This window comes from Schistocerca nitens, chromosome 11 (genome assembly GCF_023898315.1).
Source record: "Schistocerca nitens isolate TAMUIC-IGC-003100 chromosome 11, iqSchNite1.1, whole genome shotgun sequence".
NCBI lineage: Eukaryota > Metazoa > Arthropoda > Insecta > Orthoptera > Acrididae > Schistocerca > Schistocerca nitens.
The window spans coordinates 27,049,703-27,338,060 of NC_064624.1; the positions used below are offsets into that span (position 1 = coordinate 27,049,703).

At 40.0% G+C, this 288,358-nt stretch overlaps 1 protein-coding gene across 11 annotated transcripts; it reads right to left on the bottom strand.

Moving 5' to 3' along the window:
• Positions 1-29,901: 29,901 nt before the first annotated feature.
• Positions 29,902-156,815, bottom strand: LOC126212926 (zinc finger protein 708-like). Of its 11 annotated transcripts, none has more exons than XM_049940438.1 (8): positions 156,753-156,815; positions 155,029-155,117; positions 138,807-138,869; positions 128,871-128,963; positions 106,943-107,035; positions 105,937-106,017; positions 67,087-67,124; positions 29,902-30,256 (listed from the first exon to the last, which is right to left on the bottom strand). In XM_049940438.1, exons 2-8 carry the CDS (start codon positions 155,098-155,100, stop codon positions 30,232-30,234), a joined length of 465 nt encoding a protein of 154 aa, XP_049796395.1. In that variant the 5' UTR covers positions 155,101-155,117; positions 156,753-156,815; the 3' UTR covers positions 29,902-30,231. The 11 variants fall into 11 exon arrangements, with proteins under 11 accessions (XP_049796395.1, XP_049796399.1, XP_049796398.1 ...); XM_049940432.1 differs by lacking the exon at positions 29,902-30,256 and adding an exon at positions 33,421-35,945; XM_049940442.1 differs by lacking the exons at positions 105,937-106,017; positions 106,943-107,035 and adding an exon at positions 127,865-127,945.
• Positions 156,816-288,358: the final 131,543 nt, after the last annotated feature.

Here is a 288,358-nt window from a genome sequence, read left to right on the forward strand (position 1 = left end):
ATAACCAAGATAAAATAAGGGAAACCAGAGCTCGTATGGAAAGAAATAGATGTTCATTCTTTCCACGCGCTATGCGAGATTGGAATAATAGAAAATTGTGAAGGTGGTTCGATGAACCCTCGCCTAGGCACTTAAATGTGATTCGCACAGTATCCACGTAGATATGGATGTAGATGTAGAAGCCTTTCCTCACTTGCAACTAAGGAAGAGTCTAGAGCACGTGCCTTAAGCGTCGAATTTCTCAGCCATTCCCATTCACGTACTAAATGATTCTCGTCTCAGTATCACAGCCTAAACCACGACCCTGTGACCCATAGCGACATCCCAGAGTGCAGTATGGGGCCCGCTGTTCTACCACGAGCCAGGGCAGCCTGCCATGAGTCACAAGGGAGGCGCTCGGGTCGCTGTCAGAGATGTGACTGACAGCAGCATTCGAGTGACGCCATGCTAGGCCTCGCTCTCTGCGTATTCAGAAGTAATGGACGTCAATTTTTTACACGAGAGGCAACTGGAGGCCTCCACCAAGCTGCTCCTGATGTACTACGGCCGAGGGCCAGAAGAAAGAAATTAATTGAAAAAATCTACTGTCGTACTGATGTCTCATTTCAACTTGCACGGGAGACAATGTAAGGGTCTTTAAACACTGGTGTCAGAACACTGATGTCAGAGTATGAACCTGCAATCTTTGATACAGTGATTCAAAAAAAAATTATTTTATTTTGGTCATGGAGAAGAAGTTTGATGGTCATGCATTTTGTAAAGTAGATATTATTGCAAGTAGGGTTTAATTGCTGTTTTTTTCCCGCAAGGCACCAAGGATGTGCAGGCCTTTGTGGGAGACTTTCGAAATCTGGCTCAGATGGAAGTTTGGTCTGATAAGGAATTATTGAGTGTTGCAAAACTGAGACTAACAGGGGAAGCATAAACTTATGTAGGGTATACAGAAGCACTTAAGAGAGCCTCAACATTCGAAGGATTTAAAGAAGGGTCAATTCAAAGACATACGGAACGAAATAGTGCCAGATACTATAGGGAATAATTAGGGCTGATAACTGAGAAGAATATGGAAACCGTGGAACAATTTGCATATGGGCTAAGGAAAATTAATGGATGTACCTATGAATAGGGATAGAAAGTGAAATTATTTTCCAAGAAACTAAGCACAGAGTGCTCGATGCTTTTTCTAAGAAAGTTGCATGCAGAAATATCAAGACATGTGTGAGCTGGGGTCAGACGGATTTGCACACAGCAGTTCAGCTAGCTATAGAATGTGAAGAGAGCGACTTGTTGATTGGAATGTTCAGGAAACAGACAGTGTTTGCTGCTAATATAAAATGTTTCAGGTGTGGGCAAATGGGGCATGTAAGGAGGCAGTGTCACCAGCGTCCAGATGATGTGAATAAAGTAAGAGAAAGTAATAGTTTTAGAAGTAGAGGACCAGGCAGGAATAGCCCCAGGCCCACCTACGATCCATCCCAGTAAGATTGGATGCTACGAAATCGTATGCAGAGGGGTAATAGTAGGAAATACAGGTCGCAGGAAATTGATGGACACAGGGACGCATGTGTTGGTCGCAAGTAGTGATGTGGTGAAATGTAAGCAACACAGTACAGACTGAATGGAAAGGGGGGACAAGAAGTGACAGTATTAGAATCGGTGGACACAGACTTCTGCCTGGATACAGTACAGTTAAACAATGTGTAGAGATTGTGCTACACATGAGTAAGGGCTATGACAGGATCCTGGAATTTGATTTCTTATATCAGTATTGTGCCAGCTACATAGAGTGGAACTTGATCGAAACATTTTTAGTTAGGAGAAGCCATAGTCAGCGTAGCGATATCGCGACGGAATTCTGTCATCAAAGACAAACCGACTAAACCACAAACGACCAAACTAAAGCTTGATTCAGACGATTGTTTACCTAAGGGTATTGCGAAACCGCTTTGGGTGAGTACTGAATCTAGCTTGCCAGTAGGACGTTTGTGAGTGGTGGAACCCTTAGAAAAATGAAGTATTAGGTCAGGTGTGCTGCTTAGTTAAAAGAGGTATTGTATACATTCAAAAAATAAGGCATGAAGAGAAGTATCTGTTTCTACAGATAATTTTAGCGCAGAGGACATAGGATTAACAAAGAGGTTGCTAATCGCTAGTATGGAGCAAGAAGAATGGGATATGAGGGGTGTCATTGAAACTGCATAATGGAAAAAGTGAAGCATATTACACACCACTGCATACCAATTGGAAATAAATCACCTTTCTAGCGCAAATCATTCAGAATACCAAGGTACTTGCAGCCAGTTTTGGAGGAATTTATCCATCAACAGCTGAAAGATGGAATAATTGAAGAAAGTAATAGTCCATGGGGGTCAGGAACAGTCGTCATGTCAAAAAAATCATTCAATGGGTCGCAGAAACACAGGTTCTCCTTTGATTACAGACACCTAAATGCGAAAACTATAATAGACGTCTATGCGTTACCAATTATTACAGAACCTTGGATCACTTAGCGTAATGCAAATTTTTTCAACAATGTATTTGAAGAGCGATTTTCACCAGATAGAAGCTTCACGCCTGGATCGACATAAATGAGCTTATTCAGCATAGTGTGGACAGTACCAATTCAGAAGAGTACCATACGGATTAAAAAATGCACCTGCAACATTTAAGAGGTTGTTGGACTGAGTACTCAGAGGTTTGAAAACATGGCAGTTGTTAGTGTATCTTGATGACACAATCGTCTATGGGAGTCATATGGGACAGCATATGCAGCAATTAAAGGAAGTTTTCCTAAGGTTAAATTTAGCATACTTAACACTTAGTATAGCAAAGCGCAATTTTGTGATGGAACAGATAGCATACTTATGTCACATCATAAGTAAAAACGATTTTACGGCATACCCAACATTAGAGCTGTATGTGAATTTCCTGTACCAAAATATGTAAAGGAGCTGTAATCGTTCTTGGCACTAGCAAACTATTATCGGTGGTTCAGAAAAGGGTTTGTGGATACTACCATACCATTGACACAGTTCAGTTGTTAAAAACGGGTACTAAATTTTTGTGGTCAGAAGAGTGCCAGCGTGCTTTGGATGAGTTAAAAGAAGCTTTAACATCGAGTCCGATATTGGTATTTCCGGATTTTAATAGAGAATTTCTTTTATCATGTGATGCATGAAACCATACACTAGACTGTGTATTGTAAAAGAGGTAGAAGTCGTTTAGACATTTGATTAGATTAGTACTTGTTCCATAGATCATGAATACGACACTTCGTAATGATGTGAAACGTATTAGGTTAATAAAATGTGTCTATCCAAGATATTAAATTACACAAAATATTACATGACACTTAATTTTTTTTGGGTATGGGGTGGGAAAATTACTGACTTAGTATATCCAAAAATTCATCTAATGAGTAGAAGGAGTTACCATTAAGAAATTCTTCTAATTTCCTTTTAAATGCTATATAGCTATCTGTCAGACTTCGATGCTATTAGGTAAGTGACCAAAGACTTTTGTGGCAGCATAATTTATCACCTTCTGAGCCAAAGTTAGATTTAACCTTGAGTAGTGAAGATGATCCTTTCTCCTAGTTTTGTAGCCATGTACACTGCTATTACTTTTGAATTCGTTCAGATTGTTAATAACAAATTTCGTAAGTAATGTATATATTGTGAGGCTACAGTGAAGATCCATAGCTCTTTAAATAAGTGTCTGCAGGATGATCTTGGATGAGCTCCAGAACGTATTCTGATTACACGCTTTTGTGCAATGAACACTCTTTTACTCACTGATGAGTTACCCCAGAATATGATGCCATACGAAAGCAGAGAATGAAAATAGGCATGGTAAGCTAATTTACTGAGATGCATATTGCCAAAATTTGCAGTGACCCTAATAGCATAAGTGGCTGAGCTCAAACGTCTCACTAGATATTCAGTGTGTTTTTTCCAGTTCAACCGCTCATCAATGCATACACCTAGAAATTTTGAATATTCTACCTTAGCTACCGATTTCTGATCGAAGTCTATATTTATGAATGGTGTCTTTCCATTTACTGTGTGGAACTATATATACAATGTTTTGTCAAATTTTAATGAGAGCCCATTTGCAGAGAACCACTTAATGATTTTCTGAAAATCATCATTTACAATTTGATCAGTTAATTCTTGTCTGTTGGGGGTGATAGCTATACTTGTATCATCAGCAAAAAGTACCAGCTTTGCATCTTCGTGAATATAGAATGGCAAGTCATTAATATATATTAAGAACAGCAGAGGACCCAAGACCGAACATTGTGCCACTCCATTCTTGATTGTTCCCCAGTTTGGGATATCGCCAGTTTTTTGCATATTATGTGAACTGCTTATTTCAACTTTATGCACTCTTCCAGTTAGGTATGATTTAAACCATTTGAGCGCTGTCCCATTCATACCACAGTACTTGAGCTCATCTAGGAGTATCCCATGATATACACAATCAAAAGCCTTTGAGAGATCACAAAAAAATCCCAATGGGTGACTTCAGCATTTAATATTTCATTAGTGAAAGTATATATAGCATTTTCCGTCGAAAAACCTTTCTGGAAACCAAACTGACATTTTGTTAAAACTTTATTTTTACAAAGGTGAGAAGCTACTGTACAATACATTACTTTTCCAAGAATTTTGGATAAGGCAGTCACAAGGGAGAATGGGCGGTAGTTGTTGACATCAGACGTATCCCCTTTTTTATGCAGTGATTTAACAATGGCATACTTCAGCCTATCTGGGAAAATACTCTGCTTGAGAGAGCTATTACATATGTGGCTAAGAATCCCACTTATCTCTTGGGAACAAGCTTTTATTATCCTGCTGGAAATGCCATCAATTCCATGTGAGCTTTTATTCTTGAGAGAGTTTATTATCTTATTAATTTCAGAAGGAGAGGTGGGTGGAATTTCTGTTGTATCAAATTGTGTGGGTAAGGCCTCTTTCTTTAACTGTCTTGCTTCTTCTAATAAACATTTAGATCCTATTTTCTCTACAACATTTAAAAAACGATTATTCAAAAGGTTTTCGACTTCCGGTTTGTTGTTTGTCAAGTTTCCATTCGCTTTGATGGTAATGTCGTAATCTTGCCCTGTCTCTCTTGCAATAATATTCCAAATTGGTTTGATTTTGCTATCAGAGGTATTAATCTCAGATATGATGCACATGCTTCTGGACTTTGTAATAGTCTTTCTTAATGTAGCACAGTAGTTTTTATAATTTTGGCTGTTTCTGTTTCATTACTCTTTCTTGTTGTTAGATACAGTTCTCTTTTGTGGTTACGAGATATTTTTATTCCTTTAGTAAGCCAAGGTTTTTTGCATGGTTTCTTATAATTAGATTTAACTATTTTCTTGGGGAAACAGTTTTCAAATTATCTTACAAGTGTACCATGAAAGTTATATTTTAAATTAGCATCGGGTTCCTTGTACACCTCATCCCTGTCTAACTGCTGAAGATCGTCCCTGAAATTTCTAATTGTTGAGTCATTAATCGTATGCACAACTTTGGAGGGTAGTTTTGAATTAATGAATGAAGCTACGTCATATACTGTAACTAGCTAGTAGCCTATGTATTAGTGCAACTAAATTCTCTGGAAAGAAATTATTCCACAACGTAGAAAGAGATGTTAAGATGTATTTAAGGAACAACATATTTCAAATGTTATCTGTACCGTAAAAAGGTTAGAGTTGTAACAGATTATGCGGCATTAAAATGGTTGTTGGGATTAAAGAATACTTCCAATAGGTTGTCACGTTGTGCAGTAAGACTAAGTGAAATTGATTTTGAAGTTATGCATAAATGTGGGAAGAATCACAGAAATATGGGCAGGTTAAGTAGAAAAGTAGCAGTATTACATGTTGGGGGTAATAAGCATAAGAATGGCAAGCTGCACAAAAAATAAATGAAGCATTAAGCAGTATTTTAAGCAGTCATAGTTTTGTATGGAGGATGGGTTGGTATATAAAGAAACCAAGTTGGGGCCGCAGGTGAAGCTAAGGAATAGCATGCTACAACAAGCTCAAAATCACATATTAGTGGGTCATGGAGGTTGCAGATCTACCAACAGAAGAGTAGTGAAAAGGTATTGATAGAGGAACAGGCAGACAGACGTAAACCAGTATGCGTGGAACTGCATACAGTGCACACAGAGAGCGGATTTGTGTCCAATGAGAGTACCATTGCAGGGTTACCTGAAGCAGAAGGTTTTTCTGGGGATTGATGTTTAGGTCCATTCAAAAAAACACCTGCAGGGAATAAGTACATACTCACAATCATAAATCATTTTTCATGATACTTAGAAATTGTCACAATGTCAAACTAACAGGCAGAAACAATGGCAAAAGCTCTTTTGAATAATTGGATACTGATTTTTTATTGCCTGAAACAATAACGATAGACCAGGGAACGAATTCCATGTCAGATATATTCAAGAACTTGTGTACCTTACTGAATGTGAAGAAGTTAAGAATGAACTCTCTCCATCGACAAGCCAATGGAAGAAGTGAAAGAGTGCACAGGACGGTCAGGTACATGCTTGGATACTGCAATGGCTCACATCAAACCAACCAGGATGTCTATTTGAACTATATCATCTCCACCTTCGACTTAAAGCAGCATACAAATCCAGGATTATGGCTATATGAAATAGCAAATTCCTTATCAGACTCTCTAGTCTTCCCTTTCGTCACTTTCAATATGTCAAATGGTGATGTCGTTTTACGACCATATTGAAAGTGAAGAACGGGAAGACTAGAGAGTCTATTAAGGAATTTGCCAGAGCGATTAGGGAAATTTGGAATACAGTACAGAATGCAAATACACGAGCACTGGAGAAACAGGAAGAAGCAGTGTACCATACAGTAAGAATGGCACAGTATAAGGTTGATCAGTGGCGATGCTGCCAACTTTGTGTACGCCTAAGGGAAAGATAAAAAAAGTTTTTTGAGAAGTATCAGGGGCCATACCAAGTGGTAGACACTACGTCACCAGTAAATGTCAAGATTAAATTGTCGAGGAGACCGATAATTGTGCGTGTAGTGCGGTTGAAAGCTTTTCAAGGGAGTACGGAAGTAATTCCAGGGATAGGAATGTGAACCAGAAAGGGAGAGTGAGGCGAAAGGTATTAGAAGAGGAAAAAAGAAGTTGTGAAAGAAACAGTAATGAGGAACCCATATGGATTAAGGCCTAGGAAACGGACATTAATATTTTTTTTAGTTATGTTTACATTTAGTGCATTTAGTGTAAGCAGCCGTGGGGCAGCAAAGAATTAAAGGGGGAGGGTAGTAATAGGTACTCCTGCTGATAGGTGAGGTTTAGAGAAGGATGTATTGAATAACATACGACTACTACAACTCACCTGAGGAGTAAAGCGGCGAGTTGCAGAAGAGGCACTTGATCAGAATACCAGGGAACTACAAACTGAAGTGGAAGTCTTAGACAGGGAAGTAGTAATGACAAAGTGGTTGCAGTTCGTGTGTGTTAGTGTTTGTGAAGCACAAGGGAAAGTGAGAGAACTATAGGAGGCTATGTAGCAGGCTGTAAGGGATCAGTTAGGTGCAAATTCGCTGTCGGCAGAGCAGTATTTAAAGGGTCTAATTAAAGTACAGAAGGAATTACCACCGGAGTTTCTACTGCTTTCCTGACGACCGCAGACTGTGTGGTACTGATGTGCAAGACTTGCACGTCTCTCGCGGTTGACTTACGTATTGTGCGCAGCCGATCTTCTTCTCAAGGGAGACGGATGCGTCGATTTCCACAGTACTTCTTCTCCGAAGATTTCGTACTGGTTGGGGGAATTATACTGAACTACTTCTCTACTTTGGAAATGATCTCTTACTCTCAGAATACTTTCATATTATCTTGTCTCTATTTTCCTCTTCGCAATATAACAAATACATAAGTTTCACATTCTTTTCCATTTCTCGCAAATTAACCCTGTCCGGAAAACATTAGTACTTAATATATAACACTACAGACTCTTTTGGTTTTAATAACCTCTTTTAAAACAGTTCTAGCTCCTAGTAAGTCAAACAACAGAGTATCTAGAGTCTCTAGATAAAAATATATTTCATTTGTTCCGAACAGTCACTACTGTTTCACTGTCAAAGATTGTCCCTTGATCACTCCTTGGACCAGACATACGGCTTCCAAGGCGTACGCGGCCCCCACTTGTTAGGGCCGCTCGTCTGACGCCGCTCCAGGCTTCTCGTGACAGCTGTCCTACCTGCGCACACAAATACGTGTGGCGCAGTAAAAAGGCTCTCTCAACTTCGTCGTTAAAATACCGGGTGTTCGAAATGGTGGACAGCCAAGTGTTTCTAGAATTTACCCCGAAATTCTCGAAGCACTATATATCCCTCCCTTTAGATCGAACGCACAACATTTTACACATATGCATTCTATATATAAATATTACACAAGATGATACCAAAATTACAAACTGTGAACCTTTCAATCCAGGTTGGAGTTATCTCTGTTTTTTGTTCCTCTTCCAATTCCAGGTGCACATGATTCATGAACATTCTTTTGCTTTGTTCTTACTTCCCGTACTACTCTTTTTTTCTAAGTACGTACTTAATTATAACTTATTTAATCTGGAGAAACTCTGGGTAGAATAAAAGTGTTCCCTTCTTGGATATTTGTAAACCTGACAAGGCTAGTGGAATAGAGAATTCAAACTTACCACAATAATCTCTGTAAACGTGTGACTTCTGTCACGATACTGCCCCTTTTTCCCTTTTGGAACAGTACCGATATCTCACATGAGTTGATCCTAGGAGTACCCTTTCTACTTCCGTTTGGGTAGGTACACCCCTTTTTAATTCCTAATCTATGGTACACAGGTCATCCCCATCTTGGTGCCCCTGCTGCACAGTATAGGTCAGCCTCTCTTGGGTCTGCCTATCTGCGCCTTACGATCCAATAAATGCTGGGTGCGCCCTCCTTCTCCTTCCTGATTAGGCCTCCTGGTTCATTGCCCTAGCATACATCTTTATGTATACTATTCTTAAATATTCTGTGGTCAGATTACCAATCTACTTTACACCCATATTCCATTTTCTAATGCATCATCTTACACCCTAGAGTCCTCTTTCACTCCTCACTCTTACAATATAAATAGAGATCATGCACACACCTAGTAGATGCTATGTCTATGTGTATTTACTAACTTTCCTCCAATGGCACATGTAAATATATGTTAGAGTTACAAAATTAACGATGCAGTACCATCACATATCAACAATGTAATATGAGCATCGATTCAGATGGACATATATCTATATTCCTCTACATATCTTGGCGGGTCTGCCATCGCTTTCAGCTTTCTAATTCGTAATTTTCATGTTTGTGTCTAAGTTTAATTTTGTGTGTATGTCGATATGTTTTCATGCAGCCTGGTTCTTCAGCCTACTTATTTTAAATAAGTTGAAGGTTATAGGAAACCACAGAAAGTAAGAAGGACTTCAGCAATAGAAGTGTATGCATATGGAAAGAGGGAAAGATGGACCGGTACTCAGAAGATAAGTAAGAAAGGGAGAAGAGGAAACGGTTGCTACGACCGAAGAAGGGAAAGAAGATAGCCCTAAAGACAGGAAACCCTTCCCACCGCCCTTCCCCAGGATCCCCACTTCACCGATACTTAAGTGAGGAGCCGGAGAATTTATGATGTTAAACGTCACCTAAAGAATGGACATTCTCACCTTCACCTTTGAAGTCCCCGAAGAAAGATCTTAGCAACTCCTATGGAATAGCAAATGGTGAAGAATCAGTCACACTTGTCTGCGAGGGTTGTGTGAAAGGTGTGGTGTGTGTGTGTGTAGCGTTAACGTTGTGTACCTACACTGACAACCCCCTTTCAAAATTGGTACAATCCCTCCCCATTCATATGCTATCTCACCAAAAGGTATAAAATACTCTATAAAAATAGAAAATTATACACTAAAGTCAAATAGTTATTTTATCAGTTAGTCACTTCACATTATATCTTATACACACATAAGATACCTGTTTGCTTTATTCATCTAGGTATTATACAGTACCATCATATTATATCTTCTTCTAGAATGTTATTCTGTTAGTTTTACCTCATGCTTAGATGTTACTGTTTACTGTGACTCCTTAAAGTAGTCATAACGGTGCAGTCACAATCAATCACTTAAATACTAATATGATAGGATAGTTTATGAGGTTATAAATAGATTACAGAATTGTCGAAGATTTGAAGGGAATTCAGTGTAGGAAAACTAATTGTGGAAGTAACACTGCACCCAACTCAGGAATCGATGGTCGTCACTCCCCCGTTAACACAGAGTGTTAACGTTCCTGGGGAATACACCACTTTATATCTTTAACATTATATTTTCCTTTTCCTTCTCCAGTTGTATGATTCACTAAGAATATGGTTTTTGGGTGGATTACCCACTGTACTCGGTAAGGCTCCACACACTTTTGAAAAAATTTATGTGTTTCTCCCTTCAAGGCAGAGCTCTGAAGATGCAGTTTTACTAAGACTAGATCATCTAACTTATATTGAGGTTCTATAGCATTCTCGTACCTCCCCCCCATGAACCATGGACCTTGCCGTTGGTGGGGAGGCTTGCATGCCTCAGCGATACAGATAGCCATACCGTAGGTGCAACCACAACGGAGGGGTATCTGTTGAGTGGCCAGACAAACGTGTGGTTCCTGAAGAGGGGCAGCAGCCTTTTCAGTAGTTGCAAGGACAACAGTCTGTATGATTGACTGATCTGGCCTTGGAACACTAACCAAAACGGCCTTGCTGTGCTGGTACTGCGAATGGCTGAAAGCAAGGGGAAACTGTTGTGAATTGGCGGGAGCCAATTCATGGGGTTTGGAGGAAGCCGAAAGGCACGTGTTTAAGCTCGCGCAGGCTGGCGTGAGGTCTGTAACAGGTAGAGTAATTATACTATCAAGAAAAGTACGTAGCTGCTGGAATACTTAACTTTAATCCATAATTGGTGAACATCGATCTGACTGTACATGCATCCCAAGATAAATAACAAATGATAATGGCGCCTTGCTAGGTCGTAGCAAATGACGTAGCTGAAGGCTATGCTAACTATCGTCTCGGCAAATGAGAGCGTAATTTGTCAGTGAACCATTGCTAGCAAAGTCGGCTGTACAACTGGGGCGAGTGCTAGGAACTCTCTCTAGACCTGCCGTGTGGCGGCGCTCGGTCTGCAATCACTGACAGTGGCGACACGCGGGCCCGATGTATACTAACGGACCGCGGCCGATTTAAAGGCTACCACCTAGCAAGTTTGGTGTCTGGTGGTGACACCACAGAAACTACAGCCGTAATTTTTCCCGAGGGCATACAGCTTTACTGTATGGTTAAATGATGATGGCGTCCTCTTGGCTAAAATATTACGGAGGTAAAATAGTCCCCCATTCGGATCTCCGGGCGGGGACTACTCAAGAGGATGTTATCAGGAGAAAGAAAAGTGGCGTTCTACGGATCGGAGCGTGGAATGTCAGATCCCTTAATCGGGTAGGTAGGTTAGAAAATTTAAAAAGGGAAATGGATAGGTTAAAGTTACATGTAATGGGAATTAGTGAAGTTTGGTGGCAGGAGGAACAAGACTTCTGGTCAGATGACTACAGGGTTATAAACACAAAATCAAATAGGGGTAATGCAGGAGTAGGTTTAATAATGAATAGGAAAATAGGAAAGCGGGTAAGCTACTACAAACAGCATAGTGAACGCATTATTGTGGCCAAGATAAACACAAAGCCCATGCCTACTACAGTAGTACAAGTTTATATGTCAACTAGCTCCGCAGATGACGAAGAAATTGAAATAATGTATGATGAAAGAAAAGAAATTATTCAGATAGTGAAGGGTGACGAAAATTTAATAGTCATGGGTGACTGGAATTCGGTAGTAGGAAAAGGGAGAGAAGGGACCGTAATAGGTGAATATGGATTTGGGCTCAGGAACGAAAGAGGAAGCCACCTAGAAGAATTTTGCACAGAGCACAACTTAATCATAGCTAACACTTAGTTCAAGAATCATAAAAGAAGGCTGTATACATGGAAGAAGCCTGGAGATACTGAAAGGTTTCAGATAGATTATATAATGGTAAGACAGAGATTTAGGAACCAGGTTTTAAATTGTAAGACATTTCCAGGGGCAGATGTGGACTCTGACCACAATCTATTGGTTATGACGTGTAGATTAAAACTGAAGAAACTGCAAAAAGATGGGAATTTAAGGAGATGGGACCTGGATAAACTGACTAAACCAGAGGTTGTACAGAGTTTCAGGGAAAGCATAAGAGAACAATTGACAGGAATGGGGGAAAGAAATACAGTAGAAGAAGAATGGGTAGCTTTGAGGGATGAAGTAGTGAAGGCAGCAGAGGATCAAGTAGGTAAAAAGACGAGGGCTAATAGAAATCCTTGGGCAACAGAAGAAATATTGAATTTAATTGATGAAAGGAGAAAATATAAGAATGCAGTAAATGAAGCAGGCAAAAAGGAATACATACGTCTCAAAAATGAGATCGACAGGAAGTGCAAAATGGCTAAGCAGGGATGGCTAGAGGACAAATGTAAGGATGTAGAGGCTTATCTCACTAGGGGTAAGATAGATACTGCCTACAGGAAAATTAAAGAGACCTTTGGAGGTAAGAGAACCACTTGCATGAATATCAGGAGCTCAGATGGAAACCCAGTTCTAAGCAAAGAAGGGAAAGCAGAAAGGTGGAAGGAGTATATAGAGGGTCTATACAAGGGCGATGTACTTGAGGACAATATCATGGAAATGGAGGAGGATGTAGATGAAGATGAAATGGGAGATACGATACTGCATGAAGTTTGACAGAGCACTGAAATACCTGAGTCGAAACAAGGCCCCCGGAGTAGACAACATTCCATTAGAACTACTGACGGCCTTGGAAGAGCCAGTCCTGACAAAACTCTACCATCTGATGAGCAAGATGTATGAAACAGGCGAAATACCCTCAGACTTCAAGAAGAATATAATAATTCCAATCCCAAAGAAAGCAGGTGTTGACAGATGTGAAAATTACCGAACTATCAGTTTAATAAGTCACAGCTGCAAAATACTAACGCGAATTCTTTACAGACAAATGGAAAAACTAGTAGAAGCCAACCTCGGGGAAGATCAGTTTGGATTCCGTAGAAATGTTGGAACATGTGAGGCAATACTGACCCTGCGACTTATCTTAGAAGCTAGATTAAGGAAGGGCAAACCTACGTTTCTAGCATTTGTAGACTTAGAGAAAACTTTTGACAATGTTGACTGGAATACTCTCATTCAAATTCTGAAGGTGGCAGGGGTAAAATACAGGGAGCGAAAGGCTATTTACAATTGTTCAGAAACTTGATGGCAGTTGTAAGAGCCGAGGGACATGAAAGGGAAGCAGTGGTTGGGATGGGAGTGAGACAGGGTTGTAGTCTCTTCCTGATGCTATTCAATCTGTATATTGAGCAAGCAGTAAAGGAAACAAAAGAAAAATTCGGAGTAGGTATTAAAATCCATGGAGAAGCAATAAAAACGTTGAGGTTCGCCGATGACATTGTAATTCTGTCAGAGACAGCAAAGGACTTGGAAGAGCAGTTGAACGGAATGGATAGTGTCTTGAAAGGAGGGTGCAAGATGAACATCAACAAAAGCAAAACGAGGATAATGGAATGTAGTCGAATTAAGTAGGGTGATTCTGAGGGAATTAGATTAGGAAATGAGACACTTAAAGTAGTAAAGGAGTTTTGCTATTTTGGGAGCAAAATAACTGATGATGGCCGAATTAGAGAGGATATAAAATGTAGACTGGAAATGGCAAGGAAAGCGTTTCTGAAGAAGAGAAATTTGTTAACATTGAGTATACATTTAAGTGTCAGGAAGTCATTTCTGAAAGTGTATGGAGTGTAGCCATGTATGGAAGTGAAACATGGACGATAAATAATTTGGACAAGAAGAGAATTGAAATGTGGTGCTACAGAAGAATGCTGAAGATTAGATGGGTAGATCACATAACTAATGAGGAAGTATTGAATAGGATTGGGGAGAAGAGAAGTTTGTGGCACAACTTGACTAGAAGAAGGGATCGGTTAGTAGGACATGTTCTGAGGCATCAAGGGCTCACCAATTTAGTATTGGAGGGCAGCGTGGAGGGTAAAAATCGTAGAAGGAGACCAAGAGATGAATACGCTAAGCAGATTCAGAAAGATGTAGGTTGCAGTAGGTACTGGGAGACGAAGAAGCTTGCACAGGATAGAGTATCATGGAGAGCTCCATCAAACCAGTCTCAGGACTGAAGACCACGGCAACAGTCTTCTCGTTATGTTTGCTTACTAGTTGTTGGGCTCTCTTAATTAAGTTCTTAGCAACTGTCGTTTGATTCAGTTGGTCATCAGTAGTATGTTGTTCAGACCACATACAAATTTAATAAGTGATTCATCTATAAAGGATTTACCTATTACTTCTAATGGTGTTAGTCCAGTTGATAGATACGTCAGCTGAACAAATTAATATACTTACCTGTCAGATGTTAGTGTTACAGGAATAGTGTGAAGAATTGGTGCAAAGGGATGAAACTGAGCACAAAGCTTGTCAGATAGCTGCAAGTTTTTCAGGAACCCCTCCAGCTAGTTCTGCAGCATGTGTAGCAATCATTCCAAACAGCTCCTCTGCCGTCTCTTTTATACCTACATTTTTGGGAAAGCCAAATGGAGGTGTTACCACTTTCTTACAGAATGTTCGCGATCTGGGGCATTTTTGGACTTGGCCGAATGGAATATTACTAAACATAGTGAGGTCAAAGTTGCCAGATGACAGACGTAAGTACGCTTAATATGTTGATGCATTATAAAACGCAATAAAATCTGAAGCAGTTCAGTTCAATTCAATTTAGTTTATTACTACGAATCTTAGATCTGTTTTCTGGAAACTCCAAACAGGTCGTACATATTGGTTAATAATGGTTACACTTCCAGGCTCATAAATGTATTTTATCACTAATATGCATTCTTGTGATCTCATACACATGATCATATGGCTCACACCCTAACCAAAACAGCCCTGCCCTGTAACATACCACGATATTCATCAGACATAGCCCGACCATTACCAATTAACCCTCTACAGGTGTAGTGCGAAAGTCACAGTGACCTGCAGAAGTATGCTCCACAGAGTTCGTCGCAGTATTGATTTGTTGCTGACCACTCTAAGATGATGTGTCAAGATGCTGGCAGTGAAGGCCATAATGGTGTCGAAGTTAACTTCGTGATATGACCACACCACATGAAATGGTAATTTATAGTCAGCACAGGCAATATTATGCATAATTTTGGCCGATTTATGAGTAACAGATTTTTAGTGTTCTAGACAGTTTCCTTTCTCGCCTAGAATTAAGCCTAAATATATACTAGCAGGTATTCTGTCAAGCCTCAGGGAAGGATTCCGACTAAGAGAAAATCTTCCCTTCAAAAGTATGTATGTGGTTTTATGAACAGATGTAGTCAGTTTGTTGCTCTTGCACCAACGTTGCAACTGAGCAAGCCCATCGCTCGCCTTTGCCTTAAGTCCTGCCCTGGAGTCTGCAGACACACCTACTAGGATGTCACCTGTGTATGCGACAACACTTTCAATAGCATCTGCCCCAGATGTAACAGGGTCAATACTAAGATCCCAAACCAGTGGACCACTTACGTAACTTTGAGGACAGTCCTTGGTAATCTTTTTAATTACTTTTCTCTGAAGCCCTTGCATACGATTTAGCAGAGCACTATTCCGACAAATAAGAAGTCAGCTACTACAGAGACCATTTATCCACGTTAAGGCACAAGCTGAATGAAGATTTTGTTGATCAAATACGAGCTGTGTCAGGCGGTACATATGTGTTAGGGTGGGATGCCACATGTAATGACATGTTAATTGAGCTAGCTAGAGCCAGAAGAATTGACGTCTTCATACGTGGAATAGATCTGCAGATATGTAGTGAAGTAAAGGTGGCCTCCCATACTTCACTGCATGAGGCAGTAAGACTGACACATTTTTGCAAGAAGGGTGCAAGGTTCATCTGTACTCTGTCACAAAGCAATAAGCTGCGCCACGTTTTTGTAAACGACACGAATTCCAAACGCTGATATACACGTAGGGGGATCAGGCCCCACCACCCATCCTCAACGTAACGTGGGTAATGTATACAGACCAAGACAGAAGTGTAAATGAGGTGACTTACATAATTTTAAAGGACAATATGAGAGGAAGAGTTGCCAAAGTGTCAGTAGATACAGGGTCTCAAATTAGAGCATTATTTGTTTCTCTTAATGATAACAGTGCACTTAAATCGTTTCGCTGTAACATTAGTGGATTATGAGAAGAAATAATACTGCAGATGGATGGTAAGAATTATGGTTTTGATAGGTAAGTTGGGAGAAGACGCAGAAGGGATTTCAGTGTCATTCTACAGAAGGATATCCTACATCAGTACTGGGTGGTGGTAGATTATGGGGCGCATATTGTTAGATTCGGTGAGGCAACTATTTCGGCGAAATTCGCGACTCTCAATCACTAGGAATTTGTGGAATGAGGCCTCTTCCACAACCTCCAACAGAATCACATGCATGGGCATTTGAAACCTACACAACTGGTAACAATCAGCGGTGGCACAGGACCGACTTCACAATCCAAATGTTACCTAGATTAGACTTTCTCGTTGATACACTCGGTCTAAACAACGTTCTCTACAGGTTGTTGATTCGTGTGAGAAGAAGTACAAATAAAATAGAGACACTGGTACAGAAGTTTTGTGCTCCAGTACTTATTGATGATTTTCGGTAAGAAGATATAGAGATTACACCTGGAACAATATTTGATAGTGCTCAGGAAGTTGAAGAATTTCAGTGTGAAAATAAGTTAAAGTGTAAGAGCAAGAAGCAGCTGATAGAAGGAGAATTGGCACAGTAGCGACCTTACTTAAAAATCAGGCCTATGGGAAGTTAGCACAATTGCCAGTGTAAGTGAAATCTTTTGTACTCGGTAGTAAATGAATATGCTTGGTTGTTCGAGGAACAGCAGTATATATCAGTCACTGACGTTGTACAACACGAAATTCAAACTTAAGACATTAGGCCAATTGCTTAGAAACTGGACAGGGTCGGAACTGGGCAGATTCCTATTTTATCTACAATCTGTTGTTCAGGATGTTACACAACAACAGCTGGCTGCAGGGATAGATCATTCCTCTGCGAACCCCTGCTTGGTTCCTATTGTTGTGGGACCAGAAAAAGGCAATCAGCAGAGAGAAAGCCTATCGCCTATGCATTAACGTACAAGCAGTAAACAAGATAATTCCCACTGATACCTACCCTCTACCCCATATCGACGAAACATTGGAGAGATTGGGAAACTGTAGGTATTTTACTACATTTTACATGTATTCTAATTACCACCAAATTCTGATTGCACCAGAATACCTAAAATACCGCATTTGTGGTTACATGAGGGTTGTATGAGTTTTTACACATGCCTTTCAGCCTTAGAAATGCGCCTATCACTTTCCAAAGACTCGATGACTTGTTAATAAGATGACTGAAGCCTACAACATCTTTTGTGTATTTGGATGACATGATATTTTCAACGAGTTCTGAGGAACATTTGGTGGGATTGAGGTACGTTTTATCAAGGTTAAGGCATACACATTTGAATTTAAAAGTTTTTTTTCTGCACAATCAAAGGTTAAGTACCTGGGACATATTATCAGTTAAGATGAAGTTAAGACAGATCCACAGCTAACCAAAGCAGTTGAGACTCTTCCAGGCCCACTAACGATAAGGAAATGCAATTTTTCTTGCCTCCATTAATTATTATCATCTTTGGTAAAGGATTTTGCTACGACAGCCAAACGATTAACTAAGTTGTTAAAGTAAGGTGCAGTGCTTGAGCGGCTAGAAGGATATGAATAGGCTATGAGGAAACTTAAATATGATTTGACAGGTTCACATTATTAATATACTGATTCTGAAAAGCTTTTTATCCTTTGAACAGTCACCTCGAATATGCTATAAGTGCCGTTCTTTGTCAGGGATAATTGCTAGCACTTAAATTCGGAGTCAACTATTGCAGATGTTATTTCTACAGAAGAAAATTCGCTGTGGTCTCTGATTATACTGCTCTTTTGTAGAGGCGCAGTTTAAAGGACCCCAGTAGTCATTTGACTCGTTGGGCATTAAAACTATAAAAATAGGATTATGACACATGCCACAAACCAGGCTGTTCGTACCTGAATGTTGATGCACTGGGCCATAAGGTCAAAATGATTCATACTGACAATGTTTTAATAGAAGAATTGAGAGATGTACAATGTAACTGGTACAATTCTCTTCAACATTTTGTCGCAGTTGATTATATTGTATGCCACATAAATTCCCCTGAGCAACAGAGTCATAATTGCAGAAAGAGTTGCAAGCATGTATAATAGCTCAGTATCATGACAGTTTGCAGGCATGTCATAATGGACAAAAAGCCACGAATGCCAGAATAGACACACAGTATTGATGAGAAGGTAGACAGACTGATGTTCATAAGTGTATACAAAACTACTTGCCTTGTGGTCAGAGTTCAGTCCCACAATGGACTTAAATTGCCTTGCAAACACTTATAGACGCTACAAACCCATTTCAGAATGTTGCCTTAGACAGTGTCAGACCATTCCCACAGACCACACAGAATTATTAATATATCCTATCTACCACTGATCTAGATATCTAAGTCTAGTACAAGTTCCAGGTATGACTATAGGAATAGTAATGAGTGCCTTTGTAAATACTTAATTTTTATCATTCGGAGGCCACGATGATATTTTGACTGAACAGAGGACTAATTTAATGTACACCCTGTTTCTACAAGTGTACAAATTACTATGAACCCAAAAATAGAGAAACACTCCTTATCATCCAAAACCTAATAGCCACCTTCAATGTGTTCATCAAACAGCAGTTCGGATTTTGTCTTACTACATAAACCACTCAATGACTGGGACAGGTAGGTTTCCTATGTAACTTCTGCATAAAATAGTCATATACATGAATCAACTAGGTATACATCCTATGAGGAAGTATATGGATGGCCTATGAGCTCCCCATTTGAAGATGATAAACACCCATCTGCCGTGGATCTGGCAGAAGTTGTCACCTAAAGGCTATCTGGAAGCAGATAAAGCAAAATAAATATAAGCTAACCAGAAACAAGATGAACGAAGTAACAAAGGGACTGTGCTTTCTCAGTGTAAACTTGGGGACCTACTTTTGATTTGTAACCCCATGATTAAGAAAGGGAAGACTAAGAAATTCATGTCTCAATACGAAATGCCTTATGCCATCACACGAGTAACTTCTGTTTATGCAGATATTCATTTTCTGACCATACAGTGGTAGTATATTCTGACTGGTTACAGCTGTACCATGCTCAAGCTCTGCCACCCTCTGCAGTGTCACTTACTTCAGTTCAAAATTATTTATGACAAGGCACAGGTACTATCATGCAGAAATGCAGGAAAAAAAGGACAAGTTGATGTCAGCTCATCCTCTGTAAGCCTTGAGAAATAAGCACCCTTATGCCTTGAGGTCATGGGATTGAGGTATCGTTTGTTCGAACGAGTTTTATGTGGTATTTTATTCTGTGTAGGAGTGATTTCACTATAGGAAGAAATTTATTTTATTGATGCTGTTTTGAGTAATAATTCTGTCATTCAGTCAGTCATTTTGACTGGCTAGTGCAAATGAATTGTGCTAGACTATAGAACCAGTCTCCAGTTGGGGCTAGTTGGCCATCTTTCTTTTGCAGTTTTTTTTATGCAAGATGCTGCCAAAATTGCTTTCTAAAGTAAGAGTGTGCCTTGCTGTATTATAAGTTACTGTATATTAACAGCAAAGTAACGAGAGAAATGATAATGTAAATGATTAAAGTGTGACCGGAAGTAATTGCTTATACAGTGGACACGAGTTTAGAGAGATCAGTTGTTTTATAACAATCAAGTACCAGTAAAAGAGAATGTGAGGGGCTACAATTCAACATCATCAGGAGATTACTATGTTACTCAGTAAAGCTGTAAACCTTCCTATATGTGAGAACCGTAGTGTGGTGATACATGAAATAACTGTTAGTTTTACATTATGTGCACGAGAGACTTTACATCATGTGAAATGGACTTTTTACGAACGCATTTACACTATTGAAAACGAGGTTTACTCAGTACTACATTGTTATAAGATGAGAATTACAGTTTTGAGGTAGAAAGATGTTTTACTTAACCAACTCATAAGCAGCATTGAAGTGAAATAGATAATTGGAGACGTTAAGTATCGAAGTCTCTTTCCAGTAGCTGATATTGATCGAATGGTTTCTTTACAGCAATACATATTTTTCTTTTGCCGAGTTTCGTACGAAAAACACATACAACAAATTTTCACTTATTATCAGATGTCATGCTATTTCCACTTTACTATCAAAATTTACTTTAGAATTCACAGTTATATTCTCCACAATAGGCAAGTAAACTCCCTAATTTAATACATGAAGAGACAAGAGATAAGTGCATTCATTTATATAACAGTTAAGAACCAAATCTGCAACAACCAGGCGACCTCTATATCAAGTGCTTTGAGTTAATACTAAAGACTAATTCATGCAATGAGTACCCTACAGAGATCATGTACTTACACTTGCCTAAAATCTGCAAACCACAGCTATGAAATTACCCAAGACTCTCATAGTATACACTAGTGGGAAGTTATAATGTATAAGACGGTATTATCTCGAAGTTGTGTTAGCGTTTTGTAAACAAAGAATAACTCACACTGCAAGATATTACTAGTAGTCAGGCCAACACATGCATATAGAGCAGCATAAGTTACTGTTTGGCAGAACTTTTGCACATCAGATGATCTATATTCTTTGTATGTGAAGGATAACACAACAAAAATAAGCCCTGGCCATCGTAATTTGTGGTAGAATGTATAGTACCTCATGTGGATTGATCTGGTGGAACAAGCGATTTATGGTTACGAATTTTGCCATATGCCATTATAGGAAATGTATTACGCCTTTAAAAACTATACTTTCCTCCATTCTCCACCTAATTTACAATAGACTTCAGACGTGAAATCCTGAACATCACAGTTATGTGCATTGTCAGAAGACACTGCTAAATGTCGAGACCATAGATCCAGCATGATAAAAATATAGGATATCAAGGGTAGGTCAGGAGAACGAAAGCATAGATAAGTTGATTTATATACTACTTCTGTATCACAAATGACTTAACTTCATTACCAAATAATGATACCTGAAAGGCACTAAAGACACAGAAGGTGTCAAATGTAGTTTCACAGCAATGGTTTGTGAAAGGTAATGTGTAATTATGCCTCATTCTATATGAAGTTAAGAGACAAACAATTTTCAAACAACAGTAGCATCTTCACTGTCATATGGACGAATAAGAATTACATACAGTTCTGCAAACAAGGGTAAATGCATTGATTATTGTAATTACACAGTGATGGACTAACTGCTCTTGTCACTGTGACAGTTACTCTAAAAACAGGCATGCCATTCAAAATGTTTCAAACGGCTCTGAGCACTATGGGAGCATCTGAGGTCATCAATCCCCTAGAACTTAGAACTACTTAAACCTAACTAACCTAAGGACATCACACACAGCCATGCCCGAGGCAAGATTCGAACCTGCGACCATAGCAGTCACGCGGTTCCATATTGAAGCGCCTAGAACCGCTCGGTCACTACGGCCAGCTGTTCTACATTACTCGTCGCCATTGTGCAAAAGCGGACCTCAGATATTATCTACATCCTCCATTGAATAAAATGTGGCATTCATCAGTACAAAATCACATTTATCAAGCAGTTCCTGGCTGATGCACCTGGCACCACACCAATTTCGGCCTTGCTCACTCCTTCAAGAAGAAATATGAATAATGAAGTCTTTTTCCAACGTGGCCGCCACCAATGTTATCAGTTACAATCATTAATTAAATACTCACTAAGCCACAATTTTGTGCATCTGTCCCTCTAGTGATGTGTTTTACCTGCCAGTTAGGCTCTGCTATTTTGATGACGTGAATGCAAACGCATCTGATGCCCACCATTCCGTTTATGGGAAGATTTAGAATGCTTCATGCAATCTGTTCAAATTTTCTGTGCTTCCCTATCTCTCACTAACCAAGAGAGCAGTGGATATGCATACATTACTGATACAGGTTTCTTTTGCGACACTTTCATATCCACTGATACGTACCACATTATACATTCACATGTAGTACACTATAAGTAACTATACAATTGGATACACCCCAGCGCCTTAAACACTTACAAAGTTAATGTACTACTTGTCAGCACTGCATCACTGAGAAAAACTTTAAATACTTCGACTCTTTTAACTCATTTACTTAACTCACGTATCTACAGGCGTTTCTGCTCATTTCACATTCCTTTACCATATTTAGCTTTGACATACTTTTATAGCAGCAGAATAAAATTCTATGGCTTCATGACACAAATCTTGTATGGAAGCAGCACACTCTTTTCGATTCCTACCACTTGTAAGTTCATTACACCTTGATAGCCTGATGAGCTGACAAAAAACGTCTGATTCATCTAGAAACGAGCTCCTGCCATTCCTTTAGCTTCCCTTTATGATTAAGTTGCAGTAACTGTAGTGCATGATGCCACCTCTTTTCCTGTTAATGTAGTTGTGTTTTCCAGTTCATATTGTCATGTTCTGCGATCTGTTTTTATCACCTAATTTAATTAGGACTGGCATGAACCAGTTAGGTCCCTCAACAGTCACAAGACTACAGTCCTAGCCATCATGAGTTTGGACAGTTAATCATGATTCCCTTCCTAGTTCACCTCCCACTCTCATTGCACCACCCACTATATTTTAATGCATTACAATTATAAATGTAACCAATACTCTCAATTTTAATTTCGTTGCAGATAACTGAAGCTGGTTTGGCCATTTTCCTAACAGCTAAGCCCTCTATTCTTTCTCATAGCTCACCAAGGAAGTTATCACTATTGGGTATGTCTACTAGCTCCCTTTTTGACATCCTTGTCCTAAATTTAACATTTCCATATTCATGCCAGTTTACATAATGGACGCTTCGAAAATGTGGTTTCATTCTCATTAATTTTCAGAAAACTGGTGATAGAAACATTTATTTTTTCAACAAAGTATAGAATTAGCACACTACAGTAAATCATACACATTAGCCAACTGTTGACCAAATTCTGCAATATGCCAGGCTATAAAGTCTTCTGTTCTTTCTAAAAGCATGCCAAAAACAACTGGCTGTGAATTCAGTCCCCTCAAAATTCAGCCCTGCTCAACATACTTCATCAGTATTTTTTCAAAAGAATAATGATCTTTTAAACTTTTGCAAAGTTTCAAAACAACTAGCACCTGTGAACACTCTATAAATACTACCGATCAATCATCTTGATTGCGATGCCGTCGAACCTTGGTACCCTGTTGCTATTGCCTCTACACGAGTGCTATCTCTTGCAGCATGCAAGCAGAAACGACCAGACAACGTGTACTACCATCTCTGTCTTTTCACAGATTTAATTCTCCTTCACTGCATTACAAACATTGTTCATCCTGTGAACAAACAGTCACAGTACCACTCCGCATTGCTATGCAAGTTTGGTTTAATAGAAGTGCAGCTGTGCTGAAAACAAATTTGGTACCCCTGATCAGACTGATGATGACCGCTGTGATAAAGCTCCCCAGCGAGCTTCGTTCTTTGTTACGCAGTATCATGAAATCCTAGTATCCTAGCATGTGAAGCTCAATCACATTGAAGACAACTTTTGGTTACCAACTGACAAATCCATAATATAGCCGCTGTGCTAATACTGAAATACGAAAAACTTAAAAACGCGATCCAGCATGACTTAATAACTGCACACAGGGAACTGTGCAAACTGACTACTACTTTGGAAGGGACCAAAGCCTTACAGATCTTGTTGTATAACACCCACGCAACACTTGCATGTTAACACTGTGCACACTACCATTCAGTCAAGACTGCAACAGAGCCTCAGCCCTAACTTAGTGCCAGCTGAAACCTTCCAGCAAACCATAACTAATAATTCATTTCATACATCAGTACACCTGCAAATGATCTACTCCATCTAGGAATCAACCTTGCTGTATTATTGCACTGCTGCTATTGTACAACTGTTATGATCTACATATGTTTTAAATGTGCAGATATTCCTGCCCATAACTTGCACCAGTCGCAAATTTGAGTGTTATCACCTTCTCTTTCTCCGTCGCCTGTGTGGCTGCCTATGAACGCAATGTTTGGCAAATGGGCATCCTGATTGTTACCAAGGGTTGTCCATCACACTGCCATGTAGTTCGAGTTTCAACTGTGCATTCACACTAATTATTACAAGCCTCATACCTTATTACTCTACATTAGTGCATTGTGAAATTGCATTGCTTTTAGGGAAAACTACAGAATTCTCTTGCTCTCACATTGTTGTTGCAATGCACAAATCTTTATTTATGCCCACTGGGAACAGATTACTGTATTTGGTAGCACAGTCAACTATAATATCAGTTCTCTGCTGTGACCATGCGTTTACACTCCAGACTTCTCGAGTTTCTCTAACGGTAGAATTTCATTCAATGTTCTTATTATGATGTATCACACCCACCATTAGGTTATTTGCTCATTTAACTTACACACAGAATAGCATTTAAATTTTTCTTCTAATTTTCCTGAAACACCTTTTGTGCTTGCACCCAATCGACAGCCTGCCTACACTATCAAAAAAAATCAAAGACTCATCTTCTGCAAACCATTGATGAATACTAGCTTGGGAAAATTGCAAGTTACCATTGACCACGGCATTGCACACATCACTGAGTGGAGTAAGCTGGAATTCCTACATAGAGTGGTTGCCCCAGTGTCATCTCTCTTCCAGTCACTGTAGTTGTCCTCAGAATGGTTATATGGATCATATGTAATCCAGGATACTGTGAACTATTCAGATCACCAAACCAGTGGTGCACAAGCAGCAGCTGTTGGGTAATTTTATACTTAAGTGGATTTCGGATCCTGGCGCAATTCAGTCACGACTCTCGTTTATGACTAAGCATTAGGAGATGGGATGCTAACATGTATTAGATTGTTTCCATTGTATAATTTTGTTATTTAGCGTATTTTGCAATATGGGCGAGCATTAAATTCCACTTAGTTAAGGACCAAACCAATGATATAGGATTTAATAACCAATATCAATTAAGTTAGTTGGTTATTGAGTTAGTTATGTGTTCCATTGATCAATAGCACGGAAAAACCATTATGATGTGGAACATGTCAAATGCACAAGAAATGCGCACAGGAAACAAGTTGCTTTTTTTGTTTACATTATAGTGTTTACATTACCTAAATATTTCTATTATCTACCCCATTCCCTCAAATGGCACAAAATGCATATATTATATCTCCAGATTTATTTACTCATATTCAAGAATTCATCTATGGTATAGAAGGAGTTGTCAAGGAGTTATGATTTCAATTTGTTTTTGAAACTATTACTGCTGACTGTCAGACATTTTATTTCATCTGGTAATTTATCGAAAAGTTTTATAGCAGCATTTTTTACCCCTTTCTGTGCCAAAAACAGGTTAAGTAAAGGATAGTGTAGGTCTTTCTTTTTTCTGGTATTGTAATCATGAATGTCGTTGATTTTAAACTGGTCCATGTTGTTGAGAAAAAATTTCATTACTGAGTAAATGTACTGTGAAGCAGTTGTAAGAATTCTTAACCTTTTAAACAGATGCCTACAAGATGTGCGACTATGAACCCCACACATTATTTTAAATACTTTCTTTTGACCAATGAATACCTTTTGCCTAAGTGTTGAGTTGCCCCAGAATATTATTCTGTATGACATCAGAGAGTGGAAGTATGCAAAGTATGTTAGCTTACTAATTTATACATCCTCAAAATTGGCAATTATTCTGATTGCTAAAGTTGCTGAACCTAGTCGCTTTAGGAGATCCAAAACACGAATTTTCCAATTAAGATTATCATCTATATGTACACCCAAAAACGTAGTATGCTCTACCCTGGCTACAGACTTCTTTTGATGTGTTATGTTTATTGAAGGAATTAAACTTTTCGCAGCAGAAAATTGGAGGTACTGTGTATTTTCGAAGTTCAGAGGAAACCCATTCACAGAATACCAATTAATAACTTTTCAAAAGACCTTATTTGTATCATTTTCTATTGGACTTTCCTTTACTGGATTAATAATTATGCTTGTATCACCAGCAAACAGTGTCAGTTCAACATTTTGTTTCACATAAGAAGGGAGGTCATTCACATATATCAAGAACAGGAGGAGACCCATGATCAAACCTTGTGGAACACCTAATGTAATTTCATTCCAGTTAGATGAAGTGGCAAACTCCTTCCAATCACTAGAAGCATACGAGACTTTTTGCTTCCTGTTCTGTAGACATGACTTAAACCACTCATATGCTTTTCCATTTATACCATAGAATTGTAATTTCTCTAACATAATGTCATGGTTCACACAATCAAATGCTTTGGATAAGTCACAGAATATTCCTACTGGTGACATTTTACTATTTAAACACTCTATTATGTAGACAGTGAAATTGCATATTGCTGTCTCAGTGGAACAGCATTTCTGAAATCCAAACTGTGATTTACTAAGTATCCCATTACTGTTGAGATAGCTAACCACTCTTGAGTACATTACTTTCTCAAACATTTTTGAAAATGCTGTAAACTAGGATACTGGCCGGTAATTATTGGCATCTGTGGTTTCCCCCTTTTGTAGAGAGGCCTGACAATGGATATATTTTAACCTGCCTGGAAAAATTCCCTGAGTCTGATGCATTACATATGTGACTCAAAATATCAGCTGTAATTGCTCCAAATTGATTTGATGTCGTCTACTCTTAAAGAACATTTATTTTTCAATGATTTAATAATTTTCCTTATTTCACAAGAGTTTGTTAGATGAAACCTAATCTGACTAAAATTTTTCAAAACTGACTTTTCCATGTGCTGCCTGGCTTTTTCTTTTGAACTATTCTCACCAATTTTTTCTCCTATGCTTAAGAAGTGATTGTTAAATACATTGGCTACCTGTGTAATGTTGGTTAATATGGTCTCATTCTCTTTATCAGTAATACTACCTACCCCACTGGTTAGTTTTCCTGTCTCCCTTCTAACAACATTCCATATTGATTTGATTTTATTGCTGGAGTTGTTAACTTGTTCTCTAACTTATATATTTCTTGATGTCCTTACAACTATTCTCAGTGTGTTACAATAATTTTTATAGTGTAAAACTACTTCTTGCTGTCTCATACAGTTTTCTTTTTCTTTCTGAAGACACATTAATACCTACAATAATCCAAGGTTTCTTTAAAAATATTGTGGTGTTACATTTAGTAATTTTCTTTGGAAAACGATGTTCAAAAAGGGATATAAATTTATTAGGAAATATGCTGCATTTATCATTAGCATTTGGATCATTATATATATCTCCCCAGTTTACATTTCCTAAACTTTCTCTGAAGTGATCTATTGATACCGGGTTGAGCACCCTCACACTTTTACTTAATGGTTTCTGAAGTGTACACCCTGTTATGTTTTGTAAGTTAATCAGTTGTGCATCATGGTCAGATAATCCATTTACCACAGGGAAGGCATGTGTTTGTTCTACATCCTCTTTCTGTACAAATACATTATCTATTAGAGTACTACTGTCTTGAGCTATACATGTAGGGATACTGATTACTGATTCTAAGTTATATGTTGTTAACAACACTTCTAGTTCACTTTTCCTATCAGAATTGCTTAGAAAAATTAACACTGAAATCACCCCAGATTGATAACTTCTTCTTTTTGTCTGACAGACAGCATAATAGGGAGTCAAACTTTTTTATGAATAGCTCCCAATCTCCTAGTGGAAACCTGTACACTGTTGCTAATATCAACATTATCTAGCTAAAGTTAACATGTACAAACCTCAAAGTGGTGATCAACAACAAATTTGCTCACTTCAACAGTTCTGTATTTATACCCTTGTTTTATGAAAATGGCAACTCCTTCTTTATCCATACTAGAAGTACAAGTGTAAGATGCTAAATGATACCCATTTATACTGACACTTTCCATCCCCACAGTTACATGGTGCTCAGACAGACAAAGTATATCAATCTCATTCTTATTTTCGAGATCATCTAAATACATTATCAGCTCACCTACTTTTTTTTATTCCTCTGATATTTTGGTGAAGTTGATATCATCCTTAGGTTTATCCTTGTTTGCTGTGCATGAAGTTTCTTTTCTTCTATTTTCCTTCGTTGTTGTCTGTCTGGAAATTGACTTTAATCTAAAAAAACCTGTCTGCCTTGGTCGCAATAACCACAGGGATCACCCCTTGTGTGACTGTGGCCCCCGTTACAGTATCTGCTAATAGAGAAGCTAATTTATCTTCCCCCTTCCTAATAAGGTGCAGGCCATGTGTAGTGTAGCCCCACCTACCAATAGCATCAACTGGACCAACACTCATGTGCGACTTTGCCGGTGTCTGGAGCATCCTGTTCAGTTCAGTGTTAACACGCGATACTCAGGGCTGATCATAGTGCTGAAATACCTACAAAAACCCAACATTCGTGTGCCCAGTTTCTGCTCCTATTTTATCCAGGTCACTCCCAATACTATACCCTGGATTCATAGCCAGGTTGCTTACTGCTCCCCCAACTATAATTACCTGATTTTCCTTCTCAAAGTCCTTGCATAGCTGACATACGTTTTCTGTCACCTGGCTAAGGCTAGCACTTGGTTTCACAAAACTTGTGACCTGGTACTCTGTCCCTAATTTCTCCTGTAGCTGTTGGCCCACACCCCTCCCATGACTGCTACCTATAAGCAGAATTTTTCTTCTCCTATTCTGGTTTGATCCCGACCTGTCTTTTTTCTTTAAGTTAATATTCTGCTTCAACCTACATTCAACTAAATCTGGATGAGGCCCTTCCTCCACTACTTCAGATAGCAAGCCAAACTGATTTCCTAACTGAATTTTATAAGTTTTATCAACTGTTTCCCTTTTCTGCCCTTTGCTGGCTACCTTTTACCAACGCCCAGAGTCCTTCTCCTCCCTTAGCTTACATAATTCCAAATTCGCGATTTCTAATTCAGCCTTAGGGGCACAAATCTTTGCCGCCAGTTCCGCGATTTTTCTATCCTTTCTATGTAACCTACACTGCTATGGAAGAGCCTCATTATCTATCCTTGTTTCCTCTCCGCTACACTCTCCCCAATGAAACCACAACCTACAGTCTATACAGAACACTCCCTCTTTCAAATTTCTACGGCAACCACCACACTTGTCACACATGGTTGATAGTAAAACATGACACAAAAGCAGAAAATAACTTCATCAGCACAATAGGTTTTAACTTGTCCTGCTATGTAACTAAACACTAATATAATCAAACTTATAAACTTGGCTCAGAAACTTTTAATCAACCACACAAATTCTGGATGAGAGACACGAATTAATTTAACTTTGAAGAGCTAAGTCTAGACAAAAAAAAATATCTACACTCATACGAAATTTACGCCAAAATATGTAAACAACAACGCAACTGCCGGGCTTTACAAAATATTTCCTTTTCGATGTAATTACGTTTAGAAAAGCAAAACCTTCAATACATAGATTAGATAAGAAGTAAATGCACTAGTCTAAAATGTAATATTAACTAAATTAGCTCTTATTTCAATATTAATCGCTTAACTTAGTGAGAGCTTCATACATGCACATATGCCTGTCTACAGGGCTGTCAACCTAAGTACATGAAATAAGATTTAATAAAACAATGAAAGTGTTACAGTTGTCTTAATGAGATTAGTTTATTATGGATATATACTGGTAACAACATTTGCTGGCCCCAATGCTGTCATTCTGAACCACAATACTCCATCACTGTCCACTGGCATCACCATTGCACCAGCTTAGCCACTGCCCAGCTGATGTATCTTGGCAACCCTCATGCTGTCCCTGCTGGCTCAGTACATGGTCAGCACACCTGTTGCCTCGGCACCACCACACCACTGTATCAGTGCATCATTTCAGTTGGCTGCGTATATTTCTACAATAGCCAAAATTATTTCTACAGTAGCCAAAATTGGCCAATTCGAACACTAAATTATTGTACTATTATTTGTCACTTCTTAAATACTTTTGGTTTTCTATTCATGTCCACTTCTTTTACTGCATTTTGGAAATTATTTGTTTCCCCTATTAGAACGTTGCATCCTTTAGCAAGAGCCACCGGTCCAAAGGAGCATTTTCAAACATCAAACTACTACTTTTGTAATTTTGAAATAATTAGCCTGCTGCTATGGAGGGGGAGTGAAGTGTGTGTGGTAGATTGATAGACCGAGTGGGGAACACTTTATGAAATATGTTTCACTTCAGAGCTGTGGCTTGTCAGGGGCTAGTTCTGTATCAGTTACCGCTGTATATGCCTTGTTCACATTCATACAATTCTGATAGTGAGGATACTGATGGAGAAACACTTCCGAGAAGCATCCTTAGGGAGGAAAACCTAGAAAACCATCCAGCAACCAATGATACCGCTGTTAATGGCCACATGGGGCCATAGCCGGGACAAATTTGGCTCACTATTGGCAACCAGCTTTCAGTCTGATCGGAGGTGTGCTTCTATCCCATTCTCCAGCACTATGCCCCTCAGTCTGTTAGTGGCCTTAGAAGTAAAGTTCTGATGTAAATACCAGTTAGTTGTTTTAAAGTACTCCTCATTGTTGTTTTTTTTTAAACAATATGCTTGATTACCCTTACTCCTGGATCCACAACCTACAACTTTACACTCTTTAATTTATCGGTATGTACAGTGTTTACGTAGACTCAGTTCTTTGGGTGGTTTTCCACACAACCACTGAATATGTTTATTTTCTGCTTACATCTCGTGTACCAGAGAAACACCATATGACCCATCCTTAGCTGACGCCTATAGATATTCAGTCCATATTGTGTACCTTCTTTTAACATGTTACTACAAATTTTACTGTTTCTTAGAGATTCATAATATGTATAGTCGCCACACTTTGTAGTACATTCTCAGATTCATTGGAATATAAGGTTATTGTCCAGAAACCCTGTTTTTCTTTCCTTTTATTGGAAAATAATATTTAATACAAATGTATGTGGATGTTGTCTATTATGAATAACCCATACAGCAGTTGTGGGTGTAATATCATGGGAAAGATGAAATACAATGTAATCATATCACTACAAAGTGTCACAGCTGAAGTGTAGCAACAGTGCCAATCACTTATTTATAACTATCTCCCATTGTTACACATATGATGAAACATACTAAACCACTTTCAACAATAACAAATAGGTAGGAAATCAAAATTAAAAACAATCGTTCTGAAATTGAAACTGAAGCATAAGTACAATTTTCCAAAAACCTCATGTACATTTACCACAAATTAAGGAAAATACCCACAATGGAAACATCTTTGAATATAATACAAGAAGTATTTAGTGCTCACGTTCTGAGCTCTCCCAAGTGTTGTTCTTGTGTATAAAAAAAAGCTGGAATCAAATCATAACACCTAATGTTTGTTTACCTGTTTCTTTTTTCTTTTTTTTTTTTTTTGGTAGAACTTACGCAATATTAGATGCTGAACAAGTAATTAAGAGGTTTGGTGGATAACACTTACCTATATTATCTCTGAATTATGTACAGAGCTTTGTGAAACAAAAATATTTCACAAAAAATTTAGCTATTGTGCACTAGTGTAAATGGCAACCAAGCATGATGAATTTCTTAGATTACACATTTCCGCATCTGACCGATTTACATGAAGGTGTACTGATGGGTAAAAATGTCATGAACACTGTTCATGAGAAGAATGAACACCACGTTGTATGCACATGATGCGGTAAACAGATTACAAATATATAAGCAGACCAGAGATTTACACTTTTTGTTCTATCAGTAAGATGAGCTGAAAACATGTAAATTTAATTATGTAAATGACTTTAGCAAAGGGCAAGTTAAAGTGGCATTGCAGTTGGGAACTAGCACCTCAAAAGTGGTGAAGTTGGTACAATGGATCTATGCTACTGTTGTGAACATCTGAGGAAAGTGGCTGAAAGGTAGTAAGTCCATAACATTATCAAAAGATGCAATACATCTATACTTCTTCACAAAGTATGGAGGTCAGAAGCTTGCCTGCTCTGTAAAGCTGGATATGTGGCAATATGTGGCATATCTAATGACAGAAAACAACGCTGGGGCAGCCATAAACGTTTTGGAACCCACAGTTCAATGTACGTTGTTGAATGTGTGGCTCTGGAACATATGGTCACTGTATGTTTCCATACCGATCCACCAAAATGTACGCTTGCAACTGCAGTGGGCAAGGGATCATTGAGGCTGGAGTGAAGGTCAATTCAAATGTTAACTGTCAGGATGGCTAACATTTCCTGTTACACCAGGTCAGTTGCACATCCAGATATGCTATCATCTAAATGAATGGCACCAAATAGAGGGCCCATTATGCTATGGGGGCAGTCACTTTGGCTCCTGTGGGACACCTGTTAGCAACAGAAGGCATCATGACAGTTGCAGACTACATGACATTTATTGCAACTGCATGGATTCCTTCATTTCTGGTGTGGTCTCCCATAGTGAAGGCATCTTTCAGCAGGATAATTGTCCATGTCACATGTGCATGGTCTGAGTAGCATGGGAACTAACACTGATGTCTTGACCATACCATTTAGCTAATCTAAATGTGTGGAATACAACTGGTGCAACATACACCCAGAAACATGTAAATGATGTGTCAAGTCCATATCATGTAGAATTGTCAAAGTACTGTATTCCAAAGATGGCCAAATATGCTATTAAGCAGGTTCTTATATTTGTTGTTATGTTTACTAATGCAGGATTAGTACCAACAGAACACAAATGTACACACTATTAATGACACACCAAGTCTCTTGAGAAAACATAACTGAGTAAAATAATTGTTATAATCATTTTTCTCCAGTATTGAGTTTACTAGCCTCAATGAAGCAAGTGCCATGAATATATTTTTACTGTAACTGTTTCTAAAATACAGAGTAACAATTACTACATGATGACTTTGTTTGGAATATTAAGCAGCAAGTCATCACATTTCCTTGGCCTTATACTGAATATTGCAAGATACTTATGATTACTGACAAATGTAAGGATTTATCACAATTCACAATCTTCTTGTCGCAAGATCAATAGGAAAAAGCAGCAGTGCTAATGACAAAAACACATTTGATTCATGTTTCTTGAGTATTTGGTAATACCATTTCTTGACATCTGAAGCTACAGATATGAATTTTTTGTCACATTATCTGTTAGCACTCTATAGTACACATCATTACAAGTTTTTTCACAATTATACCAGATTTTAAAGTTATTTCACCGAAAGTACAATTTATTGTCCCCTGGTACATACATTATTTTATAGGTCTTGAGGGCACCAACCATGAAAACCTATTTGCGTAAACTAACACATACTTACATTTTCTTTCTGACGTGAAGTAATGCATGTGTCTTGAGAGTATCCAAGTAAGTGAAACTTTTGTCACAGATACTACATTTGTGAGGTCCACTTCCAGTGTGTTCAAATGCATGTGTCTTGAGATCACCTGATGTAGCAAAAGATTCCGCACAGAGCTCACATTTGTGAGGTTTCTTTCTAGTGTGAATTAATACATGTTTCTTCAGATTACCTAACATAGTAAAAGATTTCTCACAAATCTCACATTTGTGAGGTTTCTTTCCCGTGTGAATTAATACGTGTTTCTTGAGATCACCGAACATAGTAAAAGATTTCCCACAAATCTCACATTTGTGAGGTTTCTTTCCAGTATGAATTAATACGTGTTTGTTAAGATTGCCTAATATAGTAAAAGATTTCCCACAAATCTCACATTTATGAGGTTTATTTCCAGTGTGAAATAATGTATGGGTCTTGCGATGATCTGCCCTAGCAAAAGATTTCCCACAAATCTCACATTTGTGAGGTTTATTTCCAGCATGAATTAATGTATGTTTCTTGAGATCACCTAACATAGTAAAAGATTTCCCACAAATCTCACATTTGTGAGGTTTCTCTCCATTGTGAATTAATAAATGTTTGTTAAGATTGCCTAATACAGTAAAAGATTTCCCACAAATCTCACATTTGTGAGGTTTGTTTCCAGTGTGAATTAATACATGTTTGTTGAGACCACCTAACATAGTAAAAGATTTCCCACAAATCTCGCACATGTAGGGTTTCTTTCCAGTGTGAATCAATACGTGTTTCTTGAGATGGCTTGACATAGTAAAAGATTTCCCACAAATCTCACAATTGTGCGGTTCCATTCCAGTGTGAATTAAAATGTGGTTCTTTAGATAGCCTGACGCGGCAAAAGATTTCCCACAAATCTCACATTTGTGAGGTTTCTTTCCAGTGTGAATTAAGAAGTGTTTGTTAAGATTGGCTAATATAGTAAAAGATTTCCCACAAATCTCACATTTGTGACATTTATTTCCAGTGTGAAATAATGTGTGTGTCTTGCGATGATCTGCCCTAGCAAAAGATTTCCCACAAATCTCACATTTGTGAGGTTTATTTCCAGTGTGAATTAATACGTGTTTCTTGAGATTACCTAACATAGTAAAAGATTTCCCACAAATCTCACATTTGTGAAGTTTCTTTCCAGTGTGAATTAATGAGTGTGCCTTCAGATAGCTTGAAAACAAAAAAGCTTTCCCACACATCTCACATTTGTGAGGTTTCTCGCCAGTGTGAATTGATATGTGTTTGTTAAGATTGCCTAATATAGTAAATGATTTCCGACAAATCTCACATTTGTGAGGTTTATTTCCAGTGTGAACTAATGAATGTTTCTTAAGATGACCTAACATAGTAAAAGATTTCCCACAAATCTCGCACATGTAAGGTTTCTTTCCAGTGTGAATTAATGTGTGCACCTTTAGATAACGTGACTGGGCAAACAATTTCTCACAAATATCACATTTGTGAAGTCTTTTCCCAGTATGAATGGAAACATGTCTCTCGAGATCACCTGACCTAGCAAACAATTTGCCACAAATACCACATCTGTCGGTTCTGTTAGCAGTAAGTAGATCAGCCTGGGCACTGACATTAACAGCTATAGACAAAGTTCCATAATTACTTGTTTTCTCTCTATCATTTGTCATATGTGTGTTACATATGTCATTGGAGGGCTTCTTTGAATCTTTCCAAGTTTCCTTACATGAAGACTGGTCATTGTGTTCTGTGACAGAAACTGCTGCCTCACTATCCAACGAGGTAGTGGTTTGACGCTCATCACTATGTCCATATTTTTCATGACTGTCAGCCGTTAAAACTTGACAATTCTCACTCATTCTCATATGCTTTTTCAAGCCAACATTACTGTGAAATACCTCACCACACCACTTACAAACATACGAAGGTGGTTGCGTTCCATCAATGTGCATAAACACATGCATTATGAGTCTGTATTTTGAAGAAAAGCTCTGTTGGCAGAAATTACAGCTATATACATGTAATTCCTTTTCCCTCGTACTACAGACATATTGGGTGGCAACTGAGCATTCCTTATCAATAGTCACATCTTCTGCATTGGTACTGAACCCATGTGTTGACTTCTCCATGTCTATCACCAACTCATCCTGGACCAGTCTACGGTGACAAGTTTCTTCATATGATATGCTGCAACTCCCACCAGTAGTCTGAGTAAATCTGAAGAGTGAGGAGGGTAATGTTAAATATTGAGATATACAACAAAGAAACAATATTTGAGTGACCATAAATCCAGTACTATAGGCCACCAAGTCATAAAAGTGCATAAGAATTGACATATTCAGTAACTGTTACTGATTTAAAATTATAATATTCCACCAGAAGTAAGGAACTGATGAGGTAAAAGTGGTTTAAAACGAAAATAACCAGAGGAAATTCAATAATGATTATTCTGAGTCACTGCCGATTTGATCTGAAATTTTTTGATTAGAACTAAAATACTTCACTTTCACGTGTTACAATCTTTTTAAAATACAGTGCTACAAGTCAATAGTCTACAATAATTTATGAAATGTATCAAAAAATGAATCAGTTACATGTTTTAATTCAAAATTTTTAAGTTCAAAGTATTTCAGATTTATTTAAGAGAAATAATTTCTAAATGTTCCTCTTCGATTATGTTAGCTCTGTAAGTGCATTCTCCTTGTTTCGCCAACACTTTCACCTCTAGAAATAGTAAATTTATTTCACCTGGTAAACAATTTTTTTTGTTTGATTCCAAATAAATCAATTACTAGTGCAAGCATCAATATTTTCGTTCATTATCTACAATGGATGTTGATCAGCTGGACAATGACTGTTCATGAACAACAATCAAGGTGACATCAATCAATGGAATAAATTTGCATACTGATGAATGAATGTGAATGACACACTAGCAGATTGTTTTAATCTAAAACTGTTTTTGGCACTGCAACTTATGTGAAGCCTTCCACAAATGGAAATATTGTCTAAACAGATGGAAATGGTTGCAAATTTTCCAGTACACTTGGAGTGAGCCTTGTTGAAAATTTTTACATCTTCCCAACATCTGGTCTCCTGGCATTGCAGAACACCGTTGACTCAAGGACACACACATAAATGGTCACATCATCACCCATTAAATACTGAAGGGTAATACTACATACTGAGTGGCACTGATAACAGCTGATGCATGAGCTACACCTGTAGTATCTGGGTTTCATTATTATACCTGCAGTTAAACCCTTTCCCACAGAAAAGAACTGTAATGCTTTTCAGGTCTTCAGTATGTACATAGGTGAATATGAAAGATTACTAACTACTGAAGGTCTGCAGGCTCCAGAGTTTTCATTTGTTCTGACTGTACCTTTTCACTTTTTTGCATTGTGTTGAGTACATAGTTATGTTTGGCATGGTATCTGGAAAATTTCGAGTGTTTTTGAACAATTAATTGGATCACACGATTTTTTTAAATGTAACTGGTATCATGGTGTGTCAGATTCTAGAAGTTGACAACTGAATCACTAAATATTGTAACTTTTATAACTCAATAATTTACAACTTGTATTTTCATACACATGTAAGTGAAGTAACTGAACACTAATAATGATAAAACACATCAGAAAAATATGCAAATAAGATTTCAAACAATACCTTTCTGTTTGTCAAAGTACTAGAAATAAAACTTACAATTAAAATTTTACAATATGCCAGTCAACCATAAACCAACCAGAATAAGAAACAGAATTTCTGGAAAGCTTTAGCAATAAATAAATTTTGAGGTTTTTATTTATCAATTGTTTTGGAGGCCACCATGTAAGCATTGTGTAGTTACTGGGTGCTTCTGTCATATCCCTAATCTTCACTGCACAGCATTTCGTGTGGCAGGTACATTGATAAACTATTCGTCTACATCTACACAATTACTCTGCTATTCACAATAAAGTGCCCCGCAGATGGTTCAATGAAGCACTTTCAAACTCACTGTCTACCATTCCACTGTCGAACGGCGCACAGGAAAAACGAGCACTTAAATTTTTCTGTGCGAGTCCTGATTTCTCGTATTTTATCGTGATGATCATTTCTCCAAATGTAAGTGGGTGCCAACAGAATGTTTTCCCAATCGGAGGAGAAAACTGGTGATTGCAATTTCATGGGAATATCCTGTCACAACGAAAAACGCCTTTGTTTTCGTGATTGCCACTCCAATTCACATACCATGTCTCTGACACTATGTCCCCTATTTCGCGATAATACAGAACGAGCTGCCATTTGTTTTACTTTTTCAGTGTCATCCGCCAGCCCCACCTGACGCAGATCCCACACCACACAGCAATACTCCAGAAAAGGGTGGACAACCGTGGTGTAAGCAGTCTCTTTAGTAGACCTGTTGCACCTTCTAAGTGTTTTGGCAATGAATTGCAGTCTTTGGTTTGCTCTGTTGTTGTTGTTATCTTCAGTCCTGAAACTGGTTTGATGCAGCTCTCCATGATACTCTATCCTGTGCAAGCTTCTTCATCTCCCAGTACCTACTGCAACCTACATCCTTCTGAATCAGCTAGTGTATTCATCTCTTGGTCTCCCTCTACGATTTTTACCCTCCACGCAGCCCTTCAATGCTAAATTTGTGATCCTTTGATGCCTCAGAACATGTCCTACCAACCAGTCCTTCTCCTTGTCAAGTTGTGCCACAACTCTTCTTCTCCCCAATTCTAGTCTATACCTCCTCATTAGTTATGTGATCTACCCATCTAATCTTCAGCATTCTTCTGTAGCACCACATTTCGAAAGCTTCTATTCTCTTTTTGTCCAAACTATTTATCCTCCATATTTCACTTCCATACATGGCTACATTCCATACAAATACTTCCAGAAACGACTTCCTGACAGTTAAATCTATACTCGATGTTCATACATTTCTCTTCTTCAGAAACACTTTCCTTGCCATTGCCAGTCTACATTTTATATCCTATCTACTTCGTCCATCGTCAGTTATTTTTCCCCTCAAATAGCAAAAACTCACCTACTACTTTAAATGGCTCATTAGCTAATCTAATTCCCACAGCATCACCTGACTACATTCCATTATCCTAGTTTTGCTTTTGTTGATGTTCATCTTATATCCTCCTTTCAAGACACTGTCCACTCTGTTCAGCTGCTCTTCCCAGTACTTTACTGTCTCCGACAGAATTACAATGTCATCGGCGAACCTCAAAGTTTTTATTTCTTCTCCATGGATTTTAATACTTACTCCGAATTTTTCTTTTGTTTCCTTTACTGCTCGCTCAATATACAGATTAAATAACATCGGGGAGAGGCTACAACCCTGTCTCAGTCCCTTCCCAACCACTGCTTACCTTTCATGCCCCTCTACTCTTAATTGCCATCTGATTTCTGTACAAAATGTAAATAGCCTTCAACTCCCCGTATTTTACCCCTGCCACCTTTAGAATTTGAAAGAGAGTATTCGAGTCAACATTGTCAAAAGCTTTCTCTAAGTCTACAAATGCTAGTAACGTAGGTTTGCCTTTTCTTAATCTTTCTTCTAAGATAAGTCGTAGAGTCAGTATTCCTCACGTTCCAATATTTCTACGGAATCCAAACTGATCTCCTCAGAGGCCGACCTGTACCAGTTTTTCCATTCATCTATAAAGAATTCGCGTTAGTATTTTGCAGCTGTGACTTATTAAACTGAAAGTTCGGTAATTTTCGCATCTGTCAACACCCGCTTTCTTTGGGATTGGAATTATTATATTCTTTCTGAAGTCTGAAGGTATTTCGCCTGTTTCATACATCTTGCTCACCAGATGGTAGAGTTTTGTCAGGACTGGCTCTTCCAAGGCCATCAGTAGTTCTAATGGAATGTTGTCCACTCCCGGGGCCTTGTTTCAACTCAGGTCTTTCAGTGCTCTGTCAAACTTTTTATGCAGTATCGTATCTCCCATTTCATCTTCACCTAAATCCTCTTCGATTTCCATAATATTGTCCTCAAGCACATCACCCTTGTATAGACCCTCTATATACTCCTTCCACCTTTCTGCTTTCCCTTCAGTGACGTGGTCAACGTTACCTTGTACAGCAGCAACGTCTCTGACGCTGACATTAGAGTTATCGTCAACCGCACAAAGAACTGCCTCATCCATTCTCCTCGTCATTCTAGTTCTTCCCCAGTCGCGAGTCATAGGCTGGAATGTTCAGTGCTCCCTAAGACGCCGATCCATTGCTTTGAACGTCTTCCTGTCGGGACACCTTCGTTCTGGAAATCTGTATCTATACAAATGTACCACGCCACGGCTATTGCCCCATGCTAATCCATACATCAAGTGGGCATCTGCGAACTTCACATTTGTAAACATTGCACTGACTGCAAAACCACGTTCGTGATGAACTCTAACCTGTTGATACTACGTACTGATGTGCTCGATGCTAGTACTGTAGAGCAATGAGTCGCATGTCAACACAAGCACCAAATTCAACATTACCTTCCTTCAATTGGGCCAACTGGTGGTGAATCGAGGACGTACAGTACATATTGACGAAACTAAAATGAGCTCTAACATGGAAATTAAGCGTTTTCGGACACATGTCCACATAACACCTTTCCTTTATTTGTGTGTGAGAAATGTTTCCTGAAAGTTTGGACGTACCTTTTCGTAACACCCTGTATACTCCTTCCACCTTTCTGCTTTCCCTTCTTTGCTTACGACTGGGTTTCCATCTGAGCTCTTTATATTCATGCAAGTGGCTCTCTTTTCTCCGAAGGTCTCTCTAATTTTCCTGTAGGCAGTATCTATCTTACCCCTCATGAGATGATCCTTTACAGCCTTACATTTGTCCCTGATTAGCTATTTTGCACTTCCTGTCAATCTCATTTTTGAGACGTTTGTATTCCTTTTTGCCTGCTTCATTTACTGCATTTTAATATTTTCTCCTTTCATCAATTACACTCAATATTTCTTCTGTTACCCAAGGATTTCTACTAGCCCTCGTCTTTTTACCTACTTGATCCTCAGCTGCCTTCACTATTTCATTCCTCAAAGCTACCTATTCTTATTCTACTGCATTTCTTTCCCCCATTCGTGACAATTGTTCCCTTATCCTCTCCCTGAAACTCTGTACGACCTCCGATTTAGTCTGTTTATCCAGGTCCCATCTCCTTAAATTCCCACCTTTTTGCAGTTTCTTCAGTTTTAATATACAGTTCATAACCAATAGATTGTGGTCAGAGTCCACATCTGCCCCTGGAAATGTCTTACAATTTAAAACCTGGTTCATAAGTCTCTGTCTTACCATTATATAATCTATCTGATCCCTTTGAGTATCTCCAGGATTCTTCCATGTGTACAACCTTCTTTTATGATTCTTTAACTAAGTGTTAGCTATGATTAAGTTATGCTCTGTGCAAAATTCTACCAGACGGCTTCCTCTTTCATTTCTTACCCCCTATCCATATTCACCTACTATGTTTCCTTCTCTCCCTTTTTCTCTACCCACAATATTATCTATGTGATCGTTCGAATTTAGGTTATTTGTAATCCGTAAGTATTTAGTTGCATTTACAGCCTTCAGTTTTGTGTGACTTTATCGTGTAATCGTAATTTAGCACACTTATTTTAGGACTCATGTGAATAACTTCATACTTTCCCTTATTCAGGGTCAGTTGCCACTTTTTGCACCATACAGATATCTTATCTAAATCATTTTGTAAGTCGTTTTTATCATGTGATGACTTTACAAGACAGTAAATGACAGAATCATCTGCAAACAATTTAAGACGGCTACCCAGATTGTCTCCTATGTTGTTAATATAGATCAGGAACAATAGAGGGGAACGCCGGATATTACTTGTTTTACTCGATGACTTTCCGTCAATTAGTACGAACTGTGACCTTTATGACATGAAATCACGAATCCAGTCGCACATCTGAGGCGATACTCCGTAGGCACATAGTTTGGTTGGAAGACGCCTGTGAGGAAGTGTCGAAAGCCTTCTGTAAATCTAAAAATATGGAATCAATTTGACATTCCTTGTCGATAACACTTATTACTTCAGAGTATAAAGAGTCAGTTGTGTCTCACAAGAACGATATTTTCTGAAACCATGCTGACTGTGTCAATAAATCGTTTTCTTCGAGGTACTTCATAATGTTTGAATACAGTATATGTTCCAAAACCCTACTGCAAATCGACGTTAAATTTAGCGAATTACTCCTACTTCCCTTTTTGGGTATTTGTGTGACTTGAGCAATTTTCCAGTCTTTAGGTAAGGATCTTTCGGTGAGCGAGTTGTCGTATATTATTGCTAAATATGGAGCTATTTTATCAGCATACTCTGAGAGGAACCTGACTGGTATACAATCCGGACCAGAGGCTTTGCCATTATTAAGTGATTTTAGCTGCTTTGTTACTCCGAGGATATCTACTTCTATGTTTCTCATCTTGGCAGTTGTTCTTGATTGGAATTCAGGAATATTTACTTCGTCTTCTTTGGTGAAGGAGTTTCGGAAAACCGTGTTTAATAAATCTGCTTTAGTGGCACTATCTTCAGTGACTTCACCGTTGTTATCGCACAGTGAAGGTATTGCGTGTTGCCACTGGTGTGCCTTATGTATGACCAGAATCTCTTTTGGTTTTCTGCCGGATTTCGAGACAGAATTTCGTTGTGGAAATTATCGAAAGCATCTCACATTGAAGTACATATGTGGTATTTATCTCTCAATTGCTGTCGATACTATCTCTTTGAAAACATACAACTTTTCTACACTTACATGATCAGATCGGAAGGAGTGAAGACTCTCTCTTAAGAGGGCGTTAAGAGCATTCTTATCAGCTTTTTAAAATAGATATACTTTGCGTTTCTTTTTGATGGTTGCAGTGATGATGGAAGTGCACATGTATTTTATCAACACATATACTACAGCCTGGACAGTAACACTGCTGATGGTTTACGCCGCATTTGTTAAAAAGTTTGGGATGATAGCTGTTACCTCTATTTCATTCCTTCCTGTGTTCTCTCAGTTTTCCAACCAAAGGGCTGTCATTATGAACAAAAACAGTTTCTTACATTCGATTTATCAACGCCAGTACTCCTCTATCCAACAACTAGTTGGGTTGGCAGATCAATGGGACTTCGCAACCTTTACTCAGTCTTTTGGCCGACGCTGGTTGCAAAGTGCCATTATGTATTATAGAGGCTAGTATTACGATGGGGTCGCCATTCCCAAAGTCCCTCCCCCCGTTCCGGAGCATAATTAGTGAATTAGTGTACCCCAACTGTTTCCATCCAGTGTAATCCATGGGAAAATGCGAATGTCTGCAAGCTGTGTAACTGAAGTGGAATGTGGGGACCATCCTGCTATTCACCTAGCAGGGTGTAGAAAACCACCTAAAAACCACATCCAGGATGGCTGGCACACTGGCCCTTCGTCGTTAATCTGCCATGTGGATTCGATCCGGGGTCAGCAGGCCTACTGGAATCCAGGAAGCAGTGTGTTAGTGTGGTGTCACCGCTAGACACCACACTTGCTAGGTGGTAACTTAAATCGGCCGCGGTCCTGTAGTACATGTCGGACCCGCGTGTCGCCACTGTGTATTCGCAAACGTAGCGCCACCACAGGGCAGGTCACAAGACACGGACTTGACCTCGCCCCAGTTGTACGGACGACATAGCTTGCGACAAGACGTATCACGTCTTCCTCTCATTTGCCGAGAGACAGATTAAATAGCCTTCAGCTAGTCCATCGCTACTACCTAGCAAGGCGCCATGTGTATCATTGCTAATTGCTTACTACTATGCAAGAGATGTATTTCAACAAGAACAAGACTACATTAAAGTTAAGTATATTAAAATCTCTCTTCTTTTCTTTATAGTTTTCATCCAGTCTCCTGTTTCAGAATTTACGCCCGTCTGCGTTAGTTTCGCGTGCACCTAGCCACTCATTGTGTCGAGACCTTAGGGAATCGACACAACAATATTTTGGCGCCGAGGAGTGGTGCCGCGCCCACGTTGCAGTCTTTGTGTTATACTTGCTCTAATTTGCTTGTGTCATGGCTTCGCCGCATTCTCCAGATGTACTGTCCGAATTTTTTCGCTTGCAGAATCAGCAGACGCAGGCGTTATTGGAAGCCCTTGGACAGCTCGTCCAGGGTCAACGTGCGCTGCAAACCGATGCGGCAGCAGCCGCTTCATCGCTACCGCAGCCACACACCGCTGTCGCACCGCCATTTAGGCCCTTTGAGGCCACAACCGAAAGCTGGACGGAGTGGGCCGATCAGTTCAACTTCCACCTCACTGCTTATGGAATTCAAGGTAAAGAGCGGCAGCCGTTTTTGCTTTCTTGTGTCGGTGTGTCTACCTACCGTGTGATAGTGAAATTGTTTCCCCGACGAGACGTAGCAACTCTGTCCTACGAAGAAATTTTGTCTGCTTTGGATGCCTATTTCAAAGAAACAGTAAATGTAGTTGCCAAACGGTATACGTTTTTTCGTACAAAACGTACGGCCGGTCAGACTAACAGGGAGTGGGTAGCAACTTTGCAAGGACTTACTAGAGACTGCGCGTTTGCCTGTGAATGTGGCCTCCCATATTCAGATACTATGGTGCGTGATGCAATTGCACAGAACGTTTCTGATGTTCGCATAAAGGAACAGATTTTGAAGCTAGTTAATCCCTCCCTGCAACAAGTGATAGACATATTGGACAGGCAAGACACACTTGACTTTGCTCAGGCATCATTTGAACCTTCGCCTGCAGTGTGTCACATTAATCGGCCCGCCCGGCCCGCTGCACGGGACGCTAAGCGGCCCTCGCGCCCGACTTCGCAGCGGCCGTCTCGCTTGCAACCACGTGCGCCGCGTCAGCAAGAAAATGCAGTGAAATCTTGCCCGCGGTGTGCCACTAGACATTCGCGTGAAAATTGCCCGTCACGCCAAGCTATTTGCTTTTACTGTCAAAAGAAAGGACATGTACAAAGTGTTTGCCAGAAAAAGCTTAGATCAGACACTCGCAATAATTCCAGGCCCTTTGCTTCGCGCCGGAATCGAACCCAGGACAATCAGGCTCGTGGACCTTCGCCCATGGACATTCATGTAGTTCATGCCCACCCGTCCAGTGACACTTTAGCTAACAGTGACTGTGTTCGTCCCACCCAAAGTGTGCGTCGACGTCGCCGGAAATCCCGTAAAGTTGCAAGTGCTTCTGGACCTGTATCAGTTCAAATTGCACGAGACAGTCGCTCTTGTCGTCAACAAGACAATAAACTTTTTGTGGACTTAGACTTTGCAGGCAAAGTGATACCTTTCCAGCTCGATACCGGAGCTGCAGTTTCATTGCTTAATCACGACACGTACAAACAACTGGGCGCCCCGCCATTGCGTGCCGCAAATGTTACGTTAACTAGTTACTCAGGACAGCATATACCTGTGTTAGGACAGTGCGGCCTTCTTGCCACATACAAGGGACAGACAAAACTTGTGTCATTTTATGTTCTTCGTTCCTCTAGTGCAGTGAACTTGTTTGGTTTAGATTTGTTTCAATTGTTTAATATGTCTATTGTAAATCAGGTCCTATCAGTGAATCAGACTGTGCCTTCCGCCAGTGTTTCTAGTCTTTGTGAAGAATTTGCAGACATTTTTGCACCGGGCCTTGGTTGCGCTAAGAACTATGAAGCGCATTTGGAACTGAAAGATAACGCGCAACCAAAATTTTTCAGAGCGCGCAATGTTCCCCACGCATTGCGTGATGAGGTCGCAAGAACGTTAGCCGAATTAGAATCTCAAGGTGTCATTGAACGTGTGCAGGCTTCTCTCTGGGCCTCACCCTTAGTAATTTTGCCAAAACCTTCCGGACAATTGAGACTTTGTGTGGACTTCAAGGCAACTGTGAATCCCCAACTAGTGACTGCTACTTTTCCTTTGCCCCGCCCGGAAGATCTTTTTGACAAACTGTGCCCGGGAAAATATTTTTCAAAATTGGACCTAGCAGATGCGTACTTGCAAATACCTGTGGACGAAGAATCCCAGCGCGTCTTGGTGGTAAACACGCATCTTGGCTTGTATCGCTTCAAAAGACTGCCATTCGGGTGTGCATCCGCCCCTGCTTTGTTTCAGCAATATTTACAAACTATTTGTGCGTCGGTCCCTACAGCTGCGAACTATCTGGACGATATTGTAATCTCAGGAAAGACAGAAGCAGAACATTTGCAAAATCTCCGAACATTATTTCAGGTATTGCGTCAGAATGGTCTTCGCTTGAGGAAGGACAAATGTGTGTTTTTTGCTCGTGACTTACCGTACCTGGGGCATGTCATAAATGCCCAAGGTATACATCCGAGTCCAGAGCACCTTCGTGCCATTCAGGACTTGCCGTCACCGCAGAACTTCAAACAGCTACAGAGTGTGCTGGGTAAGGTAAATTATTATCACCGATTTGTGCGCAATGCTTCTTCCATTTCAGCTCCGCTTCATCGCTTACGCCGTAAAGGTGTTCCGTTCGTCTGGACGACGGAATGCGAACGCGCCTTTCGCCAGTTGAAATCGGCGTTACTTTCAAATACTTGCCTTACGCCATTCGATCCCCGAAAACCCCTTTTGTTGATGGTAGATGCATCGGATTTCGGGATCGGTGCTGTGCTTGCGCACAAAGATGGCTCGCATGATCGCCCTATTGCCTTTGCGTCCAAATTGCTCTCATCTGCGCAAAGAAATTATTCACAAATAGAGAAAGAAGCTTTGGCTCTTGTGTTTGGTGTAACAAAGTTTCACGATTTCTTGTATGGTCGTCACTTTACCATCATCACGGACCACAAACCGTTGACATCACTTTTTCATCCGACCAAGCCTGTACCTCCACGTACAGCGCAGAAATTCATTCGCTGGTCACTTTTTCTCTCGCAGTACCGCTACGATATCTTGTATCGGTCCACTGCTAAGCACGGCAACGCTGATGCGTTGTCCCGTTTGCCTGTTGCTGAGGATAAAGCATTCGATTCTTCCGAACTTGCTTGCATGTTCATTGATTCGGAAGCCGATGACGTGGTCGCATCGTTTCCGATTGATTTTCGTCGTGTAGCTACAGCCACAGCTGCTGACCCTGTCCTTGCTCCCGTTTTGCGTTTTGTTGCTACGCACTGGCCCTTGTCAAAGTCACGGATCGAGGATCCTTTGGTTCGCCGTTTTTTTGCTCACAAGGAGAGACTTTTTGTACGACGTGGTGTTTTGTTGTTGCGTTCCGATAATGATCAGTCCCGAGTCGTGGTCCCACGTTCGTTACAGTCCTCTGTCTTACGGCTTCTTCACCAAGGACATTGGGGTATAGTGCGCACGAAACAACTTGCTCGTCAGCACTGTACTTGGTTCGGAATCGATGCTGCGATTACGAATATGTGCTCCTCTTGTGTGGCGTGTGCCGAACAACAATCCGCACCGCCGCGGAAATTCTTTGCATGGCCGAAAGCCACTTCCCCTTGGCAACGCTTGCACATCGATTTTGCTGGTCCATTCTGGAATGCTCGATGGTTGGTTGTGGTTGATGCTTTCAGTAATTTTCCTTTTGTTGTCCGGATGTCTTCCACGACGTCTTCTGCCACCATCCAAGCCTTGTCTGCTATCTTTTGCATTGAGGGTCTTCCGCAGACTATTGTTTCCGACAATGGCCCGCAATTCCTGTCCGCAGAATTTCAGTCGTTCTGCAAGGCCAATGGTATTCAACATCTGACATCCGCGCCGTTTTCGCCTCAGTCAAACGGTGCCGCTGAACGATTGGTCCGGACTTTCAAGTCACAGATGTTGAAGTTGAAAGAGTCGCATTCTCGGGAGGACGCTTTGTTGCTCTTTTTGTCTTCCTATCGCTCTCAGCCCCGCGATGGTCGCTCGCCGGCTGAATTGCTCCATGGTCGATCTCATCGAACTCTGATGTCTTTGCTGCATCCGCCACATCAGGTTCCTGTGCAGCGGCAGACTCCTGCTTTTGCTCCTGGCGACGTTGTCTATTATCGCAACTATCGCGGTTCACAGCGTTGGCTCGCAGGGCGCATTCTTCGCTGCCTCGGCCGCGCGATGTATTTGGTTTTGGGGGCCTCTGGTGAGGTGCGTCGGCATCTCAATCAGCTGCGCCTCTGTCGTCGCCTGGGTTCTGCCGCTCCCCGTCTGCTTTCAGCGACGGAGCCGTCCGGTCAGCGCCTTGGGGACCCATCTACTGGCTCGCCTCATCCCCAGGTGTTACCGACGATGCCTTCCATTTTGCCTCATGGCGTCGCGCCGCCGCAGCCGCCGCCGGCGCCGCCAGCAGCGGACGCTTCGCTGCAGCTGCCTCGCGCCTCCCTGGGTCACGCGCCGCCGCTCGCTTCCCGTGACCAGCCGTCCTCCGCCATGGACCTCTTGCCCACTCCGGACCAGATGTCGTCTTCGCCCGTCGGGTGCTCCGACCACATGGAGGTCGACCCTTCTGTCTCATTACGTGCGCATACACCTCATGTTGACGTGCACCCTGGACTAGGTTTGCAGGCGTTTCCTAGCTCCCCTCGGACCGAATGGCCGGGTGCGGGTGGCACAGCCTCGCCTGTTGTTAGGCTCCCCACCTCATCGCATACGTTAACATGGGGTCCTCCCCACGGCGGGCGGAAGCCTTATCTCACGACCGTTCGCCGATTTGCGGGGGAGGAATGTGGTGTCACCGCTAGACACCACACTTGCTAGGTGGTAACTTAAATCGGCCGCGGTCCTGTAGTACATGTCGGACCCGCGTGTCGCCACTGTGTATTCGCAAACGTAGCGCCACCACAGGGCAGGTCACAAGACACGGACTTGACCTCGCCCCAGTTGTACGGACGACATAGCTTGCGACAAGACGTATCACGTCTTCCTCTCATTTGCCGAGAGACAGATTAAATAGCCTTCAGCTAGTCCATCGCTACTACCTAGCAAGGCGCCATGTGTATCATTGCTAATTGCTTACTACTATGCAAGAGATGTATTTCAACAAGAACAAGACTACATTAAAGTTAAGTATATTAAAATCTCTCTTCTTTTCTTTATAGTTTTCATCCAGTCTCCTGTTTCAGAATTTACGCCCGTCTGCGTTAGTTTCGCGTGCACCTAGCCACTCATTGTGTCGAGACCTTAGGGAATCGACACAACAGTTAGTGCTCTCGGCTACCCTGGTGGGTCGTTTCTTACATCACCGTAAAACTATTACATCTGGTTCCACCTACTAAGGAGGGAAGGAGGGAGGTAGGGAAGGAGGGAGGTAGGGAAGGAGGGAGGTAGGGAAGGAGGGAGGTAGGGAAGGAGGGAGGGAGGGAGGGAGGGAGGGAGGGAGGGAGGGAGGGAGAGAGAGATCCTGTGAAAACGCTAGCGTTTACTGCAGAATTTGAGGCATCTGCTGCATGATTAGCTGTAGCTAAAAGCAACTTCAACAACCACTATGGCAATCTGCTGCACCACCCAATTCACTTATTTCTTCAAATTCCTTGATTGTATTCTTCAACACATTTATTGACATGGGGCCTCTTCACAGCCATTTATTTCAATGGTATTCCTGCAATGCAGTAAAACAGCTGTACCACCTGTGCACGGCATTTCTTCTCAATAGGCACTTTATTTCATATGAAAGTGATACCTTCTTAACTGGGTGTGTATACAAACAAGAAAAAATTTCCAGATTTCCCAGCTAGAAACGCGCTTCCTAGGGTGAAAAACTTTTTATTGAGTGGAAGTACATTTTTCCATGTTAAAAGATGGTATCGTTTCCATAGGAGCTGTAAACCTTATCAATACATTGAATGGTTATGGATTTATAAGCCTGTATAGAACTTTCTGGCAGTTTAGGAATCTCAACCTACCTGGAGATACGGGCTGGGGAGATACATGGGAGACAGAGAGAGGAAGGGAGGGTGGGAGAGTTAGAGAGAAAACAGGAAAGGAACTAGTGCCTGAGGTGCACAGGATGGAAAGGGGATATGGGAGGGGAGGGGAGGGGAGAAGGAGAGGGATGAGAGGACCCTTGTGTCTCCTCCCTGTGCTTCTGCTACTTGTAGATGTAGCAGCTGCTGTTCGAAGTGCCCTCCGCTCTGCATGCACAGGACCAAGATTTCAGTACAGTTCAAATGCATATTCGCTGTTATGAGCATAAGCGTCCGCCATGAACACCTCCACTCCCATGGCCAGTGCTCCATCAACTATCATGCAGCACATTTTGCCCCGTGCACCTCACACCTCTGAGCCCATTATGTCGTATGACATTACTGCAATTAACATGTATGAAGTGTTGCATATGTTCGAATTGTTTAAAATGCCTGTCCATACAAGAAACGTTTAAAAACGGGTCTACCTGTAACTGTCATTATGTTTTGTTACTATTGTATCAGTAGGAGGTTCTACTTTCTTTTTGAAACATCTATGCATGACTGATTAAGACATCGACTGTACATATTAAAAACAAAAAAGAAATCTCATTGCTAAGCATTCGATTTTCTATATTCAGTTAATTAACTTTTTGTCCACGGTACACTGTAACGGGAGTGCTGATGATGAAGATATTGACGCAATTTGCTGTTGTTGCTAAGGTATTCCAGAAAATGTAATGAGAACAGTGTCAGTAAATATGTGAAGAGCAAGTGGCTCTGAGACAATTATCAGTCACACCACCTAAACGTCCTAAGCCCACAAGCACACATATATATATATATAAGATGACGATGATGCCTGATGATCTATATCTACATGATAACTCTGCAATTCACGATTACGGGCCTGGCAGATGGGCATCGAACCATAATTTTTAATTTACTTCTCTACCATTCCACTCCCATTGCGTGCAGGGTTACATATTTCCATGTGAGCTCTGATTTCTCGTACTTTACTATCATGATAGTTTCTCCCTACATAGATGGGCGCCAACAAAATATTATCAAACTCTGACGACAAAATTCGTGTTTGAAATTTCACGAAAATCTCTGGCTCTAGCGAAAAACGCCTTTGTTCTAATTACCGCCATCCCAGTTCATGTATCGTATCCATAGCACTCTCTCCCTGATTTCGTGATAATACAAAAACAGCTGCTATCCTTTAAATTTCTTTGATGTCCCACACCACACTGCAATACTCCACAAGAGGACAGACAAGCACAGTGTAAGCAGTTTCTTTAGTAGACTTGTTACATTTTCCAAGTTGTCTGTCAAAAAACCAATCTTTGGTTTGCTTCCTCCAGAGCATTATCTATATGAATGTCATGATTTAATTTACTCATAAGTGTAATCCCTATGTATTTAGTTGAGTTCACAGCTTTTAGGTTTGTATGATTTATCGTGGTAACGAAATTTAGCGCATTCATTTCAATACTCATGTGGTTTACTTCATACTTTCCATTATTTACAGTCAAATGTCATTTTTCACATCTTAAAGACATCTTTATCACTTCAGAATTCGTTTTGATCATCTGATGACTTTACAATAAGGTAAATGACAGCATAATCTGCAAACAATCAAAGAGAGCTTCTCAGATTGTCTCTTAAATCGTGTACATAGATCAGGTATAAGAGAGGGCCTATAACACTTACTTGGGAAACGTCAGATATTATTTCGATGACTTTCTGTCAGATATTACGAACTGTTACCTTCCTGGTACAAAATCACGAATAAGTGCGAACAACTAGGATGATACTCCAGGGGCACACAACGTAATCGGAAATCACTTGTGAGGAACAGAGTCAAAAGCTTTCTATAAAACAAAATATATGGAATCAATGTAATGTCATCTGCCCAAATCAGTCATTACTTTGCAAGAATAAAGAGCTTGTTGTGTGTCACAAGAATTATGTTCTCCGAATATGTGTTGGATATTTGTCCATAAATGATATCTTGAAGGTCATTCACAATGTTCAAACAGATTTTCCAAAATCCTACTGCAAAGTGACGTTAGTGGTATGGGTGTGCATTTCATCGGATTACTCCCATTTCCTTTCTTGGGTTCCGGTCTAATTTGTGCTACTTTCCTGTCTTTGGGTACTGATCTTTCTGCAGTTGAAGAGTTGCATATGACTGCTAAGTATGGAGCTATTGTATCAGCATATTCTGAAAGGAACCTGGGTGGTGTACAGTCTGCCCCAGGGGCATTGCCTTTCTTAACGTGGGTGGTGTACAGTATGCCCCAGAGGCATTGCCTTTCTTAACGTGGGTGGTGTACAGTCTGCCCAAGAGGCATTGCCTTTCTTAAGTGTTAAGCTACTCCAACACATTTAGAATACCCACTTCTAAGTTACTCATATAGGCAGTTATTCTTAATTAGAATTCTGGAATACTTTGCTTTTCCTGTGAAGGAATTGATAAAATCCGTCTTCAGTAACTCGCTTTAGTAGCACTGCCGTCAACCACTTTACCACTGTTATAGCGCAGTGAAGGTATTAATGCACCTTGTCAATTGTATATTTTACATACAACCAGAATTTCTTTGGGTTTTCTGCAAGGTTTCGATACAGAGAGTCGTTCTGGAAACTATTAAAAGCCTCTCTCATTGAAGTTTGCACTAAATTTCGAGCTTATGTAAAACTTCGCCAATCTTGTGGATTTTGCATTCTTTTAAATTTGGCATGTGTATTTCATTGCTTCTGAAACACTGGTCTGACCTGTTGTGCGTCAGTACCACTTATTAATTTATTTGATATGTATCTCTCAGTTATTACTTATTTTACTTTAAACCACATCTGCACTATGCTTAGAAAGACTTATCTGAAGGAGGCGAAACTCTCTCTTTGGGATGTGTCAAGTGAATTTTTATCTGCTTTTTCAAGGGCATGTATTATGCGTTTATTTTGGTGAGTTTTGATGTTATAGTATTCACTCTTGTGAACTTTTCATGGCTCAACAACATTGTGGTCACTAATCCCTGTACCTGTTACACTACCTGTTTGGCCATGGTTATTAAGATGTCAAAGATGTTTTCTCAACCATTTACACTTTCAGTGCGTTTCTGAATTCACTGTGCAAAATAATTTTCAGACACACCATTCAGTTCGGTTTTCGGCGACGTTTTATGCCAACCACTGACATTGTATTTTCGCCAATATATCGAGGGTAGACGAAAGTCCCCACCAACCCTAATTCTACGAGTGGCATACCTATTTCAAATGACAAGTTTTCTTTGAACTGTTCAGCATGTTTCATCCAAGTCAGAGCATTGGTGAAGGGAACTTATTAATTTATTCCAGTTCGTAGGTGTAAGCTCCACCCGTACTTATCATACTGTATAGGCTTTCACAGTCAGCATCCCCATTAGTTAAAACTTATGGCCTGAGAGGCCATGGTCAATCTGTAAAACTACTGCTTCCTGACGTTACGTTACCAACTGCGGGCAGCAGTGAGTCAATGACTGGCTGCCAGGCTATGGGGGTCCCAACATTGCCTGTCCATGATTTATTTGGCTCTGAGCACTATGGGACTTAACATCTCAGGTCATCAGTCCGCTAGAACTTAGAACTACGTAAACCTAACTAACCTAAGGACATCACACACATCCATGCCCAAGGCAGGATTCGAACCTGCGACCGTAGCGGTCGCGCGGTTCCAGACTGAAGCGCCTAGAACCACTCGGCCACAGCCGGCCGTCCATGACTTATTTCCAGTATGATAATGAGTTTCACGGACAAACAGAAGGCGTGGCCATGGGCAGCCCTCTGAGTCCAGCTGTTGCTAATCTTTTCATGGAATTTTTTGAAGAGTAAGCACTGCAGTCGGGCACAAAAAGACCTTGAAAGTGGTGTCGGTACGTGGATGGGACTTTTGTGATATGGAATCATAGTAGAGAGGAACTGTACGGTTTCTTGGTGTATCTGAATAGTATTAATCCAAAGATACAATTTACTATGGAGAAACACAGAAATGGCAACTAGATTTTTTGGACGTATCAGCAATTAAACAGGCAATGGGATTCTAGGGCATAAGGTGTATACAAAAGAAACACACATCGACTATTACCTCCATAAGCATTCGAACCATCATCCCAGGAAGAAGAGAGGTGTCATTAAAACATTGGTGGACAGAGCTAGTAAGTTTATTTTCAAGTTGATCTAAATCATTTACGAATGGCTGGTAAGAAAAATGGATACGCCGACAACGACATCAAGCGAGCACTTCATCCCAGAAGAAAAGTATGTGACAACATGCAGCAACAACTGTCAGCTGGAAAAGTTTTTCTTCCATTTATTCACAATATTACGGACTGTATTGGGAAAGTTTTGGCCAACCGAACACAAAAGGAACTGTAGACTGGGATATACCGACAAATCAGCTGTACCGAAACATGTTTTTAAGGAAGGTGGTCATGAAATAAAATTTAGTGAGACAAGCGTGTTAGCCAGAACATCGATTATTATGCACGTATGTATAGGAAAGCTATAGAAATTCTGGAACACCACAATGATTTCATCACAAAAGAGGACGGCTTAAAGTTAGACAGGATATTGTGGTCGACTTTGTTCCAATGATGTGACGATCGATTACATGATGTTAGTCAGAGATAGACTTATAGTCTGCCCCACGTGATATATGTTGGTGCCCTCTATGCACACTATATAAACGGGAAATCCATGGCCTGGCAGCCATTGTTTACTCACCTTCGAAGATGTTGGCTGCAGTAGGCAACGAAACGTCAGGAAGAGGCAGTTTTACAGATAGACCATGACATCTGAGATCAGAACTTTTAATTGATCGCTACCCTTACTACCTCACAGGAGCTATCTACTTAAATTTTACTACAAGGTAAACTACACCACCAAATGTATTTCATCTATTCTTTGTGAACATGCTTAGGTCTCTTAAAAAAATTTCAGCTGAACTTATTTAAATACCTATAACGATTTGAGATTCAGTGCTTTCTGTTAGCACTTTGAGCCCTCGTTCTTTTCTAATGCAACTACAACAATTTACAGCTACGATACTTACTGTGTTGTATCTACCCTCTTTCGGTGTTCTACTTGCAGCCTTTGAAACTGAAGCATTTCCTGCACTTACCTGAGACCCTCTAATTTAAAAAAAAGCCCAGTCCCCTCTACACATCCGCATACTCGTGGAACTGCTTCCTTTGTGTAGTTGACACCTGAGCCATTTAGCTGAATCCGTAAATCCACCACCTTCTGACGCTAGTTGGGGAATCTGCAACCTACAAAGCTGCAGAACTGTCTGGGACTCTGATTCAGCCTTCACTCCACTCTGTATAAAACAACCACCTTCAGTTCTGCCCATGATGCTTCAGATGGTGAGCTCTGCCTTCATCTCGCACACAAACTGGCAGTCTTTACTAGCCAGTCACCTGAAACCTGAGAGAACCTCTTCCAATCCAATGTGGCACATATTGTTAGCACCAACGTGAGCCACCACCTACTGCTGGCTATTCCATGTCTCTCATGGCATCCAGAAGCACCCATTTCTTATCTGTAAAGACTCCTCCCAGTATGCACATTGGATTCCTTCCCCTCCTATACAGTCGTTTCTCTAAATGGTGCCATTACACACCTAACACCGGAGCTTCCAATCACCAGTATTACTACCCTCTGTCCTGTCTTGCACACTGAGAGGCTTTCTCTGGAACATGGCATGCGACTTCATCAGGCTCATGGATTTCATGAGCCATAGACAGAAATCAAATTGTTCATCAGACGAACTTAGCAGGCTCTCCGATCAGCAACATGGAAATTCTTTCACTGCCACCCACACGCTGGAATGACTTCCCACTCTACCAGAAGTGAGAGGTTCAAATGGCTCTGGTGTATGGTCATCAGTCCCCTAGAACTTAGAACTACTTAAACCTAACTAACCTAAGGAGAGCACACAACACCCAGTCATCACGAGGCAGAGAAAATCCCTGACCCCGCCGGGAATCAAACCCGGGAATCCCGGCGCGGGAAGCGAGAACGCTACCGCACGACCACGAGCTGCGGACCAAGTTAGAGGTCAATCTCAGTATGGGCAGTACCCAAGGTGACCGCAGCAGTGGACCAATTGGTGGACAACACTACCTGGAGCTGTGAGCGAACAATCACCAACTTCATTCACATCTGAACACAGCAATTACTATATCTGTCCATACCAGAGTTGGCATGGTAAATAAACAGACATATACGAAGTATAGGAGTTGAAGGTAAGGAACACAGACAATACTGCTGCTACTATGAGAGCTTCCACTGGATTGGGCGATCTAAGTGCTGCAAGTAACACAAAACAAAGGAGTGATGCTATTCAGCCAGTGGTTCTATGGACCACACAGTTTATAAAGCTTATAAATGTGCCTGATAAATACACACACGTGCACAAAATACGGGATTTGAAGCAAAATAATAATACCATTACAACTATAATAGTAGTAGATGTCGCGAAAATATACTTACTGCAATTGATAAATAATTCGCTCACTTGTGACAAACATCAAAGGATAAGGACGTCAAGTCATGCATCAAAAGTCCCCATTGTGAGCCAATTAAAGTATTAATGCTGACGAACAGAGAAAATGAGCAATTAAGCTTCTAACAAACACTATATGCTTTCCTTGAAGCAAAGGTGAAGTCGTTGCAGCAGCAGGCATCTGGTGTCAACATAATGCTGTTCAATCAAAAAATGGTTCAAATGACTCTGAGCACTATGGGACTCAACTGCTGTGGTCATTAGTCCCCTAGAACTTAGAACTACTTAAACCTAACTAACCTAAGGACATCACACACATCCATGCCCGAGGCAGGATTCGAACCTGCGACCGTAGCAGTCGCACGGTTCCGGACTGCGCGCCTAGAACCGCGAGACCACCGCGGCCGGCGCTGTTCAATCAAACCTACTTTTTGAATACCAGTGGGTGCAAGCATGTTACTGTCAGTGTAATATCGAATAGGAAGTTCTAGTAAAAGGAATTTCTTGAAAACCATCGATTTCGTGATGACAAAGTAATATTCGCTTTGCATCAATGACACTGACAATGCAATGTCTCAAAGCAGATGTCAGCCTTGTTCCACAGAAAAGTTTGTTCTCCCCTGATGTTACCAGGTGATCATACCATCTCTGTAGGGGATAGAGTTGGTGCAGTTAAAATATTTAACAGAGGGAGCACAGATCTACAGGAGCTGATTTTTAACATTTTAATGAAATGTGGTAGAAGGATGAGCTAGAGTGTTGGCAAAGATGGCAGTCACATATTCTACAAGTAATTTACTGTCGATAGCTTGCCAAAATCTTCACTCATTGGAAACTACCATGGCTCGACTCCATGATGCATTCTGTGCATTGATGGAAGTGGAAATATATGAATCATCATTACCAGATGTGGGCACTGAATTACGATCTAATTTAAGTTTGTTTATATACCCAGCTGTAAGCAAGAGTTTATAAAAACCCTCCATTTCATTTCAATGTAAATAAACAGTTACCACTATAACCAAGTGGACGAAACAGTCTCACCACAAGGGTTTTTAAATGATTGGTCCTGCAGTGATGAAGGTAGAAACCTGAAGAACGAGACGAATGGACCATTACTTCCTGATATTAGAGGTGCTTTGGTTATTGGGGTTTCATGCTGCGGAAAATAATTACTTTTTACACTGTTGACATATCCTGTGGGAGTCCACTTAGAACATGTATATATTTTTCAAAAATTCTGTTTCAATCAAAATATCAGCTACTGCAGGGGATTTTGCATGGAGTTAAGGTCCTAACATACTAAACTGCCAGCAAAAGCTGTGATATTCCACCACCTGAAAACGTAAAACCAAACAGCATATTCATTTTTGGCAACATCTCTCTGGAAAATTAGGATATCCACCGACATTTCTGCTTAGCTCGCCACACGGAAGTGAATATAATTTATTTGAGTGAGACATACTTAAGCATACCAAAGCTGTTGGTCTGGGATGCACCAACCTTATAACAATCGAACAGGACAATCTGAATTTAAAGCATATTTTCCAAGTACATGTAGGAACTGACATGGCACTCAATGAATTCGTTATATGTGAGGATTGCTGGAGTAACTCTCAGTATAGCTTGCTGGTTACAGATGAAACTACTAAATTGAATGAGAGTCAAAACTTCAAAATGATTCTTCAAAAAGGCAGTGCACCAAAACGCACCTGTCAGTATATTGTACACTATGTACAAAAATGGTTCAAATGGCTCTGAGCACTATGGGACTCAACTGCTGAGGTCATAAGTCCCCTAGAACTTAGAACTACTTAAACCTAACTAACCTAAGGACAACACACACATCCATGCCCGAGGCAGGATTCGAACCTGCGACCGTAGCGGTCGCGCGGTTCCAGACTGTAGCGCCAGAACCGCTCGGCCACCAGCGGCCGGCCACTATGTACAAATTTACACATGTGTTGCACATTCATTCGGAGGATGCAAAGCACGTGCGTTTGACAAAAAAAATGGAGGTAATCAACACTAAAGTAATGGAACTGAATGTCTTGTCAAGGAAGGTGCTATGAATGGTGAGGTGTTGATTGCTCAAATTCAGCAATATGACCTGTGTGTCAACGAGAAAATTGAAGGAGTCAATGTAAAACTAACGCATATGTGGAACAAGAATGTGATAGCTAAGGCACTTCACGCCCATCACCACCGACTGTCTCAGAATATACGTAAGTTGTAAATTGTCTCAAAAATGGATTAGTATGCAGCAGCATGTTGTCAAAGAAGTGTAATGCTAAAAACTGGGGTGTGGAAGACAATTTGACAGAAGTTACTTTCGTGAAAGTTGACAGGCTGAAAGAGCTGTCATGGACTATGGATGAAACCAGAAACAGGAGGAGGAGGAGTGCTGAGTTAAGAAAGAACATATGGGGTCATCAGGGCAAAACCGTATTTGTTAGGTAAGCACTCAATATGTTTAACCAAGAAGGCAATAAGAATTGGGAACAAGGAATTTGAAAGATTGCCTAGGCTGTTACAGTTAATAATTTCGAAAATGTCGACTGTTAAAAATATACCCTGAAACTATAAAAACATGTGGTCCAATATCACATAAGACCAACGCATGTAAAACCCCAAAAGGATGAATGGAAGTCTCATAGAGCGACAAATACAGGATTTTAACTGAACCAGCATTAGCAGCTCCACCTAGTGCAGGTAAAATAGTCGAAGTTCGGCCTGAAACACTAAACAGTCTACATCTAGAATATATAAATTATGGTAACTAAATGGAATCATAGATCGATTACGACTGTTTACAGCTTTAGCTGGTGAAGAGTTTGCAGATCACATGAACAAAATATTATCGATCTTACCTGGGCTATGAAAATTATGCATCGTCGAGTAAGTGTGGAGAGAGTTGTTCATGAGCTTTACAGACCTGCATGCAGAATATATCTGATAATACGAGGAATGGATTATGCATGGCAGACTGATCTCTTGGATATGCAAAACTACTTACAATCAAATAATGGCGTCAAGTACGTTCTCGCAGCCACAGACACGTTCCAATTCCGCTTGGGCCTTACCTTTGAATGTAAAGACAGAGAAGGAGGTTTGAGAGGTTTCTGAACAGTTGTTGCAGACAGGACTAAATCGACTGTCTATCAACCTTGAAGACATATGATGGAAGTGAATTTTATGATAGACATTTCAAAGCAGAATTCGAATTAAGTGGGATAAACCACTACTCAACATTCTCATATTTGGAAACTAGTATTGCCAAATGGTTGAACTGGACCATCAAAAATGGAATGTGGAAGCAATTTAATCTTCAATGTATGTGCAAATGGCTGAACATACAGCCAAAAATCATTGACGAGTATAATCGCATTATTCACCACAGAATTAAGAGCAAACCTATTGAAGTCACAAAGAAATTACAGGAAAGCTTTGAACCCATTATGTTCCTCATAGAGCGGGTCATATGATGTCAAAGGAACAGGGCATTGATGAAATGGCTTAGTTTCTCATCAAAGCTCAACAGCTGAGTGAACACCCACAATTTGCTATGTAATTCGAAAAGCAAAGCTGAAACCATGCAGTAGTGTGACATGAGTGCTACGAAACGTATCAACAAAGTTGGAGGTGGTATTCTCGAGAATCTGCCATCAGAAGTGTATATCTCTGGATACAATTTCTGTGGAGCTGGAACAAAACTAAAATAGCACCTAGCTTATGGTGATAAGGGCTTTAATGCATTGGACAATGTATACAAAGTGCACATCATTGCCTACACTACAGACAAAGATCACCATATTGCAGAGCAAATATTCATTGATAAGGCTACACAGGTATGTCAAGGAACAGATATTCATGCAGCACAAGCTATTTCTGAATATGTGGTTGATAAGGCAATGTTTGCTCGAACTTAAATTGGGTACTGGACTAACCTTCAAGCATTACTGAATTCAGTTCACTGTATACTAAAGAAGAGGAAAAGCCTATGGGATATTTAAAAAATTGGTGACAGCTGCAAACGGTGCCTTTAGGCAGAAAGAAGGAAGGAAATAATGTGGTAAAACGCCCACATTCCTACAAATGTCAAAGACAGCTGGTGGAATAATTCTGTTTCTGATACCTGCATTTGATGGGCTGTCAGCTACTGGATTCATTAGCTAGGAGAGCTGATATAATTCAAGCAGTACAGAACGCCCGAAAAAGCGAAAAGTAATTACAAGCAGCTGAAAGGCATAATATGACCTTAATAACACAGATCTGGTTAAACTCGTCAGCAAACTTAAAATCACGAGATTTTACAGCGTGTTTATAAAGGATACATTGCCTACGACAATGTTGAAATCCAAGAAACATGGAACTGTCAATTTAGATGTTGTTTGGGGTATGGAGTTCTTGGTGATTTAAGGCCACCTGAAGAACTGTGTTGTCACTTCACCAATAGGAACCAGCTGATGTACAATGTTCGACGCTACCATGACTTCAGTTCATACCTCTGAGGATATTTCTGCATGATATTTTTCCCGAAAACAAGCATAAAAACAAGCAGTATGCAAGTCTCCACGTCATTTGAATCTGCGATGTACTTATGTTCACACTAATCCTAATTGGTTTCAATTGAAAGCAAACTACTTTCCTCCAATATATGTGCAGGGGGTAGCGATGTACAGCATTGACTGACTGGAAACATACGACAGCATAGCTAACGTCACTGAATTAATAATAAATTGCATCTAGAGAATTGGGAAGTTGTGTCAATACCTCTTGGCACTTGCAACACTGACAATTCATATGTATACTTGAAACGTTTTGTTAAGGGATTTGAGGTATGAGGTGAAGGCAAACGTTAATATGTTTAAATCAAAGATAGAAACAAAACACATTGCGGACCTCAGTCACAAATATTTAATAGGATGGCTACTAGGTTTCTCAGAGCGACAAGTGATGGTGCATAATACTGATAAAATTTTTGAGTTATCAACTGGTGAACCAACTGCCGGTCAGTACAATTCGTGTAGTGTAATATTGTAATGAATTTTGTACCTCGACGACAGATTACTCCATATTATTTATGCATTTTTTCCTATAGTGAGTCTTGCTTATAAAAGTGAAGAAAATGACGTCCACAATGAATATGAGCTGCTACATGAAGCCAAGGTGGCGAAGGGTTCACAACCATGAGGATAAGAGGGAATAAGATGAGTGGTCAGGCGTGAAAGAGAAACGGCATGCCTATCCACTGAGGAGGACATCATGCCAGTATGACTAGTTGTTCAGCATCTTCTGCATAGACTCTCAACCGGGCTCGCATAAAAGCCACCAGTGGTGAAACATATTCTATGATGGTGGAGTGTGTTAAGACAGCAAATGATGAACAGAAGTGAAGAGGAATGAACTAAACACCCACAGTCTAGTTATGAATGGACATGGGATTTAAAAAAAATGGAGGAGGGTGGTCTGATCCACTCCCCTGGAAGCACCACTTAGGAGATGTAGGACACTGAGGAACTGGGTACCATGTACAGCCAGGTAAGAATACATGGGAGGACCAAGTAAGTTTCCTATCAGATATTAGCAACAGGAATTTTCAAGTTTCAATGAATGGAAGAACGAAAGGTGCAAGATGTAAAGATGGTGTAAGAAACTCATTACGCAGCCAAATATTCATACAAAAGGTTTTGGCAGTGGAAAACACTCGTAGCAGTTACTTCCGTACAATTTCTGGGAGTATGTGTATGGAACGATTTGAAGTGGAATGATCATATAAAATTAATTGTTGGTAAGGCGGGTGCCACGTTGAGATTCATTGGGAGAGTCCTTAGAAAATGTAGTCCATCAACAAAGGAGCTGGCTTACTAAACACTCGTTCGACCTATACTCGAGTACTGCTCATCAGTGTAGGATCCACACCAGGTCAGGTTGACAGAGGAGATAGAGAACATCCAAACAAGAGTGGCGCGTTTAATCACAGGGTTATTTGGTAAGCATGATAGTGTTACGGAGATGTTTAGCAAAATCAAGTGGCAGACCCTGCAAGAGAGGCGCTCTGCATCACGGTGTAGCTTGCTGTCCAGGTTTCGAAAGGGTGCGTTTCTGGATGAGGTATCGAAAATATTATTGCTTCCCCCTACTTATACATCCCGAGGAGATCACGAATGTAAAATTAGAGAGGTTTGAGCATGCACGGAGGCTTTCCGGCAGTCCTTCCTGCGAACCATATGCGACTGGAACAGGAAAGGGAGGTAATGACATTGGCACGTAAAGTGCCCACCGCCACACACCGTTGGGTGGCTTGCGGAGTATAATGTAGATGTAGAAATTTGCCAATTGGATTTGCACTCAGGTGGGGTAGGAGTCGGCGCATGGATAGCACACAGGAAGTGATCACTTGAATATGTGTCAGAGAGAGTGGGTCATTCCAGGTTGATACGGCGCGCGCCGCTATCATGTGATCTTGTTTAGAGCGCGCACTATAATCGATATAGTTCGCTGTTCTAGTGCGGGTGGCGCTCCGGTGGTGATTTGCTATTATGGCGCCGGCGTGTGTTCGTGGTGGCTGGCGGAAAGTGAGAGGGTAGTCGGTTTCTGGATATTGCACAGAACGTGAAGTTCACTCTGCCTGACCTGCTGGTGACTAGCGCTAAGGTGGTTGTACCTTGCAATATGAGCAGAGTGGTCTGGGGTGGATCAACTCGCCGCTGTGCTGGCCATGCGGTGGTGATTAATTGGCGTCGGTGCACTTGTTCTGCCTGCCTGTCCGATGTGGAGGGCCGGTGGGGTCCTGTGATACTCTGGCCCGGAGGCAACTAGTTGCTAAATTTTGGAGTCGTCTGCCAGGTTAGGGTGTAAGCTCGGTTGGCTCGTCAGAATTTCCGCTGGAAGCTCCAGCTGCGGTTTCTGAACTTCATTCTGATGTGGGACGGTGTTATTGGAAGTTTATGCTGTGTGTGTGTGTGGCACATTACGATATTCATTGGTACTAATTTATTTGCTCAACTGGAGTATCTTTTGTTTATACCGTGGAGTGGGTCATTACCCACCCGGTCTGCTGAGCGTAACCTTTGGTGGTGCCTGTATGTTCCTTTTTGAAGGAGTTGCGTTCATGTATGGTATATTTGGCATTTGACATGTTAGGTTAAGTCTGCCTAAGGAAGGCGGTTTTGGACAGTATACGCATAGTGAATTACTTCTGATTAGTATATATGGTCTTCTGAGACCTGAACAACACGATCTCGTCAATTTGGTTTGTGTCACAGCATTTAGTGGTATGTTCCGCATTTTTATCTCACTGTGTTATTATTAACTTGGTGGAATAGTCGCATTTGGTGTTGTTAAGGCACTTCTAAGACTGTGGTTTGACTATTCATGTGCGCTTGGCATTTATTGTTTTATTTATTAAGATTTGTGTGTGTTGGCTTCTGGCACCTGTTAAGAGCGCCTGAGTTAACGGCGCTGTGGTTATCATGTGCTGTCGGGATGTTATATTGTTATTTTATTTTTGAATTTTATCTTGTGTTGATATTATCTGTCGTGTGATACAGAACATAACCAAGGTGCGTAAGTGATGGGCAGTTGTGGGAGGCATGTCGGGGAGCTCTCAGCATTTATTTCTGGGACCGTTTCTAGTGGGAAGGCTCTGAAGTGTGCGAGCTCGATCGTCTGTGATTGCGTTTGGAGTTTCCCTTGCCCTTTGGTTGTATCAAATTATTATTTTGTTATTATATTTATCGGTTGTGTGTTGCGCTTCTTTTATTTTATGGTGCCAAGTGCCATTATCTTTCTCAAACGTCTTTTATATAAATGATTTTAAATTGTAAATGCCAAGTTAACTTACTATTGGATCTTGGTCTGTGGCGTAAAATCTTTTAAAGCACCATTGTAATTTGTTCTTGCAGAATAAATTTCTCTTATTTTATGGTGCCAAGTTGCCATTATTATTAATGTTTTTTAGTTTATTGCTGCTCTTAATGTTTTCCGATTTTATGGTGCCAACTGTCATCATTCTTAAAGGTTTTTGTAAATGATCTTAAGTTGTATTGCCAAGTTAACTTATTATTGGATTTTGTCTCTTGGCTAAACTCTAAAAGCTGTTTGGGGATTACTGGGTGGAAATCCTTCGATAGTTGTCCTATAAGAACAAACATTCCAAAGATGACAGGTGAGCTGGACAGTGCAGAACGAGAAGTCCAAATGGTAAGAAATGTGCATGGAATCTGAAAGGAACGTGGGTGCTCTAGTGGTAAGAGATGATTCAGAAGGTCAGCTAAGAGGGAACCTCTTGGACAGGTTCTCTAAGAGCCCCAAAGCAGATGGTGGGCAGTGAAGTTGCCAAGCAGCAAAAAGGAGTGAGGGAGCTGACCAATGAGCTAGGGTAAGTCCGACTTGGTAACAGCAAATGATGGAGAGGTGTAGATGTTGCAAAGAGAAAAGGTGAAATGAGGAAGGGCAAAGCTGACTGCAACAGCTAGCGGTCGCATGTTAAATGAGATGGATGGCCAGCATGGCTCCCACATGAGGTGGAATGCTGTCCTTGGAGGTAAAGGTCACAGAGGACCAGAAAGAAACATGAAAGGTCAAATGGGTTGAGAGGATAATTTTTTTTCCTTGGAAGCAGAAAACAAGTGGACACTGCAATTCCAAGAGCAGCTTTAAGCCCTCCTGGGATCTAATGCCATGAATTTTCCATTGGAGAAGTCATAATGGGGATTGGGGAAGAGGGAACAAATGAAGATTAGTCACCTTGGTGGCTGCTGAGTGCCAGCCTTCAAAAATCCACTGTTACAGGGGGAAGAGGCTGGAGAATCCTGTTCCATGAGATCAACAAACATATTGGCACTCTCCCTGGGTCAGTCTGAATTCCACGGCAGAAAATCGGTAAGCAGTGGGCACCAGCAAAATGGAGGTCAGCCAGGTAAGGTTATGTATGCCAACACCACTGACGTGGATCTCCAAGTCAGGGAAGGAGAAGACCATTTGTTTTTGTTATAGTTCTTAGAACTTTCTAGTTGACAGATGAAGAGTATGTTTTTAGCTGTAGAAAGTCTTTGCAGGAGTATTGCTTTTGTCCTTTCAGCCTGACAGTTGTGTAGCACGTGATTTCGCCACCAAATGTAAAGATCTGATTCCTTGTTGCGTAGCTGTAGTACGAGACAGGGATGCTATTGTGACCTGTGTGATTTCACTACTGAAACACTGACTTGAAGTTGGAAGTCTTGGTGGGCATATCCTCCGTTACGGACGGCATAGCAAAAATGGTACTGTAAATGCCAGATGGTAAAATGCACGGATTTTGACTAACTAACAATTGCAAGTGACAGGGTGGGGTTTGGTGGCCTTCAATCAGATCTCCTGGATGCTTGCTCATTAAGACACTTGGGATATTCACGGGATTACAATTGATACAGCAGAGAGGAGGCGAACAGCTGCCCTCGTGAGCATCTCTACCAAAAGTAACACAGTTGGCCATGTTTTGACTGGATACACGTTTTATTATAATGTTGACACTTGTACGAACGCATCTGGTTTGGAATGTATGGTTGGACTGTGAATACTTCACAGCCTCCCTTAATCTTTGAGGCAAAAACTACTCGAGCAAATGATAGAAAATGAGTGCATGTGGGATTTGCAGTTCATGGTCGTGCAGTAGCGTTCTCGCTTCCCGCGCCCGGGTTCCCGGTTTAGATTCCCGGCGGGGTCAGGGATTTTCTCTGCCTCGTGATGACTGGGTGTTGTGTGCTGCCCTTAGGTTAGTTAGGTTTAAGTAGTTCTAAGTTCTAGGGGACTGATGACCATAGATGTTAAGTCCCATAGTGCTCAGAGACATTTGAACCATTTTTGAGTGCATGTGGGCATTAAGTTTGCATCCATCTTTTTCCTAAATGAGAAAAATTTCACAGTCTCCAACTGCAACACCTTCCAGAATAAGGCATGCATTAACTGTAGCAAAGAAATGACCCTCTTCAGTATGTGATACCATGAGGAACCAAGGTGCATTTGGGAGGGCCTTCAAATCTATAGCCTCATTCTGTTTATGTTTATGTTTATGTTTAGTAGACACACGCTAATATGGTGATTGATACATTGCAAAAGAATCCCCCATGATCGCCAACATCTCCAATGGCATGCTTTTTCCAACTGGGAACCCCCTCAGAGGGGGATTCACCCACCGTAAATGATTGTTCGCACCTCAGGTCACACCCCCCCAAACTCCTGACAGAGGGACCAATTGGCATTTGGGAAGGTAACAGCTCAGGCACTCACCCTTCTGGGTCTGACCTGTATCAAAGGGTACATGAGAACCCTACCTGTTGACCTGGAGCTGCCAATTATGCATTACCTTGTCACCTGTAATGTGTCTAATGAATGGGACAGCCTTCAGGAACACACCAGGATGAAGGAGAAACAAAGAGAATGAGGATTCACCAGTTAAGTCTTCACAGCCTTACTGAAAGTGGCACCAGCTACTTATATTTCTTCTTGATGGTGGCCTGTAAACCACTACAAGCTTGTGCGTTACCTGAGCACCACTGTGGCACTGCATTGAGAGAGGTGTTCAACACTATATTCGTTAATCTGAAAGGCTGGGAATTAGCTCCAATTTTTGGATATATAGCCATTCACCCTTTCTTCTAACTTGTTCTACTGCAGTATGATATTAGCTTGTGCCCATCAAGATAAATGTGTTGAATTTAAGTGATTTAATGTGACATTTTGCATTAAACAAAATACAGCTGCTGATATGCCACCTGAACTTTTATTTTCCTGTATGGATATCAGACATTTGCTCTATTTATGTAGGAATAGTCACATAATGGTTGTTGCAAAGAATAGTATTAATGAATCATTACAGTAGTGCATTTTATAACTGAAGTACTCTCACAATTAATAAACAAAAATTTATATTTCTGAAAAAGTTCTGCAGTGAATTATGAAAACTTACCTTGCACTATCAGATGCACATCTTGTTGAGGTTTCCACCTGAAATATTTGAAGAAATGGCCAGTGATTTACAACTGATGAGACAGTAAATACATAGAACTCTTTTTTTTTTTTTTTTTTTTTTTTTGTGGTTTTAGGGCGCACAACTTCAACGGTCATTAGCGCCCCGACTACGTGAGGAATGCACCGCGAGTCACAAGTTTAAAACAGCAACGAAACGGAAAACACGATAAAAGACAGACTGACAGGCATAGGATTAAAAAAAGAAAACAGCAGAATCAAATGTCCTTGGAGAGGGTTGTCAAATTGATAAAATGAAGAACGCGAGCAGCTGCTCGTGGGTCATCTGCTAAAATGGCTTCTACAGTAGATGGCAGGCCAAGATCAAGACGAAGGGTGTTAAAATCCGGACAGACCGTTATAATGTGGCGGACCGTCAGCAATTGCCCACATGGGCAGAACGGCGCCGGCGCAGCCGTCAGCAGATGGCGATGGCTGAACCGGCAGTGGCCAATTCGTAACCGGGCCAAAACGACCTCCTCCCGCCGAGAAGGGCGTGAGGAGGACGTCCAAGCCACGGGAAGAGGTTTCAGGGCCCTAAGTTTGTTGTCTGTAAGTGCAGCCCAATCGGCATGCCACTGCGATAAAATGCGCCGACAAATTACCCTGCTACAATCTGACGAAGGGACACAACAAGAAGCTGTCCGAGGCTGGAGAACCGCAGCCTTGGCCGCGGCATCTGCAGCTTCGTTCCCAGGGATACCAACATGGCCAGGAACCCACATAAACCTAACCGTTGAACCGACGTCCACCAGCTGCTGAAGAGAGCGTTGGATCCGGTGCACGAAAGGGTGAACCGGGGACGGATCACTGAGGCTCTGGATAGCGCTCAGGGAATCGGAGCAGATAACATATGCAGAATGTCGGTGGCGGCAGATGTAAAGGACAGCCTGGTAGAGGGCAAAGAGCTCAGCTGTGAAGACCGAACAATGGCCATGGAGCCGGTATTTGAAACTTTGTGCCCCGACAATAAAAGAACACCCGACCCCGTCAGTTGTCTTAGAGCCATCTGTATAAATGAAGGTCATATTAATGAACTTCGAACGAAGTTCGATAAAACGGGAGTGGTAGACTGAACCGGGGGTAACCTCATTCGGGAGCGAGCAGAGGTCAAGGTGGACGCGAACCTGAGCCTGGAGCCAAGGTGGCGTGTGGCTCTCGCCCACTCGAAAGGTTGCAGGGAGTGAAAAATTAAGGTGTTGAAGGAGGCGACAAAAGCGAACTCCAGGGGGTAGCAGGGCAGAGACATACAACCCGTATTGACTGTCGAGAGAGTCATCAAAAAAGGAACGATAAGACGGGTGGTCGGGCATTGCCAGTAGCCGACAGGCATACCGACAGAGCAGTATATCGCGCCGGTAGGTGAGTGGCAACTCACCAGCGTCAGCATGAAGACTCTCGACGGGACTAGTAGAAAACGCTCCGATCGCAAGTCGTAAACCCCGATGTTGTATGGAGTTGAGGCGGCGTAAGATGGATGGCCGTGCAGAGGAGTATACGAAGCTCCCATAATCCAGCTTGGGGCGGACGATCGACCGATATAGGCGAAGTAGGACGGTTCGATCCGCTCCCCACGACATACCACTGAGAACACGGAGGACATTTAGAGAATGGGTACAACGGGCAGCCAATAGAATTCTATTAACGCCCACCAACATGTGATTGGTCCACAAAATGCTGTATGTTAGGCTTGAAAATATCATTAAAGAGGACATGATAAACTGTTGCAGTTAATGGAACAGAATGTTAGTAAGAATTCATTCTCCATTTTCTCACTGTCTTCAGTACTGTAAATAACTACGCAAGCCAGTAATTTGGTTGTAGCCATACTTCCTATTAGACACTTCACAAAGGAAAGTGACCAATAACATTTTTAATCTGTTATGCACTTACACTTTGTGTAAAATTTTCTTTCACTTTTTTTCCATTATGAAAACTGCCATGCAATGACAGATGAATCCATCATCGTAAGTGACACATTTGGACCTTTGTGCTCTGGGCAGCCCAGACCAACTTGCAGAGGTGAGGAGTGACTCCTAAACCCAACCTTAAGTTCACACCCAGAACTATATACAGGGTTGGACCATTAAATATACAAACATTAATAAATATTGGCAACCTCCAAATAGTTTCACACATTGTAAATGGACAAGTTAAAATTGGCATTACAAAATATCACATTCACAGATGAAGAAATACCACAATCAGAGAACTGTAGATTCTTCACAGAGAACACTTGGAAGAAATTCGCGAAACTACTACAGAACTAGGCTCTGCATTCATAAATGGCAATTATGTTGCAAACGGTACCAAATTTTTTGGGAGGACAACGGTTCAATCCCACACCCGACCATCCGGATTTAGGTTTTCCATTATTTCCCTAAATCACTCCAGGCAAATGCCGGGATGGTTCCTTTGAAAGGGCATGGCTGACTTCCTTCCCCATCCTTTCCTAATCCGATTAGACCAATGACCTCACTGTTTTGCCTCTTCCCCCAAACAATCCACAATCCAAATTTTTCATTACCTCCAGAAGTCTCTCTCCCTGCAATAATTCAATATTTGGGTGAGAGGTACACAATAATTAATGCACATGCACCAATAGATCAGGATAACAATGCAGAAGGTAAAACAGTCCTCAGAACAACGTTGAGAAGCATCTGATGAAGTTCCAGAGGAAAACATACAGATTTTATTAAACTTTTATCCTCAGACTGGCACAGAATGGAGATGAGAACATTATCTGCCCAAACTGCTATTAAATGAATTTATTCACAACTGGAATTTTGACTGTTATGCCATTCTCAAGTGACAGCTTACTATGAACTAAGTCAGTGTTATTAAATGTCATGCCTAGTGCTTGGGGAGTTGATATTAAGATGTGCAGTATGACATGACTTTGATAGAAATTAGTACATGAAGTACTACCAATTTCTAGGCATACAGATTACAAAGACTCCCATCTTGTAAAGAAAATGGAATTTGTAAACATGGTTAACACAAAAGTATTACCTCAAAAGTATTACCTCAAAAGGAATTATAAAGGATTCAGACATCACACTGAGCTACCACATGAGAATTGTACAACTGCCAAATTAATTTTGAATAAGTACATTCCATATCAGTCCTGGTAGAAAATGTTTTCATTTATGAATGTCTGCCTGACTAGATGTAAGAAAAAAGGAAAACTGCAAAGAAAAAGACATTTAGCATACACCACTAAAAAGATACGAGGACATCAATAATATGATTTGAGAATATCAGACAGCTTGTGTGCCAGAAACAAAGCACAATTCCAAAAAGATGATGAATTCCGGAGTCAGACATAGATATCTGTTGAAATTGACCATTACCACTGAATAATAAAAGTAAGATTCCTGGCCTAGAATAACTGATAACCATGTTCACATAAGATTCAATGAAATTCCATGAAAAGTTCAAGGAGACAACAGCAGAATTCTAAAATACAAGATATATCAGAGATGGCTTAGGACAGGATCGTCCTGTGAAGGCCAAATTGATAGAGGACTAAAGGAGCAAAATACTATTGGAATACATCTGTAACATTTTAGAAGGCTTATGACTATCAAGCAAGACTGCTTTATTTCAAAATTCTTAAAGAATCTGAAATACAGAAGACAACACGGGTCTTCTTCAAAGAACTACAGCCTCGTTTGAGATAAGAACAGACTTTAGCCAAGGCAATGTACTAACTCCATTCTTCTTTCAGACTATACTAGAAAAGTAAATATTGAACAGATGGAGCAGTTGTCAGAATCTACTACCAGAAGTTGAATACTACTTGGTTAGAAAATTGATAATGTCAAAATTGTTTGTTCAACTTGTAGATAATTTAGCAATGCTGACAATGTAGAGAAACCACAGAACAGAGAGAAAGAAAAACAGTAGGAAAAGCATGACTACTCGTCTCCTCTGATAAGCTGCAGTGAAGCAGTAATGGGTAACTAAATACGAAGTGTGGGAGGGTCAGGGGAAGACAAATTTAAGGATCTATGAGAAGTCATGTAGCCAAATGGTGGGGAAAATGGGACCACAAGAGGAAGACTATAAAAGATGGACTCTGCATTTGAATTAACAGAAGATGTTTATAGTAAAAATTCATTCTCCAAAATTGCAGAACCTCCAACTTGCAAGGTAGTCATTTGGCCAAAATACACATCTGTATCACACAGAATACACATCTGTATCACAATTACTAATTTTAGAATCAACAAAAGATAGTGAAAATTACCAAAAAGAAAAGATATTAGGAAACAGAAAACCACCACAAACATTTAAATTCAGAAACAATACAGAAGTATAGATAAATATGTAGGAAAATAACTGGAGACAAAATTTGGCACACAAGGTTAATGAGTCTTAGCATACTGAGAAGAAAAACTGTGTAGCAGTACTAAAACCATTAAAAAATCTCAATGCCTTACAAGAGTGCACAAAGACCTACAAGAAGCTTGTATAAATTAGCAAGATATTTAAAACCAAACCAAATACAGAAACAGGATTGAGTTGGTAAATTCTCCACAGCATAACAGTTCCAAAAAGACAAGATAGAAACCGAACGTCAGGTGCGTGGAAAGAAAAATGTGTACAGAAGAAGGAGTAGCATAAATAAATGTGAAACCTTAGCTGGTCTGTAATTTATCAGGAAAAAAAATTGTTCCATATTTGTAGTACCTTCTCAGTAAAGCATAGCGATCATATATGTACTGCAAACAAGTTGCAGCAAGCAGCTCAAAGAGTCTCTGCAAATATGCAAATAACAGTATTTGGAGTGTTTTGCTAGGCTACAGCAGTGATCAGAAATATTTTGCAGTGGTGTTGTTATGGTGTCAGTACTGCTTGCATGCAGTCACAAAAGAGCAATGCATTCAAGTGTCACTCCATCAAGAGCTGCACACTGCTGTGGTTACATATCTAGTGAACAAATAAGATCATACAACAACAATATACGTATGTATTCCTTTAGCTCGAAAGTTTGTAGCTTGCCTGGATGGTATGGTATCCAGTAACTACTATGACTGAGGTATTCACTCAGTGATTGCTTACTTGCAGGGAACTAGAAGTATAGCAAAACAGAACACTCGCTTGATGTGAGACAAGCTGTTTTGCATGTCTTCAAGATTGGGAGTACTTCTAGGGACTATGGCATATCACAACCACAAACAAGTGTGCACAGTCAATAGCAAAAACATGAAACAACAGTAACCAATAAGCCAAGGTCAGGTCATCCCTGAAGAGAGAGGAGGAAGGACAGAATGATTTGTACGCAATCAGCTCGTGTTCCAAGAGAAATATCTCAACAAAGCTTGTGAATCTCTGTAACATGTTCGTTGCAATGGTGCATTTCTTCTGCCAATTGAATCCAATGTTACTAGATAGAAATAGATTTCCTGCAGCATTGAATATATGGCCAATTTAAGGCAACCGGGAATTTTGACTAGAACACTGGACTTGTTATATTAAATTTGAGTGTAACACACCTCAATTTTGGAGGCAATTTTTTGAAGAAACAAATGAATTTTATAAACTACAATATATGGTATCAAATCTTTGTAAGCACCACTGGAAATTAATTTGAACAAATAATGAAGGTAACTGAAAATCTGTCATGCATTCAAACTTTCAAATATTATACATGAGATAGTAATGTGAATCTACCATCAAAGGCACAGGATTGATTGTCACTGAACATTTCCCATTTAACATTGAAACATGAAAATCTATACATTTAATATTTTGCTCTGGTGAACTATGTTCCTTCTAAGTCAAGAGAAATGTCCATAACCTACTATCCATTGGGGTTAGTTTCCTGTGAGAAAAGGTCGACAACTGTGAGGCAGTATTTAAATTCACATTCATGTAACTTTTGCACTTGAATCTTTAAGCAATTTTAGGACTTTCCCACGGTCAGTGCTATGATGGCAAGTAGAATTTTTGTCACACATTTAAACATAATCATAAACTCATTGACAAACAAAAGATGAATGCGGTCAAAATTAGTGAGGGACAGCAATAAACAAAGGATGCAACAAATCAAATATTCTAACTTTGCTGACTGATCTCTCAAAAAATCAGTTGCATAGCCAACTGCTAATTTGTCACTTTCCAGCTATAAAAAATTATTCACAAATATTATATAGAAAAACACTAAAATTGAATTCAACAGTAATATTTCAAACTGTACAGCCCAACTTCAGGCGTTAAATAGAGCCCTGTATAGTTTTTCATTAATTAATTTTATAAACACTGATTACAATAATGCTAAATAGTACTACATGTAAGCCAAAACTGCTACAAGCATAAACAATACATCAAACTGTACAGTGAATACATAGTTTGACCGGAACTCAACTGGATCCAGGATATCTACAATTTGATTAGAACTACTCAATTAATTTGACCAGAGCTAAATGTACTCCACAATTCCATACACCAAAAGACAGCATATTTTACATTACACCCTTATCCTTATCAAATGTGTATTAGATATTTTTTTGACAAATTAACTATTATACAGTGTGATCAAGATGTGTCAAGTTCAATTGGTTGTAATTCAAACTTGGTAAGTGTTACGTAGTAACCTAAAGCACCATGTAAATGAGCAGGAAATTACAATCTCACCTGATATGACACGTTTGTTTGTATAGAAATATTTCCTTGTATTTAATTACTGTAACAGTTGCATATGATGGCAATTTATCATATTTTCACTGATAATTAATGTAATATTTATCTCAGAATGTTTCTTAAGGTTCTAAAGTGACCAGCATGGGAAGGTGCTTATCTCAAGCCAGGCTTCACAAAATCCTCACCAGAGTACCAACTAATCCAGGAGGTTAATTGAGGAAGGACGATGGGGAAAATACAGAGACAGCACATGAGACACTGGAACTGCTCCTCAAAACTCATTTTCCTCAATATGCTCTGGCGGATAACATAGAGCGAATGCGACCCCTGAAAGACAATGGTTCTCAGGCACTCAAAGAGAGGACAGGGAATCAGCCAAGGAGTGTGTCAATTTCAGTAAAATCCAATGGGCGGTGGCAACATTCTAATCGGTCAAGTCACCTGGTCCAGATGGAATGTTTCCAGCTCTCTTAAAACAAATAGGAGACAATCTTATAAGAGTCCTCTGCATGTTATTCAGGGTTAGCCTAGCAGTGGGAGTCATTCCCAGTGCCTGGAGGGCAGTGAAGGTTGTCTTTATTCCAAAGCCAGGGAGAATTGATCATACGAAGGCCAAGGATATGAGACCAATCAGTCGAGTTAATGTACATGCCGGGGAGAGGAGGCTAAGTAGGGCTCCTCTACATTCAAACTAACACACATAACCAGGTAAATCAAGTGAGACAGCTCTCCAACTATTTGTTGGGAGGGTGGAGAAAGCACTTTCTATTCAAGAAACAGCCCTCTGCATTTTCCTGGGCGTCAAGGGGGCTTTTAGTAACACAACCTTTGATTCCATGGTTAGGTCAACAGAGGTGCATGACCTAGTGACCACTATATGTAGGTGGACTAGGGCCATGCATAGTGGAAGGTGGGTAGAGGTCACATGATGAATGAAAAAATAGTAATTAACACCACTAGAGGATGTCCACAAGGAGTGTTGTCCACTTTATTGTGGAATCTACTGGAGAACGAACTCATTGGGGAACTAAATTACAGACAATGCTTTTGCCACAGATACGCAGATGACCTTGTCATAGTAATACCCGGCAAATTTGCTGACACAGTTAGGAATATGGCACAAGGTGCACTGGACATTGTGCTAGACTGGTACATTACATAGGACCTAAACGATAATCCTAACAAGACTGTTGTGGTACTAATCACAAAGAAGCACATCTAAAGCTTTTCAATGAAACTCTATCTGTGAAGGGGATAGTGAAATATCTAGAAATAATCTTAGATGAGAAACTAACATGAACCCTTCACATTAAGAGCATCTGCTCCAAGGCAAATTGTACTCTAGTGAGTACCAGAAGGCCTTGTGGCAAAAACTGGGGCCTAAGATCCTGATGTATGCACTGGACACACACAACAGTGGTTAGACTTAGGATCTCCTATGGGGCCGTAGTGTCGTGGAAGAATGTACAACAGCAGGCTGCAGCTAAGGAGCTTGCTAAGGTGCACAAACTGGCCTGCTTTGCCACAACAGGCAGAATTAGTAGCACACCAACCGCTGGGATGTAAGTCATGCTGGACATGCCTCCACTACATCTTTGGGTTAAGATGAAGGCAGCAGCTGGTGCATACACACTCAAAACTGGTAAAAACTGGATCACATTGGGATATCCAGACCCACACACTAAAATAGTGAGGCAAATATAGGAATGGCTTGAGAAATACCGCCTGACTACATAACAACTCCCAACTGCTTCAACAAGCCTTACAATACAATAATTGGAAGCAGGGAGCAGTGGGAAAACAGTTTGACACCATGCAGAGGACACTGTCTGGTTCACTGATGGGTCAAAATCAGACCAAGGTGCTGGGGGCGGGGTGTACAGGGTTCAGCCAAAACTGGAGGGCATCATCTCTCTAGGAAAACTGGCCTTGGTATTCCAAGCTGAAATTACTGCAATCAAGGCGTGTGTGGAGGAGAATATATATAGGTGCTACAAGGACCATAGCATCTACATCTATTCAGACACCAAGGTAGCCCTGAAATTATTGGGAGCTCCTGCAGCACAATACATTATTATTGCAGAATGTCACAGGGCTTTGGTGGAGTTACGGGATTCAATAGCGGAAACTTAATATGGGTCCTTGGTCACTCAGGGATCAGTGGCAATAAAGAAGCTGACAGATTGGCCAAGATGGGGGCAAAGACTCCATTCAGTGGACCAGTACCTGTTCTGATAATCACCAATGCTATGATCAAACGAACTATGGAACTGGCTTAGAAGAAGCACATAGAATACTAGACCAAGGTCTATAAGCAAAAACATGGTAAGGTAACGATGCCAAAGTTGCGCTTTAAAAGATGCTCTGTAACCCTGGGCTCGAAGAGGAAAGAGATTAAACTCATGTTTGGACTGATGACCAGTCATGTGAATTTTTAAAAAAAACACCTACATACAATGGGTATAATGGAAGAAGACCATAAATGTAGCATCTGTGATGAGAGTGAAGAAACTGCATCACACCTAATCTTCCAATGCATGACATTGGAGAGCAAAGAGACAGAATTTTCAGTGCAACTAGAAGTGAAGAAATTGTGTCTAACAAATAATGGGTAGAGAGACTCCTTGCACTATCTAAGGGCACTGGTTGGCTTTACTAGATATACAGTGAGCAATACTGCACAATAAACTGTTTCGGTGCCAGGTTAGACCAAAGCTGTCTTAGCTTCTCTGCCAAAATCAAATTAAATCCATCATCCTTAGTGAATTTGTGTTCAGGTATTTTTGACAAATTAACTATTATGCAGTGTGATCAAGATGGGTCCAGTTCAATTGGTTGTACTTCGAATTTGGTATGTGCTAGGAGGAGGAGGAGGAGATTAGTGTTTAACGTCCCGTCGACAACGAGGTCATTAGAGACGGAGCGCAAGCTCGGGTGAGGGAAGGATGGGGAAGGAAGTCGGCCGTGCCCTTTCAAAGGAACCATCCCGGCATTTGCCTGAAGCGATTTAGGGAAATCACGGAAAACCTAAATCAGGATGGCCGGAGACGGGATTGAACCGTCGTCCTCCCGAATGCGAGTCCAGTGTGCTAACCACTGCGCCACCTCGCTCGGTTGTATGTGCTACATAGTACCTTAAAGCACTATGTAAATGAGCGGGAAATTATGATCTCATCTGATATGACAAACTCGTTTCTATAGTAATATTTCCTTGTATTGACTTATTTTAACAGTTGCATATGATGGCTGGTTATCATGTTTTCACTGATACTTAATGTTAATATTTATCTTAGAATTTTTGGTAAGCTTCCAAAGTGACCAGTATGGGAAGGTGTTTATTTCAAGTTTATTAGTTTCAATAAGAACAATGTACTTTCAATCACTTATTTTAATTAAGTTTTGTAAGATGTTTTGAAAATGACTAGTATGGTATGGTTTCTTGATGTTTTAAATAAACAGTTCTGCTGTGCCTCATAGTCTTTGGTAATGTATGTGTGTTTCTCACATAGTCTGGGCCAGTGAACTGTTACTGTTAAGTCTGCATAGGTTTTGACAGTAATTGAACCGAAGTCTCTGGGCAGCCAACCAGTTGTGTCATTTCAGCTCTCTAAAATTGTATGGATGATAAGATTTTGAGCAATACATGAGGATTTTGGCATTTTCTCATTACATTAAATTGTTGTATGTTATTGTGACTGACAAACTTTCACTTTGCGCAACTGATAGTTCTGTTTTGTACTTAACTTTGATTGACAGTGACACAGCATCACTGATGATTAACACCCAGCTGGACTTAGATTCCCCAGTTACATAAGCTACTGTGAAATCGGAACTGTCAAATATTCATAATTATTCACATAATTGAACTGCATTATCTTCAATCTGAAGTGTTCAACCTTGCTATGTGATCCTATATAATTCAATTTAATGATTTTAAGGATGGCCATTTCTATTTTTGTGTCTTACATTGACAGTACACCATCCAACTTAACTTTGTCACTGTGTTTACATTTCCTTATTTAGTTGTCACTGCATTTAAATTCGTTTAAACAACTTCTTTAAGAATACATTAACTATTAAAATATATGCCTAACTTCATACTTTTAGATGTTGCTTGACTGACAGGCAGCCGGTGGTTTTAACAGGGTAGATACTCAGTGGTAGATGGCCTTGACCCATGCATGGGACTGTAGAGAGACATTCTGAAATCAGCTCTGTTCACTACCCTGAAACTCAGTACATCATAGGACCAATTTCAAAGCATTAACATTACACATCTTGATTGAATTTTCACAGTAAGCAATCAGCACACAGTGTCAGTAGCTGGACTGAAATCACTATCAGTTGCCCTATTGGCACACAAACTGAAGATAACAGACGCAAGGCTAAATATTCAATTACCTCTTTCAAATCTATTTCATTGTGGAATATCATAATGGAGTTCCTCCTTTCAGTACCGGCATAAACATCATAATGACAGATTCTGAGATGATCAATTTATGTTGATTTAATACTGTGTACTCACTTAATAGAGAAAAGGCACCCGGGCAATATGAGATGGCTGTACAATACCACTCATATTACACTAAACTTGTTCCTTCTCTAACAGCAGCATATCAAACATCTCTGAGCCCATGGAAGTTTCCTAGTGGCTGGAAGAAGGTACCAATCAATCATATTCTCAATTAGTGTCACCTGATAGATGCACATAATCATAGCAAAATGAAGCATGTGCATGAATAACGCTGTATGGTATATTTCCAAGTTTTTAGGAAATCGACAAAAACCGTTAATAAAAATGTAATAGCAGATATTTATTGTTTGCAGATGCAGACTGTTGAAAATCGTTGGTTGTGCTTTTTAAAATTGCACTAAGGATAGGTTTTAGAAAATACATAACTATTAAAATGGAAAAACAGTGTATAGCAACTGATATACAGCATTGCTGTATATCACACTCCACTAGAACTGTAAGGTTGCCTAGAGTCTCAAAGTTTTAAATAAAAAAATTATATCAAGATACAAACTAATATTTATAGTAAACTGATTGCTTTGGTCTTAAATAAGTAATAGAACATGAGTTTGTTATGAAGTTGAGCCGAAAGCTGGCACATTACACTCAGTTGGCACACTGAATGTTTTCATAAAATGCCTGGATTTTGATTCCCTGTATTTCGTCACATCCAATAGATTGCCTTTCTTCTCCTTACAAGTTTCAGTACCCCATTGTAGAGCAACCAAAAACCAAAATGCAACAGAATTTCTTCTACTTCATGTTCAAAAACATGTTTCACAATACAATATCTTTCACATGGATGAAACCGCTTATGCCTTGAGGATCATCACTGCATAGCTTCAACCAAAGCACAGCAGTAATTTTCAAAGTAGGTGGCATTTTGAGAACCAGCTCAACAGATCCGATGCCCTTGTCTTCCATCATCTCCTGTATGGTCAACTTCGAAGGTACTACAGTGGCCTAAGCAATGACATGCTTCCATTCTAAAGGAGCCATAACTTTTGACACTTTCTTTCCTCAATCACTGCAAAGTTCCTGTCACAAGGCAGGAAACTATCACTCTAACATAAAAACGTTTTATGTATTTCCACACAGTACTTGCAGTTGACCAGATAGGAATAAAATGCTAAAATTCTCCAGTTATCGTTCTGCCCAACATGGTGGTCAGACCATATAATTAGTTTGTGTCCCATACCTTTTTCAAGCATCACAAATTCAATCAGACAGGAAACTATTTTGGCTGAACGACACCTTGCACCAGATCCATCCCCTAAATTTACCGTGTTAGTTAAGTACCAAAGTCATGAACCATGATATTATATGACGGCAACTGTCTCTAGCAGAATACCATGGAATGTGCCAATTTATGACAAAGTAGAACGTGTTGTACGTCCACGCATGTAACATATATATTGTTCCTTTGTAGCCATTTCTGTGTTATTTTTTAGCAGTTTGTATGCTCAGTCTGCTTTTGCATAACAACTGACTAAGTTCTATGTTGTGCATTTGTATCTCATCTGAAGCTGATATCATAAAGAATCATTAATTTCTGCACAGATTGAGATTGTGGTACAGACATTCTTTCGAAGATTTATTCTTACTTCGAGAAACTCAAACTGAGTTCTTGAATCAGGGACCTGTCATCATTTGATATGACATGTGGCCTACACAAATATTTTCCTCAACCATCTTCAGGAGTGGTCACTCCACTTTCCAGTTTACGTTGAAGAGAGAGTTTTCATTGCTGGGTGATGCAAAATATGTGAAGCAATGTTTTTTGACACACTTTCTTTGACTGGACTTCATATTTGAAAGCAGCTTGTTTCAATGAAGTACTGTCTGCCTTACCTTCCTTTCGTCTGACTGGCACACCTATTTACGTAGAGTTTATCGAGTAAATTGCCTTTTCATTGTGCATCAAGGCATGGTATTCTCTGTACGGCCTTAACTTAATTTACATATTTATGTCCTAGAATCCTTCTTTTGAACACACTTCTGTGTTGCACACATGGTCCTGAATCATGCTGTCAATACTACTACCCAATATTCAACTGAATTATCATACTCCACATTCTCTTTCAATAATATAGCAGTGTGTTTTCTACTTTTTCATCACTGATAAAGACAGAACTGCAGTTAGTTTTATTCATGGTCTTTGAAATTTGTCCCATAATTCTATGTTGGATCAACAACAAGTAATGGAAAATCCAGGAAGGAATGTAACAATATTATAAAGAGCAAACTTGATCAGGTGGTTGGTTTTGAGTATAAAGGGACCAAACTACAGGGTCATCAGACCATTTTTTCCTGACGGAAGCAAGGCTCAAGGTACGAAAACACTCACCAGCACACCTAAAAAGAAAATGAATGGAATGAACAAAAAATGGGGAAAAAATACGCCACAAAGAAAAGCAAAAGAAGGTTTTAAAACCATAGAGCATATAGTCTGGGCTGGCTGATCACAATAATAAATGAGGATGAGCCAGCCACTCTGCAACATATTAAAACGTCCACCACAAAAAGACAAGGCGAGAAGAGCACATGTAGGGAAAAGATGACAACGAAGACAAACAAATGCAAAGAAAGTGCGACAGAGTTACAATGCAGGGAGGGTGGCGACCACAGAGAGAAGGCTAAATGCCCACCCTTGGATTGTATGACGAAACCCCCTCACAAATAAAACCTAAAATTAAATCTGCGGTTTGAAACATTGTTACCCAACACCGAAGGTGGGGTTCTAGGAAGGTTAAAAGTCTGCCGTAGAGTGGTTAAAAGTCAGCAGTCCAGCAAGATGTGGATGACAGTCATATGTGAGCAACAGTGACACCAACGTGGGTCCTCACGACAGAGGAAGTAGCCATGTGTTAGCCATGTATGGCCGGCATTTGTTTGGTTTTGTTTGTTTTGGAGGAGGAGACCAGACAGCAAGGTTATCAGTCTCAAGGGATTAGGGAAGGAAGTCGGCCGTGCCCTTTCAAAGGAACCATCCCAGCATTTGCCTGGAGCGATTTAGGGCATGTATGGCCAATGTGGAGCCAGCAGAGAACCACAGAGTCCCTGCGACAGGCTTGCATGGAGTCTTTTACACATTTGTAGTCTCCTTAAGGGCGCAGAGTTTGTTGTGCATACTGAGATTATGCCATTCAGTCTCCCAAACCTGAAAAACCTTGTGGTGTAATAATGATCACAGGTCAGTTACAGGGATGCCGACCTCCATAAGTGGTTTCCGTTTAGCCCGTTTGACCAGCCTATCAGAAAGTTCACTTCCTGGGGTTCCAATGTGGCCTGGGGTCCACACAAACAACAGTGGCCTGGGGTCCACACAAACAACACGGAATGACTGGACCGTTCCAGGGCATAGATGGATTCTTGGATGGTCGCTACCAATCGATGGTGCAGGTAGCTTGTAGGCTGCTCAAGGAGTCAGCACAGAGAAGAAACGACTTGCTATGGCACATTGGATGTGCTCAAGAGCACGAGAAATGGCTGCCAGCCTTGCAGTCCAAACACTGCAGCCGTCTGACAAGGAGTGCTGTTCTGTATGTTCTCCATGAACATATGCAAAGACAATGTGACCATCACCCATGGAGCAGTCCGAGTAAACCACTTCACGGTCCCGGTACTTGTCAAGAATCGAGAGGAAGCGACAGCCGAGAGCTGCAGAGTTAACTCATCCATTAGCACCCTGTGAATGGTCCAGGCAAAGCTTCAGCTTCAGTGTACACCATGGAGGTGCACATGAATGGATCTTGAGCATACGTGGCAAAAGCAAGGACTCCACCTCAGACAGACAAGATCAGTTGCGAACTGCAGTCATAAGCCCTGACCTGGGCCTCCGATGCAGGAGATGAAATACCGTGTATGGGATAAGGAGATGGTAATGTGGATGCTCTGGAGAACTATGAATGTGTGCAACATACCTGGCGAGCAGTTGTGCATGTCTAACCTTCAATGGAGGGACTCCGACCTGGTCACTGGACTCGTCCTGAAACCTCCTGTTGCGTCATCTGGGTAGAGTAAACATATCGCTGAGGGTGCCACCAAACAATAAACCAGTTTCCCATAGTCAAAACGAGATTGAACAAGGGCTCTATAGAGCTGCAGCAGCTTAGTGCGATCTGCACCCCAGTTGGTGTTGCTCAGGCACCAGAGGACATTGAAGTGCTGCCAGCAGTTCCACTTCAGCTGACCAAGATGAGAAAGCCACGTCAATCACGTGCTGAAATCCAGTCGTAAGAATTGATATGTCTCCATTACAGTGAGTGGATCATCCTTAAGGTAAAGTTCTGGCTCCGGATGAATGGTACGACACCGACAGAAGGGCGTTACACACAACTTCGCAGCTGAAAACCAGAACCTGTGGGCTAGACCCCATGACTGCACCTTGTGAATGGTTCCCTGTAGGCACTGCTCAGCAACACCAGTACTGGAGGAGCTGCATGAAATACATAAGTCTTCTGCGTACAGAGAAGGTGAGACCGATGGCCTGACAGTTGCTGCAAGGCAGTTAATGGCCACTAAAAATAGAGATACACTCAATACAGAGCCCTGCAGGACCCCATTCTCCTGAATTTGGGGCAAACTATGGGAGGCCCCAACTTGGACACGGACAGTACAGAGCGATAGGAGATTTTGCATAAAAATCTGGCATGGGCTCTGGAGACCCCACTCAGATAATGTGGCAATGATATGATTTCGCCAGGTCGTGTCTTAAGCTTTTCATAAATCAAAAAAGACGGCAACCAGGTGTTGTTGTTGTTGTGGTCTTCAGTCCTGAGACTGGTTTGATGCAGCTCTCCATGCTACTCTATCCTGTGCAAGCTTCTTCATCTCCCAGTACCTACTGCAACCTACATCCTTCTGAATCTGCTTAGTGTATTGATCTCTTGGTCTCCCTCTACAATTTTTACCCTCCACGCTGCCCTCCAATGCTAAATTTGTGATCCCTTGATGCCTCAAAACATGTCCTACCAACCGATCCCTTCTTCTAGTAAAGTTATGCCACAAACTTCTCTTCTCCCCAATCCTATTCTATACCTCCTCATTAGTTACGTGATCTACCCACCTTATCTTCAGCATTCTTCTGTAGCACCACATTTCGAAAGCTTCTATTCTCTTCTTGTCCAAACTCGTTATCGTCCATGTTTCACTTCCATACATGGCTACACTCCATACAAATACTTTCAGAAACGACTTCCTGACACTTAAATCTATACTCGATGTTAACAAATTTCTCTTCTTCAGAAACGATTTCCTTGCCATTGCCAGTCTACATTTTATATCCTCTCTACTTCGACCATCATCAGTTATTTCACTCCCCAGATAGCAAAAGTCCTTTACTATTTTAAGTGTCTCATTTCCTAATCTAATCCCCTCAGCATCACCCGATTTAATTTGACTACATTCCATTATCCTCGTTTTGCTCTTGTTGATGTTCATCTTATATCCTCCTTTCAAGACACTGTCCATTCCGTTCAACTGCTCTTCCAAGTCCTTTGCTGTCTCTGACAGAATTACGTCATCGGCGAACCTCAAAGTTTTTACTTCTTCTCCATGGATTTTAATACCTACTCCGAATTTTTCTTTTGTTTCCTTTACTGCTTGCTCAATATACAGATTGAATAACAACGGGGAGAGGTTACAACCCTGTCTCACTCCTTTCCCAACCACTGCTTCCCTTTCATGCCCCTCGACTCTTATAACTGCCATCTGGTTTCTGTACAAATTGTAAATAGCCTTTCGCTCCCTGTATTTTACCCCTGCCACCTTCAGAATTTGAAAGAGAGTATTCCAGTTAACATTGTCAAAAGCTTTCTCTAAGTCTACAAATGCTAGAAATGTAGGTTTGTCTTTTCTTAATCTTTCTTCTAAGATAAGTCGTAAGGTCAGTATTGCCTCACGTGTTCCAACATATCTACGGAATCCAAACTGATCTTCCCCGAGGTCGGCTTCTACCAGTTTTTCCATTCGTCTGTAAAGAATTCGCGTTAGTATTTTGCAGCTGTGACTTATTAAACTGATAGTTCGGTAATTTTCACATCTGTCAACACCTTCTTTCTTTGGTATTGGAATTATTATATTCTTCTTGAAGTCTGTGGGTATTTCGCCTGTCTCATACATCTTGCTCACCAGGTGGTAGAGTTTTCTCATGACTGGCTCTCCCAAGGCCATCAGTAGTTCTAATGGAATGTTGTCTACTCCCGGGGCCTTGTTTCGACTCAGGTCTTTCAGTGCTCTGTCAAACTCTTCACGCAGTATCTTATCTCCCATTTCATCTTCATCTACATCCTCTTCCATTTCCATAATACTGTCCTCAAGTACATCGCCCTTGTATAAACCAGGTGTTAGCATCTGGAAAAGGCTGTTCAGACGGCAGACTCAAGGGAAACTAGATTATCAATGGTAGAGTGACCCTGGCGGAAACTGCCCTGGCATGGAGCCAGTAGGCCACATGACTCCAGGACCCAACACAACTGTCGACTTACCATACATTCTAACAGCTTAAAAAGAACGTTGGTGATGCTGATGGGCCAATAGCTACCCACATCAAGTGGGTTTTTACCGGGTTTGAGCACTGGAATAATGGTGCTCTCCCACCATTGCTATGGAAAGACGCCATCGCACCAGATCCAGTTGAAGATGATAATGAGATGGTGCTTTTAGTCAAACAATAGATGTTTGATCATCTGACTGTGGATCTGATCTGGCCTAGGAGCTGTGTCAGGGCAATGTGCAAGGGCGCTGAGGAACTCCCACTCTGTAAATGGAGCATTATAGGGTTCAATGTGACATTCAGTGAACTAGAGTGCTTTCCTTTCCATCTGCCATTTGAGGGTGCAGAGGCTCAACAGTAGTGCTCAGCAATTGCCTTTGTGTCGGTAGATAACACACAATTGATGTTAGTGCCAGTAGCACTTGTCGTGGTCTGGTACGCACATACATGACCGATCTTCTTCCAGACTTAGGAAGGTGACGTATGGCACCAATGGTCGAGACGTACCTCTCCCAACATGCCTGTTTCCGTGTTTTTATAAGCTGGAGAATGCGAGCATGAGCCCTTCCAAAGCTATTAACTATGCTAGGGAAGAGTGTCACTTACGTCACTGTAGAGCTTGTCGATGCTCTTTAATGGCCTCAACGATTTCTGGCGACCACCAAGGTTTTCGCTGGAGCACTATAAAGAACAAGGGATCGTTAATTCTGTCACAGAAACGATCGTTCTAGTGACCTGCTCAACTACCACATTGATGGTACCATGTGATGGAGTTTCAATGGTGACAGCAGAGGTGAAAGCTTCCAGTCTGCATTGTTTAAAGACCATCTTGGTAGACATCTGGGGGGAATGGTGCTGGGGGAGTGACAGGAAGATGGGGAAGTGGCCACTACCACACAAGGCATCATGGGCTCTCCAGTGGACAGATGGGAGAAGTCCTGGGATGCAGAGGGATAAAGCAATGGCCGAGTAAGTGCCATGAGCCACACTGAAACGTGTGGGGGCCCCTAGTATTTAAGAGGCAGAGGTCGAGTTTCGACATCTCTAACTTGACCAGTAAGCATAGTGCCACCCCACAAGGGGTTATGGACGATAAAATCTCCCATAAGTAGAAAAGATTTAGGGAGTTGATGAATCAGTGTAGCCAATGCTTTCAGGGGTACTGCACCATCCGGATGATGATATATGTTGCAGGCAGTTATTTCCTGCTTTGTCCTTATCCTGGCAGCCACAATTTCAAGAGTGGTTTGAAGGGGGCACAGGTTAACTGCATACTGAGTCCAGGCCATAGACAAGAACTCCACCTGACGCACTATTATAGTTGCTACAGTTCTTGTAATATCCCCTATAGCTATGAAGGTCAGGGGTCCGCATTGCCAGGAACCAGATTTCCTGGAGGGCAATGCAGAAAGCAGGTGTAAACCTAAACAGTTGCTGTAGCTCAGCCAGGTGGTGGAAAAAGCCGCTGCTGTTCCACTGGAGGATGAGGTTATTGTGAGGCTGGGAAGGCATGAAGCATGCAAGGAGGCAGGTTACACTTCAGCATCACCTGCTGCCACCGATTGAGTATTTGTATCCGTTCCTATTGTGGATGAGGCATCAAGTGAGATCCAGGTGCTCAGTAGATGCTGAGATTTCCACCTCATCCACAGGTATAGATCTGGTAGCTAGTAGTGGTGTTGAGGCCACCTGAGGTTTCTTTTTCTTAGCAGACTTCTTTTTTTTTTGTTTGCCCTCTCACTTCTCTTTAGGGGTTTGCTGGGAGGACTTCTCTGAAGTAGCTTCAGGCATGGAGGAAGACTGTGCAGCTCTTTGACCAGCAGCTTTTGGCTCCTTTAGCCACTGGCGAGTGTCCGCTGTAGCATTAGTGGAGACCTTGGGAGAGAGAATCCCAAGCGACTGCTTCCACACGAGATGAGCCAGAGGAGGCTGTTGCTTCTCTGGCTGGTGGGTGGGGACTGATGTCCCCTGCATTTGGGGAGGAGGGGGGGGGGGGCTTGCTCCTAAACTAGGTACTTGTGATGGCGATGGTATGTAGCTGCAACATATGTTGACGTCAACCATATGGGTTGTAATCGTTCAAATTTACATTCAGCCTCTTGGTAAGTCAATCTGTCCAGGGTCTTGTACTTCATGATTTTCCGCTCCTTTTGGAGTACTGTGCAGTCTGGCAAGCCAGGGGAGTGCTGCTTCCCATAGCTGATACAAGTGAGAAGGGGCACACAGGGAGTATCTGGATGCAGTGGACATCCACAGTACACATGTGGCATTGGAAGTGCAGCGAGAAGACATGTGCCCTAATTTCCAGCACATAGAGCACCGCATATGGGGAGGAACATTTGGTTTAACATCACAGTGGTAAATCATCACGTTGACCTTCTCAGGCAATGAATCATCCTCAAAGGCCAAGATGAAAGCACCAGTAGTGACCCTGTTGTCTTTGGGTCCCCTGTAAATGCGCCAGATGAAAAAAACACCCTACCATTCTACATTGGCACAGAGCTTGTCAGACTGAAAGAGGAGGTCACAATGCAAAATAATCCCCTGGACATGTTGAGGATTTTATGGGGAGTGACAGAAACAGGATTATCGCCCAGACGGTCACAAATGAGTAATGCCTGGGATTGGGCTGGAGATGCTGTCTGAATCGAGACTGCACTGCTTCTCATCTTGGACAGTGCTGCCACTTCCTCAAACTTATCCTCAAGATATTAAAAAACTGAGGCTTCATGGGTAGAAAGAGTCCCTGTCCATTCTGCTACAGACTAAATACCGAGGTGAATATGGCTATCTTCTTTCTGTAGCCTTATGTTTCTCCCATGGTGTAGCAAGGGAGGGAAAAGATTTAGGATCATATCTGTCAGCTTTGTACTCGATCTTGCCTTCTTGGAGACAGCTGGTGTCTTACAGTCACCAGTAAGGGATGACTTAGTCCACTTCATTGTGGGTCATCTGCCCTGATGCCACCCATTCCGATCATGGGCTCTCCCCACGGGTGCCACCCAGCGACAGCAAAGGCCACATGGCATGCTGGCCATTGCCAGGAGTCCTGATGCCCCAGGAAGACAGGCATCTACTCCTTGGCATACATGGGGAGTCTACAGCTCAGGCATCAGCAGTGCGATCCCTGTGTTGTCAGGGGACTACCACCAAATGGGTACATGATTGCCCCACCACAATGTACTGGCTACCGTGCTGGATATTGGGTGCAGAGAAATCCAAACTGCCATGAGGGTGAAAGAGTAAAGGAGAAAATGGAAGAAGATGACATACCCCGCAAAGTGTGCTCATCCAAATAGTTGAATTGCAGGTGGAGATGCAAAACCAAGACAATAGGCTCAGGACATCCCATCTAGGGGAACTATGGATAACTCATGCACCACGTAAGGCATCCTTCCCCATATGGCCTGCACTTCTGTAGAATTTGGAAAGTGGCAGGTCAAACCATAAAATGGGACCTGAAGTTATAGGGTCAAAGAGTGAGAGACTCCTTTTAGTCACGTCTTATGACAGGCAGGGATACCTTAAGCCTATTCTAACCCCCAGACCTGCAGGGGGAAGCAAAGTTGACATTTGTCATATTGCAGAGATGCTAAGTTGCAGATAGGAACAACAAAAAGAGTGTGACAAATAAAACTTTTGGCCCATAAGCCTTTCGTCAAAATTAGATGACATACACACACACACATGACTGCGGTCTCGGCAACTTTAGCCACACTGTGAGCAGCAGCACCACTGCATGATGAGAGTGGTGACTGGTCAGGGGTAACGAGGAGGCTGGAGTGGGGAGGGATAGTTGGGTAGGGGTGACTTACAGTGCAGTGCTGCTGGGGAGCATGCAAGGATGAGGTGGAAAGAGGGTAGGGCAGCTACGTGCTGTCAGGCAATTAGACAGTGGGCAGGGGAGAGGTGGGAAGGGGGGCACCAGCAAAGGAGAGAAGTGAAAAGACTGGGTGCAATGGTGGAATGATGAGGGCTGCATGGTGCTGGAATGGAACAGGAGGCTGAATGGGTGAAGACAATTACTAATGAAGGTTTAGGGCAAGAGGGTTACGTGAATGTAGGGGAAGTTCTCCCTGCACAATTCAGAAAAGCTGGTGTTGGTGTGAAGGATCCATATGGCACAGACTTTGAAGCAGTCACTGAAACAAAGGATGTCATGAATAGCAGCATTCTCAGCAACCAGGTGGTCCACTTTTTTCGCTGGCCATTCATGCAGACAGATGGCTTGTCGGGTGTCATGCTCACATAGAATGTAGCACAGTGGTTGCAGCTTAGCTTGTAGATCACATGACTAGTTTCACAGATAGCCCTGTCTTGGGATAGGTGATGTTTGTGATGGTGGTGGGAGTATGTATGGGACAGGTCTTGCATCTATTTAGTCTATTACAGGGGTATGAGCCATGAGGTACGGGGTTGGAAGCAGGGGTTGTGTAGGGATGGGTGAGTAGATTGTGTAGGTTTCGTGGATGGTGGAATACCACTGTGGGGGGTGTGGGAAGGATAGTGGGCAGAACATTTCTCGCTTCAGGGCAAGACGAGGGGTAGTCAAAACCCTGGTGGAGAATGTAATTCAGTTGCTCCAGTCCCGGGTGGTACTTACATGGGGAATGATCCTCTATGGCCATACAATGTGAGACTGGAAAGATAAAGCATGATATATTTACTTTTGTACAAGGCTGGGAGGATAATTACGATCAGTGAGGGTCCTCAGTATATTTTACAGACTATAAGATGCTGCAGGCTATAGGGTACACATTCATACTTAAGCACTTTTTAAAAAGTAACATTTTTACAATTTGTAATTTTAGATTGCAAAGCCAGGCTAACAACAATCCTGTGTATAGAACCGCACTGACCTAAAGGCCCCTGAATATCAAAATTGAACTTCTCCTTCATAACGACTGTCTTCTTCATATAAGAGATGGTCTTCACTGCCCACCAGAGCATTACCTATGCAGTACTTCTTGATACATTTGACCAAAATGTCTTCTCTTACAGTAGCCAACAACTTTTTTCCAGTGACACACTGGTGTGATTGTAGGTCCTTTCAATGCTCTCTCTGGTGTAAGTCCTTGTTGGGTTTCGTCTGTAGCATGTCAACTGAATTTGGTCAGAAAATATGCCAGAGCAGAAGTGAGCTGCAACAGTGCCAGCTGCAGGTGGGTGGGAGTATTACATGCTGCAAAGCAATACACAACCAACTGGTGTTGTGAAGCTAAGTCAGTTGGGCGTGATATAGCAACAGCCAACGCTGGAGTGCATTAACAGAAGGTCAGGAGCCTTTCCTCACCTGCCACCAGTCATGTTTAAAGTATTTGCCTGAAACCCTAAATGAACATAGTCTGGAACGAATAAACATTCAGCTATTTGTGTACTAAATGATTCTTGTCTCAATATCAGAGCGAAAAACACCCACAAGCCTGTGACACCCAGAGTGACATCCTAGAATGCACTATGGGGTCTGCCGTTTGACCACTACACATGGTAGCCTGCTGTGAGGCACGAGGGAGCTGGCTGCTCACTGGAGGAAGTTTAAGGCCATCATCAGCTGCATTGCTGTCGCAGCCAGAGTGACTGCTGACAGCAACACTGAGTTACCCCATATTCAGCCTTGCTCCTTGAACTGTCAGCAATGACAGATGCCTACTATTTCACTTAAGAAGCAACTGGAAGCCTCTACCAAGCTGTTCCTGATTTACTACAGCTGAGGGCTGGAAAAAAGAAAGTAATTAAACATATCTACTGTCGCCCTGACACCTCATTTCACCCTCCACATGTGACAATCCAAGGCTCATGCAACACTGATGTCAGAACTTTGCCATCACTTCTTAGAGCAATGTTTGAACCTACACCCTATGTTACAGTGAATTAAAGAAAAAGAAAATCCTTATATTTTGGTCATAGAAAAGCCATCTGACAGTCGTGAATTTTATAACGTAGATTTTATTGCGAATAGAGAACCAGTGGATTTTTCTACTCTTAGAGGTAATGGAAGGTATGACTAGTTAGTGACTGTTAGATGTGCACAGTGTAACCTCAAGGGTCATAAGTGCAATGTATGAAATCACTTCTAGGAAAATGTTACACATGTAATCATTTGGGCCATACGGCTAGGCAGTGCTGGGAGACAATATGGCTCATAATTACATGTAAGAATTAAGTTAATGTATTTTGTCTTCTTGTCTTGTGAATGTTAGTTCTCAAAATGAGTGTGGTCAAGGACAAAGCTTGAGTAGAACCAGAGACACAAGTTGTACCACAATCAGAAGTAGTATGCATATTGTTCGAGAAGGTAACAGAATTACCAGCAGAAAATACGGAACTTTGTGGGTTGACAGGATCACGATCATTCAACACAGTGTAAATTTGCCAGACAAAAGTTTAATTGGTCCTTTTCCTGGTAAAACAACTGACAATGAGCATGTATTCACCTTCAATATCTGCCTCAGATGCATGGTTGGTCTAATGAAGTATTATTGACTGTTACAAAACTGATACTAACAAAGGAAGTAAAAACATATTTAGGGTATACAGGAGCTGTGAAGGGGGCCACAATATTCAAAGAATTTAAAGAAGGGTTAATTCTAAGATATATGGATCAAAATAGTGCCAGACACTATAGGGAACAATTCGCAGTAATAACTAAGAGAAATAAAGAAACTGTGGAAGAATTTGCAGATAGGATAACGAAAATCAATGGACATACCTGTGCATTGGGGCAGGATGCTGAAGTTAATGACATTATTTTGCAAGAAGCATAGCAGAGGGTCTTCAAAGCTTTTTTAAGAGGGCTGCATGCAGAAATGTCAGAATGTGTGTGGACAGGGTGTCTGACAGATTTGCGCACAGCAGTGCAGTACTACTGGAATACAGGGCAAATGGACACTGTTTGCAGCTAATATAAAACATTTCAAGTTTGGACAAACAGGCCATGCAAGGACGAAGTGTTGCCAGCCTCAGGGTGATGTGAATAAAGAAAGAAGAAGTAACAGTTTTAAAAGTAGAGGAGCAGGTAGAAATAAGGTATTGAACAATAGCTGGGACCCCTGGTCCACCTATGGTCTTCCCAGTAAGACTAGATACAAAATTGTATGCAGATGTGGATGCCATAAGATCTGTATGGGATAAGAAGAATAGGAACAAAAATTATTCCATGATATCATTGGACACAGGGGAGAATGTTTCAGTCACCATCTGGTGAAATGTACGCAATTGGACCCACCACAGTACAGACTGCATGGAGTGGGAATAAGGACATCATCACACCATTAGGACTGTGGACACAGGCATCCACCTGAATACGGCTTAATTTAAACAATGATTAGAAATTGTGTCACATTCAATTGAGGGGTACAACATGATTCTGGATTAGATTTCCTTATCAGCATTGTGCCATACTCAACTTCCAGCTACATAGGGTGGAACATGGCAGAAAAATGCTTCAGTTAGGTTAAGTCATGGTAGAGAGGTGGCAAGAAGAGTCTATTGCAAAAGATGAACCAATTAAAGCATGAAAACTATACTAAGACTCAATTCGCATGATTATGTATCTAAGGGTACTGGGAAATTTCTTTGGGTCAGTGTTGAGTCCAGCTTGCCGGCAGGAATTTTGTGTGTGATGTAACCATTAGAAGAGAATTAAGTATTAGATCAGGTGGGTTGTTTATTTAACAGACATATCATGCCCATACCTATTTCTACGTACCATTTCAGCACAGAGGGCACATGATTAACACACCAGTTGTTAATCACCAATATGAATATCTTGGAGGAAGAAGAATGGAACACACGGGGTGTCAGCCACAGAGAATTGCCAGACATCACTGAAACTGTATGAGGAGCAAAAGTGAAGCATCTAGAGGGAAGCAAGAGCAAACAGATGACAAAACTACTTTTGGAATTCAATGGTTTATTTTTTCCAAAAGGACCATTATCAGGTATGCATATTACACAACACTGCATACCAATATGAAATGAGTCATCAGTCTACCACAAACCATACACAAGAGCTAGCAACTTTCACCCAATTTTGAAGTTGTAAATCGATCAACAGCTGAAAGATGGAATACTTGAAGAATGTGATGTCGACAGTGGGCAGGAATATTTGTGCCAAAAATATAGGTTTGGTTTGATTACAGACACCTAAATGAGAAAACCATAATGGATGCCTACCGTTTCCCAAACATCACAGAAACTATGGATCATTTAGAGCTATCCTAATATTCTTCAACAATGGATTTGCAGAGTGAGTATCACCAGAGAGAGCCTGTATCACAGGACTGACACAAAACAGCATTTCTGGAACCATGGGGACACTACCAAATCAGAAGGATGCCATCCTCATTAAAAAATGCACCTGTATAACATTTCAGAGATTGTTGGACACAATTCTCAGAAGTTTGAAACCATGCAAATGCTGTGTATCTTGATGCAATAATTGTCTATGGAAGTGACAGCAGACAGTATATGCAGTGTTTAAGGGAAGTATTCCTAAGGTTAAAAGCAGTGAAGTTAACAGTGAGTACGAAAAAGTGTGACTTTTTGATGGAATAGATAGCATACCTAGGACATATCAAAAGATGGATGTAACACATACCAAGATTAGAGCTGTATGGGAATTTCCCGTACCACAATCTGTAAAAGAGTTGCAGTCACTCTGGACTTGTGAACTATTACCACCAGTTCGTAGAAGAATGTGTGCATACTGCCAAAAGGTTGACAATTGTTAGAAGAAGGGTACTAAATTTGTGTGGTCAGAACAGTGCCAGCATGCTTTTGAGGAGCTAAAAGAAGTTTAAATATTGAGTCCAATTGTAGCATATCCAGATTTTAATACAGAATTTCTTTTATTATGTGATGCGTAAATTCATGCACCAGCCTGTCTCTTATCAGAAGAGGTAGAATGTGTAGAACATCCAGTAGCTTACGCTCAAGGCAACTGAATTCTGAAGAATGAAATTATTCCACAATGGAGAATGGGAAGTTAACCTTATTTATGGACTTTCATACTTCAAATTTTATCTGTACAGTAAAACATTTAGAGTAATAACAGATCATACGGCATTAAAATAGTTGTTGGGGTTAAAGAATCCTTCCCAATAGGTTGACATGATGGGCAGCAAGGCTAAGCGAATTTGATTTTGAACTTATTCATAAAACTGAGAAGAAGCATGGGAATGCAGATAGCTGAAGTAGAAAACCAGCAGTATTACATATTACTCAGAATATCAAAGAACTACAAATTCAAGTAGAAGTCTTAGAGAGGGAAGTAGATATTAAAATGGTTGCAGTCCGTAGAAGATAGTGTTCCAGCTAGGGGTAAATTTGTTGCAAGAAGGGAAGTATTTAAAGGGTCTAAGGAAAGTACAGAAGGAACTATCGCCGAAGTTGAGGTTGGTTTCAGAATCTGAGCACAAAGGCTTGCCCTTTAATTTGGAGTAGCAACAGCATCATTGAGAACTGATGGAAGAAAAGTTTCTATTTCCATTTCTGTAACAGTAGCAGGGAAACAAGAACATCATGAGTGGTACATAATTCATGCATAACTCGTCACAAGGGGAACACTGAAGAAATTTGTAAGAGTAAAAACTCAGCGACTGTCATTAACTGCAAAAGATGAAGGAAGATATGTAGAAATGGACGAAGCAAAGTTACAAATATGCCACCGAGAGAAAATCATAGTCTGTCTGCATATGGTAATATGAGTGGGGCAGGATTCCTGTGCAGTGAAATTGATAATGGGAGAAAGGAGGAAAGAGAATACAATTAAAAAGTGGTCCAGCCAGAATTGTACTTTCAGCATGTCGAGGCACATGGGCTTTGTCAAGATGGTAGTAGCAGCTAGTTGTTACAAGAAGTGGAGGGGTACATCAGCAACGAGGGTAGAATGAAAGGTGAATGCTTTATAATTACATGGAACAGCGTCCAAAGCAATGGGGCCTACTTTCTGCCTGTCCATCATGATTGCAGGGATAACTCACTTGAGCATTTCCCAGCCACATTTGTACTGGCCAGAAGAGCCCATGGAAGTGCCACCTGCCGCAAACCACCCAGCTTAAATTAAACTCTAGGGCAAGAACTAATGTAATCTGTAAACACACTTCTGAACCGGCAGGAGGGACCAATCTCCCTGGAAACGTTATTGCAACATGTAAATTCATATTGTGAAAATCAGCACCAGAATGAGACAACACTCACCATTGTCATACCAACCACTGCAGCGGCACATGTTCTGCTGAGCCTGATGTTCTTCTGGTACACACAAGACAAAGAACATGACCGAGTTTGGACCCAGCCATAGTTCAGGTTCCACTGTGTTGGATAACCCAAGCATAAAAGCAGCAGAATGCACAGTGATATAGTATGAAGAATAATCGATTTATTTTCGCTTTTAAGTGAGATGTAGAATGTTGGAAAAATTTGTGCAAGAAGCACAGTAATGAAATTAGTACCATGGTGTCTGAGTCACGGTGCAGGGCAAGTGGCCCTATGGAAATTTATAAGATTCAGTGAAAGGGTTAAGGTAACTAGTTGTTAGAACGATACATAAGTGGCGAAATAAGACCGGAAATACTTGTCGCCAGTAACTCTGGTTTAATGGGTAGTATAGTTTGGTCAATCCGAGAGACAGAGTCTTGACAAAAAGGTCAATGTAGCATGTTGACCATAATTAGTCAAAAAATATGCTAGAGCAGAACAGCCAGCTGCACATGGGTGACGGTGTTACGCATTGAAAAGCAAAACATGGCCAACTTGCTTTGCAAAGCAGAGCCAGCAGGGGCATAGTATAGCAACAGCCAATGCTGCAACATGCTAGTGGAAAGACAGAAGTTTTTCATCACTTGCCACCAGATTAGTATTTACAATACATGCCTTAAACACTAAACAACATAATCTGAAGTGTAGAAGTACTAGGCAGTTCGTATGATACTTGTCCCACTATCACAGCCAACACCATACACCTGTGACACCCACAATGACATCCTGGAATGCAGCATGGAGTCCATCATTCAAACACAAGACAGGGCAGGCTGCCCTTAGTCACAAACAAGCTGCCTGCTCACTCTTGACATTGCTTTCTGTGAAGATGTGTCAGAGGTAGACATACAGCAGGTCTCCAACAATAAAGGCCACTCTGCCAAAGCCATCTGCACACAGTTTACCTTGACACAACACGTCCAGCAGATGCTGCAGGCTTATATGCCAGCTACCGTGTAGTACAAAGGCAGTCTGTTGTGACCTTACAGCCAAATAACAGTCCTCTCTTCGGAAGCCACATGTGGTCGACCCTGCCCTGGACTTTGGGATGCAGTTTCAGTCTTTATGAACTGTCGTTACATCCAAGAAACAACAGCACAATTCACACTAAGCCATCAGGCCACATCAATTTTTGACTGTCCTGCTTCCTTTCTTTCTATGGCCCTCCAATGCCAAGTCTAGTAGGCATTTTCTCTGTGTCAAACTGCACTGTCTGTAGCTGTGTACACGGTGATTGTGAATGTAAGGTTACCCAACAAACACTACCTCGTTTCATACGTCCCCTGACATCATTGGCAAAGTTGTCAGTTGACCGGAATGCCATCTTCCATGCAGAACATGATCATACGGACATCTGGTTACAGTTTGTAGGATTGTATTGTGAATGAAACACAAGATGGGGAAGTAGTAGCTTGTTGCTTTAATTCTGGATATAAGATTAGTTTAGGTCATTTTGCATTCAGTCCTCAATTGGCACATGTAGTCTTACTCATTTTTTCAGTTCTTCCTTACTGGCAAGCCAATCACGAATGGCTCTTTCTGTTGGAGGAGGACCAAAATGCCACTCAGCTGCTCTGTTTCCATATTGGTCTGCATATGCTATTATCTTCAATTTATAGCCCACATCATATGAAACCCCTATTTTTTCATTAATAAACTCCTAAAGGAAATTCTCTTCTGTTATCAATAATACAAATCACTTTCAGTTCAAGTTCACTGGCACAGTAGACTGCTGTGATACATCATAGGCTTGACAGTGTTCTAGGTTTGTGATGGCAGCGCAGGAGGGGGACAGTGTTAACAAGCTTGTTAAGCTCTACAGCTCATGTTCATTGCATCGGTGCACTGCTGCTGCCAGTTGAATCATGTTGCCAGATAGTTATAGGTTTCCCACAGCATTGAATATATGGCCTTCTTTAAGCCCGGCAGGAATTTTAAATCAAACACTGGACATTTTAAAATTAATTTTGAGTATAAGACACACCTGAATGATGTAAGAATTTTTTTTAAGAAAAAAGTGTGTCATAGTCCATAAAACATTGTATGGTTTTATTCTGTATATAATATAAAGTCAAATTGGTGATGTTTCCTTGTGAGTGACACACTTTAGGTCTCAGTGACCTGCCCTTCTTTCCTAACCTTCCTGTATCTGTTACTAACTCTTTCCAGATGAAGGAAATAATAATTCCAAAAGCTAGGGAAGTTCCTTGTACCTTTGTGTGCTTTGTCAGTACTAGCTATTTCAACTCCTGAAGGTAAGTGAAGACCAGCCATTTTGTCTGACAAATTTGTAGTTTTGAGCCAATCCAAAATGTGAAAACAAGAGTAAAATATAATTTTCTGAACCTTATCTGTGTTTTTGCATCAAGGTTTATCTGTAGTATCTATTTTCCTGTCTGAAGAGCAAAAATGTAAATAATTTTCCCACATCTATTTTTTGAAAGTTAGAAGTAGAGGTTACAATGATATGAAGAATCTTTGTCTTCACATTACATACCTGATGTACTGATCAGTACGACACTTCCTGTGTGCTGATTTGAACAGCGTAGACCATGTTACAAAATACATTTTGTTTGGCTACAATGTTAGAGGCATTTTAAGTTTAAATTCATCATGGTTGCTGCCAGATATGGAACTAAAAATACTGATTAAGTTGTGATATCCGAAGAAGAATTTAACATCAAGGATTCTTACTACACAGAAGGTAGGTCAGGAAGAATGTTTAAATTTTTTGTTAGGTAACTTTAACCTAAACAATTTAAAAAAGATGTGCTGTAAAGCAAAGAATTTATGGCGGAATTATTTTGTGGATGAAACAATAAAAGTTTCATTTACTGAATAATTTACATAGTAATACATCTGTATATGAAGGCTGGAGCATTGTTACACATTATTATTACTAGCTTTCTGTTAAAGATAATGGATAGTAAATTTGAGAGAGAGAGAGAGAGAGAGAGAGAGAGAGAGAGAGAGAAAGAGAGAAATTTTGCAAAACTGTAAGCAAATCAATTACAATTGGTTCAGTGTAGAGAAAAAGACAAGCAAGTATCACAAGACTCCAGAAGAAAGGGAAGAGAACAACTTCGCAAATGTCTAGATTTAAAATTAAGGTAAAGAGGAAAAAGAGTTGTGAAGAGTATGTACAAGTAATGTAAATGCACAACCACTCATGTCACTGGAGTGTAACCATCAGAACCCTATTTACATTCATACTAATCCCCATAAACTTTAGGAACAGCAGTGACAAGATTGAAATAACTACATCCAGAGAGCCCAACATGGAAATATGCAGTAACAAACAAATTAATTGTTCCAGTGGAACAACTTCAATAGTGTTTAAGCACACATTAACAACACAAACTGGATAACAAGGTTTCAGAAAAAAAAGAAGCAAACAGTTGATTTTTTTTACAACAGAGATGACAATCTGTCAAGCACCTGACAGATTATTTAAAGATCAGAAGACAAAGATGCACAGAGTTTTGCAAAAAACACTACATGGTATTTTCAGCTCAGGGAGCTTATAAGCAATTTTAGGCAGATACAGAAATGGGACAAATAAAAAATACTTTCATTTATTACACATTTTGTTCGTTTTGAATACACCTCAATGCATGTATGAAGGTATCATGCCAACTCTTATTATCTGGTGAATGCATTGAAGAGAGCATTTTTTTATGAGGTAAGGAGTTACTGGAACATGTAGTCTACCGATAATTCATGTGTACTACAAACTCATGTATAAAGTGTAAAAACTGCAACTCCTAAACTTCACTCCACATTGAAGAATGAAGTTGACTGACAAACAAGTAAAATGGAAAAAAATGGATTGATGTTGACAGGCAACAAAAATATGCAGAAGTTAATGGTAGCATCACTGATGTAGTGTCAGAAATTTACAAGGAAATTTTATATTTAATATTTCACTGCTTCATAGAAAACTCACAATCTGCTGAATTGGGGATATGTGCAAAATGGAGTTCTCAAATCTGGAGATCTACAGACTGACTTTGTAGATAGTGTGTCTATGATTAACGAAGACCAAAGTCAAAGTGCTCATTCATAACATGACTAAGTACAGGCTTTGCAGGTTGTGCCTGGATGCTGCAGGAACATTTTATCATGCCATCATCACTAATGAGATCTAACACATGAAACAGTTTCTGTTGCTGTGTTCTCATATAAATAATACCTGATGTAAATAAGATGATCCCACATAAAAAAAAATTGACAATTCGTTGAGGTAGCTGTACTACTTCTATATTTGAAAAAAAAAAAAATGTACACATTATCCAGTTTGTGTTCAAAAGTATTTAAAGTGGAAATGGACTATTATTCTTTGCTGCGTGACATGGTAAAGTCGTCATGGATGCTATTTGTGGTACAATGAGGAGAGGAGTGTGGAACCAGATGAAACACAGAAAATGGTATGCTGGGTGAGCTACAGATTTTTATAAATGGCACAAACTCAGATTCAAGTAAAAACCATATTTTATGGTACTGGAAGATGGTTTCTGGACAACTGAGTGAGTGTAACTCGCATTCAGGTCAAACGTTTTTGCTCATATTCAAGACTATTCTTATTTTTTACCTTAAGCTATCATAATATTGTTGTCACAACAACCCTGAAGCTTGAAAAAACCAAACATCTTCTCGTAACTAAGGATGCAACCCACCAAAGATGTGCTTGGTATTCAGAGGTGGAAAATGATTCTTGCGGGGATCAAATGCTGCAGACGAAGACACAATAGCAACAGATGCTGTCAAGAATACGCATATTGATCTGATAAATCCTGGACTGTCTGTCATTGTAGAAATTTTAAATGAGAGAGGTATAAAACAATTTCGATGGCATCTCTAAAAATGCAGAACCTATGGTAATGTTTTTAAAACCCATTCCAAAGGCTACAATTTTTTCACAAAATACAAAAGTGACAGCACTTTTTGTTAGAACTGAACAAATTTGAACATTAATAAATTAACCAATGATCATTTAAAAAGCATCAGATATTACTTATGTCTTTAGAATTGGGACCTATGACTGTGTTGAAAAATGAATTTTTTTTTTTTTTTAAGAAGAAAATTTAATATAATGAAAACCCGAAAGACTCATGTATTTAAATCGTATGATTTATGTATAGTTTTAGTTTTTTGAGTATCAAAAATTGCATTATGACTAATGCTATTTGTGTGAGCTATGTATAGAATCTATGGTGTCCCATATGCAATTAGTTTTTGACTTTTATCTTCAAGATTTCAAGTTTTAGATTCAATTATTGCATGCCTAATTTAACATATTCCTTATGTATTTGGATTTTAAAGGAAGGGTGCAATTCAAATAATTTCTGATTTAAACATAATTTTAAGAAATTCTTTCAGAAGCTATCTTTAATTCCACACGGCCAATTGTGTGAACCCATTATCAATCATTTAGAAAAGGAACTGTTACTATAACAATGAATGAAACTCACTTTTCAAACATGTGATTGCCCAAGAGAAAACTTGGAATCTCTCTTTCCTCAGCTGAATTGTACTTTCGATTCAACTAACATTTAATGAGTAACTATACTGTTGTATTCCATTAAGAAATAATTGTATCTCTATCCACTGCAACTACCAGGCCTACTGATCATACAACAAAATCAAATTATTTCCAACATCAATTGGTGGATATTTAGTAGTTCAGTCATTTCTACAATGAAGTAAACAAATTTAGTTGATAACCTACCAAATATTTCAATGCACCCTATGGGTTGTTCATTAAAATTATTTTAACCGATACTTCACAACAAGAGTAATTAGCTTTTATGTTGGTTAACTGTCACAACACAGCTGACCCAAACACTACTCCTCAAATATTATGACAATCAATAGTGGACAGATTACATTAACCTCTCAACACAGCCACATCATTTTACAACAAGAAATTAAGAATGTTCTGACATTTACTCAGCCATAACCTTACTTGTAGATCAGAATTTTTTTGAGAAAATATTAAATTCTTTATAAACTTGACAACTAAAGACAATATGATTCAGCATTCAAGATTTAACACACATCCATTGAATTAACCGTGTTGCAAACGATATGTACAATACCAATCCGTGTTTGCAACATCTGTATTCAGACACTGGGCTTAACAGACCACACTTTGTTTTGAACATTGTACATACTGGTTAGACAGTGATGAAAGGAAACACAGTTTACCAATAAAATGAAAAAAAGGTAAGGCATATGTACCCATTTCCAGCAATTATTTGGTTGGTATATGGTTCATGGCATATTTACCTAATTGTAATATATAACAGATACAAATAAGAGACTTAAATAATCAACAAAATGTTCTCCTTCACTATTTACAGCAGTCCCCCAATGCTGGGATGACTTTTTCATTCTGTAACTGTACAAGTCACGTAGAAGTGGAGAAAACTTATTGGCATCACATTAAAGCCTTAATCTTCCTTTACTCAGGGAAACTACAAGTGTTGTCATGTTAAATGAATTACACTTACAAGAACTGAATCTTAGCTTAGTAACAATAAACTGGTTCATAGTGATAAATGATACCTTGGGAGGAAAACTGAATACAGAATGGGGAAACAATACATATGATGTCCCACAGGACTGACCTACATAAATGTTGTGCTAAAGCCATTGGAGATGCCTTCAAAATCTGCAATGCTTGCCGATAATTAGTACACTGATAATGGCCAAACACATTCATACTAGAAACAGCCAGGAGAATAATGGAACATGCTTGCGACTGGTTCACAGGCAACAGCACAAAAATTCAACCTTTATACTTACAAAAACATACATCATGTAATTCCAAACAAATTCAAATGACTTACTGATACAAGTGATATCAATGACAGACACTGGATGAGGATCCATGAAACAAGTTCTTGGGCATTCAGATCGATAATAAATCAAGGAGGCACCAGCATGAGGATGAGATAACCAAAAAGCTCATCTCTCTCTGCCCTGCAATTAATGAATGTTCCTCCAGAGAGTCTACATGCAGAAATGCTTCCCAGCACGATTTCTCTCAGTCCTAGCCTATAGGATAATCTTATAGGACATGGCAGCAATGAACAAATTAGTATTTATCCTATACAAGCTTGTAGTAGGAATGTGATGTGAACACTTTGCATCTACATGTCACTATGGAACTCCCTATTGCTTTTCACAAATAACATTAATATTTTATTTATTTCTATTTGGCTTTCCCAGAAGATAATTCCAAAAACAAGTGAAAACTCCAAAAGATGCCATTGAAATTGCCTGTAGGTGAGTAATGCTGAGGGGATCAACTTGACAATTTTACCAATTTGTGGACCCCATTTCAATTGAAACCCAAGCAGACACCAAGGAATTGGATGCAGTATGTTTCATTTAGTGTGTGACCAGTAGTGTCTACTTCTTCTAGTAGCAGGCCATTTCTGACTGCTTTTCCATCTTATAAAATGAGTCTTCAAGGGATGACTTCAACTGGTAGCTGCAACATTAATAAGGGTAAAGTGCTGTGCAATATGGGGCAGGAAGTTTGTTGGTAGTGATAAGGAATTATTACTAAACATAAGTAATGTGATGAACAGTTTGATGATATTATCACTGAACTGAATCTGAAGAGGAGCAAATTCTGTAACAAATTGAAGAAAGTTGATAATATTAGAAAACATATAGATGGTCAAAAAACCGAAGAGATGGGAAATTATCAGAAATATAATTTTTCATAGGGATGGTATACCACTGCATTGGAACCAGCATTAACCAGCTAAAGGGTCTGCAGACCTGACCATGAAATTTGCTTCATCTCACATTATGGTATCTTTTTTATTGGTGGGTGTTTGTGAGAGGCTCCACCTATGTGTACCAATAACACTGGATGAACTATGATGCTACATGGGAACAGCATTGAGTTTCCTAAACTGACATGCTTGAAAATGCATGGATCAAGTCTATTGTCTCGATACTTAAATGTGTAGAAAAGGATTTTGATATTTGTGATCAGTAAATGACAAATCTGGTCCTAAACATAGCTGTGAAAAGTACCTTAATGCTTTATGTGCACACACACACAAAATGTGAGCAACATGAAAATCGTATGGTTCCTTTGGAAATAAAGGCTTTGCAGGCATGTATAGAAATAAAAATCTGACCCCAATTCTGTACCTTTGTAATAAATAAAGTTATAGTCTTGTGAAATCTGATGATTTTAAACATCCTTGAGGAATTGCTTATACAGGTATAACTTCTTTCAGTGAAATATGATGATCTTAATTTGTCTTGATGGGTTGCACCTATTATTGAATGTTTCACAATGTTTTTCAGAAAATTAAATTTGCTTTCAACACTGTAATCTCTGCCCTGGCCAGAGATATGGTGTGAATGTTATTCATTTATTCATTCTTTAATTTACACATTGCATTCCATAAATGAAGACGTGGATGCATGTGGGGTGGGCCACACTGCATATCTTAAGGCAGAAGCTCCCACAGGGATTTATCTCTGTGAAGTGTAGTGACAACCAGCTGTTTGTGACTAGTGCTAATCTACTTGCACGGCTAATTAAGGGAACTAGTAATAGATTATTTTGTATGTATGTAAATGTACATTTACTACTATGAAAAATATTGTTGCTCCTACTACACTGGTCAGCTACTTATTTTACCTAGAATTTCCACATACATCTATACTCCGCTATCCACTTAATGGCACATCGCAAAGGGTATCCCATAACCCTGCTGGTGATTTCCGTTCCCATTCCACTCACAAATATGAGTGAAAAAGACTGTATACGTGCCTCTCAGTCAGCCCTGACTTCTCAAATTTCACCTTCATAGTCCTTATGTGCTGTGTAAGTTGGAAACAACAAAATCGTTCACCAGTCAGCTTCAAATGGCAGTTCTCTAAATTTTCTCAATAGTGTCTCTAGAAAGAACATCACCTTCCCTCTGGGAATTCTCATTTGAGTTTCTGAAGGATCTCCGTTACACTTGTGTGTTGTTTGAACCTACCAGTAACAGATGTAGCAGCCTAACACTGAACCGCTTCTCCAACAAAGTATTAATATGCTAACTTGCTCTAGCTTCTCATGCAATTACCTAATAAAATTTCCAATTCCACAATTACTACAGAATCTTGCTGGCCATGTGCCAGTATCAAAATGGTCAGCCCTGTTTTTCTGCATCATTATTAAGCTCTTGCATTTTATGCTCCCGAGACCACAAAGGTTGCATGTCCACTCTAGCTGACAGAGCTAAGATATTTACTGCACAGCTGCATGTACTACTCAGCATCACTGTTATGTTCACACATCATATTCGTAGATCTCTCAGGTGTCTACCACTGTTTAATCTAAGTTATGTATTTTCAAAGTAACAAGTGGGGTACAACATCAGTGATTTCAGTGCCAACCACATGACATGGTATTCCAGACCACACAATCAGCAACACACTGTTCTTCACACTTGCTATGGGAACAGCACTCCATGCAGCGGACACTATCCCTGAACCTCTGGCCCTGGTGCCATGGAGACATCTTGTTGGACCTGTGATCTCTTGGGCTGCATATGAAGGCCAGTATGGCCTTTTGTTTTTTCATGGTAAGTGGTCACCAACTACAATCCAGCCACTTTGACAACTACAGCTATGCCCTAGGACACCCTACAGATCACTGTTTTAGCCAAACTCCTCATATGCACATCCCTGACTACTATGTGCAGCATTCTCATTTCTGTAAAACCCTTCTTGTGGAACAACACTACTGCTGTTTCACTTACTGTCCTGTCTACTTGTGATGCCAATGCATCCCTTTAATTTGTTTAAAATGGCATAACATGAGTCCCTTTGAGATTTAAGTCTTGGCCTGTTAGCTGTGAATCAGCTACACTCCTTTATATAGTCTCTGAGCTGGTCCTAGCATGATAGTTTGGATCCTAGACCTGTATGCTTGTATAATCACCACACATTCCAGTGTCTGAAGAAGCTAACATTTCAGTGCCTGAAAAATCCTTTATAACTTCAGAAAGTTTGTTTATGAACAATCAGATCAAGAGTGAGCCAGTACCTAACCTTCGCAAATGTGTGTTGAATGTTCCCCAATATTTGTCTAATTTCATTCTTGTGACATGTTTATCAATGTGAGCTTCTCCTTCCCTTAGCAAGGTCATAAAGCATATTTAAAAAAATAATCTTTCTTCTTCAGATCTGCCAGGACTCGAATGGTGAGGCCATACATGGCTTCAGCTATGTACAATCATTCGCTAAAAGCTATAAGAGTTTTTCTATTAATGAAAATTTTATAAGTAATACAACAAGTACCACAGAAGCTGCCACAATATGTACAGATTGTGGCCAACATATCGGGGCTGATCTAGAACCCACAAATTTCATCTCTGTTTTTCAAATCCCAAAAAAATTTTAGGGCAAACTCAAGAATAACTATGATTCACACAAAAGATAAGAACAGCCAGTGTTCTTTTGAATTCTATTTATCAGAAGTTGTTGAAAGTAGGAATATTTCTCAAATCACCTACACTATTAGAACTTACACTTCATCTAAATGTGAATTTCGCGACCATCACAGACAACCATTATACAATGTAGTTGATAACAACAAGGGCTACTGAGAACAGGATTATACCAGACACTAATCCCCTTCCACTTCTATTTAAAACAGTCAGAATGTAAGAGGTGATATGAAAGTCAAGTGCAGGAGTACAAGAATACTCTACAATTACGAACAGCAACAAATTCCAGAGAACTGACAATCTGTGACAATTCCACTGCAATGCATCTTTTACTCTACACACTTAACAAAAGGCTTACTACTTGAATACATGCAATACATCAGAGATGTAAATACTTACAGTATTCTCAGTTATATTTAATTCAGGATCCTCCTTGATAAAATCAGTGGACAAAGATATTCCCAATGGATCTTCAACCGACTGAAAGAAGAACACAATCTGTGAATTATAACTGCTTGCTATCTTCTGTGTGTATACGACAGCTCTCAATATTCTTTTCTCATTAGTATCATCCAACTTTGCAGAGATTCTTATCAAATGGGAAGAGAGAGTGTCAGAATGCATCCAAATCAGTTCTATTGCCCCTGATTTTGCTATCAGCCATTGTGTAGTACTTATTTGGCATACTTTCACTTTCTATTCCTGTCACATAATCCACTCCAATTTCAGAGGCACTATGGCCTACTCTACTGGATGGTTGTACTCCCATATACAAATCTCATATACGTGTGTGGCAACATTTCAAAATTAAACTCAGATAATATAAAGATGCAAATAATCTTCCAACAGTAAACCCATAAACAAGAGGAATTTTTGGTCATTAATCAAATGAATGTGGCATTCCACACATTATCATCAAAATTACCCAAATTTAATGTTATTTACACAGCTTCTTGCCATATCACCATGTATTTTCAGTGCCTGCTCCTTAGGGAACAACGCAAATTTATGTCATGTGTACTGGAGGAAAATCATAAGGAATTCCACAGCAGGCTTTCAGTAATGATGTAAATACTACAGTGAATAGTGACTGGGAACTCTAGAATATACATCCATCACATGTCATAGTTCCACATATGTTACATCACTGTGACACAGAGATGTAACAAGATTAACAATTAGTTCCAAGAGGAAGTCTTCCTTGCTCCGTTTACACCAAATATGTACTTAAGGCATTCATTACATAGAATCACAATAAAAAATTAATGCAAGAGTAATGGTTCATAAAGATATACTTGTTACAAGTGCTGTTAAAATACTACTGGTAATACCCTACAAATAACACATCTAACTAGAGTTTCTTACTACACTTCCTGCACAATACAGTGCTTGTGTGAAAACTTACATTATGCTCAGATCCAGCAGCATGGTGTTTCAGTTCGGGGTCTTGCTTTACGCAAACACTAGGGTCGCCAGCCTTTAATGGGTCTTCAAGAAACTGAAAAATCAAGAAAGTGACGTATCAGGGCATCTGTCTCTTGTTCCTACATGGCACTGTCATACAGGAGGAGAGAGGGGGGCGAGACAGGGTGGTGGTGGTGCGTGGGGGCGGGGCAGGGAGACAGGGCGCGGGGGCAGGGAGACCGAGTGGGGGGGCAGGGAGACCGGGTGGGGGGAGAGAGGGTGGGGGTAGAGAAGGGGAAGAAAAGGGGAGTTTCTTATCAATCTATTTACACTAAGTGACATGCGCATAACATATCCAGTCAGCAAAATCTTACAAGACCATATCTTGGGCGTTGGGCAATGGCAAAAGCAAAATTAGATTCGACGTTCATCATAATGCGATCATAATGATGATGCTATGACATATTAGAAAGTAACTTTTTATTCCAACACTGGACCATGTTAAGACTGGCATGAGAGAGCATTTTGTTGAAGAAAATATTTATCATTTTAAATTCAACATCCTTTTCCCATCACAATTACTGGAACATGATGCTAATGATCTTGCACACAAACTAAATCAGTGCTTAACCGAACTACTTTATTTTGAAGAAGACTCACACTTTGTGATTAAAAAGAGACTAATGGGACAGTCTCTTCAATACAAGCAACGAGCATAAATGCCTTTAATGATTGTGTTTTTGTTATGCAAGCATTATCTCTCTATCCTATATCTGACCATCCTACTTTGCACACGCTGTACAAAATATTTGTCTACCTGCATCTATTGCTGCAGTAGAAAGAAGTTTTTCAACACTGCAGTGTACAAAGACATGGCTGAGGTCAACAGTGAAGGAGGATCGACTTAATTGCTTGGACACTCACCCTGACATTGCTTGTCGTGCTGACAATGTAATTAACCAATTTGTCAGCAAGAGTAGGTGCATAGAATTCATCATTTAAAGTACAGAACCACAACTCTAACTTTTTTATATCATGTATATGTGTATAATCAGTTTAAATAAAACTTTCTTACACTTTCCATATGACTTCATTAGCTTTTATTACAGTAAAAGTAAAGGTAGCTCAAAATATCTTTAGTGAGCCCTCCTTGAGGTTTTTCTGTATCTGCCACTGTCTCATATGAGATATGGTGTAAGTTCTATTGGCCAGCTGTGAACTGAGGCTCGTGAGCAACAATAAAATCTGTTGGTTGGGCTCGGAGGACATCCTAGGCTCACTTTTTGGCTGTTGGCTGAAGAGGCAATGAACATTTGTAAGTGAGGCAAGAGAACATCTTTTAATTTGTAGAGTCAAGCTGTGGATGAACTACTATCACCTAATTTTGAGCAGAGTTTAAGACTCAGATCAGACCTTTCATTAGTTTTGTGACCTCCACTACATATTCTCTGGAAAATGGTAGAGTCCCTATGTAGCAACAATGAGTAAGTTTCAGAGATGTAATCTCACATTTACAAAACTGTAATGCATGGATTCGTGCAGTCTATTACAGAGTAGCTTCAGGCATGGAGGAAGACTGTGCAGCTCTTTGACCAGCAGCTTTTGGCTCCTTTAGCCACTGGCGAGTGTCCGCTGTAGCATTAGTGGAGACCTTGGGAGAGAGAATCCCAAGCGACTGCTTCCACACGAGATGAGCCAGAGGAGGCTGTTGCTTCTCTGGCTGGTGGGTGGGGACTGATGTCCCCTGCATTTGGGGAGGAGGGGGGGGGGGCTTGCTCCTAAACTAGGTACTTGTGATGGCGATGGTATGTAGCTGCAACATATGTTGACGTCAACCATATGGGTTGTAATCGTTCAAATTTACATTCAGCCTCTTGGTAAGTCAATCTGTCCAGGGTCTTGTACTTCATGATTTTCCGCTCCTTTTGGAGTACTGTGCAGTCTGGCAAGCCAGGGGAGTGCTGCTTCCCATAGCTGATACAAGTGAGAAGGGGCACACAGGGAGTATCTGGATGCAGTGGACATCCACAGTACACATGTGGCATTGGAAGTGCAGCGAGAAGACATGTGCCCTAATTTCCAGCACATAGAGCACCGCATATGGGGAGGAACATTTGGTTTAACATCACAGTGGTAAATCATCACGTTGACCTTCTCAGGCAATGAATCATCCTCAAAGGCCAAGATGAAAGCACCAGTAGTGACCCTGTTGTCTTTGGGTCCCCTGTAAATGCGCCAGATGAAAAAAACACCCTACCATTCTACATTGGCACAGAGCTTGTCAGACTGAAAGAGGAGGTCACAATGCAAAATAATCCCCTGGACATGTTGAGGATTTTATGGGGAGTGACAGAAACAGGATTATCGCCCAGACGGTCACAAATGAGTAATGCCTGGGATTGGGCTGGAGATGCTGTCTGAATCGAGACTGCACTGCTTCTCATCTTGGACAGTGCTGCCACTTCCTCAAACTTATCCTCAAGATATTAAAAAACTGAGGCTTCATGGGTAGAAAGAGTCCCTGTCCATTCTGCTACAGACTAAATACCGAGGTGAATATGGCTATCTTCTTTCTGTAGCCTTATGTTTCTCCCATGGTGTAGCAAGGGAGGGAAAAGATTTAGGATCATATCTGTCAGCTTTGTACTCGATCTTGCCTTCTTGGAGACAGCTGGTGTCTTACAGTCACCAGTAAGGGATGACTTAGTCCACTTCATTGTGGGTCATCTGCCCTGATGCCACCCATTCCGATCATGGGCTCTCCCCACGGGTGCCACCCAGCGACAGCAAAGGCCACATGGCATGCTGGCCATTGCCAGGAGTCCTGATGCCCCAGGAAGACAGGCATCTACTCCTTGGCATACATGGGGAGTCTACAGCTCAGGCATCAGCAGTGCGATCCCTGTGTTGTCAGGGGACTACCACCAAATGGGTACATGATTGCCCCACCACAATGTACTGGCTACCGTGCTGGATATTGGGTGCAGAGAAATCCAAACTGCCATGAGGGTGAAAGAGTAAAGGAGAAAATGGAAGAAGATGACATACCCCGCAAAGTGTGCTCATCCAAATAGTTGAATTGCAGGTGGAGATGCAAAACCAAGACAATAGGCTCAGGACATCCCATCTAGGGGAACTATGGATAACTCATGCACCACGTAAGGCATCCTTCCCCATATGGCCTGCACTTCTGTAGAATTTGGAAAGTGGCAGGTCAAACCATAAAATGGGACCTGAAGTTATAGGGTCAAAGAGTGAGAGACTCCTTTTAGTCACGTCTTATGACAGGCAGGGATACCTTAAGCCTATTCTAACCCCCAGACCTGCAGGGGGAAGCAAAGTTGACATTTGTCATATTGCAGAGATGCTAAGTTGCAGATAGGAACAACAAAAAGAGTGTGACAAATAAAACTTTTGGCCCATAAGCCTTTCGTCAAAATTAGATGACATACACACACACACATGACTGCGGTCTCGGCAACTTTAGCCACACTGTGAGCAGCAGCACCACTGCATGATGAGAGTGGTGACTGGTCAGGGGTAACGAGGAGGCTGGAGTGGGGAGGGATAGTTGGGTAGGGGTGACTTACAGTGCAGTGCTGCTGGGGAGCATGCAAGGATGAGGTGGAAAGAGGGTAGGGCAGCTACGTGCTGTCAGGCAATTAGACAGTGGGCAGGGGAGAGGTGGGAAGGGGGGCACCAGCAAAGGAGAGAAGTGAAAAGACTGGGTGCAATGGTGGAATGATGAGGGCTGCATGGTGCTGGAATGGAACAGGAGGCTGAATGGGTGAAGACAATTACTAATGAAGGTTTAGGGCAAGAGGGTTACGTGAATGTAGGGGAAGTTCTCCCTGCACAATTCAGAAAAGCTGGTGTTGGTGTGAAGGATCCATATGGCACAGACTTTGAAGCAGTCACTGAAACAAAGGATGTCATGAATAGCAGCATTCTCAGCAACCAGGTGGTCCACTTTTTTCGCTGGCCATTCATGCAGACAGATGGCTTGTCGGGTGTCATGCTCACATAGAATGTAGCACAGTGGTTGCAGCTTAGCTTGTAGATCACATGACTAGTTTCACAGATAGCCCTGTCTTGGGATAGGTGATGTTTGTGATGGTGGTGGGAGTATGTATGGGACAGGTCTTGCATCTATTTAGTCTATTACAGGGGTATGAGCCATGAGGTACGGGGTTGGAAGCAGGGGTTGTGTAGGGATGGGTGAGTAGATTGTGTAGGTTTCGTGGATGGTGGAATACCACTGTGGGGGGTGTGGGAAGGATAGTGGGCAGAACATTTCTCGCTTCAGGGCAAGACGAGGGGTAGTCAAAACCCTGGTGGAGAATGTAATTCAGTTGCTCCAGTCCCGGGTGGTACTTACATGGGGAATGATCCTCTATGGCCATACAATGTGAGACTGGAAAGATAAAGCATGATATATTTACTTTTGTACAAGGCTGGGAGGATAATTACGATCAGTGAGGGTCCTCAGTATATTTTACAGACTATAAGATGCTGCAGGCTATAGGGTACACATTCATACTTAAGCACTTTTTAAAAAGTAACATTTTTACAATTTGTAATTTTAGATTGCAAAGCCAGGCTAACAACAATCCTGTGTATAGAACCGCACTGACCTAAAGGCCCCTGAATATCAAAATTGAACTTCTCCTTCATAACGACTGTCTTCTTCATATAAGAGATGGTCTTCACTGCCCACCAGAGCATTACCTATGCAGTACTTCTTGATACATTTGACCAAAATGTCTTCTCTTACAGTAGCCAACAACTTTTTTCCAGTGACACACTGGTGTGATTGTAGGTCCTTTCAATGCTCTCTCTGGTGTAAGTCCTTGTTGGGTTTCGTCTGTAGCATGTCAACTGAATTTGGTCAGAAAATATGCCAGAGCAGAAGTGAGCTGCAACAGTGCCAGCTGCAGGTGGGTGGGAGTATTACATGCTGCAAAGCAATACACAACCAACTGGTGTTGTGAAGCTAAGTCAGTTGGGCGTGATATAGCAACAGCCAACGCTGGAGTGCATTAACAGAAGGTCAGGAGCCTTTCCTCACCTGCCACCAGTCATGTTTAAAGTATTTGCCTGAAACCCTAAATGAACATAGTCTGGAACGAATAAACATTCAGCTATTTGTGTACTAAATGATTCTTGTCTCAATATCAGAGCGAAAAACACCCACAAGCCTGTGACACCCAGAGTGACATCCTAGAATGCACTATGGGGTCTGCCGTTTGACCACTACACATGGTAGCCTGCTGTGAGGCACGAGGGAGCTGGCTGCTCACTGGAGGAAGTTTAAGGCCATCATCAGCTGCATTGCTGTCGCAGCCAGAGTGACTGCTGACAGCAACACTGAGTTACCCCATATTCAGCCTTGCTCCTTGAACTGTCAGCAATGACAGATGCCTACTATTTCACTTAAGAAGCAACTGGAAGCCTCTACCAAGCTGTTCCTGATTTACTACAGCTGAGGGCTGGAAAAAAGAAAGTAATTAAACATATCTACTGTCGCCCTGACACCTCATTTCACCCTCCACATGTGACAATCCAAGGCTCATGCAACACTGATGTCAGAACTTTGCCATCACTTCTTAGAGCAATGTTTGAACCTACACCCTATGTTACAGTGAATTAAAGAAAAAGAAAATCCTTATATTTTGGTCATAGAAAAGCCATCTGACAGTCGTGAATTTTATAACGTAGATTTTATTGCGAATAGAGAACCAGTGGATTTTTCTACTCTTAGAGGTAATGGAAGGTATGACTAGTTAGTGACTGTTAGATGTGCACAGTGTAACCTCAAGGGTCATAAGTGCAATGTATGAAATCACTTCTAGGAAAATGTTACACATGTAATCATTTGGGCCATACGGCTAGGCAGTGCTGGGAGACAATATGGCTCATAATTACATGTAAGAATTAAGTTAATGTATTTTGTCTTCTTGTCTTGTGAATGTTAGTTCTCAAAATGAGTGTGGTCAAAGACAAAGCTTGAATAGAACCAGAGACACAAGTTGTACCACAATCAGAAGTAGTATGCATATTGTTCGAGAAGGTAACAGAATTACCAGCAGAAAATACGGAACTTTGTGGGTTGACAGGATCACGATCATTCAACACAGTGTAAATTTGCCAGACAAAAGTTTAATTGGTCCTTTTCCTGGTAAAACAACTGACAATGAGCATGTCTTCACCTTCAATATCTGCCTCAGATGCATGGTTGGTCTAATGAAGTATTATTGACTGTTACAAAACTGATACTAACAAAGGAAGTAAAAACATATTTAGGGTATACAGGAGCTGTGAAGGGGGCCACAATATTCAAAGAATTTAAAGAAGGGTTAATTCTAAGATATATGGATCAAAATAGTGCCAGACACTATAGGGAACAATTCGCAGTAATAACTAAGAGAAATAAAGAAACTGTGGAAGAATTTGCAGATAGGATAACGAAAATCAATGGACATACCTGTGCATTGGGGCAGGATGCTGAAGTTAATGACATTATTTTGCAAGAAGCATAGCAGAGGGTCTTCAAAGCTTTTTTAAGAGGGCTGCATGCAGAAATGTCAGAATGTGTGTGGACAGGGTGTCTGACAGATTTGCGCACAGCAGTGCAGTACTACTGGAATACAGGGCAAATGGACACTGTTTGCAGCTAATATAAAACATTTCAAGTTTGGACAAACAGGCCATGCAAGGACGAAGTGTTGCCAGCCTCAGGGTGATGTGAATAAAGAAAGAAGAAGTAACAGTTTTAAAAGTAGAGGAGCAGGTAGAAATAAGGTATTGAACAATAGCTGGGACCCCTGGTCCACCTATGGTCTTCCCAGTAAGACTAGATACAAAATTGTATGCAGATGTGGATGCCATAAGATCTGTATGGGATAAGAAGAATAGGAACAAAAATTATTCCATGATATCATTGGACACAGGGGAGAATGTTTCAGTCACCATCTGGTGAAATGTACGCAATTGGACCCACCACAGTACAGACTGCATGGAGTGGGAATAAGGACATCATCACACCATTAGGACTGTGGACACAGGCATCCACCTGAATACGGCTTAATTTAAACAATGATTAGAAATTGTGTCACATTCAATTGAGGGGTACAACATGATTCTGGATTAGATTTCCTTATCAGCATTGTGCCATACTCAACTTCCAGCTACATAGGGTGGAACATGGCAGAAAAATGCTTCAGTTAGGTTAAGTCATGGTAGAGAGGTGGCAAGAAGAGTCTATTGCAAAAGATGAACCAATTAAAGCATGAAAACTATACTAAGACTCAATTCGCATGATTATGTATCTAAGGGTACTGGGAAATTTCTTTGGGTCAGTGTTGAGTCCAGCTTGCCGGCAGGAATTTTGTGTGTGATGTAACCATTAGAAGAGAATTAAGTATTAGATCAGGTGGGTTGTTTATTTAACAGACATATCATGCCCATACCTATTTCTACGTACCATTTCAGCACAGAGGGCACATGATTAACACACCAGTTGTTAATCACCAATATGAATATCTTGGAGGAAGAAGAATGGAACACACGGGGTGTCAGCCACAGAGAATTGCCAGACATCACTGAAACTGTATGAGGAGCAAAAGTGAAGCATCTAGAGGGAAGCAAGAGCAAACAGATGACAAAACTACTTTTGGAATTCAATGGTTTATTTTTTCCAAAAGGACCATTATCAGGTATGCATATTACACAACACTGCATACCAATATGAAATGAGTCATCAGTCTACCACAAACCATACACAAGAGCTAGCAACTTTCACCCAATTTTGAAGTTGTAAATCGATCAACAGCTGAAAGATGGAATACTTGAAGAATGTGATGTCGACAGTGGGCAGGAATATTTGTGCCAAAAATATAGGTTTGGTTTGATTACAGACACCTAAATGAGAAAACCATAATGGATGCCTACCGTTTCCCAAACATCACAGAAACTATGGATCATTTAGAGCTATCCTAATATTCTTCAACAATGGATTTGCAGAGTGAGTATCACCAGAGAGAGCCTGTATCACAGGACTGACACAAAACAGCATTTCTGGAACCATGGGGACACTACCAAATCAGAAGGATGCCATCCTCATTAAAAAATGCACCTGTATAACATTTCAGAGATTGTTGGACACAATTCTCAGAAGTTTGAAACCATGCAAATGCTGTGTATCTTGATGCAATAATTGTCTATGGAAGTGACAGCAGACAGTATATGCAGTGTTTAAGGGAAGTATTCCTAAGGTTAAAAGCAGTGAAGTTAACAGTGAGTACGAAAAAGTGTGACTTTTTGATGGAATAGATAGCATACCTAGGACATATCAAAAGATGGATGTAACACATACCAAGATTAGAGCTGTATGGGAATTTCCCGTACCACAATCTGTAAAAGAGTTGCAGTCACTCTGGACTTGTGAACTATTACCACCAGTTCGTAGAAGAATGTGTGCATACTGCCAAAAGGTTGACAATTGTTAGAAGAAGGGTACTAAATTTGTGTGGTCAGAACAGTGCCAGCATGCTTTTGAGGAGCTAAAAGAAGTTTAAATATTGAGTCCAATTGTAGCATATCCAGATTTTAATACAGAATTTCTTTTATTATGTGATGCGTAAATTCATGCACCAGCCTGTCTCTTATCAGAAGAGGTAGAATGTGTAGAACATCCAGTAGCTTACGCTCAAGGCAACTGAATTCTGAAGAATGAAATTATTCCACAATGGAGAATGGGAAGTTAACCTTATTTATGGACTTTCATACTTCAAATTTTATCTGTACAGTAAAACATTTAGAGTAATAACAGATCATACGGCATTAAAATAGTTGTTGGGGTTAAAGAATCCTTCCCAATAGGTTGACATGATGGGCAGCAAGGCTAAGCGAATTTGATTTTGAACTTATTCATAAAACTGAGAAGAAGCATGGGAATGCAGATAGCTGAAGTAGAAAACCAGCAGTATTACATATTACTCAGAATATCAAAGAACTACAAATTCAAGTAGAAGTCTTAGAGAGGGAAGTAGATATTAAAATGGTTGCAGTCCGTAGAAGATAGTGTTCCAGCTAGGGGTAAATTTGTTGCAAGAAGGGAAGTATTTAAAGGGTCTAAGGAAAGTACAGAAGGAACTATCGCCGAAGTTGAGGTTGGTTTCAGAATCTGAGCACAAAGGCTTGCCCTTTAATTTGGAGTAGCAACAGCATCATTGAGAACTGATGGAAGAAAAGTTTCTATTTCCATTTCTGTAACAGTAGCAGGGAAACAAGAACATCATGAGTGGTACATAATTCATGCATAACTCGTCACAAGGGGAACACTGAAGAAATTTGTAAGAGTAAAAACTCAGCGACTGTCATTAACTGCAAAAGATGAAGGAAGATATGTAGAAATGGACGAAGCAAAGTTACAAATATGCCACCGAGAGAAAATCATAGTCTGTCTGCATATGGTAATATGAGTGGGGCAGGATTCCTGTGCAGTGAAATTGATAATGGGAGAAAGGAGGAAAGAGAATACAATTAAAAAGTGGTCCAGCCAGAATTGTACTTTCAGCATGTCGAGGCACATGGGCTTTGTCAAGATGGTAGTAGCAGCTAGTTGTTACAAGAAGTGGAGGGGTACATCAGCAACGAGGGTAGAATGAAAGGTGAATGCTTTATAATTACATGGAACAGCGTCCAAAGCAATGGGGCCTACTTTCTGCCTGTCCATCATGATTGCAGGGATAACTCACTTGAGCATTTCCCAGCCACATTTGTACTGGCCAGAAGAGCCCATGGAAGTGCCACCTGCCGCAAACCACCCAGCTTAAATTAAACTCTAGGGCAAGAACTAATGTAATCTGTAAACACACTTCTGAACCGGCAGGAGGGACCAATCTCCCTGGAAACGTTATTGCAACATGTAAATTCATATTGTGAAAATCAGCACCAGAATGAGACAACACTCACCATTGTCATACCAACCACTGCAGCGGCACATGTTCTGCTGAGCCTGATGTTCTTCTGGTACACACAAGACAAAGAACATGACCGAGTTTGGACCCAGCCATAGTTCAGGTTCCACTGTGTTGGATAACCCAAGCATAAAAGCAGCAGAATGCACAGTGATATAGTATGAAGAATAATCGATTTATTTTCGCTTTTAAGTGAGATGTAGAATGTTGGAAAAATTTGTGCAAGAAGCACAGTAATGAAATTAGTACCATGGTGTCTGAGTCACGGTGCAGGGCAAGTGGCCCTATGGAAATTTATAAGATTCAGTGAAAGGGTTAAGGTAACTAATTGTTAGAACGATACATAAGTGGCGAAATAAGACCGGAAATACTTGTCGCCAGTAACTCTGGTTTAATGGGTAGTATAGTTTGGTCAATCCGAGAGACAGAGTCTTGACAAAAAGGTCAATGTAGCATGTTGACCATAATTAGTCAAAAAATATGCTAGAGCAGAACAGCCAGCTGCACATGGGTGACGGTGTTACGCATTGAAAAGCAAAACATGGCCAACTTGCTTTGCAAAGCAGAGCCAGCAGGGGCATAGTATAGCAACAGCCAATGCTGCAACATGCTAGTGGAAAGACAGAAGTTTTTCATCACTTGCCACCAGATTAGTATTTACAATACATGCCTTAAACACTAAACAACATAATCTGAAGTGTAGAAGTACTAGGCAGTTCGTATGATACTTGTCCCACTATCACAGCCAACACCATACACCTGTGACACCCACAATGACATCCTGGAATGCAGCATGGAGTCCATCATTCAAACACAAGACAGGGCAGGCTGCCCTTAGTCACAAACAAGCTGCCTGCTCACTCTTGACATTGCTTTCTGTGAAGATGTGTCAGAGGTAGACATACAGCAGGTCTCCAACAATAAAGGCCACTCTGCCAAAGCCATCTGCACACAGTTTACCTTGACACAACACGTCCAGCGGATGCTGCAGGCTTATATGCCAGCTACCATGTAGTACAAAGGCAGTCTGTTGTGACCTTACAGCCAAATAACAGTCCTCTCTTCAGAAGCCACATGTGGTCGACCCTGCCCTGGACTTTGGGATGCAGTTTCAGTCTTTATGAACTGTCGTTACATCCAAGAAACAACAGCACAATTCACACTAAGCCATCAGGCCACATCAATTTTTGACTGTCCTGCTTCCTTTCTTTCTATGGCCCTCCAATGCCAAGTCTAGTAGGCATTTTCTCTGTGTCAAACTGCACTGTCTGTAGCTGTGTACACGGTGATTGTGAATGTAAGGTTACCCAACAAACACTACCTCGTTTCATACGTCCCCTGACATCATTGGCAAAGTTGTCAGTTGACCGGAATGCCATCTTCCATGCAGAACATGATCATACGGACATCTGGTTACAGTTTGTAGGATTGTATTGTGAATGAAACACAAGATGGGGAAGTAGTAGCTTGTTGCTTTAATTCTGGATATAAGATTAGTTTAGGTCATTTTGCATTCAGTCCTCAATTGGCACATGTAGTCTTACTCATTTTTTCAGTTCTTCCTTACTGGCAAGCCAATCACGAATGGCTCTTTCTGTTGGAGGAGGACCAAAATGCCACTCAGCTGCTCTGTTTCCATATTGGTCTGCATATGCTATTATCTTCAATTTATAGCCCACATCATATGAAACCCCTATTTTTTCATTAATAAACTCCTAAAGGAAATTCTCTTCTGTTATCAATAATACAAATCACTTTCAGTTCAAGTTCACTGGCACAGTAGACTGCTGTGATACATCATAGGCTTGACAGTGTTCTAGGTTTGTGATGGCGGCGCAGGAGGGGGACAGTGTTAACAAGCTTGTTAAGCTCTACAGCTCATGTTCATTGCATCGGTGCACTGCTGCTGCCAGTTGAATCATGTTGCCAGATAGTTATAGGTTTCCCACAGCATTGAATATATGGCCTTCTTTAAGCCCGGCAGGAATTTTAAATCAAACACTGGACATTTTAAAATTAATTTTGAGTATAAGACACACCTGAATGATGTAAGAATTTTTTTTAAGAAAAAAGTGTGTCATAGTCCATAAAACATTGTATGGTTTTATTCTGTATATAATATAAAGTCAAATTGGTGATGTTTCCTTGTGAGTGACACACTTTAGGTCTCAGTGACCTGCCCTTCTTTCCTAACCTTCCTGTATCTGTTACTAACTCTTTCCAGATGAAGGAAATAATAATTCCAAAAGCTAGGGAAGTTCCTTGTACCTTTGTGTGCTTTGTCAGTACTAGCTATTTCAACTCCTGAAGGTAAGTGAAGACCAGCCATTTTGTCTGACAAATTTGTAGTTTTGAGCCAATCCAAAATGTGAAAACAAGAGTAAAATATAATTTTCTGAACCTTATCTGTGTTTTTGCATCAAGGTTTATCTGTAGTATCTATTTTCCTGTCTGAAGAGCAAAAATGTAAATAATTTTCCCACATCTATTTTTTGAAAGTTAGAAGTAGAGGTTACAATGATATGAAGAATCTTTGTCTTCACATTACATACCTGATGTACTGATCAGTACGACACTTCCTGTGTGCTGATTTGAACAGCGTAGACCATGTTACAAAATACATTTTGTTTGGCTACAATGTTAGAGGCATTTTAAGTTTAAATTCATCATGGTTGCTGCCAGATATGGAACTAAAAATACTGATTCAGTTGTGATATCCGAAGAAGAATTTAACATCAAGGATTCTTACTACACAGAAGGTAGGTCAGGAAGAATGTTTAAATTTTTTGTTAGGTAACTTTAACCTAAACAATTTAAAAAAGATGTGCTGTAAAGCAAAGAATTTATGGCGGAATTATTTTGTGGATGAAACAATAAAAGTTTCATTTACTGAATAATTTACATAGTAATACATCTGTATATGAAGGCTGGAGCATTGTTACACATTATTATTACTAGCTTTCTGTTAAAGATAATGGATAGTAAATTTGAGAGAGAGAGAGAGAGAGAGAGAGAGAGAGAGAGAGAGAGAGAGAGAGAGAGAAAGAGAGAAATTTTGCAAAACTGTAAGCAAATCAATTACAATTGGTTCAGTGTAGAGAAAAAGACAAGCAAGTAACACAAGACTCCAGAAGAAAGGGAAGAGAACAACTTCGCAAATGTCTAGATTTAAAATTAAGGTAAAGAGGAAAAAGAGTTGTGAAGAGTATGTACAAGTAATGTAAATGCACAACCACTCATGTCACTGGAGTGTAACCATCAGAACCCTATTTACATTCATACTAATCCCCATAAACTTTAGGAACAGCAGTGACAAGATTGAAATAACTACATCCAGAGAGCCCAACATGGAAATATGCAGTAACAAACAAATTAATTGTTCCAGTGGAACAACTTCAATAGTGTTTAAGCACACATTAACAACACAAACTGGATAACAAGGTTTCAGAAAAAAAAGAAGCAAACAGTTGATTTTTTTTACAACAGAGATGACAATCTGTCAAGCACCTGACAGATTATTTAAAGATCAGAAGACAAAGATGCACAGAGTTTTGCAAAAAACACTACATGGTATTTTCAGCTCAGGGAGCTTATAAGCAATTTTAGGCAGATACAGAAATGGGACAAATAAAAAATACTTTCATTTATTACACATTTTGTTCGTTTTGAATACACCTCAATGCATGTATGAAGGTATCATGCCAACTCTTATTATCTGGTGAATGCATTGAAGAGAGCATTTTTTTATGAGGTAAGGAGTTACTGGAACATGTAGTCTACCGATAATTCATGTGTACTACGAATTCATGTATAAAGTGTAAAAACTGCAACTCCTAAACTTCACTCCACATTGAAGAATGAAGTTGACTGACAAACAAGTAAAATGGAAAAAAATGGATTGATGTTGACAGGCAACAAAAATATGCAGAAGTTAATGGTAGCATCACTGATGTAGTGTCAGAAATTTACAAGGAAATTTTATATTTAATATTTCACTGCTTCATAGAAAACTCACAATCTGCTGAATTGGGGATATGTGCAAAATGGAGTTCTCAAATCTGGAGATCTACAGACTGACTTTGTAGATAGTGTGTCTATGATTAACGAAGACCAAAGTCAAAGTGCTCATTCATAACATGACTAAGTACAGGCTTTGCAGGTTGTGCCTGGATGCTGCAGGAACATTTTATCATGCCATCATCACTAATGAGATCTAACACATGAAACAGTTTCTGTTGCTGTGTTCTCATATAAATAATACCTGATGTAAATAAGATGATCCCACATAAAAAAAAATTGACAATTCGTTGAGGTAGCTGTACTACTTCTATATTTGAAAAAAAAAAAATGTACACATTATCCAGTTTGTGTTCAAAAGTATTTAAAGTGGAAATGGACTATTATTCTTTGCTGCGTGACATGGTAAAGTCGTCATGGATGCTATTTGTGGTACAATGAGGAGAGGAGTGTGGAACCAGATGAAACACAGAAAATGGTATGCTGGGTGAGCTACAGATTTTTATAAATGGCACAAACTCAGATTCAAGTAAAAACCATATTTTATGGTACTGGAAGATGGTTTCTGGACAACTGAGTGAGTGTAACTCGCATTCAGGTCAAACGTTTTTGCTCATATTCAAGACTATTCTTATTTTTTACCTTAAGCTATCATAATATTGTTGTCACAACAACCCTGAAGCTTGAAAAAACCAAACATCTTCTCGTAACTAAGGATGCAACCCACCAAAGATGTGCTTGGTATTCAGAGGTGGAAAATGATTCTTGCGGGGATCAAATGCTGCAGACGAAGACACAATAGCAACAGATGCTGTCAAGAATACGCATATTGATCTGATAAATCCTGGACTGTCTGTCATTGTAGAAATTTTAAATGAGAGAGGTATAAAACAATTTCGATGGCATCTCTAAAAATGCAGAACCTATGGTAATGTTTTTAAAACCCATTCCAAAGGCTACAATTTTTTCACAAAATACAAAAGTGACAGCACTTTTTGTTAGAACTGAACAAATTTGAACATTAATAAATTAACCAATGATCATTTAAAAAGCATCAGATATTACTTATGTCTTTAGAATTGGGACCTATGACTGTGTTGAAAAATGAATTTTTTTTTTTTTTTAAGAAGAAAATTTAATATAATGAAAACCCGAAAGACTCATGTATTTAAATCGTATGATTTATGTATAGTTTTAGTTTTTTGAGTATCAAAAATTGCATTATGACTAATGCTATTTGTGTGAGCTATGTATAGAATCTATGGTGTCCCATATGCAATTAGTTTTTGACTTTTATCTTCAAGATTTCAAGTTTTAGATTCAATTATTGCATGCCTAATTTAACATATTCCTTATGTATTTGGATTTTAAAGGAAGGGTGCAATTCAAATAATTTCTGATTTAAACATAATTTTAAGAAATTCTTTCAGAAGCTATCTTTAATTCCACACGGCCAATTGTGTGAACCCATTATCAATCATTTAGAAAAGGAACTGTTACTATAACAATGAATGAAACTCACTTTTCAAACATGTGATTGCCCAAGAGAAAACTTGGAATCTCTCTTTCCTCAGCTGAATTGTACTTTCGATTCAACTAACATTTAATGAGTAACTATACTGTTGTATTCCATTAAGAAATAATTGTATCTCTATCCACTGCAACTACCAGGCCTACTGATCATACAACAAAATCAAATTATTTCCAACATCAATTGGTGGATATTTAGTAGTTCAGTCATTTCTACAATGAAGTAAACAAATTTAGTTGATAACCTACCAAATATTTCAATGCACCCTATGGGTTGTTCATTAAAATTATTTTAACCGATACTTCACAACAAGAGTAATTAGCTTTTATGTTGGTTAACTGTCACAACACAGCTGACCCAAACACTACTCCTCAAATATTATGACAATCAATAGTGGACAGATTACATTAACCTCTCAACACAGCCACATCATTTTACAACAAGAAATTAAGAATGTTCTGACATTTACTCAGCCATAACCTTACTTGTAGATCAGAATTTTTTTGAGAAAATATTAAATTCTTTATAAACTTGACAACTAAAGACAATATGATTCAGCATTCAAGATTTAACACACATCCATTGAATTAACCGTGTTGCAAACGATATGTACAATACCAATCCGTGTTTGCAACATCTGTATTCAGACACTGGGCTTAACAGACCACACTTTGTTTTGAACATTGTACATACTGGTTAGACAGTGATGAAAGGAAACACAGTTTACCAATAAAATGAAAAAAAGGTAAGGCATATGTACCCATTTCCAGCAATTATTTGGTTGGTATATGGTTCATGGCATATTTACCTAATTGTAATATATAACAGATACAAATAAGAGACTTAAATAATCAACAAAATGTTCTCCTTCACTATTTACAGCAGTCCCCCAATGCTGGGATGACTTTTTCATTCTGTAACTGTACAAGTCACGTAGAAGTGGAGAAAACTTATTGGCATCACATTAAAGCCTTAATCTTCCTTTACTCAGGGAAACTACAAGTGTTGTCATGTTAAATGAATTACACTTACAAGAACTGAATCTTAGCTTAGTAACAATAAACTGGTTCATAGTGATAAATGATACCTTGGGAGGAAAACTGAATACAGAATGGGGAAACAATACATATGATGTCCCACAGGACTGACCTACATAAATGTTGTGCTAAAGCCATTGGAGATGCCTTCAAAATCTGCAATGCTTGCCGATAATTAGTACACTGATAATGGCCAAACACATTCATACTAGAAACAGCCAGGAGAATAATGGAACATGCTTGCGACTGGTTCACAGGCAACAGCACAAAAATTCAACCTTTATACTTACAAAAACATACATCATGTAATTCCTAACAAATTCAAATGACTTACTGATACAAGTGATATCAATGACAGACACTGGATGAGGATCCATGAAACAAGTTCTTGGGCATTCAGATCGATAATAAATCAAGGAGGCACCAGCATGAGAATGAGATAACCAAAAAGCTCATCTCTCTCTGCCCTGCAATTAATGAATGTTCCTCCAGAGAGTCTACATGCAGAAATGCTTCCCAGCACGATTTCTCTCAGTCCTAGCCTATAGGATAATCTTATAGGACATGGCAGCAATGAACAAATTAGTATTTATCCTATACAAGCTTGTAGTAGGAATGTGATGTGAACACTTTGCATCTACATGTCACTATGGAACTCCCTATTGCTTTTCACAAATAACATTAATATTTTATTTATTTCTATTTGGCTTTCCCAGAAGATAATTCCAAAAACAAGTGAAAACTCCAAAAGATGCCATTGAAATTGCCTGTAGGTGAGTAATGCTGAGGGGATCAACTTGACAATTTTACCAATTTGTGGACCCCATTTCAATTGAAACCCAAGCAGACACCAAGGAATTGGATGCAGTATGTTTCATTTAGTGTGTGACCAGTAGTGTCTACTTCTTCTAGTAGCAGGCCATTTCTGACTGCTTTTCCATCTTATAAAATGAGTCTTCAAGGGATGACTTCAACTGGTAGCTGCAACATTAATAAGGGTAAAGTGCTGTGCAATATGGGGCAGGAAGTTTGTTGGTAGTGATAAGGAATTATTACTAAACATAAGTAATGTGATGAACAGTTTGATGATATTATCACTGAACTGAATCTGAAGAGGAGCAAATTCTGTAACAAATTGAAGAAAGTTGATAATATTAGAAAACATATAGATGGTCAAAAAACCGAAGAGATGGGAAATTATCAGAAATATAATTTTTCATAGGGATGGTATACCACTGCATTGGAACCAGCATTAACCAGCTAAAGGGTCTGCAGACCTGACCATGAAATTTGCTTCATCTCACATTATGGTATCTTTTTTATTGGTGGGTGTTTGTGAGAGGCTCCACCTATGTGTACCAATAACACTGGATGAACTATGATGCTACATGGGAACAGCATTGAGTTTCCTAAACTGACATGCTTGAAAATGCATGGATCAAGTCTATTGTCTCGATACTTAAATGTGTAGAAAAGGATTTTGATATTTGTGATCAGTAAATGACAAATCTGGTCCTAAACATAGCTGTGAAAAGTACCTTAATGCTTTATGTGCACACACACACAAAATGTGAGCAACATGAAAATCGTATGGTTCCTTTGGAAATAAAGGCTTTGCAGGCATGTATAGAAATAAAAATCTGACCCCAATTCTGTACCTTTGTAATAAATAAAGTTATAGTCTTGTGAAATCTGATGATTTTAAACATCCTTGAGGAATTGCTTATACAGGTATAACTTCTTTCAGTGAAATATGATGATCTTAATTTGTCTTGATGGGTTGCACCTATTATTGAATGTTTCACAATGTTTTTCAGAAAATTAAATTTGCTTTCAACACTGTAATCTCTGCCCTGGCCAGAGATATGGTGTGAATGTTATTCATTTATTCATTCTTTAATTTACACATTGCATTCCATAAATGAAGACGTGGATGCATGTGGGGTGGGCCACACTGCATATCTTAAGGCAGAAGCTCCCACAGGGATTTATCTCTGTGAAGTGTAGTGACAACCAGCTGTTTGTGACTAGTGCTAATCTACTTGCACGGCTAATTAAGGGAACTAGTAATAGATTATTTTGTATGTATGTAAATGTACATTTACTACTATGAAAAATATTGTTGCTCCTACTACACTGGTCAGCTACTTATTTTACCTAGAATTTCCACATACATCTATACTCCGCTATCCACTTAATGGCACATCGCAAAGGGTATCCCATAACCCTGCTGGTGATTTCCGTTCCCATTCCACTCACAAATATGAGTGAAAAAGACTGTATACGTGCCTCTCAGTCAGCCCTGACTTCTCAAATTTCACCTTCATAGTCCTTATGTGCTGTGTAAGTTGGAAACAACAAAATCGTTCACCAGTCAGCTTCAAATGGCAGTTCTCTAAATTTTCTCAATAGTGTCTCTAGAAAGAACATCACCTTCCCTCTGGGAATTCTCATTTGAGTTTCTGAAGGATCTCCGTTACACTTGTGTGTTGTTTGAACCTACCAGTAACAGATGTAGCAGCCTAACACTGAACCGCTTCTCCAACAAAGTATTAATATGCTAACTTGCTCTAGCTTCTCATGCAATTACCTAATAAAATTTCCAATTCCACAATTACTACAGAATCTTGCTGGCCATGTGCCAGTATCAAAATGGTCAGCCCTGTTTTTCTGCATCATTATTAAGCTCTTGCATTTTATGCTCCCGAGACCACAAAGGTTGCATGTCCACTCTAGCTGACAGAGCTAAGATATTTACTGCACAGCTGCATGTACTACTCAGCATCACTGTTATGTTCACACATCATATTCGTAGATCTCTCAGGTGTCTACCACTGTTTAATCTAAGTTATGTATTTTCAAAGTAACAAGTGGGGTACAACATCAGTGATTTCAGTGCCAACCACATGACATGGTATTCCAGACCACACAATCAGCAACACACTGTTCTTCACACTTGCTATGGGAACAGCACTCCATGCAGCGGACACTATCCCTGAACCTCTGGCCCTGGTGCCATGGAGACATCTTGTTGGACCTGTGATCTCTTGGGCTGCATATGAAGGCCAGTATGGCCTTTTGTTTTTTCATGGTAAGTGGTCACCAACTACAATCCAGCCACTTTGACAACTACAGCTATGCCCTAGGACACCCTACAGATCACTGTTTTAGCCAAACTCCTCATATGCACATCCCTGACTACTATGTGCAGCATTCTCATTTCTGTAAAACCCTTCTTGTGGAACAACACTACTGCTGTTTCACTTACTGTCCTGTCTACTTGTGATGCCAATGCATCCCTTTAATTTGTTTAAAATGGCATAACATGAGTCCCTTTGAGATTTAAGTCTTGGCCTGTTAGCTGTGAATCAGCTACACTCCTTTATATAGTCTCTGAGCTGGTCCTAGCATGATAGTTTGGATCCTAGACCTGTATGCTTGTATAATCACCACACATTCCAGTGTCTGAAGAAGCTAACATTTCAGTGCCTGAAAAATCCTTTATAACTTCAGAAAGTTTGTTTATGAACAATCAGATCAAGAGTGAGCCAGTACCTAACCTTCGCAAATGTGTGTTGAATGTTCCCCAATATTTGTCTAATTTCATTCTTGTGACATGTTTATCAATGTGAGCTTCTCCTTCCCTTAGCAAGGTCATAAAGCATATTTAAAAAAATAATCTTTCTTCTTCAGATCTGCCAGGACTCGAATGGTGAGGCCATACATGGCTTCAGCTATGTACAATCATTCGCTAAAAGCTATAAGAGTTTTTCTATTAATGAAAATTTTATAAGTAATACAACAAGTACCACAGAAGCTGCCACAATATGTACAGATTGTGGCCAACATATCGGGGCTGATCTAGAACCCACAAATTTCATCTCTGTTTTTCAAATCCCAAAAAAATTTTAGGGCAAACTCAAGAATAACTATGATTCACACAAAAGATAAGAACAGCCAGTGTTCTTTTGAATTCTATTTATCAGAAGTTGTTGAAAGTAGGAATATTTCTCAAATCACCTACACTATTAGAACTTACACTTCATCTAAATGTGAATTTCGCGACCATCACAGACAACCATTATACAATGTAGTTGATAACAACAAGGGCTACTGAGAACAGGATTATACCAGACACTAATCCCCTTCCACTTCTATTTAAAACAGTCAGAATGTAAGAGGTGATATGAAAGTCAAAGTGCAGGAGTACAAGAATACTCTACAATTACGAACAGCAACAAATTCCAGAGAACTGACAATCTGTGACAATTCCACTGCAATGCATCTTTTACTCTACACACTTAACAAAAGGCTTACTACTTGAATACATGCAATACATCAGAGATGTAAATACTTACAGTATTCTCAGTTATATTTAATTCAGGATCCTCCTTGATAAAATCAGTGGACAAAGATATTCCCAATGGATCTTCAACCGACTGAAAGAAGAACACAATCTGTGAATTATAACTGCTTGCTATCTTCTGTGTGTATACGACAGCTCTCAATATTCTTTTCTCATTAGTATCATCCAACTTTGCAGAGATTCTTATCAAATGGGAAGAGAGAGTGTCAGAATGCATCCAAATCAGTTCTATTGCCCCTGATTTTGCTATCAGCCATTGTGTAGTACTTATTTGGCATACTTTCACTTTCTATTCCTGTCACATAATCCACTCCAATTTCAGAGGCACTATGGCCTACTCTACTGGATGGTTGTACTCCCATATACAAATCTCATATACGTGTGTGGCAACATTTCAAAATTAAACTCAGATAATATAAAGATGCAAATAATCTTCCAACAGTAAACCCATAAACAAGAGGAATTTTTGGTCATTAATCAAATGAATGTGGCATTCCACACATTATCATCAAAATTACCCAAATTTAATGTTATTTACACAGCTTCTTGCCATATCACCATGTATTTTCAGTGCCTGCTCCTTAGGGAACAACGCAAATTTATGTCATGTGTACTGGAGGAAAATCATAAGGAATTCCACAGCAGGCTTTCAGTAATGATGTAAATACTACAGTGAATAGTGACTGGGAACTCTAGAATATACATCCATCACATGTCATAGTTCCACATATGTTACATCACTGTGACACAGAGATGTAACAAGATTAACAATTAGTTCCAAGAGGAAGTCTTCCTTGCTCCGTTTACACCAAATATGTACTTAAGGCATTCATTACATAGAATCACAATAAAAAATTAATGCAAGAGTAATGGTTCATAAAGATATACTTGTTACAAGTGCTGTTAAAATACTACTGGTAATACCCTACAAATAACACATCTAACTAGAGTTTCTTACTACACTTCCTGCACAATACAGTGCTTGTGTGAAAACTTACATTATGTTCAGATCCAGCAGCATGGTGTTTCAGTTCGGGGTCTTGCTTTACGCAAACACTAGGGTCGCCAGCCTTTAATGGGTCTTCAAGAAACTGAAAAATCAAGAAAGTGACGTATCAGGGCATCTGTCTCTTGTTCCTACATGGCACTGTCATACAGGAGGAGAGAGGGGGGCGAGACAGGGTGGTGGTGGTGCGTGGGGGCGGGGCAGGGAGACAGGGCGCGGGGGCAGGGAGACCGAGTGGGGGGGCAGGGAGACCGGGAGGGGGGAGAGAGGGTGGGGGTAGCGAAGGGGAAGAAAAGGGGAGTTTCTTATCAATCTATTTACACTAAGTGACATGCGCATAACATATCCAGTCAGCAAAATCTTACAAGACCATATCTTGGGCGTTGGGCAATGGCAAAAGCAAAATTAGATTCGACGTTCATCATAATGCGATCATAATGATGATGCTATGACATATTAGAAAGTAACTTTTTATTCCAACACTGGACCATGTTAAGACTGGCATGAGAGAGCATTTTGTTGAAGAAAATATTTATCATTTTAAATTCAACATCCTTTTCCCATCACAATTACTGGAACATGATGCTAATGATCTTGCGCACAAACTAAATCAGTGCTTAACCGAACTACTTCATTTTGAAGAAGACTCACACTTTGTGATTAAAAAGAGACTAATGGGACAGTCTCTTCAATACAAGCAACGAGCATAAATGCCCTTAATGATTGTGTTTTTGTTATGCAAGCATTATCTCTCTATCCTATATCTGACCATCCTACTTTGCACACGCTGTACAAAATATTTGTCTACCTGCATCTATTGCTGCAGTAGAAAGAAGTTTTTCAACACTGCAGTGTACAAAGACATGGCTGAGGTCAACAGTGAAGGAGGATCGACTTAATTGCTTGGACACTCACCCTGACATTGCTTGTCGTGCTGACAATGTAATTAACCAATTTGTCAGCAAGAGTAGGTGCATAGAATTCATCATTTAAAGTACAGAACCACAACTCTAACTTTTTTATATCATGTATATGTGTATAATCAGTTTAAATAAAACTTTCTTACACTTTCCATATGACTTCATTAGCTTTTATTACAGTAAAAGTAAAGGTAGCTCAAAATATCTTTAGTGAGCCCTCCTTGAGGTTTTTCTGTATCTGCCACTGTCTCATATGAGATATGGTGTAAGTTCTATTGGCCAGCTGTGAACTGAGGCTCGTGAGCAACAATAAAATCTGTTGGTTGGGCTCGGAGGACATCCTAGGCTCACTTTTTGGCTGTTGGCTGAAGAGGCAATGAACATTTGTTAGTGAGGCAAGAGAACATCTTTTAATTTGTAGAGTCAAGCTGTGGATGAACTACTATCACCTAATTTTGAGTAGAGTTTAAGACTCAGATCAGACCTTTCATTAGTTTTGTGACCTCCACTACATATTCTCTGGAAAATGGTAGAGTCCCTATGTAGCAACAATGAGTAAGTTTCAGAGATGTAATCTCACATTTACAAAACTGTAATGCATGGATTCGTGCAGTCTATTACAGAGTTGCATTTTGTTTGTTTTGAATGGCCAGCAACTGCTTGTCTCAGAGGCTCAAACTGCAGTATGTGACACCAGCAGAGCACAGTAGGGGATGCATAATTACCTACTGAAAGGTAAGCATATTTCATTCAAACCAGTAGAAAATACAAGGTATCGGTAGTCAATCACTTAATGCTCCCAGTATGCACTGTTGCCCCTTTCAGATGCATTGATGAAGCTTCACAATGAGTGAGTGTTGACCATAATGGCACAGTGAGAGGAGGAATATCACACTGGCTGAATGTTTGTCCCCATTGTTGTGGGTTGATCCCAGCAAGCAAAATTATACCATATTGTGACAATTGTTTTTACCAAGAAATGATCACAAACAGGGAATGCTGATATTACACATTCATGTCCACAACACTGGACAAATGATTGCAGTAAGGAAAACATGTTGAGATTGTTGCAACAGGATGTGACGATACATCCACATATCCGAAAGAATGGACACCACATATATAATTAAGGTGATGTCATCCAATGATCCTTTCAGTGTAGATGCACACCACACTACCTCTTAGAGGAACCAGTGAGACACCATGTGTAAGGAGGATCATGAGCATGTGCACTGCATCAGTGGTGAGTAAGTTCAGAATTTGGGTCTGACAGGAAGCATGCTAGAGTAGACCATGCAGATGTGATGACCACTGTGTCCAGATGGCATACTCGTCACTGCAACTGCCCAGTCCACATGAGACTTGGGTTCAATTCCTGGTCCAGCACAAATTTTCAATCATCCCCATTGATGTAAATTAATGCCCACAGATAACTAATGTCTCTACTTCCTTTGTCCCTGAGTCATTGTGGCTGCAGGATCAAAATGCTGTCTGTCCCCTTGGACATGTCCAAAAGAACAGACAACACAAGCATATTTGATACGTTGAGATTAGATATGAATAAAAATTTATTTTGCAGTGATAGTGATTCCTTCCATTTATGTTTAACCAAAAATATGTAACTTTACCTCGGGCTAACTTTCATGACCTTCTTTAGTCAACAATCCCTGCTCCTTGAATGTAGCATTATTGAGCAGCCAAATTCTGCCTGAAATAACACCCATAGCACTGAAAATCAATTAGCATGTATGCATTAGGTTACCGTTACTTGAAACAAAGGTGAATCCCGTACATTATTTGACTGCTAACAATACCCTGATTTAATCAGGGTTGTTTCAGAATCAAGTTACACATGAAGGGCTTATTTCAATAGTGGTACACGTCCATTTTTGTTCATCTTGAGATACAGAGTCCTAAAGTTAAATGAATGCTGAAAAATCTGCAGTTGGGATACCACAAATATATCAAGCATATGGCTTCTTGCTAGACACGAACCTTTCTTTCTCTTTGTTTGGATCATTTATTTCAGAAGCATTATAGCAGAAAAGTGGAGGTAATGGACTTGTACCACTATTGAAATAAGCCCTTCATATGTATCTCTCTCTCTCTCTCTCTCTCTCTCTCTCTCTCTCTCACTCACTCTCCATCTCTCTCTCGTTTTATGATTACATTCCTTCCATGCTTTTGTAGTAAAGAGGTGCAATCCCATATTTTAGTAACTTTAAAGTGTATTCATGGTCTGCTGCACAGATCTTAATTCTTTTGAATGAAAAGCTACACTGTGCAATAATGCATTAGCCTCCACTGGTGAAACATCAGAACAATAGCAAGCTACATATATAGCTTTCTCTGTGTGTTTTACTGTTAATTCTTGAATAGTAGTACTGGAATGGATATAATGTGTGCACACTGTGTGCAGATGGAGGAGCTGGCCTCAGTTCACCAACAGCTGAAGATGCGTTTTGCCATATTCAGCAGCATTCAGGCTGCTGCCTATTGTAGTAGTGGGGGCCGAGAATCTGGCTCATCACATAGGATGCCTAAGGTGCCACCTATTTTGCCCACTGGCTCTGTTGTCAAGACACCTTGTGGTGTACCCAATGTGGCTGAGTTGTCCTCACCAAATGGTGAGGGATGGGTCGTAACAGTTAGCACTGTTTGAGGCAGAGAGTGATGTGGAGGCTGCCTCACCCATTGACCCTGTGAGTGGACTGGCAGGTGTTCATTCATCAGGGTCCAGACAGGTCCAAGTGGAGAGAAGTTTTCTAGTTAATCAGGACCTCCAACGTCAAACTTATTATGGAGCTCCTTAGGGAAATGGCATCCAGGACTGGAAATGAATCCTATGTGTACTGAATATTTCTGCCATGGAGCCTCATCTGAGATGTGGAAAATGTCCTGCCACGAAACACACAGGGTGTGGCTGTCTACAAGTTGTGGCTGATGTTGGTGCCAATGATACCCATCGTTTGGGTTCTGAGGCCACCTTCAGTTTATATTGAAAGGTAGCACAAATGGCGAAGAGCCCTTGTGTCACACATGAGTGCATGCAGCACACACAGTTTGTATCAGCATTCCCAGAATTGATTCAAGTCCTTTGGTTTGGCATGAGTGGCGGGTCTCAACCAAAGGCTTCATTGATTCTCTGACTGCCCAAACTGCAGACTGCTGGAAATGCATTATGAGGTGGAGAATTGTAGAAATACTTGATGAGTCAGTTGTGCACTACACAAAGCAAGCATTTTTTAGGCTAGGCAGTTGTTTGAGGTCCTCTGATGAATGCACGCTAGTCAGACTGCATACAAAGTAAAGACCACACTACCATCAACATGTTAACAGTAAATTCTTGACGTATTTGTAGTTCCTGAATGTAATGCCCTCCAAGAAAGTTGTCATGTTCAAAATACGCTTGGACCAAAGCTGGCTGAAACATTGAGCAGAAACCCTTGAAATATTTAGCAAGCCATGGAATGTACACCGAAGAGACAGACGACACACCTGTGGGATGGTAGCATCAGAAGAGTGGAGGGGAGATGAAGGGCAAGAATGAATATGGGTGAAACTTGTGCAATAAATGAAAGCGCATGCTATTGGTGGTAACCCCCAAACAGTAGCGAAAGTTGGATTCTCAGACTCAATAATATTCTTATATTGCCAACATATATAACTAAACTTAAAACACTTTTTGTCACAAATAAGTAGGCAGTTATGCAAACATTCATTTTCATTCCATATGTATTGTGGATTAGCTATGACTGTTGGACACCATCACAAGAGAAGGTACTTGTATAGCTTACAATGTGGTAACGGCAGGTACATCACACCTATCCATTTGTACAATTCAGTTCTAATGTATCTTACTGTTTTCACATAATTTAAGGCATAAAGTAATGACTAACTGCATAGCAGAAGTACTAAGCTTTTTTTTTTTTTTTTTTTTGTGGTTTTAGGGCGCACAACTTCAACGGTCATTAGCGCCCAGACTACGTTAAGAATGCACCGCGAGGTACAAGTTTAAAACAACTAAAAGGAAAGACACGATAAAAGACAGACTGACAGGCATAGGATTTAAAAAAAAAAAAAAAAAAAAAAAAAAAAAAAAAAAAAAAAAAAAAAAACAGCTTAATCAAATGTCCTTAGAGAGGTGTGTCAAGTTGATAAAACGAAGAACGCGAGCAGCTGCTCGTGGGTCATCCGCTAAAATGGAATCTAGAGTACATGGCAGGCCAAGATCAAGACGCAGTGTGGTAAAATCCGGACAGGACGTTAAAATGTGGCGGACCGTCAGCAATTGCCCACATGGGCAGAACGGCGCCGGCGCAGCTGTCAGCAGATGGCGATGGCTGAACCAGCAGTGTCCAATTTGTAACCGGGCCAAAACGACCTCCTCCCGCAGAGAAGGGCAGGAGGAGGACGTCCAAGCCGCGGGAAGAGGTTTCAAGGCCCGAAGCTTGTTGTCCGTAAGTGCGGCCCAATCGGCATGCCACAGCAATAAAATGCGCCGACAAATTACCCTGCTACAATCCGACGAAGGGACACAACAAGAAGCTGTTCGAGGCTGGAGGACCGCAGCCTTGGCCGCGGCATCTGCAGCTTCGTTCCCAGGGATACCGACATGGCCAGGAACCCACATAAAGCTAACCGGAGAAGCGACGTCCACCAGCTGCTGAAGAGAGCGTTGGATCCGGTGCACGAAAGGGTGAACCGGATACGGATCACTGAGGCTCTGGATGGCGCTCAGGGAATCGGAGCAGATGACATAAGCAGAATGTCGGTGGTGGCAGATGTAAAGAACAGCCTGGTAGAGGGCAAAGAGCTCAGCTGTGAAGACCGAACAATGGCCATGGAGCCGGTATTTGAAACTTTGTGCCCCGACAATAAAGGAACACCCGACCCCGTCATTGGTCTTTGAGCCATCTGTATAAATGAAGGTCATATTAACGAACTTCGAACGAAGTTCGACAAAGCGGGAGTGGTAGACCGAACCGGGGGTAACCTCCTTTGGGAGCGAGCTGAGGTCAAGATGAACGCGAACCTGAGCCTGGAGCCAAGGTGGCGTGTGGCTCTCGCCCACTCGAAAGGTTGCAGGGAGTGAAAAATTAAGGTGTTGAAGGAGGCGACGAAAGCGAACTCCTGGGAGTAGCAGGGCAGAGACATACAACCCGTATTGACGGTCGAGAGAGTCGTCAAAAAAGGAACGATAAGATGGGTGGTCGGGCATTGACAGTAGCCGACAGGCATACCGACAAAGCAGTATATCGCGCCGGTAGGTGAGTGGCAATTCGCCAGCATCAGCATGAAGACTCTCTACGGGACTAGTATAAAACGCTCCGATCGCAAGTCGTAAACCCAGAAGTACTAAGTAATTGAAAGGCACATCAACTTTGCTAGCTTTCCCACAGATACTGCTTCAGAACTATGGTCTCATTTTACAGGCTGACTACATTGTGGCAGCACTGTGGAGAAGCAGACTAAACAGTTTCACATGACCAGTAATTATGGGATCCATTTCCATTCTTGCAGATGAATTGATTTTTTTTCAAGAGCCATCATACAGGATCACAAAATCATTCAAGAAGATTTTTGCACCAACTAGGTATGTCTGTAGTTTTGCACGTATTTCCTGTGACTTTTCTTACAAACTGGAATGACCTTTGCCTGTTTCTATACATGTGCAAACCACTGTTCCATAAATGAACAATTCAGATGGCAGAAAGGTGTCAGTTCAGCACCGTTTTTTGTGTAACTGAATCTGCTAACAATACTTTATGGTCATGTGACCTCTGGTGTGTTCATCCTCTACTTTTGGAGTGCATTCCATATGGAATTATAAGGATTATAGCTCTGGACTTTACTGCTAAATGCTTCTGCCTTATTCTAGTACTTGGTGGCTCAATGGGTAATAGTGACACTACAAATCCAAAGGTCCTTGATCATTGAACAGCAGGTACTTTGTAAGTAGTTGGGTAAATCAGTTCAAATGTGGAAAGAGGGTAACAGCACATGGTAGTCAGTAGGACTGTGTGTAGTAGAGAACTCTGGTGTTTAAAACCTCCAGGCTGATGACAGCTTTAACTCTAGTTTATAGGTACTTCTATGGTGTTCTATATGTAGTGTCCCTTACAAATGAACCACAGTTTGCCAAATACAAAAAAAGTTGATCATTCCCCATCCTACTACCATCCTTATGTGCTTGTTCTACTTCATATCACTTTGCAATGTTATGGTTGAAATGGCTCTGAGCACTATGGGACTTAACTTCTGAGGTCATCAGTCCCCTAGAACTTAGAACTACTTAAACCTAACTAACCCAAGGACATCACACATATCCATGGCCAAGGCAGGATTCGAACCTGCAACTGTAGCGGTTGCACGGTTCCAGACTGTAGCGCCTAGAACCGCTCGGCCATTCCGGCCGGCCCCTGCAATGTTATACCTAAACATTTTATTGACCAGACTGTCAATCTGTAGAGTACTGATGTTGTATTCTAACATTATGGGATTGTTTTTCCTACTCATCTGCAGTTACTTGAATATTTCTGCATCTGCCATTCATCACACCACATAAAAAGTTTGTCCAAGTCATTTTGTATCCTCGTAGTCACTTAGTGATGATCCTTCCACACAAACAATGCCATTAGCAAACAGGCACAGAATGCTGCTCATCAGATCATTTCATATATAAATATGGCACCATTCTCTGTGGCACTATTGATGATACTCTTGTCTCTGAAAAAAACAGTTGCTGCTGAGATCAAAGTACTGGCCTCTGTTACTTGAGAGGTCTTTGCATCATTCATATATCGGGGAACCTATTCCATATGCTCATACCTCTATTTACAGTATGCAGTGGTGCACTGTTCAAATGCTTTCTGGAAATATAGGAATGTGGAATCTAGCCTGTTGCCCATCATCCATGGTTCACAGTATGTAATTTGATAGAAGACCAAGATGAGTATTGCACAAAATCAATGCTGATTTGTGGATAAAAACTTTTCTGTCTTAAAGAAATTAATTATATTTGAACTGAGGATATGTTCGGGAACTCTGGAGCAAATAATCGTTATGATATTGTTCTGTAATTTTGCAGGTACATTCTTTTACCATTCTTATATACAGAAGCCACCTGAACTTTTTCCCAGCTGCCTGAGTCTTGCACTAGGCGAGAGATTTCAAATAAATGCAAGCTAAGTATGAGGAAAATGCTGTAGAGTACTCTCTGGACAAATGATTTGTGATTCTGTTTGGACATGGCAACTATTATGTTTTCAACTCTTCCAGTTGCTTCTCTACTCCAGGGATCCTATTACTATGTTCCTAATACAGGAGTCTGTGTGACAGTGAAACAACAATATGTTGGTATGATCCTCCTGCACAAACTTGATAACTAAATACAGAGAGGGGTTAGTGACCACCTTCTGCTTTCCTCCAAAGCCACACCAGACTGGTCAATGACTGCCTGGATAGAAGTATTTGACCAGAAATGTCTCGTGTTCTCTGTAAAATCTGTTGCTCATGTATGATGGTGGTAGTTGTATGCTTCACGCATAGATCTTTTTACAGACATAAGAATTTCCATTAGCACTTGCCAGTCACCAGTGTGCATACTTTTTTGAACTGAGTGTACAACAGTCTGCTTCCTCAGTGTTTTCCGAATTCTGACATTAAACCACAGTGGGTCTTTCCTGTCTGTAATCCAGTTACTCACCACATACTTATTCAGCGTGTGATTTACAGTCCATTTAGTGTTTGTCCATCTTCCTCTATGTAAATCATATTGGAAGTAAATGACATTCTCATTGTTTAAATGGGATGTTAACAACTACTTACCCGCTCTTTGTAGCAAATCTATTCACCTAGCCCTCTTAAAGGATTCATTAACTTCATTTACCATCCAGAATGAGATTTTCACGCTGCAGCAGAGTGTCCACTGAAATCCTGGCAGATTAAAACTGTGTGCCGGACCAAGACTCGAACTCAGGACCTTTGCCTTTCGCGGGCAAGTGCTCTACCATCTGAACTACCCAAGCACCCCTCACACCCTGTCCTCACAGCTTTACTTCTGCCAGTACTTTGTCTCCTACCTTCCAAGCTTTACAGAACCTCTCCTGCGAACCTTGCAGAAGTAAAGCTGCGAGGACAGGGCGTGAGTCGTGCTTGGGTAGCTCAGATGGTAGAGCACTTGCCCGTGAAAGGCAAAGGTCCCGAGTTCAAGTCTCACTCCGGCACCCAGTTTTAATCTGCCAGGAAGTTTCATTTACCACAGTTGCTGTGCTGGCATAATGATCACTAGCCCCTCTCTGTACTAATACCATCTGTAAGGACGAGCCCGTTTATAGTTGCAGTATTTCAACTATTTCAATGTTGTGTGGGCTGATAAACTAGCAGCTTACAACAGCTTTCAGAAAACTGTTCTACAGTACTTCACAAGCCTGCCTGTCCATACCACTTGCAATGTATGCACAGACATCTTAGTCTCTACTCAGTAGGTTAGGATCACCTACTTTTTCTGCACTACTTTGTGTAGATTTTTCTTGAATGATTCTGTAACTGTCACAGCAGTGTCACATTTTGAATAAAAACATCCAATGCTGGAGTTCACATACACGGAACCATTAAGGGAACTACTCATTAAAACAGGAAATCATAGCTTGAGTCTTGGGACTTGGTACCAATTTTCATATAACTTCATCAATGCTATCTCATTTAATTTTTATTTGTACTTATAATGTAAAGAAGCAATTCTACAAACTCACAAGCTAAACTACTTCACCTGCTCAAAGATAATGTTTAAATCCATATGGGTAAAGTGTAACAAAATATTCTATTTTACCGGTTTCCTCGCTTCCAACCTGGAGCATACTGTAATACTGTAACCCTTGTTATCTTTACCCTAAAGTAAAAACAGGACTGCTAAAGTGAATACACGCACAATTGATTACCATCTCATTATTTTCACCACAGCTCAACAAGATTACTTCCATGTAGTCATATAAATTTTAAATTACCTCTTTATTCACACCCTCCTCCAACTCTTCTTTTACATTCATGCTGCATGCATAATCTTGGGCCTGTGGCAAAAATAACAAACTGTAATAAGTACTTTTAAGCAGTCACAGTCCTCCCATATTATATAAAATGTATCACACAGATAAACCCCAACCATCACACTACTTTATAACTAAATAGTAGTTATTGTTAAGTGTTCTCTTTTGAGTTCAAAATTCTGAGTGACGAGTTCACTATGGTATACTTCAATGGGAGGCAGCAAAAAATTGTAAGACTGATTAATGACAACGCCTTTGAAAATTCATTATGATCTTTCATTTCAGCCTTCTCCCTATGCTATTGTTTTCAATCACATTTTCTAGCTTCATTATCTACATATGCATATAATGGTAGTGTAATGAAGTAAAATAACACAGCTACTACCAGAAACAATGACTTCAATGTTGTTCATAAAGTCATACAATACAGTTTACACCAACTGTGTGGGGGAGCAGAAACTGGACTGTCAAGTGCCACATCACTCATACTACTTTTATGATCAGAATAATAAAATATCTAGAACAGTTACATCAAAACTTGTTGCACTGAATGCTTATTTATGATAAAATTATTAAACGCACACACCCTACGTTGGCACACTACTTAATACTATTCTAACTTCATGAATTCCTTTTGGTGGGACAAGCACGTTTCTAACAGAACAAAAAGAGAGAGTAGGCTACAGGCTACACCAGTCCTATTCTGTGGATCTGAACTATGGGTTTTACTTGCTGATCTCAAAAGAAGACTGGAAAGATTATTTATGGAATAGCACCAGCATATCAAGACTGAAACACCCATAATGTCAAAGGAAGTGCTGGAATGAGAACAAATGAAACAGTGATAGCATAGGAAGAAAATCATTAAACTGATATTGGGATCTGTTGAGGATGTTGGATAGTTAGCAGCCAAAGAATAATTTTTTATTGGAAATCATCGTACTGATAGAAACAAAGTAGACCACTTAACTTTCAGAAAGAGTATATCGACAAAATAATGAAGCAAAATGGTGTACGCAAAGAAGATGCCTTGAAGAGAGATGCTGGGCAAAAGATAGAAAGAATACAGCAACATCTTATTAATTGATCTTTGTATTAATTAACTGCCTACAATAATAATAATATACTAGTACAAATAATGATCATTATGATTTTATTATTATTACTATCTGAGGCATGATGGGCTACCTCTTTGAATTCCCATCCTGTACCTGGTGATGTCACTTCTTTGGCTTGGAGCTCGGGGCGCCATGGGGCACGATAAGAGCCATGCAGGGTACATCGACAGTATTTGCCATTCAGCCACAATTGACAGAATGGAGTGACTAATAGCCCTTCAAAAGTTCTGTCAAGTTAATAATTGCAGGCACAGGTGTTAATGAAAGACAGTACATTGGTGTGGTCTTGGCTATCTGTATTTGCTATTTGATCTTCTCTGTGGAAGTCACATTATGCAACAAGCTTTCTCATCTGAAAAACTGCCTGATTGGAGTTGTGTTGCATGACTTAATACCTTGTGGTATTGCCTTGGAAGGGGTTAGGGTAGTGTCTAGCAACTAGACAAGCTTGTTATTGTTATTCAATTCCCCATGTTCAGCAGTGGATTCGATGATTTGGTAATCCTGAATACTGTTTTAAGTGTGACCATGTTTAGCCCTAGACAGAGTTTTTGATGAGAATCATCTGATGAGTCCATTGATCTACCCAACTATCGTGGCCGTGCAGTTGTATTAAGTGAGAATGACAGTGGAATTTAGATGCTCCTTAGTCTGCTCCAGTTTTCTACTGTTGTGGCACACTTTGATTGTTTTGGACTTGGACTTAGGGCATGCTTATCATGCTGTGGCTGTTAACATTGCCTCTGTATATCAGCCTCAGGGAATTCACCACTGCCAGCTACCGATAGGCTGCCTTCACTCAAGTTACGTAAATCACTATTCGAAATTTGTACTAAAATTTTGTACATTTTGATTTTTGGGGGTTTGTTGGGTCGAGTGCCTTTCTTGTACATACTGTCGAGCACTGTTAGAATGGTCACATGCTGATCATCTCTATGTGAATCACACGTCACATTCAGATGTCATCCAGACTTGTGAAAACATAGCCTGTTGGTAAGTAACAGGCACATTTGACGCTCAGAGACTGGAAGAAGCAAAAGTGTGTAAAACCATAAAGTGTTACTGAGCTCTGAATGTTTTTCGTGTTCGTTCACTGGCCATTTGTGAGGTGGAGAGTGAAAGAAATTTATTCCGTCTCAGGGTGAGTTACTGCTTACCAGATTTAATTGTTCAAGTGTTTGTTATTTTAAAGTTGTCATGAAGTGAGCTTTTCTCACCTGTTATTTATTTACTGCTACAAGTAGGTTCTGACTACTAATTACTGGTTTTCCTTTTTAAAGGGTGTTCTTGAGCTGCTATGCATGCACATTCACATACTGAATCACTTAGGGATTTTCTACAGTATGCCTTCATAGAATTTTCACTGTGTCTGAAGCCAGTTATATCGATCTGTGCACACTCATTCTCTTGTTAATTACTTAACTGCTCACTGGTGCAAGATTTAAAGAGACTTGCTCTGTCTGTCTGCCTGAAGGTAGCTCTAGAAATCAGTGCACCGGTTTACTTTATTAAATTATCTAGATGCACTTGGAGGTGTATTTTAAGAATTTCCTTTTTCTAGGGGTCCCGAGGCAGCTATAAATTGCTCTGTCTTCCAGTATAGCTATTCAGTTTTAACCTTTGAGATGAGTTATGCTTCTACGTTGTCTTAAAGAGCCATCTGTTTCCAGATAATTATTTGTTCATTTGTTGAAGCATTTTCTCATTTTCGGTTTGTGAAGATGGAAATTTTGAATCTAAAATCTAAGAACTGGTGTCAGACACAGATTTAGTCGTTAACTATTGCCTTATTTAAATTGTCACTAAACTAAGGTGTGTAATGTCTTAAATTTGAAAGTTCGGAGTGGTGTTTGTAATCCTGCTAATGTATCTGACTTTAGTTATTTTTCTTAAACATAAACATTTTAATAAACAATGAGGACTCATGCGAGCCCCAATCCATCCAGTCCTTCCACTTAATTTCCCCTTTTCCTGCTGGATGTTTGGTTGGTAACAGAGTATGGTTATTTTCCTGGAAGTAAAGGGGGAAGGTGTCATACTGTCATTCACCACGAGGTGTGTGTTTGCAAGTATTCACTGCGGAACATGGGGTCCCACAACTGTCCCAGTTTGTCCTCATTGAAAAATCAACAGTTTATCTACGAATTAAAAGTTTGTCAGCTTCCATGTAACGGCGGTGTGCCCAACTTGTGGACGATCCCTTGGTCATTAGTACCAACTGCACCATGGAGGTATATGTTGCACTAGCTGCCTGAGCTCTGGCCATGACAATCTTGTCAGAATGTAATGTGTTTCGAAAGTAGTCAGCCCCATCATAAGCAAATACATATAATTCAGGCACAATTGATCCACTGGAATAATCACTTGTGCGGTATTGCACAATGTAATCTCGATTCTGAGCAGATTACATTAGCTCTGCAGTTACACGGACAGCTGCCTTTATTTAGACAAATTAGGAGCAATAGGTGGTGAACAAGATTCTCCCACCGACATATAACTGCTGGAAGTAGTAGGAATGCTACGGACACCTTTAAAGACCTCAGGAGAATTCATTTGGGAAATTACCATACCAAATAATGTTACTGCTGCAAGCTATAATGGAACTTACGATGTAGAATTTAAAGACAGGTAAAATCCATCATATGGATCATGGTCAAATTTATGTTTCATGCTGACACTTTGGCCATCACTGACAATGTTGTTGTTCAGACGCTGTACCCCCTGTGTTAAGCCATGTTTTCAATCGAATTTTACATGAAAGTGCAACATCAAGGGAGTTGTAAAAATCAATTATTGGCCTGAAATTGTCACCTCATGAAGAGGCTACTCAGGCATAAACATTTTTGGCTATTGCAGTTTCCTCATGAACCTTTTCCTAGGTTCATAGATGAATGCATATGACCATTCCATACCTGGAATTGCAAGTCACAGAGATACAAATACTCAATAATATATTACAGAAAATGCGACCACAGGACTGTTCATGGATTACCTTTGCTAATAAATGCACATATTTTACTGAATTAGAGACTTTGGTGTCCGCTATTGAAGTCCGAGTTTTGCAGACCAGCAGTGATGGGGGTTTAAGTGCCATTATCAGGATGGGGATTGAGATTCCAAGTAATTTGAAAGGGGACCACCCATAAGGAAAAAGTGTAGGATGTGTTTCCAGTGTAACAAAGAGGGGCATTTTGTATGGCGATGTCTGGTTACATGGAAGGAGAATCAAACAGCCGACATCACACAGAATGGAAGAGGCACGGTAGTGTTCTACTGCCTAAGGGCTGGATCTGTGCCAAGTCGGAGGTACGGGAACCCCTGCCTTATTTTTGGGTACAACTTAACCAGGAACAAATGTGCACCCTCCTCAACTCTGGTAGTTCAGTTTCTCGTTTAGATTATCTGTGGCATTTGAAGTTCCGCCATACCTGTGAATTGCCTTGTTTGCATCCGTCCTCCCAATGTTGAGCTCTCACTGGGCACATGTTGCCTCTGGTTGGCTAAACTGAGTATTGGAAAATTTTCTTGGTCTGTGAAGTGGATAGTAACTAAAAATCTTTCAGTGAACTTAATTTCGCAGTGTGTTTTTGTAAGTGGTAGTGGGTTTGTGCTAGTTTGTCAAGGCAGGGTTGTTTATTTTAAATTTAACCCAGCTGAAACATTCACATTGTGCTCCTGTCACGTTGCCACAGGAATTCATAGTGTGTTACCGCAATGTTTGCCATTTCAGCTCAGTCACCTTCATCCAGTAGAGGTGATGCTGGTACAGGAAGTTTTTGATCGGTTACCACAGATCTTAACTAACAGATTGGACATCACCGATAAAATCCAGTACAAGATTAGCCTTACAAATGACATTCCAGAGAGGTTTTCTCCATCAAGGATGATATGTATATGTACTTTGATTAATAATGTGTTGTTCAATGCGGTCATCATGCCCTCAACTTCAGCCTATGCTTCTACCATATTCTCAGTATCTATGGGTAGCAGTGGGGTGTTTCATCCTGTTGTGGGTTATTGTGCAGTTAATGAGAACATAGTTTTGGAATCTGTGCCACTTCCCAATCTGCATAATTCTTTTACTTGGTTCAGTCAGGCTCAGTATTTTGCTGTCCTGGATCTCAATCTCGCATATTATCAGATCATGTTAACAGAGGATTCCAAGTATATTACTGCCTGCTGTACAGATTGGAACCTCCACAATTTTAACAGGGTGCCCTTTGGTTTTCCAATGGGAGCTACCATTACGTCTTGCCTTCTAGATTGTGTTTTTGGTGATTTCACATTCAAGTGTGTCTCTAATTACCTAGATGGCATGATTGTTTACAGTTCTAGTCTGTCTGAAAACCTGCAACATCTTGAGGCAGTTCTGGTTTACCAGAGGGAGGTGGGACTTACTGTAAAACCATCTAAAATGACACTGGCACATAGGTTTCATCCTTGGGACATCTTAGATTCACTGATTGGATTGAAATTGACCAGGAGCATACTAGTGATTTGCGAAAATTTCCAGCTCCTAGAAATAAGAAAGCTGTGGCACGGTTCATAGGCATGACAAATTTTTTTCGAAAGTCTGTGCCGAATTTTATTAAATTAGTGGGGTGCCTTAACGATTTAAGAAATTTCATATGGGATGAAAGTCATCCAGAATCTTCTGAAGCCATTAAGGTGGTACTTAGTAACCCACTAGTATTAGCCATACCCAATTTTGAGCTCGTGTTCTTCTTGCAGATGGACATCTAATTCTTCTGGAATAGAAAGTGGTAGCTGTCCTCCTGCAGGAACAGAATGGCAGGGGAGGCGTTGCGTGTTGATGTCCAATAGCAATGCACCTTGGGAACTTTCACCTGCAGAGATGAAATATTCTATGTATGAATGGGAAGACTTGGCGGTTCTCCTTGCCCTTAAGAAATTCAGATTTTATTTTGAACACAAGGAATTTTGTTTAGAGACTGACAATCAAGCTCTTAGTTGGGTTTTGGCTCATTATTTCCATACTACCCTCTTAGGCATTTATAAAACTGTTGTCAAGATCAGACGACACATCACCTGGTCCTCCCTGTATAAGCAAGCCTGGAGGTTGGTGGGGTCAAGATCACTCAACATGTCACCTGGTCCTCCCCGAATAAGGCTGTCCAGAGGTTGGTGGAGGAGTGTGAGAGCCGTAAGGGAGCTGAGCCCAACTTGAATTCCCTCAAGTGGCTTTTAGAGTCTACCCAATAGGAATGCCTGATGGATTAACTTTGTATGGATTATATAGGTCCACTTCATCAAGTGTGTGTGTGTATTAGGCACCTACTAGTTATCATGGATGACTTTTCTCGTTTTTTTGACAAATTCCGAGCAGAGAAATGACATTCCTGGCAGCTGGCCAGCATTTGTTATGAATTTTTTCTGTTTCCAGGCCACCGAGGATGCTTGATAGCTTCTGTTTCCCAGCTATTTGTGAGGTTCTGCTTTGACAATGGAATTAAAGATGTGACCACAATTCCTTTTACCAGCATACTTTGCTGACCAGGTGAACTGCAAGTTGAAGGCTGTGCTTATCTTTCACAACAAGGCTCAGACAATGTGGCTCAATTTTATCTCTAACACTGCACAACCCAAGTCCCTGGAGGCTGCTCCAGCATCCCTTATGTTAGCGCATCCAGTCAATTTTCCTCTTGTCAACCTGTAGTGAATCAATGATTTGCTTCAAGAACAAGTCACCCTAGCAGTAACACAGCACAACTGGAGCCAGGCTAGACCTAATACCAAAATTGCCTGTCACAGGTTATCCATCTGTTACAGTCAGGGGCTAAACGGTTCATTGGAAAGGCTGGGGACACAGTGTTAGTCCGAAACCCTAATATTGCTGAAAAGGGGTACTTAGGGTTCGATAGCAAGATAGCTCCTCAGTTGTTGGGACCCTGTTAGATTGTCAGGGTGGTGAGCTCAGCAAACCTCCTGGTTCTGAATTTATAGATGAGTAAAGCCTCACACATGCACATTATTCGTATCAAGGAGAGGCATACGTAAAGGGCTCCTTAATGGTGGGGAAGGGGGATTTTGGTTTGATGGAGGAGGCTGAACCACGGTGGGCTCCCTCTTCGAATTCAAGCCCCATGTGCCTGGCAGATGTCATTTCTCACAGCTCAGAGCTCGTGGCACCAGTGGGCATTGTGGAGCAACAATGGGTGTAGAGGAACAGCAGTGGATCTCACGGGCAGTTGGTGTCTTGAAGCTGGACTGGAGGGTGAACCTTGCAGGGCTCGTGGGCAGCTGTACTGTTTAGCCGAACTTTATGTGCCAGTATCATTATACCATCACAATCATTACAATAAAACAATCTTTTTTCAATAATGGTAACTGCCATAGGCTGATCAGCCCAAGATTATCATCACTCATCTAAAAGCTGGTATGCACACCTCTGGCACAGACAACAGTAGGGAGACATAGTGGCACGGAAGCAATGAGGCCTTCATAGATCACTGGAGGAAGTTGGAACCATATTTATACAATCAGGCCACCTCATTCCCATAAATTCTGGAAGGGGAGATGATCTCTGACATTATGTTAAATCACATCACAGATCTATTCGACCAGGTTCAGGGCTGGCGAGTTGGGTGGCCAACACATCAATTGGAACTCACCACTGTGTTCCTGAAACCACTCTATCATACTCATGGCCTTGTGAAATGGTGCATTGTTTTCATGAAAAATGCCACACTCAATGCAAATACTTTCAGAAAAGACTTCCTGACACTTAAATGTATACTCAATGGGAAACATGATCGTCACGAAGGAGTGGACCTAACATGAACCATGGACCGTGGCACTTGTAAGGAGGCTTGCGTGCCTCAGCGATAAAGGTAGTTGTTCCGTACGTGCAACCCCAATGGAGGGGTATCTGTTGTGGGGCCAGACAAACATGTGGTCCCTTAAGAGGGGCAGCAGTCTTTTCAGTAGTTGCAGGGGCGACAGTCAGGATGAATGACTGATCTGGTCTTGTAACATTAACCAAAACAGCCTTGCTGTGCTGGTACTGTAAACGGATGAAAGCAAGGGAAACTATAGTTGTAATTTTTCACGAGGGGATGCAACTTTACTGTTCATTAAATGATGATGGTGTCCTCTTGGGTAAAATATTCCGGAAGTCAAATAGTCCCCCATTCAGATCTCCAGGATGACATCGTTATCAGGAGACAGAAAACTTATGTTCTACAAATTGGAACATGGAATGTCAGACCCTTTAATCAGGCAGGTAGGTTAGAAAATTTAAAAAGGGAAATGGATAGCATAAAGATAAATATGGTGGGAATTGGTTAAGTTTGATGGCATGAGGAATAAGACTTCTGGTCAGATGAATACAGGATTATAAATACAAAATCATATAGGGGTAATGGAGGACTAGGTTTAAAAATGAATAAAAAACAGGATTGCGGGTAAGCTACTTTGAACAGCACAGTGAATGCAGTATTGTAGCCAAGATAGACACAAAGCCCACTTTTACCACAGTAGTACAAGTTCATATGCCAACTAGGGCCCCAGATGATGAAGAGATTAAAGAAATGTATGATGAGATGAAACAAATTATTCACATAACGAAGGGAGACGAAAATTTAATAGACATAGGGGATTGGAATTCAATAGTAGGAAAAGGAAGAGAAGGAAAAGGAGGAGGTGAACTTGAAATGTGGGTAAGGAATGAAAGAGGAATCCGTCTGGTAGAAGTTTGCACAGAGCACAACTTCATCAGACACTATGTGCTCAAAAGCATCGGGCCACCCCCAAAAATTTACTTTTTCGTATTTGGTGCATTGTGCTGCCACCTACTCCATATCAGAGACCTCAGTAGTCATTATACATCGTGAGACAGCAAAATGGGGCACTCCGCGGAGCTCATTGACTTTGAATGTGGTCAGGTGATAGGGTTTCATTGGTTTCACATGTCTGTATGCGAGCTTTCCACACTCCTGAACATTCCTACGTCCACTGTTTCTGATGAGATAGTGAAGTGGAAGCATTAAGGGACACATGCAGGACAAAAGCATACAGGCCAATCTTGTCTGCTGACTGAAAGATACGGCCGACATTTGGAGAAGGTTGTAATGTGTAATAGGCAGATATCTATCCAGACCTGAAAGAACTGGCAGAGGATCAAGTAGCCGAGGCTAGTAGAAATCCTTGGGTAACAGAGGAGATACTGAATTTAATAGATGAATGGTGAAAATATAAAAATGCAGTAAATGAAGTAGGCTGAAAGGAATAAAAAGTCTCAAAAATGAGATTGACAGGAAGTGAAAAATGGCTCAGCAGGGATGGTAACAGGGCAAATTTAAGGATGTAGAGGCATATATGACTAGGGGTAAGTCAGACACTGCCTACTGGAATACTGAAGAGACCTATAGAGGGTCTATACAAGGGCGATGCACTTGCAGGCAATATTTTGAAAATGGAAGAGAACGTAGATGAGGATGAAATGGGAGATACGATACTGCGTGAAGAATTTGACAGTGCTGAAAGACATAAGTTGAAACAAGGCCCTGGGAGGAGACAACATCCATTAAAACTACTGATAGCCTTGGGACAGCCAGCCTTGAAAAAACTCTGCCATCTGGTCAGAAAAATGTATGAGACAGGCAAAATACCCCCAGACTTCAAGAAGAATATAATAATTGCAATCCCAAAGAAAGCAAATGTTGACAGGCATGAAAATTACCGATCTATCAGTTTAATAAGTCATGGCTGTAGAATACTAACATGAATTCTTTACAGTCGAATGGAAAAACTGGTAGGTGCTGACCTCAGGGAAGATTAGTTTCGATTCCGTAGAAACGTTGGAACACGAGGCAATACCGACCCTATGATGTATCTTAGATGATAGATGAAGGAAAGGCAAACCTACATTTCTAGTATTTGTAAACTTAAAGAAGCTTTCGACAATGTTGACTGGCATACTCTCTTTCAATTCTGAAGGTGGCAGTCGTAAAATGCAGAGTGTGAAAGGCTATTTACAATTTGTACAGAAACCAGATGGCAGTTATAAAAGGGGAAGAGTGAAAGGGAAGCAGTGGTTGGGAAGGGAGTGAGACAGGGTTTTAGCCTATCCCTGGTGTCGCTCAGTCTGCATATTGAGCAAGCAATAAAGGGAACAAATGAAAAATTTTGAGTAGGAATTAAAATCCAGGGAGGAGAAATAAAAACTTTGAGGTTAGCCAATGACATTGTAATTCTGTCAGAGACAGTAAAGGGCCTGGAAGATCAGTTGAACAGAATGGACAGCGCATTCAAAGAGGGATATAAGACGAACATCAACAAAAGCAAAACAAGGATAATGGAATGTAGTCTAATTAAATTGGGTGGTGATGACAGAAGTACATTATGAAATAAGACAATTAAGGTAGTAGATAAGTTTTGCTATTTGGGGAGCAAAATAACTGGCGAAGGTTGAAGTAGAGAGAATATAAAATGTAGTCTGGCAATGCCAAGGACAGCATTTCTGAAGAAGAGAAATTTGTTCACATTGAGTATACATTTAATTGTCAGGAAGTCTTTTCTGAAAGTATTTGCATTGAGTCTATCCACGTATGGAAGTGAAACATGGATGACAAATAGTTTAGATGAGAAGAGAACAGAAGCTTTCGAAATGTGGTGCTACAGAAGAATGCTGAAGATTAGATGGGTAGATTATGTGACTAATGAGGACACACTGAATAGAATTGGGGAGAAGAGGAATTTGTGGCACAACTTAACTATAAGGTGGCGTACAAAATGTGTTACCAATTGTTTCTTTTACAGTTTACGCCGCACATTAGATACTCCACTGGTATCTCTACAGCAGTACCATGAGTTACGAAATGACATGAAATTCACGATACCGCCACTAGGAGACTAGTAACCAGCAATGGCTGACAATGGAAGACTGACGACACAGCAACGATTGGCAATTGTGTTACTTTTTCATGAAACAAAAAGCCTTGTTGTGACTCAGAGGCATTTTTGACAACAGTTTAACACACGATGGGTCCCTTGCAAGAAGACCATTCACGAGTTGTACGACAAATTTGTACAGGAAGGAACAGTATTGGATCCGAAGTGACCTCGGCCTAAGCCTGTTTGTTCGCCGGAGAATATTTAAGCAGTACAAGTTGCTGTACAGAGAAGTCCCGGGAAATTGTGTAGAAAGGCAGCAGTGCAACTGGGAATATCCAGTCGCTCCATTCAATGCATTCTTAAAAGTGGCCTCCACATGTACCCATACAAGATGACCTGTGCACAGAAGCTCACTGAAGAACACAAGCAGCAGAGACTACTGTTTGCTCAGTGGGTGGAGGATAGGGAAGAAACTCTCAACAACGTTCGGTTTTCAGATGAGGCGCATTTTCATTTAGATGGTGTAGTTAACAAACAAAATGTACACTTTTGGGCCACTGAAAACCCACAAGTGCTTCATGAAGGACATTATGCTCTGAGGATTACAGCGTGGGCAGCACTTTCCAGTCACGGACTTACTGGACCCTTTTTCTTTGAAGAAACTGAACAGCGAACGTTATTTGAGCATGCTTCGCAATAGATTCATTCCACAGCTTCTTGCTACTGCCTTGCCCCTCAACACACACTGATTCATGCAAGATGGAGCAAGGCCACATACGGCAAACACTGTGTTGGAGTTTTTACACGAGCATTTCGACATGCGGATCATTTCACTCAGGTTTCCAGGTCGCTTCAATGACGGACAAAATTGGCCCCCAATAGTCCAGACCTCAATCCATGTGACTCTTTTCTTTGGGGGTACCTAAAGCAAAAACATTTCCTGAAATGTCCACGTGATTTAATGGAGCTCAGAAGACTTATTCTTTAAGCTTTCAGTGAAATTAGGGAAGAAATGTGCTGTAGGGTAGTCACTAACTTCAGTATTCCTTTGAAGTTAGGAAACGAAATGGTGGGCATATTGAGCATGTACTGAGTTAGAACAAATCTCCATGGACGACTCTTCATTATAGTGCATGTTCCTTTCAGATTGTATTGACAATAAAGTTTATATTCAAAAACAATATGGTAACACATTTTGTGCGCCACCCTATAGAAGAAGGGACTGGTTGGTAGGACAGGTTCTGAGCCATCAAGGGATCACCGATTTAGTATTGGAGGGAAGGGTGGAGGGTGAAAATCAGAGGGAGACCAAGACATGAATACACTAAACAGATTCAGGAAGATGTGGGTTGCAGTAGTTACTCGGGGATGAAGAAGCTTGCACAGGATAGAGTAGCATGGAGAGCTGCATCAATCCAGTCTTGCCACTGAAGAGCACAACAACAACAGAAGGGGTGGATGTGCTTTGCAACCAGTTTACAATACTTCTTTTGTGACACAGTGCCTGACACGAGCTCCACTGGACCCATGGGTGCCCACATGGTTGTTTCCCAGAGTATAATGGAGGCCCCAACAGTACAGGAGTCAAGAGGCTGTTCCCCTTGTGGGTGACGGAAATGAACCCTCCCAAAGGCACGATGAAGGTATCAGGATTCATCAGACCACGCAGTGCTCGGCCACTGTGCCAACATCCAGCGCCAATAGTTACATACCTATTTCAGTTGTTGTCGATGTCATGGCATGGGTCATCAGCGGCACAGACTCATCATTAGGAGTGTTTGGAGCATTGTGCATTCAGACACAATTTTACTCTGCCCAGCATTAATGTCTGATGTTAGTTACACCACAGTTTGTTGCCTGTCTTGTTTTACCAGTCTGCCCAGCCTATGATGTCTACAGTCTGTGATGAGGAGTACTTGCCCAACCCTATAATGTCTGGCCATGGTCTCACCTTTGTTTTGCCATGTGTTGAAGACAACTGCCACAGTACTACTTCAACACCCGGCACGCTGTGCAGCTTCCAAAATGCTCATACCAAGCCTTCAGGCCATCAAAATCTGCTCTTGGTCAAACTCAGATTGTGCGCATTTCCTATTTTACAACAAGACAAGATGCTCACTGATACTCCATGCAACGTGTGTGTGTCTGACGAGAAGACAAGGTGAGATGCTATTGCCTGGATGAGTTTATGCTGATAGTAGATCAGTGATCATAATGTTTTGGCAGCTGTGTATATGGATTTAGTATTATGACTTCCAAGTGGATGCTGGGCAATGCCAAGGGAACCATTCTGCAACATTTGAGGCAATTGTAAAATGCATCAATTTATTACAAGGGTGTGCCAGAAAATAATGCCTCCCAAATTTTGATTCTGTTCTTAATATCAGTTGTCATGCATATGGCACTGTTGATGTTACCACTTTGCTGACACAGTATGCAGCACCCTCCTGATGAACAGTTCTGAACTGCAGGGTGTAACGTGTGTATATATATATAACAGAGGGAAACATTCCACGTGGAAAAAATATATCTAAAAAGAAAGATGATGAGACTTACCAAACAAAAGCGCTGGCAGGTCGATAGACACACAAACAAACACAAATATACACACAAAATTCAAGCTTTCGCAACAAACTGTTGCCTCATCAGGAAAGAGGGAAGGAGAGGGAAAGACGAAAGGATGTGGGTTTTAAGGGAGAGGGTAAGGAGTCATTCCAATCCCGGGAGCGGAAAGACTTACCTTAGGGGGAAAAAGGACAGGTATACACTCGCACACACACACATATCCATCCACACATACAGACACAAGCAGACATATTTAAAGACCTGTCTGCTTGTGTCTGTATGTGTGGATGGATATGTGTGTGTGTGCGAGTGTATACCTGTCCTTTTTTCCCCCTAAGGTAAGTCTTTCCGCTCCCGGGATTGGAATGACTCCTTACCCTCTCCCTTAAAACCCACATCCTTTCGTCCTTCCCTCTTTCCTGATGAGGCAACAGTTTGTTGCGAAAGCTTGAATTTTGTGTGTATATTTGTGTTTGTTTGTGTGTCTATCGACCTGCCAGCGCTTTTGTTTGGTAAGTCTCATCATCTTTCTTTTTATATATATATATATATATATATATATATATTATTATTTAACTGTGTCAGCACGTGAGAAAACCCTCAGACAACAGAGCATCAATTCAAATAGTTCATCCACATGTGGAGCACCGTCTCCTTCAGCATGACAATGCCAGACCATACACAACTTTTTTTTTTTTGCACCTGCAACAGTCTGACGCCTTTAATTCATTATTATTGATCATCCTCCATACTGACCCGGTTTGAGCCAATGAATTTTCAACTGTTTGCAAAACTTAAATAACACCTTCAGGGACTTAACTTTGATAGTGATGAATTAGTGTGAGCGTAGGTGAGGCTGTGGGTCTGCCAACGAAGTCAAGCATTCTACAGTGACGACACCAACAACCTGGTGTCTCACTGGGAGAAAGCTGTTAAGTGCCATGGTGACTATGTTTGAAATAAATATACAAGCACGAAGAATAAATATGTTAAATATTAAGTTTGTTTTAATTAAAATGCTTCAATAATTTCCGAATAGAAATTTTGTGCCATTACTTTCCAGCATGTGCTCATGCCCAAAATATACACCAATTAAAAATTAACATTTAATTAATTTGGCAAAGAAGGTAGCTTTCAACTGATACAATGTTAAGGTCATAGGGAAGTTCAGTTCATCAACTAACACAGCACACAGACTATGAGAAGACTTCTTGTAGGTAAAAAGTTGCGTTATGGGCACCATTTGGATGTTTTGGTTAACATTAGGCTGTGCTACTGATCAATTTGTTACCATATCCTTTACTTAGCTTTCACATTTCTAGACTTTGTCAGCTCACAGCCACACTGCCACTTTTGAACATAGGCTAAGCCTTGAGATGCACTATGAATCATACTCCCACTACAACTAATGTTACAAGGGGGGAGTGGGTCTAGAACCACATTTTAACCTTGTAGCCTTTGAATAGTTCTCCAGTTTAGGTCCAAGGTCAATGACTCTTCAAATTGCTTTTCATTTACATGACGTGTGTTGTGCATACATATCATTCTGTATGCAAAACCATTATTACGTCAGCGGTGAAAGACAAAGACTGAACTATGTTGGGTCTAACCACTCTTTTACTGTATTTAATAAAATTTAGTATATTTATTTTCCTATCATTTCCTCACAGTGATTGTTTAGGATTACTGTTGTGATAATGCTTGTCAAATGAATTGCAAACTGTTCACATAGTTTGTATAATCTATAATGAAGTACTCACATATATTCAAATGCAAATGCTGCATTAATGCTATCCCAGTACTTCTGCAGTTGCACTCAAGATGGATGTTGAAACAGATTTTTTCAGCACAGATAGTTCACAAGTAGTTTGCGTGATTGTGTCAGTGCGCTCAATTCTCATTTGCAGGATAAAAATACTAGTGGCACCAAGTGAATTTGTTTGCTGCTGATAGGTGAATACCCTACAACCAGCTGCACTACATCAGATTTCAAGTGACATGTATATGTAAGATTATTTACACCAGTAACTGTAACATTGTGACAGTTTCACAAACAATATGCATAACAATGTGCAGCAAATGCAGAAAGTGGTTATGAACAAACCTGTCAATATTTGATGTGTAGCCCCATGGCTTCATCAAAACTTTGCTGCCAACATACAAATTCATTCTGCTGTGTAACAATTTATGCTTCCATGTGATATTTGTCTGAAATTTAACTTTACTGCTGACAGTTCTACTTACATATGGTTCACATATTCAAAGTAAACAAAACGTACTTCTCAGATCAGTGACCATCCGAATGTCACTTCAAAATTTTGTCATTCAAAAGAAGTGTATCAGAGCAGAATATACCCACTTTATGGCAACCAGTTTATCAGTATAATTGGGTTGTGCATTAAAAAAGTTTTCCATGTTTACTAAACATTAAATTGAAACTCTTGCTCAATTCTATGTGAGGTTTAATACAAGGCTTATTTCAATGCACTGTGCAAAATGTCATATTTAAGACAGTAAGTTCATCAGTTTAGTAAACCGAATTATTCATGTTTCCAGCTGTATGACATCAATTGTATGTATTCACGCATCACACTGCACACAGAAATTAATGAAACCCTGTTAAGAAATACAAGTAAGCCACTTACTATGAAGTGTAACTCAGTTTGTACTTCATGAGTTTCCTCTTTTTTTATCCACTTAGTTGGCTCCTGGTCCATCGCTTCAGTTCTACAGTCTGAAAAGAAAAAGCAATCAGATAAGAAAAGTTTTTGGCCCACTCAGTTTCTGTTTTTACCATGAGGTATAGCTCAAAGGCAGTATTTTCACTCATATATTGCGTGCAGTAAACGGGTGATTACACAGGAAACAGATTCAAAGTGGCTGAGGAAAAGTGTGTTCATTGATATAAACTCATTCACATTTTGCAGGTCATGAAGAGTGAGAACAATCATAAAATAACATGCAATGGAAACTGAGCATTTAAAGTTGCTACTGCTTCTTTGTAACACTGGCTCATGGATACCATCCTGTTGTGACAATTATGGAAGATGTGTAATTTTGTGTGCATGCATTAACTTCAGCATTACAAACAATCACAGCAGTCAATTGATTGCAGCGATATTACTTAATAACATCGAATATTTCATTCTATACTTGGTTCATTGTGTTAATTTCAGTGTGATAGAGACATGAAGAAAATCCGGACATACGGATTGTTTATCAGTGAATATGCATTTTCAACATAGGCATTACCTTGAAACTTACTTCATCTGTATTCATTCACGGATGTATGCTCAATTTACAGGAAGCGTCATCATTTTAGAATCTTTACCTGCTATTAAAGGAAACCAATACCTGCACTGTAGACTGCACATTGCAATGTGGAAGTTCTCATTCTTGATTACCATCAAGATTAAACATTGGTTAGCATTTTCTAACAAAACTGATTTACTGAAACGACTTCATACTAACTGTAAATATGATGAATGATCTATTGAGTTCTGATGACATGTAATGCTTTATGTTAGACAGATTATAGTTAATCTGTACCTAGTATCTTGCCAGTTCGTAAATGATGTTACAGTACTCTTATACAGAACTCCATTAAAACCCACACACTACAACAAACTGGTATTTACATATGGTTACACGAATACTAGCGACACGAATAATCAAAGCACAGTGAAAACTAACAAAATGCAATAGAATTGCAGCATTTCCTTTCATGCGAACATACCCAAACCATGAAATGAAATGAAATGTGGGCACTTTGAAAAATGCTTACGTTAGCCCTACAATCTGGAGCCGCTATATGTCTACATCACATCACAGAAAATTATCATCACAATCATTAGTACTGCTAAGTAAGTCAAAATAACCGTACTAACATGGACAACCTTTGAATTTCACTGTCCGCCTTTTCTCGTTAGCCACGAAGTATATGAGGAGATTACTTCGTAGACAAACTGCTCCTGACAGCACGTCACACACACAGCCGTTTCTTTTACGAAGATAAACGTAGCGATTTTACCGGTCAGGCCAAAAACAAGCACAAACAACTCAGGTATTTAGTTGTTATGAACATAACCTGAAAAATTACAACATTCACACACCGTCACCAAGCACACTATAGGTGATGTGATCACAATTAAATACAGAATAAAATCTCATCCTTATGTACCCATTAAAAATTAAAACATAAAAAAAACAGCATCCTCAAACAGCAGGGTCATCACAAGATATTCGCTAACTATTACGCTCATCAAACTCAACTGTTACTGTGATCGAAATTAAGTACCATGTTAATTTACTTCCGAAACACATTTCTTCACTTATTCTTGTTTGCAGTTTATAAACGCTTATAAGTTACCTGGAGAATGTCACACACAAATTTCCACAACACCACGAAGTTGCTGCTGACTACACAGTACACGAATGGTGCCAGTATCGCAGAACCAGCAGATGCATTCAAAACCAGCGTTAATCTTGTCGCTCGTGTCGCAAACAGCAGAATTTTACGTCTTTTTCAGTGAGTGTTACGAGATATGTAATTAATAGTTTTTTCTGTATTTTCTATAGTATTTGCGTGCATTAGTGTGAAATAGACTTGATAAATTGAAGGTTTCAGTTTTCATTTGCGTCTGAATAGGAAAAGCGAAGGACAGCTTCGCGTGTACGCCGACGTTTGTTTACATTCTTAAATTGTTAAATGCGCGGAATCATCAATTAAGTAGTGCACAATATTCAGTATTTACGTTTATTAGTGTCATTTACACTCGATACATTGAAGATAGCAGTTTATATACATTTTATTAGGTCATTTTTCGCGTGTACGTGAACGTTTGTTTACATTATAAATACGAGGGTTAATCAGTTTAAGTTAGTGTTGGATGCTCAGTATTCACGCTTATTAGTGTCATTTAGGCTCGTTACATTGAAGGTAGCAGTTTTTATACGTTTTATTAGGAAAAGTGATATTGACGGTGAACTGTAACGCCTCTTGCACACGTTTGACTAGCGCAACCGCCGGCCGAAGTGGCCGTGCGGTTAAAGGCGCTGCAGTCTGGAACCGCAAGACCGCTACGGTCGCAGGTTCGAATCCTGCCTCGGGCATGGATGTTTGTGATGTCCTTAGGTTAGTTAGGTTTAACTAGTTCTAAGTTCTAGGGGACTAATGACCTCAGCAGTTGAGTCCCATAGTGCTCAGAGCCATTTGAACTAGCGCAACCTGCGAGCGTTAACAGTTAAGTAGACGTAAAATACGTGGTAAATTAGTGTTACACTAAAATGTCTGAGTAAATCAATGTTACAATAAAACTTCTGAGCCCTTCGTACATACGGTTTAGTTAGCAGAAAGCTAATACTCTCCTCGCCGTCTGCGTATTTTCCTTAGCTTGTTGTGGGCATTAGTGATCGTGTACTGTGAGCCTATGGGTTCCTATAAAGTAGAGGTCTTATTTGTGCTTTTCATTCTGAACTCTTATTGTTAGCTAAAGGTTTTGTTTTGTACCTGCATCTGTCAGTGTACAATACTCAGTGTTTACGTTTATTTGTGTCATTTCGACTCAATACATTGAATGTAGCCGTTTTTATAGTTTTATTAGGTCATTTTCGCTTGTATGTAAACGTTTGTTTACACTGTAAATGCGAGGGATAACAAGTAGGTGTAGTTTACCGCTGGTTACAGTTTAACATTTATAAATAACATTCACTAGATAGCCCCTAGCAGTATACTGTAGGTCACTGTTTTTTCCTGTAGTATCCACTTGATAGCCCCTAGCAGCAAAATAAGCACCAGATCTAGCTTCTACCATAAATTTTTATTGTTTTTCATTGTTGAGTGTCCTTTCTGCCACCTAGAGTGTAGTTGTTAACCTTGTGTGGCAGTAGGTTTCCTTAAGTTTCTTATACTAAATCACATATTAGCTAGATGGATAGGGATTGTGTCTGTTGTGTGCGGATGCAGGAGCAGTTAGCCACAGTCCAAAATGCAGCTGGAAGCTTTGTTGGCGATAGTCAACTGGCTCCAGAGTGCCACCTTGAGGTGCGGTGGGGATGGGGTGCCTGGGGCAGCCTTTGCTGTACTAGATGTGCGGGGAGGGGGCGGGTGAGAGATGTCACAGCTCTCTGTCACTGAGCCGACCTACACTAGTAACAGAAAACTGTTTATTTGCTGCCATTAATCATCAATGAGGAAAGAAGTCAACAAAGCTAACTCAAAAACTTCATAAAAAGACTGAAAGCATTACATGGAAAAATATCCTAAATGTAAAACCAAAATGAACTCCCAACACTGAAAAGATAGTCAACAAAAATGTAATAAAGGAGAAATTTTTAAAAAGAAAATCTGAAACTAAATATAATGTGTCATTTCTTATTAATGTGCTCTATTTGTATGTATACAGTCAATTGAATAAAGTTGAAAAAAGGTTCAAGTCATGACTGTGATACAAATTTTAATTAATTTCTTCAGCTTCTATCATTATTAAAGATAAAGCTGAGACTCGTACACCTCAAGGAAACTTTAAAACCATCAGTTCATGAAATGAAAGAAAATGATCTGTTTTATGCCCAATTGTGCAATAAAATCTTCAAAGAAATGTAAATCCAAGTGTGTGAAATATCTTTATTGATTTATGAATATTTCAATACCATAAACAGAGGATCATTTATAATTTTTGTCTGTCTGATGCAGTGTATGCAGTACTTTCACTCCTGTGCACTTCACACATGTAAAAGAGACATCAAGGGACTCCAAACCTCCTGTTTGTGTATTAGTCAGTACAGTATAACATGAAGAATGACAGAGAGCTTGGATCATTCCCTGGCTGATTGCTGTGTCCTCAGGATAAGTCTTCAAATGCATGATTAAGTGGACTAAAATGATTTTTTTTTCTAGTCAAATTTGTCACCACCCTTTCTTCCTCGGACAGACTATCAATTACATCTTGTAGACACAAGACTACATGTTACACTTGTTGAGGTACATGACTTCAAGACTGTCATGGTCAGAATCTGTGGAGGAGGTACCACTTGTATCAATATCGAATAATTCATCGCCACTGTCATGCTTCATATCTTCATAATTCCTTCCTCAATAGAATGGAACAACAACAACATATTCAATAGAAGGGCTGAAGATAAAAACATTTGGATCAACAGAGGCGTCCGATCCCACCCGTCGGCTTTGATCCATGACGTAAGGATGTTGTGGTGTGTGACGTCATGACGGTGCGGAGTTTAGTTTATGAGTGTGTTGTGTTTGTAGCTGTCGTCTTGTTGCAGTTGGAGGTATCCTCAAGTGGCGTGTGTATTGTCCACATATTATGTGGTGTATTGGGTTCATTTGGTTATCACTGCTTGAAGTGTGCATGACTGTTATAGAAGAACAGAAATTGGTTTCAGTGAGTTAAGATTTAAGTTTGTGTTGTGTTTATGTTATTGTGGTGTCATTTGCTGTTTGTCGAGTGGTAAGTCGTTTAATTTAATTTGGGCTTCTTTTGTTTGGTATGGATATGTCTTCTAAGTTTAATTGGGTTAAGGTTGAGGGAGGGGGGGGCTGGTTTGTTTTGGATGTGTTTTTGTTTGTTTGTTTGGCGGAGTTGGGGGGATTGGGGTTGCTGACCTAGTATGTAGCGCTGGAACTTTTTTGTGGTAAGTAGCCATTTTTTTGGATCTATTGTTTGCATGTTATGATGATTGGGGGTCGACAGCAGCGTCCGATCCCACGCGTCGGCTTTGACCCGTGACATAAGGGTGTTGTCGTGTGTGACGTCATGACGGCGCGGAGTTTGGTTTGAGTGTGGCTGTCTCCAGTTCTGTTTTATCTTACTTTATTTACTTTTCTGATCTGTTCGTTCTATCTCGTGAGATTTTTTTTTTAAATTTAAAAACACTTGTTACTTATTTTAATTATCTGTTTCCTCCAATTTCTGTTTTAGTTTATTATATTCATCTTTCTGATCAGTTCGTTCTATCCCATGAGATTTTCTTTTTTAAAAGACAAAAAACACTAATCAGCTACTGAAGCAACTTTATCTTCTATGGGTTGCAGGGGTTACGACCCCTGGGGAGGTGGGTGGGTATTCATGCATGGCTGTCTTCACTTACACGTTGTAGCTACGCAAGGCGTCCATTTCCCACACTTGTCCCGTTAGTGTCATTAGGCTTCTTGTGGAAAGTGTGTGTGTTTGTTTTTGTTTCCGCCATATTTGTGACGTCAAGGGTCAAAGCAGACGGGCGGGATCGGACGCTTCCGTAATCCGAAACATTTTTATTCTAATCTTGATGAACAGTAAGATGAAGTAAAATTGAATGCAGTGAAATAATATCGTAGTAGACACAGTACTACTACCAACTTAGTAGCCAGAACTGTGAGAAACTGCTAAAAATAGGTTCAAAGCTCTATTGTGCACTTAAATACATGAACAGTACACAGCTGCCTGCGAAGTTGCACATTTATACTTGTCATTAGTGGTCAGGGGGCAGCAGGATGGCTTAGTTAACTCATCAACAGCGCTCAAGGAAAACCCACAAGCTGTGCTTAAACTCGTCAAAAGTACCTGGTGACCGGCAGAACATGAAGACAGTACTCAACAACAACAGTTAAAGGACTAAGGACAGATGAGGCAGTGGTTGGCCAAGAAATTTATTTGGAGGGTAGGCCCTGAAATTGTCATTTTGTATATAGCTCAGTTGGTCAGTTTCATACCACATCATGCCCAAAAACAAATGTGTCCATTCATAGTAGTGAATCATATTAAAAAAAACTGTGTTAATAAAAACCAAGTTAAGGAAAAACTGTAGTGTCCTACGTTTTCAAACCAAGCATCACAAGAAGTGAACCAAGTATGGCTTATCCCTGGACAATAAGAATAACAATAAAGATGATGATGATGATGATGTAGTATTCCACATTAATATTAAAGGAAATAATTTTCAACAGACAAAACATCATGCTGCGTTAACTGAAGCCTGTGTCATTCGAAGGAATTAATTAATTCATTGTACATGTGCTATGCCAATCAACAATATCAATTCATTTTGAAATGTGAATTGACTACCTAGTATCTGTTAATGAGCAACTTTGGTGGCAACCACTGAACAATGCAACTAGCTGATAGTAATAATTTGAATCTAAGCTTGCTTGCTAAAGAGACTTGATTTTGTAACCCCAAATACAGACTCACATAAGTGCCAAGAGTGGACATTATCAACAAATATTGACTGCAATATCAGACAGTTCTGTGTCGCCTCGCTTTCACGTAGTGAAGAATTCTGCCTCGGCATAGAAGAAGAACATTACAATTTCGCTGACCTTGGAAGTGCCAGTAGGTAGCAGTAGGAAGTTTGACAGCCAGAAACCACACTTTTGAGAGTAGGTGTTCGCTGATGAGACTTGTGTTCTGGAATAAGTTCATCAATCTGTTTCCGTTTGATCTTGCAATTTCTCTTATTTTGTGTAGAGCTGATTGCAAGTTTTTGGCTGCCATTTTCACTGGCATTTGTGTGTCTCAAGTACCATGTGCTCCCTTTGTTAAGTTTGTGGTTTCTGATAAATACGAGTAGAGTTTTGTGTGGATTTATTTTGGGCCTTGCCACTTTTTCAACATTTTTGGAGGGCTCTTGTATTCTTGGAAAGTCTGTCTTGTCTTTATGAAGGATCCTATGTTGTCAGTGTAAGCTTTACATTTCACTGTAGTGCCGCACAACTTGATTCTGGTGATGGTGTTGGTTTTCCGCTGCAGGGGATCTAGGGCCATTGCAAATAATGCCACCGAGAGTGGGCAGCCTTGTCTCACCGACCTCTGAACATCCATCAGTTTTGTGTTATGGCCGTTTATTTATGGCCTGGAGACGGTGCTCTTAAGTATATTCATTATTATTCAGATGAAAGAGTATCCAGGCATAGTTTTTCTAGAATCTCGTAAAGATAGCCGTGCTTCACTCCAGTGAAGGCCTTATCAAAGTCCATCGGCACAATCGCAGCGTCGAATTTGTTTACTGCTGTAATGCCCATGACTTCTCTATATTCGGCTAAAGCCTCATAGGTGGCCCTTCTGGGCATGGCACGTCTCGTGAGGGTGTATCATTTTCTTCATCAGCACTTTTAATTTGTCTGCCATGCATTGTGCTGCTATATTGTAGTCAGTGTGATATGTCTGTAATCCTCTATTTTTCACAATGCTGCTTTCTTCAGCATTAAGATAGTGTGTTACTTTTTGAAATCTTCTGGTATTTTCTGACCACCAATCACATCATTTATGACTGGTGAAGATGTCCCTGACGATATCCCAGTACATATGGTAGAATTAAATGGAAATCCCATGTATCCTGGCGATTTTCCAGCTGTGCTGGATTTATCGGTGGTATGGACATCATCTTTTTCCTTACTTCTTTCCAGGTTCAATTTGTCTTTGTCTGTCAGAATGACATGCAAGATCTATAGGAGAACATTTGGATGAGGTATTTATGTACCTGCTCCAGGATTTCTGGTGTTGCTGTTGTGTTGTGTGCACCAGAAAGTACTTCTGTTGAAGAGTCTCGATCTAAGATAAAACATGCTGTACCATGTTTACATAGAAAACATCAACCCAGTCACATATGTTGTCTGATACCCATATCACCATACTTTTTATAATAAACATTGGTGCAGTATTAAGTCGAATTGTTTTTATAAATCAGGAAATATTCCATCTACCTTATTCCCTCAATCTTTGTCTTTGAGGATGGTATGTGGAGTAAAACAAATAAATAAATACAAACAAAGTGTAGGGGGGTGTTGTGTGATGGAGGTTTTCAGAATTCGTGCTTGTTGGTTTGGGGGAGGTCATTCTGCTTGAAATAACTGTAAATATTTGTAGAGCTGTTATACCTCAACAGCATCTGAGTGTTGGTCCATAGGTTCAAGCGATTGCCACAGTATATCTCTTTTTTATTTTTAAAACCAGTTTTAATATAATATTTGAGTTTCCTTTAATACATGTAGCATTTTTAATTTTCTTATTTGCTATAAAGGCTACACTTGTATTTACTTCCACTCTTTTCATCTGTAATAAAACATACGGCATGATTTTAATTCAATTTGGTCTGGATTTTTTCAATGCTTCTGATAACCTTTCTACATATTATTTGGTCTTAATTAACTCCTCTTGCAACTCCACTAACCTAGATCGTGATCCCAGAGTTCTGCAGTTTATTGTCACTGTTTAAGAAGTTGTAGAGACATTTGTGTTTCTAAGGCCCAAGTGATCAAATGCAGAAGTAGCTGTATGTGCCCTATGGTCTGAGACTATTGCCCGAGTTTCCTAAGTACAATTTTATATATTCACTATTACCCATTCTGTATAAGAGTATAACTCTTGATTCTTTAGATACTTTGGAAAGTTGAGGCGAAATTGACGTAAGATAGCACTTATACTGTGCATGCTTTTAGTGATGACATAGCATCATGCTCAAATATTAACGACTTTTTTTTCCATTTAAGGACTTCTTTTTTACTTTCTGCTCTGTTGTGGTTAATATAAAATTAGTACCAGACCTAAAATTTTGACAGAGTTAAGTCTCTTCTTGGAAAGTTTTGTGTTGAAATTTCAATGCAAGCGTGAAAAATTTTATTTTCTACCAGTTATAAATTTTCTCTAGATTATTTATTAATATACCATAAACCTTGTTATAATGTTGTATTTTTTATCTTATCTTGTGTCCTGTCTTACATTTGTAACTTATTTTATATATATACTCCTCTACTTCATTGTGTGCAGTAGTCTGTTACGTAATATCTTACTTATTGATAGTAGTAGGTCCTTTTACCCTATTAATAATTGTTTCACCTCTCCATTCATTTGTTATTTCAAAATAACTTCTTTCTTTTATAATCTCATTTTAAGGGTTTCAGAGTCTTACATGCTCACAGATTTGTTTTGTTACATTACTGATTAACAGAAAATTACTTCTGAAATGTTCACTTTCTATACAGAATGATTCATATTTTGTGTACATGGTTTGAGTTACACTAAAACAAACAGAGTAGTGTCAGAAATTTGACCCCATGTTACTTCTAGAGTAATTGAAAAAAGGTAGATGAAATATCTCATGTATAAAATTTACTCTGTGAGTTATTGATTGATACTGTTTTTGGAGATAGCAATATTATGTAGATCAAAATATGGAGTGACATATGTACCAGGCACATCAATGCTGCCCCTAATGCATTGTGTGCGTGCTGTGGTGCCAGTGATGAAAATGAAGTAGCGAGGCATGTCATTATTGAGAAATAGCATCTCATATGAAATGGCAGTCAATTAGATACATTGTCATGATGGTTTTTCAGTCTAGTAGGCAACCTGATAAGAAAACTATGAATAATTATGCTGGAAAAATCAAAATGGTTATTATACAGGGTGTTACAAGAAGGTACGGCCAAACTTTCAGGAAATGTTCCTCACACACAAAGGAAGAAAATATATTATGTCCGGAAACACTTAATTTCCATGTTAGAGCTCATTTTATTACTTCTCTTCAAATCGCATTAATCATGGAATGGAAACACACAGCACAAGAACGTACCAGCATGACTTCAAACACTTTGTTACAGGAAATGTTCAAAATGTTCTCCATTAGCGAGGATACATGCATCAACCCTCCGTCGCATGGAATCCCTGATGCGCTGTTGCAGCCCTGGAGAATGGCGTATTCTATCACAGCCATCCACAATACGAGCACGAAGAGTCTCTACATTTGGTACCGGGGTAGCGTAGGCAAGAGCTTTCAAATGCCCCCGTAAATGTAAGTCAAGAGGGTTGAGGTCAGGAGAGCGTGGAGGCCATGGAATTGGTCCGCCTCTACCAATGCATCGGTCACCGAATCTGTTGTTGAGAAGCGTACGAACACTTCGACTGAAATGTGCAGGAGCTCTATCGTGCATGAACCACATGTTGTGTCGTACTTGTAAAGGCACATGTTCTAGCAGCACAGGTAGAATATCCCGTATGAAATCATGGCGGTGAATTGAGGAAGTACAGTACATACTGACGAAACTAAAATGAGCTCTAACATGGAAATTAAGCGTTCCCGGACACATGTCCACATAACATCTTTTCTTTATTTGTGTGTGAGGAATGTTTCCTGAAAGTTTGGCCGTACCTTTTCGTAACACCCTGTATAACCTGCTCTCCTATTATAAGGCCTTAGTATCATGATTATGGTGATAGTTTTCTGCTTCATACAAAAGGTGAAAAGGAAAGGATTAAAAGGAAAAAAGATAAAAACGAGTCATTCCATGTCAGATAAACACAGAAAAGTACAATTTTCAACCTGACCTACTTCAATATTCATGAAATTTAGTGTGTTTATTGCTTATGACAAGAGAATGAAAAATAACAAATTACAGAATTTTAGCACAAGTAAGACAGGAGTAATGGCCACTTGAAGCTCTAAAAATGTGCTGATAATTCAACAAGTACTGCTGACAAAAACAGCTGAAATTTCCATTCTAATAAAGACACAAGAGTGAACCAGGTAATTTTGGAAAGGTCTTGAAACAAGCTTTTCAGTGATACGTGAGATTGCCATAGTTGAAGAATGTACACAATTAACGTCAGTGACCTTGACCTTTGACCTTTAATATTGAAAAACATGCCACCTATGAAACTGATGAAACAATATATTTTCTTCTTCATGTTACACTGTACAACAGTAAAAAGTCAAGTTGGGGTGATAATGGGTTTATGAGGTTAAATTAATACATACAGGAATGTGTTGTTCATGCAAAATAAATTGTGTTCAGAGTCTGACAATATGACACAAAGCACTGAAAAACATGTTTATTGTTAAAAAGGTGGTGGTCTAACAATGCACTGGAAGGTAACAATGTAGGCGGGCCATTAACAACCTAAAAAGTATTGGATGGTAGCGTGCCTGCAACGTGTACACAGATAGTTGCTGCAATAGGTGTTGTGTGTTGAAATTATACAAATCCACCTGGAGAATAAGTTTGAGATGATCATGTATTGCTGTAACCCATTCAGGAAAGATGGACACAGCAGATGTAAGAAAAATCTATGTAAAGTGCAAATGCGGATGATTAGTGGCATAATGACAGATTACAAAATATGTGGTAAATGTAGAAAAAAATTAACTCAGGGACAAGGGTGGGTGGCCGACCCAGCTACATTGAAACATGTGGAAACCACGAACATGTATTGCTCCTCAGATGAGTCACACATCTGCAGCCCCAAAAGTTGCTTTAGATGCATTAAATGATAGTTTGTTATCTCTTGGCAAATCCCCAGTGAAAAATAACAGACTGGAAAAGAAAACATATGTGCAGAAAAACATTGAGCAAGTTCTGAGTTATTGCAAAGTAAATACATACCTAGTGTGGAAAAAATGCAGATTATGAAACAAATGTTGAATCTGAAATGGTAAAGCAATTGAAAGAGAAATTCAGTACCAGCACCGCAGACAGTGGGAAGATGCAGATGCTGACACATCTTCTGAAAAGTTGGAGCTTTCGAAGGATTGAAAATGAATTTGGATCCTCTAACTATTTAGTGAGAAAAGCAAAACAAATGTGGTATCTTAGAGAATCCCAAGCCAAGACCTACATGTGTCTTAAGTGAACAATTGTGAATGGTGTCATATTCTACAACAGACATAATAAGCCACTATTTGCCTGGGAAGAAGGATTTTGTTTCTGTTAATGAGCAGGGTTCATACACAAAAATGACTAGTGTTTGGAAACCTGCATTAACTGTATCAGGCATTCAAAGATGAAAACCCAGGACTGAAGATAGGACTATTGAAATTCTGCCACTTGTGACCCAAGAACTGTGTTTTGGCTGGTGCAGGCAGAGTACCATAGCTGGTAGATGCGCAGACAATGGGGCAAGTGTGGGGAGATCAGTGGTGGTGGGGCTCTGGGCAGGCACTGTAGGGTAAATACTGAGTGCTGGAGGGCAAGTGCTATTCTAAACTGAAGCCTACACTCACATATTTTGTAAATATTAAGAGAGGCCCCTCATGCCCACATTTGCATGGTGCCTATTCAAAAAGATCTGTCACCTCTTCTGTGGTTAGTATCCAAAAAGAATTCCACCGAAAATACAACGATTAATTTTCTCCTTGTTTGTTAACCATTTGTAACTTTCAGAGAAGTGTCATGAATGGGTAATTTTGAGGAAAACCTACACATTTCTCTTGTTGCCATGTTAAAATGTGCTTCTTTTGCCAAAACTCATCAGAGTTTAAACAGTCTAACCTCACTAACGTGTTGTGCAGATGCAGTTGTGAGAGAATCCTTACACAGTGGTTCATTAAATTTATCAAGAGAGGAACAGGTGAAAACTAAGGTGAGCAGTTTATGAAAAAGCACTTCCACAGTATGAAATAAACAAGTAATGAGTTCATTTATGTTGTTCCAAAGCCCATACCATTTCTTGCTTCACCAGCTGTTGATGGCTCTTAAAAATAACATTCCTTCACTGGAAATGTCTGTAGTTAGTGGAACAATATGGTAGATAATAAAGAATTACATAATAACCGTATGGCAAAATACTCTCCTGTTTGTGTGCTGTCGTTTGTCAAACTCTCATTTTGATATCTCAAACCATTTATGAAATATGAGGAATGTTCTGGATATATCACCTTAGCTTTATTGCTGGCACTGTGTGACCACGAATGAGTATGCTACGTCAGATCAATTTTCTCGAGATTGGTGACAATTACAGACCTCCACCAAGTTTAAAGAAAAATTCAATATGTTAGCTAAATTTCAATGCACAGCAACATATTATGTAACATGCACCGATCACAAAGTCATAGCGACACCAATTTTTCATTGCAAACTTTTTCGAATTTCGTGCTGTGTCTTACTTCCACGTAAATATCACAACAATTATGACCAGTAATGAAATGTTGGGCACCTCATAATGAACCTGACATATAAAGCTGCAAGTAAAGCAAAAATTATTTTTTTAGCAAATAGTTTCTGTAAAATCATTTTAAAAAAATTGCAGGGCATGTGCCTCGATTATGTCATCACCGACCAGCTGAAAGATCGACGTAGATTGAAAGTTCTTCCAGTAACTGACTGCTAAGAGCTTGACCTAAGGCTTGTATAAATACTGAAACAAATATATTTAGCCCAAATGGTAATACTTTAAACTGAAAGTTTATTCCATCATATAAAAATGCTGAGTATGGTTTTGAATTGTCATTTAATCTCATCTGCCAATTGCCAAATCCATCAAACTAAAGTACTTCACTTCCTCAAAATGTATTAATATTTCATTGATATACACTGATATATCTCCCTCAGTCTCTATATGTCTATGGAAAGTAAATGCATGTAGCATGAGGTGAACCCTGTCTGTAACCTTTCGTACTATCAGTAAAGGATTGTTGAAGGCACTTATGCTACATTCTATATCATTATCTGTCATCTTATTAATATCTTCTTGTACTTCAGGTTTTAAATGTATCAATTCTGGTTAGGATTTGCAGAAAAATAGTCCTTTATTCTTACATTTAAAATTACATGTATGATTGCCTATGACCCCTAGTTTGTTGGAAACATTTTCTCATGGGTACATAAAACATGGTACAATGCTTCCTTTTACATATTAGTTAATAAATCAGACTCGTATGCAATTTTTATGAATGTAAGTGACGTTTATTGTAGCTGATTAACATTTTCTTTCTCCACTACTTTTGTATTATTTACTAAACGGATGTGATTTAGCCTCACATATTTAGTACTTGCTAAGGTGGTGATGTAAATTGTATTCTGTCATGGTGATTGTCCACATTGCACTTCATTGATGATGCATGGAAATCTAAAATCAATTTGTACTTCTTCAAACAATCTACTCCATATAACACCTGAATATTTGTATTAAGTCCACTAATAAAATTCATGTAAATGTAAATGGTCCAATTTTGATAGTTGCTCTTGTTTCCCTTTTTATTAATTTACTCTTTGTACCTTTCACTCTGATAATATATACTCCAGTTAATGGTAGTATTGGGAAAATATCTTTCACTGTACTTAAAGATATTAATTCTTGGGTCAGTCCATATCAAGTGGTCCAGCGTTGGTAGCTTGACCATCTCAGAAGAAACTGATATTCAGTGGGTGAATTCCCTCATGTTTGGTGGACTCTAAATTTTTTTTATTCATTATCATGTAGAAACAGCATTCATTTTGTTTCGGGCTGCAACCATTCTTTTGCATTTAGAAGCATCATGTTTTTTAAAAAATTATACAGTAAGCAGTTGCCCCAGACCTTTCCAATAAGCATGTAATTCAACGTACACTGGACTATAAATTAAAACCATGATCATCTAACTAAATGTATTTCTTAATATATTTTTAGGGGGTCAGATTTATTGGTCACAAATTAAAAAAACAAAATTTTTTAACAGTATTTATCCAAAGAAGTAGTAATTTGTTGGTCATAATATTTTTGGTGCTATACTACATAGTGTAGTTACTTTTTATGGAGTGTCAATTGTGAGAAGCTTACACTTAAAAAACTTCACTATTTAAAAAAAAATATTTTTGAAGTTGTTCATTCTCTGGCCAGCAGTATCTTTGTTAGGGGACCATTTAAAAATCTGAAAATTACACACTTAATAGACCTTTATGATGTAGAACTTCAGTATAAATTTCAACCTTGGGACCCAATGGGAAGATACTAAAAAAAGATACTAAAAAAAATTACCAGTATGAGTTGGAAAGACTTTTCATATTGTCGGCAGTATCTGGACTAATAGATAAAGTATATCAGTTACATAATTTAAGCATATCTATGATCACTTTTTTTAAAAAATGAGCCAGCTAATTGCATTGATCTTGTTCTCACCTTATTTGTTTTTACTACATTGTTCATTGAACAACAGATAAGTTTCCTCACTCAGTTTGGGCATTATGTTAAAAGTTCGGCCAGTCGCAGTTGTAAATTCCAGGGGAGACATGTTCTTCACTACATTTTTAACAGGTGTCCAGGCAAGATCCTTTTCAACTTTAATAAACACGACCCTTTGTCCTGGTAGGTGTAAAATGAAACATGCACATATTGGTTTTTACAATCAGTATTAACAACTTCACCAATCCATCATTGTTCACCATAAAACCATGCCACTATGTCCTTATTTTTAATTGTCAGTGGTACATCTTTTCCACACTGCGGAAGTTCACTATCAGGGAATGTTGATGTGATCTTACACTTCAGCAAGTTGTTTGGCTGAAGTATGAAACAGTGAAAAGATCAGGTGCCTTTTAATCTTCTGACAAGTTTTGAATCTTTCCTCCAAGATATTGGTGTAGAGTTCTTGTATTTCCTCACATTTTAAAAACATTGGTAAATCTTTTACCTCTGCTTTACATAATTTAAACATTTCTTGAGGTGTCAAGATTTGGTTCTCTTAGGTCTACAGAAGACTAGATTTTGTGACAGCTTGTTTTGTTGCACCGCCGACTCAATCACATGCATTTTTCCTGAAGCATAATGCAAAAATGTGCCGTTCTGCATCAAATCCATGTCCTTCTCCTGCAAAGGAGATGTTAATAATTCTTTTGTTTTGTTTTTATATTGACTTGCAGTACAGTCAGAGAAGTAGATCAGTTTGTTTATGGAAGTTCTGTCCTGTTTCATCTAGTTTGTTAATTGCTGTTGAAAAGCATGCACTGCTGTAGCATTGTGCTCAGGGTAGTCACTTATGACACAAAAACTGTGATTTTATTTTGACCTTTATAATAGAACACAAATGGATGAATTGTGGGCTCTTTGTTTATCCAGTTGTACTCTTGTACTTCATCTCGAACAATAAAGGAATTGTTTTCTGAAAAGTCAGCAAGAACTAAGCACTCAGCTGCCAAGGTTTGCTTTTTGTCTTTCAGAAATTTGTCCTGAACTTTGGCAATAAAATGGTGTAATTCAGGTTTTCAAGGTTTGCTGGTTAACACTCCAAAAAACTCTTTGTGTGGTTTTGTAATTGTCACCATTTCCATTCTGTCTTTATCACCCATTGTTTGTATTGTATATTTTCAGGCATCAAATCATCTTCTGATGCTTCACACACGTCAAGGAAAGCTTGTTTGCCTGGACAGTCTTGACATTTTCCCATGATCATACAATTGTTAACAGTCAATAGCCGGCCGCGGTGGTCTCGCGGTTCTAGGCGCGCAGTCCGGAACCATGAGACTGCTACGGTCGCAGGTTCGAATCCTGCCTCGGGCATGGATGTGTGTGATGTCCTTAGGTTAGTTAGGATTAAGTAGTTCTACGTTCTAGGGGACTGATGACCACAGCAGTTGAGTCCCATAGTGCTCAGAGCCATTTGAACCATTTGAACAGTTAATATTGCAAATGAGAACTTCCAAAATGGTCAACTCTTTAAGATTAGCGCCATCTGTCATGAACTTTGCATTCTGATGATACAAACATTATGGTTATTAGATATTGACTCTAATTAGTCCTCTGTGAGATTATAAAGTTGACCTTTTAATCAAATACGCAGTACACCATATTGCCAGGAACACACATTTTTAGAGACCATTGTTTCAACGGTGTACATAATGAAGATCAAGGAGAAAACATAAACTACTATACATATAACACATCAAAGAGTAAAATATGAATGTTCCCAACACCCCCACAAGTTCTCGAGATGTCAATTCGTGAACTCTGAAAGTTTACCTTTAGGCAGTGCCTTTGTCAAAAAATCTGCTTTCTGCTTATCGGTACTTACAGGTTTCAACTGAATTTTCCTGTTTTAATTAAATGACGAGTATAGTGGTGCCTCACGTCAATGTGTTTTGTTCGAGCGTGATGCACACCATTGTGACTCAGTGCAATGGCACCTCTATTGTCACAGCATACACTTAACTGGTTTTTCGCTATGCGAAACACACAATTCACGAAGCAATCCTTGAAGTTATACCGATTCTTTCGCTGCTGCTGATAGAGCCATATACTCAGCTTCTGTAGTTGATAGAGCGACGGTTTGTTGTCGTTTTGAAGTCCAGGAAACTGCTGTCGCATCACACAAACCTTCAGTTTCCGTTGTTCCACTTTTTCGGAAAGTTATTCCTACATTGACTGTGCCTTTAATGTATCGCATAATTCGTTTGATCGCTTCCCAGTGGATTTTCCAATAATTAGAATTGAATGTACTTAGAACCCCCACAGCATATGCAATGTCCAGTCTTGTGATTTGATCTAAATACAGTAGTGATACTACGGCTTGCTGATAAAGAATGCGATGTAACACAAGGTTATCCTCATCTGTCAATTTAGTTTCACATTTTTGCAGCTTTGAGCCAGGTTGAAATGGATATGCAACCGGATTACAATGTTCCATACCAAATTTCTTGAATATGTTTGCTGCGTATTTGCTTTGATCAATACTAATCGTCCCGTGTTTCCTGTTACATTTTATTCTCATGCCAAGACACCAACTAAGATCACCAAGATCTCTCATCTTAAACTGATTCATTAGTCCTTTCTTCAAGTCTTTCTTCCACCTATTATTTCTATTGGAGAAAATGATCAAGTAGTTCACATAAACAGCTATAATGAGTATATTTTCTTTCTCAATTCTGAAGTAAATGCAAGACTCGTATTCTGGCTTCTTTAGGTTCATTTTATGTCATGTCACATCTAATTTCATATTCCAAATGCTTGACGCCTGTTTTAGACCAAAAATTGCCTTCGTCAGCTTGCAAACCTTCATCTCCTTCCCGTTCTTCATGTAGCCTTCAGGTTGACGAATGTGAACTTGTTCATCAAGATCACCATATAGGAACGCAGTTTGAACATCCATATGTTCAATGTCCAGATCAAATTCAGCTGATAAAGCTAACAGGATGCGAAGTGAAGAATGACGAACAACAGGCGAGAACGTTTCATCAAAGTCTATTCCTTGTATTTGGGAATAACCTTTTGCTACAAAACGAGCCTTATAACGTTCAAATTCGCCATTTGACGTTTCTTTCACCTTGAACACCCATTTCGAATTAATTTCCTTCCTGCCTGGTGGTAAATCAGTCAAAGTCCATGTTTCATTTTCAAGTAAAGATTTATATTCATTATCTAAGGATTCATTCCATTTTTCACAGTCACCACAATTCATTGCTTCTTCATACGAATTTGGTTCAGAAATACAAGGAAGACAAGCAAAATCATCATTAAAATATTTAGTATTTGGTTTTCTTTCATGTGATGATTTTCTAATTTCGGGTTGCATTTCTGGCTGTGCAACTTCCATGCGACTATGTACGTTGTTATTTACTGTTTTCTCAGTGTCACTTTGTGTTAATTCAAGATAAACTTCATTTCTGTCAACTTCAGCAGATTGTGTCAGTTCAGTTGCCCCTTCAGTAATTTACTATTATTCAAGCTTCAATAAATATCAGAATACACGGAATAAATTCGTTTAGGTAAGGACTCTACTGAGGTAAATGAAATTTCCAGAATGAGATTTTCACTCTGCAGTGGAGTGTGCGCTGATATGGAACTTCCTGGCAGATTAAAACTGTGTGCGCCGGGCGAGACTCGAACTCATGACCTTTGCCTTTCGCGGGCAAGTGCTCTACCATCTGAGCTACCGAAGCACGACTCACGCCCAGCCCCCACAGCTTTACTTCTGCCAGTATCTCGCCTCCTACCTTCCAAACTTTACAGAAGCTCTTCTGCGAACCTTGCAGAACTAGCACTCCTGAAAGAAAGGATACTGCGGAGACATGGCTTAGCCACAGCCTGGGAGGTGTTTCCAGAATGAGATTTTCACTCTGCAGCAGAGTGTGTGCTGATATGAAACTTCCTGGCAGATTAAAACTGTGTGCACCGAGCGAGACTCGAACTCAGGACCTTTGCCTTTCGTGGGAAAGTGCTCTACCATCTGAGCTACCGAAGCACGACTCACGCCCAGCCCCCACAGCTTTACTTCTGCCAGTATCTGCACACAGTTTTAATCTGCCAGGAAGTTTCATATCAGCGCACACTCTGCTGCAGAGTGAAAATCTCATTCTGGAAACAACCCCCAGGCTGTGGCTAAGCCATGTCTCCGCAGTATCCTTTCTTTCAGGAGTGCTAGTTCTGCAAGGTTCGCAGAAGAGTTTCTGTAAAGTTTGGAAGGTAGGAGATGAGATACTGGCAGAAGTAAAGCTGTGGGGGCCGGGTGTGAGTCGTGCTTCGGTAGCTCAGATGGTAGAGCACTTGCCTGCGAAAGGCAAAGATCCCGAGTTCGAGTCTCGGTCAGTGCACACAGTTTTAATCTGCCAGGAAGTTTCGTAAATGAAATTGGAAAATTATGGTTAAACACAAAGGTACATTTAACACTTATATTCAACTGATTGAAGAAGGATGGTTCATACTGTGATACACTTCTAAATAAAGTACTTTGCCTGTTACTGATGTCGAAGGTGGCATGAGGCGGTGCTGCATAATAACATTACACAGGTACGGCTCTTGATGTACATAGCTCTATCTTCCTCTTGGTGGCGACGATAAAATAGCAAATTTCTGAGCTATTAATTTATTGTTGTACTGCGCCATCATGTAGAACATGTCTGAGCATGTTCACCACTTGCAGGGCAGCTACCGACTGTGTGTGTCACTTGCACGCCAATTCTCACTCGCGCGCCCCACCAGCTTTCCCATTCCACCACAGAATGGAGTTCCGTTCTACCTATGATCCCTACACATTTTCATTTTACACTTCTGCTTACAAAAACCCTAAGTATGAACCATCTACAATTGCATGACAGCACATACATACAAAATTGACATAATTTACAGTTGTACTTGAAATATTACATAATTATTTACAAAATATGTTTTAATACATTTATTCCACCTACATCAAAGAGGTTATTTTTAACAGATAAGCTACACTTAACAAAAGCTTACTCTCGTTATAGTATTTGCTTAATTTTTCTAAATTATTACAGAACAAAAAATTTAAAATATACAGATTAATGGCAGTATTATATTTACAATAGCATTACAACTGCCACAGCGTATTTTGGTAATTTGCCGATAGTCGGTGCTAGTCGCAAGCATGGTGAGTTGAGGTATGTTGTAGTTTGACAAATGGGAAAGTGAACAGGCATAAATGTCGAATATGGGATACAAAGAATCCACACAAATTCGTTGAATTTGAGCATGATTCCCCAGAGGTAAATATTTTTTGTGCCTTGTCACGTCGAAAACTGTACAGGCCATTCTTCTTTGTCGAAAGCACTGTCATTGGGTATTCCTACTTGTACATGTTTCAGCAGAATGGGGCTCCACCCCATTTCCATCTTGAAGTTTGTGGGTACCTGAACACGGAGCTGCTGCATTGGTGGATTGGCCGTGCTACAAAAGGGGACAGCTGTTTCATGAAATAGCCTTCCTGATCACCAGACCTCACTCCATGTGAGTCTTTTCTGTGGGAACACATTAAAGATCTGGTGTATGTACCACCTCTACCACGTGAAACAGCAGAGGTCCGGGAGAGAATACGGGAAGCGACTGCCACAGTCGACAATGCCATGCTAGGATGGGTATCGCAAGGTATCAGTTACCATACTGACATGTGCTGGGTCTCTCATGGTTCGCATATCAAATGTTTGTAAAAAACAAAAACTTTCACAGTCTCTCTTCAAAGGGCAATATGTATGACACCTGTACAATGTTTAGTTCTTTTGCAATAAATAATTATTGAAAGTGTTCCCGGACTTTATGTACACCCTGTATGTGACAACCAGGATCTGAAAGAAGGTTTAATTACTTCAGCTTTTAGTAAATCTGAGGTATTTTTGTCTACTGCAGGCTGCAAGTGATAGGATATGCAATAAGGTTTCCAGGCTATTGGCTTGGTATCATGTGTAGGAATCTTGTGGTACATTAAGAAGTTTGACAGAAGTTGTTTCTTTTCTTCAGATGAAGTTACAAAGTCAGCTAGAATGGGGTACAGTTGACAGTGAGTATATCTAACAAACAAAACATTTATTTGCATGCCTGTATTGATGAGGAAGGTAGAAGTTCTGCTGTTCATTTATCTTGCAAACTTACGTTTACCACTTGAGCAATTCCTATCTCTCTTACCGGACTGGCGTTGCAGAAGGGGAGCAAGGAGCAGTGGCAGAACTGCTCCCATTTACATTTCGTGTATTCACATTCTTTCGAGCACCTCGTTGACCTACTTGGTTAGCTGACCAGTGCTGTAGAGATGGACAGTTTTCTCTCCCCTTGTCTGATTTTTCTAAAACAAGCAAATGTAACTTTTTGTCATTTGCAACGAGTGCAGCACACTTTGGCAACAAATGCACATCAAGTGGGCTTTATCCCGGTGGATGATTAGACGAACTGTTGCACCTCCTTTGTGAGTTGTATAGCCTATCTTAGTGTACTCGGTGTACTTCACCTTGTCACGTACCTGTGGGGTCAGTCCTGCGAATGAGTGAATCTGCACAGCAAGTTTCTGATTTCCTGAGTGGTATCTCATTCCTTTCATTACTTTCTGTTAGTACATATGTACGACAAGACACAACTCTTATTCGGTCAGAAAATCACTCGAAATCCTCTCCAGAGTTTTGTTATTTGATGGAAAGATTGTCCTTATAGTAGCTGACGGTATTTATCTCTGTACATATCTTCAACGCATTCTGCAAGGATGTCAAATGCCTTAGTATTTCTCAGCCCTTCCTTGAATCTACATAAGCGTGAGCCACTCCTTGCAACTTCGTGCTGGTACTCCTATGAACTTTTCGTCAGTCGATGGGGACTGTTTCCCCGTATCCATTACATTTTGTACTACTGTGTCAACGTTTACACCTAGTTTAGAACCACCTATGGGAACACAGAAATAGGGAAGTTAGGCTAGCTCCAGGCACAGTGCTGTTTCGCAGCACCACATTTACTAATGCCTCACTAAGGTGCCTTTGCAGATCATCATTTTTCACACGGAGTTGCTCCACCCGTGTTTGCAATATGTTGGATCCATCTCTAGTTGCCTCTGTGACACACACACACACACACACACACACACACACACACAAAGTTGATCACAGACCTCGATGATGTCAGTGGCAGCATTGGTCCAGAGGCATTTCCCCCTACAAGTGAAGCTTGCACATTTAATATGTAGTAATTGGATAGATAAAAAATCCAGTAATGGAAGGAGAAAGGTTTTACTTATGCAAGCTTTTGAAGCCAGTGGCCCCTCCTTCCAGCATAAAGATTGAACGGGTAGGGAGAGGGTTGAAGGGAAGGGAACTTGAGATGTCTAGGGAAAGGGGTGGGGTTCTGAAAAGTCACCCAGAATGCAAGGTCAGGGGAGACTTAACAGATGGGATGATAAGGAAAGACGCCAACTGTTGCTTGGTGAATGGATTTTTTGGCTATACAATTACAGTATATTGTCAGAAATCGATTATCTTGATTGTTACAATTAAATTGTTCATTGACAATAGATTGGGCAGCAATGCAGTGGCGATGCCCGGTGTCGAGGTGGCATCGGGACATCATAATCATGATGTGGCCTCATGCAACCACGATAGAGGAGGCAGACGAGGTTGAATTTCCTTACCTAATGGCAGTGATGGCAGCATGGTATTGGGCATGGGTAGACTGTGGTGGGCAGCTTGGGCTGACTGTGCTAAGCACTTGTCTGTTGCACCGCAGCATGGAGCCGGACTGTCCTGCACAATGGTTTCTTACATCTGTTCATGGCTTAGTAATTTGTATGGGGCACCTCAAAGCTGAAAGTGGGTCAAATTTGGCATCTCACTTCAGATGCCAGTTCTTACACCCACTTGGGGGTGTAGTCAGGATTGGATAGTGATGTGGACTTGTAATTAATATACGTACTCATGTTGGGAAAAGGAAACCGTATCAGTTTATTTGCTCATAGGGATTACATTGTGAGAATTGTCAGGAGGACAACAGAAGGTAGTTCCAGAACCATACTGGAGCAGAAGGGAAAATGCCAAGGTAAAGAAACTGAGCCATTTAGTGTTTGCTGTAGGTGGTGGTTTGGAACATAAGAGAGAGATGTTATTCAGCTCTGATAGCAGTCAGTGTCTAAAGTCAAGTGATCCTGTGGCATTATTTGGTTGGTAGGTAGGTCTTTACAGTGCTGATTTATCCTAGTCCATCATGAACTGGCCCATTGTTGTATTAGCAGCAAGGCGACAGACTGAATGGGAGCCCATTTGTAAAATGAAGTAATAGTAATTTCTTGCTTACGGAGACTGGAGTAGCACCTTGCAAACAAACTACTTTCCAATAACAGTTTTAGCCACGGATGTGACCTTTCCTGAGCCTTTTACACAACTATTGTGTAAAAATGGCTGTTTGTGAGACTTTAATATGGTGCATCATTTAAACTATATATTTTCAAATTACAAAAGTATAAATATGAAAAACACTGAATGTGACACTTAAGTTTTGTGAATATGTAAATTAACATGGCATCCGGTATCCTTTAACATAACGTAGATCACAGCCTAGTTAGGCGATACATGTTATTTGTCCATAAAAATATGTCTGATCTCTTCCTCGTGATCAGATAAAGATGTTCATTTAAAAATATTATTTAGCTAGCTAGTATATAAAGAACTCCCCACTGTGTGTACTTCGTGGTGTAATATTTGCAGAAATGACAAAAGAATTGTTGGCTTAGTACATCATCAAAGTGTGACAGATATGGAACATCTTCTCCTGCTACGAAGGGGTTATTTACTTATTGGGGTTGTGGCTCAGCAGTGTTTTGGAAGGCAGAGAGGAAGAGGCCCTGTCTGCAATATCAACACCCAGAATAAGCTTAACAAGGCTGAGGAGCAATGTCACTCTCTTCTGTGGTGTTATGAGATTCAATTTGAAAATGTTGTTCTCGTTAATGAGATCTGTTTACTCAGTGTATATGAATGTCACATAAGAGTAACAAAATACAACAGTGTTGTTTAAAAGGCAGTTACGTTATTTTGTGGCTGTCTTACAGCCCTCAATCCTCTGCAAATGGAAACAAAGTCACATGACAAGACATGGTGGCAGTGCATAGCAGGTCCTTAACATGGAGAAACTACAAGAAGGTAACTGACTTGAGGTAAATGTTTATGAGTAGCATCAGGGTGACAGATCATTGAAATGTAATGTGTCTTCTCAGCTCAGTACAGCCATCCCTCTCTTTTTCACTGTTAAATTTCACTACGAACAATTCGTGCTTGAACCACAAGCTTCATTCACAAAGTAGTAAAAATAATATGGAATAACTATTGAAATAAATGTGAGGGTTACCCAAAAAGTGAGGCACTACATTTTTTTTCCTTTAGTAATTTATTGAACACAATGATAAATACACAAAAGAAAGAATGTTGTTTATTCTACATTCCCTATACTTCCACACAATTGCTGCCCTGCCCTTCCTCCACCGAGACACAAGGGTGTGTGTACCCCGTCAGTGCCACTCCTTGTTCTGGTATTGAAGCCATTTCTCCACTGTAGGAATCACATCTTTGTCATCCTCAAAATGTCATCTACAAATGTGATGCTTTAATGAGACAAGCAAATGGAAGTTGGAGGTGCGCTAGGTCAGGGCTGTAGGATGGATGAGATAATACTGTCCAACCCTGTTTAATGATGGTTCTGAAGTCCTCAAACTTGTGTTATCATATAGAATCAGTCAATCACCTGGGTTATTATGGTGACAAAATCATTGGAAGCCATTTTTGGGTTTGGATAATGTGTTCACATCTGCTTCAGAAATATTGGTACTGTGTCTTGGCGTCACATCAAAGAGTGAGAAGATTTAGTTTCCTCATGAGATAGTGTGTAACCCATTGTGCACAGACTTCTGGGTAATTAAGACTATGGACAATTGCATCCACACTTTCCTTCCTGAGTGACAGCTTCATTGCCAAGTGCCAAGTTGTTCTGCATTGGTCTTTGTGAATGAGCACATCAGCAAGCTGTGCCTGGTCAAGTTTGAAAGCCACGAATGGCCTCCCTGAATGAAGAAAATCTTGGAGCTCTGCCGAACCAATGTCTCGTAATGGCCTCACTCTCTTTGCCCAGTGACTAACAGAACTTCTGTCTATTGCAGATGCTCCATAAACAGGATGCAAACAACTGGGAATATTCTCGAAGGTCCTATTCTTTACTGTGAGAAGTTCAATGACGACACGCTGCTTGTAGCTTACATCATATAGAGACACCATTTCAAAACATTGCTACAGGTATGCTACCTGTGAGAATAAATGGGAAATTTGTGTGTGCAATTTGGAAACTTCAAATAATGTATATCTTAACTGTCACATTCATACAATTTTTGCTGAGTGAGAAAAAATGTGGTACATTATTTTCCAGGCAATCTTCGTACTTTCAGTTAGCATGACACCCTCTGTTCGCTGCTGTGTACGGTGGCGAGAACCTGACCAATTGGGTGCAAATTTGATTTACGTGCTAGCTAAAGTGCTATGTGCTATATTTCATGTTGTGTTTGTGTCCTGCAAAAAAATCCAATTTAACTGATGCTCCACTTTACAGATCTCACCAAACTGTCTCATTGTTGGTACAGTTTGTTACGCAAAAATATTGAGAACTCTGATGTCAGTGGATGAAACAGTACCTATATTCCAAGTTACAATTGAAGACTGCTTCATTATTATGAGAAATACAAATTTTTGATGCTAAAACCAGCCAGCTTTTGTTAAATATGAATGGAACGAATGCTTCAGGGCGAGGTGAAGAAAACAGAGAAAGGCACTATGTTGCACCTTCATATTAGGCTAACAACTCTTATGGTGACAGTCTGTATATTTAGTCTTATTCACAGTCCTGGGCTCTTATTTCTAGTGTGATGATGATGAATTATGTTCGTGATGACACAGCAAATAGTTTATGTGTGCATAGGACGGCAGGTCTCAGTTGTGAAATATTCTGAAGGGGTAGCAATACCTTTATAATTTGATGGGAAGCAACTTCCCATGCAAGCAGGATATGTGGACATTGTCAGATGTCTGGTGTTGTACTGAAGACATTTGGTCCTCACAAGGGGAAGGTCTCGGAATGGCCAACCAATTTGACTCATATTTGGCAGGGTGCTTGTGTAAACCTAAAACAGAGGACTGAGATATTTTGGCTCAAGAAGCTCCCCCATCCTTATATTTGAGGAAACCACTCCTAAAGTTCATGAAATGCAATTGATTCAAATTTGACAAAATCAATAGGTAATTGAAAATTGGGTGTTTTATCATGTGGGGGGGGGGGGGGGGGTGCTGCATATGCCCATGTCGTAGAATCGAAGAAAGAAATTGAGTATGCCTATGGTAAACACTGTTCAAAAGAACTGCCACTGATGGCATGTGGCTGAGGAGAAGAGAACATATGTTTAATTTCCAAATGCATTCTGCAGTTTTTTCATTAGTATTTTTGCTGTATTGAATCTAGTAGGAATAGGAAAGTCAAAAGGTAATCAGTGAAAAATAATAACAAGGTAGGGAAATAAATTTCTTTAATGACTTCGATTAGAAAGAATTATAATTTTAGTCCTGGTTGCCCTACAATGGCTCTTTCACTCACTGTTACATGCCTTCACTTATCTTTGAACATCTACATGGGTGGTACTTGTCATATAAACATTTGAAGCAAATATGCTTGTGGCACCAAGAACATGTAATGAAAGCAGCTTTCGCACAACTACATCATTCATTCTGAAGATTTGGCAGAATCTGACTTGGCTTACATTTAAAAATAGTTCGTTTCTGGTAATTACACTGAAGTGCCAAGGAAACTGGTATAGGCATGTGTATTAAAATACAGAGAGATGTAAACAGACAGAATATGGCACTGCGGTCATCAGTGCCTGTATAAGATAACAAGTGTCTGCCGCGGTTGTTAGCTCGGTTACTGCTGCTGCAATGGCAGATTATCAAGATTTAAATGAGTTGGAACGTGTTGCTATAGTCGGTGCATGAGCGATGGGACACAGTATCTCTGAGGTAGTGATGAAGCGAGGTTTTTCCATTTGACCATTCCACAAGTGTACCTTGAATATCAGGAATCTGTTAAAACATCAGATCTCTGACATCGCTGTGGCTGGAAAAAATTTCTGCAAGTAAATGACCAATGACGACTGAAGAGAATTGTTCAATGTGACAGAAGTGCAACCTTTCCTCAGATTGCCATATATTTCAGTACTGAGCTATCAACAAGTATCAGCATGCAAATCATTCAATGATACATCATCAATATGGACTTTTGGAGCTGAGGCCCACTCGTGTACCCTTGATGACTGCATGACACAAAGCTTTATGCCTCGTGTGGATCCGTCAACACCGACATTGGACTGTTGATGACTGGAAACATGTTGCCTGGTCGGATGAGTCTAATTTCAAATTGTATCAAGTATATAGATGTGTATGGGTATGGAACTGACCTCATGAGTCCATGGACACTGCTTGTCAGCAGGGGACTTGTTCAAGCTGGTGGAGGCTCTGTAATGGTGTGGGATGTGTGCAGTTGGACTGATACAGGACCCATGATACATTTATATACGACTCTGATAGGTAACACTTATGTAACTATCCTTTCTAGATTACCTGTATCCATTCACGGCCATTGTGCATTCTGAAGATCTTGGGCAATTCCAGCAGGACAATGTGACATCCCACACATTCAGAATTGCTACAGAGTGGCTCCAAAACACTCTTCTGAGTTTAAACACTTCACTGGTCACCAAACTCACCAGACATGAACATTATTGAGTGTATCTGGGATGCCTTACAATGTGCTGTTCAGATGATGTCTCCACATCCTTGTGTTCTTACTGATTTATGGACAGCCCTGCAGGATTCATGGTGTCAGTTCCCTCTAGCACTATCTCAGACATCAGTCAAGTCCATGCCATGTCATGTTGCAGCACTTCTGCGTGCTTGTGGGTCCCTACATGATATTAGGCAGGTGTACCAGTTTCTTTGGATCTCCAGTGTAATTCTAATGCACACCACGCATGCAACATCACCTAAAATATTGGTGCTGAAAATTGATCATGAATTATGCTATGAATTGTTGTGGAATGTGGATAGTTGTGAAATTCCTGCTGGATTTCCAGATGTACATTGCAGTTTTTAAACCTCCAAATAAAGTTCTGTACCACGGCTCATTGTAAACTAGCATAGCATATTCAGCTGTCTGTGGTCCCTCGTTACATTTGTTTTCATATGAGGCTTCAAATTTTAATTTTTCACCAATCCAAGTTGTTTGAGAAATTTATTTACCTCCTTGTTATTATTCCTTAATAACTGCCATATTAACCCTCCTATTGTTACTAATTTCAATAAGGAAAAGAAAGATGACAAAAAATCCAGCAGAAGGCATTTCAGAATTGAACACAGGTTCTCTGCTCCCCAGCCAGATGTGTTGATTGTTGCATCAGCAGTACTTTCATTGAATAGCATTTACTTTACGGGTACATAAGTGGCAGTTGTAATAGTTTCTTTCGCAAATCCCTTGGAAAAAAGTTTGCTTCTGGACACCACCTATGATGATTAAAAGTGTTCCATTTTCAATTGTATATCGATCTGGTCAGCTTTGAATCAAATTCACATCATGAACTGTAGGGATGGTGTTCTCAAAACTGATCTTCATTTTATGTTGTATAGAAGCAGGCTGCCAAATATGAGCTGAATTGATTAACTGCATTTGTGGCCTTCTCCTTGCCCATGTTAAAAATTTACACTTTAGGCTGCTATTTTTGCATTGTTGTGAAGTACTGATCAACTGGTGGTAAAAGATTTCAAAGAAACCATTGAAGCTATAATAGTGCTTTAATTTGAAAACCTTTTGACAGTGTATGGTTTCTCTGATTGATTACATTTAATGGGTTTCATATAAATGATTTCCTTTTTCTTCTGTGATGCCATATGTAATGTAGTTAAGAGGTATATTTTCGTTTTCATAGTGCTGGAAAAGTGATATAAGCCATTTGATACCTCAAAAATAAGCTATTGGAAAGTAATACCAAACTCCTCAAAAATAGCATCAAAATTGGCAGAAAGTAATACCAGAGTTGACAGAAAACAGCAACAAATAGGCAAAAATAACTCTGAAATTGGCCATAAAATAAAATGGATTTTTCCTGTCTCTGTTTACTGTTTGTTAGACAGACAGACATTATTTCCACAACATAATACTTATTTCTTTGAGATTGTGTTCTTAGCAGTTGTATACCATTATATACACCTGATTCTCTTATCTTGAATGTGCTGCCATACAGTGTATGTTCAAGTACAGCGTGTACATAAAATCGAGGAACACTTTCAATTATTTATTGCACAAGAACTAAACATTGTACAGATGCCATACATACTGCATTTCGAAGAGAAACTTTTTGAAAGTTTATTTTTTTCTACAAACATTTGATATGCGAACCATGAGTGATCAGGTAGATGACAATACGGTAATCGAATTCTTGCCTTACCCATCCCAGCATGGCATCGTCGACTGTGGCAGTCACTTCCCGTATTCACTCCCGGAGCTCTGCCACATCATATGATAGAGGTAGTACATACACAAAAGAGTCACACAGAGTGAGATCTGGTGATCGGGAGGGCCATTTCATGAAACAGATTTCCCCTTCTGTAGCATGGCCGAGTCATCGATGTGACAGCTCCGTGTTCAGGTACCCACGAACTTCACGATGAAAATGGGGTGGAGCCACATCCTGCTGAAAGATGAACAGAGTGCAATCTCATTTGAGGTATCAGCCATTGCTGCAACATGTACAAGTAGGAATTTCCAGTGACAGTGCTCTTGGCGAAGAAGAATGGCCCATACAATTTTTGATGTGACTAGACACAAAAAACATTTACCTTTGCAGTACAGATTCAGATTCTTTGTTCACCATTGACCACCTGAGGTGGAATAGGCAATTTAAATGGATATCAATAACATTTTCCTTGAATAGTACCTTAAAGCTAAATGAGCTTTGCAAATATTGCTCATAGATCATAACATACACCATAACATAAGATAAATACATTCAGTGACATCACATAATGAAATCCTTAAAAATTAATGTTGATTGATTTTATATTCATAAATTCTGTTACATTGTAAAAAGGATTGATTAGTAACCAATTTAGTAGCTTGCTCTTGAAGCTACTGATGTGATCCGACCGAGAAGAAAATGAAAGTTTATTAAATATTTTTAGACTATTGATTCGATGGTAATTCCCTGTTCTTGTCAGCCTGTGCCTAGGTATGTCTAATTTTGTTTTGCCTCTGGTATTATGGTGGTGCATGTTTTCCCCCATTTCAAAATCTGCTATATTGTTTTTTGCATACAATTCTGAGGCGTATATGTAAAGATTAATAACGGTTGATATTTTCAGCTGAATGAACAGTAGTCGGCAGTGCTCTGATCTACCAGAATTGCTCATTGGCCTTACCACTTTCTTCTGAATTTTTAGAACTTCAGTGATGTGAAGAGAGAGTCCCCATATCAGCAGTCCATACTCTATCTGTGACTGAAAGAGTAAAAAAAAAAAAATAAACTCTTAAATATTCTTTTGTCACCAGGCTCCTCAGTTTCCACATTAAATACGTAACTCGAGACAATTGTGTGCAGGTACGGTTTATGTGTGTTTCCCACATTAACTTAAAGTCTACATGAATTCCTAGTAGAATTTTAACTGCTTTCACCTATACCTCTTTTGACAATCCCAGTATAATCTGTTGGTTTTTATAAGGATTGCAAAGCAGTGTATTTGGTGAGAACCAATTTAGTGATGCTTCCATGCCATCTTGCATCATATCTTGCAGAACTGATATGTTCTCGTACTGAGCAAGCAAGGTTGCGGCATCAGCATAACCAAATAACAAAAGTGGGGATACAATGAGGTAAATCATTGACTGCAGTTATAAAAAAGAAGGGCCTAAGGACAGAACCTGTCTTAACTTCTAGCAATTGTGAGTCTCTGTTTCTGACATAGGCAAACTGCTTCCAATTTTTAGGTATGATTCAATTACTGCCAATGCAGAATCTTGTATGCCATAGAATTTGAGTTTAGAAATTAAGATATCATGAGAAATCCAGTCTAATGCCTTACTTAAATCACACAAAAGAAGTGAGGCTTTATTATTATTCTCAAAGGTTGTTATTACTTCATTCACAATTGAAAGAACAGCAGTGGTGATATTTTTTCCCTTGCGGAAGCCAAATTTACTATTAGAGAGTAAGTTATGCGACTCAAAGTAGTGGTTCAGTTGGTTATAAATAAGAGGTTCAAGTATTTTCAAGAAAATGGGAACTATTGAAACTGGTCGGTAATTTTTGAGATCATGTGTGTCCCCTTTTTTATACACTGGGATAACTTTCGATATTTTTAGAGTTGTAGGATAGACTCCAAACTTTTGACACCTATTAAACAGAAAGGCCAATGGTTCACTAATTATATGCACTGTTTTTTAATTTTGTAATTGGACAACCAAGAGCAGTCCATGCTCTTGGAGTTTGAGAACTTTGCCACTACCTTTGTAATCTCAGTGGGTGCTATTGTCCTCCATTTAAATGTATTGTTTGCAGGTTGTTGTTGCTTAAGTAGATCACTTGCATTAGTGGTTGTGGTTTCAATTTTGTTCCTAATATAACTTACAGAGTCCATGAAAAAATGATTAACTTTATCCGGGTCAAGAGCCATGCGATGTTCATCATTCCTGCAATGCTCTTGTGCAACAGCATTCCATGCAGCTTTGCACTTATTAGCAGCCCCTTCAATGTATCTTTCGTATGCTGTTCTTTTTGCCATTCTAAGCTTAGTTCTGTAGGTTCTCTTACATTCAAGATATGCTTTGTACAAATCATCTTTCTGCTCCGTTCCATCTTTATGAGAATTTTTATACATGTGGTACAATGATAACATATTTTCCCTCATATTGGTAAGTTTATCTGTGTACCACTTAATGTTTTTCTTTATAGGTTGGCTTTTAAGACTGATTTTTATAAGAGGAGAACAAGAATACCACAAATCTAAATAATTTTTAATGAAGTTCTTAAAAGCAGTTTCAGTTTTATTTATTCCCACTTGACAGTTATATTTACAGTCCCACTTAATATCTCCGAGTTTCTGAATGAACTGGTTTACTACTTCTTCCTTCTGCCCTCTAACCCACATTACCTTTTCCTTAGCATTGGCACCTGTGTTTGGGGAATACGCTCAAATTCAGTGCATTTGTGTGGATGCTTCATACCGTAGATTCGACAGTTGTGCCTGTTCACTTTCACAGTACTGTGAAAAGTTACTTGGTCACTAAAAATGAAGTGTTCAACAATGCCATACCCACCCCATTCACTTGTTACAACTGTGAACAAATCTCAGAATGATTGTCTTTGTCGTTGCCATTGAGCTTCTGCACTAGCCCCAATTTTAATGGTTTCATAGACAGCTTCTGTAGCAGGACTTTCCACACTGTCATTGGAGTCATTTCCAGTTCACAGCTTGGACTCCTTATGAATATCTCTCGTAAGTGCTCCAAATTCACTGCACTCACACTAGGATGTCCGCTTCTCTTCGCCAGGCACAAGCTACCTGTCATAATGAATTTGTTGTGGCAGTGGTACATGGCCTTTCTTGTTGTTGGCTTCTTACCGTACTTGGTTCTAAACATAGGGGAAAAAAAACTTTCAGTGTTTCTCTTCGAAATGACATATGTGTGATATCTGTACAGTGTTTGGTTTCTGTGCAATAAATAATTGAATCTGTTCCTAGACTTTATGTACACCCTGTATTTTGAAATCTCCTGTGTTGGCAAACATATAAGTGTTATATCAAATATTGATAGAAACTGCTTACCAAGCATCAAGGAAGACATTAACACAGACGAGGAAAACATAATTTTATTTTGAAACTGGAGTTATATTAATCTGCCAAAAGAGAAGAAAGTAACAATATTATGAAAAGGAAAGTTACCACTCACTATAAAGCAGAGATGCTAAGTCATAGATAGGCACAACTAAAAGCCTGTCACAAACAAGAAGGTTTGGCCAGTAAGGCCTTACTGGCCGGAAGCTTCTTATTTGTGACAGTCTTTCTGTTGTGCCTATCTGTGACTCAGCATCTCTACCATACGGTGAGTGATGACTTTTATTTCCATAATATTGTTATATTCCATTCTGGATTTTCCTTATTTGAAAAGAGAAGACAGGTTGGATGAAACAATGCATACTGAAATTAAATAGAAAAAGTTCTCAAGCATTCCTGGAGCAAGGAGGAGGTGAACAACTCAGTAAGAGCACTTGTTTTTCCTTTCATTCTTTCCATTTAATTTCAGTTACTATTCCTGCTTCTGCACTTTCTTCATTGGAAAGAACCTGAAAAATGGCGCTGTTATACCTCACTGTGTATGCCAGTATCTACAGCTGCTTGGTAAAGAAAAGTTATATCTAATGCTATTTGACTGCAATTCTGTATGGGGTGTAATTTTTGCTAGCAGAAAAATATATAATTCCAGTGATACACTATGGCCGACCACTACTTATATTTAGGAGGTGAAATTGCCAGTGCTGCTGATTGTCACACACAAAATGAGGGGGAATGAGGAAGGGAGATATCTCATAACTTTGTTTGTTCCCCAAGGAGGAAAGATTGATAGCTTGGGGATGATTGGAAGAGGTCCCTCAGACATCAGGAAACTGATGAATTCGATTTTTTTTTTTCACCCCATACACTTACAAGTGTCCATTAGCAGTACTTGAAATTCCACCTTATAAAGGTAAGTACTGCCCACCCCATCTGTCTCTTTGTAATTTTATACACAGTTCAGTCACATTAATGTGAGCACTGCCTATGTTTTATATCAACATGCAGTAACCGCTCACAGACAGCAGATGCCAGCATTAGCATTGGAGTATATATAAAGTGGGTCGAGGGGTGATACAGAAAAGAGTGCAGATGTTGTCGTAATGCTGAAACAGAGCTATTTATCGGACATCATTGGTTTTTGGGCCAAGTGTAGAAGCATTTCCAAAAAGGCTAAGATTGTAAACTGTTCACATGCCACCGTGGTGAAAGTATACCAATAACCAACTGTTGAGCAACTGACCGGCCAGATGAACCAAGGGGCTACCAACCGTGTCTCCTCAATGACCGTTCAACAAATGTTGATGCATATGGGCCTCTGCAGCAATGGTTTGGTTCATGCACATATTCTGGTTGCTGTCCATCATCGAGAAAGGCAGGAATTTGCATGCCACTGAGTGGCAAAAGATGGCCTTTTCAAATGAATCGTGTTTTATGCTCCATCAGACAGACGGCTTTTGGCATGTATGGCACTGCAACAATTGTTGAAGGGTTCAGGCCAGTGGAGGGGGTTTATGGTGTTGTGAATATTTTTGTGGTCTTCCCTGGGTGATTTCACCATTATGGAAAGCACAGTGGTTCAACACAAGTAAGCATCAATCCTTGGGGACCACATCCACTCATACGTGCAATTTATTTTCCCTTGGCAAGATAGCGTCTACCAGCAGAACAATGGAGTATGTCACACACTTCATAGTGTAAGTGTGTGGTACCACGAGCACCAGAGGAAGTTCACTGTGCTCATGCTCCCCTGCCTCCCCCTACCCCCTCCCTGCCCCCTCCTCTACCCTAAGGCTGAATTCAAAACCCGGTTGAGAATATGCGGTGACTACTTTGATACTGTTTTTGCCACGAATCTTTGGCCCTCGGCTGTGAAACATAGCACACTTGGCCACGATAGTTGAACTGGAGTGGGTCCACATCCCTGTTGGTACCTTCTGGAACCTCACTGACACTCTCCATGCATGTCCTCACTGTGAAAGATGGCTGTTCGGGCTTTTGACAGGTGGTTGCAAGTAGTTTTGGACCAAGCAGCTTCCTCAAGTTAATTTTACTATAGATAGAATACTTAGGCAAATTCCTGTGGTTTTGTTCACAACAATTTTCTTTCTTATTTTGTTCTAATGGCAGATTGAACGATTTGTTGAGAAGTACAAGAAAATGAAAGACAGGGCAGCTCTTTTGAAAAACAATTTATGTAAGGTAAGGTGGCATAAATCATATTTTTAAACACAAGAACATGATAATGAAAACCTATCACCATTATGCATTACAGTGTGCTATTATACTCCGAAATATGCAAGGTACATCCAAAAAGTTCGATGAATGGTCTCAGAAAATAAAGAAAATGTGAGTTACAAAGTAATCACCATTAGCTACAACACATTTGTGACACTAATTGTAAAGCTATTGAAAACTGTTCATAAACACCTCTTGTGGAATAGTTTTAAGTAACGTGGTCATGCGTTGTTGGATTTATCACATCATTACAGGAGGTGAGACCGGGTGCTACCAGTACGATCCGGATACTGAGCGACAGACATTTCCCTCACCTCCCTCAGATAGAAATTCGTGATAGATCAAGACTTTGCTTTTGAAAACAGCAACCGACATCCTTTAATCTTGGATTTTGACAGAAGACTCTTTTTGGGAGGTGGGGAAGACAACAAACATTGTGCCACGGACTGTCACTCGGTCTCAGGATCTTATTGGTAGCACCAGGTCTCATCACCTGCTATACCACAGGTATGCAATGGTGTGTGACCACAGTGCTTTGAGCGATTGCACAAGAAAATTTGTTGACGGTTTCCAACAGCTTTACAACTGATGTCAGAAGTGTGTTGTAGCTAACAGTGGTTACTTTGAAGGCCAAGACTTATTTGGTGCAGCTCTTCTTGTTTTTCTTTTCTGTACACATCTTTTTGTTTCCGTATAACTGCTGCAATCTACATCCATTTGGCTCTGCATGCTGTTGTCAAAAATTGTTCTGCCTTTATAATGTTACCCCTGCCCCGTCCCCTCCAACTTCCCTCCATTACAAAATTGAAATGTTTTTCTGGTGACCTCCTCCTTAGTATTCACCAACTGGGATATCCAAAAGGGAAAGCATTTCTCCTCCAGAATATTATCCCCAAGGGGACGCCATTATCGAGCCGTATAGTATAGGTGGATAATAGTGATGTGTTGTGTTGATTGTAGCAAAATTGGGAGTTGCACATGCTCCTAATTTAGAAAATTAAAAGTATGTGCTCTGCAACACTTGCCATCAGAATAATTCCTAATATGAATGAAATATTTTCATTTACTTGTGGATTTGTGAATGTTTTCTAAGGCAGTTAATGGGCAATGAAAAATGTCTACACCCAAAATGAGATTATTAAAGAGTTACATGTGTCTCGTCACCCGAGAAATCTCCTGTCTTAGCCTTTTTAAGAAAGTGGGGACATTGACCACAACCAAACATTCTCTCTTTTCAATCATAACTTTCACACAATAAAATGTACCACAACCATAATATAAGAAGAAAATGTGACCCACATTATGATCTGATGAATTTTTCTGTAGTACAGAAATGTGTGAAATAGAACTAGCACTGAAATCTTTTAACTTGCTTGGAAGTAATAAAGATTCCTAAGAGATAATAACACGTTATTTGAAAGAAAGAAGAAGAAAATTTTGTGTAATTATCGTATTATTGTCCTACTTAATTTTTAAGGCAGAAAAATTTGGAATGTAGTCTGATTTGTTCAAGTTATGTCTTTCTGGTTTTGTTTGTACATGATTAATAATGCATTCTATGTTATATAATTCATAAAAAAGTTCTTTAAATTTGAGAAATCCAATGCAATGTTTATGTAATCAGGGAACAGTGTTACATGATTTGTAATAAAGTCTAATTTTATATTTGTTTTTGATTGACATGTATGTAATACTAAGTTAAATTACACACACACACACACACACACACACACACACACACACACACACACACACACACGAACTGTAAAGTGTCACACAGCATAACAGGAAAGGAGAGACAGTGCTGTCAACGTACTATATGTTTACAACTATATGTCTACACCGTAAAACAAGGAAGGAAAAGAGCAGTTCACAAGAATCACAGCCAGTAAAAACATTGCACCTGATGTGCACATTTTTGTATGGCATGATGCGGAGTTGTAAATGGATCTAGTAACTGATCTGCAATTTTATTTGTCCCTCCTACAGCATTTTAAGCTTTTCGCAACTGACACTTGCATTTCTACACGCATGTCAAAGTAGTATTAGTGAATGGAGATAATACAAACAAGAGTTGAGATGCCACAGTTCGAATGTATTAGACTTTTCTGAGGGATGTTCAGTGAGTCACTAAGGAGCTGAAAATTGCATCTCCAGACAAGGATAAGACAAAAACTGAAAGCATATTTGTTTATCAGTATTAACATGATTTTATGTCTATATGAGAAATGTGTTGTGTATTAATGTAGTCTTTGTAGCTGCACTAAGATCCATATAATTTTTCCTATTGTTTCCAACTGTCAAACATTTAAGTAAAAAAAAAAAAAACACTAACCATTTGTTCTAGTAATAACAGCGTTTCTGTGTTGATGGGCTGGACTAGTGTGATCCTGTTTTACACCCTTTATTACGAAGTACTAGATGCCACTGTGGCCAACCATTCTCGAACCGGCTGTGTGACAGTGTTCACCCATCGGCCATGCCAGGTGCCAGGAAAGTGACTACTGTTTGGTGGGCGTAACACTGATCGTTTTCTTGAGAGGTGAAGATTTCATTCTTTTTGTCACCTCTACTAGTTTCAAAACTGTGGTAGACATAACAATTAAAATATTATTTTAAATGTAAGATGAATATAAGCTAGCTGTCACGTCATTCCTGCTTTCTGTTTATAGTCCCTGTACATTAATACCAACAACTAAAAATGTTGACAGTGAATAGTGAACCTTTACTGCTGTAGGTAAGTGATAAAAAAATTAAACTTTTTATCAAAATAATTAATGATAATTATATGATAGAATGTTAAGATGTAATACAAACACGTATGATGATCTGATGCAACAACTCAGAGCACAGTTTGTGAACAGTTAACAATATATATCAACAAAAGCAAAAGTCAGTTGTTCATGTCCTGTCCTTATCATTCTTATGTTACATTTCCACATATTGCTCACTGTATGTATGCTGCTACAAAGAAAAATGCATTTATGACCTTAATGTGCTGAATTGAAAGCAAATACTACAAAGATATTATTGTGATCATGTATTGTTTAGAATCTTGAAAAAATGTGATTAGAAATAAAAGAAACAGAACTGTACAGGGTGATTCAAAAAGAATACCACAACTTTAGGAATTTAAAACTCTGCAACGAAAAAAGGCAGAGCTAAGCACCATCTGTCGGCGAATTAAGGGAGCTATAAAGTTTCATTTAGTTGTACATTTGTTCGCTTGAGGCGCTGTTGACTAGGCGTCAGCGTCAGTTGATGCTAAGATGGCGACCGCTCAACAGAAAGCTTTTTGTGTTATTGAGTACGGCAGAAGTGAATCGACGACAGTTGTTCAGCGTGCATTTCGAACGAAGTATGGTGTTAAACCTCCTGATGGGTTGTGTATTAAATTTTGGTATAAACAGTTTACAGAGGATGAGTGTTTGTGGAAACGGAAAAGTTCTGGACGGCCAAGAACGAGTGATGAAAATGTAGCACGCCTCCAAGAAGCCCTGATCTTACCCCCTGCGATTTTTTCTTATGGGGGTATGTTAAGGATATGGTGTTTCGGCCACCTCTCCCAGCCACCATTCATGATTTGAAACGAGAAATAACAGCAGCTATCCAAACTGTTACGTCTGATATGCTACAGAGAGTGTGGAACGAGTTGGAGTATCGGGTTGATATTGCTCGAGTGTCTGGAGGGGGCCATATTGAACATCTCTGAACTTGTTTTTGAGTGAAAAAAAAACCTTTTTAAATACTCTTTGTAATGATGTATAACAGAAGGTTATATTATGTTTCTTTCATTAAATACACATATTTAAAGTTGTGGTATTCTTTTTGAATCACCCTGTATAGCACAAAAAGAAATGCTTGAAGCCATCTGCTCAGAAATGGATAATAACTTGCATTTCCTATTTTTTGATAATGACACAGAAACTAAATTTTGTTTGTGACACAGTTTCCAGTTGCTGTGACAACCATCTCGGGACATTGCTTAGCTACAACTTTGTATTCTGCATTTGCTCTCTCATTCACAGAAGATCGCACTATTAGTGAACACCAGTTCTGTGGAAAGTTGTACTGTAATGTATGCCAAAATAAATACTATAATTGATTTTGAGTATCTATTCCTTGAAGTCAAATTGATGACCACTCTCAGATCTTTGATAAATGTTTATTACCGGTAAAAAAAACCACAATCCGAAACAGTAGTGTGACAGTGTTGATGTAAACACAATTACACAACCAATATGCTGCCTACTGAATGTTTCCAAAAAGTTAAAGGTAATGCATGTCACTGCAAAGACTGTAGAAAAAGAAAAGAAAGATGTTAATGAAGATGTTAGGTGGACTGACTTTTGATAATATGAATGCAGATAGGTTAATCATGTGAGAGATTGCCACTGACTGACTACTTTGGGTAGGATTGGTCTTATAAAGGGTGGTGTAAAGATTTTTTCTGCATTCGGAATCTTGTAATTATTTGAAAATGACTAGGTTAAGTTTTACTACTTTGGATGGGCTGTATACTCAGAACAAAATTGGGTTTATGAGATATGTTGTGGATTATTACATTAGAAAAATTCATGCAACCACTTTATTCATCCATGTTAGGAACAACCCAGATAAAAGTTTGACAGTCATATTTAAATGTATAATGCCTTATGTTAATTTTATTAAGTTTTTAATTAATTACTTTACATATTAATAAAGGATGCCATTCAGTCCACAAAAATAATGTCTATGATAATACACAGGTGAACTTCAGAAGTAAACAGATATTATGACACAAAAGGTAATAGTGTGCCTGGTTCCAAACTTTAAGTGTGTATATATTTTAATTGAATTATTTTCCAGTGAATCAAAATATCTTCTCACAGAGAATGGAATGAGTGCTTTCCGGTGAGTGGTGTCACTGCTTCAGATTATTCCACTCAGCTCATTCTAAATTTCCTATCTCGTATAATAGTGAAGTTTTCAGTTGACAACTTTCAATTAGTACAGCACCATGCACTACAGCATCATCAGCAAACAACCCCAGATTGCTGCCCATCCTGTCCTCTAAATCATTTATCTGTATATAGAGAACAACAGTGATCTTATCACACATACCTGGAGCACTCCTGATGATACCATTTTCCCTGATACTGGGTTCTATTATGTAAGAAGTCTTCGAGCTATTCACATATGTGTGAACTTATTCCATATGCTTGTACCTTCGTTCAGAGCCTGCAGTTGGGCACCGTGTCAAATGTGTTCCAGAAATCTATGGACTCTGCTTGTTGCCCTTCATATGTAGTTCACAGTATATCATGTGAGAAAAGGTTGATCTGAGTTTCACACGAGCAATGCTCTCTCAAGCTGATTTGTGGACATAATCTTCTCAGTCTCAAGAAAATTTATTATATTCATACTGGGAATATGTTCAAGGATTCTGCAACAAACTGAAGTTACTGATATTTGTCTGTAATTTTGCAGGCGTGTTCCTTTACCCTTCTGCTACTTGGGACTTTGTGCTGGACGAGAGATTCGCAATAAATGCAAGCTAAATAAGGGATAATGCTGTGGAGTATTCTTTGTAAAACCAAATTGGGAGTTCATCCGGACCTAGTTCCTTATTTGCTTTTAAATCTTTCAGTTGTTTCTCTGTGCCAGAAGCCTGTCTGGTGGTCATATGACTGTATATTTGTATGATTTTGCTGCGTGAATGATTTCTTGGATATGAAATTTAAAACTTTGGCTTTCGTTTTCTGTCTTCAACTGCCACACCTGACTGTTCAACAAGGGACTGAGCAGAAGCATAAGACACACTTAGGGATTTTACATAGGACCAGAATTTTCTCAGGTTCTCTGCAAGATCTTTTGCTAAGGTATCACGGTGGTAGTCGTTGTATGCTTTGCGCATAGATCTTTTCGCAAACATACGAATCTCTATCAACCTTTTGTTGTTGTCATTTTTGCGGTCTCTTTCGAACTGAGGGTGCTATAACCTCTGCTTCCTCAGCATCTTCCAAATTTCATTATTAAACAATGGAGAGGCTTTTCCATCCTTTATCCACTTACAAGGTGCATAACTCTCCAGACCGTGATTTACAATCTGTTTAAACTTTACCTGTAACTCCTCTACTTGCATCTTACTGGAACTAAGTGACGTTAATTCACTGGCTAAGTGAGATGCTAACAACTGCTTATCTACTCTTATCTACAAGAAACACTCTCCTAGCCTTCTTACTTGATGTAATATCTTTCATAACCATGGTTAATTGCTAGTTATGATTGATAATCCCCATTTCTATACTGATATTGTCAGTAAGCTCTGGCATGTTTGTAGCTACAAGATCTAAGATATTTCCATTGTGTATGGGCTGCCAAGCTAACTGCTCAAAAGAGTTTTCAGAAAATGTTTTCAAAATTATTTTGGCCGTCTGTCTGTCAGTATCCTCTGCAATGAATCCGTAGATATACCAGTCTATACTCAATAGGTGAAAGTCATCTCCAACTAGTATTGCATGGTCTGGGAATTTATGCGCAACTGACTGTGGTCTTTCTTTGAAGGTTTAAGAACTGTCACAGTGGAATCGGGTCACCACTAAAAACATCCATCTGTTATACGGGACCAGATAACTTCACTGTCACATTCCACTTCAACCTCAATAGAGGTAATATTTTTGTCAGCTGCAGTGAACACTCCCCCTGCCTTGGAGTCTAATCTGTCTTTACGACATATGTTCCCTGACTTTCTAAATCTCTCAGATCTTTCCACTTTAGGTTTCAGTGAGCTGTTGGTCTCAAGAATACTTTGAGCATGAGAGCTTTCCTGTAGGGCAGGAAATTCAAGAAATTTTGTTATGAATTCTTTGACAGTTTACTGATAAAATTGTGACAGTCGAAGTTTCTTTAGACCTAAAGTGGTCTGACATCCTTTGCTACGTATTGACTGGGGAGTGTTCTTCAGAGTACTTCAAACTACTGTCTAGTCTAAAAAACCCTCATGTGCACTTCATAAGCACTCTGCTACCTGAGTAGCTGCTTCCTTCATGTAGTCCACCGAGCGAGGTGGCGCAGTGGTTAGCACACTGGACTCGCATTCGGGAGGACGACGGTTCAATCCCGTCTCCAGCCATCCTGATTTAGGTTTTCTGTGATTTCCCTAAATCGTTTCAGGCAAATGCCGGGATGGTTCCTTTGAAAGGGCACGGCCGATTTCCTTCCCCATCCTACCCTAACCCGAGCTTGCGCTCCGTCTCTAATGACCTCGTTGTTGACGGGACGTTAAACAACACTAACCTAACCTTCATGTAGTCCACCCCCTGACCTGACAAAGGGAGTCTTACAAATCCCCACCAGATAATGCAAGTCTAGAAATCTGCAGTCAAGACAATCACAGAATCAACGAAGCCTTTGGTTGAGACCCTCCACTCGGCTCCAAACCAAAGGACCCAATCACCCCTGGGAACAATGCTGCAAATTGCGAACTCTGCCTGCACCCCACACCGAGGCTAGCAGTCTTCACCACCACCACTTCTTCCTCCTCCTCCTCCTCCTCCTCCTCCCCTCCCCTGCCACCTGTATGAACTGAGGATGGCGACAGAAATCATTGGTGCCGATGTGAGCCACAACTTGCAGACTACCGCACCCTGCATGCTCGATACCTGCAGGCAGAGCTGCCTCCACATCTTGGATGAGGCTCATCGAGACACTACCGAATGCACATTGTCTTTCTTTCCAGCCTTGAACAGTGTCTGTCTAAGGGGCTCCACAACACACCTAATTTTGGAGTTCCCAATAAGTAGTAAACCCCTACTCCTGTGTGCCTGCCCATATACTACTGAAGCAGCAGCCACATATTTACTTAAAGGGTGAATTGGTGAGGCCAAGCGACCAGTCTCCTCATTGGCTCTCCGCATTGACTGATGCAAATGCATTACCTCCCTATACTCACCCTGCGGTGAGGCTGAATCCACCGCATCATGTACACTAGGAGGTGCCTGGTTAGCAGAGCCCATGGGCAGAACAAGTGACACCTAGGTGTCCCATACAACACGCCAGATTCTCCACTACCACTGTACCCTGAGGCAGCAGTCTGAAGGTGACCGATTGTAGCCAGAAGTGCCTCAAGCTGTTCGCGGACCACAGCCAACTCCTCGTGCATCCACATACAGGATGCACACACCCTAATCATCCTAGTAAGACCAACTGAGAAGCAAACTATAAAAGCAGATAGAATTCCAGGTACCCAACTTGTTACCCTCCTGATGTGTCACAAATGGGTATTGATGCATTAATTAGCTAGCTGTTCAGTGAGCAATTCTGCACTACAGCCTGAAGGATATTTTTTCTTACAAAAATGTGAAATTAAACCTTTTAAATAGAGCAGCATATGCTAAATTTAGTAAATGTACTACAAGGAAAAGAAGGAAATTCATGAAGACTAAACTTATTGCTCTGTACGATGACTGGTATGTTGTTGTATTAATAATAAATGAAAAAAGGAAATGACATGACAACTGGCTTTTATTCATCTTATATTGAAATTAAGATTTTAATTGTTAAAAATCAGATAGTGTTGAAACTAGCGAGGGCAAAAATAAGAATGAAACCTTCACTTTCAAGGAAATGTCAGTGTTCTGCCACAGCAACAGTTGTGACCTTCATAGCACCCAACAGACCTGGTGGGGAGAGACTGGTATGCAACCAGTCCAAAAATGATTGGCGTCAGTGGCCTCCAGTGCATTAAAATGCTCTGGGAAAAATAAAACTTCAAATCAGTTACTAAATCAGTTTGTGAATTCCACATTATGTCACACATAAATACATCCATACTGAGGAATATTTTTACTGCCATGATGCTTGTAGATGACTATTTTCATTCTTTGTTTTATGGTAGAAGAAAATGAACCTTTCTGTTAAGCCACTGATTTTAATTGAAATTAGTCTTATGTTAACTCCTAATTCAGGTCAGTTGGTATCTCACTTTCTGTTTGCTATAGGGTACAGTATGGACCCATGTGAATTGGTAGTACATTGGCAGCACTGTGTCTTCTTACCTTCTATGCTGTGTGACAGGCTTTACAGTGCATCATAACGTAAAGGCAAGATACTGACGATGTCCAACCCATTTACAACTGCTGCCTGCTTCACTCATACCTACATACCAACATGCATCTCACACTGTTATTGTATTATTATTTATTTCTATTCCTGTCTTCATGTTAATCTCATCCAGTTTTCTTATTAGTCTTATTTACATCTTGATGTATTACTACTGTGCTTCATGTAGCTTTATCCTTCCTTCGCTATACTTAATCTGGTTTTGTCTTTTTCCAGTTTTCAGAATATTCCCATATGTTTTAATACTCTGTTACTATTTTTTTTTTCTCCACAATCGATTTTTGTTCCTTCCATCTGTGTAAATACAGAAAAGTTTCTCTACCCCTATACCGAACCCACTTCCACGTAACTGTTTCTGTGTTGCTGCTTAGTTTGTGGAATTGCTCCCAAACAGCTTTCCACAGTGATTCTATGTTATAATTCTGTCATTCCACAGCCCTCACCAACTCAGCCCTACACAATATATAACTGAGTCCTAAACATTTTGTCACTACCTCATCACTGCCTGCAAAATATTTCCACTCTGCTGTACCAATTACCACATCACATTGCCAAATCTGAAACCCACGTACTGCAGGAACAAGAGCAGCATGCACAGTGCCACCTTAAAAACTGTAAAGTCTATTCACTTTTTACACTTATATTGGACTACCACAATCCAGCACCACTACAAAAACCTCTGTCAAACCTCCTTTACATCAGTTAATAGATGCCTGACCCCATCTTGAAGATCTACATATGCTACAATCTCACAAGCTCCCGCCCACCATCCTACCGAACCCAGCACCTAAACAGTCCTGTAACATAGTAGTGAACCTCTCCTCCAAAAGCCTCATTTCAAAGGGGCTTATCTTTTGCCACATTCACAAATTCGGTCATTCTGAGCTTGTTCAAGACCTCCTCCCTAAAGTGGAAACACTTTTTTGCTACCAACTCAAAACTAGTACTGAACCCAGCCTTACTTGGTATACTCTTCCATCTAACTGTGATCCTACAATGCATCCCTCCCCTCCACCTTCACTCCCCCCACCCCACTTCCTGGATCATCCTGTAACCTCCATTCTTGTCTCACCATCATTCCTCCGAACTCACATACGCAGAGAGAAGCACAGTCTGGTGCTTAAAAACTGAATTCCACCTTAAAATCACTTCTAACGGAATACATTTCTGAATAAATAAAGAATATTGTTTGTGACTGCAGTGCACTTTCTGCTCCACCTGTACAGTCCTTGTTAGGGAGAGGAGTACATGAACAGTTTGAAAATTGGCTCATTCCATTTCAAGTGTAACGGGAGTCTCTGCTGGACCATTTGTGAATGTAATGAAATTTTATCAGAAGGTTCCACAATGTCTTGAATGGATATGTACTAATATTCAGCTACATATCTCCTTTGGTTCATTTATACAGCCTCTCGTGAATAGGGTTCCCGAGTTTGCACCACCTACACACATGCCAAAGTGTGAACTTTGGATAACTTTTGTGAAAGGTACTTTCAGTTTACAAGCCCTTGCTTTTGTACACTTAAACAACTTTTTGTGCTGAATTATAAGATATTATCGTTGACATTTTTAAATGCAAACTGTCAGAGCCGTAAGACTACAAAAATGACAGAAAATTCATTGTGTGACTTTGAGAGCCCATCTTTAACCAGTCACAATTCACAATTTAATCAACAGATTTGGCCGACAACTGTGCTGTCTTCATGTGCTTTTTGTTTGATAGCCTTGGGCCTTTTCTGTCAAATTATATGCTCCTACCAATTTGGTGTAAATGTTTTGGGTGCCAAATTTGTGTAGTTTTTGGAGTCTGTATCTCAACTGTATGTTCTTTAATCTTTATAATCATTCTGTATCTAAAAAGAGAAGCCTTTCAACTTCAGAGGCACTGTAGTTTAATTTTTGACTCTTGCCTGCTTATGACTGAAAAAAAAATTGCTCACAGTTATTAATTTTCATACACATTTTTATGCTCAAACGTGATATTAATGAATAAACAGAAAGAAAAATCAGTGAAACCTTTTTTCTGTCCATAAAAATACAAGTGTAGTTATGTACGAATCAACTTCAAGCAATAAGCAGCAATAAAACAAATGAAAATTCAGAATGTTAGAACTCTAAACACAGCTGGAATAATTCTTTTTCACATCAGAATGAATAAATTGCTATTACTGTCTTGTTCATATTCTGAGTAAATATATTGGATTCCTGATGTTTTGGTGTTTTTATGACTTTTAGACATGTATTGTTCTGGAATTGGTCCTCTCAAAATCTTGTGATCTCAGGCCAAAGTAGTGCTGCTGGTACCAGAGTTGTTGTAATTTAACCTTACCCAAAAAGATTGCGTTTTTAAACCCATTGTAAAAAAAATCAATAAAACCAACTATATCTAATATGAAAATTCAATTAACATACAAAATGTTACATAGTTAGCCTTACATGAACTAAAGAGAGCCATCATATTTACTGAAGGCAAATATGTAGTGTCACAAGAATTTATTTGATTAATATTGTGTTTTAACTTTTCTTGCAATATAAGAAATGCAACTAAAATAACATTTACACTCCCAGCAAAAAGAAACTAACTTGATGTAGAATTGTCATGAGAGTAAAGTACAATTAACTACTTTTTGGAAGCATGCAGAAATTTGTAGATCTTCACTAATTTCTCAGTTCTTTTGTCTCCTAAATTTTTTATTAATTTTGCCCAAATGAACTGGCAGATGGACAAGATTCTTTCAGGTGCATTGCTGACAGGGCATGAAAAGAGGCACTAATAAAGTAGTTGTAAGAATGGGTTATTGTTTTGAATAGAGTAGTAATAGGAATTTATATTGAATTGTTTAATCATCAAACTGAAAAGAAAGCAATAAGATCCAATTTCAACTACTTTTCTTTCTTTTTTAAACCCATTTTTATTTTCTCCCTAATCCTGGCTGGTACACTCAGTTCATGTATGTGTAATACATAAAAATGGCCAACTGGTGTTGGCTGCAGCAGCTATCAAGGATGATAACTATGAGGAATTAATCAAGAAAACTGTGTGCCATTTGGAATCAAAGAATGTATGCTGCAATATTGTGAACCATGTCCTGTATAACCTGACTTAGAATCTTATTAAGTACATGTTTTTAAAAGCATATGACCCAGAAGAAATTATACAGTACAAACACGGGTTTATACTAATAAGAATGTTGTAGAGATACATCAATCAACTGTAGAAGAGTTCATAGAGAAACTGGTTCTTTAAAAAAGAAAATAAATAAAAAAAGTCATGGTCTGACAAGCTACCATTCTCTCTCTCTCTCTCTCTCTCTCTCTCTCTCTCTCTCTCTCTGCTGTCCCCCCCCCCCCCCCGCCCCTCTCCCAAATTGACATCTGGGTATACCGTGTATGCTTCATATCACTGCCTTTTCATTTTTGCTGAGTGCTGGAAACTCTACAGCAGGCTGCTTCTGTGCACCCTACTAAATGAGAGAAATTTCTTCTTTTGTAAACGACAAACATTGTAATGCTTTTTACACACAAGAAAGACTTCAAATAATTCTGTCTACTTGATAAGCACATTTTGACAACATTTGCAATGAACAGAGTTACAGATTAGAACACACCCTACTATCATGTTTCTTTTGTTTCATGACCTTTTTAAGCACTGTCAAGAATGTCTTCTTCCAAGGAGCCTGTCACAACTCTGAGGTGGGAATCTGCTGCACAGGGAAAACATCAAGTACAGCAAGTGGCCTAATGATCTTCATACCAATTAGTAATCTATTTGAGACCAGTAAATGCTACTCGAGCTACTGTTTGTACGAAATCTGAGGATACTTGCAATATCTGTAGGGTATATAAGAATCCCAGAATGTGACAAGCAGTTGTTCGTCTAGCCTAGTACTTCGTTTTTATGTAATATTCTTCTTTACAGTGTCGATATTGTAGAGGCCTCCTTTTCCGTTCAAGAGGGTCTTGATTATTATTGGTGCAATCTCTTCCTTGCATAGTTTGTTAATCTGTCCCCAATATTCTGAGTTCCACTTTTCTTGTCACCTGGTATTTTTAAATAACAGATAAATAAATAAGTAGTGTGTCTATAATTAATACCAGTGTAAATAAAATCCTTGTGTACTCTTATTAACTAAATAATACTACACCAGGCCATGTGAGAGACATTGTGTCAGTAGTGTTTTATGATGCCCTCCAGATGAAATACTAGCACCACCTCCTAGGTTGAGAGTGTAAATAAATCTTAAATCTTCTCCATCTAAATTTAATTCTTCTGATAGTTCTGGTGAAAGGCGATTTCCATTTACTTAATTTATCTCTGGTTTTATTAAGTCCATCCCAGAGCTTACCTAGTTCCTCTTCTGTTTTTCCTAAATCAACTGTGAACCATAGTGTACTGACTGATAAATCTGTTGTTTCTTGTACCTTTTGAGTAATTAATTCACTTACTCATGCCTCCAAAGTTCTGAAAGTGGAGCCTGGTAAAGCTGTTATGTCCAAATTTTTACCCTGCTCTAACACATGTAACCACATTTGCGTGTCTTAAGAATTGTTCATTTGTTTTTGTAAACATTTGTTTAGTTAATTCTTTCATATATGTTTTACATTCTGACCTACCTCCTTTAATTGTTCAAAACCAGCATTTCTTACAAGATCACATAGTTCGTTTATCTTAGTACTTAACTACTCTTGTAAAGTGGGTAAAATGTTAGCAAGTTAGTTATTTTTGTATTTATCTCCTTTTTTTACCTCTTCGTGTGATTCCTGAATATGCTGTTGGAGGCTACCATTTGTGATATTTGTGATATCTACTTTTGCACTTAAATCCTCAGTCGGTCTTCCACCATTTGTTGCCTAAAATTTATTAATGTAAAAACGCTAATGAGTTGTCTGTTGACTCAGTGTTCTAAGCCCAATAACACACAACTCTTAGGCCAGCCACTGACTTCAAATTTCTCACAACACATAGTACCACTTGAAGGCACATTATTTTGATTCAAATACAGCTCACTTACGACTTTCAGTGGCACTAGGCACAGCGAACTACCAGTGCGAAGTGGGACCGTCGTGGTGGGAAGGCTACAATAGAAATTCCTGCAGCAGTGGCCAACTCTTGTGTTTGATATGCCGCCAATGTAACTGCAGTTAACTGGCATGTGATGACAAGGAACTGAAGACTAGAAAACAGCCACTGGCTCGAATTCTCGATCTTCTGGATTGTAGACTTGTATTTTATTCTGTGTTGTAATTATTGTTGAGTAATTTAATATTCTTGTATTGACAACTAAATTCCTTCTGTTCTTTCTGTATCACTGAGAAGTCTATAAAATTTTCTCCTCAACAGCTCAATTCTTCATAAACTTTTCTTGAATAAAGTACTATTAATGATTGCTGCATTGAGTAACCTTCACAGTTGACCACATTTTCATGGACAGTGTCCTTTTCTACTGGAACTCATTATGACAAAAATACTAATTTCTTTCAAGTATCTTAACAAATTTTTGCAGATTCGCCATTCTGTGAGGCATTCACCACAAACGAAATTTTTCCTGGGTACCTACATGACAATTTTCTCTGATGAGGGCTGTACATTAGCTACTATTGTCAAAACACCTTTTGCTCATTACCTGCATAAACTGCCCCCCATCTCCCCCCATCTCACTGCCCCATCTCCAAATCAGTGTACAGCTGTACCCTGTATGCCTTGTATTACTGACTGTGTCTCCTTTTTGGCATGCTGCTCAGTGCTGAAGACTCAACAACAGACTACTACTGTGCACACTACTACATGAGAGAATTTTCTTCTTCTGTAAACCACATATATTATTTTAGCTTTTTACACACAGGAAAGATATCAAGCTGTTCTGTTTGCTTGGCTAGTATATTTCAACATCATTTGCAGCAAACCAAGTTACAGTCCATAGCATTTCTTGGTTCTGTGTATGTCTGATGCATTGTCACATGTGTCTTCATCCTAGGAGCCTGGCACATATCTGAAGCAGGGATCTCCTGCACAGAGAAAACATTAAGAACAGCAAGTGTGGCCAAACGGAAGCCACTTCCAGTGTTGCTCTGTCCAGTAGCAACATAGTCTACCTCACCATTCAGTCAATATACACATGCAGAAAAACCCAGTGGTCAACATGAATGTCCCACTATCCAAACTACTTTAAATAAATGTGCTCCAGTAGTTGATGGTCATCATTCATCACTCCTAAATACCCTGTGCAATACATTACTTTAACAAAGTGATAGATTACACTGTAGTTTTGATCTATTTAAATTCAAGGACAACATTTCAACCATCATCTTGTCTTACATTACAGAGAAAGAAATTAGATAAATTGAATTTGATCAAGAAAGGTTTGCTGAAGTCCACAGAGTTGCTAGGATAAAAGAAAATCAACAGTTCAAGCCCATTGTTGTAAACAATATTAGGGGAAACAGAGGTTAGAATGATTTTGTAGTATTCAAAGTCAAAGTGTTTAAAGTCGGTGAAGAAATTCCAGCACTTATCAGCTTTTTGCATCCCAGTGGCCACGTCTGTTCCTTCCATTGTCCATCTACCTAAGGTACTTAATGGATTCCGGATCATCACATATTTAAAATCAGAAGCACCATCAATAGCATCAGGAAGGCAATATACTTGTTCAGAATCTAAATAAGACGGCATCAGCAATTTATTTAGTCTGAAGTGCAAAGACATTATTCCAGTCATACAGTGTGTTTAAAGTTCTGTCTCTCTGGATTTTCATTTGTTTTATTGCTGCTTATTGCTTGAAGTTGATTGTACATAACTACACTTGTATTTTTGTGGCTTAAAAGCTGTTTTCTCTCATTTTACTTTCTATTTACTCATTAATGCTGCATTTGAGCATATACACTCTTTATGAAAACCTACAACTTTGAACAAGGTTTTACAGTTGTAAGCAGACAAGGGTCAGCTGCTGAAGCTGAAAGACTGCTGAACAGGCCCAGAAAAACAGGGACACTTCATTGAAAATATATTTATTGAAATATAAGTTTCAAAACTGGGCAAATTAAAGCTGAAAGTACATATTTTATATTGTAATTAGCCCTTTACAAAACATTCATTGTAGAACACACAAATTTGACCATCCGTTATTTCCTTTTCTCTGCTGAACAAAACACTAGAACAGTGTATTATTGCAACCCATTTGTAGTCCAGTGGGCCATTCTTGAGAGCACAAGATAGATTCTTAAAAACCAAGTCAAAAAGAAGTATATTTGTGCATTAGAAGTTCATTTGATATGAGTATTGTTTCAAAATTATATAATTTTAATTTCAATATGAATTGTCCCACCCGTAACACAGAAAATCATTAAGTTGTACATGAGAACACTGTGTAAGCAAGCTAGTTTGCGTGTAGGATTCAGCTGATAAAATTAAAGTATGTTAAGAATAACATTTGCATTTTATGGGTGGGACTTTACGCACTGTAATCTCTCCAATGTTTGAAGCTTTGTCAGAAAATGGGTTAAGAAGAATATTGTTTTATAATGAAGGTACATGTTTTGGGCACTTATTTTGCCAAATAACATAATAATAGATATTTTTAACTAAATTTCAAATTACAATACATAGCAGTAATGGCATCAAAGACTGGAGTCCAAAAGTACAGAGAAAAGTTGAAGAACAATGAGGATGCATGTCAGCTACATTTAGCAAACAAAAAGAAGCATGATAAGAAAAGAAACCAAATGATAAGAAAAACAGTGAATGACAATCTAGCACTTCATAAATTAAAGAAAACAAAAGAGAGAACAAAAACAATGCTTTAGAATGAGGAAGAAAGAACAGTCCGGTAACTCATTAGTTCAACCGTACAAGCCAGCAAGTTCACTAGGAAAGGCAGTGAGTGGACAAAGAAGCATTGCCTAAGAGCCCCAATAAAAGAAGTGCTGTGGTGAAGAAGCTGCTATCACAGTAACCAGAAACTGAAGGTGCTTCTTCTTCTTCCAGAACGGAAATACCACTGCATGGGCGTAAAATTTATACTAAAGGACTTATTTCAAAATTCCAAAATTTTTTCTCAAAAAATCTTTCAGGAAAGAGGGATTGTTTGGTTCATAGAGATATAAGTACCAAAAAAAGTATAAGGTGCAGCAGTGAATAATGTTGACAACAGTAATGGAAGCATATGAACTTTTTAAATCTGAATTTCCACATTTTACAGCTGTGGTGAAAAAACATAATTTTTTGATCCTATACCCACTAATGTTTTACTGACATCTAAAATGCCACATAATATCTGTACCTGAAGGTACCATGCAAATATGTAGTTTCTTATTAAATGTTTAAGTGATGAATTTCCAAATTTCCCAAATACTATCAAAGCATTGGTTTGTAGTACAGGCAAAGAAAAGAGAGTGGCACAAAATTCTATTAATTGGAAGTTAAAGCCACTGATCCCAGGCTAATTAATCTTATAGATGACAATGACATGTATGAGGAAGTGTGTTGGAAGCAATAGAAAGAACGAGAGGTGTGTGTTTCGGTTGTTAGTGAAAGTGGTAGTGTACAAGATGTGCTGCAGGAAGAGTTTCAGTGTACAAACTACAGGGAGCCTTGCTCATTATGCCAGACACTGCATGAAGTCAACTGGAATGATTTATGTTCCCAAGGAAAGAATTGCAGAAAATGTTGAAATGCATTAGTTTTATTTATTATTTTGCAGACAATATGGTATGTATATCTGAAAACTGTATTTGTTAGAATTAAAAGAGTTATTTTATTGCTTAAAACAGTAACATGGCTTCAAAAACTTAAGATTCCTAAATGTAAAACACAAAAATACTAGTACAAACTAGGACAAATGTCCAACCTGAAATGTTGGAATTGTTCTGCACTTTGCAGGGACAGCAAGACAAAAAAGATCAAAGAACATACAGCTGAGATATAGACCTCCATAATTATCCAAAATTTGGCACCCAAAATATTTTCATTAAACTGGCAAGTGCATATATTTTCTTTGAGAGGAACTGAGGCTATTGCAGAAAGGCACAAGAAGACAGCATGGTTGTGCATCATATTACCAATTCTTGGCTGAATCCGCCCATTAAATTTTGAATTGTGGCTGATTAAAGAGGAACTCTCATAGACGCAAAGTGAGTTTTCTACTATTTTTGAAGTTTTACAGCTGTCAACACATGTACAGAGTCTACCAGAAAAATCTATACACTCTTTTGTCAGGCTCTATCGCGACATCAATATTGTTGTTCCATTTGAGTTATGAGTGTGTTGTAGTATGTTCTTTGGCTCAACAGATGTTAGCACATTCATCTCAGTATTGATAAAACGAGATTGCTGGAACACACGACATTCGAGCAATGAAGATTTATTGTGAAATTGTTTTTCAACTTTGAAGTGCAACATCAGTGGAAGCGGTAGTTGGAAACTGAACCACCAACCCACCTAGCAATTAAAAGCATCATTGTCAAGTTTTAATTGCATGGAACAAATTGTGATATTCACAAAGGAAAATCAGGAAGACAGCATACAGCTACAAGTCCTGCTTCGTTGTCGTTTGTTAATTCTCCACAGAAGTCTGCTACGCAATGTGCACGTGAAGTGGGGGTTAGCAGTACAAGTGTACATTGAATTCTGAAAGTTGCAAAATGGAAAGTTGACACTCCACAATTACTGCACATTATTAATGATGATGATCCTGATCACTGAATGCAATTTTTTGAAACCTATCAGCAATTGGTAACTGATGATAAACAATTTGTGATGAAGGTAGTATGGAGTGATGTGGCACAATTTAAACTTAAGGGAACCATGAATCGGCATAACAGTGTGTACTGGGCACCAGAAAATCTGCCTGTTTAAGTGGATAAGGCAGTCAATCTACTAGGGGTTCATGTGCGGTGTGGACTATCATATAGGATCTTTGTAGGACCCTTTTTCTTTGATGCTACTGTCACTGGTGAAGTGTACCTGGAAATGTTATGTACATCAATTTTGTCAGATATACGTGCACTTTATAGAGCTGATGAAGAGGTCTTCTACCAACAGGATGGTGCACCACTTAGCTGCATGAGCTTTCCTGGATGACAATTTTCCGGGGCATTGTATTGGATCAAGAGGCCCATTAAGTTCCCTCCACGGTCGTCAGATCTAACACCTATGGACTTTTACTTGTGGGGAACTGTGAAAGATAACATCTATCAAAGGAAGCCACACATGCTGGAGGTACTTTGCCAGGAGATTACAGCTACATGTGCAGCGATCTCCACTGCAACATTGACTGATGTAGTTGCGGCGACTGCTCGTCATTCTGTTATGTGCATAGCCGCCAACGGTGAACATTTTGAACATGTACAGTAACCATGGTTCCTTAAAGTGTGTATAAATTTTTCTGGCCAACTCTGTATTTAAAGATGTAATTAGTTATTGTTGTGGTCTTCAGTCCTGAGACTGGTTTGATGCAGCTCTCCATGTAATTAGTAATGTATTCTTATTCAGCACAAAATATTGTTTAGCATAGAAAAGCAGGATCTTATAAGCTAAGAGCACCTTTCATGAATGTTATCCAGTTAACGTTCTGGCATGCATGTTGGTTGTGGAAACTGAGACCCCTGTCTATGAGAAGCTGAAGAACTGGAACGAAAAGAAATATCAAGCTGAAACTTTGTACATGTTCATCCACGACATCGTTGAACCTACTCCAAAAAAGCCATTGGATTCAGAAATGGTCAAGTGAGGACCATCTTTAAATCTGATACATTTGAAATGGAATGACCCTAGTGCTTGATTAATGTTCTGTCACAGGATCCAACACCATCTCTTCAAATTCTACTCTGTAAACAAATCCTTGTTGAGAACATTTGCCGACTGTCTGTGGCATGAATAATCCAATTTCTTGTAATTTTCTGTCTGTGGTGATAATTTTTTTCCAGTTGACAAGATATGTACTATGAATCTTTTCTCGCTACATTTGTATGTCTTTCTGGGCACTGCATGCTGCAACATCATACATTAAATGCACGTCTTTAGTTTGTTGTAATGAGAAATGTTATACCTTTTACAATCAGTCAACTCCTCTGTGAAGAGAGTGTAGGCAATAGTGCATTATTTTTTAAGATAGTGTTACGGTTGTCAGTTTGAAGGCAGTTGCTTTAGTACTAAGCATAAGCAGTTTACACACATTTACTTCAAAAATGTTGTACATTCAAGACCTTATACTACCTGAAATACACACTTACAACCATTTGTTTCTTTTCTCAAAATACTCATTTTAGTGTCCTTTACTGTTGGTATTATTTTGACCCGAAGGGATTGTGACATCCTGTATTAAAGAACCACATATTATACCAAATACATGACAAAATAGTAAAACCAAAGAAATGTCATTGGTGCCAACATGTATATGTAAAACATCGTCATCTTTCTTGTGTGTTGAACTCGGGTTTCCAGATGCAACAGTTCGATGAGTGTCGCTACCATCGTCTTATGGTAAAGTGTTGAAATGTCATCTTGCTTGATCTTATACAGGTACTGCAGCGAGTTGAGTTGTCCTTGCCCTTGACCCAGCACAGATTGGAGCAGATGAGGGAGTGTACTTGAATCCCAGCATGTTCAGTCAGATACCAACTAGCACATTGTACAGATATCTCTCAGCTCTGAGTGCTCACAGTGTGTTATGGCCAGTAACAGGTCCAAAGCAGAACTTTGTTAATAGCCACCATCTCTGTTTCTGAGGCCGTTGTTAGCCCTAAATTTGATGGATTCCTTTATCATGCTGTCCCAAACTACATTGCATTACAAAGCACTCTTGCTCATTCAGAATACAACATGCAGCTTTCTTCCAAACTGTGCTCAGTGACTGCCAATTTGTCTCTCTGCCCCAGAGCTGATGTGCTCCAGGCAGTACTGCTGAATACGACATTGTGTCTACTCCGTGTAACATGGCCTACGCTCACACTGAATGCTTTAGATGTCATATGTGCACATCCCCAGATGAAGAACATGGTGATTATCTTTGAAAACTTGAGTTTTAACTCTTGGTTGTCCTGCTCTGGGAACCTAGAAGATTTTATTAGTATATCCCAGTTGTTCTGGAACACATTTTACACACACATACCTAACTAGTACTGATAATAACAATCAGCTGGTACATAAAGAGCAGGCTCTATTAAAGGGATCCAGTAGGCTACAAAGTGTGGTGGTACTTTTGGAGTGGTATTCTAAGTGAATTTCTAATCAATCATGGGCTGGTTTGAAAATTGTTTTTCCTTGTTTCTTTGTGTTCTGACATACTTTACATCCATTAGGACCTCCTCACTATTGATCTATACATTGAACAGTGTATCTAAGGCAATCTAATCTAGTGAAGTGAAGAACAAGCATATTTTTTTGAATGGGTTTGTACCAGCTGGAAATGAATGTGTCAGCTTGTGACGTTTGCCTACTTCATTTCTTCACTGATGGTCCTCAGTGTTGACGTACTGTGTTGTGATACTGGCTGAAAAATGGGCGGTGGAATTTCACCACTGACTACTGTAAATAATGTAGCCGACAGGTGCACAGTTGCGTTCCCAGTTCTTTACTTTCACTGTTCACAACCCAACAATATACACAGTTAATATGACCAGTGCGCTATTGTTTAACTTTCGATAAGCCTCGTTAATAGTTCTCAGGCAAACATCCGCATACTGCTATCATAGTTTACTGTCGAACATCTATTAGCAGTAGAAAACTGATCACACAGTTATTGCAGAATAATATGCTACATATTGAATAAACACTGTCATTGTTTTAACACATGACCTGTTACACATATTTCACAGTTAATAATCACTCTTGTTTAGCACACTTTGGTAGCTTACCAGTAGCACCAATAATTCTTATTCCAGAAACATGCATCACCACTATAGCCTCTGTGTTCTTAATAGCTTCAAAAAATGCCTGTGAGATGCCTTTCAAATCGCTACCATTGTCCAGTAAACACTTACCATCACTTGCTTTTGTTACAGGGTGCCACACTTCCTTTTTACTTACCATTTGATCTTCTTCATACAACAAATCCTCATTAATCCTTTTCCTGGAAAGACTATAATCCAGATTACCAAATTAATTACCAGCCACAGTCAAATGACAAAATAGCATGGTTCTCTTCCTCATTACCACTCTCAAACTCCAACTCTTCATTGCACCTAACATTATCTTCCTTTATTCTTTCTTTACGTAACACATTGTCATCATTATCAATTATAAATTTTAATACCTCATCCTCGTCACTACTGAATTCGTCACTGCTATCATCATTACAGCTACTGTCAGAATCAGACCCACTGTCACTTTGATTGTCATCAAATACTTGGCTTATTAGTTGATTATCGTTTCCAGTATTAGACCATAAAGCAATACACCTGAATTCCTTATGTTCTCTTAAAAATTTACCATCTGTCTGGACACTTTGGACATCCTGGGCAATAGCAACACACTGTGTTTCATCACTTGATTTTTTTATAGTACATTCCTCCTCTACTTTTATGGGATAAATATTGCTACCCACACCATCATTCAACATCTCACTAGAATTAGAAATTACACTCATCTTACTACTATCATTTACATTACCCTTACCTGTGATTACAGCACATTTATATACACATGGTTCTTCATCACTACCTGCTCTAGTGCGAGCCAAAACTGAAGCATTATCTAGTTTAAATGGTTTGATCCAGAATTAAAATAATCTGCTCCATTTCTTTTACTTGAATTTCTCCTACTATTTCCGTGTCCATTCTGGCTATCTTCCACCCAACCATTCCTTGAATTTTTACTGTAATTAGTCCTATTCATCCTATTTACCTGAAATTCTCTCCCTAATTGATTATTGTCATCAAAATTCCTCCTACGATCTTCCACTGAGGGCTTCACCCTCTCCACTTTCTCAATATGACTCAGATATCACTAATATTACCTGTAGGGGCAGGTACAAGCAATTCTATAACTTTCTGAGGCAACTTAGTTTCTAAACCCACTAGCTAGGTCTTTGTCCAAATATTTCATTTTTTTTATCCAAAGCTGACAGAATCCTTTCATAGTACCCTTCCTACAGGCAAATCTCTCTCCTCCACAAAATTCACTCAAAATTCTCTGCTGCTTCTCTTTGGACCAATATTCATCTAGAATTGGTTTTTCAAAGCTGTGCCATGAAGGCATGATCTGTATCGTTTCATAGGCTCAGATGTTATTGAATTTAGCATCTGTTAAAATTCAGGAGTAAGTAAAAAACCCATAATTTTTTGTTTTCTCCAAAAAAAAATTCCTGCCCTGAGATACAGGCCTCCAAAGATGAGACTGCGAACACCATTTTGAAGATGCGAATTTAGGAAAAATTTTTGAAACGCTTTAACTCTGTAACCGTTCTAGATATTTTAAGAGTTTTTTTTTTTTTAATTTAAAAGATAACTGCTTTATGATTACAATGATATCCTCCATTTGGACATATCTGTCAAAGTTCTTTTACTGTTGCCTTTTGAATTTTATTTTTTTAATAATTTTCAGATTTTTTTTTTCAAAAATGCTAATCCAGAAAAGTTAGATTTTTTTGGTTGATTAGTACTATGTAGTACACTCTGTAAAGGATAGCTTCCACTTTTAAGTTGGACAGGTTTTATTTTAAAAAATCTTTTTTTTTTCAACTTTCATGGGTAATATATGACTCCACTGAAGTTGTTTCTTACTAATTTCTTTGTTACAATGTTTATTTCTATTGTATTTGTTGCAGTTATTTTTTATCACTTTCTTTTTTGCATTTACTTCTTTTCACTTTCATTGTTGAAGATATTTCTTACACTTGGTGGTAGTTTCTTGTCAGTTTCTTTGTTGTGGGTGTTCATTGCAGGTTTCTGTATTGTAGTTGTTCAGTGCTAATTTGTTTACTGAAGAGGCTTCTAAGAAATCTGAGACCATCCACTGCATTCTGTGTTTTGATACGGAATTTGCCAGTCGACATAGTTGCAGCGTGTTTTTTGAAATTGACTGTTTGAAATGTCTTCTGACTGGGGCCACAGGAGAGTGAAGTGTGCTGACTATTTGGATATTCATAAAAGAGTGAAATATAAGACAAACAGAAAAAGCAGACTTTGTTCAGGTTGGGAATAAGTATTCTCATTTGAAGACTCTGTTTCAAAATAAAGATGTTTCCAGCGATGACTTTTTGTGTTCTAAATGTTTGGACAGAATAACAATAATGATAGTATCTGAACAATGTGAAGCCTCCCATGGTGCAGATGATGCAAATTTTGCATCAGTAAATGAGAAAGACTGATAACCACAGCAGTTGAGTCCCATAGTGCTCAGAGCCTCAGTAAAGGAGAAATAAAATACACTGAGTCAGTCAACCACAGAGGTAGATGTTTGTCCTGTTAAGAAACCGTGGTCAGTGAAGTTGAATCAGCAGCTCTATGCATCAAGAAAGTGCAGAAAAATTACTAAAGATATGGATGAATACACTACAGCAAAACTGACCATACTCTCGAAAGTAGAAATTCAGAAGAAAATGAATCATAGCCCTCTTACACCTCTAGCCAGGAATTTTTCACAAATATCAATTCAGCTGTTGTATACTGTGCATCCTACAGTGAAAAGGCGCAAGTTTTAACTATTATTCCAGAGACATTTTTAAAGAAAACAATTTTGAACCACTTTCCATCAGTATCAAAGTACATGGTAGACAAATCAAGAAATGTGAAGTCTGTAATAGGAATCTTTGGAAGACCAGATCCCTATTATGGTCATCCTGTAGAAGCAGCTCAGGTTCTTATAGTGCAGTCATTTTATCTGGAAGATAAATGGGACTCTTCTTGTCAGAGTTCCAACAAAAAAAACACTATAACACTAACAGGTGAAGGTCAAAAAGTTGTGAAAGTGTAGAGGTACATGACTTACAGTATTAAAGAAACTTTTGCAATTTATAAGAGCAACAATACAACTTCACATATCGGAAGATCAAAATTTTATGCACTACGACTTAAGTGGGTAGTTCCAACCCACCTAGAGATGTCTCTTTATGTGTGTACGGCATGAATTTTGAACTTTGTGTGGTAACTTTGAAGAACTTACTGGAGCACATGACATATGACTCCTCTGTTAGGCGTGTGAACTCATTAGTAGTCTGTAACATAAAACAAGGGTACCATTGGTGTAATGACCAGGTTTAAATTTTTACAGGAGTGACATTTTCAAAACAAGACCACAAGTTTTACAGTTATAAGTGATGACACAGGACGTGACTCAGCACATGCTTTGCTAGCAGTGCACAAAATTCTTCAACTGCAAACAGAGAAGATTGTTATTATTTCTGATGGTGCTCCTAATCATTTTAAAAATCATTACCAGCTGTTTCAATTGAGTTAGTCACTTGTGCCAACTGATTGGGTACACAGTGCTACTGGTCTCGGGAAGGGCTCTTGTGATGTAGGAGGCCTGACGAAGCACCATGCTACAAAACATAATCTTTCCATTCCAAATATAGCTGCAATACAGAATGCTAAGGATTTTATGAGAGTTGTGAAATCTTACACATCTGCAGCCTTCATTCTTTTGTCCAAAGAGGAAATCAAGGAATTCCGTGAGCAGAAAAAAGAAGAATGGTCCAAAAAAATTACTCCTGTGAAAGAAATTCAGAAGACACATTTTTGGACTCACTTTAAAGAGCAAGAAAGAAGACATTTCATTCATTCAGCCAACACCTCAGAAACAGTAGGATAATATTCAGGTTCACAACCTGAGAAGGGGGATGTTTGTGGCATGTGTGTGTGGCAGGGATTGCAGAGATTTATAGACACTAGTTATGAGTTAAACGAAATTGTAGTGAAATTTATGCTACCACATGGACCAGTTGCTGGATGTAAGTGTCCAGCTGAAGGACAGCAACAATGCCATCAGTGCTCACCTTCTGTTCACAATGTTCTCAAGTGCTCCAGTTCCTATTGGTTCAACAGGAAGGCATCACTCTATATTAAAGGAAGATACTGAAGCACTGGAACACATTTTTAGTTCATTAACTGGCTAATTTCGGTACAAAACAGAGTACACATAAGTTATATAAACTGAAACTTTTAAGTCTTTGGACCTTTCACATATGTTTTGGAATCATTTAAAATGCTTGAAAAATGTGTCTCTTACTCATCTTTCAAACTACTAAAATTTTGTTAAATAAGGGTAGTTTTTGATTTTTATGAGCCTATTATGTGATCATTTGATAATAAAATATGCTTTATGTATGGCAAAAATTTCAATTGTTTGTGAAACCTGTTCAACTGAAAAGTAGAGGCTCCCCTTTTCAGGGAATTTAAAATAATATGGTACTAATCAACAGAAAAAAATCAAAATTTCACAGATTGGAATTTCTGAAAAAAAAAAAATCCATAAATTAAATAAAAAAATTTCAGAATGCTATAGTAAAAGAACTTTGTCAGGTAAGTCCAAATGGAGGATTTCTTTGTAATCACAAAGTAATTAGCTTTCAAATAAAAAAATCAATAAAATATCTAGAGATGTTCCAGAGATACAGCATTTTAAAATTTTATCAAAAATTCACATCTTCAAAATGGTATGCACAGTGTCATTTTTGGAGGTCTGTATCTTGGAGCAGAAATGTAAACTAAATTCAATAACATCTGAGACTATGAAGGTACCATTTTTTCCTACCCTGCCTGTATTGTTATGGACTATGCCTGAAGTACAACTATCAGCTACCTGAGCTGCCCACCCGTGAGCTACCCCTTTAAAAAAATCTCTCACAAATGACATTTTCTCCTTGTGATTGCATGTTTCAAGCAAATTATTAAAATTTCTAATGAGATCCTATGGATGCACTTGAACATATGGTTCAAAACTATTAAATTTGTTACAACTAACAAATGAAGTTCTGTTTGGGACATTACATATTCTATACTTTAGATTTTGTATTTCTTCCATCTTTTTTTCCATATCAGCCAATTTGGAATCTACATCATTATTTACTTTTACCAGTTTTTCCTCTACCACTACTGCACACTTGGTTTCCACTTCTGTTTCTAAATCATTTTTAATCTGATTGATTTGGATCAAGTTTAACCCTGTTTTCAGCACAAAATTTCCTGGCTGCTTTGACTTCATCTTTACGCTGTTATTCGGAAGCCTGCACCCTCCGACTATAGTCATCACAAAGCTTCTTTCTGTCTTCTACACATTTACTACTCATTAATGTTAATTTCTCATTAGTGTTATGTGCTACTTTCTTTATCTTTTCATCACAATCGTTAGCTACTTCCTCAAACTTCTTATTTAATTCTGAAAGATTAGAGCTGACTACCTTAATCTCCTTTTTAATTTATTTCTCCAATTCATCCTTTAAGCTAACCATGTCAGTTCTAATGCTATGAGTTCTCTTTTCCACCTTAATAATGTCTTCTTTCGTACACACACTACTCATAATTTCTTTTAACATTGATTCCAATTTTTCGTCTGCCCTAACCTGTTGCCCTCTCTGACTTTCACTACTCCCCCTTAACCTTAATGATTTCATCCACTTCAGTACTGTTTTCATCCATTTCACTTCCATCACCATACAGTGTACACGACGCTTTTATCGTTTCATCTACAATAGGGCTTTCATCCCCATCATTCAAAGTTACATGCATGTCATTTTTTACAGAGCCAGTTCCCTGTTGTCCCTTCTCTCTCATCACACTGTCTTGTTCGTTAAGGCCACTCATTATGCATAATTTAATATAAAATGACTTTTTTTACGAAATCACCTTATTCTTATTCACTCGTCTTCTGCGGCGGCTGCTGCTGCTGCTGCTGCAGTTGCAGCAGCAGTAATCATCATTTCGATTCATCGTCTGCACAGCTGCGTCTATGTGCGTGCGGATTTGCTGATCCTGTACTCAATGGCTGCTTCCATAGAACCCTCTAGCTGATTGGCTGCTGTCATACTGTGGCCATGAAACCCATTCGCTGATATGCTGTTGCCCTTCCTTCATTATAATCACTGTATTGTAAACTGTTCTTGAGTTAGTGTTCATAGTTCGTGAGTCCTAGTTTATTGTCCCCAATTACGATAATCATCACCCAGAAGGGAACTGTACATGATGTTCACCTGCTTTATTTGTTTGTTGATGGTCCTTGTTGTCAACATATTGCGTTGTATTACTGACTGAAAAATGGGGAGTGGAATTTCAACACTGACTACTGTAAATAATGTAGCCAACAGGTGCACAGTTGCGTTCCTAGTTCTTTACTTTCACTGTTCACGACCTGCCAATAAACACAGTTAATATGGCCAGTGCCCTATTGTTTAACTTTCGATGTACCTCATTAATAGTATTCAGGCAAACATGAACATACTGCTACCGTAGTTTACTGTTGAACACCTATGAGCAGTGAAAACCTGATCACACAGTTATTGCAGAATAATATGCTACATATTGAATAAACACTGTCATTGTTTTAACACATGACCTATTACACGTATTTCACAGTTACGTTGATGCATTGTTGTTGACCTAACCAGCACAGGTTTCTCATCTGAAAATTGCCCGTGGACTGATTGTCTCGGGACCAAAAATTGGGCCTTTATACATAATCTCAGTAATAGGCACTGAAACTACACATTGTTCAGTGTTTAAGTTGCAGAAGTTACAATTAAAACATAAATCATTAAATTAAGTGAATACATTGAAAAATTGGTTCTTTTTAACAGTTTGTTCTACACAGGGGTTAAGCCGAATTATTTGTTTAAATGATGAAATTAACAGATATAGATATAGAAACAATACTTTTTACAAACCTGTTAATTACTTTCGAATTAATGAAGGGCTGGATTTGTTAATATATTTTCAAATAGAGTCAATAAATACTTCAAGAATCCTAGTGATTCTTTTTCCAAATGTTTATATTTAGTACAGAATTTATATTTGTTTGTAAGTCAGCAATAGAATCTAAGCCACAAACAATTACTGATTTCATCCTATAACAAAAGATATTAACAATAAATTGTCAAAATAAATTAGGAAATCAATTACAGACATAAAACGGAACACAAATTTGGATCTGGTGCTATATTCTTTAAAACTGAGGACCAACCTTTCTCTTTTATGAAATTGCAGATTATACTTACATATTTTGATGGTAATTAGTCAAAAATTAAAAAAAAAATGAATTTAAGGAGCCAGATAACAAAACAAGAGGAAGTAAGAAGATCCCAACTTGCTTTGTCGTAAGCTTGCATTTTGACAGTGTAAGAAGACTACTGCATCTCACAGGATGATTAAATAAATTTCAGACATTGTTTTTAATACCTTAAAACTGTTTGTATACTTTTCATTTGTTGCACAGCAATTAATGTTCCTTTGAATACTCCTCATTGAAGCATTGAGCCTAGATTGAATTGCTTATTTCTTACATGTGTATATGCTGAAGCTTATGTATGATTTATATCCTCAATAGATAGTTTGTTCAAATATTTACACTATGTGATCAAATCACATGTTGAAAACTGCATTCTTCCCTTAGGTGAGAATGGTCTCTTCTACATTTCACAATGATCTTGGTACTTCCTTAAGCAGGAAAGTGTATGAAATTGGTCCATAATTTGAAGAGTCACCCTTATGGTGGCTTTGAAGGTACTGAAGGTTCATTGGATAAACAAGTCAGTCACCTTTGTTCTAATAGCTTACAATACTTCCTGAAGTCTTGCTCAGTGCACACAAAATAACCTAGACCATAGCTGCTGTGCAGATGGCATGGTTGGGGAGGACAACAATAGTTATGAAGACTTTGTTGTGGACAACCACAGCATGTTGGGGGAGGTGCAGATCAACAGCTGAAGCATCTGCACAAATGTATTTCTTCCATAGCTTGTCAGCTACAACTACTGAGCCCGTGAATGATAATATCAACTGGTTATCCAAGTATGACCAATGGTTTGACAAATGTAGATGTTAAGATTAAGTACTGTCTCACTAGAATACTGAAGAAGAACAAACCACATAAACAGAGGATCATTCAAAGTGAAACCAGGTGGACTGTGTGCCGCCAGAAGGAAATCTCCTAAAACAAAAAATATGTCATAATGGCCAACACCACTTAATATGGTACTGTCAGTGTAAAATAAAGAAAATGTCACACATGGGGATTGTGTGTCATCCCCCTGATAACCATTTCAGCAGGCATTACCTAAAAATATAACGTTCATTTTCTTCTTCTTCTGGTTTTTCCGAAGTAGTGAAGCCTGAGGAAGTACTTTCAGTTATTATATGAGCATGGTGTCTATTGTTTTGGACATTTCTGGACGAACACACACCACACTGAATCCGCAGCTATGACAGCAATTGTAGTTGGAGGGAGAGGAAGGCAGAGAAAGGGAAGGGACTTATGATATTAGCTGCATCGAGACTTTACACAGAGTCAGCAGCGATGAGTGAAAATGCGTGCTGTAGAGGGACTCAAACCCGTGATCTTCTGGTTACTAGGAGTCACATTAACCGCAATGCCACCTGGACACAGTGTTTATTGCAAAAACGCAGACTATCTCATCGTGCTCCCCAGCAGACTCACACTGCCACCCAGTGGCACTTAACTGCAGTCTCTGTCCATGTCGTATTTTCTCGCTGATTTTATATTCACACTGGAGGTTGGATGTAAGCGTACATCCACACTGAAGGTAGGGAATTAATTACCTATTGAGGTGAATCAATAGTATGAATGCATGGTAAAACTTGCTCACAATTAACTCAACATGTAAAAAGAAATTGGTCAAATCTAGAACATAGAACTATTCACACATATTTTATTCAGCATAACTAAAACAAACTTTTCTTCATATCATTGTCAACTCTCTGCCAGGACAAGAACTTTTTTTTTCTTTTCTTCATTATGGGATACTTAACCAACCACAGTTTGTATTTCAAGATGGCTTTCATACTGAGGTAGTTTTCAGTCAGCAGTTGGTTCCCACTCCTTGTTGCACATATCCTGCAGATGCGTTCTGTTTCATTTAGTTTCAACACAATAGATAGCTAAATTTTTAACCAGTGAACTCAGTTGGGTAACAGTCCATCCCACAGAAATCAGCTGAAGACAGCAACATTCTCTGTGGCCAAAATAACTGGTGATCTGAGGCATCTCAACACCTTGGAAGATTACTAACATTATCAGACATATTGGGTTTTTAAAATGTTGTCTACATCTTGCTTATGTCTTTCATTCTTGCAGTCTGTAAATATAATACTGAATACTTTTTCTGTAATACTGTATTGTATAAGTTGGGCAAGCACAGATAAACCTATTGTTTACATTTGACTGCACAAAAATAAGTTGTCCTCTAAGAATTCTAAGTCTGGCCGTCTGCACAATCTGGCAACACTATAGTATGTGTATGTGTCTGGAGGAAATGTTGTCTTCCACTCGAGCTGTTACAGTGTTTTATCTGGTAGTAAATGTCGCGCAATGTAGGTGCATAGTTGAGAGTTTAAGTCCTCTCATTCTTTTATTTTTTAACCACATTTCGGCTGTGTACTTAATGTATCAGTCTGATGGAAACTCAGAGATAATTTGCTTCACTTTCTTATCTTCTGTGCAAGAGCTCATGGCTGCATCAAGATCGGAATAGATTATAGTCGAGGGTTTTCTTTCCATAGAGCAGCAACCAGCCATCTCTTGATGCCAGCCACCATCTGACCCGTTGAGCTCATTGCGACGTATTTTTGGCACCTTGCTGCTCTCGCATTTAAATTGTTTCTTTGTGTGGTTTGATTCTCCGCATGAAATAACTTTGATAAATGGGGTGGACACCATGCAGTTACACATGTGTAGGTTATTGTCAATATATTTATCAGTTGCCAATCTCTTATTTGAACTTCCAATGTTTGATGTGTAGTTATGAGCAGGATTGTGTGTAGTTGAATCTTATGAATATTGTTTAAGTGTTATGAAATAGATGCAAGAGGAAAGGGTGTAACACTTCAGACATATTTTTCATTTTGGGGTTAACTGACAGGTGAAGGAGCCTCCATATTTGCCATGTCTTTTATAACAGCATCTTCTCAATGTTGATAGCTATGGCATAGGGAAGCTCTATGAGTGAACTGATGACACTGAAACCAAAATGCTGTAATAGACACCAGTTTTATTTTTGTTGCTGTTAATTGTGGCATGCCGTACTTCTGCTATTGATTTCTTAACTTCGGCAGTTGAATACAAATGTTGCACAAAAGTTAAATGGTAACAGTTCATCACATATGTCAATTATTGAAACTTCATGAATGTGGAAATTCATTCATGCCAGAATGAAAGAAACAAGAAAATCCTTTTCTAATGTGGTTTTCCTAATATCACTCTTTTCACACTTCACACAAATGCTTCAAGGTGCATTCACCCCTCTATTAAACCCACAGCAAACAGTATGTCACATATATTAGACATCTTCCTCATGCTACTTAGTTTATAATGCATAAACAATGTTAAAAAGATCAAATTATGAAAAATCCAATTCATAACTGCAAGTCAAATACTAGAATTTTAAATTAGAAAATGACAGTTGATAAATACACTCATACCTTTTGTGTAGCTCCATGTTCACTTGGTTTACTAAAGTTATTTACTGTAGAAAATCCAACTATGCTAATAAATAATTTCATGCTTATCAGTGTGAGAGCATAAATGTACTCCAAACGCAGATGCACCACATTCATCTGTTCGGACTACAACCAGTGTCAGATGCCTGGTGGTGAGCAGCTGGGTTGCAGTGGTTATGTAGGGTGAGGAAACGTTTAAGCATAAACTGTTGTGATCTTGATGCAGCCAAAGGCTCTTTTGTTATTACTGTGTGGTTAGAAAGTGAAGCAGATTACCTTTGAGGTTTCATCAGGTTCACACTTTTAGCAGGCAGTCAAACTGCAGTTAAAAAATAAAGGAATGAATAGACTGGAGCATACAACTTTGCATCTACATTGCATGACATTTACCACTAGACCACAAGTGGTACAACACTCTAACAACTCAAGCGAAAGACAATGTCTACATCTTACAGTGTCTGCATCCTGTGTTGTCAAATAATGCATATGACAGGGCTTAGAATTCTGAGGGGTGGGGAACTTTTTGTGCTGTCAAGTGTATGTGTTCAGTTGTTTCATTTAATGTGGTCTGGTAGTTGCTTCACATACTCATTTGATATAACTTTTTGTTAATGGCAACTACATTACCTGAGAGCTTGTATAGTTACAAATATTATTGATTGATCAATGGAAGGTTCAGGTTGTAAGAACAATAATATAGAGGATAGATTTCTACTCGTAACGTAGAAGAGTCATCGAGTTGCGGGCCGGCACAGTGAAAACGACACTGGAAGTATGCACAATCTCCGACAAAGTCCTTCCTCAGAAGTAGAACACTCTCTCTCTCTCTCTCTCTCTCTCTCTCTCTCTCTCTCTCTCTCTCTCTCTCTCACGGCTACTGTCTGTGGCTATTAAGGCCAGACTGTGACTGTGTTTGACATGAGCAACAACTGCTGAAGTGAGCGACAGGTAAAAGGAGGTGGCACAGGTTGAGGAGTGGGAGGGATAGTAGGGTAGGGGTTGGGGAAGAAGTGGACCAACTGTGAGCTACTACCTGTATTCTGTAATGGTCTAACTTCTGTATCAATATTTTGTGATCAACACAACTGAACACCGTAGTTGATTAAAAAAAGATGGCTAGTGCTCGAAACCATTTGTTTAATCCATCCAGTACCTCACAGAGAAAAGAGAATATAGCATTTTCAGTTGTTAAACCACTTCTAAAACTGATCTGGACATTTGATAGCAAATTATGTGAAATAAAATGATCAATTATCCTTACATACACAGCCTTTTCAATAACTTAAGTAAACACTGTTGGCATAGGAATACGTCTAAAATTGGTCACATTATCCCTTTCTCCCCTTTTACAAAGTAGCTTTTTCATGCAAACAGATAGCTTGTTAGTGGTCGTGCCCACATAGAATGTGCCACAGATGTTACCGCTTATTTGGTAGATCGTATGGCTGTTTCCACAGGTGGCTCTGTCTTTGATCAAATAGGAGATGCCAGTGATAGGACTGGAGTAGATATGGCTTCTGGGTCTGTTGCAGAGATATAAGCCTTGAGGCAAGGGGCTAGGAGCAAGAGAGGAGTAGTGATGGATAAGAGTATTGTCTAGGACTGGTGGGCAACAAGATATCATTATGGGAGGGTTGGGGAAGACAGTAGTGAGGATATTTCAGGACAGGTCGGGAGACAGTCAAAACTGAAATGACAAATATCCTCCCCATCCCTCCCACAGTGATATTCCACCACCCACCCAACATATGAAATATACTTGTCCATCCCTAGTCTGCCCCAGTTACCAACTCCTTGGTACATGCCTCATATCTATGCAATAGACTCAGATGCAAGACCTGTCCGATACATCCTTCTGTTACCACCTACTACAATCAATCACTGGCCTCTCTTACCCCATCCAAGGCAGGACCACCTGTGTAAGCAGCTGTGAGATCTACAAACTTAGTTACAACCACTGTGCCGCATTCTACATGGGCATGACTACTAACAGGCTAACAAGCAGGGAAATCTTCCTACAATATATCCATTGTTCATGAATCCCCCCTCACCTCCACCTTCCATTCTTCCACCTGCCTACCTCCTTCCCAGCTCATACTGCAATACCTATCTTGCCAGTGCACCTATAAGTTCTTCCCCTCTTCTGTACTTCTGTACCCTCCCTTTCCTCCTCCCCATTTCCACACTCTTCCAGCACAGTCTCTTGATGCTGCTCCTAGCAACCCACATGGATAGTCTCACAGGCAGCACCAGCATCATCCCCCACCCGTAACCTGATACTCCACCCTCTCCCTTCCACAACCTACATCTTCATACACCGCCCCATCCGAGCAGATTGCTGTTTCATCAGACGCAGATGCAGTTACAGTCACAGTTGAACTCTAGTGCTCTGAGGCAGTGGTCATGTGTGTGCGAGCTATGAGCTATGCTAGGGTGTGTGTGTTTTTTAATGCAGAAGGACTTTGTCTGAAAGCTTTAATATCTTAGCAGGCTTCTCATTTTGCCTCTCTGTGGCTCAACACAGCCTCTATGTGATGAATAGCAATATATTCTTCCCATATTAATGTTATTCATTGTTTGTAAAAAATGTAACTCAATGCTGCCTCTATATGATGAATAGCAATATAGCCTTCCCATGTTATTCATTGTTCATATAAAATGTAACTAAGTCTGACACATTATCCTGAAGCATTTGGAAGTTACATCTTAGGCCTTAGATGTTATTTTCTTCCTGTTTATCAAGCAGTTTCCTGCCTCTTGACCCACTCCCAAATCTTGTAAGATAGATAGCACCAAGACAAAATTTACCCCATTGCTTTTGTGGTTGAAATTGTGGTGTTTTCTGTAAAAAGAGGTACACAGTTTCTGTAGGAGCTGATGTTCCACATACCAAATTGTTTGATCACAAATACCAGATTATTTTATCACTACTTTCAAAACCCATCCTATGCTGATTGCCACAAGGAAAATCGCTTTTATTGAGATAGCTTGTTGTTAATGGTTTCCAAAACAGGACAGCTGCTAGGATAGTAATTTTGTTGCTTTATGTGGCTATTCATACGTCAATGGGTGTGCCATTGTGATTGATTTCGACTAATTTTGGTTAAAAGGCAAACAATTTGCTATAAAAGAGACTTACTTATTTTGCAATTTAATTGTAGCTATGTTTTTTTTGACACATTCCCCACAGTTGTAGCAGAAAGCTTTCATGCTTCATACTATCACCTGTTCAGCAGTTTAGTATCTGGTTGGAACTTGGAAGAACACCATCTGTTTTTTATGAAGCTCTCAGTCCTATGCAGGTTACAGTGAATATCTGAGGGATGTCATAGTTAAAAAAAGAGTTCTGTAAATAGCATGTTTATGTAGCCACCCTGAGTGTACAAGATAAAAGTAAAGGAGTGTGTTAGTAAATAGACCACTTTTTGTTTGAATGTTTTAAGAAGAAGAAGACATAACACACATTTTTTTCAATTTGTTGTATTCCGGTAAGAAAATTCATTTATACAAAATATTGTGTGCTAGTGAAAAAGTGTGTGTGTGTTGGGGGGGGGGGGGGAGGCACTGCACTGAAAACATTGTAAAATAATGCTCCAGTATTGTTTATTCACATGTGTTATCTCCAGTGCTATTTCAAAAACATTTTCCCACAAAAGTGGCATAACATTTAGCCCCCCCTCCCCCTCCTCACCTTGTATCACCCATCATCCCTCTTCCTTTCACTCCTTGCCTCGTACATTACTTACCATAGCTTGGTAAGACCGTTAAAAATAAATCTAAATCTACTGAGCATAGAAACTGATTATTTTTGCTACTTATTATGAGACACCTTGTTTACAAATTTTACATGACCAGCACCAACAGTGCTGCAAATGGCCACTTGAGTCACTTCGGCCATAAATTAACTCTGATTATCTCAGTACAATTATTCCATCCTTTTAGTGCAGCAATGAAAAGAGACTTGGTTGTGCAACTAACTGCACGAGTAAGAAATGATCACTGTATAAATAAAACTTAGAACAATGATATACTCTATGCAATAATTAAAACTTATCTTTCCTCCATTTCCAGAATGTGATGACCTTTGAAAGATGGTGGTGTGTTTTAACACATGAACTTGATCTCTGCATTCAGGGATCTGTGGAGAACAAGTAAGCATGTTTGAAATTTCACTTGTTTCTAACATGTTGCTTACAATGACTGCCTTTTTTCATGTTCAAAATGTAGATTACATTGATATTTAACTGATTTCATATCTCTCTTTTTTGTGATTAAGTAGTATATGACTTGTCATCACGTCCTTTGAAGCTGAAAACTCACCTTAGAACATGTAGGCCGTCCGCTGTGGCCGAGCAGTTCTAGGCGCTTCAGTCCGGAACCACGCAGCTGCTATGGTCGCAGGTTCGAATCCTGCCTCAGGCATGGATTTGTGTGATGTCCTTAGGTTAGTTAGGTTTAAGTAGTTCTAAGTCTAGGGGTCTGATGACCTCAGATGTCAAGTCCCATAATGCTTAGAGCCATTTGAACCATTTTTGAACATGCAGTTAGCTGTTCATTGTGAAGTAAATTTGCAGATTTGTTCCACAAAATTGAACCATTTAGTTACGTAAAAGGCTTCAGTAAGGTCACAAAATATACCAGCAGGATTATTTTGGTTGTTTTTAGTTCTGCTAGGTTCTCATTCATAAAGGTATATGGTGGCTATTAGATGTGAAACTCAAAAGTATTTAGCAAATTTTGTTTGAGTTAAGGACTGATTATGAATACGGCTCAAGGTTAATTGTATCAACTGTTGTAACCTTTAATCACTAATAAATTGCGTGGATATACAAACGTAGAAACAATAGCTGGTTACATGCTACCAGTTCCGTATCGGTCATTCGACTGCCGTGCCGTGACATGCGGCTGGCGCCGTTCGTAGCTAGGTGACGCTCCCACACTCAGCCAAGTTGCGAAGCGCCTCTATCGCCGTTTGCGCGTACTGATGTGGTGGCACTGTTAAATGTTGTGGCACTGTCACAACACTTTTCCCTTCTTGAAAAAAAAAAAAAAAGAAACACTCACTTCCTGGGAGACATGGACAGCGCGGAGACATCCATGGCCTCTTGGGAGGCCCCGAGAAGATCCCATGGAAAAACACGAGAGTACAGTCGAAAATGTCCAGGATGGAAGCCCGTGCGTGGAACGTGCCTCCTGGATGAGATGAAGGGTGAAAACTCCGGAGCAGCATCCATAGGTGTCATGGACCTGGGGGTGTGCTCCAGCGAGATGGGTCCCGGAGAAGGCAGCATCGCGACTGGGGCCGGTTCCGGCGTACTCGTAACCGGTAGCGACGTCGGCTGCAGCAACAAGCACGGGAGATCGGCAGCAACGACAGGACCGGCTTCTTGGGCTGGTCGAGGCGAAGGAAGGGGCGGTGGCACCGGCGTGGCCACCACTCGTGGGCGCATCTGGTCGTAATGGTGAACAACCATGACGTCGTCCGTACGTATTTCACAAAGCCGGCGGCCGCGAAGAGCCTTGAACACCCCTGGAATCTATTTAGGGTGAGATCCATACCCTCGTGCCCACACGTCGGCGCCCACCGAGTATTTTCCTGCACGAGGGGACACAGTACAAGGCCTGACAGGGTGAAGCAGGTGCAGTAGAGTGCGCGGTTGGCGGCCATGCAAGAGTTCAGCAGGGCTGCAATCACCCAGAGGCGTGAAGCAATAAGAACTCAGGAAATGCAACAGAGCGTCATCTGTGGAAAAATCACTAAGGAATTTTTTCATCTGGCTTTTGAAAGTGCGGACAAGGTGCTCGATCTCCCCATTCGATTGTGGATGGAAGGGCGGTGCTGTAACATGATGAATCCCATGTCTAGTACAAAAATCACGGAAGGCCTGCGAAGAGAACTGAGGGCCATGGTCCATGACGATCGTGGGTGGAAGACCTTCTAGGGCAAAGATTTTGGACAAAGCCAGCGTTGTCGCCACAGTGGTGGGCGACGGACATCGAACAACAAACGGAAACTTCAAGAAGGTGTCAATCAGCAGCAGCCAATAAGTGCCGAGGAAGGGGCCGGCAAAGTCAGCGTGCACCCGTTCCCATGGCTGCGCCAGGTCAGGCCACGGAGAGGGCATTGTACGGGGTGCAGCCAGTTGTTGAGCACACTGACCACACGAAGCGACCATGTGGGCGATGTCCGAATCAATATCGGGCCAATAAATGTGCCTGCGGGCCAGGGACTTAGTCCGAGAAATCCCCCAATGGCCTTCATGCAACAGTTTGAGAACATCTTTGCGAAGAGAGGCTGGCACCACGACCCGTGGAGTAGCACCATCCGTGGCCAGAAGAACAACACCATCACGAACAGACACACGAAGGCGCAAGGCATGGTAGTTGCGAAGGGGATCTGATGCCTGGCCCTTGGTCCTGTCCGGCTAACCCTGTTGAATAAAACCGATCACCTGACACAAGACCAGGTCCCGCGCAGTAGCCGACGTGACCTGCGAACCTGTAAGTGGAAAACCCTCGACCGCACGACGTTCTGCCTCATCAATGTGGAAACAGAGTAGTTCATCTCGATCGAAAACCGGGTCAGGGCCCATCAGCAAACGCGACAATGAGTCAGTGTTGGCGTGCTGGGCCGTGGGGCGATAGTGAATCTGATAGTGAAAACGAGACAAGTATAAGGCCCAACATTGCAGGTGGTGAGCTGCCTTATCCAGAAGCGACGCCGATGGGCTGAACAGAGAGACCAGCGGCTTGTGGTCGGTGATGAGGTGAAACTTAGAACCATACAAAAAAACGCTGAACTTTTTTAGAGCATAAATGATAGCGAGTGCCTCCTTTTCGATTTGAGAATAACGCCGTTACGCATCGTTGAGGGTCTTGGAAGCATAGGCGATGGGTTGTTCCGACCCATCCTCATACCAATGGGCAAGAACTGCACCTAGGCTATACTGGGACGCGTCAGTCGCCAGAACCAAGTGCTGGCCCGGACGGAATGTGGCAAGACAAGGTGCCGACTGCAAATGAGCCTTCATGCAGACAAAAGCCTGCTCACACTCGTCAGACCAACAGAAAGGAACTTTTTTGCGTAACAGCTGATGCAGAGGATGAGCTACCGCCGCCGCGGATGGAATGAATTTGTGATAATAAGCAATCTTGCCTAGAAACGCCTGAAGTTCTTTTACCGTAGACGGCCGGGGTAGAGCGGTAATGGCCGCAACATGCTGACGTAGAGGACGTATACCCTCACGGGACAAGTGGAAACCAAGATACACAATGGAGGGTTGGAAGAACTGTGACTTGTCCAGATTGCACTTCAACCCAGCCGAATGCAGAACCCGAAACAGTGAACGCAAATTGCGAAGGTGCTCCTCAGTGGAGGCCCCCGTGACAACAATGTCATACAGATAGTTTATGCAGCTGGCAACGGAAGCCGTAAGCTGTTCCAATAACCGCTGAAAAATGGTCGGCGCGCTAGCGACGCCAAACGGTAACCGCTGGTACTGATACAACCCACAAGGAGTGTTGATGACGAGAAATTCCTTGGAAGACACATTCAACGGCAATTGATGGTACGCCTCCGATAAGTCAAGTTTGGAAAAGAACTGCGAGCTTGGTAAATAACTCCTCAGGATGGGGAAGGGGATAAGTGTCAATGAGGCTCTGAGCGTTGACAGTGGCTTTAAAATCACCACACAATCGCAGACTCCCGTTTGGTTTAGAAACCACCACGATTGGCGATGCCCATTCGCTGGAGGTAACAGGAAGGAGAATCCCTGAAGCTGTTAACCTGTCTATCTCAGCCCTGACAGGTGCACGCAGCGCCACTGGAATATGGTGTGCCTGGAAAAACGTAGGGCGAGCTGTAGGTTTAAGAGTAATGTGGGCTTCAAAATCCTTGGCACGACCCAGACCAGCAGAGATCACGGACGAGAATTCAGAACACAATCCATCCAGCAGTTGATACGGAGGATCCTCAGATATGAGGTGCACATCATCATCAATGGAGAACCCGAACAACTGGAAAGCATCATAACCGAACAGGTTTTCAGTGCCCACATGATCCACCATATAAAATGCGAGGGGCCTAACAACAGACTTGTAGGCAGTGGAAGCATCAAACTGGCCAACGATAGGAATTTTCTGTTTATTATAAGTTCTCAGATTTCGCGTAACTGGAGACAAGGGAGGGGAGTCCAACTCCAAATACGTGCGAGAATTAATGGGAGATACTGCAGAGCCAGTGTCCACTTGCATGCGAAAATCTTTATCCAGAACACGAACAGTAACAAACAACTTATTTGTTTGAGAAAGCACACAGTTAACATCCATGTCCGATGCCTCGTCCTCGTCGACAGGAACTTTAGGGGACTGACACACAGAAGCAATGTGGCCTTTTTTACTACGTGAATTACATGTGGCCCAACGTTTTGGACACGCAGCCCTGTCATGCTGTACGAAACAACGCGGACAAGAAAGAAGTGCGGAACGAACCTGCTTCTGTGGTTGCTTTTTTTTCTGCGAGCGTGGCAGCCCAACGCGACGTTGTTGACGCGAGTGAACCGCCGCCACATCGTCGGTCCCCTGGGAAACGGGTAAATTGTCCGTGTCGAAAGTGGTCTGTATAGTGCCTACATCACACCATGCATCTATTTGCGCACCAGCAGTGTGAGACACTTCAAAAGATTGAGCGATGCTTAGAACTTCCGACAACGACAGGTTTGTCAGTTGTAAGGCACGTTGCCGAACTTCTTTATCAGGAGCAAGCTGTAGAATAGCATCCCTAACCATTGAATCAGCATAAGACTCATGATTGTCCGTGACAAACTGACATTTCCTACTCAGTTCCGCCACCCAAGCCCAGTAAAATTGATGGGGCTGTTTACGACACCGGTAGAACGCCACGCGGGCGGCAACAACGTGGCTGTTTTTTCGGTAATAGTTAGACAATAAGTCACACATTTCTTGGAAGGACAGAGAGGCAGGTTCCCGCAGTGGGGCTAACTGAGATAGCTGCTGATAGATCCGTGGGGAAATCAAAGATAGAAATAACCACTTACACAACGCCGGAAGCCAAGAAGTGTTGCCGCAAACGCTTCTCATAATCCTCCCAGTCTTCAGCGGCCTCGTCTTAAGGAGGGAATGGAGGTGGAGAGGAGGAAGACAGATGATGAGTAAGCGACATCAACAATGCCTGAATAGCAGCTGTCAGCTGTGTTTGTTGTTCAATGAGCGCTTGCATAAGCTGTTCCATGTCTGCCCCGACATGAAGACACGAATCCACAACGCAGGAACAAAAATATCCCATCCTCGTTGCCAAAAAGTGTTATAACCTTTAATCACTAATAAATTGCATGGATATACAAACGTAGAAACAATAGCGGGTTACATGCTACCAATTCCGTATCGGTCATTCGACTGCCATGCCGTGACATGCGGCAGGCGCCGTTCGTAGCTAGGTGGTACTCTCGCGCTCAGCCGAGTTGCGAAGCGCCTCTATTGCTGTTTGCGCTTACTGACGTGGCGGCACTGTTAAATGTCGTGGCACTGTCACAATATCAACCTTTCACAAGCTTTTACTAATCTGCTAGAAACACTGTCATAGAAAAATATTGCTGCTTTTAGCAACTTGATGGTATTTTTAATTCCCTTTGGTCTTGCATATTTGATATTAACGATGTTTGGTGATGTAAAAAGTATTGAATTATCAATTTCATGGCTGAAATGCCACAATTATTAAAATATTACTGGCTATTATTCTGTGGTTTTTCCTGATTTCTTTGATGACTTGTGGCATATAAGTTCTTGTATTCCATTTGAAACTAATTAAAGAATGGAAACTCCAGGTGGGAATATCAGTAATTGAGGAAAAGGTAGATTGCTACTCACTGTAAAGGAAACACGTTAAGTTGCAGACAGGCATAATTAATATGCAAGCTAATGTGTCTTCTTTATGGTAAGTAGCAATTTGTTTTTTTCTGCAGTGGTGATATTCAGCATTAATTGTTTGTACAATGCAAAGGTTACAATATTTACACTGTAACCAAAGGAGTAAGTGACCGTTTTCTTCAAAGTGAAAGTGCTTTGCAAACAAACCACTTCTGTTACTTTTGGTTCTTCTTGGAACACTCAAACAGCTTATTGTTGTTATGACCAGGTTGTATTCTTAACAGATGAGAGAATATATGTTTTAAGTGGAAAGAGGTGTTTGAGGTGCAAGATCAGAATTGACCTCTCTTTCAGTGTATTTCTTAAATTGTCGAAGTAGGGGTCCCCATCAAGGCACAAAGAAGAAAAGAAGCTGGAAGTGAATAGCAGGACCAGCTGAGGATCCTGTAGTAAATAATATAGGTGACTGTATATTCAGAGAAGTTTTGTTGTGTGAGCATATATGAAATTCAAGGAGTAAAGAAACTTCTATAGCCCTTGTGTGTGAACCTCCCTATGTGTGAACATGATACTCACACATCCAGTCTGAGGACAAACTAAGACCCAAACCAAGTTGCATATGTTGACAATATAGGCCAGGAGAAAGGAAATATGGTAGTAGGAGAGTGGAAAATCAAAAAAGAACATCAATTTAAGAAAGATTATTCAAGGAGAAGTACAGTTGCCAAGGGCAACTGACATCAACAATGGAACATCTAGCTGTAGACACGTAGTATAAACAGATAAGAAGAATTGGTAGAGAAACAGGGGAGAACAAATTGCCAAGAATTTGGGAAGTAAAAGAAGGGTGCTAATAAAGGTTAAACAGAAGAGCACAGTTGATCATAGTAACAAAAGTCCATTGCTAAGGATTGTAAATGTGTGACAAAAGAAAAAGGTCTACAATCCTTATATAGTTGGTGTTACGATAAGGAAGATGTTGTGGTGAGTTCCGTGAAGAAGAATGGTGACAGGATGGCAGTCTACAAACATTGTGTCCGCCTCTCGACTCGGCATGCAGCCCACGGCACCACACAGTTTTTGGTTTCCAGCCACACTACAACAACAGCCTGTGACAGCTGCTTGATGTGATGTGTCTGCAGCACACCAGCACGCAACTCATCACCAGCACACAGTTCTTAACTTAGGGTGGGCTGTGGTTAATATATTTTAAGGTAAATTTGTTTGTTTTGCTGAATAGAGTAAAGAAATTAATTGTTGATGTTTGCTACACATTAAATTAAGTGACTTTGTCCAGGGAGTACTATAATGGAAAAGTGATATTAAATTTGGTAAATAGAAGATACAGTGTATCTGTAAAGTCATAGTGCAGTTTTAATTGGTCACAGAAATGTAGTGAAATGAGGTAGAAATGTGATACGAGATGAAAGTGAAAGACGAACTTTCAAGTGTGCATATATGTTTGGTGCAGTTCTATGTGGCTTCCATTTGTTGCACCACATACATCTAAATGATATATTCTAGCTCTTACCACACGTGTATGGGCATCTGGTGTAACAGAGCGAATAGCATCTGCGATTCTGTGATTAATGTTGTTGATACATTCACTGTATACACGTTGCTTCACATAACCCCAAAAGTAAAATTCTAATGATATTAGCTCCAGGATCATGGTGGTCATGAGTTAAAACCACCCCTTCCTATTCATTGTGGGGAAAAATTCTGTATCCAAGAATTTGCGAACATTGTTGATGTAGTGTGGAGGAGCGCCATTATGTTCAAACACGATACCTTCTGGAAATTGTGTCACTGCCACTGCATTCAATGCAACATGTCAAGGTAGTTGTTGACATCATAGTCTGCTCCACATAGAAAAATTGGCCTAAAACTTACACATCAGGGCACACCGTGTGTTGACCTTGTGTTCAGTGTAGGCACAAGGATCTTCTGAAGCCCATATTCTGATGAACAGTGATGAATATGACAGACATGGAATGTGCCTCATTGCTGTACACAATCTCCTTCATAAATTGTTCATCATAACTGATCTCATCAAGCATTCTGTAATTAACTTCAATCATTTGGACCTATCAGTCAGTTAGATACTGTGCAACAGCCACAATTTGTAACCCTAAAAAGATAATCTTTTTATTTCAGACCTTATGAACTGATCCTTTTTTTAGGTCTAATTATCAATGCTAGACACACCAGATTTTTTGGTTCTCATTAGTTAGCTAACTTGTACAGCTTCTACAGACTCAGGGCATAGTGAATGCCTACCAGAACATGGTTCATCAACAAACTGCCAGTCTCCTTTAACTGGGTATCCCACCAATTAAGGGTTTTTATAAGTGGTGGCTCTTTGTTGTACATGCGATGATATTCAAGTTGAACATCGTTCACGGATTTGGATTAAGCAAGCTACGAAGTACACTAAACTTTTCTTTGTATCATCAACATCTTGACTGACATGGCCTGATCAGCTGCTGCTGGTAACCAGTTTGTTGGGTTGCTTCATGACTTACATACACACACATCATTGAACATCATACTACAGAAACTCTTTGCTATATTGTCCAGTATAGTGCAAGTTCCAATCTTTCATTTGGCTTCTGTTAGCCACAACAAGCGTTCTTAACTGCACCATGACTTTACAGACCCACAGAAAATGAATGACTAGAAAAATAACCCCTGATGGACAGGGAATGAAGATAGCAGTTTTTCTTGTGAAGTTGTAATAGTAAAACATAATATAATGGCTCAAGGCAATCACCTTAATAGTGAAATGCTTCAAAAACAAGAGAGTACAACCAAGCCAAAAAATAGTAATGCAAAATTAGTAGAAGAGCTAAAGAAATAGATTCGGGAAACTTGTGAGGTTCTGAAATCATACCTTGAGATGAGGCTAGGTAATAAATTAGATGAAAAACTGTCAGCATTAACAGACGAGATACACACCAAAATTTTATGGCAGTGTGATTTGGTGAGGTGTGAAATACATGGTCATATTAAAGAATTACACATCATTGGAGAGCATTTATGTGATTTGACTGAGAAGGTTTGCAAATATGTAAAGGATCCAATCTCAGAGGCACAAGGCCACATCGAATTATTAGAACAGTGGTGTGAAAATGGTGAACCAATTTGTTCACGAGATACACTTACCAGTTTGGAGGAAAAAGTTGAAGAATTACTAGAACAGAAATTTTGAGAAAAGGCAAAGAACTTGGATAATATCAAACTTTCTGGGGAATGAGGCTACTCAACACAACATGGAATTCAAATGATTGTGGGATGAGTTAGCAAAAACCACAATAGAAAGAAAATCAGTGCCTGAGAAAATCCTGTGCCACTAGTACATTATTGGAAGTATTTCAATTAGATAGTATTTTATCCACTTTTGGCTAGAGAACACCACATCTGGTTTCATAAATTACACTTTGGGAGAAATACTTCAACCAGCCACAAGCTTTTTTTAAAATTGTGCCAGCACTAATTTCAGGCCTGAGCCCATCATCAGGTGTGTAGTATTGACTTCTTAAGGAGTTTTACATTTGTGTCCTAAAATAGAACGTAGTTTTTGTGATTGCTTAATTTATGAAAGGTTTTACATTTTTGTTCTAAAATATTTCAAAGTTTTTATGATTGCTTAAATTTACATGTATATATGTTCTATATATTGTGTTTACTTCATGAAGAGCTCTCTGTTACATATTATAAGGCAGAGGTTTGATTTTATTTTACATTTCGTGTTGGTCAATGAACTAAATACAAGATGGTGGATACATTTGTTTACATCAGCATTGTTCAACGTGGATTGTAAAAGAGTGATCAGACCTTCATCTTATAATATGTAAAGTACAATTAATAAATCTATAAACAGCCGACCAGTTGCAATGGATGAAGAATTCTTTACCTAGGTTTCGACAAATATAAATTTGTCTTCTTCAGAAGGTGGCCTAAGGACAATGAACATCATAGCTTACATTAGAAAAGTATGAAACTTAAGTCAAGAATAGATTATTACAGAAATATGGGAACGACAACTGGTACTTATAATTTTACATTAGTTAGGACTAATGTACCATCGCCGTTTTTACAAATGTCGGCATAGATTCATTTGTCATAATTGAAATATGGCCCTAGAATTAGGGTTTGTCACGTAAAAATAAATTAGTACATGGATCTTGCAGAGCTCCCAACCGACTGAGTGTAATAGGCGAGCATAGTTGCTCTGCGACCAGGGCAGGTGGCGCTCATGGCGCGAACCATGTGCCAATTGACGTACAAATGCAACTTGTAAATTATCAGTATTAATAATGTCCTTAGATAAAATAACAATAAAAAGAAGGAAGGCGTTTAACACTCCCGTTATAACAGTATGGGAGCATTGGTACAATTAATGTAGTTATACATCAAAAAGGCATGTGGTGCTCACGCCAAGAGAATTACGCACAGTGGCATATACAGCCAAAATATAAAAATTACATTACTATATTAGTGAAACCCACAAAAGGTATACGTGTCAGAACTTTAAAATTGACAATAATGGCTCTTAAGACAGAATTAGGCATCCTGGTATGCAATACAGTTAATACACATTTGCAGGGAACCAACGTTTTAAAGCCAGACAAAATCACATAATGGCTGATGTAGCTGCAACCATACATTGTGAGAAAACCACATTACATAAAGGGTAGTGAGCTTAAAGCATTGAAGGTGCATCATAGCTTCCTGAGGAGATAGACCACTAAGGTTACCAGCATTAATGTTATACCATAAACAGTACAGGTTTAAAGCCTTCAAAAAATTGTCTACAAGCAAGGTTCAACTGGTCGTTCAGTATATTACCATCCTTGAGCTCTAGATGTTTGAAAATTTGTAACTCTTCCCACAGATCTAATCTACGCCCTTTGACTTCCCTGTGTAGGATAACAGTGTCTTCTAACTGTTTAGGCGTATGACTGGCTATCAAGAGGTGTTCAGCAAAAGTAGAGCTATGTATATTCACTCCTTTTTTACCTAATAGGTGTTCTTTATATCTTGTTTTCACAGTTCTGCCTGTTTGACCAATATAATATGAAGGACAGTTATTACAGGTTAATTTGTAAACACCTGAATTGGAAAACCAATCGCTGGCAATCTCTACTGAATGTACAAGATTTCTTTTTAAACTGTTATCTGTAGAGAAGGAGACATTACAGTTATATTTTTTCCTTAGAAGACGTTTTATCCTATACGATATATTACCCAAGAAAAGAATGGAAATAAATTTTTTAGCTTCTTTGCTATCAGTGGGAAGGTTGTTGCTCAAAGTCGAACAGTTTCGAAAAGTTTTCTTACTGAACAAGTAATCAATCATATGCTGATTGTACCCATTATTAGCCACAATCACTTTGTTTAAAATACTAAAGTACAATTTATGGAACATATATAAGTAATCACAATAATCACAATAACTTGGTTACCTTTAAGATGCATATGTAAAACCTTTTGTAAAGTATGCAATCACAGAAACATTGTTATACTTCAGGTCACAAATGTAAAACTTCCAAAAAAGTCAATGCTACTCCCACAGTATAATTTACGAAAACAGCTGCGGTGTTCTCTCACCAAGGTGGATAAAATAATTTTGTTACTATGCCACCAGGTAAGGAGAACTGAGCATGATTTGTGAAAAGTGCAAGCTTCAGCTAATGAAAGTAATACTTACTGTAGCATTTAACAAAAAGTGTCTTGCTGAAAGAGTCATTCCAAAATATATCAAAGTGAACGTCAAGAACGTCAGTAAAACTGTGTATCTAGCAAATGTAAAGTGTGAACTGTGTTGGCTACATAGTGAAATGAGAGCTCAGTACAAACAGAAAGAGCTTCTGAACAGACAGATATATGTGCTTCATTTAGAATGAAATAACTTGCTGTTTCCTGTGCATTTCATATGCATTGTAGATGAAACTGATGTTTTTGTTGGGACAAAACATTATATCATACCGAAAAGACATAAGAGAAAATTAAAAGCCCCAATTTCAAGCAAGAAGTCATACAAAAACCCATCATCTGATGAAGATTGTTTCTTTGATAGAGTTATCAACTTCAGAACTATTAGTTTAATTAATTTTGAAATAAATCTGCTAAGCAAGGCCCCAAAACATAACATTACAACTAAAACAAGTAAAAATTAGCATTAAAGAAGCAATTGTCGAAACCAAAATTACATGTTAGATAGCTAAGGTAAATAATTGCAGTAAAAATGCAGTAGGTAATGAAATAAACAAGTTAATCCATGAACACACAGACACAAACAAGACGCAATGCAAATTTTCACAAGACTCAACTGATCTCAGAAAAATAAATAAAAAAACTCAGTGAGAACAAAGCTCTGCAATGATAACGTATGAAGACGATTACATAAACAAACACTAGATTTTTTCAGAAACGTAACAGAAAAGAAATTAATACTGAGAAAATCTAAAATTATTGAAAAATCTGAATGCACAATAATGTACCCTCCAGCCTCATGACTTTTATCACAAACATAGATTCACAAAGAACATTCACATTCTTTGATATAGTTAACTTGTTTACAAAAGTACCGGCAAAAGAAACGATCTCAGTAATTAAAAATAACATGATTAAACATAAAAAAGATCAGTATACCAGAAATTTATGATCTAGTCAAACTTATAATCTTAGTGGTGTCTCAAAACTAGTTCAGCTTTAATAACAATTTCTATGAACAAGAAGATGGCCTTGCAATAGGCAGGTGCCTAGCTAGTCTGCTATCCAATATTAGCATAAATCAATTAGAAACATCTTTTTCAATGCCAATATGACAATAAAGAAAAAAGTCATATATTACAGACACTATGTGGATGACACACTTATCTTATTTGATAGAATGGTAGAGGAAATTAATCAGTTTTCAAAAGTACACCGAAACCTAAAATTTACTGTTGAGCATGAAACTGATAATGGAATAAATTTCTTGAATAAAAAAATTATTAAATACAATGGTAAACATAAGTTTAAAATATATAGAAAACCCACTACATTGGATACCACAACAGCAGCTAATCATGTCACCCTGAGCAACATAAAATGGTGTATTATAGGGTAACACTCAACAGAATGGGAAAAAAATCCATTTGGACACTGAAGATAAACTACAAGAACTAAAAACGATCAAACTAATCACCCATAATGATGGTTACAGCTCTGACACTATCACTAAACTTCACAACAGAATTAAAAAGAAATACAGGGACAAAAATAGCTCTAAGTCCAAATAAAACAGCAATTTAGCTCAAATATCTCCTCAGAATTCTATGAAATATATCTGCTTTCCATTCATTGGTAAAGCATCATATCATATTGCGAACTTATTCCATGCAATGAAATATCAAAATTAGTTTTTCCACAAACAATAAAATGAAAGACAAAATTGTTCACAACTTAAATTTAAAAACTGAAGTACAGCATGGGTCTGGCATTTATAAACTAAATTGTTCTCTATGCCCCAACTTTAACATTAGCCAAACTGGTAAGAGGTTTAATGTATAATACTGTGAACACATAGATGCTCTTAGGCTCAACAACCTAAATAAGTCAACTTTTGCTAGTCACATGGCCCAATGTGGAAACACAGAAAAAAACATCAAAGACAACTTAGTGATATTTCCTTTACTAGAACGGAAATGAAAGAAATCCAGTATATCTCCAAAATTTCATACAGCTCCTATAATTTGAAATGATAGCAATAATAATTAATTGACAGAGAGAAAATTCTTCATTGGCCATTACCAGCATCTTTGAAACCTTAATAATTAAATGTATTACTGTATGGAATTATCTGTACCATTAAAAGTACCTTGGCAGCAGCTCTAGAAGTGTGCCATATCTGTTCACATATCTAAGTCTTTGGCACACTATATCAGCTGCCGATGTAAACAAATGTGTTTGCCATCATGTATTTAGCTCACTTCATTGATCAACATTGACTGTAAAAGAAAATCAAACCACTGTCTTATAGTATGTAAAGGAGGGCTTTTTGTTAAGTAAGTGCTATGTATAGAGCATATATGAGCATAAAACTGTTTAATCATAAAAACTTTGATATATTTTAGGAAACAAATGTAAAGCCTTTTGTAAACAGTGCAACACAAATACCTTGTTATAATTTAGGACACAAATGTAAAACTTGCAAAGAAGTCAGTGCTGCCATCTGATGATAGGCTTAGCTCTGTAACTAGTAATGGTTTAATAAAATCATTTAAAAATATTTGAGGCTGGTTGCAGTATTTCCTACAGTGTAATTAGGAAGTAACTTGAATATGTAGAAACATTTTGCGAAATTTAAACCTGGTGGCAGTGTAAACTCGTGTTCAGAAAAAAACAGAACACCTTGAATGACTAGATATACGACATTCATATTCACAGGACATGTATATTAGTATGTTCTGCAGACATGATTAGCATTTGTATCATGTTCGCCCACGGGTTGAAGGTCAACATCAATGTCATGGCACACCACCACCTGCTGATAAAATGTGCATGTGGCTTAAACATGCTAGACCTCAGTGGTGTATGGAATGATGTCACTGGGTACAGGAATAGCATCAGATAGTGTTTTCGGATGAATCCAAGTTCTGTTTGTTTGAAAATGATGGCCACATTTTGGTTCACTGCAGACAGGTAGCGGCATCACAGTGAATTCATTTGCAAAAGACACACAGCACCAAATTTAGGCAAGCATCAAATGATGGAAAAGCACAATTTGGGGTGCTATTGGGTACAGCTACAAATCACATTTGCTCCTAGTCCACGGCACTGTGACCAGTGTGACCCATGCAAATGGCTTCCTGTGACTCATAGCTTTGCCATTTCTGAATAACACCCCAGATTCCATTTTTCAGCAAGATGTTGCTGCACGAACTTGTACCTTCTTGGTGTCAGCCTTTTGCCGTGGCCCACCAGATCTCGAGACTTTGCCACCAATCGAAAATGTGTGGGATGTGGTGAAATGACGGGTGCAGTGCTGTGACCCAGTGTCGACCACCACAGATGAACTTTGGAACCATGTCGATGGAGCATGAATGGCTATACAACAAGACTCCATTCACATCGTATATGCATTGATGCCATCATGCATGGAACGCGTTATCAGTGCCCATGGCAGACCCCGTGCCTGCTAGGCAACAGGAGACATGCTGAAACGAGGTGACTGAAATGCTAATCATTTCTGCAGAGCATACTAATGTACATGCCTGTGAATATCAATGTCCTATCTCTAGTCGTTCAAGCTGTTCTGCTTTTTTCTGACATGAGTGTACATTCTACTTATTTCTTGATAGTGTTTTCTAGGACCTTACAACAAAAGTAGGAGGATTGTAAGAACATCGATTCTGCATTGACTTACTTGGTAGGGGATGCAACAGAGTGAGGAAATGGACACTCAGAGAAGTTTACATCTCGGATTTTTTTTTTTTTTTTTTTTTTGTTTCAGGAAATATTTAAACGAAAATATACAGGAAAAACTAACATTAGAATTACTGGACCTAAAATATTATAACAGTTCATGGGGAAATTTTAAAAAGTATGCAGTGTGTCACCCTATCCGATCGAAGTCTGTAGACTACCCACTCGAGAATGTAGTGAAGATACTACTTACATGTTTAATTTACTACGTACCTAAAGAAATTTTGTGTACAGGTGGTTAACGGTAAATGAATTACTCTCTTTTATAGGAGGTTTAGATACAATGAACAATGAAAAAAGAAACCAAAATCCAGAAGAGACAAATCACGGCAATAGTAGACCTAATTCAGAATTTCAGGGAAAGAAAAAGGCAAACTTTTGTCAGGTAACAAATTATCTTGGGGTAAACATAAACAACTGAATAACAGGCTGAGAAATGCAAATACAGAAACACTTAGTAAAACTAAAAGGGATGATGATAAAACAATATTTCGATGATATACACAGTCATGATCCGCATTATTTGAGGAAGATGGGCAGTGTCCTGGTCAAAAAGCCAAAACCTAGGATGTACGAGAATTGGAACTTTAATAATGGCAACTATTTATTTACAGCTTATACAAAATAGATATGTGTTTCAAAGTTTTACTGACCTTCAAAGTAGTCACCAGCATTGTGTATAACCTGTTGCCAGTGATGTGGAAGTTGTAGAATACTCTTAGCAGTGCCAGTTGTGATGGCAGTTTGAGCAGAGTGGTCTGCTGCCCAACGAATTTGTGGCAGTTCTGAAGCAAATTCCGTGAAGTGTTTCTTTCAGTTTAGAAATTGAGTTGAACTCACGAGGGCTTAAGTCAGAGGAGTGCAGTAGGTGGTATAGTCCTTACCAGCCCCATCAGTCAAACAAATAAGTAACAGCTTGCACTGTACATGCTTGAGCATTGTCCTACAAAATGATGGTCAGGTCCTGCAGAAAGTGTCATCACTTCTATCTCTAAGCTGGTCGTAGGTTGTGTTCAAAAAATGAACAGCATAGAGACAGAAGTGATGACACTTTCTGCAGGACGAGACCATCATTTTGTACGACAATGCTCAAGCACTTTCATTGTAACCTGTTACTGATTTGTTTGACTGATGGGTCAGCTAAGGGCTATACCACCTCTGACCTAAGCCCTCGTGAATTCAACTCGATTTCTAAACTGAAGGAAACACTTCACGACATTCGATTCAGAACTGCTACAAATTTGTCAGGCAATAGACTATGCTGCTCAAACTGTCATCACAACTGGCACCGCTAAGAGTATGCTACGACTTCCACATCGCTGGCAGTGGGTTATACAGAATGCTGGTGACTACTTTGAAGGTCAGTAAAACTTTGAAACATGTATCTATTTTGTACGAGCTGTAAATAAATAGTTGCCACTATTAAAGTTCCAACCCACATATCTATGTAAGATGAGGCACATACATAGAAAAATTAGTTGTGTTTACCAAAACTTAACAGTAAAGAAATGGTTAGTGGAGGAGGAACAGAAAGATAATGGCGAAATTAATAAACCCTTGTTGAAGGATTATTCATTAATCATTTGAGCTATTGAAACATAGAATAGTATATCCTATACTTGCAGTAACTGGAGTATATGTTATTGGTGTTACAGGGGCTAAAGCCAAACAAATCAAACAAGAAGTAGGACTGCCTCTAAGAATACTGGTAAACAAGTTTCCATTTATGCAAACATGTTTAGTAGTACCTAATGTTATTAACATGCAAATGTTGTTTGGGATCAGCTGGGTAGTTACATATAATGTAAGGTTATAATCTGCAACTAAGAAATTGACATGTAGCTATAACAACATGGTTTATGAAATACCGTTTAAAAATAGAAACATAGTAGACATGGGAGATAATGCAATATGCTTCATTTCTACAAGAAAGACAGTAAGTTTGGAGGATCCAATCAGTCCTAAAGGTGTGATAAAGGCACAGATTAAGATTAAAGCTTGTGAGTGATGTATTGAACCAGTCACAATAGGAAGATCTGTACAATATATTATTAAAATATGAGAAGATATTTTGAGATAAACCAGGCATACTTGGAGATTACGTTTGTAGTTTCAAGATAAAGGATGAAACACCTTTTTCTTCTTCTTCTTTTTCAACTGTGTCCAATACCTTTAAGCATACGTCCCACTGTACAAGAGGAGATTGACAAAAGGATTAATGATGGTATTATAGAACCACTACTTTTGGTGCACAAGTCCACTGGTGGAGTACGTTTGTGGCTCTGTGCTTGCATTTTAAATATGCATATATAAACCAAGAGAGAGAGACCTGTTAGTATAAATGAAATCTTAGCTAAGTTTGAGCAAGCCAAAGACTTTAGCTCAATGGATCTGACTGCTGGATTATGGCAGGTGAAAGTGGATGAGGAATCTAAGAAATTGCAGCTTTTTTATGTGGAGGTAAGTCATTTCAGTTTAAAGTACTGCCATTTGGATTGAACATCTCAATATTTGAGCTTTAGTTGCTGACTTGGGAAAGGAGTTACTACAACACTTAATCATTTATGTAAATGATGTACTTTTAGTATCTGAAATGTGAGAAGATATTTTGATTTATTAACAATAACTTTGGAAATGTTTTTTGTGAAAGGTATTACATTCAAGCTTTCAGAATCGTACTTTGATAGGGAAGAGCAAAAATTTTTATGACATGAGCAATTAAAGATTGCTCAGAATGTAAGAACACAAAGCAACTGAAGTCCTTTTTTGGGTTAGCAGGGGTTCTACTTTTATTTTTTTATTTTCTATTTATTGTATTTTTTTGCATGGAGACACCAACTGGTGTCTTTTGCAAACGTCATACCATTTTTTTTTTACAGGTTTAGTACAGTCATATATACATTTGTGATTTCAACTACATGATACAAATGGACCATTGTACCTAATAAGGCACAATATTGGGTGTTAAATTGTACCTATTACAAATGTTCAGATTATATATATATATATATATATATATATATATATATATATATATATATATAAGAGGGAAACATTCCACGTGGAAAAAATATCTCTAAAAACAAAGATGATGTGACTTACCAAATGAAAGCGCTGGCAGGTCGATAGACACACAAACATACACACAAAATTCAAGCTTTCGCAACAAACTGTTGCCTCATCAGGAAAGAGGGAAGGAGAGGGAAAGACGAAAGGACGTGAGGTTTATGGGAGAGGGTAAGGAGTCATTCCAATCCCGGGAGCGGAAAGACTTACCTTAGGGGGAAGAAAGGACGGGTATACACTCGCGCACACACACACACACACACACACACACACACACACACACATATCCATCCACACATATACAGACACAAGCAGACATATTTAAAGACAAAGAGTTTGGGCAGAGATGTCAGTCGAGGCGGAATTGCAGAGGCAAAGATGTTGTTGAATGACAGGTGAGGTATGAGTGGCGGCAACTTGAAATTAGCGGAGACTTAGGCCTGGTGGGCAACTGGAAGAGAGGATACATTGAAGAGCAAGTTCCCATCTCCGGAGTTCGGATACGTTGGTGTTGGTGGGAAGTATCCAGATAACCCGGACGGTGTAACACTGTGCCAAGATGTGCTGGCCATGCACCAAGGCATGTTTAGCCACAGGGTGATCCTCATTACCAACAAACACTGTCTGCCTGTGTCCATTCATGCGAATGGACAGTTTGTTGCTGGTCATTCCCACATAGAATGCATCACAGTGTAGGCAGGTCAGTTGGTAAATCACGTGGGTGCTTTCACACATGGCTCTGCCTTTGATCGTGTACACCTTCCGGGTTACAGGACTGGAGTAGGTGGTGGTGGGAGGGTGCATGGGACAGGTTTTACACCGGGGGCTGCTACAAGGATAGGAGCCAGAGGGTAGGGAAGGTGTTTTGGGGATTTCATAAGGATGAACTAACAGGTTACGAAGGTTAGGTGGACGGCGGAAAGACACTCTTGGTGGAGTGAGGAGGATTTCATGAAGGATGGATCTCATTTCAGGGCAGGATTTGAGGAAGTCGTATCCCTGCTGGACAGCCACATTCAGAGTCTGGTCCAGTCCCGGAAAGTAGCCTGTCACAAGTGGGGCACTTTTGTGGTTCTTCTGTGGGAGGTTCTGGGTTTGAGGGGATGAGGAAGTGGCTCTGGTTATTTGCTTCTGTACCAGGTCGGGAGGGTAGTTACGGGATGCGAAAGCTGTGTTCAGGTTGTTGGTGTAATGGTTCAGGGATTCCGGACTGGAGCAGATTCGTTTGCCACAAAGACCTAGGTTGTAGGGAAGGGACCGTTTGATGTGGAATGGGTGGCAGCTGTCATAATGCAGGTACTGTTGCTTGTTGGTAGGTTTGATGTGGATGGACGTGTGAAGCTGGCCATTGGACAGATGGAGGTCGATGTCAAGGAAAGTGGCGTGGGATTTGGAGTAGGACCAGGTGAATCTGATGGAACCAAAGGAGTTGAGGTTGGAGAGGAAATTCTGGAGTTCTTCTTCACTGTGAGTCCAGATCATGAAGATGTCATCAATAAATCTGTACCAAACTTTAGGTTGGCAGGCCTAGGTAACCAAGAAGGCTTCCTCTAGGTGACCCATCAATAGGTTGGCGTACGAGGGGGCCATCCTGGTACCCATGGCTGTTCCCTTTAATTGTTGGTATGTCTGGCCTTCAAAAGTGAAGAAGTTGTGGGTCAGGATGAAGCTGGCTAAGGTAATGAGGAAAGAGGTTTTAGGTAGGTGGCAGGTGATCGGCGTGAAAGGAAGTGCTCCATCGCAGCGAGGCCCTGGACGTGCGGAATATTTGTGTATATGGAAGTGGCATCAATGGTTACAAGGATGGTTTCCGGGGGTAACAGATGGGGTAAGAATTCCAGGCGTTCGAGAAAGTGGTTGGTGTCTTTGATGAAGGATGGGAGACTGCATGTAATGGGTTGAAGGTGTTGATCTACGTAGGCAGAGATACGTTCTGTGGGGGCTTGGTAACCAGCTACAATGGGGCGGCTGGGATGATTGGGTTTGCGAATTTTAGGAGGAAGGTAGAAGGTAGGGGTGTGGGTTGTCGGTGGGGTCAGGAGGTTGATGGAGTCAGATGAAAGGTTTGGCAGGGGGCCCCCCAAGGCCTCACACTTAAAGTTCCCATTTTTGGCTGCAACCCTTCTTTTAGCCGCTTCCCACAGGTTTTAACGTCATTATTTCTTCGTCAGACAATTGTTAGCCTCATTTTCATAATCTGCCTCCACAAAACCACTCCTTTTAATACATTACACGCAGTTTTTTCGAAATTTTCCCGAATTTCTCCGTCCTTTAACGTGTTTTGGCGGCAACACAACCACCTAACCTTTGTGCACATCGTCGTCTACCAACCCAAGTTCAACATAGCCCAGCTGTAACCAACACCTTTTCGCATTTTTCACACCAGATCTCCAGTTACTTTCCAGTTCACCTTTATCTCTCCCCATATATTTTTATTTTCATTTTCATTTCAGCCTCATGTTACACTTTCCACCTTCAAATACCACGTCACCCTCACAACACCCCCACAACGACCCTATTAAGTTTTATTTACATTCCCTCCGCAAACGTGCCTTCGCCCTAGCCAGATTACGCTCCCATATTCTATTTTCTCAGGCTTGTCTAACATTTGGCATTACCCCCAAAGGCCTCACACTTAAAGTTCCCATCTCTGGCTGCAACCCTTCTTTCCATCTGTCCCTATACCAGTTCCAAACTGAACAATCCATTGCCCTCACCCACCTAATCCTTCACCTACACATCAATTTAGCCAATGAACACACCCGTCAACTCCTATCCTTAATAAAAGTCCTTAATCTTTCCTCTCCCACATTCACACCGGCTGTTCAGAGCATCCTCCTACAGGCCAACCGCAAATTAGAACAGCATGCCACCCTCCACCACAAAAAACTATCCAATCTCCTGGTTTCCCACCTCTGGAAAGGCAACTCACTCAACCTTTGCAGCAAACCTCAACCTCCTCTCATTGCACACAAACCCAGTCTCTCCCATCTACTCAATCTCCCACTTCCAGCTCCACTCCCTCAAAAACCTCAAAATTCCAATCAACACAATCTGGAACCACAACACCCTAATTCAGTAGTTAACCTTTCCTCCAAACCTCTCTCCCAATCCGAAACCTCTGTCCTATCCAAAGGCCTCACCTTCAGCCCCACTCCCAGATTCAACCAAATAGCCCTCGTCAAAGATTTACTGTCCTACTCACGTACTCTCTGCTGGAAATATCACTTTGCCACGAAGAAAAATGATCCTAATCCTACTCCTAATGATCCAACTCCCCAGGACACTATCCAAATTGAACCCTGCCTGGAACAGTTCCGTCCTCCGTCGCAGTGGGACCCACCTCCTCTTCCTCAAAATCACCCTCTCCAAACATTCCAGGAATTTCTGGCTTCCAGCCTTGCATCTCAATCCTTCTTAAAAAACCTTAATCCTACTCCCAACATCACCACTGCTGAAGTCCAGGCTATCCGTGACCTGAAGGCTGACCGATCCATCGTCATTGTTCCGGCGGACAAGGGTTCCACGACCATGGTACTTGATCGTCGGGAGTATGTGGCTGAGGGACTGCGTCAGCTTTCAGACAACACCACATACAAAGTTTGCCAAGGTAATCCCATTCCCAATGTCCAGGCGGAGCTTCAAGGAATCCTCAGAACCTTAGGCCCCCTGCAAAACCTTTCACCTGACTCCATCAACCTCCTGACCCCACTGACACCGCGCACCCCTACCTTCAACCTTCTTCCTAAAATTCACAAACCAAATCATCCCGGCCGCCCCATTGTAGCTGGTTACCAAGCCCCCACAGAACGTATCTCTGCCTACGTAGATCAACACCTTCAACCCATTACATGCAGTCTCCCATCCTTCATCATAGACACCAACCAGTTTCTCAAATGCCTGGAATCCTTACCCAGTCTGTTACCCCCGGAAACCATCCTTGTAACCATTGATGCCACATCCTTATACACAAATATTCCGCGCGTCCAGGGCCTCGCTGCGATGGAGCGCTTCCTTTCACGCCGATCACCTGCCACCCTACCTAAAACCTCTTTCCTCATTACCTTAGCCAGCTTCATCCTGACCCACAACTTCTTCAGTTTTGAAGACCAGACATTCCAACAATTAAAGGGAACAGCCATGGGTACCAGGATGGCCCCCTCGTACGCCAACCTATTCATGGGTCACCTAGAGGAAGCCTTCTTGGTTACCCAGGCCTGCCAACCTAAAGTTTGGTACAGATTTATTGATGACATCTTCATGATCTGGACTCACAGTGAAGAAGAACTCCAGAATTTCCTCTCCAACCTCAACTCCTTTGGTTCCATCAGATTCACCTGGTCCTACTCCAAATCCCACGCCACTTTCCTTGACGTTGACCTCCATCTGTCCAATGGCCAGCTTCACACGTCTGTCCACATGAAACCCACCAACAAGCAACAGTACCTGCATTATGACAGCTGCCACCCATTCGACATCAAACGGTCCCTTCCCTACAGCCTAGGTCTTCATGGCAAACGAATCTGCTCCAGTCCGGAATGCCTGAACCATTACACCAACAACCTGAACACAGCTTTCGCATCCCGTAACTACCCTCCCGACCTGGTACAGAAGCAAATAACCAGAGCCACCTCCTCATCCCCTCAAACCCAGAACCTCGCACAGAAAAACCACAAAAGTGCCCCACTTGTGACAGGATACTTTCCAGGACTGGATCAGACTCTGAATGTGGCTGTCCAGCAGGGATACGACTTCTTCAAATCCTTCCCTGAAATGAGATCCATCCTTCATGAAATCCTGCCCACTCCACCAAGAGTGTCTTTCCGCCGTCCACCTAAACTTTGTAACCTCTTAGTTCTTCCCTATGAAATCATTAAACCACCTCCTCTACCCTCTAGCTCCTACCCTTGTAACCGCCCCCAGTGTAAAACCTGTCGCATGCACCCTCCCACCACCACCTAGTCCCGTCCTGTATCCCGGAACGTGTACACGATCAAAGGCAGAGCCACGTGTGAAAGCACCCACGTGATTTACCAACTGACCTGCCTACACTGTGAAGTTTTCTATGTGGGAATGACTAGGAACAAACTGCCATTCGCATGAACGGACACAGGCAGACAGTGTTTGTTGGTAATGAGGATCACCCTGTGGCTAAACATGCCTTGGTGCACGGCCAGCATATCTTGGCACAATGTTACACCGTCCGGGTTATCTGGATACTTCCCACTGACTCCAACCTATCAGAACTCCGGAGATGGGAACTTGCCCTTCAATATATCCTCTCTTCCCATTACCCATCTGTCCTCAACCTCCGCTAATTTCAAGTTGCCGCCCCTCGTACATCACTTGTTACTCAACAACATCTTTGCCTCTGTACTTCCACCTCGACTGACATCTCTGCCAAACTCTTTGCCTTTTAATATGACTGCTTGTGTCTGTATATGTGTGGATGGATATGTGTGTGTGTGTGTGTGTGTGTGTGTGTGTGTGTGTGTGTGTGTGTGTGTGTGTGTGTGTGTGTACCAGTTCTTTTTTCCCCCAAAGGTAAGTCTTTCCGCTCCCGGGATTGGAATGACTCCTTACCCTCTCCTTTAAAACCCACATCCTTTTGTCTTTCCCTCTCCTTCCCTCTTTCCTGACGAAGCAACCGTTGGTTGCGAAAGCTAGAATTTTGTGTGTATATTTGTGTTTGTTTGTGTGTCTATCGACGTGCCAGCGATTTCGTTTGGTATGTCACATCATCTTTGTTTTTAGTTATACACTCCTGGAAATTGAAATAAGAACACCGTGAATTCATTGTCCCAGGAAGGGGAAAATTTATTGACACATTCCTGGGGTCAGATACATCACATGATCACACTGACATAACCACAGGCACATAGACACAGGTAACAGAGCATGCACAATGTCGGCACTAGTACAGTGTATATCCACCTTTCGCAGCAATGCAGGCTGCTATTCTCCCATGGAGACGATCGTAGAGATGCTGGATGTAGTCCTGTGGAACGGCTTGCCATGCCATTTCCACCTGGCGCCTCAGTTGGACCAGCGTTCGTGCTGGACGTGCAGACCGCGTGAGACGACGCTTCATCCAGTCCCAAACATGCTCAATGGGGGACAGATCCGGAGATCTTGCTGGCCAGGGTAGTTGACTTACACCTTCTAGAGCATGTTGGGTGGCACGGGATACATGCGGACGTGCATTGTCCTGTTGGAACAGCAAGTTCTCTTGCCGGTCTAGGAATGGTAGAACGATGGGTTCGATGACGGTTTGGATGTACCGTGCACTATTCAGTGTCCCCTCGACGATCACCAGTGGTGTACGGCCAGTGTAGGAGATCGCTCCCCATACCATGATGCCGGGTGTTGGCCCTGTGTGCCTCGGTCGTATGCAGTCCTGATTGTGGCGCTCACCTGCACGGCACCAAACACACATACGACCATCATTGGCACCAAGGCAGAAGCGACTCTCATCGCTGAAGACGACACGTCTCCATTCGTCCCTCCATTCACGCCTGTCGCGACACCACTGGAGGCGGGCTGCACGATGTTGGGGCGTGAGCGGAAGACGGCCTAACGGTGTGCGGGACCGTAGCCCAGCTTCATGGAGACGGTTGCGAATGGTCCTCGCCGATACCCCAGGAGCAACAGTGTCCCTAATTTGCTGGGAAGTGGCGGTGCAGTCCTCTTTGGCACTGCTTAGGATCCTACGGTCTTGGCGTGCATCTGTGCGTCGCTGCGGTCCGGTCCCAGGTCGACGGGCACGTGCACCTTCCGCCGACCACTGGCGACAACATCGATGTACTGTGGAGACCTCATGCCCCACGTGTTGAGCAATTCGGCGGTACGTCCACCCGGCCTCCCGCATGCCCACTATACGCCCTCGCTCAGTCCGTCAACTGCACATACGGTTCACGTCCACGCTGTCGCGGCATGCTACCAGTGTTAAAGACTGCGATGGAGCTCCGTATGCCACAGCAAACTGGCTGACACTGATGGCGGCGGTGCACAAATGCTGTGCAGCTAGCGCCATTCGACGGCCAACACCACGGTTCCTGGTGTGTCCGCTGTGCCGTGCGTGTGATCATTGCTTGTACAGCCCTCTCGCGGTGTCTGGAGCAAGTATGGTGGGTCTGACACACCAGTGTCAATGTGTTCTTTTTTCCATTTCCAGGAGTGTATATTATATATATAAGATGATATATATATATATATATATATATATATATATATATATATATATAATTGGAGACTTCAATGCCCAGTTAGGAAGGGAAAAGAGATATAGAGACATAATAGGGAAATGGACAGCACAAAGAAGAACAAACAAAAATGGCATAAGACTAGTGGAATTTTGCAGAAACCATGACATGATCTCGAAGTCGACGTATTTTAAGAGAAGACCAAGTAAACTTAAAACTTGGAAACATCCAGACTGGAAAAAAGGGGAATGGCAACTGGACCATGTCTGCATGGATAAGAATTACCACAAGGAAATTTACAATGTGAAAGTACTGAGAGGGACAGATACCGGATCAGATCATTACATGATAAAAATTAAAATTAAATTAACCCCATTAGCAAAGAAAAAATCCCACCAGAAGAAGAGGAGAACCTATGACCCTCATAAACTGATACAAAATGAGGATTATGAAGCACAAACCAGGGATATAAAAATAACAGATGATCTGGAAGAATTGAAACAAATAGCTGAACAAGTTGCCCCTATAAATCCAAGGAAAAAACACCAGTGGTGGAACGATGAATGTGATGAAGTAGTGTTGGATCGACACCAAGCCTGGTTAAGGCATCAAAATGAAAAAACAGAAAAATCATATCTGGAACTCACAAAACAAAGGAAGACAACACAAAAATAATAAGGAGAGTTAAACGTCAGTACCAAAAAGATATACTTCTAATGATAGAAACAAATAGTGAAAAAACAAACTCAAGAGACTATTACAAAATATTTGGCAGACAATTACAAAGATATGATCCTCCAACATTAATGTTAAAAGATAAAGATAATAACCTAGCCCATAGCAATAGTAAAAATACAGAAATTCTAGCAGAAACATTTAACAAGTTACTAAATTGTGAAGATCCCCCAGAACTTCTTCAGATAAACACAGAAACCCCAATTAAAACACCAGCAGAAAATATAAATCCACCTACAATTAATGAGGTCTACAGAGCTTTGAAAGAACTCAAAAACTACAAAGCAAGTGGAGAAGATCAAACGTTTGCTGAACTTTGGAAATATGCAGCAGAACCAGTAAAGATAGCATTACACCAATGCATAGTAAAAATCTGGAATGAAGAGAAATTACCAGAAAATTGGACTACTGCTGTAATACATCCATTACATAAGAAAGGAGAAAAATCAAATGCAGACAACTATAGAGGAATTTCCCTTTTGGACTGCACGTATAAGATCATGTCAAGAATACTATACAACCGCTGTAAAGATCAACTAGAACTGGAACTGGGAGAATATCAAGGAGGATTTAGATCCTGGAGAAGCTGCCCAGAACAGATAATCACCTTGAAGTTAGTTATGGATGTCTACAAAAGAAGGCAAAAATAACTAGTCATAACCTTTGTAGATTTCAAAAAGGCGTATGATTGCATCCATAGATCTTCAATGATGAAAATATTAAGGAATTTTGGACTTCATCCTAAATTAATAAAAATGATACAGTTAACCTTAACAAACACCAAATCCAAAGTAAAATTTAGAGGAGAAATATCTGAACCATTTACGGTTAAAACAGGGTTGAGACAGGGAGATTGTTTATCACCATTGCTATTCAATTGTGCTCTTGAATATGTAATGAGAGAATGGTACAAGGAAAATCCTATGAATATTAAAATTGGAACTAAGAAAGATAAAATAAACCTAAATTGCTTGGGATTTGCTGATGACCTAGCATTACTAGCTAATAATATTCAGGAAGCCACGAAACAAATAACAAGCTTACAAAATGTAGCACAAAAATTAGGACTCCAGATATCATTTGAAAAGACTGAAATAATGGTAATGGATCCACTTGTAATAGATCACATCACAGTGAATAATAGGGAAATTAAAATAGTGAAACAATTTAAATACCTGGGTGAAATTATAACACATAAATTGGACGAGAAACCTGCATGGCGAGCAAGAACTAATAAAATGATAAAAGCTCAAAAACTAACATGGTCTACGTACAATAAAAAATGTCTATCAATTAAAACAAAATTAAAACATTACAAGACGGTCGTTCAACCAGAGGTTACATACGGAAGTGAAACTCTTTTTAAAGTCACCCAAAAAAACAGAATAGACAAAATTTTAAAAGTAGAGAGAAGAATTGCTAGAACATGCATAAATAAGAAATATCAAAAAGCTGGGCAATGGCGGATAGTTCCAAATGAAGTGGTATACAGAGAACTGGAGCCCATCACTGATACTATACGAAAGAAAAGGATCTCTTTTTGCGGTCACATTCTGAGGACACCAGAAACCAGATTATCAAGGAAAATTATTGATAAACTCTGGAAGTTGAAACAACAAGGAGGATGGCTTAAGGAAATAAGAGAGGATATGGAAGAACTGGAAATAACCCTGGATGATTTGCAGAACAAAACGCCAAATTTAAAGAAGTTGAGGGACACAGAAATAAGATTTCAACCAAAAATTGACAAACGACATACGATGAAAAGGGTATTTACAGATAAGGAACGACGAAAAGCATCGGAACGAATGAAGAGATACTGGGCCACTCGGAAGGGGAAAATACCAAAGAAGAGGACCAGAAATGATTGACTGAAGTGGTCCAATGAGGCCGTAAAAGCAAAAGAAGAAGAAGAAGAAGATAAGATGATGAGACTTACCAAACAAAAACGCTGGCAGGTCGATAGACACACAAACAAACACAAACACAAACATACACACAAAATTCAAGCTTTCGCAACCGATAGTTGCTTCATGAGGAAAGAGATAAGGAGAGGGAAAGACGATAGGATGTGGGTTTTAAGGGAGAGGGTAAGGAGTCATTCCAATCCCGGGAGCGGAAAGACTTACCTTAGGGTGAAAAAAGGACAGGTATACACTCGCATACACACACATATCCATCCGCACATACACAGAAAAGGAAGCAGACATTTGTATAGGCAAAGAGTATGGGCAGAGATGTCAGTCGAGGCGGAAGCAAAGATGCAAAGATGTTGTTGAAAGACAGGTGAGGTATGAGTGGCAGCAACTTGAAATTAGCGGAGGTTGAGGTCTGGCGGGTAACGAGAAGAGAGGATATACTGAAGGACAAGTTCCCATCTCCGGAGTTCTGACACGTTGTTGTTAGTGGGAAGTATCCAGATAACCCGGATGGTGTAACACTGTGCCAAGATGTGCTGGCCGTGCACCAAGGCATGTTTAGCCACAGGGTGATCCTCATTACCAACAAACACTGTCTGCCTGTGTCCATTCATGCGAATGGACAGTTTGTTGCTGGTCTTTCCCACATAGAAAGCTTCACAGTGTAGGCAGGTCAGTTGGTAAATCTCGTGGGTGCTTTCCCACATGGCTCCGCCTTTGATCATGTACACCTTCCGGGTTACCGGACTGGAGTAGGTGGTAGTTGGAAGGTGCGTGGGACAGGTTTTACACCAGGGGCGTTCTTCCAGTGGACAAGGGTTCCACAACAGTGGTACTTGATCGTCGGGAGTATGTGGCTGAGGGACTGCGTCAGATTTCAGACAACACCACATACAAAGTTTTCCAAGGTAATCCCATTCCTGATGTCTGGGCAGAGCTTCAAGGAATCCTCAGAACCTTAGGCCCCCTACAAATCCTTTCACCTGACTCCATCAACCTCCTGACCCCACTGACACCCCGCACCCCTACCTTCTACCTTCTTCCTAAAATTCGCAAACCAAATCATCCCGGCCGCCCCATTGTAGCTGGTTACCAAGCCCCCACAGAACGTATCTCTGCCTACGTAGATCAACACCTTCAACCCATTACATGCAGTCTCCCATCCTTCATCATAGACACCAACCAGTTTCTCGAATGCCTGGAATCCTTACCCAGTCTGTTACCCCCGGAAACCATCCTTGTAACCATTGATGCCACATCCTTATACACAAATATTCCGCGCGTCCAGGGCCTCGCTGCGATGGAGCGCTTCCTTTCACGCCGATCACCTGCCACCCTACCTAAAACCTCTTTCCTCATTACCTTAGCCAGCTTCATCCTGACCCACAACTTCTTCAGTTTTGAAGACCAGACATTCCAACAATTAAAGGGAACAGCCATGGGTACCAGGATGGCCCCCTCGTACGCCAACCTATTCATGGGTCGCCTAGAGGAAGCCTTCTTGGTTACCCAGGCCTGCCAACCCAAAGTTTGGTACAGATTTATTGATGACATCTTCATGATCTGGACTCACAGTGAAGAACTCCAGAATTTCCTCTCCAACGTCAACTCCTTTGGTTCCATCAGATTCACCTGGTCCTACTCCAAATCCCACGCCACTTTCCTTGACGTTGATCTCCATCTGTCCAATGGCCAGCTTCACACGTCCGTCGACATGAAACCCACCAACAAACAACAGTACCTGCATTATGACAGCTGCCACCCATTCGACATCAAACGGTCCCTTCCCTACAGTCTAGGTCTTCATGGCAAATGAATCTGCTCCAGTCCGGAATCCCTGAACCATTACACCAACAACCTGAAAACAGCTTTCGCATCTCGCGACTACCCTCCCGACCTGGTACAGAAGCAAATAACCAGAGCCACTTCCTCATCCGTTCAAACCCAGAACCTCGCACAGAAGAACCCCAAAAGTTCCCTACTTGTGACAGGATACTTTCCAGGACTGGATCAGACTCTGAATGTGGCTGTCCAGCAGGGATACGACTTCTTGAAATCCTGCCCTGAAATGAGATCCATCCTTCATGAAATCCTGCCCACTCCACCAAGAGTGTCTTTTTGCCGTCCACCTAAACTTTGTAACCTCTTAGTTCTTCCCTATGAAATCATTAAACCACCTCCTCACCCTCTAGCTCCTACCCTTGTAACCGCCCCCAGTGTAAAACCTGTCGCATGCACCCTCCCACCACCACCTAGTCCCGTCCTGTATCCCGGAACGTGTACACGATCAAAGGCAGAGCCACGTGTGAAAGCACCCACGTGATTTACCAACTGACCTGCCTACACTGTGAAGCTTTCTATGTGGGAATGACCAGCAACAAACTGTCCATTCGCATGAATGGACACAGGCAGACAGTGTTTGTTGGTAATGAGGATCACCCTGTGGCTAAACATGCCTTGGTGCACGGCCAGCACATCTCGGCACAGTGTTACACTGTCCGGGTTATCTGGATACTTCCCACTAACACCAACCTGTCAGAACTCCGGAGATGGGAACTTGCCCTTGAGTATATCCTCTCTTCTCGTTACCTGCCAGACCTCAACCTCCGCTAATTTCAAGTTGCCGCCACTCATACCTCACCTGTCTTTCAACAACATCTTTGCCTCTTTGCTTCCGCCTCGTCTGACATCTCCGCCCATACTCTTTGCCTTTACAAATGTCTGCTTTTGTCTGTATATGTGCGGATGCATATGTGTGTGTGTGTGTGTGCGAGTATACCTGTCCTTTTTTCCCCCTAAGGTAAGTCTTTCCACTCCCGGGATTGGAATGACTTGTTACCCTCTCCCTTAAAACCCACATCCTTTCACCTTTCCCTCTCCTTCCATCTTTCCTGATGAAGCAACCATTTCTTGCGAAGGCTTGAACTTTGTGTGTATATATATATATATATATATAAGGCCTAATATCCTCCATTACAGCAAGTGGTAAGGAATGCTTGTGGTTCTATTGTATGCCTGTAGCATTGCTCAACCAGTATTCGCACCATGATTCTTCCTCTTTTGGGTACAAACCATGCTGTTTCATCTGTTGATACTCCGTGAAGCCATGTTGCCTGAACAGCTCGTGTCATGTTCTCCAAATCTCCTACATTATTGCTAGTCTATAATATTGAGTCAAAGAATCAGTTTCACTTTGTGTAAGATGACTGGGACCACCAATGTGTTTGCCGTCTGACAGTTTCTTTCCACTGAAGTCTTTACATAATTTTCTCAACCGAGCTCCCACTCTTTTTTGTACATGCCCAATACATTCAAGCTTTTCTATCATAGTGTTTCCATATGGTATGTCATTAACAACAGTAGTGTGTCCTTCACAGTTGCCATTCCCAAGATAGCCAACATACCTCACAACATTACTGACTTCTGATCTTCTAAAAATGTTTAGAACTCCTTTCATTTTACTTGTTTCCACTAGTGTCATCAAAGTTCTTTACACAAATGTGTGTGCCAATAAATTTACTTGAACAACCCTGGCAGTGCTGTGTTAGACATTCATAATCTAGCATCTTACCAGTTTCAATACATGTGCCAGTTACAACCACATTCGTAGAAGTATTACCTCTCTTTTGCCAACATCCATTAAATGCTGCTACAATGTCTGAATTTTCAGACAAGGCTACTGCTTCTTCTGCTGCTCTTTTCATTGAATGTAGACTTACTCCACATCAAGCATTATATATTAATTTATTGTATCTGTCAAGCCTCAGTGGAGGTGGAGGCAAATCCGTCACTGTACAAAAAGTCTGGGCAGCTCTCTTTCTCCTTCCAATACATGGCATTGCATAAGCAAGCTGAATATTTCCAGAATGAGATTTTCACTCTGCAGCAGAGTGTGCGCTGATATGAAACTTCCTGGCAGATTAAAACTGTGTGCCCGACCGAGACTCGAACTCGGGACCATCTGAGCTACCGAAGCACGACTCACACCCGGTCATCACAGCTTTACTTCTGCCAGTATCTCGCCTCCTACCTTCCAAACTTTACAGAAGCTCTCCTGCGAACCTTGCAGAACTAGCACTCCTGAAAGAAAGGATACTGCAGAGACATGGCTTAGCCACAGCCGGAGGCTCCGCAGTATCCTTTCTTTCAGGCGTGCTAGTTCTGCAAGGTTCGCAGGAGAGCTTCTGTAAAATTTGGAAGGTAGGAGACGAGCTACTGGCAGAAGTAAAGCTGTGATGACTGGGCGTGAGTCATGCTTTGGTAGCTCAGATGGTAGAGCACTTGCCCGCGAAAGGCAAAGGTCCCGAGTTCGAGTCTTGGTCGGGCACACAGTTTTAATCTGCCAGGAAGTTTCAAGCTGAATATTTACTCTGTAATGTTGACTATCAGTTACTGGCGATGTCATAGTATCACTGTGCATCTTATACGAGATACAGGCAATCACTAACAATTTGAAAGACCCTTCCTTGCTGAAATGTCCTCAGAAACATCAGTACTCTCTTCACAATTGCAGTACTTACATTTCACAGCACTCTTCTGGGAGTCAGTGCCTTCTGGAATACACGTGTGTTAACAATCGCTAACTAATGATGCAAAGAAATGGAACAAAATAATGCATCATGTATTCTGATGCACTTCAAACTGGCAGATGGAGATGACCACTGTGCAACATTACATTCAACCGCAATTTAAGAACGAACGTAAAATGATAATCAGAACTACTGATGGCCTTGGGAGAGCCAGCCCTGACAAAACTGTACCAGCTGGAGAGCAAGATGTATGAGGTTGGTGAAATAACCTCAGACTTCAAGAAGAATATAATAATTCAAATCCCAAAGAAAGCAGGTGTTTACAGATCTGAAAATTACTGAAATATCAGTTTAATAAGTCACAGCTGCAAAATAATAACACAAATTCCTTACAGACGAATGTAGAAACTGGTAGAAGCAGATCTTGTGGAAGATCAATTTGGATTTTGTAGAAATGTTGGAACACGTGAGGCAATACTTACCCTACCAGTTACCCTAGAGAGGGTTGTAGCCTATCCCCAATGTTATTGAATCTGTATATCAAGCAAGCAGTAAAGGAAACAAAAGAAAATTTTGGCGTAGGAATTAAAATCCATGGAGAAGAAATAAAAACTTTGAGGTTAGCTGATGACATTATAATTCTGTCAGAGACAGCAAAAGACCTGGAAGAGCAGTTGAATGCAACAGACATTGTCTTGAAAGGAGGATATAAAGATTAACATCAACAAAAGCAAAATGACGATAATGGAATGTAGTCGAATTAAATCAGGTAATGCTGAGGGAATTAGATTGGGAAATGATTAGCTTAAAGTTGTAAATGAGTTTTGCTATTTGGGGAGAAAAAGTAACTGACGATGGTCGAAGTAGATAGGATATAAAATGTAGACAGGCAATGGCAAGCAAAACATTTCTGAAGAAGAGAAATTGGTTAACATCTAGTATTGATTTAAGTGTCCTGTAGTCTTTTTTGAATGTATTTGTATGGAGCGTAGCCATGTATGCAAGTGAAATCTGGATGATAAATAGTTTAAACAAAAAGGGAATAGAAGCTTCTAAATGTGGTGCTACAGAAGAATACTGAAGATTAGATGGGTAGATCATGTAACTAATGAGGAGGCACTGAATAGAATTGGGGAGAAGATTAATTTGTGGCGTAAGTTGACTAGAAGGAGGGATCAGTTGGTAGGGCATGTTCTGAGCCATCAAGGGATCACCAGTTTAATTTAGTACTGGGGTGCAATGTGGAGGGTAAAAATTGTAGAGGGAGACCACAAGATTAATACATTAAACAGATTCAGAAGGATGTAGGTTGCATTAGATACTTAGAGTTGAAGCAGCTTGCACAAGATAGAGTAGCATGGAGAGCTGCAGTCTCTGGACTGAAGACCACAAAACAACAACAACAACATATAAAGATTCTCCAGATCTCTTAGGTCTTCATTATGCGTAGGAAACTTAAGAGTCCATCTGTGCAAGCCATGTTAGCAAAGCCTCTGCTACTGCAGTTTGCAACCACGAGAGGAAATTGAGAAATGTGAAGGTGTGACTTCATTGAGCTATACGTGACACCACATTTACACCTAGTGGAAATGACATATAAATTGTATTTCCACCCATGACAGTGCTGCCATCCCATGTGGTGCTGGAGGATTATCAGCTGTTTCTGTAATTCTGTCCATTCCCACTTCTGTTTAAATGTCTTTATTCTGCATCTTTTTTGGAAAGACACTTCCTTAGAAATTTTTAATTACTAATATAAAACTGTTGTAATTGTAATCTCATTTTAAAGATGTTAAGGGCAATCAGAGTAAAATTGTTTTCTTGCTAACTAAAATGTTTCCCACACCATATTAGTACTACTTGCAGATTATAACTTGGCATCTGTCGACCATTTTGTGCAAATGTGACTTAGGAGTTAGTACCAGTGGCATTTCAAATGTAAACACACATGCAAGAGGAAAGAGACATTCAACATTGGTTGATTCATTATTTTCAAGGCAACAAAACAAGTTGTCTTGAGGTATAGTACTAACACTGCCAGCTCAGTCACAAGTTTCTTCTGAAAGGAATTTAAATGGCAGTGACAAATTACAATCACTTGCTCTTACTACAATATGTAGAACTTCAGTTGAAGAGGGTTTCAAAACAAACTCATTGAAACATTTTTTAGTTATTGATGAGATAGTAAAATCTGAGATGATATGGTCTATGAATATAGTCATGTCTCATTCTTCAGTGAGAAGTTCTGTAAACACAACAGACATATTCCAAATTATGTTTCCTGGCAGCCTGATTACAAAAAAATTACAGTTACGCAAGTGTAGGTTGTCACATATAATTAACTGTGTACTTGGCCCTCAGTTCCTGAAACTCCTACCTAACAAAGTCAGGGAGGTTTGATTCTTTTGTGTGTCAAATGACGAGAGTTTAAGCGAAGTTGTGCAAAAGGCACAGACGGATTTGGTGGTTTGTTTCAGGGATGAACAATATTGATCTCTATCCACAAGATATGTAACATCTGTGTTTTTAAATTTTGCCACATCTTCTGATTTACAGTCAGGTTTCCTGGAGGATCTGAATGGTTTGAATTTCTCACCTAAGAATATAATCCAAATTTCTGTGGATGGACCAGATGTGAACTTAAATATGTTGCATGATTTTCAAGCATTTCTGTTAAATGAAGAAGATAATGAAACACAAATGTTTCATTGTTGCAATTGCTCACCTCATGTAGTGAATGAAGCTTTGAAAACTGCTCATAATAAAAGTGGCTGGAATGTTTTAGAATTTCTTAGGGTGGTTCTGTACTTTATGAAGTATTTTCCTTCAAAGAGGACAACCTTCTCAAATAATATATGGTTTTCCAAGCTCCCTTTCAAATTTTGTTCTATAAGATGGGTTGGAAATGGTGTAAGTCATGAAGAGAGCACTTAAACAACATATTCCACATTTGAAGAAGTAAGTTGCTGAGCTACATAAAAGACCACCTGAAAGGGGAAAGTATAGCATTGCTTCTTGGTTCATAAAGAAAACTATTATGGAAATGGTGATATTGACAAAAGTCTTATATCCTCTTTTCGCATGTGCATTCTTTGTGCAAAGAGGACCTAAAAAATTAGAAGAAATTTGAATAAGAAAAGAAAGAATGATTACCGAACAAGTGAAAGCAAGCTGAAATCAAAGAATTTGAAACGAAAGGAGCAATTATGTTGAGCAAAGCACCAGAGATTTGGGCAGATATACAAAATGTAATGAAGTGTTATATTCATTTTATTATGATGTATTTTTAGAGTTTGTTCCCTTTAATCTGTTTTAATCAGTAACTAATAATGTATCTGTATTTGTAAAAACAGAATTTGTAATTTTTATTTGATATTTTCAGTTGCCTTTAAATCAAAATACAATATTTAATATTTTAAAAATGTTTTATTTCTAATCTGTTAATTTTTGATGTGATCTGTCCCCAATTCCTCTCTGATTTATACTTCTAAAAATAATTAATTATATCTAAAAACAAAGATGATGTGACTTACCGAACGAAAGCGCTGGCAGGTCGATAGACACACAAACAAACACAAATATACACACAAAATTCTAGCTTTCACAACCAATGGTTGCTTCGTCAGGAAAGAGGGAAGGAGAGGGAAAGACAAAAGGATGTGGGTTTTAAGGGAGAGGGTAAGGAGTCATTCCAATCCCGGGAGCGGAAAGACTTACCTTTGGGGGAAAAAAGGACGGGTATACACTCGCGCACACACACACATATCCATCCACACATATACAGACACAAGCAGACATCTCACAAGCAGACATATTTGAAGACAAAGAAACTCTTTGAATTTTGTGTGTGTGTTTGTGTTTGTTTGTGTGTCTATCGACCTGCCAGCGCTTTCGTTCGGTAAGTCAGATCATCTTTGTTTTTAGATATATTTTTCCCACGTGGAATGTTTCCCTCTATTATATTGATATCAATAATTAATTATAGATATTCTAAGAATTGTCAATATATACCTCTGTAAAAAAAAAGGACACTCTGGAGCCAAATGTAGTGAAAAAGTAAACTTGAGAAAGATTTGACTTGAAATATCTGGAAAATACCTTAATTTTGAAAATGACTCATTATTAATTTGGGTTTCACACATAATGTTTACTAATTTTGCTATCACTTGAAATTCTGTGATATTTTTATCCTGTGTTACTCTATCTACAGGGTCAGATGTTTTGTAAGTCAGCAAATTAAAGTATATAGTTTTGTGCATAAAATGCTGTGAGAAATTATTGATCTTATATCTAGAGTAGATTTCTGATTTAATCTTCCCCTTCTGAAGTCACCCTGATATTCTGGGAATTGTTTAGATAAATGTTCTCTTAATTTTGTTTCAAAAGTTTATTTACAGTTTCATAATACACTCCTGGAAATGGAAAAAAGAACACATTGACACCGGTGTGTCAGACCCACCATACTTGCTCCGGACACTGCGAGAGGGCTGTACAAGCAATGGTCACATGCACGGCACAGCGGACACACCAGGACCCGCGGTGTTGGCCGTCGAATGGTGCTAGCTGCGCAGCATTTGTGCACCGCCGCCGTCAGTGTCAGCCAGTTTGCCGTGGCATACGCAGCTCCATCGCAGTCTTTAACACTGGTAGCATGCCGCGACAGCGTGGACGTGAACTGTATGTGCAGTTGACGGACTTTGAGTGAGGGCGTATAGTGGGCATGCGGGAGGCCAGGTGGACGTACCGCCGAATTGCTCAACACGTGGGGTGTGAGGTCTCCACAGTACATCGATGTTGTCGCCAGTGGTCGGCGGAAGGTGCACGTGCCCGTCGACCTGGGACCGGACCGCTGCGACGCACGGATGCACGCCAAGACCGTAGGCTCCTACGCAGTGCCGTAGGGGACCGCACCGCCACTTCCCAGCAAATTAGGGACACTGTTGCTCCTGGGGTATCGGCGAGGACCATTCGCAACCATCTCCATGAAGCTGGGCTACGGTCCCACACACCGTTAGGCCGTCTTCCGCTCACGCCCCAACATCATGCAGCCCGCCTCCAGTGGTGTCGCGACAGGCGTGAATGGAGGGACGAATGGAGACGTGTCGTCTTCAGCGATGAGAGTCGCTTCTGCCTTGGTGCCAATGATGGTCGTATGCGTGTTTGGCGCCGTGCAGGTGAGCCACAATCAGGACTGCATACGACCGAGGCACACAGGGCCAACACCCGGCATCATGGTGTGGGGAGCAATCTCCTACACTGGCCGTACACCACTGGTAATCGTCGAGGGGACACTGAATAGTGCACGGTACATCCAAACCGTCATCGAACCCATCGTTCTACCATTCCTAGACCGGCAAGGGAACTTGCTGTTCCAACAGGACAATGCACGTCCGCATGTATCCCGTGCCACCAAACGTGCTCTAGAAGGTGTAAGTCAACTACCCTGGCCAGCAAGATCTCCGGATCTGTCCCCCATTGAGCATGTTTGGGACTGGATGAAGCGTCGTCTCACGCGGTCTGCACGTCCAGCACGAACGCTGGTCCAACTGAGGTGCCAGGTGGAAATGGCATGGCAAGCCATTCCACAGGACTACATCCAGCATCTCTACGATCGTCTCCATGGGAGAATAGCAGCCTGCATTGCTGCGAAAGGTGGATATACACTGTACTAGTGCCGACATTGTGCATGCTTTGTTGCCTGTGTCTATGTGCCTGTGGTTTTGTCAGTGTGATCATGTGATGTATCTGACCCCAGGAATGTGTCAATAAAGTTTCCCCTTCCTGGGAAAATGAATTCACGGTGTTCTTATTTCAATTTCCAGGAGTGTAGAATAGATCAAATCAATATTTCTCTGTAGTTATCAACACCTTATTTATTTATATTTTTTTAAATGAAGGGTTTGGATTAGAGCTATTTGCCATTTTTCTGCATGTTTGCCAGTTTCCAGATCTTCTCAGAGAACAACTGTTGTTGTTGTTGTTGTGGTCTTCAGTCCTGAGACTGGTTTGATGCAGCTCTCCATTCTACTCTATCCTGTGCAAGCTTCTTCATCTCCCAGTACCTACTGCAACCTACATCCTTCTGAATCTGCTTAGTGTATTGATCTCTTGGTCTCCCTCTACGATTTTTACCCTCCACGCTGCCCTCCAATGCTAAATTTGTGATCCCTTGATGCCTCAAAACATGTCCTACCAACCGATCCCTTCTTCTAGTCAAGTTGTGCCACAAACTTCTCTTCTCCCCAATCCTATTCAATACCTCCTCATTAGTTACGTGATCTACCCACATTATCTTCAGCATTCTTCTGTAGCACCACATTTCGAAAGCTTCTATTCTCTTCTTGTCCAAACTGGTTATCGTCCATGTTTCACTTTCATTCATGGCTACACTCCATACAAATACTTTCAGAAATGACTTCCTGACACTTAAATCTATACTCGATGTTAACAAATTTCTCTTCTTCAGAAACGATTTCCTTGCCATTACCAGTCTACATTTTATATCCTCTCTACTTTGACCATCATCAGTTAGTTTGCTCCCCAAATAGCAAAACTCCTTTACTACTTTAAGTGTCTCATTTCCTAATCTAATCCCCTCAGCATCACCTGATTTAATTTGACTACATTCCATTATCCTCGTTTTGCTTTTGTTGATGTTCATCTTATATCCTCCTTTCAAGACACTGTCCATTACGTTCAACTGCTCTTCCAAGTCCTTTGCTGTCTCTGACAGAATTACAATGTCATCAGCGAACCTCAAAGTTTTTACTTCTTCTCCATGAATTTTAATACCTACTCCGAATTTTTCTTTTGTTTCCTTTACTGCTTGCTCAATATACAGATTGAATAACATCGGGGAGAGGCTACAACCCTGTCTCACTCCTTTCCCAACCACTGCTTCCCTTTCATGCCCCTCGACTCTTATAACTGCCATCTGGTTTCTGTACAAATTGTAAATAGCCTTTCGCTCCCTGTATTTTACCCCTGCCACCTTCAGAATTTGAAAGAGAGTATTCCAGTTAACGTTGTCAAAAGCTTTCTCTAAGTCTACAAATGCTAGAAATGTACGTTTGCCTTTTCTTAATCTTTCTTCTAAGATAAGTCGTAAGGTCAGTATTGCCTCACGTGTTCCAACATTTCTACGGAATCCAAACTGATCTTCCCCGAGGTCCGCTTCTACCAGTTTTTCCATTCGTCTGTAAAGAATTCGCGTTAGTATTTTGCAGCTGTGACTTATTAAACTGATAGTTCAGTAATTTTCACATCTGTCAACACCTGCTTTCTTTGGAATTGGAATTATATTCTTCTTGAAGTCTGTGGGTATTTCGCCTGTCTCATACGTCTTGCTCACCAGATGGTAGACTTTTGTCATGACTGGCTCTCCCAAGGCCATCAGTAGTTCTAATGGAATGTTGTCTACTCCCGGGGCCTTGTTTCGACTCAGGTCTTTCAGTGCTCTGTCAAACTCTTCACGCAGTATCTTATCTCCCATTTCATCTTCATCTACATCCAACTGTTAAAATTTGACAATATTTGATTTTGATAATTTCAGTGTTTCTGCTGTTATTGAGTATTCAAAACATACTTTGTTTTAATATGTTTAAGGATTTCTTGAATCTACTTCTGTTGATATGGAATTTTCAACCTTTTTTTGTGTTGTTGAAAGTTCTAATTCAGGTACAACAACTGAACAGTTCAAAAGTTAATCAACTAAATTTGCTAAGATCACAGAAATGGCGTGAATTTTCACATAAAGTGTCATGCTCTCCTTTTCTGTACTTAAATGGTCCATCTTGCAATGAATTACATTTTTTCGTGCATCAGTAATGAATCAAAATGCTGTTAGTGTCTGGGTGATGAGGTTAAGATACAGTGTAGTTCTGTCTTTGATTGTTACTTCAAAAGAAGTGTTATTCTGTACCTCAAATGCACTAAGTTGCAGTAAGTGATAACTTTTGAGTCATACTTAATGACTGTGTGGATACAAGCTAGACATACACTATCTGGCCGGAAGTACCAGAACACTTCTATGTAACGTGGAATTGACCAGTAGATATCACAAGAGGCGGAACAACGAGTATAAAAGGAGGCAAGGAGTATCTCGTTGTCAGTAGAGAAGGATTAACAGTCAGGAGAGCTTAATGTCGCAACTTTGACATGCACTACTGATTGGTTGTCACATGAGTAACAAATCCATCAGCAACATTTCAACCCTTCTAAAGCTCTGCCCAAGTCAGCTGTTGGTGATGTGATTGTGAAATGTAAATGTAAAGGAACAATCGCAGTAAACCGATCCAGGTAGACCTCATGTTGAGATGGATAGGGACAATTGACCATTGCGGGAGGGAGACTGTAAAAAATTACATGAAGTCTGTGAAGGGAATCACTTGGGGATTTCAAATTGTTAGCAGTGGAGCTATCACAGTGACTGTTTGTATGGAGCTCAAAAGAAACGGTGTGTCATGGTTGAACAGCTCTTCACAAGCATCAAATTTCTATGGTCAGTGTTAAGCGACACCTGAGGTGGTGTGAAGGCCAAAATCACTGGACACTGGATGATTGGGAATAAGTGATTTGGAATGATGAATCACACGATACCCTGTGGCAGTTTGATGGAAAGGTTTGGGTTTGGTATTTGGTGAATTCCGGAGAACTTTAGGCGCCATCCTGTGTAGTCCGGACAGTGAAGTACGAAGGCAGTGGTGTTACATTATGGAGGTATTTCTTGTGGTTTGGGTATGGTTACCTTATTGTCCTTACAAAATGCTAATTGTGGATGGTTGTAAACACATTTTACTGCATTGTATACTTCGTACAGTAGAGGAACAGTTTGCAGATAATGATCCCCCCTCCTCTCCCTCTCTCTCTCTCTCTCTTTTTAAATCGATCTTTTATTCTACATGTTTGAAAGTTTTACAGTGTGTAGATACATCCTTTAGAAACAATATTTTCATTTCTCCACATAATTTCCATCCCTCTCGACTGCCTTACGCTGTTTTGGAACCAGCGCTTGTATACCCGCACAGTAAAATTATGGACCAACCTGTTGGAGCCACTGTTTGGCAGCGTGCACAAGGCAGTCATCATCTTCAAACCTTGTTCAATGACAATATTTTGAATTAAATTATAGACTATACAACAAAAAGGGTATAATAAAAACTAGTTTGTGAAAAAACTGATTGCTTCTATGTCAAATGATTTGGTGTAACCTCATAACGACTCCACACTTTCAGTTTCCCAAAGAGATGATAGTCACATGGAGTGAAGTCAGGACTGTAAGGCAGGTGTTTCAGTGTTGTCCGTCCGAGTTTTGTGATCATGGAGTGTGTGCAGTACGAGGCCTGCCGCTGCGAGGACAATCCTCAATATTGCCGTGCCCGCTTTCATCACTTAACCTGCTTGCCCACCGACTAACTGTGATCAACAGCAGAATCTCCATACACCTTTTTCAACCTCTTGTGGATGTTTCCCACTGTCTCGTTTTCACAGCACAGGAATTCTATGACAGCATGTTGCTTCTGACAAACGTCAAGTGTAGCAGCCACCTTGAAGACATGCTGTGAGGGCGCCACTCACAGGAACAGGTTGAACTAAGTTTGAAAACAAGTGGGAAGGATGTATCTACACACTGTAAAACTTTCACACATGCAGAATGAAAACTGTATTTTTACAAAATAGTGTACATTTGTTTTGGAGTGACCCTCATAGAATGAGGAGGGATGGTTTTCTTGACTCTGGGGAAAATACTTGGGCAAACATGACAATGTCTAACAGCACATCCCATGTTAAATGTTGTGATGAAAACAGATGCAGAAAGCTACATTTCATTGCTGACACCAATGTAATCTCTGGTCCTAGTGGGCACCACTAAACTTGTTATATTTGTGCAATCCTGTTACTTCTTTGACAGTCAGTTGCTTTCTTGATGAAGATAATGATGATTATTGTCTAAAGCTTTGATGTTCAGAGAATTACAGTGATAAGAACAGTTTGCGCAACAAATCTCATGGCAGAAATACATACTGTTTGCCACTTTTATAGGCCCCACATATAGTGTGAGGTCCTGCAGATATGTTTGCAAATATGTTTTGTGAAATAATAAAACTGGAGTACCTCTTGACTGGTAAAATTACTATTCATTAATGCAAGATCCCTGCTCTTGTGACATTTAACAAGCAGAAAATACAGTTAACTTTGTTTGGATAAAATACTGCTGCTAAACTAGATCAGTGATTTTCAAAATATGAGGAATTTTAAAAATAACTTTCATGTAATAGTGCATTAATTGTTGGTTTTGTAATCGATATCTATACACAGTTAATTTTATACTTGTTGCAATATGCATGCAATCATTTTGTTGTTTATCTTCTTTATCTTTATAGGAGTGGTATTGTTCAGACTGAACCAATAATAAAATGAATGGATTCCCATACTGTGGCCAGTCGAAATTCTTTTTGCAAATTGAAAAATTTCATTGATGAAGACTGTGATATGTCCTGCCATATTTTTATCACACTGTTATGGAGAAAATAGTTTATTTTCTAAATATTTGGTACTAACTGAATCTGTTTGAATTGTTCCAAGGGACACATTTTCTACTATTTAGAATGTGAATGGCTTATAAATGCAGGTGGTACATTATATCTCAATCTGTATGTATAAAAGGCAACATCATTACTGACTGACTCCTCATTGCCCCAAACCGCTAAGGATAATTATCTGAAATTTGAAAAAAGTATGGATCTTATGCTGTAGGAATTGTTTAAGAAGGGATTTTTCGATATTCCAACCGTAAAAGGGGTGAATTGGGGATGAAGGGTTTTCTTTTTGAAATGTCATTATAAGTCAGTTTTGAAGCTAGGCCTACAAAAATTGGTATTTCGTTTCATGGTCAGAAACAAAGAAATATGTTTCATCATTTTTGGAAAATTAGCCCTGTGGGGGAGAAATAGTACATGAAAGTTTTTTTGAAAGTGTATGATTATTAAGGAACTATTGAAGTATTTTTAAAGCTACATCTATGAACATTGGCATTTTGACTTCTCGGGTACAAATAAAAGAAATATTTGTTTCAGTGTTTTTGGAAATTGAACCTCTATGGGGTGAAAAAGCAGATGATATTTTTTATGGGCATATTTTATTATGAAAGAATTTTCAAAGCTAAATCTGTGAATATCTAAATTTGGCTTCTTAGTTGGAAACTTTAAAAAAAGGGTTTAGCTGTATTTGGAAATTCAACCCCTATAGGGTGAAACAGGGGATGAAAGTTTTTCTGGAAATATTTCACTGTGCAAGTGTTTTTGAAGCTAAATGCACGAAAATTTTTATTAAGTTTCTCTGTTAGAAATAAAAGATATGCAAATCACTGTGTTTGGAAATTCAGCCCCTAAGGCGGTGAAATACATGGGAAAGGGGGGAGGGGGGGACATTTATGAAAATATTTCATTGCAATAGCATTTTTAAAGGTAAATCTTTGAAATTTGGTGTTTGGTTTTTTGGTTAGAGATTAAAAATACATGTTTCACGTTTTTGGAAATTAAGCCCATAAGGGGGTGAAATAAGGTCAGACAGATTCACCGATTTATCATTGCCTACCCAAACTGCTAAGGACAGAAACTTGAAGTTTGGAGAGGGTGAGGATTTTACACTGTAGGCATCATTTAAGAAAGGATTGTTTGAAATTCCACTCCTAAGGGGGTGAAACTGGGGATAAAAGGCTTTTTGAAAATATGTTGCTGTGAAGGTAATTTTGAAGCTAGAACTGCGAAAAGTGGTATTTGGTTTCTTTCAGGAAATAAAAATATGTGTTTCAGCATTTTTGTAAATTCAACAACTAAGGGGGTATAATAGTGGGTGAAAAGTTTTTGAAAATTAAATAATTACTAAAGAACTGCTAAAGGATTTTTAAGGCTTTATCTATAACAATTGGTATTTGACTTCTCAGTTAGAAATAATAATAGTAGTAGTAGTAATAATAATAATAATAATAATAATAATAATAATAATAATAATAATATAGGTTTCAGTGTTTCTGAAAATTCAGCGTCTAAGAGAGTACAATAGGGGCAAAAATTTTTAAGAAAATATTTCATTACATTAAAAAAATATTAAAGCTAAATTTACGAAAATTGGTATTTCACTCTTTGGTTAGATATAAAGAAATATTTGTTGGGGAATGAAAGTTGCTATAGAAATATCTCCTGAAGAATTCCAAAGGCATGATTAATGAAAACTTTGGACTCTAGCTACCAGAATTGCTTTTTGGGCAGAAGTACATTCAGAAAAGGCCACGCTTATGAGGCCTTAATTAGTGTGAAAAGTGTAAAAGCTGTTGCAATTTGTGAACAACATAAAAATTTGATCTCTGCAGGCCATACAGTCTACACAAGTGAAGCAGTGGGCACTAAGCTAGTTAATATCATATAGCACAGCATTATTGTGCACTGACAAAATGAAAGGAATATGGTAGAGGTGTTGTACCATATTTATACTGAGGATTTATTCTTCTCTGAATTTGTTGATTTCATGGGATTTCTGAACTGTGAGGGTGGCCTTGAAAATAGTTCGACATATACAGCATTTTATCTTGCCTGTGGGCATCCTTTGTTTCCATGGAAAAATTGAAAGTGTGGAGTCATTATGAGGTTACACCAAATCATTTGACATAGAAGCAATCAGTTTTTTCACAAACTAGTTTTTATTATACCCTTTTCGTTGTATAGTCTATAATTTAATTCAAAATATTGTCAAAATTTAATATTAACACCACTTCAGGGAGAAGAAGGGTTCAACAAATTTTGAATCCAGAATGAGTGGTGTATATCTGACACACATTAATGTAAAAGGAAATGTTGAAAATTTAGGTTTTGGTGTTTTTAGTTGTTTCTACACCAGGAGGAGAAGGCAGGCTGGGACTGGGGAAAGGAACAGGAAAGAAATGATGTACAATGCAGGAGTTAATACAAAGTTTCACAATTTTCGACAGAACAGCCATTGGAGGATGTACATTTCATTAAACTGAACAAAGGAGAGTCCAAGCTGCGATATCAGCAGTTAAGAGAAGGACAGATTGCTACTCAATGTGTTATCTTTATGGTGAGTAGCACTCTTATCCTTTTCATTAAATTGAGTGTTTCATTTGTAAAACTGAATTACCATTTGCTATGGATGTGATGATGTGAGTGTGATGATCTTGCTTTGTTGCCATGCTACTATATACCAAGTCCAACATGTATTGTATAATGCACTGTTCTCTAAAGGATATTACGGGTGGCAAGTTATGTGTTGCATTTATTTTCTTAGAAAACTTTTGTCATGAATGAACAATCTTTCTGTAGATGTTCCCTGACCAACTAAATAACCAGTAGATTTCTGTTGTTGGTGATGTGTGATATTGCTTGTAATCCTGTTTAGTCATAGTACAAGTTGATAGTGTAGCATCACAGTCCATGGGGGCATGTGGTTTAAACAAATAGTTGTAATGTTTGCATTTACGATGTTAGTGTTTGCCTACATATGGGGAAAGAAATGAGATGTAATAATAAATCTGAGCAGTATTTCTGCAGTCACTCTCTTAACTTTTGGCAGCCGTGTAATGTGAATTTTAAGTTCAATGACAACAACAAGGAATTTCTTGTAATGGTGATAAATGGGTATTTGCTCACAAAATCAATGAGCATGTTTTAAATCTTGAAATGGTCACCACCAGAGTGCAAGTAATTTACTAGTATGTGGAAAAGATGTGGAGAGAAAATTTTGCTTTATAATTGCAGTGAAAGCCATTTGTCCTTTCCTTTTTTGTGCATGTTAAGTAGGATTTCATGAATTGTTATTCATGAAATCCTACTCTAATTAAAACTCTTTCTTATTATTGTTTTGTGATGTTTTGAATCGTGATGAAAGTCTTTGTGTGTGAATGCAGCTTGCCGCTAACTTGGTGTAATATTTGTCTGTACAGAAGTGTATCTGTCGTCTTTATCGTTCCTTCACTCTCACACTTGAATCAGTACAGTAAAGTAAGGGCTTCGTGTATTATGATTGGCTGATCCGTAAAAGGACAGACAAACAATTATACTACTGGAGGATTCTAAGTAATTTCTAGAATTACATTCACTCTCTCTCTCTCTATCTAATTTATCTATGTACAATGCAAATATAAATTACTTGAGATCAGCCTGGTCGAATCTCCGGTAGAGCCCTTCGTCTTAATATTCAGCGGCAGTTTTGCTAGAAAAGATCTTTACATTTGTTATTATTATTAAGCGCTGCATTCAGTTGGGAAAATCGATCGTTTGAACAATTCGTTCAGTTTACGACAGATCTAATATTTCAGATGTGGACGAAGCCTTTTTGGACGATTTGTAAAACTCATAGATTGCAGGTTCTCTTCGTCACAACTGAAACTTCCCAATTAATTACAGGCCCAGACAATCATCAATGATTCATACAGAGAACTCATTCTTCATTCACTCTGTAATAAAATGTTCACAAACCTGATTTCAGATGAACGGTTTATATTAAATCCTTTGTTGTACAGATTCCGTTTTCTGGTATTTTAAATCTCAGGAGATTTATTTTCACAGGTTTATTATTTCTTTATGTCTCCCACTAGCGGCACAAATTTCCCTTGTTCGCTTTAATGCGAAGAAGAATACCTAAAACTTCTTTAACAATCCGATTTTGGAAAAAGTTCCGTTCTCTCTCTCTCTCTATCCCAACTATAATAACCATGGAGCATACATATCTGTACCTCTGTTGTTCCAGAGAATAAACGTACTAGAAAATTACCTTGGCGTCGACGAGCTGTCGGCGCATATCTTACTAGAAAATCTGATCAGATACTTTTTAAACGTAAATAAATATGGATGATTTGATTAATCATTATTAATTAGTGCGTGGTAGAGGGTAATTTTCCGTGGGGATATTACAATGCCCCTCGCAGCGAGCGAAGTTTGTGAGCTCAATTTTGATTCACCGAACACACTTCGCGAGCTATCTATTAATGTGGATAACCCGGAAGTGATGATTGTCAGTCCTCCGACTGAAAAAGAATATTATGTTTGAGACAGACGAAGAAAAGAAATGTGGAAAACAGAAGAAATGAAGAGACAGGTATCGCGGCTGTATTGCTTTTACGTGCATCTCGGTGTTATGTTTGCTGTGCACAACCAAGGAAGATGATCTTTCATAGACTGTTGTCAGGGTCTACCCATTCGGGAACTTTCTTAAGCAGGGAAACCTTGGAAAACCTCTTAAGCTTAGACCCCCAGCCTACGGTACATAGAAGATAGGAAAGCCTATAGAAGAACAAAAATAATTTTGAAATTTATCTCTAAAGAAAAGATAGGGATCAATTTGTATCACGATTTGGAAAAGAGTAGTTTGTGCCTCTAGCAAAAAGAACTTTTTACAATAAATAACGTGAATTTGCATTTTACAATCTTGCTCCTAGTACAATATCTTGCGGTGCTCAACTCCCCCAGGTCTTGCATGTCCCCGACGTCCACATTTGTAGTCGGTCTTCTACGCGGCCCCCTTTGTAGTTGATCTTCTACGCGGCCCACAATGGGAAGAGTAGAAGGAACCGGGATACTCGAATTGACATGCAACATTCATTCCCAAAAGAATTAGCAGTGAACAAAAAGGAAACTCTTCCTGTAAGAGAACTGATTAGGTTGCACCGTCCAAGATTCTCCTTTTTGAAAGCAAAATCCTTATGGCTTCATGGATCCTTTTTGTTACGACGTACTTCAATGAATTTAACTCTTAATTAATGATGTTGCCAAAAGCCTCATACGATTTACTTTCGTTTGAATACTCCTTTTGACTTTGCCTCCCTACTGGTACTTATAAGTCCAAACGCTTTAACAGATTTTCTATGACTGATTTGTCCTTCGTAATTTAAAGGATTCATGTAACTTACTATAGATTTTGGATTCAAATCATCGAATAATGGAAAGTGTAGTTCATTTTATACCAGACATCATCCATATTCCCTTAATAAGTCATATAATTTAGCTATCCTCAAAACTTTTTATTCTAAACACATATATTTCTTTGCTTTAGTGCTGAATTGTAAAATTTATTAGCATTGAGGAATGCGGATTCGCTTCTTTCATTTTCTCTCTGATTCATACTGCGTTCATCCATGCGCATCTATGGAACTGGATTTTTCAAACAGAATTCCCAAACGAACACAAACCATTTAACAACTATTAATTCTATAAATATTAATAATTTTAAACACTCTTAACTCCTAATTGTGACACTCATTCCTTTTAAAGTTCAACCTGAATGAGTTTATTCTCGCGCTTGGTGCGAGTCTCTTATAAAGCATATCTGTGTCGTCTCTATCGATTATAATTCTCGCGCCGACGTCAACTGTTTTGCACGGGAAATTGTCTTTGCGGCGTTAACTGTCACTCACGATTCACTACCACAACACATCCCTTCACACGTTTATACATCTAAGCGTTCACATGAGATTATATCTGAATATTCACTTTGAACCTTTTTTTGATTATTCAGCGTCCTTTGCGGGAAACATTTCATTTTTCTCGCAGGTCAGTCAGATACTTTATACATCTTGATCACATTAGCAAAGCTAAAGTCCTATGTTCACTCAAACCACAGGTGAAGCCTATCTCCACTATCCTTTTTACAACATCCAATAATAATAATTAGTCACTATTTCTATATTCTATGTCATTGATTAACTATTTCATTTTAAATGTTTTTAACACTACACACACACAGTTTATGGTTATATTTTTTACGAGTGTTCATCTCTGGCACTCGGAACACTATTCCTCCCTATCTTCTAATCCTCATTATATCTTTTTAAGTCATTGTGAGGAAATAACCCTTTTATTTTGTTCGATCCCGTGTATGCTTTTGGCACGACCAACAATAGTGAGCAGTAGGGGTTGTGGAGGGTTCGATCAAACCCCATTTCAACATGCGATCTATTTCTTTTTGAACTTGAGCCTTTAACCTCCAGGGAACAGGATAGAATGTTCGACAATATGTTTCGTGCGGCTTAACGTAGAGATGGCATATGTATCCTTTAATCACTCCTGGCCTTTCATCAAACACGTTTTCATACACTAATAATAATTCTTTGAGCTGCTTCTTCTGATCTTCAGTGATGCAGTCAGATTCATTTAACTTCTCATACACTAATTGACCGAAATCTCCTTTGGCTTGGAACTCATTATTTACGTGCCGTTTAGAATTCTGTGCAGTCCTGATTACTTGCACACTGATCCCACTATTATATTTTCTGGTAAGGCCTTCCTTTTTCAACAAGTCCAACTCAATTTCTTGTTTATTTATATTTAACCAAATTTTTCCTGTTTTAAAATCTATTCTGCATCCGTATTGACGTAGGCTGCCGACTCCGATAATGCAGTCTACCACCAAATTTTTCACAACAAGGAATGTGCTTAATATTGCTACATTTCCTACTTCTACACTAAGTAGTGACTGCACTTTTACATTCGCCGATCGAGCCCCAACGGCGCCTATTATTTTACAATTTTGAACTGGAAAAATTGGTACTCGTCTTATATTTCTGATCTTGTTGAATAGAGCCTCCGAAATAACATTCGTGGTTGCAGCTGTGTCTAAAACCGCCGTTATAGGTACAGTCTCCAAAATGACTTGCACTTCGGCTACTGCCACCTGTTCCTTATCCTCATCTTTGGGTTCTAAGTCTTCGGTCAATTCATCTGCCAGTAATCGTCCATCATTGTACGTTAGCATTGGTACACATATCCTGTTGCCCCTCAACCTATTGTTGACCGCTCCTCCGGGGCACGAGTGGGTCCTTACAAGTTTGTTGGATTTTGATTCGCCTGGTGGTTGACATCGTCCGTCACTTCGGTAATTACCGGTTGATTCGTAGATGTCCGTCCCCACTGATGTTGGTTATTTGAGTTTATTCCCCCCGGTTGGTTCCACTTTCTATTACCGTTATTGTTCCATGCTTGCGGTCTGAAATTCCTTTCGTTCCCCCATACGGGATTGTATCGTTTCCCATTCCTGTTATTCCTTGGATAGCCCCTCGCAAGACTATTGCCGGTATTATTGTTGAGATTTTGATGAGTTTCTCCATTATTTATCGATCTCTGTGCGTTCCCTTGCCTACCATTAGCCGGAGGTTCTATCTCCCTATATTGTAATCTGCTATTACGTGCTTTCTGGCTGTTCTCTTCTATAATGTCTATATGATCTAACGTCGTGAGGAACGACTCCAGGTCTTTATCGTTGCCGTAAATTAATTGATTCCGGATGCTAGTTGGTAATCTTGCCTTAAGTATGTTTATTATGTCTGGCAAAGGCATAGGTCTGTCCCAATATCTTGTTTTATTTATATATTTTTCAAAATATTTCCTAAGGCTTCCCTTCGAAAAAGAGAAAGGCTCGGGGTAGAGCACCTCCTGCCTTAGGCGTTCCTGTACTCCTTCTGACCAGAATTTCGCTAAAAACGCTTTTTCAAAATCTTCATACGTCGAGCAAACAGAAGTCATGTCCGAGGCCCAGATCGCCCCCGAACCTTGTATATACCCAGTAACGAAACTGATCTTCTGCCACTCCGACCAATTTCTGGGTAGCACTCCTCTAAAACTTCGAATAAAAACAATCGGATGGACCCCCCTTTTGTCAGTGTTAAAAATCTGAAATTGCCGATGCTTTATCATTTTTTCTTCGGCATGACAAAGGCTTTCGTAATCTCCATCCGCTAGGACATCACGCGAACAACTAGCTCATGGCAATTTGATATTCGAGTTACTTACACATGTCGGTATTGTGTGCGAATGTGCAGTAACTGGGTCTATAGTCGCTGACAACTTCTGCTGTCGACCTGTATTCATTTGTTCTGAGCCTTGTTGTGAAACGCGTATCGATTCTTCGATCGTTTGTTTCCAATGCTCGAGATCATCACCTAACTGCTGTCGCACTTCCTCAAGTCCTTTCGCAAACAAATTCTCTTCGTGTTTGGCGCGTAGACTCTGGAATGCTGCTTTAGCATTTTGCTCAACGTTTTCACACATTAGCCTTTTGTTTTCTAATGTGATTTCGGATAATTTACCCGTTAATACATTAATCTGGTGGTCAATAACGTCTTGACGTTCTGTCAGATGTTCCACACTTTCCTTTAGATTCGTCTGCGTACGTGCCAATTCAGGAAGTTGCGCAATTGCACATGACATGGCATCTTGCTTTTGTACTAACTGCGGAACCATTTCCACCTGTTCGCGTACGGTATCTATCTTAATGGCCACATACTCCTTCATTTCTACACGTACACGTTGAGTAGATTCCTCACATTGAGCTTTAACCAATTCTATTTGTGCAGTTAATTTTCGTTCCGTCTCTTCGGCCTGATCTTTTAGTTCCTTTGTCTTTTCCTCTATCCGCTGCTCTAATTCGGAAAAACTGGCCTGTAAGTGCTGCTTAATCTCAGCTTTCAAATTTTCCTGCCCTTCAGTGACTGAAGCTAATTTTGTGTTAATATCGGTTTTCATATTATTCATACTCTCGGTTATCATTTGCATCTGTCTCATTATAATTACTAATGGATCTAATCCATGTTGCATCCCTGCTGTTACATCTCCAGCCGTGTCTACCGGGCGTTCTATTGCACTATCTGTAGCGATCGGTTCTACAACACTTCTTACTACCTCATTATCGTCGGTGCTCACAGCTGAAGGCTGTTGCGTGTTGCTCTGCTCTGCTTGACTCATCTTAAACATTGCCCTAGTTAAAACCATATAAATGTTCTACAGTCAAGATTTATATATATCTCCCTCCACACAATAACAGTTTCATATATTACTTATATAATTAAATGCAACTAGGGCAGGTCAAACTACGTCTGGTATGAACACAATTAGTCAATGTTCAAATCTACGTCTACTTCCAGCATACAAGCAAGCTTTAGTAAGAAAAATTATAGATCTGGCCTTATTTTTCTGCGCCCTGCATGCTGTTTATTCGTAGACCCCACTAATTCAGCTGCGAGTATTTCTTCTCTTTTTTCCAAGTTAGGTTGTCTCGTCGTCGTTCACATGAAACAAAGAACAAAATTATTTTAACAAAGTCCAAAAACGTGTCCTGTCACGGATTGGCCATTCTAATTAAAACTCTTTCTTATTATTGTTTTGTGATGTTTTGAATCGTGATGAAAGTCTTTGTGTGTGAATGCAGCTTGCCGCTAACTTGGTGTAATATTTGTCTGTACAGAAGTGTATCTGTCGTCTTTATCGTTCCTTCACTCTCACACTTGAATCAGTACAGTAAAGTAAGGGCTTCGTGTATTATGATTGGCTGATCCGTAAAAGGACAGACAAACAATTATACTACTGGAGGATTCTAAGTAATTTCTAGAATTACATTCACTCTCTCTCTCTCTATCTAATTTATCTATGTACAATGCAAATATAAATTACTTGAGATCAGCCTGGTCGAATCTCCGGTAGAGCCCTTCGTCTTAATATTCAGCGGCAGTTTTGCTAGAAAAGATCTTTACATTTGTTATTATTATTAAGCGCTGCATTCAGTTGGGAAAATCGATCGTTTGAACAATTCGTTCAGTTTACGACAGATCTAATATTTCAGATGTGGACGAAGCCTTTTTGGACGATTTGTAAAACTCATAGATTGCAGGTTCTCTTCGTCACAACTGAAACTTCCCAATTAATTACAGGCCCAGACAATCATCAATGATTCATACAGAGAACTCATTCTTCATTCACTCTGTAATAAAATGTTCACAAACCTGATTTCAGATGAACGGTTTATATTAAATCCTTTGTTGTACAGATTCCGTTTTCTGGTATTTTAAATCTCAGGAGATTTATTTTCACAGGTTTATTATTTCTTTATGTCTCCCACTAGCGGCACAAATTTCCCTTGTTCGCTTTAATGCGAAGAAGAATACCTAAAACTTCTTTAACAATCCGATTTTGGAAAAAGTTCCGTTCTCTCTCTCTCTCTATCCCAACTATAATAACCATGGAGCATACATATCTGTACCTCTGTTGTTCCAGAGAATAAACGTACTAGAAAATTACCTTGGCGTCGACGAGCTGTCGGCGCATATCTTACTAGAAAATCTGATCAGATACTTTTTAAACGTAAATAAATATGGATGATTTGATTAATCATTATTAATTAGTGCGTGGTAGAGGGTAATTTTCCGTGGGGATATTACACTACTTAGAATATCAATGGCTGGTATTGCAACAGTGACAGCAATATTTCATTTTTCTTTCCGCATTTTTTCCATCTACTAGCAATTTGCTGGCATTATGTTTGTGACTATTTCAAGATTTAAGACACACTCTATTAATCTTATAAGCAAATACCTATTGATGACCATTATCAGAAATTTCTTACTGTAGTCACTGAACTAAAAATTCACAATACAGTGGCTGCCAAAAGTTAATAGTGTGTTTGCAGAAACATGGCTTGGGTTTTTTCATGTGTAGGCCAACTCTTAACATTGTAAATGCAAACATTACAACTGTTTCTTTCCGCCCATCTGGACTGTGATGCCACACTATCAACTTGTACTATGACTTGACAGGATTACAAGCAGTATTATACATTGGCAACAATAGAAATATATTGGCTATGTAATGAGTCAGGAAACATCTGCAGGAAGATTATTTCATCCACGACAAAAGTTTTCTAAGAGAATGATTGCAACACAAAACTTGCCGGCTGTCATCTACATTACAGAACACTACATTATACAATACATGCTGGACTCAGTATATAGTAGTATGCCAACAAAGCATCCACAGTAAATGGTAATTCACTTTTACAACTTAAACACTGATTTTAATGAAAGGTGTAAGAGTGTTACTCACCATAAAGATGACACATTGAGTAGCAATGTATCCTTTTCATAGTTGTTGGTATTCTCACCTGGACTCGCCATTGTTCAATTTAATGAAAATCACACCCTCCAATGTTCTTTTCAGTGAAAAATGTGAATTTCTTCTACTAAGCAGTCCTGAAAGATTTAAAATACAAAAAATTCTGGATAAATTGGAATTTTTAATGTGTGACAAAGAAAGAGCACCACCCATATTTCTCAAACTGAAGAGCACCAATGGATGCACCTAACAGTTAGCCACACTCAAGGAACTTGCATCACTTTGATTTGATGAAGTGTTTAAGTTGTCAAATTATCACCATTAAATGTACATGTTTCATTGCGTGTAGAGTTCTGACATTGCCCCCCAGGCCTACAGGGCTGAGGTGGCAGAACTCCACACCGCAATCTAATTCACAAATGTCAGTTTGTTACCAATTCTCATCACGATTCCTATGCCGGTTCTATGGATAATGGCACAATCATTTGGTTGCCTCATGAAAAGGAGGTGCGTCAGTGTGCACTACAACCTGAAAACCCATCTTTGAGTGAAGTGTTAAATATTGTTCAATCTTTCAAGGTAAAAGGGTTGGAACTTAAATGGTGGCAACTATTTATTCACAACTGATACATTAGCACCTGTTACTGTCCTTCAAACAGTCACCTCATTGTGTAGAACCCGTTGCCAGGGATGTGGAAGGCATAGTATACCATTAGCAGAGCGTGTTCTGCTGATGGTGTGAATGGAGTGGTCTACTGCCTGTCATACTCTGGAACAGTTCTGAAGTGAATGCCACAAATTGGTTCCTTCATCTTTGGAATCAAATCAAAGTCACAAGTTTTGTGTCAGCTCCCAAACCCAAGGTCCTCAGCGGTACTTTTGGGGCAGCCACCACAAATTGTATAAAGCGTGACTAGTGACCAGGATGTAGCTATGTCTGTTGGACAAAAAATAATTAATGACAAGAATTGCACCAGCTAGAATGAAGAGATAACTTATCTTTATTTCTGATGAAACGTGCACCAGCAATACAAGTCCAAGTAATATCCAAGAGTAATCCGTGTACTGAGCCTAGTCGAATACAATAGCAAATGTCACACTGCAATGGCTCCGCTATAAACTCCACGAAAGGCTGGCAATAGACAATCGACACTAGACTGTCCGTCTCGGGGCCAGTGCTCCTCCTTATATGCAAAAGGCAGAGGGCGCTGTGGACCCGAGCTCAGCCATGACGCGACCTCTTCCGCTGGCGGTAACACCATGAGACGCCGACGGCTGAGACAGGAAATGTGGCCAGCGATGTCACGGTCAGGACGCGCGTGCGCGAGTTGGTTGGTTGGTTGGTTTGTTGTTTGGGTCCATGGATACAACAACAAGGACTTAAGTCCAGGAAGTATGGTGGATCGTACAGTACTTCCCAGTCCCATCAACCGTACAGAGCAGCCACAGCTTTTGTCTCGCAAAATGATGGGTGGGTTGCCCAGAAAGTGTCGCCGCTTCTTTCACAAAGCTAGCCACATGAGATGCTTCAAAAACGAACAGTAATGCTGTGCATTGACGGCCTGCCATGGAATAACATAATGCATTATGCTAACGCCATCACAGTTGTGCACAAGAATCACCTTAACTTTCACCATACTGGGCTCTGATGCACTTTCGACTTTCGCTGTGACCTATAGTGATACCATTCGCTGGATTGTTGTTTCAGTTTTGGCTCATACGATGTGGCCCATGTCTCATCCAGTGTTATGATATGGTGTAAAAAACCCTCTCCTTCACACTCATAGTGCTCCAAGTGCATCAGAGCTGTATCTCAATGCATCCATTTCTGCATTTCCATCAAGTCATGTTGAACCCATCATGCTGCAATTTTTCACATGCAAAGGCGTTCCTTCAGGATGCAAATCACAGTCGTATGTGCTAATCTGGTTTCATAGTCGAGCTCATGAATCGTATGGCACCAATCACTGTCCGCTAACACGGCAACAGCATGCACTTCTTCTTCAGAGATGCAAGGATGACCTGCCCGATGCATGTCTACCACAGTTTGCCGACCTGCATTGAAGGCTTTTACCCAATATGCCACTGTTCTGTATGGCAATGCCGATTCCCCACATGCCTCTTGAGGACCTTGATGACACTGTCGTACTGTACAACATCTGGCACATTCAATCTTGATCCAACTCCATTGTTCCTGTTTCGAAAACATAGTGGCACCGTTACATTAGACTGCTCACTCAGAAGTGACTGTGTTTCTCTTGATTGTGCGCATGCCGGTGACGTGGTACAGACGAGTCCGTTTGGTTGAAGGTAAGATAGGTATGTCAACAACGTGTGCTATCAGTGACAATAGTAGATTCCATTGCATAGTGATTCCACAGCAGTGTTGCCACTGTTTAAGTTCCAACCTACGTATCTTGTGCTGCTAGTTATCAGATTGAGACTCAGTGGGACATCGCTGTGGTGGCTCCTGTTCCTGGTTGTTGGGTGCTGGTCAGTTCTCAGGGAGGATGATGTGACAGCTGTACAAATGCAGCCTCCGTGCCACACTGGACAGTGACATGCCAAACAACCACCACAGCAATGGCAGCACCTCGTTCTCCTATCTCGCACTTTTTTTTTATTTTGCAACATGGTAAGGCCATTTTCCTTAAACACTTGCTGACTTGGCAACAAGTGAAGGAAAAAAGGGCATCTAGTGTCTGTGTATGATACCTAGCCCCCTCGTGTGGAGATGAAGGTGAATGTTAATTGTGTCTCCAGTGTGGTCTCCAGTTACTTGACATTTGGCAACCTAAAACGAGCAGTACATTCCACTTTTGGGCTATTTATGGCTCCCACTATGTATTGTCTGTGATTTGTTCCTCGATTTTTGGTAGTGGATGCTGGTACTGCACATTTGTTTGGTATAGATGCTTTCAGTACCTTTGATTTTTCCATTTCACATAAGGTGTACCTTGTTCCCGAACATGTTCCGTACTGGCAGTTAGACTCTCTATGTTCTGAATTCTTATCTCTCTTCACAAGAACCTTTGTTATCAGTGGACACCGACCTAGGATCATGTGTTCACGCTTTTTAAATCTACATTACATTTGGAATCTCTGTTTCGAGAGCCAACTGAATGATGGTGCCAAGGACCATACAGTTGACATAGGAATTGTGATGATAATTGGTAACAAACTGACATTTGTGACCTAGACTGTGGCATGGAGTTGAGGTGCAGTGGCAGAACACTATGCACTACGATGACATTTTGGCTATGGACACCTCCATTACAGACTTCTTACACTTCAAGGTGAGGATGGTTCCGAATGTCCGATAGCAAATTTGCCATGAATATTCAACTTCTCTCAGCAGTGCAACTCTTGAGTTGAGAAGGAAGCACTTGCACTCTATGCACTCAAAAACTTTCATATTGTGTTGTATGGGTCTAAGTTCCTCCTCTTCACTGACAAAAAGCCCTCGGTTTCATTGTTTAACCCTTCTGCTTTGTTGCCCAACAAAGCAGCACATAGCCTCCAGTGGTGGGTCTCGTTTCTGAGTCACTAAGAGTATGAAATTCATTTTTGGCCTACTGTGCAACAAACTGACACCGATGCGCTGTTTTGCCTTCCACGGGGTCTAGGTCCTATTTTTTATTAGGGTGAACTCCTTTGTTTTCACTTTGATGTTGAGGTGCAATGTACAGTGAAAGGATGTCCTATTACAGGCTCCTGGATTGCAGCTGTTGGCACTGCTGATACGGTCTTGCATCAAGTTGTTCACCTCATTCAGCACAGCTGGCCGGACAGGCCTCTGGGTACAACTTCTGATTCTTTACGTAACTCTTTTGCCTTATGTCACTACCTTTCAGTGTTTGATGATTGTGTCTTAGTTACAGATGAGTTGTTGTCCACGGTTGTGATTCTGGCTGCCTTACAGCAGAATATGCTTCAGCTGCTACATTGGGGACATTGAGGGTTCTTGGGTACCAGGTTATTGTGGTTTGACGGGGAATCGATGCTGACATTGTACATCTTGATGCTACACAATAGACAGCACTGTGAGTGACATTCTCTTTGTTGTCTGTGCTGCAGAGTATATGAGAATGTGTCCATATTGATTTCATGAGACCCATCCTAAATTTTTCCAGGTTTTTGGTTGTCCATGCTTTTTATAAATTTCCATATGTTATTCACTGCCCTCAGACATCAGCCGCAGCTATCATTCAGGCTGTCTCGAAAGTGCTTGACAGGTGATAGTCCACAGTGTGGTGTAATGGTGAGATGGTATGTCTTGTCCACACATTTCAATGTACAAATGAAAAAGTACCTCATGGTGGCCTCTTACATAGACAAGACCTTGAGATGCTTCTCAAGTTCCTACAGGGATTGGATTCCAACCGAGATGGTCCGTGGTTGCCAGGAATGCACCCTATTGCATCTGCTCATGCCACTCAGCCAAAGCCCGAGGGCACAGCTCTCTCTGTGCTATACTACTGGCTCCACGGACTGGGCTTTGGTGTTTGGCCACAGACCAAAAAGGATTCTGGCCACAATCCACATCTGCCGAGGCCACTGCCACTATATTGTGCTCACCAGTGGCAGGCTGACAGTGTGGCACCACTACCAGTACTGCTTAAAAGTACCTGCTGCCTCTGCCATCAGCACCTGTCCTAGCCTCATAGAGCATCCCTGGTGTAGGGGTGAACCCACCCTCCATGTGGAGGTTGCCACCTCCTGCTTTTTCTCCAGGGTCCAGCTGCCCTGATGCCTGCTGCCGGGCCTTTCCGCAGTGCTTTACTGCCATTGGGGCCAGCAGGGCCAGTGCCTTCAGGCCCTTTGACACTGGTGCCCCCAAATGAGATGCCAGCACCTTCACCGTAGGCACAGTTCCATCATGTCGAGAACTGGACATTGAGATGCTACCTATACCTGTGTTACCATTCCTCTCTTATGGGACTTCACAGGGGAGCAGACGCCACATGTGTCCGCAACCGTACCATTTCGGTACGTGTATTCACTGATTCCAGCCCTGAATCTCCTTCCATGCCACACTCATTGTTTATGGTGTCTGTCACAGAGGCCGTGGATGTTTTGAGAGTTGCCCTCATGTCCACATCATTGGAATGCTCTCTCCCCATGGAGGAGGGCTCCTAGAACTCTGGATATGGTACTTGGGTACATGCCGTGGCACCAGGCCCCTGGCACACTATACTTTGAATATTCCATCAATGGCATCTGCGTGGACTGGCCACCAGAGGCCGTCTGCAGTGGGCCGTGTGACTTGCGCACATGCCATGGCATCTGCCGCATCATATACTGGAGCCTTTCTCTTTATAAGCAAATTGCAGCAGCCACTAGTTTTCATATTGTGTTCATACTTGCCGTCAGCAGCTGCTTATATCAGTATGTTGCTTGTTTCTATGTTTGTGTATGTTATAAGCTGTTGTTCACTTCTAGGTAGAAGGATAATGAACTTTGGTTAGTGATGTTGTTTGTCTCTTCCAGTATGATACAAGAAGTAGTAGTAGTAGCAGCAGCAGCAGCAGCAGTTGGGTATGGAATGTCTGTTACACTTTGAGGAAGGCTGTTGCATGGTGTCACTTGTATTGGATATTTGGATGCAAGTCATAATACTGATAAGCAGGTCTGTGTTACTATATCACCAGTTTAAATGTACACCTGTTCTTACACCTGCAAAGAATGGTCTAAAAGTAGTGTCTTTCATGGCATTTTGTGTGTGTGTAAGGTGATCACTGCAAGCAAGTGCCATAAACAGTAGCCACCTGTCCCACCCAAACTGACTGCCGCTGCGAAACTTGGCTACCACTGTTCGTAGAGACTACTCTGTTTGCAGGGCACACGCATGGGCATTGTGCAATACCTCCACTGGTGACAGACTGGCCATCACTTGGTAATAGCATGCCCTTAAGCAATATCATCACATTACACCTTGTAAGAGCAATAACTAAAATACAGGAAATATGACTCTGGGATTTTCATTACTGTAATGGGCATATTATTGTTTCCTTATTTGAATTGTAGTGATGGAAATATGTTGTTTTATAAATGACTAGTACAGTTAGTAAACTGTGGGCCATAATGAAACATTTTACAAAAACGAAAGAGTGTAATATACTCTGTTTACATTTCCACAGCTGATGCAGCAAATCTCTTAATTTATTATTAGGTACAAATGCTTTGACAAAGTTTCATCATTTTATAATTAATAACTGTGATCAGCTTTAATCAACTTCAGATGTGGAATCTTGATAAAAATTTAACATTATATTGCTTAACACTTTCTGGGTGACAGCTGGATATGATTTGAGCAGTTTGTGTGCCTGCATTTCTGCTTTGCTGAATTTTACGACAACAGCCCATATGTATGTAAAAAAATATCGAAAACCCAGTCAGCTGGAATTTTGTCTCCAATTTATTTTATAGGCTACTGGTTTCAGCGATATGACATGATTGTCAGGCCCCTCTGTACTAGATATTGGGTGGGAT

Coding starts and splice junctions, on each gene's coding strand:
- LOC126212926 (XM_049940432.1), bottom strand. CDS start 155,100: ATGGACCAGGAGCCAACTAAGTGGATAAAAAAAGAGGAAACTCATGAA. Junction 128,964..138,806: donor AGGAGGGTGTGAATAAAGAG/GTAATTTAAAAT, acceptor TTGATTTTTCAG/TTTCTTGAAGACCCATTAAA. Junction 35,946..67,086: donor TGTGCATCTGATAGTGCAAG/GTAAGTTTTCAT, acceptor CTCACTCTTCAG/ATTTACTCAGACTACTGGTG.